This window comes from Lynx canadensis, chromosome B2 (genome assembly GCF_007474595.2).
Source record: "Lynx canadensis isolate LIC74 chromosome B2, mLynCan4.pri.v2, whole genome shotgun sequence".
Classification (NCBI taxonomy): domain Eukaryota; kingdom Metazoa; phylum Chordata; class Mammalia; order Carnivora; family Felidae; genus Lynx; species Lynx canadensis.
The window spans coordinates 84213498-84501855 of NC_044307.1; the positions used below are offsets into that span (position 1 = coordinate 84213498).

General features: G+C 35.5%; 1 protein-coding gene across 3 annotated transcripts; it reads right to left on the reverse strand.

Moving 5' to 3' along the window:
- Positions 1–54628: 54628 nt before the first annotated feature.
- On the reverse strand, positions 54629–224595 carry EPHA7 (EPH receptor A7). Of its 3 annotated transcripts, none has more exons than XM_030315988.1 (17): positions 224306–224595; positions 219731–219795; positions 215440–216109; positions 163224–163379; positions 161814–162149; positions 83697–83821; positions 80858–81026; positions 75346–75454; positions 74650–74705; positions 70589–70714; positions 69298–69483; positions 68637–68698; positions 66984–67193; positions 66115–66264; positions 58449–58642; positions 57034–57189; positions 54629–55065 (listed from the first exon to the last, which is right to left on the reverse strand). In XM_030315988.1, the coding sequence occupies exons 1-17, from the start codon at positions 224400–224402 to the stop codon at positions 54951–54953; spliced, it is 2982 nt and encodes a 993-aa protein (XP_030171848.1). In that variant the 5' UTR covers positions 224403–224595; the 3' UTR covers positions 54629–54950. The 3 variants fall into 3 exon arrangements, with proteins under 3 accessions (XP_030171848.1, XP_030171846.1, XP_030171850.1); XM_030315986.1 differs by having other exon boundaries at positions 80843–81026; XM_030315990.1 differs by lacking the exons at positions 54629–55065; positions 57034–57189; positions 58449–58642; ... (3 more) ...; positions 69298–69483; positions 70589–70714 and adding an exon at positions 71870–72017 and having other exon boundaries at positions 80843–81026.
- Positions 224596–288358: the final 63763 nt, after the last annotated feature.

Consider the following 288358-nt stretch of genomic DNA (forward strand, 5'->3'; position numbering starts at 1 on the left):
ATGTTTAATTTCTGTCAGTCTGAAAATTTTGTTAGGCAGATGCTAAGAAAAATTAAAAACCAAAAAAAATAATTCCTTTTCATGATGTTCACTCATTCGATATCTGTTTAGGCTTCCTCCATATTGACAGTTAACCATATTCTGTTGCAAACTTAAAACCGAAACCGAAACCAAAACCAATCCCAGCGTGTTAAGAGCGCTGGAAGGTGTTTCCTTCCAGCTGTCTGTCAGTTTATTTGGTTATGTTGTAGCCAGTACTTGAAGGCACAGCTAACAGTGCTGGGCAGGAGGAACCAGGTGCCTGTTGCCTGAGTTCTGGCAGAGGTAAGGAGAGGCCGCTCTGGTTTGCACATTGCCCTCCATTTGCTTTCAAGATCAAAAAGAAACATGCAGCAACATTGTTCCTTAATGGCACAAAGATGAGTGATTATGAGCTTTTGGCTTCCTCTTGCCTTGGAGGCCAGGCACCTTAGCTATTGAATGTTTAAAATATTGGTGACTCGGTCAGCTATCCGTCACTCAGTTCTGAAAAGGGAATGAATGCTCATTATAACGTTCCATCTCTTCCAAAACTGACTAGGCATGCTGTGCAAAGATTTTACTACATGCTTCTTTCCAAGCGATCACAAAACCTTGTGAGTGCAATTTTTTTTACGTGTTCTCTGTGCTTTCTATCTCAAAAAAAAAAATTTCTTTTCAGTCCATTGCCATCAGCTTTTAGAATACAAGGGCGTGTGGATCCAGCTCATTCAACTCACTATAGTCTTGATCTCCGGCAGGCCTTGGCTGCCAACACCATCCTTCCCTCCCCACAATGCTTTCCCTTGGCTACCTCAAAAACAGGTCTAAACACCTGCTCACCAGTCAGGAACAACACACAGGCCCTTTATAGAGCTATTTACACAACACAACCTAGTCTGTTTTCTACTTCATCAGGGATGAACAAACATTAGTTTACTTTCCAAGCCAATCTGTCACTCAATCAGTTACCAATATTCCATACTTAGATTGGTAGCCTGTGTTTCTTCAGGTTTTCATGAATTATGGGACTTGACCATTGGGCTGGAGGTTGGCCTTCAGCAGAGACAAGGACAGGCAAAGCTCAGGTTACTGGCAGCAAACAGTTTAAAAACGGAAAAGATGCTCAAACTGTGTGGCTTCTCCTCTCCCTCACAATTCACTTGCAGAAAGAAAGACAATTTGATTGGGGGAACAGGCTTAGAAGTGGGAACTAGGAAAAGGAGATCCAGTTCCCTACTGGCCACTAATTGATTACTTGTGTATGTTTAAGTTACTTACAGACCCTGCACCTCGATTTCTTTAACTGTAGAATCAGGTTTCTAAAGTCCTTTTCAGCTCCAACCTTCAATCAAGGTGGAGGCATCTTCCTGACCCCATTTCTCCCAGGTTGCCCCTTGAGCTTTGGTGTCTTTTTTTGTCCTTTCTTCCATTCAGGGTTGCTCTTTAACTTGATATCTCCTGCAAATAAACATGGGAGAGATTGGAAAAGGGAACCAGACTCTCCAGAGAAACAGCCCCGTCTCCATACCAATGTACCAAGCACTAATGCGAGATACAAAGAAATGTCTTTGCCTTTGAGATTTCCCTGTTGAAAAACAGGAGAAAAAAAATAAACACAAGCACTTTCACCTTTGCTCTAGAGGACTCGAATATTTTTCACAGATTTAGAGACGCTGGCAAGATTTATAAAAGGTTTGGACTTCTTTCCTCTGAAAAAAGAATCTAATAAAATCCTAAAGCCAATATTTTTTTCTCAGCAAGCTTTCATAAAACAGAGTCAACACCTCACATGAATACACGTGCATAAACCAGGGAACAAACTGCAAGTTTACATAGACATCCAGTGATTTCCATGTTTTCCTTAGTTGTTTGCTTAACTCAAACCACAACATGTGGTCATTTGGTTTTGTTTGACTTTATGATTATCGCAACTCTATAGAACTAGGTACAAACACTTATGACAAAAAGCCTCCCTCTCTGTAGCCAGTGCCAAAATTCTTGCTCTCATTCTTCTTGGTCTAAATATAGTTTTAAAGATCTGTATTCTAATAGTTACGTATTTTTGCATAACGCAAAACAGAACTGTATTCGATTGCCAAAAATACCTATGGAGAAATACTAAAAATGTGTCCAGGCAGAATTCTTTACATTATCTCAGGTATCTGTGACAGATGCTTTAAATTGTGCAGGCTTCAGAAGGAGCTGTGTAACCTAGACGATTCTGCAGTGGCTCCCTAACTACCAGGCTGTGTAGTCACTTGGCCTCTCAGAAAAATCGGCCTCTGCTGTTTGTTTCCACGTTCATCAAAGACCTCTTGCAAACATGCATCATTTTTGAGCCCAAGCCCTCAGCGGGTCTTGTGGACACCACCTTTGAGCAGCTGCCCACTGCCCACCAACTATTACCTCTCCATCTCGATCCGTCTCCAAATATATATTGATAAGCAATTAGTGTGGGCCAAACACTTATCTCAATGCTAAGAAGACACAAAAGAAGAAAAAGAGGCATTCTACTCTCAAGGAAATCAGAATCTATTTGGGAAGATAAAATTTGCATATATGGAAAAACTAAAGGCTGGTACAAGATAATTTATAGCCAAGCCCTAAATCACGTAGTTCAGACAATAAATATGTTAGGAATTGGGAAAAGTGAGAGATCAACGGAGACTTTAATAATCTTCTCACTGATCCTAAGGGACGCAAGTTCGAGGTAGAGAAAAATGGTAATGTAGGTAGTTGGGTGTATTATTTAATGGTAACTTCCTTTCTGACCTACTCATGTAGGTCATGGGAAATAGAATATTCAAATTGTATGCTGCCCTTTACAGACCAGTCTCTCCTCGTTTCCTCTCCTCTCCCTCTCCTCCTCTCCCTCTCTCTCCATCTCTCTCTCTCTTTCACATTCTCCCCCAGCTGACGCAGATTTGCCTAAACACATTTCACTGAACTTTGCTCGGTTGAGTCATAAGGATAGCACATCTTTTCAGAAAAATAATTTTAAAACCTTAAATGTTTAACACTTCTCATATTAAGGTCAGAAGTTTTCTTTCATTTACTTAAGGCTTTACTATCACAGGGAGGACAAATTTCATAGTAAAATCATTTGAGGCGTCGCCACCATGAGGACCATGTGTAAAATGTTAACCAAGCAAGGCGATCTAAAAAGCTGAATATCTGAGAATATGAAGGCAGGGGAATGGTATCAGAGAGAACACAAATATTTTAGTATAGAAGAAAATGTGTCCCCTAAAAGAAGAGCTTCTCTGGTAGCAGAGTAAGAAAGTTTATGCCAAAAGAAGCTAGACTTCTCTTTGAGAAAAGAGAAGCAGCAGAGGAGAGAAAAGATGGTGATTGAGGGTAGAGGTAGTCCAGGAGAACCAGCATTTCAAAACACATAGACTGAGGCGCCTGGGTGGCTCAGTCGCTTAAGCGTCCGACTTCAGCTCAGGTCATGATCTCACAGTTCATGAGTTCGAGCCCACATCCGGCTCTGTGCTGACAGCTCAGAGCCTGGAGCCTCCTTCAGATTCTGTATCTCTCTCTCTCTCTCTCTCTCTCAAAAAATAAATTAATTAAAAAAATACACATAGACTAATAAAATTTAAGGTCATCCTAAGCTGCATAAAATGGGACTTTATAGCTCCCTCATAATTAATTTTATAATATTTGTTCTCCATTCTTGTAAAAAATAATTATCGCCAGCAAGAAGGCAAATTATTCTGTTTTCATTTGTTTACTTAGTATCTTGTTTGTGTTTGTTTTTTTTTTTATTATTCAGTGAAGGACATTCTATTCACCAGTGGTCCAGGACACATGAGCTTGCTAACTGTGTTTTGTAATATTAGAGAAGAGTTGAATAGATTGAGATGAATAAACACACGCACAAAGACACACACACATTCCTTGATGCTGTTTAATTTCTAATTTTTGCTCATCAAAGCCAAATGAGGCAGCAGACATTGTTACTTTTCAGTTCAAACTAATACCGATGTTCACAGCACGATTTATTTGTGCCATAAAACAAAGAATGCTTTCACTCTTCTATTTGAAAACTTCATTCCAGGTAAAGAGAAGCAAACAATTTGGCAGCTTTGTTTAATTATTATGTGTTTCCATAAAAGGCAATGAGTTTTATGAGTGTAGACCCGGATACGAGTAAAACAAGTGTGAAAGTTCATGGTAAAGTCTGTTGGTGCTGGAGAAATTTGAACTTGATATCCAAACACATGGTGAAATGAGAGAGAAGTAAACACAATAGAACAAAAGTGACTATTTCAAAAATAATATGCCTCCTGATAATCACAGAACAAACAATAAGGTGTATTACTTGCCTAGTCACTTAATACTTATCTTCAAAGTATTTGCTAATAAGTTAGATCTCACCTAAAATTCCACTCTAAGTAGTTTCTGGAGTGGCACGGATCTACTAATCCAGAATTTTTTAAAAAATGCAATAACTTAGAAGAAAAAGTTAAGAGAGTTTTCTAAATTCACATTTAAAATATCTTGAAGAAACAAATCCTTTAAGGGAAGCAGCTTTTATATATGAGGGAATATGATCATTTCATTTTCAAGTTAAAATACAGACACCTACCTTACATTTCCATAAAAGAATCAAGGAGCCATTTGCTAAGCCACCTACATAAATGCTATACACTGAAATATACCCAGAGGAAAAAGAATTGCAGAAGTTATAAAGTCAGATATTTTTCTTTTCCATCATTTCTGCCATCAGCAATAACTTAGGGAGAAAGCCTTTAACTAGGATTAAAAATATCAAATGTTCTATTAGGTGACATTAAGTGTAATGGAATCTCAAGGTTGAATTAATTTTGTAGCTTTCCTTATCACTCCAAAGATTACTATCTCAATAACTGGCATCAACAGTCAACACAAGAAGACTTGAATAATTGGTGATCAATCATGACAATTGGGTGACCTCATCCTTCCCAAACCTTAAAACCTCCGAGATCTTGTTTAGGAAAAGGAAATCGAAAAACACAGCTATAGTTAGGTATGAGTTTAATTCGCCTGTTTGAAAGTACAGTCTAACCTTGCATTTCAAATTTTCATTATACTATGCTAATAAGCGCATGAGAATTTTATGGGCTTGGTAGTTACTCATTTAGGAATGTTTCATATCACTGAAAGTAATACATTTAACTACTAGTCAAACAACCTCATAAAATTCTCAGAGATAAGATTTCATAAAACTTGGACAGCAGTAAGGGATGAAAAAAATTTCATCATAATGAAATTCCAAGACAGGCATCATATTTCTATGTGAAATAGTTCCACACAGAAGACACTTTACATCAAAGAATCTAAATTAGGGTGAGTGCATCTTGGAGCAGAAGCCCACCATCGAGAGGGGTTTCAACAAATTCTCTTCTCAAGACCAGCCCTCTATGAAAATAAAAATATTTACACATCTATTTAGTCAGTGACAAACAGAGAGGAAACCATCTGGCCATTTGAATCAGTGCAAATTGCCCAACCACTCTTGTGAAAAGAGGAAGCTAGTCAAATTAAATGCTTATTTTGTTTTTGGAGCTAAACAATTGTCCTAAACTGTAATCATAAAATCCACATTTGCAGTATCAAATAAACAAAAGCAAATCAGGGAAGAAAACTTGTTTTTGTGTTGTAATTGGCAGGAGGATTAGCATTTCAGTGGATCCGATTTCCTAAACCTCCTCTTTCCTGATAACAGCTTCAGCGGTGAGGTGACACACAAAAAAGCATAAATTATCTAAAGCTGGAGATAAGCAGAGGCCATTTGGGGGTTCTGAGTGCAATATAAATAGATACAAAACAGTGGGAGAAGCAGCCCATCCAAAACCTCGGAAGGATTAGCCGTGTGAGCTCTGACTCCTTTGCCGTTGTTAGCTGTGATTTATCATCAGACAGTAACGGAGACTCGGCCTTATCTGTGATAATTCAATGGCTTAATGGCAGTACCTTTATCTGGAGGTCATAATTAAGCTTGTTTGATCAGGCTGAGAACAAGCACCTATGCTGTGCTTTCGCCCCAACTATGCTTTTGGTGTCAGGGGTATAGCATAATAAGAACATCGTTGGAGATGCCATTAGTAATTTTGTTCGAGTGCTGTGGCAAGTTATTACTTACCAATAAGACGGAATCCCCACATTGGGAGGAAGGACAGTGCGTTCCAAATTTAGAAACGTCTGTATAATTTAGGGTTTAGGAATACTAACTAAGTAGCTTAAACATTTTTTTTAAAAGAAGAGAATACTGGCTAGCTTGGGTCTCAGGTGCTTGGACTTAAAACCAATTTGAGTATAAAACTACAAATGAAGAAATAGTGTAGCATTATCTTCAGTTAATAAAAGCAATGCTTATTAAAAGCAAAATGAACATTTATCGCATCTGCAACTGAAACATCGTAACAAATTCCTGTATCTCTTCAAAGGTAATGGTAATTATAGGCATTGATTCAAACAGACATAATAAAACTTCATTAATCTGAAATTACTGGATGGAAGTTTCATTTGATGTTGAGAAATATCTGAACTATTAAATATTTTAAATGAACTATATTTTATTACTTTAAAGTACTTAACATAATTTCAGCTAACTGTTATATATTTCTAAAAAGAGATCATGTCAGGTCTAAATTTAATAAGATGCACTGAATTTAGCTGTGCCATTTGGACGCAGATAATGAGTATGTTAAAACATACAGTGAGAGTTTAGTCTTTAACTTTGGTACATATCACTGATGGTAATTTTGTAAATAGTGGTCTTTTCTTAAAAGCACGCACAGGTAAATTTTAGGTAGCTTAGGTATAATTAATTACAAGTTCTGAATTAAACTATTATAAATCGATGTCTTTCAGCATTTGATTTCAGGTTTATGTGACTGCTAACATATTTTATAAGTATTTTATTAATGAGAATTTTATAAAAATTAAATAAAAACGCCTTTATAAAGTATTTTCACATAAAACTGAATTGGTTTAATGGATACTGGGTCCTGTTTCTATATGTAATGTGGGATTTGTAAAAAGTCCTCTCCTTCCAATATTTAACAAGTTCCTATGGACCAATATGTCCCCGGCAAAGTCAGATGCATCATGTTCAAGTCACAGCTCTGCCACACGCTGTGCGACCTGTGAAAATAATTTAATCCCTTGAAGTTTCATTTCATTCCTCTGTAAAAGGAAGAGTGTGGTAACACCCCAGGGAGACGTGAGACTCCAGTAAAACAATCCCTGTGAAGTATTTTGCACAAAGCCCACCACCCCCTAATCACACCGAATGCTAACTCTCCAGTTAGTGCTCCTTATCTTCACCTAGCCACTTGAGGCTCATTTGTTTAAAAAGGAGGATAAGAAATGAGGATACTAGAAAACTTAGGAAATCTAGATATTAAGAGTGATCAAATAGACAAGGAAGTCAAGACAATAATCTAAGTAACAAATCAACTCAATTTCACTGTCTATTCTACTGATTAATAACCTCTTTCAAAAGCTTGAATACTTTTCATTTGGTAGTAACCGAAACTTTATTTTCTTTCTCCTGCCCATAATTATATTTATAACCTCCTGGAGTAAATTGTCAGAAGGAAATGTGTATGTATAGTGTATTAAACATATGGTAATATACGTGCATAAATGTGGATTAAGTGTGACCTGGTTTTTTGTTTTTTTTTTTTACCAAATATAAGGAATTTTTCATCTCCTTAGTAAGAAAAAAAACACTATTTATATAATTGATATGTCAGACAAAGGGGTTCTTTGAATGGTAATACATGATTATTTGCCTTGGAAACTCTATTCTTGTCAGACCCCAAGTAAAAGTTTCAGTATATGGGATCAGAGAATTTAGTCACCTTTGTTTTTAGTAAGCAATTGCAGCATAGAAATTGGGGCTTTTTTAGCTCCATATTGCTAAACCTCAGGTTCTGTATAAGGACATGCTCCAATGTTCCAGAGCCTGTGAACGGCGAAGTGATCACCACAAACCTGATCACTGAAGCAACAGCCCTTAAAATCCACAAAGGTGAAGAAAAATCCCCATTCCCTTCCAAGGTGGGAATGCATTTGTTAAATGCCTTGTGAGAGGTGTGAGATTCCTATTCTCCATCTTACTCCCTAATAAGAGAGCCAAAACCAAAAACAGAACCCCTATAAGAGCAAGAGTTGAGAATATACAGCCATCTTCTGGGTTATGCACCACACCCCCCCACCCCAACCCCCCACCAACCCGGGGAAAAAAAGCTTGAGTCAGGAATTCTTGGAGGCAAAAAAGAAAAAAAAAATAAAAGGTGGAAAGACAGATTCAGGTTAGATTATTACCAGCTTTTCTAGTATCACATATTTCCAGGTCATTTTAAGGTCATCTCCTCCATCTACCAACTATCTATGCCAACACGTGCTTGAAGACACCCACTGCTAGACAGCTTTTCTTCTCACAAAGCACATCCTCCTTTCTTTGGAAACTAGTGCTGAAAGTTACTTTCATGTTGTTCTGCTACTTCCATTTATTAGTACTTGTTCTTATTAGATTCACATCAGACAACTTTATCTTTGATTGGATATCCTTTAGAATATTTGCAATTATATAGCACATCCCACATGATATTTCTCTATATAAGTCTAAACCATGGGCTTGGTTTTGAAAATCCATATCAAGTAAATCAAAATATCAGAGTTAACATCCTGATAATATTTACTTGTAATACTCTCTAGGTCTAGGACTACTTGAAGAGAATATCTGTTTATTACATTCTTATTTCTATTGGTTATTGATGTATTCATATTTGTCATCTTTTCTCACATCAATTTGGGCATTTTTCTTGTTTCCCAAAAATTTACCTGTATTTTCAAGTTTATTGACATGTAACTGTACACAACATTCTTTATTTTGTGTATCTATTTTACTTAAGGTTATTTCTCCCTTTTATTCAATATTTGGTCTATTAAGTCTGTTTTATGAGGTGCTTAGCATATTAACTCTGCTTCATGGGGCATTCCATGGGATTTTTAATGTCTTTTTCATGATATTGACCTTCTTTGTGAGGGTGATGATTCTTGGTTATGGGCTAATGTTCTGCAACAGCATTATCTTATCCTGGCCTTTGGCCAACACATAAATGGCATACCCATTTTCTAGGCTCCTAGAGTTCCTTAGCTCTGACAGTTTTTAGGAACCCTGCAAAAAGTGCTATTATCTGGTTTCTTATGTGCCTCTAGACTACCAGGCAGGAACTTGACTTAAGATGCCATTCTGCCTTATCCGGCATGCACTGGGGTGCTGCTTATCAAATAACCTTAGCTTGGAGTCATCAGCTTGTAGACACGAGCTGTTATGTTTCCCCTCCCTCCTTTAATGGCTACAGGAGTGAGAAGTTGGGGATGGAAGTCCTTGTATGTCATCAGGGAAAACTCGGGAACAGAATGTCAAAACTGTTAGAAATCAAGAGAACCAGATTATCTGGTATAGGCATATGGCCTCTGGACCACAGTTTCTAGCCCATAAAAATGTAGGCACCATATTCATTTTTGTCTTTAACCAGAGTTCTGGTACATTTTTTTACCTTTTTTCTCAACAGTGATTTTGTTTCTGATATGCTCAAAATCATCTTAAGTTGGTAAGATATTCATCCACAGGCACTAACTTGTTACCTATTTTATGAGTCCATTCACTAAGTCTGTAGCACTCAGGTCATATTCCAATACATGGGACAAATTTGCATATTTGCTTTGCTGCAGCATCTCTAAAATGCTTACTAACTCCCAGATATCTCTTTCTTATGGCAAGAGTTTCACTTTCAGAATACAGACTCTATTTCCAAATTATATAGATATGTTTCCAAAAGTTAATCATTTCCATTATAATATTAGCCTATCTGAACCACTTAGCTCAGAGGGAAGCCTCAGAGTCTGTGTCCAGGCAATAGGGATATTTATGTTTCATAGAACTCTGGCAACATTATCATGTAACACTCCAGAGTTCCAGTATATCTTTTAAGAGGAATTTTAAGGGGTGCCCAGGTGGTTCCATCGGTTAAGCATCCAACACTCAATTTTGGCTCAGGTCATAATCTCACAGTTCATGTGATGGAGCCCCACATCTGCACTGACAGTGAGGAGCCTGTTTGGGATTCTCTCTCTCCCTCTCTCTCTGCCCCTCCTTCCTTGCGGACTCTCTCTCTCTCTCTCAAAATAAATAAATACACATTAAGAAAAAAACTTTAATAGGAATTTTGATTCTGAACTATGGGCCTTACATGGCTTTCCATGTCATTCCGTTTTGGTTGTGTTTCAGGAACAAAGAGAGGTTGTTGATAATTATAAAGAGTCTCTATTCAGTCATATACTTACCTCACGGTATATGCTCAAGTGTTTTAAGGCATTTTGTGCCTTTTCATTTCATGTCTATACTCATTAGAATCACTATATTTCTAAAATCTGTAATTAGTTCTGACAATCCACAGTTATCTTGGCCCTGTGAGTCTTAGGACAAGCAGGGCCACTGTCCAGAGATAATAATTGGACATTAGCAAAAATATGCAGTCAAGGAGGATTGTTAGCAAACCCCAAGAAGTTCCAACATGTAGCAGGTTGATCCTCAATCCACATTCATAGGTGTGCACTCGAGTGTATGCTCCATCAGGCCAAAGACAGGCCTGTTCTTCCTTCATCTCTGTTCCCAGCCACTAGGACAGTGCTTGAGTGAATACAGTACTTGTTGAGTGAATAAAGCATCACTTTATCTTCTGTGACTCCACCTAAATTCTGATTTCAAATGACATGCCTGAAAATGTAGACTCAGCCATGCTTAGAACTTCTTGTTCCCCGAATTTGTGTCAGGGGGCTGGAATCCAGGCAGATTCAAGGCAGATCTATGCTGAGCCAAGGAATGTTATTTGTTTGTTTGTTTGTTTTGCTGAACGAATATAAGAAAATGATTTAGGCATGCACATGTTCACAATGAAACTCAATTAAAGATGCATACTCGGGGAGCTCAAAACCACATCTGTCCTTCCTCTCTACTTTTGTGTTCATGGAAAGAGTGCTGCAAACAGATTAAGAACATTGGTGGAGCCTGCATGAATGGGGTGTTGAAAACAGAGAAGTCTTGCTCCCATCCCCATGGAACGGGACACAGAAGCCATCTCCCTGCAGCTCGGCGTGGATGCTACACCTACACGGTTATTGTACCAGGAGTGTACTCACCACACAAATAGTTACATATGTTTGTTTGTTCATTTTTAATTTGTCTGTTTCTTTATAATAGGCCAGGCAAAGAACTCTGTGTGGTAGTAACTCTTTCCTGAAGCAAAAGGATACAGTCCCGACCCAGAGAAAGTCAAAGAAGGTGATTTATGACAGCTCTTTTTCTTCATGGCAAAATTTAGAAAGGAATAAGAACAAAGTGCTCTGACACCTCTGAGAGAATAAAACACCCGCAATTTACAAAATAAGTGCTTTAAGTGACCTATGACCAAACTGACAGCCTCTTTAAAAGCAGATATAACTTGCCAAGAGAGACAGAAAAGTTATGACCTGTTCAGAAGGATACAGGTCTCTAGCAGGAGGGGATGACATTTTTGACACCAGCAATATCAAAGGCATTGCCCTACGAAAAGACCAATTAGTTCTCTGGAACATATCTAAATTCAAGTGGGATGATTGATTGGCGTTGGAACTTTTATTTTATACCCAGCAGTCTCTGAAGTTGTATGGGTCAAAAATGGAAAAAGGAAAGGTCAGAATATGTGGTTGAGGCACTGCTGGGGACACTGAGCTTGAAGATGGTCCCTCCAAAGATTCCTTGAGAAAGATGTTTAGAAATGGTTTCATTGATGTTGATTCAGTTAATATAGGTAACAGGAAATTCCACTTGTTGTGTTCTGATCTGGCAGCTAAACGAACAAAGAGGTGCCATTTGAAGAAGAAAGGATAGAAAGAGAAACTGGAGGAAGTGGAGGAAGAGAAAGAGAGGGAGGAGAAGAAAGGAAACAAGAAAGGAAACAGGAAGTGGAGGAGAAAAACACCATGATCACGATCAGTGTTTGAGCTTGAATCCCTTTTGTGAACATCAAAAGTGGAAAATGAGCTCTTACTCCATTTGGGGGTCAATGTAGACAAATTAATTAAAATGAAAATATAAAATAAAATCTAGTTAATGAAGCTCCCTCTTATGCTGTTGGTTTAGATCTTTTCATGTAATGATTGGAAAAAAGAAAGTATGGTAATTATATTTGCTCTTATTGTTTAAAGAAGACTAATTGCAAATGGTAAAATTGCTTCTTTGTATGGGCAAATTAGACTTCTAACAAAAAATTTAATCATGAGGATATTATTTCATTTTTCTATTTAAACAAATAAATCACAGTTTGGATTTTAGTCCTTAATGTTTCTCTTAGTTACCACTGTGCTCTTTGAGAGCATAGCTTAAAGAATTCTTTTCATGACCAATAATTCTGAATGTTTGTCAATATTTTGCTTGGAATTAAAAAATATGCACACATGGATTTTGTTTAAAAGACCTGATCAAGGGGTGTCTGGTGAGGTCAGTTGGAGGAACATGTAAGTCTTGATCTCAGGGTTGTGAGTTCAAAACCCACATCAGGTATAAAGAGTACTTAAAAATAAAATCTTTTAAAAAATTTAAAAAATAAGGGCACCTGGATGGTTCAGTCGATTAATCATCCATTTTGGCTGAGGTCATGATCTCACGGTTCATGAGATCAAGTCCCACCTCAGGTTCTGCACTGACGGTGCTGAAGCACACTTGGGATTCTCTCTGTGCCTCTCTCTCTCTTTTTCTCTCTCTCTTTCTCCTCAGAATAAATGAACATTAAAAAAATCAAAAAATAAAAATAAAAGACTTGACCAATGTAGAAGTAACAAGAACAAAATATGAATATTCCATTCACTTTTCCATTTTTCCTGTATTGATTCTCTTTTCCTTCATCAGAGGTAACCACTATCAAAGGCTAAGTATCATCTTTTAGGCCCTATTCCTATGCATTCAAACCACACACACACACACATCCTTTGTCCTTTTACTAGTTATATTATTGGAAATACAGTAACACCTTGGATCGCAAGTAACTTGTTCTGTGAATGTTCCACAAGACAAGCAAACATTTCTAATAAATTTTAACTTGATAAATGAGCGATATCTTGCAATATGAGTAGCACGTGACGCTGAATGTCACATGATCATACCTGGGACAATGGTTCTTCTCTCTCTCTCTCTCTCCTGCTACAGGATTGTGGGTGATCCTCAATGCAATGTCACATTTCCACAGAATCCTCAAAAGGAGGCAAAAGCAAGTCTCATTGGATAGATTCCTTGTTAAATTTGCACGAAAAGAAAAGGATTCCCATTGAATCCATAGATAGCCTTGATTCCATTAGTGATAGTGAAAGTCGCCCTACACAATAACCTTCCCCTCTCTTCTCTTCCTCACACCAGCCACGAAAGTTTTCAAAGGTAAGTGGAGGTTATTTTGTTTACTTTTCTTTATATTTGTATTTTCTTTATTATTTTGTATTATATTTATATGAATATTTTGGGGTTGTGGAACGAATCACCTGAATTTCCATTATTTCTTATGAGGAAATTGTCTTTGATATACAAGTGCTTTGGATTACAAACATGTTTCCAGAATGAATTACGCTCACAAACCAAGGTTTTACTGCATAACGTGCTGTTTTAAGACTTCATTTTTTTCTTAGTTTTCTTAAGGACTTGCCATGTCATTATTTATAGGTCCACCTCCTTATCATTTACTGTTGCATATAATTCCATTGTATAGTTGTACTATGACTTACATGACCACTCTCCTAAAGGCACAATTTTATTTTTCCAATTTTGAGTAATGTTGCAAAGAGCATGCTTGTACTTTTATCTTTATGAGGCTATCATTCAGCTGTTAACATTCACAGTAAAAACAAACCAAGGACGTATATTATGATGTGAACATGGTTGAGTATGCTTTCCATTTTTGCTTTATGAGAAAATGTAGGTATTTAAAAGGATGAATTTTTATACATTTTAGCTCTTATTAAAAAGCAGAATTAATTATTAAATATTAGTAAGTTATTTAAGTTTATAGCCAACATTTAAATGTAAACACTTGTTTGAATCATAGTATGCACATATTTTATTTTAGTAATGGTGATATTTAAGCATATCTTCAGAACAGGATGAAAAGTAAATTTTATGTTTTGAGCCAAGGAGCAAGGGGTCAGAGTGATATTTAGAGTTCCTATTATGTGGCAATCACATGAAGTCATAATCGTCATATAAATTTTATGAGGCAGATGTTTTTATTTCACTTTTTACCTGTGCCTATGGTTGACAATTATTCTTTGTATTTTTTAGGTCAACAGTCTCTGTTATATTAGAGGAGAGCATATGTATATCGGCTGAAATTTTAAATCTCTTTCCAACTTGGTATCAATCCATTGAATCTAGATTCTCTCAGAGAGTGTTTATTCAGTCAGTCCATACCTTTCTAACCAATCCCCTAAGTGATATAGAGCTGCTATGAAATGTTCTGCTGCAATCAAGTTGTGCTGTGCACGTAGAGCTCTGCCTCACCTGTCTAATAACAATCACAAAGCAAAGCAAGGCTGTTTACATGACTTAGCATAATCGGGCATGTGGTAGTTCCTTTTTCTCGTGTTAGGGATTCAAATCCATGCTGTAATTTTACCCAAGGTTGTCACTGGCATAGAGTTTCTGAATTCTGCTTCTGCCATTTCTTTTGAATATTAAGAAGGAATTAGGCATCCCCTGACATCTGGCAGTTTCCCATTCCCTATGACATTTCAAAGAGTGGAGGTAACACCTTTGCAGTCACAATTACAAATAAAAGCACTTCGAGGACAAGATCTGTATCTGCTTTATTCCCTGCTGTATGAGCATAGACTTAGAACAGTACTGGCACTTGGTAGGCACTCAATAAATATTTACTGAATCAATGAATGAATTGTTACACTGAACTGGGTTTTCATTTGTTTCTGCCTAAAGACGTGAATTTAAAATATTTAAGTGCCATCTTACCATCATGCATAATACTCTCTTTTTCCTGCTCTGAATTTAAATTTACTCTTAACACTGTCTGTTTTACTGTTTCCAGTTTGGTGATTCTCTTTTGTAGAAAAGACTTGACACATATATTAAGACAAAATGAAACCACGCGAGAGTGCTTTCAGGATGACAACCCTGTTTGCCTTCCCAAGTGTTCCTCTCAGGAAAGGTTCTCAGCTCCACAGCCACATGTGATTGCTCATTTGAAGTAGGCTTTTATGCCTTCTAAGGTCAGTGTCAGAGACCAGGTCAGGGCCATTTATTTCATGGACTGTCAGGAAAGTGCAAAGTTAAATTTCCCTTGCTGACTCTTGGCCTTACCTTTAACCCAGAGGACTATGGTGGCCATAAACACAGGTGCACCTTTCCCAGGTACGCTGATCCTACGGACAAATATTCAGTGGTCCTTCAGGATCCCTGACTTCCTGTCATGCCACACATGGATACTTTCTGTCACTCCAGGACTTCAGTCACCTAAAAATGCCTTCAGAACCACACAGAAGGATTGGAAGTCATCCAATCCAGGAGGAGTCATAAATTTTTTAAAGCTGGAAAAGATCCTAACAATCAGGAAATGAGGAACAGACAGAAATATTATTTGTCTAATTACAAGAGTGATTAATTAAGCCTATTACTTTTCTAAGCTTAAGGTATGTGACAAATACAAAAGAAAAATTAGACGATGTATGTTCATAACCCTTCTTTCACACACAAAGACCCAAACACAGACCACTTTGTCAGGAGATTTCTGCTTTTACCTCTTTTGAAGTCAAGTCTTTTTAATCTATAACGTGGGTAAAGAATTTGAAACAAGACTGGATAGTCTGTATTCATTTAAATTAGAAAGGCAGGTACAAGAAACAATGTAAGTGGGCAGGAAAAAGAGAAACTCCTACGCAGGCTTGGTCTGGGAAGGATTCCTGGGCAGAACTAGTGCTGAACGGCTGGGGTCTGGCTGAGCTGAAGAAGGGGGATTCTGGGAGAATAGAATGAATAGATTTTTTGTCTGGTACCTCCCATGAGTCTCTGTAGAATGCTCAGAATGGTTTTAAATTGTTTTATAAACACTGGATAATATTTAGGTTTATATTTGTTTGCTTTCTTAATCTAAAACAGATAAATGACACTTTCCCTAAATTGGATAGAGGTGGGTGTTGTATTCTAAATACAAAAGAAAAAGCTAAAGTTTCCACTTCCAACAAAAATGGAACAACAGAGAACAAATTTACATTTCTATTGAAGCAAACAAAATAAATGAAGAAATATATATGAAGCAATAGACTTCAAGACTCTAGACGTCAGGCCATAAAGAACAGTAATTTCTGAGCAATGCAAAGATGGGAAGCCTATCAGGTGAAACTACAATTACTCCAGCTCTCCTCTTTAAAAAGTTTCCAGGTTGCAGTTCAGGAAGGAGGACCCAGACAGAGTATTGTAGACTCTCTGAGTTGAAGAGACAAAGCTGAGAGTCTGGGGAGATCAAGGTGCTAGACTTAGTAGAACAGAGTACTAAATAAATGAATGCTGCACAGGGAGAGACTTCTGACAATCTAAAGAGAGTAGTCTTGATTATTCAGCATAGTGTTGCTTAGCATATCTGAAGATGGAAACTGCCCAATACCAGAGGAAAATAAAAACAATCAAAAAGGTTACAGAGAATTGTAACCAGTTGTTATGCATACAGGAAAAATGTCTGCCCCTATCAATCAGACTGGAAATCTTCATAATTCATAGGGCATTGGGTACAGTGCTCAAAAAAGTTATTCTTCATTAATAGGAAAAATTTAGACCTAGATCAAATGCAGACCCAGTCCCTCTTATCAAAACTTAAAAACAGTGTCTGAAAGAAACGGACTATTTCCAAGTAACTTATTGTGTCCCAGAAGAAAGCTCAAAAATATTTACAAAAATACAAAAATATTAAATTAGAAACAATATCAACAAAGTGGTAGAATAGGAGTTTTCTACAACTTCTTGTCAAAAAAACATAGATTTTGCTAATGCTCACAGACAAGAATATCTTGTCCAGGAGAGCAGAAAAGTAGTTCCAACTACTTTGAAAAAATAGGGGATTGGATGCAATGAAGACAGTAAAAAAGTTTCATTTTACCTACCTCACCTCTTCCCCAAGGCAGCAGCACACCTCAGTACCCAGAGAGACTGTCTCAGTGTGTGATCTCTCCCACAGGGTAGGTGAGATTACATGAGTGAGTGCTTGACTTCCCCAGCTTTGAGAGATGCTGCCAAAGAGGCCCACTTTTATCTCATCTCATCCAGAATATTGAGGCGTGCTGCTGAACTTGGGATATGGAAGGGTTGGGAAAACAGTAGCCAGGGCTGTCAGAAAGCATCAGAGGGACCCAGATTCGACTGTCTGCTCTGTAGACTCCATCAGGAAGCTCACCCTAGAGCCACTTGGGACACCTCACCTGATATCAACCTAAGATAGATTGTTAGCAATATAAGTTGTTGTATGTAAACCTCATGGTAACCAAAGCAAAAACCAATGAAGAGAAAGGAATATAAGTACACTGTGAAAGAAAGTCATGAAATCACAAAGGAAGAGAGCAAGAGAAGAAAGGAACTGAGGGGAAGCACAATAACAGAAAATAATCAACAAAATGGCAATATGCACATACCTATCAAGAATTACTTTAAATGTAAATGGATTAATTCCCTAATCAAAAGACACAGAGTGGCTGAATGGATAAAAAACAAACAAACAAAAACAACCCAAGACTCATGTACATGCTGCCTTCAAAAGACTCACTTTAGTTGTAATGAAATACACATGAGTGCAGTGAAGATGATGGAAAATGATGTTTCATGCAAATGGAAACCAAAAGAAATTTGGAGACAAAACAGACTTACAACAAAGACTGTAATAAAAGACAAAGAATATTGTTACACAATAATAAAGGAATCAATCCAACAAGAAGATACAACATTTGTAAATATTTATGAACCAAACACAGGATCGTGTAAACAAATATAGCAAGTATTAACAGCCCTGAAGGTAGAAATAGACAGCAATATAATAATAGTAGCAGTGGACATCAATGAGTAGGACAGACAGACAGAAAATTAATAAGAAAATATTGTCCTTAAATGACACATTAGACTAATGGACTGAACAGATATTTATAGAACATTTCATTCAAAAGCAACAGAATACACATTCTTCTCAAGTGTACATGGAATATTTTCCAAGATAGATCATATTTTAGGCTACAAAGCAAGTCAATAAATTTAAGAGGATTGAAATAATATCAAACATCTTTTCTAACCACAATGGAAAACAGAATTTAACACTGGGGCAAGTATAAATGAATCTTAATCAATGGACAAAAGACAAATGCTTAAACACATTTCATTTAATTCTTTGGTTCTATAAAATGTTATCAAAATATCATAATTGAAACAGAAGGAAGTGTTAGTTTATTTGTGTCCATTTCATAGTAACAACTTCTTTAAACTCAAAGTTGTGTTTTATTTCTATGGCAAGTTTACATCATTGTTTAAAGAAATTATTTTTAAAATCTCAAGTTGAGAAAAAATTAAAAACCATGATGTGAAGTTACAATAAAATATGTAGATGTATGCTGAACACTGTGCATTTCACAGATTACTTGGCAATCTTCTGGTTGTTAAAGTTTCTTCAGAAATAAATGCAGATGGCCAAATTTTATCAAAGAATTTGTGCATTTCTCTTTTCATGCAGAAGTTTGTAAATATTGTTTTAAATTTCACAATAACACTGTATGCATCTGAGGCCTAGGGAAGACCTGAATTCATCTCATTTTACCTGACAATCCTTGTACTTTCCTAACGTTTCATCACATTTGGGAGGAATTACAGATAATCAAGTAATTGATGGAGCACAGAGCCTCCTTTTAACATCTAAATTCATTCCTAAAGTTATAAGTACAATAAAATGTCAATTTGACATTAGAAACCAATTTTCATGTTCATTGAGGTAAGATAGCATCAATTTTTCAGTATGGCAGACAGGTGGGAGGATATGGACATGAGGTCTATGGAGTGAAAGTTTTGGCTAAAACACCAAAGAGTGGCAGACTATAGGTTCACAGACGCTCACAACTCCAATGCCTGACCCACATGCACTTCTGCAATGACACTGACATTCCCCGTCAAAAACTAGAATTTATTTCTCCACTTCATAGAACTTGGTGGCCCCCGTGACTGCTTTGGCAAATAGAAATAACTGCAGAAATAATACTGTGCTAGTTCCAGGTGCTGATTTTATCTGGTTTGAGAGCTTGGGCTTTCTTCCTCTTGGAAGCCAGAAGTGGCTCTACCAAAGATCACCATGCTATCAAAAGCCCAAGTCAGGTGGTAAGGCCCTAAAGGATGAGAAACCATGTGGAGAGGGAGAAAGAATCCAATGACCATTGAGATGCCAGACATGTGAGTGAAGAAGCCATTTTGGAAGTGCATCTTTAATTCCAGCTGCTCCAGATGATATCACATGGGTCAGAGACAAACCTCTGAACCAAATTCTTCCCAAGTTCCTGACACACAAAACTGTGCAAAGTAACAAGGTTTCTATAAGTCACTAAACCTTGTAGCAGTGTTTGTTTGTTTGTTTGTTTCCCAACATTAAATAACTGGGAGGGAAATTATATCTTGAGATTAGACCCTGCTGTAACAAAAACCTGAATCAAAAAGCATTTGCTTTGGAGCTAGAAAGAACATGCAAGAGCCTTGGGAAGACCATTAGTGAAGATTGAGGATATTGTTATCAGGGCTAAAAAAATACCTTCTGTTACATTACAAAGGAAAGTTTGTCAACACTGTCACCTACGATTACATGGAAAAAAGAATGTACCTACCTGGTACATTTCACTATGGAGACTTCCAGATTTCCAGGCAGAATGATGAAAGTGACAACTGTCTTTAGTGTGATGGTAAAAAGAAAGAGAAATAAGTTTAAAATGGAATTATAGAGGGTCTGAGACAATCTTTCCAGCCAGGGAAAAGTTTCTCAAAGTAAGAAATGGTCTCAGGGTAAAGATTAAGTCAAGGATACAATGCTGAGATCCTTTGTTGACAACTCAGAAAGATATAAGGGTATGATCAAAGATTCTCTAAGAAAAAAAGAATAGACTTCCAAGAACCTTGAACGTATGACATTTAGATACTTGGCTAGATGAAAGAATTTGTATGGATCCTAAGGGTGTTGTCCCACAGCACCTTGACTCGCAGGGTAGAAAACCTGGACCTAAGAGATGGGCATTTCTGGCTTTTGCCTAATAGAGTGAACCCCGGTGTGATTTATAAGAAACTCATAAAGTTTGTAAGAAAATTTTACTTGCTAGCTTGGATTGAAAAAGACAGAGCTAGTTCAAAATGAAAAAAAAAAAAAAAAGTCCTCTGGGTCCTCAATTTTCGGGGGCTGGAGGCAGGCTGGGAAAGCTCCACAACCATGTACATAGATCAGAAGTCAAAGCCCAGAAAGCGGAGCCTAGAATCATGGACAATCACTCCCAAGGGAGCAGAACCAGCGCCTGTTTCAAGGAAAAGGCAACATGTGCCTGGCCACATTTCAGAAGTGCTTTAGATCAGTGACTGTTACATATATCCCAATTCACTCTCCCTGCTCCTGGCACTGGACAATTTATTACACTACCCAAGGCTTGCATCAGCATTGTATGCTGGATGTCTGGGAGACAGACAATTTGTCTCCTTCATTCACAGGTCTCAGATTGAGAGCAACTCTACTTGAGAAACCTCCGCCACACCTGGACCTTGTTTAGATAATGAGCTTCTGGACTTTGAGCTAATGTCATACTGAGATGAGAACATGCGGGCCTTGCATGGCGATGAGAGTATGTTGCATGAGGAAGAGTTGTCAATTGTAATGGCCAGAGGCAGACTGGTAAATAGTCTTGCTCTCTAAACACATTCAGTTTCTCATACTAAGAAGTGGAATCTAATGCTCTTCATTTTGAACATGATAGAGGGATCCCAGTGGCTTAATTGACTCATAGAATATAGTGGAAATGGCAGTCTGGGACTCCTGAGGCTGAATCATAAGAAGCTTCTTCAGTTCTAAGTGGAGTCTCTTGGAATACACCCCATGTGACATCACATGGATTAGACACAGACCTCCCAACCGAGTTCTTTCCAGATTCCCCACATACAAAGTTGTGAGCAAAGTAATATGGTTGTTTTAACATATTGTATAATATATAAAATATATAATAATATAATATATAATGTATTAATAAGATGTAATTATAATATATGTATACTACATATTTAATTATATTGATGTAATATATTATGTATCATATATTTTATATATATAACATATAATAGTTATTATGGTCCCTCTCAAAACCTAGAAGCCATGCTATTGAAAGCCCAACAGCCACATCCAAAGTCTACCTGTGTATGTTCTAGTCAACAACCATAGAGGAGATCTCAGCCAACAGCCAGTCATGTGAATGAGTCATCTTGGATATTCAGCCCAATCTGAACTTCACCTGATTCCAGCTTCAGTCACCATCTGCTTCCAACATGAAAGATGTTGAGTGAGAGATGAGAATAAATTATTGTTCTAAATTATTAAGTTTGGGATAGTTTGTTCCACAAAAGTAGATAACCTATACAAAAGACCTGTATTTAGTCAGAAGAAAGAAATTGTTACTTTAGAGATGTTACTTAAGGAGTGCCTGGGTGGTGCAGTTGGTTGGGGGTCCGACTTTGGCTCAGGTCATGATCTCATGGTTCATGAGTTCAAACCCCACACAGAGCTCTGTGGTGACAGCTCAGAGCCTGGAGACTGCTTCGGAATCTGTGTCTCCTCTCTCTGCCCCTCCCCTGCTCGCTCTCTCTCTCTCAAAATAAATAAATAAATACATAAATAAGTAAATAAATAACAGTAAAAAACATTAAAAATATTTTAAAGATATTACTTCAGTTGAAACATGTGCATATGTCAAATTGTAACAGACCCTAGAGACCACCCTTCATTCCTCTACTCCCTTTGCTAAACATCGTTGATTAAGGAGCCAATTCCTTTGCAGTATGGAAGATAACACTCTCTCCAGTAGCCAAAAAAGAAAAAAAAGAAAAATTTTAAATTATTCACATGACTTGTGGTCTGGGTTGTGCAAATATTTGTACACTCAATACTTCTAAAAATAACAATAATATATTTTAAGGTCACCTTCCCTGGCTTTATTTTAAAGTGAGATATGTATGGAAAACACACGGGGAAAACGTTTTTAGTATAATTTTTGGAAGGGCAAATATTTTAATGCACACATTTTAAAAGAAACACTTTCCATTATCTCTTTTTGAAATATGATAGATAAAAGGTTTTAGAATCTGTCCCACTGGATGTTTCCAGCTTATGAAAACTCTCCCACGATGATTGCACTTCTTTAGGAGTGAACCAAACCAGCCTGAGGTAAAGCATTTATTTTTGGTCTTTGGGGTTCTTAGCAATCCTCTTGCTCCTAAAACTCCTGCTATATCAGCAGTGCTCATATGCACCTTGCATCCCATTATCGTTCTCTGTATTAGTCTTATAGGCCCAACTACAACGTTCTTCCTGCAGGCCATTGAATGGTGAGGAATCTGCTTTTTTGTATTCCTACCAGAACCTGGCCTGGTGATATGCTCAAAATAGCTGCTCAGAGAGCTGCTGAATGAGAGCATATCTTCAAAGTACAGGGAATGGAAAGCCACACTGCATTTCATTTCTACCTTGGGCAAGGGTTCTTTAGCTGTCCTTACCAGATTCTCTGTTCCCAGAGAAGCATTTCACATTTGCAAGCATCATTACTTTCAAAGAAAATCCCCAGTGTTCATGACATAGTCCCACCTAAAGAGCATAAATGAAGGTTAGTGAAGGAGAGGTGACAGGAAGGTGATTATTTGAAAGATTGGTTTCATCACTGAGCTTTAAAGACACAACTTGTCATGAAAAGGCCTGGGAGGCTCTGGAAAGTGAAGATAATGGGAACAGAGGTTGGATTGTTGAGGAACAGGCTGGATTGAGAGGTTAGCGAAAGCAAGATGCCAGAGCCCAGAGAGTCAGCCATATCTAGAAGACACATAGATAGTAACGGTGGGTAAACAAGGAGAAACCAGCAGGGAACCAGCCAGGTGGGCCATGAAAGCCAGGTCAGTGGTAAAGAACCTAAGTGGATCCGCAGAAGTTTCTTGGTATGTCTGGAGATAGTTTATCAGGTGGGCAGCACCAATCAAGTAGCCAATGCAAAGAGAAAGTTTTGCTTTCATCCTATCTTTTCATAAAATCAGTACTTAGCAACTGCCTGTGGTGAACTCCATGCCAGGGTGCTGGGGACATATTGAGACAGACCCAGTTGTTCCTTTCAGAGCACTTAAATTCTAGAGCAGAAGTACGGAACTAAATGCATATCACCAGCCATATATGGGTCACACAGATCCTTGAGGGTGAGCACATTCTTCTGAGGCAGGGATGTATTCCACCCTCCCCCCTCCCCAGTTCAAGGGGCCATCCCACCTGCCTTTGTCCTGTCCGGAGATGATCACCCAGCAGTTTCCAAATAGGTGGCACTGAAATCCTCACCGTGGCAGGGATAAACTGAGGAGCCAGTGTATTCCAACCAAGGAACGTTGTTCCACGAGAGCTCTCACTGACTAGCATTGGGAAGTCACATATGTCTCAGCACAATAGGGTCCTCAACACCTGGTGGGGAGTGACGGCTGCCCTGGGTTCTGCCAACTAATGAATGCTGAATCGGTTGTAGATGGCTGCTCTTATTAGGGTGTCAAAGCAGAACCTGCCCCAGGAATTTTTGAACATGGAACAGGAACACGAACATGGCAATGCTGAGTAATTTTGTCAAGAACAAAGAGAGCAAAGCTTGTTGCCCTCTGTGAAAGGTCAACTATGCCCCCACCTGATTCAGAGGCTCATTCTGTGGACCTGGCATGCTTCCTAAATCTCTTTTAAGCTCTCCGCTCTGGTTCCAACCCACCCAGACACTACCATTGCTCTCGGCATGTTACCATGCAGGCAGAGGCTGCTTCTAAATGATTCCCTTGTTTAAAAAAAAAAAAAAAGACAATGAAAGAAAAGAAAGAAAAGCCTATGAGCAACCAGCATTTACTGGCATTTCTCATAAGCTCGGTTTATAATGACAGTCTTGCCTCCTTCATGTGCATTGTTTGGTACTTCCTTTCATTGTCACTGGAATACTAATGAGAAACCTGTTCTCAATATCACAGCAAAAGAGAGTTTTTGAAATATAAATAGGGCGTAGAAAGGGTAGCTGCCCATAAGAAGCAAGATCTAAAGTAATGGGGTAGAAAAAATATCACAAAGCAAAGAAAAATAAACATGTATATCCTCACATCTTATATACGGAGCAAAAGTGATACTCTTCTTTCTAATTTTTTAAACAGTATTTTAATGAACCAGGTAAGTTCTCATTCTGAGAAGTAATTACTGTTTAGAATTTGAAATTTGGAATCAGACCTTGATTTGAATCTCAGCTCTGCCACATTCCAGCTGTGTGATTTTGAGTGAAATATTTAATCACTTATTATGTCTCAATTTTACCATCTGCAAAATAGAGGAAATAACCTTATTACTCTTCAGGCAAAAAAAAAAAAAAGATAAGTCTCTTGACACATATTAAGCCCTCAAAAAAATGGTAGTTACAGTGCCATATGAAGAGCTACCTGGGCTAGTGTTAAAAGTAGCTATGCAGACTGGACTCTGGATTGCCCCTGATTCCAGCACTCAGCAGGTGCAGTAAGCAAAACCCCTCACAGAATCTTTCTTCCAGAAGACCTGTAGACCTGTTCATGCCCTTATGCATCTCCTGGATGTTCATAGATGTCATGGATGTCATGGATTGTTTTCACTCTCCAAAAGGGCACCAGGAGGAAACAGAATTGCCAGCTGTCTGTCTGTGTGTCTTCATAAATAAGACAAAGATAAAGAAATGAGTTTCCACTAATATCAATAGAGACCTGAACTGGCATCATCACTCCACTAGTTAGTGTGGGACCACCACATGAGATGGAGATTCTTTGAGAAAGGGGTAAGGTGTGATGGGACCCTAACAGTTCCATTAGCTTTTAACAATTTGTAGTATTTGCAGTTTACTGTGGCTAAGCGCACAGATTTTTTAATTTAACAAAATCAACACTCACAAAATAGACAGGGGCTCAAAAAAAAAAAAAAGATTTCTACCAAGTAAGTGTGATGATAAAACTAATAATGCCAGCCCAAGAGAACAGGTATAATGAGGATGAACCTCTAATATTTGTTCCCTAACCAGGCATCCACATTGTGGCTTCTTCTTCTGTGAGAGTGGCAGGCACGGGGTGCCCCTCTCCCATCTCCCTTTGAGGAAAAGCTTGCTGGGGGTGATGCTGACAGCTAGCTGACCGCCTCTGGGCATTCATGCTGCATAATCTGCCTCTGCTGCACCCCGGCACCCCCAGTAATGACTGAGCCTTGGGGGAGGGGAGAGCCTGGCCATTTCTGCCCAATGTAGGACACCTCCTGGGGCCATGTTTGCTCTACAGCTCCCAGTTGGGATGGTGGAGACATTTTAGGTCAGAGGCTTTCCCTGTCAAGTCCTGCCTCTCCTCACTTCTGCCCTCCTTGCTCTGCCCTCCTTTCATACATGTCAGCCCTGCTGCCTTGCAGTATGAAGGCTTTCTTTGCCGTCTTGCTTCATTCTTATTCTACCCAACAAAACTCTTAGGCTAGCATCTCAGCCTCAATTCCCAGAGAACCTAATCAGAAAATGTTTAATAACTGAAACTTGGGACCTGGGAAGTGGGTTCCCACAGAAAGGGAATTAATAGGGTATCATTTCCCTTTACTTTTCACTTATTAAGTCGTCCACTTTGTTTCCTTGTACCTTTAATAATCAACATTTCACTCATAGTTTTCAGGATGTTTCTTATTGCTTATATTGGATGTGCTTTCACATCGTTGTGCACGTGGAACCTCGGCAGATTTGTTGTGAAAACACATTTGTCCGCTGCATTTTTACAATGCTTCCCTAGCTTACCACCAAACTAATTTTTCAAAAGGTAAGTAATTTAAACCTAAATTAATAAAAAGATTTATTGAATTTTTACTCTGTACCAGGCACTGCTGAAGTAGTGAGGTATCTGCAGCTACTCTGACAGCCAAGGTTTTCTGCATTTGTGGCATTTATATTGCCCTGAGGGAAAGAGACAGGCAACAAAAAATCCAATCTCCTGTCTGCAGCACTGCTCAAATCTACCCAAGGTTTTGTCCCTCACTATTCTGGTCTCTGCTCTAATGAAGCAAAAGAAGACTGTCTATAGAAGCTTTCTATGGACATTTCAACTCAAACAGCATTTTCCCTTTATCTTGCTATTTCTTCCTTGCCCTTATTACTTTAGAGACTACATTTATTTGTTCATTGCTTTATCTATATTCCTCCCTAGAAGGTAATCCTCTTGAAGCCAGGGAAACCCCATGAACCCAGGGACTTTGACCCGATCTCCAATTATCAGACCTCCCTTCTCCAACTACACTAAGAGGCAAAAACAATGACAATTCAACTGAAAGTTGTTCCCCTTAAAATGGAATAAACAAGGAAAATTATTTGAATTGTAAAATTATGTTCATTGTAGATATGACAGACCTCTTCAATGCATATTGCTCCTTGAGAAATTAGATAATAGTATGAAGCTATGGCAAAAAGAAAACGTTTAATATATTTAATCTTCAGGTAATTCTTTAGATTGTCCATATTTGTGTATGTTTAGATGTCCCAATTTATAAATAAAGGTATAAATATTGTGGGCAAGCACTAAAAATATTTGTAAATAGGATACACACTCAAATATAGTTGATAACCACTGCTCTACGCATGAGTTTTAAATTGTTTAATATGATAGAAAATGATATAGCTAACTTGTGACCCACCCTCTCAAATTCTTATGCTGAATTCTTGACCCCAATACTTAAGAATGTGACTATATTTGGAGAATATATGCAGTCTTTAAGGAGGCAATTAAGCTGGGGGCACGTACATGGTTCAGTCAGTTAGGCATCTGACCTCAACTCAGGTCATGATCTCACCATTCGTGGGTTTGAGCTCCATGCCGTGTTGGGCTCTGTGCTGACAGCTCAGAGCATGGAGTCTGCTTCGGATTCTTTGTCTCCCTCTCTCTCTGCTCCTCCCCTGCTTGTACTCTGTTTCTGTCTCTCTGTCACTCTTGCAAAAATAAATGAAAATAAATAAACATTAAAAAATAAAGAGGCAATTAAGTTAATATCAGGTCATTAATGTGGACCCAATCCACTATGGTGCCCTTATAAAAAGAAAGAAACTTGGACACAGAGAAAAAACCATCTGAAGACACAGGATATATGGCCATCGATAAGCCAAAGAGAGAGACTGAAGAAACCAACACTGCCAACACCTCGATCTTGGACTTCTAGCTTCCAGGACTGTGAGGAAATCAATTTCTGTCATGTAAGCCACCACTGTGGTATTGGTTTTAGCAGCTCTAGAAAACGAATACAACAGATGATACAGATTTCGTAAGTCTATATAAATTTGTCCTTACTGTTTCCAATCAATGATTTCTTTTATATATATATATACTTGTTATAGATATTTAAAGTCTGATATTTTCAAATTTTCATACCATATGAGTGATGCATCCATTTAAATTGCCTGCACCTAAAAATCCCCAGAAATAAATAACAAAGTAACAGAGTTATCATATAGGTTGAGATCACTATACACACACACACACACACACACACACACACACACACACACACACACACATATACACATATACATCTATATATATTTAACTATCTGTTTTAAAATTCTTGTAATTTATGTAATTACAAGTTTGTCTATTCTTACTAATTACTATAAATGGAAAAATAATGCTCAAATGAAGCAGTTTAGGAAAAAAATATTCTTACCCAAATTGCAGGGGATTTGTGTATGTTATTGAAATACATATGTTTGTACTGAAGCTGAATACATCTGTTTGTACTGTAGATTGCTAGGAACACGTTGATAAAGAGAGCCTACCTCTTCTGGTCTGTCTGATGATACACTGAGCTCAGGATTAGGAACGTGTATTATCAAAAATGCCCCACAATGTCTCAACCTCAGCCATGACCCAACATCAGGCATCTAATAGGTGCTGTTGAAATACTAGCATTGCCAAATGAAACTGATATCCCAGAAACAAAGAAAAAGATTGAGTTTTGTTCTACTTTCTGTGACAAACCAGTCACAAAATCTGTAAAACAATACAACTCCAGAACTGATGGAATCTAGCCAGGATTTAATAAGAATACATATATACATATCCAACTAAATTATTTGCAAATTCTTGGGTAAAAAGCAATTCACTACAGATGTTGAGATGAGCCAAACTGTACTAATACTAAAGAAAAATAAACCAGCTAAGGAATGTTCTTCTTTACCCACTAATATCTCTAGGATCCAGTCCAAGGTTCTGGTTGACATTTTGGCTCACAGAATAGAAGGTTATTTAATGGTGTGAATCAAAGAGTAGATTCTCATTCAAAATGATAACATTATTAATAATTTTATTGCATGCCATACATCTCAATCATCACAGTGGACAAAAGGAACAGATGTTTTATTAGACGTTAAGAAGGAATTTATTAAATTAATTGCCATGTAAGTTTTACATTTAGTAAAATGTCTAATAGCAAGTAAATCTTTCCACAAGATTAAGATATAAACTCCAAGGGGAAAGCCTAACATCAATACTCTCTATCTTCAATTTCTCTTCTCTCATTCTCCCTTGAAACGACTCCAGTAAATATTTCACCTCACCACTCTGCAAACATGGCTGTTGTAAAGGTCACCCTTGGTCAGTATCCAGTCCTCATTTTATTTGACTCATCTGTGACATTTGACAGAGTTGATCACTCCTTCCTGCATGAAGCCCTCTTACTCCTCTCTCCTAGGATAACACTCTTTTCTGGGTCTTCTTCCTTTCTCCTTCCCCTCCGTTGGTGCCTCCTCTTTCCCTCTCTGGCCTCGGGAGTGCCCCAGGTTTGTCCTTGGCCCACTTCTCTATCTATACTCATTCCTGATGATCTCATCCAGTTTCATGGTTTAACTTGCCATCTACATGCTAATGCCTTTTGAAGGTATATCTCAGCTTCAGTGTCTACCCTAAACTCAGACCTACTTGTCACGCTAATGCTCGCCACCTCCACTTCTTTATTCAATAGCCCCTGTTTCAAATCAGCATCTCTGAAAACAAAACAACTTCTACCTAGCTTCACACAGACTTTTCTTCTAGGACCTCCATCTGCTAACAATAGGACCTTTCTCTTTTTCCTTTGTTTAGTCTTTCAAGTCACCCTTCACTGCTCTGCTTCTTTAGCCCACACCCTACCTCCAATCAATTTGCCTCTACCCTCACAATAGATCCACAAGCTAATTTTTCTTACCACCTCCCCCACTGTCACCAGCTCCAAGCTACTGTCATCTCTTTCCAGAATATTGCTTCATTAGGTGGTCAGGCTGTGTCACAGGATAGAATATAACATGGATGAAATCAAGGTCAAAAGGCAGATAAGTATCATACAGGGAGGAGACCAGAGAATAGCTTAAGGTCATAGAGAACAAATAGCATGCACCCCGGGCTCAAGTGGTACATCAAGAGGAAAGAGAGATAGTACACAAGATCCAGTCACTTGCAATGTGTCAGTCCCCCATGGTCAATGGATCCATTCCCAGCCAGGGGGGGCGTGCTCTCCACTTTAGAGCAGAAGAACCTCAACCCTGAACCAGTGAGGTCTGAAACAGAAATCTGGGGGGCATGTCTGAGGGCCATTGACACAGGAAGAGCCAAACAGTCCCAAGGAAAGTTTATATGTGTCTGATTTGTGGGAATAGGGACGTCTTGACTGTGCTCTGAGCTCTGTGCATACAGAGTAATTGTGAGCTTGCCAGCTTAACCTTGTATGGAGCACAAGGTTCTTCTTGGGAACCCAAGGAAAGCATCAGCTGTGCTGGGATCCTTCCCTCACAATATTCTTGGTGGGCTCCTCCCCCAATCTCATTCTACACAAAATAACTGGAATAATCCTAAAACTATATCAGAGCATAGCACTTCTCTATTCAACATTACCCCCCCCCCCTCCGGCCACCGCAGTGCCTCCTTATGTCCTCAAAATAAAAGCTGAAACTGGTCCAATGGTCCGGAAGTTTCTACATAATCTCTGCCCCCTATTACCTTTCGGATTTGCTATTAGTCTCCCCTTACTTGTTTTTTACTGTTCCTCAAACTTCTCCAACTTGCTTTCAGCCCATAGCTTTGCACTTGCTCTTCCTGGAATTTCTCTGCCTTGAATGTTCTGGCCTCTTCACCCACATTAACAGTTTGTTTAAATAATGCCGTCTTCCTGAGGTCTTACCCAGACATTCTCTTTAAGATGCATACACAGACCTATGCCTTCAACAGAGCCTATGGCCCTTTGCCCATTTTGAGTATATTTTTCTTCATACCATTATCAACATCTAACAAATAGTATATTTTTCCTCATCATTTTTTTTTGTTATCTTTTTAGAAACTAGAATGTGAAGCATTTAAGTTTCTGTGGACTTTCATTCACTGCTGTGACCCAGCCTAGAATGGTGCTTTCTTGTATAAAGTAGGCTTTCAGAAAGTAGTTTTTGAATAAATGCAAACAGTGACTATAACTATTATTGTAATCAATTCTACAGATGGAAACATGGATTACACCAGAAACCTTTTATAATAATCGTTTGAAGGAAAGAATTAAATTTTAGACGTATTGATCACTATATGTGTTCCAAGCACATTTTAAGTTATTTATATAAATTAACTTATTTCATTCTTGCAAAAGCCCATGGAGACAGGTACCATTATTATCCCATTTTAGAAATGAGAAGGAGACAAAGAAACAGATAAATTGAGTGTGCAAAATTTCAGAACGAGTAAATGACATATATAGGATATCCAAATAATCTAGTTTTAGGGTTTATACTCTTAAACACCAGGACATATTACCATTCCACAGTAGGAGATTAAACCTGGGGTTGAAGACTGAGAACTTCACTTTCTAGTAACAGAAATCTAAGCCAAATTAGTTTATAAATCAAGAAGATTTTCTTGTCATATTTTACCAGAATAGAATTGGTCTCAGTGACTCATGGGACTCGAATTTTATCTTTAGGATTTTCCTTCTCCCAATGTAATCTCTGCTTTTCTGAGCATGTTTCCTTTCCTTTTTTTTTTTCCAGATAGCTTTTCTTCATAAGACAGCAGGTACAAGGAGATTGGCAACAGTTCATGGGTCCTAAAATCCTAGGTTTGCAAATTCTGAGGAAGAAGAAGGTCACCATCTCTCAGCATTAGTGTGCAACATTCTGATTGTCTCTCTTGGTGAGATGTCCATCCTTGGTCCACTCACAGAAGCCAGGTGGTGGTTTGCCCGGATTAATTGGGCTTGGACAACATACCCATCCTGTGGCTAGTTCAGGTCTTTGGACTGGCAGACCACCAGAATCATATGAAGCAGGCCAAGGTAGCTCCCCAAAGAAGGAGTGTGGGCAGCGAAGAAAAGAAAAGCTGTCTGTCCACTCTCACCTATATTTTCATATGGTCAGAGTGTAATGCCTATATTTATTTCACCTTTAACGCAAAATCAGTACAAGTAATAATGATCAATATTATCACAATCTCATAGTTAGACCTTTGAGATGTTGGGCCCATGGGTTCTTGTTATAATGTTAAACTCACTATTTAACTAACTCAATAAATACATAGAAGTGGGCCAGGTTTGGGCCAGTGGAATAAGTGCATCAAAATCCAAGGATCATTAATCTGAACTGAATACCTAAAGTTCAAATAGCCAAATTAAATTAAAAAGTTTAATTAAATAGGGCCTTACTCTTGGATACAGAGTTGCAGGAGAATGAAGCAATGAATGATGGGAAGAGAACTGAGGAATACTCACCATGGCAGGATTCCTCACAAGTGAAGGCATTTATGGCCAAAACCTGAAGCGTGTTGATATTGGACATTTGCAGCCCCTTGTTTCAAAGGTGCCTATACTCTGTCACCATGCTTTCACCCTGCGCCATCTCTCTGTGAAAAGCTGTTCAGGAGAAAGCTCTCATACTGAGCCATAATGTGTTGTGCTTATTAACTCAATGTTTTACCTTCCCCAAAGTGCTTAGAATCATAACCTTATTTAAAGTCATAGATTGGGTGTCTATACTCTCTTACATTAAATGTAAGAATGTTCACAAAAGTATGAGAGGGGGAGTTTTTTAGGTGTGGATTTTTTTCTCAGCACAGTAAAAATTACCAAAAAAAAAAAAATGTATGTGCACAAACATGTATGTATGTACTCCTTTTCTTTTGATATATATTGTTGACTAAAACATATGGCAATTCTCTAGTCCAGTCTAGACATTAAGAGGAATCTGAAAAAAAGTTTTAAATTAGAAGATTCACTCCATTTACAACTAATGTTTTCTATGACAACCTTTATAGAGGCACCCAGGTGGCTTGGTCGGTTGAACAACCGACTCCCGATTTCAGTTCAGGTGATGATCCCAGGGTCATGGGATGGGATCCCAGGGTCATGTGTTGTGTTGGGTTCCCCCTGAGGGTGGAACCTGCTTAAGATTCTCTCTCTCTCTCTCTCTCTCTCTCTCTCTCTCCCCCCCCCTTCCTCTCTTCCTCTGCCTTTCTCCCCAACTCACATGCCTCTCTCTAAAACAATAGATAGTAGACAGATGATAGATAGATAGATAGATAGCCAGATAGGGAATAGATAAACTACTCTGACAACCTTCAGCGTGCCTTCAGCGTGGAGCCCGTCTCAGGGCTCCATCTCACAAACCGTGAGATCATGACCTGAGCCAAAATCAAGAGTCTGACACCCAACTGACTGAGTCACTCAGGCACCCCTACAGTGTTTTTAAAAAACAACAACAACAAAAACCTATTGTGCACTGTGCAGATACTTTATAAACCTTAATTTCAATTGTTATCTCTCTCAACAACTTTGTGAAGCAGTTACTATCATTTCATGTTTTAGATGAGAAAACTTTGACTTGGGGTACTAAATAATTTCCCAAAGTCATAGCTGATTCGTGGCAGAGTTGATATTTGAACTGTCCAGCTACAAAAACATTATTTAAATGCTTGTAAGAGAAGAACAAAACGGAACAGGGTATCCACAGGAGGAAGAGGGATGTCCAGTTAAGAGGCAGGAAGCACTTTTGCAGGACCAGAGTGTGTAGGATGTCTGTGACAAACACTGAGGGAAAGGGAGCATTCTAGTCCAAGGACCCTTTGCCAGAAAACATGGTTGGCTAAAGCATGGGCTGTGCATAAAAGTGATTATAGAGGTTTTTCATCACAAACAAGTTTATATACCTAATTTGATAATCATGGTAACTTATTGAACATTTGCTCTATGGCAGGCAATTAGTGTTTTTACTCATGTGATGATAATCTAATGGGAGTATAATCTGACGCTCAGCAACATGAGTAGAACCACCATTAGTCTTGGCTCTTTGCTATTTGTGCCTCCATACTCAGATCAGAACCTATTGGTAATTGAGGAATATTTAGAGACCTACATGCCCGCTCTTTCAGACTTTACCTCAGTGTCTGAAATGACCAGAAATCATACAATTCTTACTTTCATGTTTCATTATTTGTATACGATTATTATAATCGGGAATTATACCAAATACCCCAGAGCAGACAATTCATGGCAAAGTCCAGATGAAAAACCTCGGATACCAAACAGTCATTACTCAGGAGCCAGGATAGAGTTCAGGAATGTCAAGTCCAGTACAAGAGCAACATGAAGACTGGTTGGCTGAACAAAGCTTTCTTACTCTCTGACTTTCTGAGTGGTTGGCACACCTCACCGCTCAGCCCCACTGGCTTGGCCAGCCCAGGGTTCAAGACCAGACCAGTGAAGGTCTCACAGCTACCTCAGGATGTTAGGAGATGAAAAAAAAAAAAAAAAAAAAAAAAAAAAAGACTCTTGCCCTGATAAGTAGGTATCTTAAATTATACCTGTGATTTCCATGTAGAGAAGACATGGTCTAAATCCAGACACCAATCATTTGTGTGGCTTGAGTATAAAAGGGGTGAAAGGCAATGCAGTCGTTTCATATCAGCCTCTATGCATAGAAAAACTAATCTGGATCTGCTGTAAGGAAACTGACCAAAGGATCCTGAGCGCCAGAGCTGTTGTGAGACAATAACCCCGTTGGTATCTAAGTCTGCCGTGGTATTCTTCCTTGTGCTTTTTTGCAGACAATTATTTGCTAAGTATTGCAGTAAGAGCTGGGTGGCAGGAGAGTGCCTGAGATATCAGGCAACTATATAACCTTGTCCCAGCCTCATGACTGCTAGCAAGCTCCTGTTGAATTTGTCTCTTTGAAAGAAAGGGAAAAAAAGCATTATGGAACTGATATTTATACCCAGAACTCATATCAAAGCTGACACATCAGATACACATTCAAACTACTATGCTTGGCTGTGATAATAATTATTCTGACTGTTGGTATCATTGTGTTCACACTATTACCCAGAAAAATTGCACCTTGAGATTGTTGTGTTGATTCAGATTTGAATCTATTCATGTCTAGAGCATATAGAGATACCAAAATAATTTCAAAATCTTTCTTCAGTGGAAGATACAATATCAGACACATCTCTAAAGTAAGATTGAACCAAAGTATAATTTAGTGACCCAGCAGAAAAAAACCAAACCCAAACCAAACAAAAAACCCCCACAAAACTTGAGTTAAACTTGGATATATATATGTGTATATATATATATATATATATGTGTGTGTGTATGTATATATATATGTATATATATACATATATATAATATTCAGTACAAGAGCAATATATATATATGTGTGTGTGTATATATGTGTACACACACACACACACACATATATATATATACATATATATATGTATATATATATATATATATATATATACACACATATACACTAGCAAGCTTCTGAGGAAGTTAATCTTTCTGTCCTCATGTCTGTTAATGTTAATAACAAGAACAACAGAAAAGAGACAATTGGTTAGGTAGAGTATAGGCATCCTTCTTCTAAAAAGGTGCCAGAAAATACTGATGCCTGTCTATGAGTGTCCAATATAAGGATATGGTTATTCTATTATTTGTGTAATAAAGATGTGAAAAGGCAGGTATTACTGTATTGTTGGAGGAAAACTTGGGGAAATAATTTGAAACCTTCACATGGAAATATCAGAATGATAGACATAATAGACACCTTAGATGTCATATAATTCAGCGGTTCTCAAAGTGTGTTCCTTAGGCCAGCAGCATCAGTATCATTTAGGAACTTGTTAGATATGTAAATTCCCCACCTGACCTCAAAAAGGTCAAAGAATCTGAAACTCTGGTAGAGTCCAGTGGTCTGTTTAACAAGCCCTCCTGGCGATTATGATGCCCATTGGAGTTTGAGAGCCACTGATCCAATTCAAAGTCCGCTTGACACAGGAGGAAACGAAGGCTCACCAGATTCATTATTTGGAGCAAAGTGAGATTAGAAACCAAGCTTCCTCTGCTGGTGCTATTTATTCTTTTCACACCTAAGTATTTGCTTTAATTTTGAACATGAGTTATGAATTAAGTAATACATTTCTTTAAAGAATATCAGTGAGAACTTAGAGCTATATGTCTGCAGGGTAGAAGCAAAGAGGCAGAACCACAGTTGTAAGATCATATGTTTCTTGAGGATTTCAGTCTTGAATTATTATCAGACTCCCAACATTCTGCTACAACTTTAGGGCACTAATAAAATTAATTTTAGGTGTTTGTAATTAATGACTATAAAAATTGCTATAGTGTTTGCTGCTGTTTAAAGTTTTAAGTTGCCTGGAATTTTTCTCATATTTTATGCCATTTATGCTCTTTTTTTCCCCCAAATAGCATAAATCATTATGCCTTCCAGCACCTGAGAGACTAGATCTAAGTTTTTACAGCAAGTACCGGGAAGATGGAGTCATTTGTATTGATTATTCACTTTTCAAAATGTTTTCATGTTGCCTATTGAAGTTTATTAAAGTATTGCTTTCAATATTTTAAAATCATACTTCTAATTTGGGAACTGCAAGTTATCAAACTTTATTTAGGTTTCTCATTAGAACTTAGTTGAAAGACTAAAACTGTCGCTGACATGCCTGAAATAAAGATCATTCTCAGTGAGAGTACTTCTTAATTTACATTTTTGATCATTTAATGGGGGAATGTAAGATATTCATACTTTATGGTTCTGGAATCTTTTATGACAAAATTCCAAAGATATACACCTGTGTTTCTCTCCTGCTCAGGCAAAAGGCCATTTAGAATCAGGAAAGCAGACAAAAACAAATAAGTTACTGTGGTACACAGGGAAGAACATGGTGTTTCAGATCAAATATAGCTATCAAGTCTATAAGCTCCTGGGTATGTTAGTTAACTGCTCTAGAACTTGGCTTTCCCACTTGTGGACTGCGAATGATGATAGTATCTGTCTCACAGAATTATGATAGATAAAAAGAGACCAACATACTGAGTCTAGCAGTGTGCTCCCCTATAGATGGTTATGATGTAATGATGTCAGCCATAAATATCCATCAACCTTTAATTATTATATTTCCATGCTTCTTTATTGTCTCATGAAAAGACTACATCATCCTACATGTTCCTCATGTTTCTAACATGTCTGAATGTGTGTGTGTGTGTGTGTGTGTGTGTGTGTGTGTGTGTGTTTATCTTCAGTGGCCTCAACTATACCAGAATCTTCTCTGAATTAAGGACATTTTCTATTCTTATAATTCTGTTATGTTTATCACTACTTCTGATATGGTTTTTCAATCTATATCCAAAATGTAGTGAATTCCTTTTTAAATGTTAACTCTTCTTTTTAGAATTTATAGACAATTAGCTTATTAGACATTCTATCTAAAAAGTATGCCAATTACTATCTGTAATTATGGAATGATAATAATTTACAAGAGGAATGGTTGAATTCTAGGCATTGTCTTAGTATGTCAGAATACATATCATCTTGTGAATATAGCTACAAGAAAAACCGAATTTGCTTGGGTTTTGTGTTGCAATTCCTTGAAAGGAACCAGTTATGGGTTAAGCTGTTTGAGTTTGATGTTCTAAAGATCTAAAGATGATCTAAAGTTTGATGTGATTGTCAGCTAACAGAAGGGTAAGGGAGGGATGTGAGGTTTACACTCTAAATGGGCAATAAATATTCTTCTATTTAATATATTAGCTCATATTTCTTAAGAGCCTCACTAAATGCATAAACAGATGGTAATAATTTAAATAGCATTTAAAATATGTGTATGTATTTATTCTGAAAAAAAAAACCTTTTGGATTTTGTTAATGATTAATCCCTTTATATAAAAACAAAAACTGCACATAAGTGCTACCGAGTATTTGGTTATGAATGAAATAAAATAAAATCCATACGCACTCATGTTTGTAAACGTCTGAACAACACATCATATTGGCCAATAAATAGTGACTGGCCTTTAATCTTTCTTTCGGGATGTTTAGATGTTACACATTTAGTTAAGCTCTTGGGTTCATTTTATTATGCTACAGCGAGCATGGATTCAGGAGATCGGTTTTGGTTCACTCTGTGTGTAATTAGGGAAAATCACTTAATCTCTCCAATCCTATTTCCACATCTAGGAAATGGGGATAACAAAACTTTTTGCCTTACTGAATTTTAGAAGACATTATTGAAGTAAGTCATGTACCATGTTTCTGACAAAATGTAAACTACTGTTATTATCAACTGAACTTTAGCCATTATTATTTTTATCATTGAATATTTAATATATTTAAGTATACTTAGTTAATACTAATTAAGAAAAGAAGGAAAGCAGATGAGCTCTAGAGTTCCTGAGGTAGTCAATGCAGTAAATTCACCAGAGGGAAGGAGAGTGAGGGATGGGCAAAATGGGTGAAGGGAGAGGCTTCCAGTTCAGGAATGAATAAGACAGGAATAAAAGGCACAGCATAAGGAGTAGTCAATGATGTTATAATAGTGTTGTATGGGGACACACGGTAGTTACACTCGTCATGAGCCTAGAGTAATACAGAGAGATGTTGAATCCCTATATTGTACACCTGAAACGAATGTAACATCGTGCATCAACTACACTGAGATAAACAAAGAAAATAAAAGTTTCAGAGACTGTGACAAAAAATCTGCACTATATGATTATATACATATATATCTAAGAAGATTTCTAATATTTAAAATATCAGAAATCACAAGCCAATTTCAGTACTATGAAATCTCTGGAAATACCTCTTGTCTCATTTTTAACCCATGTCAAATTGTTTCAAAGGCAATTTACCTCACAAGTGTGTAATAAAAATCAGTCAAACTTGAGAAGCGTTTCTGCATTTCGTCTCATAAAGATGTTACAAAGCCTTACTGTTGCGTGTCTGAAAATTACCATTTATTTGAAAATCCTGCTGAAGAGAGAGTCGAAAATACTTTCGATGACGAGACAAAATCATGGTGACCACTATAGAGTTAACTTGATGTACACATACAGAATCACTTAGAATTCTGAAATAATAACATTGGGAAATCTTCTTTTAAAAAGTCATAGCCTTTGGTATTCTACATGGTTTAGAGTGACCCACAGGGAAATATAGTGCTATTTCATGAATCTGAAGGATTGTATTCAAATTGCCCCCAAACAGTTTTGTGGCAGTGATAAACATATTTCTGTTGATCCAGAGGGATGATCTCCACTTCCCATTTCTTGGCTAAGGAGGATTAACATAATTAAGATGAATATCCTTCCTGGTACATTCCCCCATTGTAGACACGTCTAAAGCTTTATGAAAAATCATGAGACACAGGCAACTGTTTCATTTTCCCTGAGGTTATGAGGGGTGGGAGTGGAAAGGAAACTTGCAAACAATCATCATTTATAAAACTTCTTTTAAGTGAGGAAAGAGCTGGGAGAACGTTATTCTGGTCCATCCCAAAGCCTGTAAATCCACATTCCACATCAGTGGCTCCCAAACTGCTGCCTAAAAGAGTCACCTGCATTTCAAAAAAAATAAAAGTCTCTACTTGCAGATTGCAAACCCGACACATTATCTCAAAATGCTGCCGGTGGGGGCAAGGCGTCAGTATTTTTAAAAGACCCCCAGCGGACTCGTCTGTGTGTCCAAGTTTGGGAATCACTCGTTTCAATATGAGCTTGGAGATCTCAATCCTAGTCTCTGCTCTGTTTTCTTATACGTAACATCAGTTCACAAACTAAAGTTTTTCACACTTCAGCAAACGTGTAGGCAGAATTATGTGGGGTCGGTTCCTTTCTATGAATTGTAGCTTTTGTATGAAGTTATATCCCAGTGGGTTTAAAAGAAATTGAGGTATTTCTCTCTGGCAAGATTTCAAACTTCGTGAGCAACAAAATCAGGGCTGCTTGCAGAGGGCATATGCGGTGTTAGCGGTCCTGGCACTGCGCTTAGGCAATCACTTAAGGCATTTAATGTAGAGCTTATTCAGCAACGGGAACTCTGATTCCTGAAATAAACAAGAAGGCTATTCTCCTTCACTTTTTGGAAGTAAAATTATTATTTGTTTTTTAATTCCCGGTCCCTCGAGGTTTTTGACAAATGACTCCCAATCTGGTGATGGTGTCAGTAGTGCTAGTTGTCAGAGGAGTTTTGACCAGTTGTGGCCTCTCCTCATTTCTAAAGACAGTTAAGCAATTTGCAAATGATTCCTGATCGTGCTATGAAAATCACATGAGGTAAACATGGAAACTGTACTTCTGTCAAGATGATCTTGGGTGACCTAATACTATGTAATGTATTTGCTTATGAGATTATTTTTATTTATCTAAAAATAAGGCCAACTCTTCTTTCTTTTTTTTTAAGATCCCTAGAAATAAATTCGCATGGCTTTGCTCTTAAAAATAGTTAAGATACTCAAAGTTAAAAAAAAAAATAAAATAAACCCAAGTAAGCCCCAACTACTTCCCTCCGAATGGAACAAAGGAATTAGAAAACATTCAACACTGAAAGCTTGATAAATAAGAGGAAATGCTTCAAAAGAAACAGCGGGGGGTGCCTGGGTGGCTCAGTCAGTTACTTGTCCAACTTCAGCTCAGGTCATGATCTCACGGTTGGTGACTTTGAGCCCTGCGTGGGGCTCTGAGCTGTCAGCACAGAGCCTGGAGCCTGCTTCAGATTCTGTGTCTCCCTCTCTCTCTACCCCTCCCCCACTTGTGCTCTGTCTCTCTCTCTCTCTCTCTCTCAAAATAAATGAACATTACAAAAAGTTATAAAAACACAAGAACTCACCTTCAGAATTATATAATATAGAGGTCATGACAATACTTTGTTTTATATTTTTTAGGAAAAGCAGGGATGTCCAACTACTGGAAGCTTTTTTTTTTTTTTTTTTTTTTTTTTTTTTAGCTTTTCCCAATATTTCAAATGTGGATTTTGTGCAGCACAACATTAGCCTGGCCAGAATTTTAAGTCTGATGACCACCTGCTATCCAACCAGAAGTTGACATGCTCCCGTTTTAAAACATTCATAGAAGGGTGAGGTGTAGATACTTTCTTGACTTGCATTTTATTGCTTAGCTGAAGCTCTTTGCATAGTTATTCAAATAGATTACCTTTTCTATGCTGAACTGTGCATGAAGGCAAGATATTATTTTTCCTACCGGTGACACAATATAGAACACATATCAAGATAAAGTAGAGGAAGATTGTGTTTTTCTATAATTTTCATGATTCTGCCTATAGCTATTTAGGAAATAGGAAAGAAATGGGTTTTGTAAACCTATGCAGTTTTAGAAAGGCAAGCTATTGCTATACTTTCTTGAAAATTAACTTTCTATAGGTAATAGTAGTAAAAGGAAAGGGAATTTGAGCAAAAGGGGAAATTAAATTATAAAAATAATAATTAGGCATTTCTCTTTCTTTGCCTTACATTTCATCACTATTAGTATCACCTAGTTCTGGTAGAGAGTTACACTATTATCCACAATACTAGTGGTATTAGACTGAATTATACACACCAGTTTATCGTATGTACTCACAAACACCCCATTCAATGAGCTTATTTCGTGTGTGTGTGTTTGTGTGTGCATGCACGCACGCGTACTCCATCAATATACCTCTGCCTCAACAAATAATTGGCTTTTAATCCCTTTCACCTTGACTTCTTTTCCCCTTTTTTCTACTACGATTCTGTGCGTTTGTGATGTCAGCTGAATTTTAGAATATACTAGGCGCTAATTCAGAGTAATTCAAATATTCTTGCTACATCTTTCAAAATTTGGCATCCTGATTATATTTGGATATGGGAGTTACTGGTGCAGACTGGACGTTTCATTTTTGCTTCCCTCCAGAAATACTTTTGCTAATCGTAACAAAAACTAGGTGTGGTGATAATAAGGGATTAGGTTGTGTCACATCTTGATTGCTCCTTACTAGGAGGATAATTTTGGGTGGAGATAAACCAGAAAAATATGCTTCCTCAGCTTCCTTGGGAAAAAGAGATTAGCCAGGGTAGACTTTTTTTTTTTTTAAGTTTATTTATTTTGAGAGAGAGAGAGGAAGAAAGAGAATCCCAAGGAGGCTCCCTACTGTCAGCACTGAGTCTGACTTGAAGCTCAATCTCAAGAACTGTGAGATCATGACCTAAGCTGAAATTAAGAGTCAGAGGCTTGACCAACTGAGCCACCCAGGCACCCCTAGCCAGGGTATATGGAGGATACACGGTCACTGCTACACCTGTTCGGGTACAGCATTTCTATCTCTGTGGACAGAGCCTGAAAGACCAGGGAAAAGGCACATGCTACCTCAGTGTGGCCTGTTGAGTCCTTGGTGGAGTCAAGGGGAGAAAAGTAAACATTATATTAGGGTACGGTATGCTATGTTCTCTCTCTCTTTCCTGAAAGCCACACTTGAAGCAGATATCTTTAAATTTTTCTTTTAATGTTTTTATTTATCTTTGAGACAGAGAGAGACCCAGCATGAGGAGGGGAGGGGCAGAGAGAGAGGGAGACACAGAATTGGAAGCAGGCTCCAGGCTCTGAGCAGTCAGCACAGAGCCCCACGCGGGCTCAAACTCACCGACCGCGAGATCATGACCCCAGCTGAAGTCGGACGATTAACCGACTGAGCCACCCAGGCGCCCCGAAGCAGGTATCTTTAGCCTCACTTACTCGGTGATGAAACAGGTTCAAATAATTTGAGAGGATTTCTCAAAATCACAACGAGTGGCCAAGTCTGTGCCATAAGCCGTGTGTCTCGCTCCAACATCGGTGCAATGATCTCATCTGCAGCTGATGAGGAAGGAGTTTCAGAAATCCACAGTTCACATTTGTACCCCAAGGCAGAGCCTAAGCAAGTTTTCTCCCAAAAGTTTATGCTTTACTCCAGAAACCTGCACATTCAGGTAAAGATCCTTCTTTCAAAAGTTGTCTGCTGCCATTTTCTGGGTTCTCTATGTCTTTTATCATGAATTCTTCCATGAGCATAGGGTCTGAGGCCTAACAAAAGGCTTGATGTTTACGTTGCTTTCAGAGAATCTTTCCGGCTATTTAAAATGAGGCAAACTCTGATGGGTTCCTGTCTCTTAACTTAAAAATACTGAAGGGTCTGTAGCCACGAAGCTTAATCATTAAAATAGTAACAGCCAGGCATGCTTCTAAGATCTTTACCTACATTAACTTCTTTAATTTTAAAAGTAACTTTATGAAACGGGTACTATTTATCATTTTCATTTTAACAAAATAGACAAGGAGCCAAATAGCGGTTATGTAACTCGCCCAAGGTCACATCACTAGTAGTAGATAGACCCTGGATCTGAAAGAAGGAAGAAAAGAGGTTCTTACCTTCTTCAGCTGCAAACAGCACTACCCTCTTCCTCCAGCCAAATGCATGTATGTGCATATGCCTAACTTGCTCAAACTTGTTAAGTTTGCCTGAGAACAGGAGAGACTTAATCGTCATATCTTGCAATCCCACGGAGGTAACAACTTCACACATCTACTTCTGAAATGAAAACAGGCACTACTGGCACCTTTTGCCATCAGAGTTTGAAAAGTTAACTTGAGAAAAATGCTGCCAAGTTGATCAGCAAAGGGGTGAGTTTTGAGAAAGAATTGCAGGTGATTTTTAGGAAACTGCAAAATGCAGATCAAGACATAATATGCCCTATATTGTAAAAAATTATACGGATCTGCACATGATAGTAATTATAATTTTATAGCCAAAGATGGAGAAACTACCAACTAAATCAGAGTTTATTTCAGTGGCTCTTTGAAATGTACTTCTGTAGCACTTATTGATTAACTTATCCGGTCACAATAGTTTTGAAATGGTGAGCTTGAAAACATTGTTATTTATACATAATGCATACACATTTCTACCTGTCTGCAATATATTAAAACAACAACAACAAAGAAAACAGTAATGCAGTCTACTTTCTTTTAAATGGAATGAGCCATTTGAAAACCCAGAGTAACCAGAAACAAAACACAACAAAAAGTGATCCCCCAAATGCCAGTCAACCTCCTCACCTGAGTTGGAAATCATCTGAAACACGGTGAGAAGGGTCAGAAAAGGCCTGACATGGTTGAGCCTGATGTGAATATTTACATCCAACTTATAAATCTCTAAAATTATACAGAGCCTGGAAGCGATGTTGACCCAACCTTAGTCATGTTGTTTCAACTTTCGACGTTCCGCACTGGTCCTGTGACTGACATTTCAAGATGAGCAAACTCTCGATAATAACATTACCTAACATTCTCCACACAGTGCTAAACCAACAAGCATAATTAGACATGCGTCCCAACAAGACTAAAATAGAGAAGTCAAAATTTACTATACCCCGGAGCACTACTGAACAAGCAAATATCATTTATTCGTGCAGAAGTTACAGTTGTTAAATTTAGGCAGTTTATATGTTTGCTGAGTAACACCCGTCTCCCATAACCTAGGGGCCAACACACAGTATTCACGATGACCAAGAAACTCCAGGTGGGCTGTAAGAACAGATAAATGGTATGTAGTTTGGAGAGTAGGGGATGCGATTTAGAGTTTATGGGATTAAGAGACCTTGCAGGTCACAGGCTGCAAGATTGCAGGAAGCTTCAGAAGCTAACCCCTCCCCCCCCAAGAAAAAAAAATCTCCAAAACCCTTGAATTTGAGCCTTTGCTTGACTGGAAGCCATTGAAATGAAAGCAAAGCAGAGGAATTCTTAGATTATATAACATCCAAGTCAGGAAGCTTGAAAAGCCACAATGGAATTAGGAAATACCAACCCAGATCAGAAGAAAATATACCCAAATCATTAATAAATAAGAAGCCATCAGTGTCTTTTCCTACACACATACATTTAGAATTTTTCAGGCTAACTGGAAACTACACAAAAGCAATTGGCAAGAAGGTAGCATCTCAGATTCAATTCAGAAAATAAAATCATCGTGATTTTAATTTAAAACTTGCTCCGTGTTATTTAAAGTTCATTTGTCTGCTTTATTTTATATGTTCTTCATAAAATTGCTCTTTAAAAACAAAGGAAGGCAGACACATCCAATCCAATAAAGAAGAAAACTGAGCTTCATAGATATGAATTGTTCTACCAAGGTCAAGGAATCAGTAAACGGTGAAACCAGGACTAATACTTCTACAACTGAGACCTTCTAAATTTTCCCTCTAACTTGGTTCTTGTTTAACCTCCCTAAGTGTGAAGATTCTCCATTGATATTAAATTTATATGGAGTTACACATGATGGTAGTTAAAACTTAGTAGTCAGGGTGGCATTTGGGGAACTTCTGTGACATTGAAGAAAGACACTCTTTAGTAGGATGAGAGTGATTAAGACGCTCAGTTCTGGAGAATGATCTTCATGCTTTAGGTTGGGACCTACCGCTAAAGTGTCAGAGTCCCTGGCTTGAGGGTCACGTGACTCTCAATCACTCAAAACACACCTCTTAAGAATCTGCAAGGTGTCGGGCACTGTACCAGTCTTTGAAATAGAAATGTGAGCTGGACGCAAGACTTCCACTTCCTGTCTGTGAGGCAACATAATTGACAGATACAGAAACAACATAAAATGCTATATAATATAACTGGGTAAAGAAAAGTTAGAGAATGTTTTCCCACTTCCTGACAAGATGGTAGAATAAAGCCATGCAGAAATCTCCACACCGCTTCTCCAATAAAAAGTAATCAAACACAAAATTTAAAATATACGTTTAGATGAAAGAAAATGTAAATTAGCATGTACACACAGAGATATAATTCTATACTATAACTCAGAATACAATGTTTATTAACCAAATGATCTGTTTTGTCTCTTAATTGCCAAAAATGTATTCAAGTCGTCGTTGAAGGAGATGCATAAAAAGTGGAAAAAATGACATTGTAATATCAATTATTAATTGAGGGAGATTATGTGTTTTTCCTCAAACTTAATATTTGTCTTAAAGTTATATACATATTCTTGCTTTGAGGTATAGAAACTATTTCCAACGTTTAAATCTGTGTTGGGCTCAATAGGAGTAAAATACATTCCTTTGCCCCCCTCAGGAAACTCATAATGACAAGGGTCTGTGAAAAAATTTTGTATGCCAAAGACACAAATTGTGCAGTCCAGCAGGAGGTGATAATGGTGAAGATCACACGGGCAGCATCCCAATTGATAATGCTATGTTACATAATTGGATGTAATTCTCTGATTAGCGAGGGCCCATTAGAGTTTTTTTTTTTGTTTTGTTTTTGTTTTTTTCAACGTTTATTTATTTTTGGGACAGAGAGAGACAGAGCATGAGCGGGGGAGGGGCAGAGAGAGAGGGAGACACAGGATCGGAAACAGGCTCCAGGCTCTGAGCCATCAGCCCAGAGCCCGACGCGGGGCTCGAACTCACGGACCGCGAGATCGTGACCTGGCTGAAGTCAGACGCCCAACCGACTGCGCCACCCAGGCGCCCCCCATTAGAGTTTTTTAAACTGAGGGAAAACATGGTCAGTCGGACATGTGTTACAGAAATAACTCTGAAAGTTGTAATTAAAAAGGATGAGAGAAAGAGAAACAGATTGGAGGATGTGACATTCATCTAGGTGAGAGGTGATGCAAACCTAATTCAGGGCAGTGGCACTGAGAATGGTGGTAGATTCCAGAGGCATCAAAGAGGTAAAATCAGTTGGACATAGTGAATAATTGTTTATGGCCGGATGAGTGAAGTTTGACTCTTTGGGTCCTGACTTGAGAGATATGATTAATGTTGATTAAAAAAACAAGAACAGGGGCGCCTGGGTGGCGCAGTCGGTTAAGCGTCCAACTTCAGCCAGGTCACGATCTCGCGGTCCGGGAGTTTGAGCCCCGCGTCGGGCTCTGGGCTGATGGCTCAGAGCCTGGAGCCTGTTTCCGATCCTGTGTCTCCCTCTCTCTCTGCCCCTCCCCCGTTCATGCTCTGTCTCTCTCTGTCCCAAAAATAAATAAACGTTGAAAAAAAATTTTTTTTTTAAAATAAAAAAAATAAAAAAAACAAGAACAAAAATAAAACTGAGAAAAGAATAAGGGCGAAATAGGGACAAAAATATAATTTAGAGTCTAAAATTCATTTGCGTGTTGGGTCAGAATTCACAGCAGTGTGTTTATGAATGTTTGTTAACTAGATAATTAGAAATGTAAACAAAAATACTTCCCAAAGAAATAAGAGCTAGCATGTACCGAGTACTTATTGTTAAAAGTACTTTCCAAGTATCAATTGACAAATTCGACAACTCTTAGAGTGGATACTATTTATGTTTATTTTTGAGGTAAGATAGGAAGACGGAAACGGAAATTAAGTCATTTGCCCCACGTTACCCATGTAGTGATAGGCATTAGTCTCACATGGTCGGTCTTCAAACCCTCTGCCATGACCCACCACTGTCTCTTCAAATGGAAATAAATGGTAAGTAGACTTACAGTCTGGCCCATGAGAAAGTCAACTTTATTATTGTAAATTTACTTAACTATAGAGTTCCCGACACTGTCTTGAGCTTGAGAGCTGGAGTGAGTGGTGTTTTCATTGTAGAAGAAGAAAACCACTCTTGTCCCTTGTCTAAGCCTGATTTTAAATTAATCACAATCACATCTCATTTATTTTTGCAGAATACTCTTCCTTAAAAAACATTTTTGCTCTACCTTTGCCTCATCACACCAGATATTGGTAAATAGCCCTTCATTGTCTCTCTCATCAAGCCCAATTTCTTCTGCTTGATTTCAAGTTCCTCTTTCATCTTGCTCTGTTATTTACAACCAGTGATGCCTCCTCCCTTCCAACATCTGCAATATACTGCATTTGGGGCATCCTCGTCTTGCTTACTAATCAGCTCTTTCTGCCTCCCTCACTCACACGGTCCACGTCTCTGTGCTCCTCTTCTGGGTCCCTTGGGGTGTCCCTGCTACCCCAACCTATCACAGGAGCAGCCAACCGTGCTCTGAAATTAGTTTTCTCCCTCAACACCCGGTTCACTACCACCTTCACTGAACCCCGTTCATCCTTCAGAGCACCTGATCCTCACTACCTTTTAAGAAGAAAACAATTTGAATTAATTTGCACTTCAAGGATTCTAAAATATTTATAGAGTGTCTACTGAGTGCCAGAAACTGCTAAGTCCCAAGGGACGTAAAACAAAGATTTCCATTTGGCTTCTGCCCTCCAAGAGTTCTTGATCCAGTGCGAGAGACACACATACAAATAATCTGACACAGCGAAGCAGCTTAAGCAAAGCCCAGGAAAGAAAATTCTGGCTGCGAGTTGGCAGAAAGTGAACACTTGGAGGAGGTAACTTCTGAGATGTGTCTTGAAGAGAGTGATTTCCCCCATTTAGAAAAGTGAGAGGGAATGAGAAAATGGAGAGTGAAGGTATGGAAGCACAGAGTACATTCTATGGCGCTGGTCCAAAAATGAAGAGTAATTAATTCATAATCCAGGCAACATTGCCGGACTGCAGTCCTTGAAACTTCTTTCCCACCACATCCTTTTCCTGGTCAGAATAGCCAATAGCTCTTCATTGCCTCTCTCTTTAAAGTTGGCTTCTCCCTTCCGGCTCTCTAGATTTCCTGTAATTTATCCCTGCCTTTTATATACACTTCAAAATCTGAAAGATGGAATTATTTGGTGTTTTCTGGCTTTGTTGTTTAAGTAGATCAGAGGAGATTTAGTGGCTCCTTGTTTTGCTGGCTCTCCACCACACCTGACCTAACAGGTAACACTTCTTTCTTTTTTTTTTTTTTTTTAATGTTTATTTTTGAGACAGAGACAGAGCGTGAGTCGGGGAGGGGCAGAGAGAGAGAGGAAGACACAGAATCGGAAGCAGGCTCTAGGCTCTAGCTGTCAGCACAGAGCCCGATGTGGGGCTCAAACACGGGAACCACGAGATCATGACTTGAGCAGAAGTCAGATGCTTAACAGACTGAGCCACCTAGGCGTCCCAGGTAGCTCTTCTTTGTGATGAGTGCAGCCATTGAACTAGCAGCAACAACCCATGCTTTCACTTTCCTCCATTTTTCAGGTCAAGCTAGGCAGGCCTATTTGTGGCATCAGGTTCCTGTTCTTTCCCAATTAAGTTGGGTTCTGGTGAATACAGACGGAGCATGGTGTGCAAATGGCGAAGATCTAGTGAAAACCTAAATTTACCATGATGCATGGCCAATAGATCCCACCCCCTCATCCCCCAGTAGATCCGTGAAAATACTTTGCAAATGTCAGAGCTGAAGAAATGTGTGGGTCTCTCTTCCCTCTGGAAAAAGCACATTTTAGCCTCATATTCTGTTCAGTTTTTTTATGTTAACAGTGTATGTATCTCTAGCAAATTGACAGAGGGATATCAGGTTAAACTTACAAATTTCTCTTTTAATTTGTTGCAGAGTCTATCCTATCAGTCTATCCTAGTGTAGAAAGTGTCTGCAAATTTACATCACTTTTTCAAAGCATTCTTGAGTTGTCTGCCTCATTTGTATGCATTGCAAAATATCTTTAAAAGCATGTGATTTATATGAACACTCGTTCTATATGTTTTACTCTACCTTTTCTCTACCTTTTTTACTAGAGTTTGTTGTCCAGTCATTGTCTTTAATTAGTTTTGGTTACACAGCGAAATGGCGAGATTTGAACAGCATATGTTTATTCGTTACTAAATTAGACCCAACATTACTTAAAACAAATGTGTTCATGAACATCTTTTATTAAGATCTAAGATTAACCACTTGTTTAAAAATATATGGTGCATTCTTTAATTATGTATAAAATCCACCAGTATACTTAATTAAAGGCTGCGAATTTCCAAAGGAAAACAAGAATAGTTTCAGCAGTAGCAACCTGGGATATTTGAAATTATGATGTACATATTGCAGGTTATATCTGATTGAGCTCTATTTGCTACTTCTCGAAGTTTGGAATAGACGACACCTCACTTGTTACCATCTCCAAAGCATCAGATGCTGGAAATTTAGAAATCCCTACTATTGTCACGTACTTAAAGAATTCCTAGTGCTGTTGCATACCTACAGAACACTTGAGCTACTTATTGCTACTTACCAAACTTTGTGCAATTGGTCCAATTAAATTAGATCAATTAATTAAATTTATTTTAACCTCAAGGTCAATCAGAAGAGGTCTTTTATTGTTTAATTATAGATTTAATTACATTCAATCATTGAACTTGAAAAAAATATCCCCTTACAGCACTTAACTCTAATGAGGCTCACAGAAGCAGTCCTGTTGAAATATTATATTCTCCTGCCCATATTTTTCAAGCTGAGATGTACTAGACAGAGCAGGATGAGCAGCAAGGTAACGGGTACTGAGGGGACACTGACACTAAGGCAAGAGGATGGTGTTTCCTTCAGAGCAGCTGGACCCTTTGCTAGTCCCCATGCACTGTCTCTTATCATCTGTTAGTATCAGTAGTTACGATCTTTTGCATTCAGGAATTAGATTACCTTTTGGCTTCATGTGTCTTCCTTTTCAGCAGCTTTGCTCAAAATTGATACTGAATTTTCAGTGCAGCTAGTAATGTAAAACAAAAGGTAAAAATAGGAGTTAAAAGTGCTTCAACGGGGGTGCCTGGGTGGCTCGGTCCATTGAGCAACTGATTCTTGATTGGGGTTCAGGTCATGATCTCACAGTTCATGGGATTGAGCCGCACACCCAGCTCTGTGCTGACAGTGCAGAGCCTGCTTGAGATTCGCCCTCCCTTTCTCTCTGCCCCTTCCTCCACTCATGCGCATGCTCTCTCTCTCTCTCAAAATAAATAGACATTTAAAAAATAAAAGTGCTTTCATAAAAGTTGTTACTGATGATCACCATGAGTTTAAAAAATCTATCTTTTCCCTAGTGAGAGAACTTGTATATCCTTGATGGTTTTATAATTCTGTAGGGAAATGAGTGCTGGTAGGATAACATATCTTGGTTCTACTTGTGAGTCCAGGCTTTAAGGGATCGTATGACTGCCCATCAGTGTTTCAGGCTGTATAATTATTATTCTGTGAAGTTAATGAGTGCCTTGCCTATAGAATAGTGAGGGATAGCTAAGACTTCAAGATGAAACTCTGCATTTTAGTCCAAACTAGCCTGAGCCTCAGCAGCACAAATGGTAAGCAGTGATAGCACCTCATCGGGTGTTAGTCTATTCTCATTGTTGAAAACATTTTTAGATAGTTGTTATGAATTTGTTAAGCTTAAAGTGGTGATACTGTAGCATAAAGAGTGCTTAGTTTTCTTCATTTCAGGGGCAAGCTGGAATGATCACCGAGTTGGTGTCAATGCTCAATGGGAAACATCCCGGTCAGACAGCCAGATTTATCACCTTTTCCGTTTGCTCTGGATCCTATGTTTGCATCCTGCAGCATCTTAAATGCAAAAACTCCCCAAGCTGCCATTGCATATCAAATTTCTAAAATATGTGTCAGGATCTAATGACAAAATATTTCCTTTCTCAGGCAAATATTCTTGTTAGTCCCATGTAGTTGTAGTTTCGAAAAAAGAAGAAAAAAGGTCTTAACTAAAATGTTTGATAGTATGGTTCTTTGAAGACATAGTCTTAACTTGTTATTCTGTAATAATTAGAGTGGAAGTAAGTCACTGTGAAAAAGAATGAAGGGAAGCAGTGGGTATTAATTTTCTTCCTATTCTTATTGGTCCACTGAAATATTTCAATGAAACCTTTACTCAAGACATCTCCTTTCACGATATCGTGTAAGAAAATAAATGAGTAAGGGACATAAAGGAACCCGCCAATGATTGGAGACAGGATTTTCTTTACATTGTCTAATAGACTCGTTTATTATTTTAAGCTGGTAAAAAGAGACTTATGATTCGTGTTGAAGAAAGAGTTATTTGTGCTTGATACATTAAAGACACTGTTCAAAAGCAGTTTGTCCTTATAAAAGGATGACCCCTGTAGTAATTCTTAGGCAAGGAGGGACAAATTCAACCAACAAAAAGCACATCTCGCCCCAAGTTCCCCATGATTTCTCCACATAGAGCAAAAAAATACACATCAGTAATTTATTTGAACATGCACATCAGTGAGCAGCACCGTTGTGGCTACTCAGGAAACAAAAGGGAGAATATCAGCATTACCTAAATTAAAAAAAAAAAAAAAAAAGAGGTGAAATACACCATTTTAATTGTCTTAAAAACACGGATAAGAGGAGCAATTAAAATATAGTCCTAAATAGTACTAGCTAATGTAGATTACATAAGTATACAATGTGATTCAACTAATAGTGCTCTGACAAGCATAAACCACCAGTCCCAGTAAACAAGGCCGATCAATTGCTGAGAAAATGTTAGATTCGGATGTAATAAAAGTTACTTTTATTTCAGTACTGAATGCAAAACACAAGTCGAGTGTGAAGACAGCATTCTAAAAAAGGTGGCTCTATTAAAGCAAGGAGGCCATTTCCTTTTGCATTTTTATAAGTTTTGAATTCAATTTTTGACGTTTGCTTTCTCTACCTTTCCTCCCCTGAGCACTAATTTATCAAAAAAAAAAAAAAAAAAGATTTCAAGGTGCAAGTTGTACATTCTTATCGTTATACCATTTCATCTCTTTCTGGAAGAGAGTATTACAATCAGCATTACAATGTTAATTCTTTTTCTCTGAATATTCGTTTCACATACATGTATTTCTAAATCATAATGTTGGTCCGGAAAAGAAACCTACAAACGAGAGAGTGATGTATTCATACACTTCCTATTGTGCTGTGTGTCTTTCCCATCCCTTCTCCCCTTTCCCTGTAAAGAGCTGTAAAAAATTTAAGGCAGATGAGGTATATTGCTGAAGAAAAAAGTTATTTTTGAAAAAAAACTCAAAAAAACTTTTATTCTGCCCTTCTACGCAAGAAAGACTACTCAACTATAAATCTAGTGCTAGAAAAAAGCAGGAAAGACACCGTTTGCATGTACCATACTATGTCTTCTATTTCTAGAATGGCTTTTTGTTAATTTAATTTTAATAGAAAAAATAAGCACCTTAAGCTATGAACAGGAAAAGAACTTCATTATTAGTGAGTTTAGAATCCAAACGGAATTAGGAACACTCACTCAACCTCTTTCACTCATTCTCTCAAAGGCCAATGCTACTGATTAGAATTGTAAAGTGCTGTACTCAGTATAAACACTTGTATACACTGCAGACACTGAAAAATAACCCTCAAGCACATTGTGTTATAGTTCCAAAAATATATTTACAGTCTATTACAAAGATTACAAATGGAAGTGTCTAGGTGACTGTATTATGCTAATTAAAATTATTTTACAGATTATTTTGTTCCTTAGGGACAAAAAACATTTTAGTGAAATTAAAATGATTTTTCTCGTCAATTGAAAAATAAATTAAAATATCAAATAACACTGTACAGTGATTTAAAAGAAAAAAAAAGGGTGGGGAGGGGTTTGGGAAGCAATCCATTTGAGTTTTTCTATAGCCATCTTTGGTCCTAAATGTGGGAAAACACATTATGTAGCACTGAAAATACCTGTTCTTTTGTGATGCTCTGCAAGTAAAATAGAAAAATATAGTGCATTTTCAATGTATTCAGAGCCCACTACAGAGAAATGTGTGTACAAAACAAGACAGTATAAATAAAATTTACAAGTTTTACAAAGGAACATTTACAGGTTTTTGTTTCTGTTATTTGTTTGTTTGTGGATGCCCACATTATCAAACAAGACCAATTATGACCGATCCCTGGGATCTTTCTCTATTAAAATCATTATAAACAGCCCAATTCTCTTTGGAAGTACAACAGTTCAATTCTGGGGTAGTTCATGATTTTCATAACTTTGAAAGCATTACTCACAATATGTATACATTCCTGAAATATCTATAAAGACACATTTAATTATTGCTTATGAAATTCTAACACAGTAATCAAATAATATGGTTTAATAAATAAAGCTTAAAAAAAAAAAGCCAGATCCTTCACCTCTTCCTTACACGGTAAAAAGAGTTCTTTCATTTAATAAGTTTCTTACATCAGCGTTCACAAATAAAAGACTTTTTTAAAAACTGCAGTGATGATATTCTGTGCAGCAAATCTGTTTTTAAAAGGTGAAAATGTGAACTGCCCCTTTTCTCATGCTTCCGAGTTCTAATATAAAACTTACTCCTTTCTTTTTGTGTTTGGACTGCATTAAACAGAATAGGATATAAAATATATGTCAACTATTTCTCCTAAATTTCCTAATGTCTCAACATTGAAAAAAATCTCGATGTGCTCAGATTAAATTTTAGATAACACTGGATAGTTCTTGCTCTCAGAGACTTGCCTTCACCCACACTCTTTAGATGAAGCGCCTCGTTTTTTTTTTATAGTCGTAAACCTACAATTTGAATTTTTTCATTAAATTCTGTCTAGTAAAATCACTCTATAAACAATCTGTTAAAAGTGCCTTATAGTATTTATGGATCATTATTGCTTTTTTCATTGAAAAGATAGTGTGTTGTCTGATCTTTACAAAAAAATTTCTTTTTAAAAAATACCAGAGCTCTTGGCAACTTGCGTTTTCTTGACTACCTGCCAATTAGCAAACGATATCAAAACAGCACTAATTAAACAAAATAAAATGGCACAAAAAAGGATACCAATGTTCTGACGGAGATATATCTTCAATCATGCTATGGTTTTGTTTTGTTTTTGTTTTTGTTTTTAATTTTGGATTCTTTCAAAGGTACCCAGTATAGTAATGTGTCATAGGTTAACACTAAAAAGGTCCAAAGCTATAAACAACTTTCTAAAACAAAGTCCTTATGAAGAATAAACACAAATGATTTTAAAAAGGAATCGTCTGAAATCACATATTTAAGGAAAATATTTCATTGATTTTAACAATAAGATCATGAATTTATTTGACAAATATATTCTTTCTTAAATTCTTTATGTACATTTTAAAAAGTCTATAAGATAAAAAGGAGGTTAGAGAGCTCAAGGTGTTTGGATGTTTTCAGGTAGTACTTTGTTTATTGTCACTGCTGTTTTCCTGGCCACCAGGGGTGGATCCTAAATTCCCTTTTTATGTGTTCTGGTGGCACTTAGGAGTTCAAGTCTGTAGGTGCTTCTTAAATCTTCTCTTCACTGTAGGAAGGACCCAGGACATCAACTGTCTTCTAGCAGCATTTCTTATGCATATCCCGAAGGCCAGTACTGTTCTCTCACAGTCCGTGATCTCCCTCATAAGGGAGAAACGCTAATCACACTTGGATGCCAGTTCCATGTAAATGGAGCATTTGTGCTCTCATAGTCTGAATGCTGCTCATGATTTTCTTTTGATGGCCAACCAGTGTGATCCCTAAACTCATCACATCCCTGAAAAAGACAAATGCATTTTTTTATTAGTTACCTTTCAACGAGTGGATTTGGTACTAAACTGTCATCAGCTCTTTAATTAAAACATCTGTTTATCGTAGGCAAACAGATCTTATCTTAGTGGTCTTGGGTATTATGATCATATCCCCGCAGCGGGTCTGACTGGCAAACTTCATCGGCATGTTCCTTCCTAAGAACTTAACTTCTCCGGCTCTTGATTTGCCACAGGTTGTCTTTACACTGATTTGAAATTTTGTAACACAAATTATCACAGTCTTAAAATTATTATTAATTTAAGATTAGGAAATGTTATTTGAAATGCTGTATTCTTGAACCTGAGCGAAGTTCAAAATTTTTAATTGTTACAGTAGGATGGAGGATGAATGTAAACATTTTGGGGTCTAGTAAATCAAGAATCGTCAATGATCACAAAAGATTTATCCTGAGTTTAATTATCACGTGGCGATTCTGTGCATATTATTGATTGTATACTCAACTCCATTTCAGTTTAATCATTTGCCTACATTTTAGAAAAAAAATTATTTTCTAAAATGTGCAATATCTATGTTAAATAGTTTAAATTTGACATATACTGTGTCTGTGTATGTACTTTTACCTTTCCTAATAGCCAGAAGGACTGAGCTTAGTTAGGTATTTGCAAGCAGCTAAAATATAGCAACAGTACAATACTCCAGTATTCCATAGTAGGGGTCCAAGAAAACTTTGAGAAACATCATTTTTCAGGGAAGTAGATTTCTTTGGAGAGAGAAGGTGCAATTATGCCAGCTCTACCCACATGGTGACTAGGAGTAAACCCAACAAGACAGCACGCGCATGCTTAAATTCACGTGGGTGCCACCTCCCGGCACGCCAGAAAAGAGTAGCTGATTGCTGGCCTTCTCATCTGAAAAACGTGAAACCCTTTGCACAGAAGTTCACAAACTGGATCCACTAACAGATCCTTGATAATTGCTTCCCATTTTCAAACACGTTGGCCGAGAGGAACCTCATTGCCCATAAGACTTACGCTGCAGCACATGAAGCTGAAGTTCAGAGATAGTAAGTGGATTTCCTAAGACCACATAATCAGTGTGGGAGCCAGAAAGGAAAATTTGTTCTTTTTACTTTCAGTTCATAGCAATTTTAAAAATTGCTTTATTGTCATTCTTTGGGTTAAAAAAATGGGGGCACCTGGGTGGCTCAGTTGGTTAAGCATCCAACTCTTGGTTTCAGCTCAGGTCATGATCTTACGGTTTCATGAGTTTGAGCTCCATGTCGGGCTCGGCGCTGGCAGTGTGGAGCCTGCTTGGAATTCTCTCTCTCTCCCTCTGCCCCTCTCCCACTTGTGCTGTCTCTTTCAAAATAAATAAATGAACTTAAAAAAATGAATCAATCACACACCTTCCAAAACACAGGTTAAATTCTTAGTTACAGTTAACTGAATTAAGCCTCCTTTGACCTCTTCAGAAAGTGATCATATTGGATGTCAAAGTGGATGCGGTATTGGGTATGAAGCTTTGAGTTTTTCATGTCATGCAAACATGGTGAAAGAAATCCTCTTTTGCAATGGAGGAAGTTTCCTCAGTGGACAGGCACCTAAATGATACATGGTTAAGGAAAGAGGCTCACTCTGTGGGGCTTAGAATACTGGCTATGGAGACAAATTAGCTACCACTTACTACTTGAGTCAGTTTAGGGATAATATTTAAATTCTCTGAGCCTGCACCTTGCTGTGTATAAAGCTATTGACATAATAAAATTATTGCTGTGAGAGTTTAAAAATACACTGTAAGTTCAAAGGTCTATTTAGCATAATACCTGGCACATAGTGGACACTTATTAAAGAGATGATTTTCTCTCTGATTTTGGGGTTTACAACCTCTGTAATTTATGGACAATGACCTGATGTATAAATCTTGGAATGTACTTAATAAATGATTAAATAGAATTTTGAGAGTTTCAACTTACTCAATAGTCATCCTGGCCACAGATTCAAGGGAGTTGTAGCCAGCTGCCGTGAAGTTATCTTTATATCTTTCCATCTTAATAGCCTGTAGCCATTCTCCAACTGAACAAAAGGTAGTAAAGTCAGGAGTGTTTTGATCCAAAAGAGGGCTTATTGGCCTAGATAAAATGAAACAGAAAAGCAAATTTTTTTCATGAACTACTAAAGGAAGAATGTCTTGGCTCATAAAAAAATAAGGGTAAAAGAATAAAATTACATATTCTAATTGATGTTGTAGTAAAAAAATAAACACATATGTTAACGAAAATATAATGTGTAGGGGCATGTGGGTGGCTCAGTCAGTCGAGTGTGTGACTCCTGGTTTCGGCTCAGGCCACGATCTCATGGTTTGTGGGATTGAGCCCCATCTCAGGTTCTGCACTGACAGCGTGATGCCTGCTTGGGATTCTCTCTCTCTGCCCCTCCCCAGTTCGTTCCCTATCCCTCTCTTTCTCAAAATAAATAAATCAACATTAAAAAAAATAAAAAAATCTAACGTGTAAAGGTTGCCCAATAACTACAAAATCCACAATTTACATTTTGGTTGGATTTGACGACCACCATTGCATCTTCCATGTACTTCTAAAAGTACAGCTAACAGTATTTGTAATCAGTACACATTTCTTTATTCATTTGTTTCTCCAAAAGTAACTGGGAGTAAAAGAAGCACATTTGGTTGTGGACTAACTTGTTCAGACCACGTGGTGTTATTGAGAACATTATGTGTTCTCCGTACTAATGGCACCCTTGTAGTGCCTACTGAGCTCATATACCTCCACAAGGGCTTAATGACCAGTACAGACAAGAGCATCAGCATGACTCAGAAGTTAAAGCTTATTAATTTCTAATACACCTTCAATGGAGTAAGCCAAGCACAAATAATGCATGGAGTGCTTCGGACTCTTTTTAATGAGTACACCTCTTTAATCATGTATTGAATTACTTTCATAAACCTTAACTTCATAGAATCATTTTACTAAATAGCTTAAAGCAAAACAAGAAAATATATTATGCAAAAAAGTAAAGCACTAGTAATAAAATCCCACATAATACTAACGATGATTTGAAAATGTGGAACACCACCTGATCATAAAATTCCAGTTTAGAAAGTCTTCTAAAATGATGGCCAACGATATCTACCATAACTTTTAAGAAAAACAAAAGGCAATAACAATAGGTCCCTTTAAACACTAGTTAATTAAGGTAAGCCAGATATCTGAAAAGAAAAAATAAAGACTTTGGTAAACACAATAAATTTAACATGGATATATAGTTTAACACAAGTGTCAATTTGCCATTGGGTTAGGACTGAGGAGACAGAAGGTTTAAGTGAGTATTTGAATGTCTCCCAGAGTCCATTCCCTTAGGTATTTCTTACCTACTACAAGTTCCCAGGGGTGTTTTCAGACTATTTGGGTTTCGAATCATTTTATCTAGAATTCCAACTATCTGTTCAAATTTTGGCCTTTCAGCACGTTCCTTTTGCCAACAATCCAGCATCAACTGGTGAAGGCCAGCCGGGCAGTCCATGGGTGCTGGTAAACGATAACCTTCTTCTATTGCTTTTATAACCTAATAGCCAAAGGGACATTAAAAATATTACTAATTGAGGCTCAATGATAATAAAATGAATTGTTCAGTAGGCAAAGCGATTTATCCAGATAAGATTGAAGCACATCTTGAAGCATTGCAAAAGACATATTTTTCCCCAAACATCTATGAACCTTAAATATGTTATCAAGGGGTGCATGAAGAGCACGATATCATGACACTTCCTAGTTAATTCTGCAATAGGGAGCAATAATTAAAGTCACTCAGGGTGCAATAGATGGAAAACTACTAATGTCATCCCAGAGGTTTTGAAAGTGGAATATGTTATGAAACCATTTTACTTGTATATAGCTGTACATGTACATATTTGTCTATTAATCTATGAATTCTTCAAGTTGTAAGAGGAAGGTCTCAGTTACCCCGAATTTAACCCCCAAAAGTGTCACTTTTTGCAGAGTTCAAATGACACTTTCAAACAAGATATCAAAATGCAGAATGTACTATGTTAGAAAATATTACCAAGCACACTATCACTTTAAATATCATGGAGCCTATATACTTATGAAATATATAGTGTTATATAGTGGTGTGCTGGAGCGAATAGCATACAGTGGTTCATAAAGGTGACTGCATCACTTTCCAACTCCAAGTTTAGTGACCTCACACTGGAAGACTGAAATCAGCTTTGGGGAAGAGGATGGGAGAAGGGTTACACCAGGAAATCGGGGAAGGCTACAAGTTAGTGCTTTCCCAGAGTGCTGGTTGTTAAACTTTTACTAGCACATCACTGTATGTGATAGTGCTAATACACTATCTAATAACAGCCTAAACACTATAACAAGCTTTGAATGTTCATGAAAAATAAGTCTCCATAAACATTGGTACATGGCAATCAAAAAGTCTGAAAGTTTATTATTCAGACTTATTGTTTGTTTGTTTATATGGAAAGCAAGATTTGACGCTAAAAGCCAGAAACTGTTACAAATCTCAGCAGCACAGGAAAATAATTACCAAGGCAAACAACACAAATAAGAGGGACTTGTAAAACATTAGAGTAATATCAAGGGGAATTAACAAATCATTTTTGATACTGACTGATATAATAGCAGTAGAAATGTAAGAAAAAAGTGACTCTGGAAAAAACAAAGAGGAAACCTTGGGTTTCTGAAGAAAATAAAGGCAAAAGTAGGCAGACAAAAGCTGGCTTTAAGAAATGTTGATTAACATGGGTGCCTGAGGGGCTCAGTCGGTTAGACTTCCGACTCTTGGTTTCAGCTCAGGTCATGATCCAGCGGTTGGTGGGTTCGAGCCCTGCATAGGGCTCCACGATGACACTGTAGAGCCTGCTTGAGATTCTCTGTTTACCTCTCTCTGCCCCTCCCATGCTCGCACTCTCTCTCTCTCTCTCTCAAAATAAGTAAATAAACTAAAAAAAAAAAGAAATATTGATTAACAATATTTGTAGGGAAACATATCCCTAAGATGCTTGTTGACATTCCAGAATAACACATTAAAATGTAAAAGGTTGCAGATGGAATGAATAAAGTAGCTGGCATCAACAAGTTCTACAGAAAATCCTTTGTATAGGAAAAAAAAAGTACACTTTAAGAAAAATCTCTATATGCAAATTGATCAAATTTAAAAGGTAAATAGATTAACCTAATAATAGCAATTTTTGAAAAATATTATAAGGTACAATTCTTAGTTGAAATTCTCCCCTGAATACTATGTTATATATCCTATACATCAGTTTACTAGATGTCTTCAACTGAATTTCCTATAAGCATCTCATACTCTATTTATAATTGAATTTCTCGCCTTCCCTAAAACCTTTTACTAATCAATTAATGGCCTTTCCAGTCATCACACCCAGAAAGCTGACGTGAGAACAGTTGTAGATTCCTTCTATGTACAGCAAATTAGTCACCACTTTCTGATGATGCTCCTTCTTAAATGCATACATGTTCAAATAAGAGAAGTACTTTAGTTTGAATAACAATGATGGAGAAAAAATCCTTATACTTAAGTGACCTTAATCAGTGTTGGTATTGAATGCCAATGAAGGACAAAGGACAGAATTTTAAGTGTCCTTGTTTATGATCCCATTGCTACAAAGGTTGTGTATCTTGTAAGCAGTCCTCTAAAATACCCCAAACTTCAGAAAGCTTTACATCACACAAACAAACACAATGGTAACTCTGTAAAGATCACAAATATACAATTATAGGAGAAATTAAATTAAAAAAAAAACTGTATTAAATGCAAAGAATTTTCCATGGCTTTGTATAACATTCCAGCGACAGCCCTACACTTGGATTCAATGGGGCTCTATGTTACAAAACTTAAATGCAAGTAAAAATAATGTACTTTGGAAAGCTCCGTTAAGTTATTTAAATAGTGACTTAAATTGTGAAAAAGTAAATAAACAACTTCTAAAATTTAATGTATTCAAAATGACTAAATAATACAATTGAGAGGCATTTTTTTAATTGGGAAAAGAGTGGCTTTACTTATATTTGAGGTTGCTTATATTTGAACAGAAGCAGTATCTTTCTGATTTGGCAGGACAAGTTCCCATGCTCATAACATTAGTGCAATCCTTATTATTTTCCATCACCTTCTAACAATATTCCTGCTTGTAATTTGTCTTCAGATGTCTAGAAAGTAACAATGCACATAGAATCATCTTTCCTTTGTTCTTTCCCTCTAAATACTCTTTTAAGATGCAAATCTAGGGGCACCTGGCTGACTCAGCCATGGAGCATGCAACTCTTGATCTTGGGGTTGTAAATTCGAGCCCCAGATTGGATGTAGAGGTTACTTAAAAATAAGATTAAAACATAAAATAAAGTATAAATCTAAATCTGGTCACAATCCTCCTGACATTAATATTCCTCAGCAGCTCTCCAAGCCTTCATAAAAACATTTAGAATTCTTCATCTCTGAGCACAATATGTATTTAAGTCTTTGTGCCAATGAACATAATACCATTAAATGACTCTTAAAGGAATGAGTTAGTGAACCTCTACAGTTGTCCTTTTGCATTATACTCTATTATTATGGCAGGAAAACATTTATTTCAGCATAAAATGAAACATCTGGCTTTCAAAGATAGATACAGTGGTGGATACATTTTTAAAGGAATAGCAGCTAAGGATAGAATTTAAAATAAGAGATGTTCTCGATTGGGAATGGACTTTGGGAACCTAACGTTCCCATTAACAATCATGCACCTACCTATGGGAGCACTAGTGATAATTGCTGGGAACCTTCTACAGAGCATAGGCTGGCATAATCCAAGCATACATACCCTTTGAGGGTAAACCTGCTGATGAGGGGTGATTCAGGCACACACTGAATCTAGAAATTCTGCAGTTTGTATTTGGTTAGCTGCATTTTACTTCCAATTGGGAAAGCAAGAAGTACTTTCTGCAAATAGTTATTCATGTTTGGAAACAACAAGGCACATGGGTAAAATGGTTAAACTTACACTTCTTAGAGCATTATGTTATTATTCACAGAATTCATTTAGAAGATCTTTTTGTGAAATTTCTAGAAACCCGTTGGACAGGGATTTACCTGTCCAGATCTAGCCTTAATATTCTAATAAAAGAAAAAAGAAAAACATTAAGCAATTTCTAATTCTAGATAGGTCCTGGATTCATAGGAAGTAATGGGTAAATGACATTTATAAAAGACCACTGGGATATAATAGGAAGCATGGCCTTAGTATATACTGTAAAGAAATACTTGGAAATAAAAATAAAAGTTGCTTGCTGCGAAGTGTTTCAGTATTATTAGGGTATGACCATTGTAATTAGAGGAAAAAGAACACAGAATGACCCCATGATAATGGGCTGGTAATAACTCAAAATGGGATCTAACATGAAGGACTTCTTCTCTTTGCTCATGCTCATCTCCATTCCATTAACCTCACAATAATGTATGACCCACAGTTCATGCAATTAAATATTTTGGACTCCAAGTATGGGATTATGGCAAAGTTTTACCAAAACAATCACAATTTTGTTTCTATTGTAACATAAAAAATACAAAGTCATAAATTAGTGGTGACTTTCAAAAGGGAAAGTTGAAGGCTCACAATTTAACTGAGAGCAAATTTAGTTAAAGTGTATTATTATATTTTTGAAGCTCTTAAATGTCTTTCAATGACCCACTTTAAGAATTTATCTTTATGTCCAATATTTTTATGGAAACTTAATTTTTCTTTACCATCTTTATGACTACCTACTAGTTAAACTAACAATGCATTAGCTTAGCTTAAAGTGAAAAGAAATGACTTTGTTGAGTACTATAAACAGAAAAAAAATGTAATCTACCTAAAGAACGTCAAAATATGAGGGTAACTATTTGAACTAATTAAGACATACATTTAATTAAAACACAGCTGCTGTGAATGCCAAAGAAGAATATTTTCAATTTCTGTAATGTTTATTATGTTTGACTGAATGTACATATATAAAGAACTTTCTTTGAAAAGCCATTATGGAAAGTGCTAAACATCTGCAGATTTTTAAGAATGAAAATTAGAAATTTCTTTGGGACATTCACTCTCAATTGTAATAGCAAATAACTAAATTCTAACTGCTTCCATTGCAGTGAAAATTCAAGAAAGCTGTAAGTATGTCAAAATACAGTAAGAATCCATTCAAGTGTTAATCAAGTGATACCCTGTTTGGATATGGGTATCATCATACACATACTTACATACTATCTTTTCCCAAGTTCTTCTTGCTCATTGCCCTGTCTAGGATGCAGATAAAGCCTTCTGGAAACTATCTACCTCACTGACTTCTATAATACCCTTGTCTGTTCAGAGTGATCACAGACACTTCCCTTTATTCAGCATTCAGCCTGGAACTTGGGGGATTTGTTTACAAATGTAACCATCAATTTACATCTTGTTCTCATGATGTCTTAGGAAAAGTCTTCTAAAATCCAAGGCATTTGAAATTCAAAGGCTTTCTAAAATCCCTGACAAATTACTAGGAACTAAGTTTGAACAATGTAAAGTTAATTAATTCACTTAATAAATGAATCTAAACTAATTAAAAAATTAATATCTAGGAAGATCTGTTGAAAGCAAACTTCCCACTATCTATTCACACATTTACAGGATTTTCATATGTGTCAGGGGATTGTCAGAACTCCTCAGTCTTTCCATGAACTCCTACCAGAGATTTCAAGTAAAAAAGCTTTTATCTAGGGAATTTTTTGCCAGAATGAAATTCATTATTTTGAATTATTCATTTTTTTCAACATTTGCATTTTGAAATGTATACATATAATTGCTCAAATAGCACTTTAACAACATTAAGTATAAAATAATGAATATTATCCTATAAGAGGAATAGTAATATAAATTTCACTATAAAACTGAGCTGTATAGGTAATCCCTTACTATTATACAAACTGGTGTATGATTTATAATTCAGACCTTCAAAATTACAAAAAAGAAGAAACTTGGTGTTAAATGTTCTAGGTTGGAAGTAAATGTCACTGTAGACATAATAATTTAATTTGATCAGTACAAATATTTATTAATTCTTGTTCTACTAATTATATATTTTCACATTTCATTTTCAGGAAAGACAAACAATATTTATGGAATTCTAAAAATTAACATTGAAGATTTTCTTTTCTTCTTCACCCTTTCTATTACTTGTTTTCAGAAGTTAAGTGAACTTTGAATTTAAGTCATCTTATATTCCTGTCATTCCCTTTATGTTTGAATCTAGTACAGAAGGAAGGTGTCAAAAGAAATGAAACTCCACTGAGTGTCTGGGGAATGTAAATATTTCTCTTTCTCTGCCCCAAGGATTTGTTTGCCCACATTTTGACAGTCCATGAAATCTTTGACACTGAGTCCTGTCAAATATTAACAACTTTGCCTCTGCCAAACAGACTCATCATTTAGACTTTTATCTTTGGAAAACCAAAACCAAAACCAAAAAAACAAAAAAGTTTCATGTCATCCCTCAGTTCAAAACACCAAAAGATTTAAATGACTTAAAAACGTCACCTTGTCAGGCTGTGAATTTTGCAGTTCATTCAGAAATTTGTGGGAAGATTTACTGAAAACAACCTCACCAACAAACAATCTGATTTCAGGTGTCAAAAAATAAGTATCTACAAGTTTTAAAACCATAGGAGTTTGATATGGTAAATTCTAAAATCTAAATCCAAAATGCTGATTTTATGTAACAATGTTCATGACCTATTTTTGAAAAATAACTCGATTTTAATTTTAGTCACCTTCTATTGCTGTCCATGTTTATAGTACTTCGAGAACTGACTATTCCAGTTTGCTGGTCACATCCGTCTTTTAATGGCGATACAGACTTTCCTCAAGCACCACTTATTTCTTTACTCTTTATGAACATGCATTTGTACCATTTCTAAACTCCTTCATAAAAGCCTTTCATCAATTTGCCACAACTTAATCTGCATATCAAATCACTACCAGTGTGCACAGCTCTGTTCTAGGACCGGGAATCTATTTGGTTGGTCTCCACACACTTGGCTAAGTTTTAGCTTCTGGACCGTCCAATACGCCTCTTTGGAAAATTCTCTCACTAGCTATGGCCAAAGTCTTCTCCAGATTGCTAGCTCAAATCCAGGGTACCTTCCTAGATTTTATACTTGCTCTACTTTCATCTAGATTTCACTCACATTTTCAGTAGGTTGGACCATATGAATCTGCCAGTATTTAAAAGTTTCTGACATGCAAAAATGCCTGTTTCATCAAATTCAACCTAATAGAAGCCAATATTCACTTGCATTTATGCTGTATTGTTTTGTAAGTGGTCTCTTGGTGTGACATGTATACCCCCAAGAACTGCTATCTCCTTTTTTCTCAATGCATCACAGCATGTTTTATGCCTTAGTATGCAATAGGATACATATTTAACAAGTACGAAGTTTTTAGGAATTTCCAAAAGTACTCCCATTGTGATTAGATTCTAAAATATCACCATGGAACACCTACCAGCGTTGAGCATAAGATTTAGTTTGTCTCATGAAATTAAAATTTAATCAAATCAACCAACAGTAGACATGTTAAACAGATTTTCTGAGAACATTAAAAGAAAAAGAAAGATAAGCTTCAAAGACAAAATAAAACACAGGCTTCCTGCCTCCCCTCTGCAAATGACTCCTTTACTCAGGTGACTTTCCCACTACAGTTCTACAAGTACAGCATCATTATCATTATTCAGGAAAAAGATAGTGGACATATCCTTTGTATCTACTGAGAGGATATTTTCAAAAAAAGGAAAGACAATCTTCAAAGTGAAGTTAATTGAACCACTAATTTATGGTCATTTTTGTGGGAATAATTGTGAAAACTCAGCAGTCATATTTTTATAATTCTATAAAACTTTCTTCTTATGAGCCATTCGTTACCAACATGTTCCAATAACAATGGATATTAATGTATGAAATCCTTTTTGTTTAAATAGTGTAACACCTACATCTTGATTTGACATGTCCCAATAAGGTCTCTCTCCATAAGACATAACTTCCCACATAACTATTCCATAGCTCCATACATCACTGGCTGATGTGAATTTCCGGTACTGGATGGCTTCAGGTGCTGTCCACCTTACTGGAATTTTTCCACCCTGTTATAAAAGAAATTGAAATTTTAAATATGCATAATAACTTATAAATCATTTATAGCAGAGCTATAAAGCTACAGTTAAACATTTGTATATTTGGTTAGTAATTCAGCAGTATCACATCTATCCATCTTGAATCTCTCTAAGTGTATTTAAAGTTACTAATCTGTTTTTAAAATGTCATTACAAGTTTTCATTTTTAAGGCGACTCAATTTAATGGGCCCTTAGGTGGTCTTAGGCCATGAGTCTAGTCAAAAGACAATGACAAATTAGGCAACATAACTATTAAAATGGAATGAAATATGGGGACTTCAACTAAATCCTCATGTATTTTCCTTTCTGCTAATTTCACAAAAGTTGTAAGAATTAGCATAGATAATATTCTGTTAAAATCTATTTATTTAAAATGGGACTATATTTCTCTGCTACAATTATGAGAGCTAGCAACTAGATGTTATTGTATAAAACCGAATGTTATGTATATGAACACCCTGCTATAAGAGAAGCATGTTGCCATTCTTATCTCACTTCTTCTCAGTCTGTATGTAGAGTGGAAACATAACGACATTTCCTCCAAAAGGAAAAAAGAAAACCAGCAACAACAAAAAGCTGAGATCTATTTGCGTCTTTTCCACTGTGTAGCTTTGTATTATTAAGTCCTGCTTTCTTGGTAGGAAAATCTCGGGAATATGAAGAGGTGCAGTAAGGGACTTTTCCTTACAGTCGTTGTATAGACAGCTTCTGGATCATCCTCTATAACCCGGGACAGGCCGAAATCTGACACTTTGCAAACAAGATTGCTGTTGACAAGAATATTGCGAGCTGCAAGGTCTCTGTGAACATATCCCATATCGGCCAAATATCTCATTCCAGCAGCAATTCCTCTCAGCATTCCTACTAACTGAATGACTGTAAATTGCCCGTCGTGTTTCTACAGGAAGACAAGAATAAACATCCTTTAACTCTACTTTCAAAGGGAAAAATTACCATTAAAAATGTCTGCACGCTAGTGATTTACTATAGTATAATAAGAATTATTATATTATCTATAGAATATAGACATGTGTGAAATATAGACATTTGTAAAAAAAAAAAAAACAAGTGTTGATTCAACAGACAGCCAAATAATACAAAATAGACTTTTGATAATTGTTTAGTTATTTACATTGATATGTTATTTTTATTGCTTGAAAATAGCATCAGGTTACGCAGATCCAAAAGTATGCACTGATTTTTGAGACGAAGGTAGAGAATGGAATATCCAAAAATACTATCTTTGACAACTAAGTGTTTTTCCACTTGCTAAAATATTATATAAGTAATCTAGAAATGTATAAGGGGATGAACATATGTATTAAGATTTATTTTCTCCAAATGATAAAAAAGAGAAAGGAGACATTTTTTGATTAAAGGTGAAGAGAAACTAAGAAGTAGGAAATGATGATGCTGGCTGACTTTGTTTGCTTTTTATATTTTTCCCGGTTTGCGGTTTGGTTATCGGTAGGAACATTTCTTGCAACAAAGATTCTCTAAAACAGATGTGCCAGCAAATGGGATCGAGAGCTCTTTGCAACCAGACTGGCAACCATATATTTCTAACCCATTTTTAACTCACAGATTTCTCCAACTGAATTATAAATACAGTGCATGAGGATATTGATTTGAGTTGATAACCTTTCCAGGTGATGCTTTATTCCCAAGAGTTGATAGTTATACATAAATAAAAATTTATCTAAATCTTCTGATTTCTTATAAATTTGAGTTGAGTGTATCACTGCAGATTATGTATGATCACATTCCATGTCCTCTTATTCTTTAGATTACTTTCTCCTTGTCATTTGGAAAACTGTTAACGTGTTTATATCCTTAGGTGAAAAGTCTCAGAGCAAAAAATATGTATGCTTATGTATTTAGAATTATCACAAAAATAATCACACATTATTAATTTTAAAAATGTTAGTAATTCTATCTTTTACACTCAGTGTTCACACAGCGATATAACAGAAATGGTTCCACAGGGCAGAATTGGGATCATCATGCCAATTACTGAACGGTTATCTCACTTTTTAGTCTTCTCTGTATTACTTTTGTATTTAATTTATAATTGTACTGAAAAGTAAAATGTTACTCTACACCATGTATTCAGAGTAAAGGGCTTCAGGTTCAAACTACACTTTATCACTTATGTGCTCAAAAAGTTCTAGTTCAATCCAGACCAGGATTCTGATCTTTAATTTAATCTGCTTTTTTAAAGGCAATTTTCTGATCTGTTAAAGTTTACAATGTTTATGGTTTATGCTGTGCACGATAGTCAACATGATAGTTGTAACATGGATAATGCATTTAATGGTAGGATAATTTTTTTCTTACTTACCCTGAGAAATGCATCTAGGGCTCCATTTTCCATGAATTCTATTACTATCATGACTGGTTTCCCTAAAATTTAAAAAAAAAAAAATATATATATATATATATATGTATCAAAAAAAGTGTATCTTAAGGAGCCATAACCTAAACTTCAGGCTTATTCCCATTCTCACCCTCAATAAAATACACGGTGCTCTTCTGAAAGGCTGACTGGGTGAGCTGTGAGTGTTTCTAATGTCCCAGTGCTGCTGCTAAGCTCAGAGTTATTAAATATCTGTTTGGAAGTTGGTTATGATTAACGAAATTAAAGAATAAAGTCAGTATGTTCTTCTGACTCCTACTTTGTGAACAAAACTCAGAGAAAATGACACTTTACATAAAATGTACAAACTTAGAGTGCATCACTTTTATGGCCATTGAAGCTAAATGAAAATATCAGTCAATCTGTCTGTTTATCAGATTTATTCTTTAACTCTAATCCTGCCTTCATTTATCCTGATTTCTTCAGAGGTAGTAACATAAATGAAAAATTTAGTCCATTATATACCAAGAAAAAAAACCCTTCATTTAGAATATGCAACAGGTTCATAATTTGAGTTTTTAATTAGGTACAAAATAACACTAATTTCTGACAGTCCACTTGATAAATGAAAGGTATCAATATCTACCTCGTGTAACCACCCCTTCCAAATGGACGACATTTGGGTGGTCAAACTGCCCCATGATGCTTGCTTCACATAAAAAGTCTCTCCTTTGTTTTTCTGTGTAACCAACTTTGAGGGTTTTTATGGCTACTGCAACATCTCTTTTCCCTGGAAGTTTCAGACGACCACTGCAGACTTCTCCAAATTCTCCTGAAGTAATAGAACAGGCAGGTGTATGTTAATCTCAAAAATATTTCTTCGTTCATAGTAAATGCATAATACTAAAAAACACTTCTAAGCTTTGCTAAACTATCTGTTACACAAACTACAATTTTTTAACTGGATTAACAAAAACGTTTTTAGAAACAACCTTTAGATTTGAATACAGGATACAATGTACACTGGTGGCTAAAGCATGAGGATGCATTTGCAAATTCTAAACATTGCTATTGCTTTTACGGTTTGAGAAGCAAGTATTTTTTAGATTTCAAAGTCTGAAATTTGTATGCACTAGGACTGCTAAATCTAAGAGAGTTGAATCCAAAGTGTATAATTACTATGAAAATATATTGTATACAGGGGTCCCTGGGTGGCTCAGTTGGTTAAGCATCCGACTCTTGATCTCGGCCCAGGTCATGATTTCAAGGTTCATGAGTTCAAGCCCAGTATAGGGCTCTGAGCTGAAAGTATGGAGCCTGTTTGGGATTCTCTCTCTCCCTCCCTCTCTGCCCCTCCCCCACTCATGCTCTGTCTCTCTCAAAAATAAATAAATTCACATGTAAAAAATATATATTGTATATGTAGAAAATAATATTCTTTTTATATAAGTCACACATCTTAATTTTCTGCATGGAATTAAATGGCTGACTAATACCTACAAATGCATGAAAAAAAAAAAAGGTTAAAAAAAAAAAGGATCAAAAAAGGTGAAAGCCTGGCAGGAAGATGGCAAATCAAGTAAGAGGAAATGTAGATTCCAACAAAAATTCAGGAACATTCTCATTAAAAAAAAAATAAAAATACTAAGTCATTTCTTAAACAGCAGGCCAGAACTATTGTGAAGTAGCTTATTGTAGAGCAATATCTTAAAAATCCAACAGAAGACAAAAGATATACAGATTTTCTGTGCCACATGCTTCTTTTTCATTTTTTTTCTTGAGATCTCATAAACAAGTACAGCCTCATTGCTTCCAACAGTTCAGGTGAATGCAAAAGTTCTATACTTGAGGTATAATTATTTGCCTGTCATTATGATGTATGACTTTCGATCCTGGCTAAATGGAACAGCTGAACAAGGAAGCTACAACAGCCTTACCTGCACCAATCACACGCTCAATTTTAATACAGGAGGCATCTAGCTCCTTGGCGAATTGATGGACAGCTCTATTTGGGTCCTCATAGGTTTCAGGGTCAATGTAGGTTTTGGTGCCTGGAAATTTAACTGTAATGATGTAAGAAAGCATGACTGTGATGAAGCAAAGCACTTATTGTGCAGTCAGCCCAGGAATTTCATTATGCAGAGTGCTCCTTGGAACAGTGAACTTGCTTCCACATCACCTGATTCACAGCAGTTTTAACAGACTACTTCGGTCTGTTGGCGTATAGGTATTATCTGCAAGCTTCTATAGGTAACATAGGATCCAGCTCATAGGTTACTAACTGAATTGCTTTTCCAGTAAATCAACAAAAGACATCACCAAAATTCTCTGACATGACTCTTATCAGACTGGAGGTTTAATTAAATTCACTGCTATCATGGCATAGTTCAAGCCATATTGAGGTTTGTAATGGACTTGGAAACACATTTGTAAATCTATCAGTCAGTCAATCAATCAAATTAATACACTGGGAAAAGAAGACATTTCATTTACAGGTAGCCTACTACACTGACAGCAATATTAAAAAACATTTAGACATCTTACTTATTCTTTTGATTTATTTTTGTAAAGACCAACCACCGTTGACATATACATAAAATTAGTACAAGATGTGAGGGACCACTATCACAGAATCAGAGAGAAATCTACTAAAGACACAGTTTCATCTTCACCTTGAAGGGCAATAGAGGCCAGATGTACAAAATGCAGAGTAAAGTTAGAAAATTTACAATATTCCTGGGATCTGCTAACCGTGGATGACAGCAATTTGAAAGAGGAATGGTTTCTATGAACTTTCAAATATAAGGCTCTGGAAGGAGGTAGCCAATATGCCTCAGAAAAGGTAGTCAAAATTCAAACAACATAGAATCATCTTAAAAGTTAAAATCTTCTTAAAATGCACCCAGAAGCATGCAGGTAACAGATAATGCTATGTCAACTTTAAATCAAATTCAGTTACAATAATGTATTCCAAATCTAATCATTTGGTTAAAGACAAAGATAAGATAGATAGGCATATATTTGGTTATATTAATGCAATAAAAAGAATTACACTATATCCTCAAAAAAACTTTATTGTTTTAACAAAGCCACTGAACAATCTTTTCATTAAATCTTACTATTTTGAGAACAATATATTTATGTATTACACTGCAGCCTAACTGTGCTTATGTCATCACATTATATTAAAACTATATTTAAAAAATAAACACATAACAAACAAAAAGAAGCAGAATGTATAAAGGAAAATGGGATTTAAAAATCTTGATTTATTCTGCTGTAGTTGATTGTTTATCCAAAATTGATTGTCTTAAACAATTATTGTTGCAGTTTATAAAACTGACAGATGCTCATTTGTTACTAAAGCTGAACATGAAAAAAAAAAAAACACAACAAGAAAAGAGAGAGGGGATAGAAAGAGAAAAGAGAGAAGAAGGAGTACAGGGAAGAGGGGGGGAAGAGAAAAAGAGAGAAGGGAAGAAAACAATAGGTTAACCTCCTAGATTGGCAGGCAGATGGAGAATGAGCCATCTTCTCCCTTTCCATTCTTTCTTTCTTTTTTCTTTCTTTCTTTTTTTTGTTTTGTTTTGTTTTGTTTTGTTTTTGTTTTGTGATAAGGGAGCTAGATTGGAGGTAACCTTCTGCATCTCAAATGGGTCTCTGATGGTTCTTTATTCAAGCTGTCATAAAACATTTTGACAGGCCAGAGCAATTTTGGCATAAAAACATGAAATACTGCCCAGCTTGGATTCAAAGACATTGTTAGAAGAAATGGTAGGAGGAAACAAAATGTAAATTGGAATTGCTTCACTAAACTTCTCCATTGTGTTTATATCTTTAAATGTAGCACTCGGGGCCATGGAGAGTCGAGGGCGCCTGATACAAATGACTGGACATTCTATTAAATTCAGTGCTCTAAAAGCTAGTTAAATGGTTGCTTTCATGTTTCTGTAAAAATTCAATCTGGTGTCTTAGCACCTAAGAAAATTGTCTGTATACTAAAGAAATAAAAGGACACCAACTTGTAAACAGCTGGTGACCATAGAGTCGTACTTTACGTATTTTAGATACAGCTATAAAATCAAATCAAGTGCCTGGTCATCAGATGACAAGAAAAGATACCTTTGTAAAGAAGGTGATTCAAAAATATCAAGGATTTACTAGGGTAGGATATTGCTAAGTGCACTTTAATTTTTCATTATTCATCTAAAACGGATGTTTTAAAATAAGGAAAACGTTGACATATTTCTGAATATTCTGGTTTCTTGTTTCTCTCAATTTAAGAGAATGAGGTTTTTTGTGTGTTAACATCTCATTGACATTTCTCATGAGTGTTAAATAACTTAAAACCACCATTGATATTTTGCTCTAGAGGTGAAAACAGTTTATATATATATATATATATATATATATATATATATATATATCAGGCTTATCTTGTCTATGTCAGAAAGTAAACATGCAGCTCTATTTTTTCTAATTACAAACTCGATGTCAAATGTAAAAAAAGCAAATGGCATCAAAATATTAAAACTGAGTGATGACAATTTAGCATACAGCTATACAACATGTTTCAGGTAAGTCACATTTCAGTTTACCTTCTGCATAACCTGAAAGTTAAAGGCAAAGAAACTAAAACGTATTTGATAATTTGGGGATGTCTCAGACGTATTCAGTAAAGGAAAGAAAAGTGACAAACTGTTGAAGGTAAAATTAAATGATTCTGTCATCAAATTGTTCACAAATGGGTAGAATAGGGGATTTTAGGAACTATATGTTACTCTTCTATATACATTTAAAACTAGTTGTAAAAGTTTAGGCATTCAAGTTTCAACTCGCTCTTTTCTGTTGGGGAAGTGTTAAAGATATTGTCTCCTGTTGTAAAAGAGAAAAAAATGTACCCTCCGTTTTTTTCTGTGTATCTCTATAAACTGCCTGTGGCACTCTCATCACTGAGAATTACAGTAACGATAATAATAGTGCTCCCAATTTGTGTCTTTAAACCATGCATTTTCTTGATTGATGTTTATACATTTTTTGTGACGTTAGGATGGGTACATGACAATATCTTCTTACATACTAGCATAATAATTTGATAAATAACATAATAATAGATGTAACTCATGGGCAAATTAGAAAATTTTTTTCTCCAACAGCAATCTTAGTAAAGATTATGCTACCAAGAAAAATAATAAGTGAAATTGTTTTTTAATATTTCCAAGGATTAAAAATAAAAATGATGCACTTGGATATGAACATCATTAATCATTAGAACTAAAACCATATGATTGTGAGGTTTTTTCTTTGGCTACAGGAAGGAATAACATTTATTTGCATAGCTCTCATTTTTTCACTTGCCATCCACATTGCAATAGGAATAAAATTAATGCAGACGGGCATCTATTTTCTTTGGTTTCCCAAGGTCTCTTCTGAATATGATTTCCAAAATGAATGTTTAAGAATCAGGGAACCAAAATCCACAGAAAAAACTGGAGGATCAATCCTATTATTCAATTTATATCTGGGGAAACATCTATCCGACAATGTATAGATAGTGGCTGAAGAGAAGAAGGCTCCTTAGCTTAGGCTGTCATGGTAGCATCACTCATTGGGTGGGACAAAGGGTCTATCCTTCTAAATGAATTCCTTCACTAGAATATGGGCCATGCAACATTTAATGGATTGTTGTTAGAATGGTATGAAACGCTTGGGCAAAGTTTGCAAAAGGAAAAACTGTGACATAAAAGCAGCTAAATGTCCTGCAGTTATACTAAAATTTCTTACGAGAGATTAAATTTCTGAATATATTTTGTTTTTAAAATTCACATCATATGATTTTCATTCTAAATATCTCGTTCAAATGCTTTAAAGCAACATTTTGAGTTCATTAGGTACTTTCAAGCATGATACATTAGGAATTTATTCATGCCAATACTAACAACCAGGTCTCTGTATTAACTGGGGTACAAATAATAAAAAAAGAAAGCCAAACACTTACAATGAAAGTAAAGTTCTTCATCCCCTTCTTGGTCAGCTTTGCTATAACCACAGTGCCTAGGAAAAAAATCAAATTTGTGATGATCTCAAACAATGATCTTACTTTATATATTTAAAATTCAGTACAATATACCTTAATTCCTTAACTACTTGCTAGTTAGAGCAATAAACAACATGCAGAAACTTCTTGCCCATAGTTAAGAACTCATTAATAATATAGTAACTAATATGATTAAAAAACATACAGAATATAAAGTCTTGGTGTGAGACAATGTAGAAGGAACATACTTCACAGATTTAGATTTATCAATGAGTGAATAATTGTACTTTCTTCTGAAAAACAACGACAACAGCAGATTTTAAATGGTTTCCACAAACCATTAACTAAAAGAGTGAATTTCTCCCTAGGTATCTACTGTATTTATAATGAAAACCTAGCTGAATGTAACCAATAAAAATACACCCAATAGCACTTACAGTACTCATTGCTCTTAAACTAAAGGCAATGAATGATTAAGCTCACACTGTATTTGACCTTGGGAGAATGGAAATTTATTAACCTTTAGTATCTCATCCCAAAGAATGTTTGCATTTAGTATCTAACATTCTAATACACTAAATAGTAAGTAATAGGCTGACATAATTCTAAAAAATCAATACATTCTGTGTTAAAGATTAGAACAAATCTGTGTTCTACCTTCTCCCAATGATGAAGCCAAAGACCATGAACACCAGAATGATGGTCCCTGCCACTGCAACCACAGCAATGATAATAACGGGATTCTGTTCACTGGAGACCGCTGTTGCTGTAAACGGAGAAAAAGAGGCTCAGAAACACTCAATACCATGTAAGAACTTGAGAGGGTAAACAAAATCTTATGAATAAGAGGTATCTATGCTGTTTAATTTACCTCTCATCTTAAATAAATGCATTACATTGTAATGATATAGATTTCAATAAACGTTTATTTTTTGCATTTTAAGGGCATGGTAAGGACAAACTTTCATCTGTTTTATATTCCTCAGTTATAAAAGACACCCACAAAATGCCTTATTGAATGGCTATCCCCTGCTTAGTTGTTGAAAACTTAGTTATAACTCAACAGAGAGAGATCTTTGATGTACAGTTGTATTAAATCTCCATTTTTTCCCCAGCAAAGTATTTGATCTCTGTGTGTCTTTTTCTCATATGTAAAAAGGAAACAAAACATATACTCTGCATTTTCCAAAGCAGAAAAGTGCTTTATCTCTCATATCATCAATATAAAATAAAAATCATCATGGAATCATAGTAAATCATCATGGATTTATAATCTATCATAATTTAGGGAAAAGATGAGCAGAATCATTTGTTCTAATTTGACAAAGTATGCAGTATACACATTTGAGAATTTAAGATTACAGAGGAGGTAGGCTATTTATGAAAGAGCAAACATTGCACGAGTACTTTAAAAAACAGTTTAGTATTATCTAATTGCAAAAACCTCCTGTGCAATGCTGTGATTCTTGTATGCCTCTTAAGGCAAGCCCAGCCTGACCTTTCTGAGAGTCTCTTTGGGAACAGTGTGTGTTTCCATGTCCTTCAAAACAGCCTGATTCCGATTCTTCAAGTCACAAGGCCTTCTCACTTCCATTTTTCCAAATTAGTAAAGTTTTACTTATACGAGAATTCGTAATTGTCATATTTTCCCCAGAGTATTACATTTCTAATACTATTACAGACTTGATAAAACAATCAAAGGAGTACAAAAACAACGAAATGTATATTCCAATGAATGATCCAGTTGCAACATGCCATTTAACATATAATGTCAGGATAATAAAGTTTGCTTATTGCTGAAATAGTCAACAGCTGCAATCTTTAATATGAGGTAGGATGGAAAATACTCCTCTTTCTTGGTGGTGTCAAGGGACTGAGTCTCCAGAGCGGTAAATCATACGTAGGCAGAGTAGGTTTTGCCACAATAGGCTGCGTCAAGTTTTTTCTGATTGGCTTTTCTCTGTTTTATCTATATTTTCCTTTTGACAACTCATTTCTTAATTTTGTATACCTATGCTAACTATACGTAGATCTTAGATTGAAAAACAGCGAGGTAGCTCTGGTGTAATGGTTTCCAAACAAAGGTGTATACAGACTTCCTAACTCAGCACCTGCTGATTTACTCCCTGAGGGAATTAAACAAAGTGGGGGCGGGAGGAAGAAGAAAAAGAAAACAACTTTTAGACTTTGATTTCTGAATTGCAGCCTATTAGTATTCAACAAAGAAAAGATTTGAAGAATTTTTTTTTTTCATTTGGGTCTAAAAAAAAACAATTTTATCTTTCTCTCTCTCTCTCTCTCTCTCTCTCTCTCTCTCTATATATATATATATATATATATATATAGTAGTTCTGTTCATGAGGGAGGAAAAAATTATACACGTATGTGTAGAAATTGTTTCCATCCAATCCATGTGCCCCTGGGTCTAATTCTTTGCTTGTCTTAGACTCAGCTCTGCCTTAGCTTCAGAAAGAAAACTCCAATGAGAAAACTGAATGATGATTAGAATTTGTGAATATTTATACATTTTTCTAGATAGTCAGGGTCACACTTTAATCTTTCCACAGTCAACATTTATGGTTAATATTTTCATCTATTTCATGGGTAATAAAATTTTAAAGTAATTTGTAAGTGTCACAATCACCACACCATGGTTTCAAAATTGTAAAAACATCAGTATTGACTCTGAATAGAGAGGGATTTTAGGATATACATGCAATAGAATAATCTCTTTAATTTCTGTATTCAACCACTGCTCCAGTGACCTCTTTGACAGCATCTCTTTTGCCCTCCTTCCAAGCATAGTGAATCACTGTTTCCTAGCACTCTGATAGGATGGGGCCATGCATTCCACCAGTGCTGAACTGTATGGCAGAATTTCTATATAAGTTTCTCTCTTTCACTAAACTTTAAACAGAGCATTACCATGTCATATGTCTCTGTGCATCCCTAATTCATACCTCAGCACCTTGTGCCAAATCAGCAGTTCTCAAAGGATGGTCTGTACACCTAAGAGTGCCTCAAGAGTTTGATTTGCAGGGTCAAAACTATTTTATATGATATATTTCATATATTTTATATGAAAAAGAATACTGTTATTTGCCTTTTTCACTCTCATGTGCTCACAGGTGCACAGCTGAGTTTTGCAGAAGTTACATGACATGTGACAAAAACATTACTCTGATGGCTAATGAAATGTGTGTTTGTGTGTTTTATTAAAAATTTCTGTTTTAATTTCTAATGGTGAATATCAATAGATATAATCCAAATAATCAAAATGTCTTTGGAGATCCTCAATATATATCTGTGTGTGTGTGTATTTTTTTTTTTTTAAGTAGGCTTCATGCCCAGAGTGGAGGGAGCCCAACGCAGGGCTTGAACTCACGAACCTGAGATCAAGACCTGAGCCAAGATCGAGTTGGATGCTTACCCATCTGAGCCATCCATGCACCCTTCAATATGTTTTTTTAATAGAACAAAAGCTGGAGAATGGCTGTGCTAAATAAATAAAAACTGACTTGAGACTTTCTGTGTGTACTCTGTATACATTAACTTGGGTAATATTCATAAAACCCTATGAGTTAGGTGCTACTATCCCAGAATTAGGGTCTGGGAAGGTGCTCATGCAAAGTCTCACAACTGGCCATGGAAGAACTAAGATGAGAAACCAGGCATGTGTCTACGAGCACTGACGGATAGTGATAATCTGTTCTATGCTGATGACCACAAGGTATTCATTCCTTGCTTATTTGCTGAGTGCCTTCTATGTGTCAAGCACTAATGATAGACACTGGCAAGACAATAGTAAGGAAAAGAGATATGGATAACTCTTTCATCAACTTTACATTCTAGTGGGAGAAAATATTCTGATGATAAAAATTGCAAATTCTCTCAAACACAAAAATCCGGTTTTAACATTCATTTCATATGATCATTCAGGTTCTACTACTTCATCTTATTTACTTCATTTTTTAAATAATGAAAATAATATCTATGAATCTCAGCACTCAATATAAAAGAGTTTGTCCCAAGATCTTCCTATTATGAAGTCAGCACAATGCACGTATTCATTTTGAGCTTTCAAAACGAGAGGTTTAACTGATAAAGAATGATTAGGTGAATGTGAGATAACAAATTAATATTTCTAATTTAAGATTAAGCTATTCATAAATAGTGTTTTATTATATTAGAAATTACAAAGTGGGGCGCCTGGGTGGCTCAGTCAGTTAAGCGGCCGACTTGAGCTCAGGTCATGACCTCGCGGTCCGTGAGTTCGAGCCCTACGTCGGGCTCTGTGCTGACCGCTCAGACCCTGGAGCCTGTTTCGGATTCTGTGTCTCCCTCTCTCTCTGATCCTCCCCCATTCATGCTCTGTCTCTCTCTGTCTCAAAAATAAATAAACGTTAAAAAAAAATTTTAAAAAAATTAAAAAAAAGAAATTACAAAGTAATATCATGAAATCAGTCTAAGTTGAAAACTACTAGAACATTTAGTACAAGACCACTTATATGTTTAAATGTTGAAATCTTAAAATGCTTTGAGGTTTTGTGACCGTTGAATTTAGATATTCTCATTTTTAATCTTAGATACTCCATTTTAAAAAGGTAATAAAGAATAATGGCATTAAGCTTGTCACACAAAATTATATGACATTTTCCCAACTGATACTTTTGTATCTATAATTCTATATAAATGATTTGTATTTCAAATGTATTATAATGTATGTTTCATTATTTGAGGTTCTGAGAGTTACTGGTTAATTTAAAAATATAACAAAATATTTTGGAAAAAGAATACTGTTAGCAAACCTAACAAACATTCATTAATCAAAGAATATTTGTCAATTTGCCTTTTAAAAGCTGTTTAAAAATATTTTCCTGAAGTCAAAATAATTGATCGAAATTGTACTGATTTAATTTACTTAAAAACTTTTTATTAGAAATTGAGGAGAGAAAAATCACATAATGTTTTTTAGCTCATCGTTGTTTAGAATATTGTGAGGGGGCACCTGGGCAGCTCATCCAGTCAAGCATCTGACTCTTGATTTTGGCTCAGGTCATGACCTCACGGTTGATTCGTGCCCTATGTTGGGCTCTGTGCTGACAGTGAGGAGCCCGTTTGGGATTCTTTCCCTCTCTCTCTGGCCCTCCTACAAGTGCACGTGCATTCTCTCTGTCTCTCTCTCAAAATAAATAAGTAGACATTTAAAAAATAGAGAGAGAGATCCTTGTGGGAACACTACACCGGCAAGGAGATGAGAAGGTAACAGTTGGGGGAACCCTGTGCCTGAACAGTAACATCGGGAGAAATCAAGAACTCCAAAAGACAGAAACACACCCCAAGATCTCAGCTAAGTGAGAAACAACCAGAGCAGTACTCGAGCTGTTCTGAATTTGCACTCTGGACATGCATTCCAACATACATCTGCCTATTTGTGATACACTATAGACACATGCATTTTTGTTATCTTCTGCTGAATTATAAAGCAAAAAAATGATAATTCAAGATACTGGTGATGTTGTGTTTTTAAGATCAGTGGTTGATACAGAGATATTTATTTCAATTATTAATATTTCGCATATACTTTGAATATATTCTTTAGTATGCTTGAAGTATTTATAAGAGATGAAAAGAGATGATAAAAATAACAATAAATACAGTTTCTAAGATCTTGTTTCTCAACTGCAATTTTTGAAATCATTGCTAACAGGCAAGGAGCTTAAATTAACACGGATTTTTATAGATGCATCTTTCTCTGGCCCATCCTGTGTATATCCTGGCTTCATTTGGGGGTTTCTGTGAAGGAGCACCTTTGACTGACACAACCAGAATAATACTGCTTTGGATTCTACAAAAACAGCTTGTGTCAATACCCAATTGAACAAGTGCTGTTTCTATTTCTAACGTCATCTTTTCCAAATAAACCCAGTATGTATTAAAGAGACTAATATTAATTACAAAATTCTAACACTGAGAAACAAAACATTGAATTTTCAATCGTTATTCTGTCTAACCTTTACAAAGGACATATTTATGCACATATATTCACCTTTAAATATAAAAATAATCTTGAACCGAATCATCACCCTCAATATTGGAAAAAAATATGACAGAGGTATAGAGAGTAAGAATCCAAACCAAAGGTGGTAATTACCTTCAAACATTTTACCTGTAGCTTCCTCTAGTGTAGCAACATCAAGTCTGGGGCTGTAATTTCCATAACCAGCAGCAGTAAAAGCCCGAATCTGGAAAACATACACTGTTCCTGGCTTCAGGTTATTAATGGAAGCTGAAGTGGACTTGGTTTTTACTGTCGAATAGGTCCGTTCCCTTTGATCCTAGAAACAATATATTCAGGGAATATTTAATTGTAATTGCAACCAGGCAATTTGACAGGCAATTCTTGCAATTTATTTCAATTTACTGCATTGTTTTTATAAAGGCTACATTGTGCCCTGTGGAATATTGTAACATTGAGTTGTTTCTGAGATAATATAAAATGTAAATGTGAACACATGCCTTTGTTCTATAAGTTTCAAAGAGAAATAATTTTGTTAGACCATTTATATGTTTTTGAGCTTTTGCTTTGTTGGTAGAGGGCACAGTGGCAAGAACTATTTAGCCATAAATATAATCAAAAGTCCTATTGACCAAAACCTGGGTACACTTATAAAATCTATGGGTTAGTAGAGGTCTTCCCTTCATAATGTAGTTCTTTTAATATTTTTCCTGAATGTTATTTAGCAAGCAAAAGGCCATGTGTGAAAAATGAAGAAAGCTGTTAACTCAAGAAATTTAATGCATACCACCATCATACTGACATATCAATTGCTTTCATTAAAAACTACCTTTCTCACCGAATAAAACTTTTACAAAATAGTACTTAATGGAATATTTTAAATTAAAACTATCAGTATAAAAGTTAAAGTATTATAAAATTTATGGTTTGATAATATTTTAAACATCTCTCAGTTCAAGTTCCTCATTTTCCAGATATGAAAACTGAGGCTTGCAGAGTTTAAAGATGTCTTCACATATTATATATGATAAGTTAAGAATGAAAGAAGTATAAAAATTCAAGAATATAAAAAACTCCATCAAAACTTTCATCAAATGAAAAAAAATTAAAGCTTAATTGATATGACTCTAATGGGCTTTTTATTTAAAAAGCTATAAAAACTAGCCATCAAAATATACAATTTTAGACAGTTTCTTATTTGTTCTATAATAAACAGTTGTTTACAATAAAACTATTCATTGAAATCTGAAAATGTCAGTCTGGTTGTTTGATTTGCCTTTACACTGATATTTGCAAAAGTATAAATAAATGTACACTATATTCAGTGAGGCCGATTTGTGATTGTCTTAATTATAATCATTTATAAAAATGACTGTTGGTATTATAAATATATATTTATCTCAAATAGAAGAACTAGGCATAACTGATATTAGATGACATAATGACATATAGAGATCACATGCTTACATACGTTACAATGCAATACTATTATTCTGTTGTAATAATTGCCTAATATGTAAGTTCAGCAAATGTAGACACAGTCCGTTTTTGTCATGAAAAATAGAAGAGAAACTATTTGAACAAATTTACCCCCAAGCAAGGATTTGCAAAATATTTTGTCTCATTGTGAGAAAGTTTACTTTCATTTACCACCTAACATATTTTTAAAATGTACTTTACTGCTTTTGAAATCTGATGAAATTTCAGGAGAGAATACAACTGTTAGTGTTTACTGGAAAACAGATATAACAAAACAAATGTTAAAAACAATGATTCCCTCAGAAACACATTTGGTGGGGTAAAAAATGTATTCCCTGGTACAAAAATAAGGTATTTAAAATGTCAGTTTGGCCATGGAAGTCATGAATGCATAATGAAAATAATAAGCAAAAATACTGTAAACTTAATCTGAACATTGAAACTAATCTTAAGCTATATTTTCTTCAAAGGGAAAAATATATCTATTGCCAATGCACTGTATGCATTTAAATTATTCAATAAAGTCAATTCAGCCCCCAAGTTTTTCCAAAGCCTTTAGGATCCTATTTTGGAATTCTGTCTAAATGGCTAAAAAGGTTATGCGTACTATGGCATTTTAGCTAACTTATTTAAGTCAATAAGTAACACTGAATTAATAATATATTGATATTACTAATAATTGCTAATATTAATAATTATTAATTACTAATAGTAATATTAGTAATAATAATAGTTTCTGTGCTTCAAACCTTGAACCAGGTCTTTCTATGAGGTGGAGCCTAGGTAATAATTTGTGAAAAGGGTGCCCAGCCCCCTTCGAATGGGTCAGAAATAAATCCACTCATACCACTCAGTTAGATCTCTACTAAAATTCAGCCATTTTGGAGAGATTAAAGGGCAGTGCTTGGGTTTCAGCTATCCTATTTTTCATGGAGAAGGGAGTGCGAAGAAGTGGTTGATATGATTAGTATAACATATGTGGAATAAATTCCAGGAGGAATTAAAGGGAGTGGAATATCATCATTTGCTTCTGCAGTTTAGAGAAACTACATTATTTATTACAGAAAATATTTGTATGTTTTCAAATTACTAAATTACTTGAGGCCACCATCATTATCACTGAAACCATGTACTTAAGAAATCCATAGACATAAGAAATCATTAAGGGCCTAGAGATCCTAAAAGAACTGTTTTTTGAAAAAAAAATGCATTGGGCTGTGTGGTTTCTGTGGTACTAAAACATCCTGCAGCTAATTATGTATCAAAAATTGAACAAATATACTGCCAGTGGAATATTTTCCTTTGTGTAACACAGGTACTTAATACACAGAAATCGTCATTATAATGATGAACCCTAGATGCAGGAAGATGGTCATTAAAAATGGCTAAAATTCACTCCGCATTTCCAAATAGCTCCAAACAGTTGGCATAATGACCAAGTTTAGTCTACACTGCAGTAGGACGACACGAGACACATTGGCTGCACATTTCAGCTGCTCTTAGCACTTACTTTCTCGTAATACTTGATTTCATATTCTGTGATGACTCCATTGGGATGCTCGGGCTCCTGCCAGGAAAGTTCCACACTCCGCTGCAGCACCCTTTCCTTCATCACTCCGCTCACTTGCGAGGGAGCTGTTTGGACAAGACATGTCAATAAACAATGAGAAAATTCACTGGATGCCTCAAATCAAATGTCACAACCGATCAGTCCCATGCTGTGCCAGTTTCATTAAGGTAAAAGAAAGCACCTTTTCATAGCTCACAATTCAGAAGCTAATGAATATTCAAATAGGACCTTATTACTGTTCATAAACCTTAATAGAAATTTAAATTAAAGTGCAAACAGCAGAAGATAGCATTGTTCAAGTTAGTGAAAAATGGAAATGATGGGGCTGAGAATGACAATTAAGCAAATGAATGCTAATTAAGGCTACAAAATATGATTTCAGATTAATCTCCAGTGATAAACTAAGTCCAAATATTTACTTCACATGCAATGGCAATACACTTTTTAAAAGAAAAAAGTACTTTAATATTGTGTAATACAAATGGCTACTTCAGTGTTCAATTAAAGGGACAGCAGCTTTTAGAAATGTTTTTGTGTTTTAACTGTGTGTGTGTGTGTGTGTGTGTGTGTGTGTGTGTGTATTCCCAAAGAATTCCAATTAACCTTGGGAAAAATTTTTTACACTTCATTAGGTCAAGATGCAGGAGAACGCTAAAGCTGCCGCCACTTCAATACGTGGGTGAACATACACACACGCAGATGCTTGCACATGTAATTTCTACATACGTAACCTAGGTTTCAAGCTTTGATAGAAGTAATTCAAACCATGGTTTTGCTCTCTCTTTCTATATAGATAATAATATGCTTAGAGCCCTTTCATTCTAATTAGTGGCATATACTCTTTTTGGTAGCTAACACTGTGGAATGTAGCAAACTAATTTGCTCTGTCTAATTTGCTCGGTGATGATTAACTAGTTGTCTCCTCTGTCTAAATGAGTAGCTGCACTGGCTTGGCTGAATTTCAGTGGGGTCATTATGTTTCATGTATCATGCTCTATCTCATTCTGTAAAATATTTTCAGGCTGTTAATTTAATTTTCAGATGTCTAAAATTGTTAATAATCTTGCTGACAGAAAAGCAATTATACGGGGCCAGGTCTGTTTAAGCAGGCTTCTGATGTTTATCCCTTTGACTTCATTTTGTTTCTTCTACTTCTTAATATTTTCTTGTATCAATGTCTAGGAAACACATTTTTCACTTCTTTCCGGCTTGGCGATTTTGAGGGAAGCACATGGATGATGCATGATTCCCATTTCCTCTCAGATTACTAACAGAAGCATAACTAGGGCAGATTAAGTGGAACAACTCTCCCTTTAGGGCGATGCAGCTGAAGTACTCAACAGACTGTGTTTACAGACTAAATGCGTTTCTGATATGTTTCCAATGAAACAAATTTCTAATAACTCTTATTTTTGCCATGACTTTTAAAACCTGAATATATATGCAGTAAAGAAGAATTTGTTTCTAAAGTGATTTGTCTATCCATCCAGAACATGCTTAGCATATTTTCAGCTGCCTGGGATGTTCGAGAGGCTGCTTCCGCAAGCTATAGCCCGGGGAAACACAAACCCCAATGAGTTTTGAGGTGCAAATCTACTTAGCAAAAAATTTCCAATAACCTAATTTACTTAAGATCATTCCGAAAAATCTGTATGTAAACTTTAGTAAAAAATAGAATGGAGCACAGGTAAGAATACTACAATAGTCAGTAACACGGAATTAGTCAGTAAGGCTGCCAGCCTCTGATCAGGGTTTAGGATATGACGTGTGCCATTTGGAAATACATGTACTGGAAAACAGGTACAGAGCTAGGAGATGCCATCTAGGTCCTTTTCAAACAACACAGATAGCTGAATGTGATTTTCAATGTCAAGCAAACTGTAGCACATTTTGCTTAGTTTGTATCCTAAATAGTAAGGCGAAGAGACACCGAATTCCTCAAGGAATGGAGGAGACATGGGGGATATAGATGTGCCTCATTTAGTTTCTGACATGTCACAGCAATATCTAAGTATAGAATGAGATTTGATTTCTGCAGGTTACACATTAAAATTATATTCATTATTTCATCCTGGAAAAGAATTTTTACCAATAAATTTATGGTAACTGAGGATGGGGGGGAGATGTCAAAAATACATTTGTAATATATAGTATTTTTATCACAGCATTAAAAGTAACTGTACTACAATGTATTTTCCCTCTTTTGTGCATGGAGTCATCTGTGAATGACTATACTCCTGATTTTCTGTACATTTCCTTTTTAAAAATGTGTCCCTTGCCGATACTATATCGAGTCACACATTTAAGAGGGTCAGAGCTAGAAGTATTAGCACATGGCCCTTGAGAATAGATAAATTGCATGATAGGAAATATCTTTGTCTGTCTTACGTCCTTCAAGTACAACATTTTGGTACAGGAGAATTGATAATATTTTCCCTTGAGTTTCAATATTTTAGGCATAAAGATCTACAGCTCATAAACAAAACCATCTCTAAGCTAGTCAGATTCTAACACGATCACTATTTTCAGACAAAGTTATATGTAAAAGTAAAATTGAAATGACATCAGGCTCTTTAATCTTAAGACACAATGATTACTAGGATTACTATGTTTGATCTAAATTAATCACATTGTAACAATTTCACTAATACACTCACTCTTACACCAAAATATCCAATTAACTGCAGTCTGAAGTTCATTTTGGAAAGAAATGTATGCAACTAAATTATATACATACTTAAGACCCAATTAGGTGTGATGACATTTAAATTATATTTTTGTAATTAGCAAAGTGAAACAAAATCTATTGTAATTGGAATTGATGAGAAGCTAATAAATAGTAACCAACAATAGTAAATTTATTAAATTGGAAAATGTGGGCAAACAAATACTACAAAGAAGGGAGCTTCTACATATGAATTTTTAATAGGGTTTCTAACAAATGATTAACAGATTCATATCTCACCTAAGTTTCTAGCAATTCTAAAATATAAAAATTAATTTCAACTGAAGAAACTTTTCTTTGCCCCTAAAAAGTCTCAGGACTTACGGGGGACACATATGGAGTCCGTACAATTGACAGTGAAAGACAATCTTAGGAAATTCAGAAAATGCTTTCTGAGGTTCAAATGGAAAATCTCAACAACATAAGAACAAAGTTGATAAAGTTGATGCAAAAGGAAATCAAAAGTCTAATAACAGGCCAAAAGGTAAAATCTGTGGGCTGCAGTTATTAGTGTAAGGCTTTGAATTTATTTATTTATTTATTTATTTATTTATTTATTTATTTTTAATGTTTATTTATTTTTGAGGAAGAGAGAGAGAGAGAGACAGAGACACAGAGTGAATGAGAGAGGGGCAGAGAGAGGGAGAGACCAAATCTGAAGCAGGCTCCAGGCTCTGAGCTGTCAGCATAGAGCCCGATGCAGGGCTTGAAATCACAAACTGTGAGATCATGACCTGAGCCGAAGTTGGACATCCAGCCGACTGAGCCACCCAGGTGCCCAAAGGCTTTGAATTTAAAAATAATCAGTAAGAATGGTAGGTTTATGTACAGACCTGAACCAATCAACACTTTACAGATTTTGAGCTTCATGCCCTTGTGTATGATTTTTGATCTTAATCAATGTCTAATTAAAATTCAAGTACAACAAACATAGTTAAATTACAAGGGGAAAAATATTCATAAGGGCTCCATTTTTTCCCACTAAAATATTAAATTTACCTATATGCATGGAAAAATTTTCCAGCATGAAAGGGGGGAAAAGACAATTTAAAAACATTGTATAATAGGCAAATGGCACTCTAAAGATGTCCATATTCTAATTTCTGGAATATGTGAATATGCAATTACATGGCAAAAGGGACACTGCAGATGTAATTAAGGTTACAGACCTCACGATAAAGATATTATTCTGGATCCCTGCCAGGGGGCCTAATCTAATCACATCAGCCCTTAGGAGCAGAGGAATTTCTCCAGCCAGGGTCAGAGAGATGCCGCAGAAGGAGGAGTCAGAGAGATTTGAAACATGAAAGAAAATCAACTTCCCATTGCTGGAGGAGCCACAGGAGAAATATGAGAAAATATGGAGGCAGACTTATGGATCAAAGACTGACCCTGGTTCACACAGGAAGGGAAATGGAGGCCACAATTCCACCAGTTCAAAAGCTCTGAATTCTGATAACAACATGGATGAACTTGGAAGTGGATCTTCCCCGGAACTCCAGATAAGAGTACAGCCCAGCTAATGACCTGATTTCAGCCAGTGAAGCTGGCAATCGAGAACCCAGCTGAGCCCCATTGCACCCAGACTTCTGACCCACAGAACTAGAAAATAATGAATGGGTGTTGCTTTAAGGTTTTTTGTGGTAGTTTTTATAGTAGCCATAGAAAACTAATACACATATTAAAAATATATAAATAGACTTACTGGAATTTTAATGAAGTCTATGAATAAAGGTTAGTGGTAGGATAGTTTAATAATGTGATCTATCAGACTTTATGTTGAAATAGCATAGAGTCAAGGAATTTTTATCTTAATTAGGACTCAAAATGCAATGTCTTACAGAAAAAAAAAAATCTCCAATATACATTTGGAAGAAACGTGTGTGTGTGTGTGTGTGTGTGTGTGTGTGTGTGGTAGAACTTCAATGAAGCTAGTGAATTTGATTTTGAATTTAAAAAGTAATTTATTTGTACTAAAAATTATTTTTACTATAGTTAAATGTTCTCAATGAATTTCAATAAAGAATGGTGGGTGAAATTGGGGCGCCTGGGTGGCTCAGTTGGTTGAGTATCCGACGTCGGCTCAGGTCATGATCCTGTAGTTTGTGGGTTCGATCCCTGTATCGGGCTCTGTGCTGACAGTTCAGTTTGGAGTCTGCTTCGGATTCTGTGTCTCCCTCTTTCTCTGCCCCTCTCCCACTCAAGCTCTCAATCTCTCTCTCAGAAATAAATAAACATTAAAAAAAGAAAAAGAAAAACTTTATTAAGAAGGGTGGGTGAAAAAATAATATTTGTATTTCTAAACAATACAATGAGATAGGATGGGTCAATAAGCATGAAATGACCTTTTACCATTCATCTCAAGTTGTTAAATCTACTGACTTTTGTTAGATTTCCATTAGGTAAATACAAAAAGTGAAAATGAAGATATTTTTAGAACACAGTCAAATGCATATCTAACAATAGAATAATAGTCTTTACTTAATGCTTTGTTGCTATCCAGTATGGAATTCATTTTTAACAATCCCTTGAAATAACAAATATGTGTATTATTAGGAGCTTAGTATTTTATAACACAACTTTTAGCTTTTTCACTCTTCCTCACAGATGTTTCATTTTTACACTGTAGGACAAACATATAAAAATATAGAGAAATTTATTTCAATAACAAACACTAGGCCACAAGTATATATGATTCTGTGGAGTATCATGTTACGTATCAATTCCACTTTTAGGGTAAGTTAGAATACATAAAAAATTCTAACGTGATTTCACTAAACTTCAATTTCTTCCTGGCTCAGAAAAAAATAGAGTCACTAATAATATTGTGAGCAGTAAATATAAAATTTTATGTGAAAGAAAAAGCACAGGGACTAGGGACAATTGAGTCTGCAGCAATTACAAACAATCCATTTGCAATAGATGTCTGTCAAATTACTTTTGGTTGGATAGAAGCATGATCTATGACTAAAACAAACATAAAGTCTGTAAGTAGTTGAAAAAAATAAGTTAATCTTTTTCAAAATTAAATTACATAAATTGCATTGCTATCTTATTCAACACACCAATTAGGATGGTGATGTTTTATTTGAACTGTAAAATATACAATATCACAAATAAGATACATCATAGAATGGATTTCTAAACATATTTCAAAACAATTATTAAAAAGACAACTTGACTAAGAGCTAAAAATAAGATCTAAGAGTTCTGCGAATAAGTGAATTTGATGTTGAATTGACAGCACAGGAAAAGAAAGCATCTGGATTGGTATCCAAGTCAAGTAGATCTGTAAGTCAAGTCAATACATTTTCAGTAGGATGATAAAACGCATAACAGGAACAACAAAAGTCACTACTCCACTATTTGAACAACTAAGAACGGCCTTGTTTTTTAAAGCAAGAGTCACAGCATCTTTGTAAAAATGATCTGACAAAAAATCTTGCTGAGAATAAAATTTTTTCTCTGTTATCATCAGATGATTAACAACCAATTGTTTGCATGTTTAATTAATTACCATGGGAATTAGCACTTCTTGGCAAAATCTCTATGTAAAATGCTTTAAGGGAAACGGCTGTGTAGAAAGCTACTGTGGCTATTGGTCCTAAACATATATTGGGACTCCTGCAAACCTCTAAAATGTTAATTGATGAAGGGTTAATTTGTAATTCCTGGTGCATTTGAATTTTCATATAATTACAGTGGAATTGTAATTCTTCATGTAAGTAAAATAAAGTATTATATAAATGGTAGGTATACATTAGGCAGCTTCCCAGACCTAGCTGTATCATTCAGACCAGTCACACCTACAAAGGAGTAAGTAAATGATGACCTAATATAACAATTCAGAAAGGTTAAAGAGTCCTTGATGTTGAGTCAGACATTTTATCCATCTAACTTGAAAATACTGTAAGTTGAAAATGCACTAAATACACGTAACCTACCAAACATCATAGCTTAGCTCAGCCTAGCTTAAATGTGCTCAGAACACTTGTATTAGCCTACACTTGAGCAAAATCATCTAACACAAAGCCTAGCCTATAATCAACTACTGAGTATCTCAAATAATTTAGTTAACACTATACTGAAAGTGAAAAACAGAATGGTTGTAAGCATAGCAGTTGTTCACCCTTGTGGTCGCATGACTGAATAGGAGCTGCAGCGGGGGGCCGCTGACCAGTATCACAAGAGAGGAAAAGATCAAAATTCAAAAATTGGAGTACAGTTTCTAGTAAGTATGTCTCACTTTTGTACCTCTGTAAAGTTAAAAAAAAGGGAAGTCAAAACATTGTAAGTCAAACCATTGTAAATGGGGACCGCCTGTAGTTCAGTTCTATTCAACACATATTTGTTTGCCATTTACTATCTGCAGGGCATTGTGGCATTTCTACAAATCCTTACAGTTTGCAGTGGTCACATAAATAATCTTCCTTATATAATAATATATGTGTATAACCTTCTTTCTTCCCTACCAAAACTCTGTGAACTAGGTAGGTTCTATTTTATTCGTGAAGAAGCTGGGTTTCAGAAATTAAGTAGAATGCAATCAGGAAGGGGCAGATTTTAGATTGAATCTCATGCTTTTAAGTTGTAATTCTCATCTGTTTTCAACTACAGAACAATCATTCCAGGTGGGAGTGAGTAGATGCTAGAAGGAGGAAAGCTGAGCATTCATTCATTTAAATTTGCTAAGATTCCACGATGTGACATAATGATGAAGAGGCCCTTAGGGACCTGCTCCACAGGCAATAGTCCTAGAACCTGCAGATACCAGAAGTGATCAAACTGAGTAGAGGTTTGTTTAATTACTATTTTTGTAAAAAAGAGCGAATTCATGTATATCCTACAAAATTCAAAAAGTATAATAGTGTATAGCAAAAAGAAAGACTCCCTCCCAATCTGATCCCATGACACAGTTACCCTCCCCTAAAGCAACCATGCTTAGCAGTCTTTGACACCCTTCCAGAAGCAGCCTAGGTATGTACAAGTATATGCATTTTTTACATGAATGGCATTCTAATGGCACAGTTCAAAACCTTGATGTTTTCATTTATACTTCATTTTAAAAATTGTATTATTGAACACATGCAGCTTTGCACAGCTCTTTCAACTGTGTCGTGTTCCATTATACAGATGTACTAGGATGTATCTGACCAGACCCTTGTCAATAAGCATGGGCCTTTCCCATCTGTTTCTCTTATAAATTATGCTGCAATGAAACTGCTGGTAAGCCAGTATTTAATATGAATCCTCTGAGGAGAATAAAATATTTCAGAGCAGACTAGTGCCTGCAGGTGAAAACAGGTAGGTGAGGTTACATGGGCTGAGTAGGCTAAATGTCTTCATTGTTAAAACTCATTTGGAGTCATTGCTTCATAAAAGGAAATGAGTACTAAACAAATTTATTATAACTTAAATATTTAAGATAGTGACACGCGAAGTGCAGACTGGCTATTGCAAGGCCAAGTGCAGCCACAAGTCAGTGGCCTATGAGGAGCGGAGGAGTTTGTGTCAGATGTACAACTACGACAGCAAGGACTTTTTTGTTGTTGTTGCTCAGCTGACATCTTTTTTCTGAGCAAAACTTTCTTGATGAAAGAAGCATTTCCTTTTCTTTGCAGTCTCCTTGATGGTTTTCTTTCTGGGACAAGCTACTTATCATATATTAGCATTCTGAGTAGCAATGTCTTTAAAAGTATTCTAGGATTAGTCTTAAGTACCCTTCACTGTTATACTAAAATGTCCAGAAGGTAAGATCACTCTAACAACATTGTCATTGATTTCTGATGAGAGTTTCATTCATTTATAAATTCAACATAAAAATTTTCATGACTGAATAGAGTATAAACAAAGAATTGTTCAGATTGCAAAGATTATGAGGCTCAAGTTCTCACTTTCAAGGAGATTTTAATGTAGAAAATGAGTTAAAATGTGAATATGCACATTCTGAATACACAAGTAAGTACAATAGCCTACATAAGATACGAAGCATGTGCTAGTAAGTTCTTGGGAGGCAGTAAAGAGCAAACCATACAAAAACTATCACTGCTTAAAAAAAAGTCAGTTCTAATTCAGTGTTTGACTGGTATAACTACATATTTAAACTAATTATCAGGAATATTGTCATCAAGTCTATAATCTGCAAGAGAGAACTTTATATCTACTAAATAACAACAGAGCCAGGTTCAAGACTGGGCCCATGACTTCTCTCTAATGGCCTCCACCAGTAAGTGACAACTTACTGAATCATTCTTCCTCTGTTTCAGCTAATACAGAATTATTACTTTTTTCCCTAAAATACCAGTTCCCTTGTTGACAGTACTACACGCTATAACATTTAGTTATTTCATAGTTTTTTCAACATCTCCTCTGGTACTCCTCTGAAGGCAGGAAATTTAGAGAAGTGGCAGTGTAGGAGTGAAGGGCACAGTCCCAGTGAACTCGTCTACTGGATTTGCTCATGAGTTTCATTGTTTATTTGAAAACTGTGCAACCTTGAGCAAGGAACTGAACTTCCCTGTGCCTCAGCTTTCTCAACTTTAAAATAACTATAATCTTGGGGCACCTGGGTGGCTCAGTCTGTTGAGCATCTGACTATGGCTCAGGCCATGATCTCACAGTTTGTGAGTTCGAGCCCCGCATCGGGCTTGCTGCTGTCAGCACAGAGCCCACTTCAGATTCTCTGTCCCTCTCTCTCTCTCTCTCTCTCTCTCTAAAATAAATAAACATTAAAAAATAAAATAAAATAGCTATAATCAGATTGGATACTTTATAAATAGAATTGTTCTAGAAATTTTATATATAAATACATATTAAATACTGAAAACCATTCCTGGTACATGGTAAGATCTCAAAACAATATATTATGTATTATTATCCTATAATTTTTTGTCTGTATTAGATTTACTGATGCCTGGGACTCACTTAAGAATAACGTCGGAGTCAGGCATCAGTATGTTTCAAATGCTTCTCAGATGAAGCTAACATACAGCTGAGTTTGAGAACAATTTCTTTGCAGCTTTGGGGAGAACATAAATTGCCATTTCAAGGTGAAATTCCAGTGCTCTCCATAATAAATGCTGATATATATTATATTGAGAGTTTTTATTCAATTTCTATAATTTAGAAATGACCAATTTCTATAATTTATATTATTTTATATGTACCAGCTAGACAGAAAGACATTAATTTAAGCCATTTAGAAGGAACATACTACTGTAAAAACTGAAAAAAAAACTACCCAAATGGGAAGGGGACCAACAATACATTTCTTTTTCAAAATATCATAATATATATTGAATTGAGAGCAAAATACAGATGAAGCAATGTCTCTATTTTGGGTGGTAAAAAAACAAATATTTTGAATGATATTTTTTTTTTAATTTTTTTTTTCCAACGTTTATTTATTTTTGGGACAGAGAGAGACAGAGCATGAACGGGGGAGGGGCAGAGAGAGAGGGAGACACAGAATCGGAAACAGGCTCCAGGCTCTGAGCCATCAGCCCAGAGCCCGACGCGGGGCTCGAACTCACGGACCGCGAGATCGTGACCTGGCTGAAGTCGGACACTTAACCGACTGCGCCACCCAGGCGCCCCGAATGATATTTTTTAAAGCCATCATCACACATGGTCTATCAGGTAATCTGGTTCTATCACTAATTTTTCATGAATCCATAGCAAAAGACTAGCTTATTTACAAGGCCAACAATGTGACTATGGCCTACAACTAGATCTTTTTAAGAATGAAAATGAACCTTTAAATAGAATACATATAGAATACCTATATTTACATATTTATATACACACATTGGCTAATGACAAAAACCTCCCATACATGTCATCAAAGCAACATTTCAGTTGTGTATATTTTCTTTGGTATTGGAATATGTTTTATTATAAATAGAGCATTGTGTTGTATTTCAATCAGAACAATACTGTAATACCAGTTGACAATTTTTGAAATGTTAACTTAGTCCAAATGCTTATGTTATAAATACATTTAATTATAATTTTCATAGCTATCTAACTTCTTTACAACATGAATACTATTTCTATTAATTTATTTTAAATAAAGACTGTCTAAATTATTTTGTTTGATATTTATGTTTGATTACTGTAACTATATTTTCTTACAATATGTGTATGAGTATAATCTCTTGTTTAGATTAGTAAGTTTAGTTTATATACTATTGCATAATATCATGACATCATGTGACTGTTCTTAAATTATATAATAAAATATACTAATATTTATATAAATTCACATATATGATTATGTGCAAAGCAAGCTCATTAGTTCCTCTCCTAAATATCTACACAATATTTAAATTATTCAGTATATTATAACAATATTCTGGAAGTCCACACTTGGTTTACTCTTCAGGAGCAGTAGAGCATGTATTTAAACATGTTGGTTGTTTACTAAGAGGAACATTGTCGATAAGAAGCATATTAAAGAAAGAAGTGACATCAGTTTTGCCTGATACAGTGTGTTAGTTATACACATTCAAAATAAACCCTATTTTCCATTAGAATAAAACTTGCATTACTGACTGCCACTGTGTGCTTACCGTGAGACCTCACTGCATTTAGAGCTTCCAAATCTTTTTCCAGTATACTGCCATTTTTCATCATTGTAAAATCAATATAATGTATTGCTACCAAAGTTTCTTAAAATTAATGAAAGAGAATAAAAATTGAGTGTTCTTTGTATGTGATGATATAGTTTCATAAAATGTTTCACATGTGAGTGTTCGTGTATGAATGTACCAAAGTAAAGATATACAATATGCTTCTGTGGATTAGTATTAATAAATTGACATTTTTTTGAAAGCCACTTCATCATACGATATATAATTGAGGGTATATCCATTTATAGAATGATATATACATATGCTTAAAGTCATACAACGCAAAACCCAATGCAGCAAACATAAGATTGATAATTTCATAGGGCACCATTCTTTTATTCTATCTCAAAGTTCTCGATAATGATTGAAGAGAATAGCCAAGTCCATTATATTCTGACTGCTATCAACTTCATGCTTTCCTACTTTACAACTTCTTTTTATTCTCTCTCCTCTTTGTATCTTTTTAAAATAATTTTTTAAAAATCATTATTTATTTTTGAGAGAGACAGCATGAGCAGGGGTGGAACAGAGAGAGGAGATACAGAATCCAAAGCAGGCTCCAGGCTCTGAGCTGTCAGCACAGAGCCCGACATGGGGCTCAAACCCATGAGCCGTGAGATCATGACCTGAACTGAAGTTGGATGCTTAACCGACTGAACCACCCAGGAGGCCCCTCCTCTTTGCATCTTCTACTCTGGTATGAATTGTTTTTGACTCTATTTTTCTCCAGGCCTAAGCTCTCATGTATTCAAACCATCCTACTTTCTAAAATGTTATCTAAAATTATTATTTTTTCCAAAAATTGTTCCCCATTTGTGGTTTTGTCCATTTTATTTTTTACTTTTTTTCCCCAAATCATCATTCCGGTAGTGTTCCTCACAATTAATTTTGATTTTAATCCCATTCTATTATAAGTTGAACTATTCCAGAAGGGGAAAAAGAAGGGAAGGGGAAGGAAGGAAGAATGGGATAAAGACGTGGAGAAGAAAAATAAGACCTGAAGTATCTCACTAAACTTATTCATTTAAAATGTTTAAGTGTAAAATGTACCTCACTGTGGAGAAAATATATCTGCTCCAGGTATTCTGAATATATTTTCTCTCACAGTGCATAAACTTAACAAATTCGTATTGCTTAATAATAAGTTCTCAATATCAGTCATCAGTTATTAGTTTACTTCAATCAAGATCTTACTACAAACTAAGCACTTAGTTTAATACAATCTGCTAAATAATTTCAGCTAACATTGCAGCTTGTATTTTAAAGTTGCTGCTTCACAATGTATAAGCTACTGCCTAGGAAGTTAGGCACAAATGAAAACTACATTGAATTCCCTAAACCTGTATGATGCCAATGGTGCAATGTGGCATTAATTCACCAAATAATATTTTAGTTCCAAGAGAAAATTAATGCAGTTTACTATAGTGGCCAATTAATACCCAAGGAGTCACTTTTATGCACTGGGAAAATCTAGCTTATAATGAATAGTTATATGCAGGGAGAGTTATCAATTCATGAATATTTGGTTCCAAAAGTTAATTTGAGGTTTAGTTGTTTGTAATTTGGGCTTCATTTCTCATAGAAACAATATCACAAATAGCACTGTGATTGCCAGGTTAGCACACAAACATGTAATTGACCCAAAATATTGTACATGGGTACAGAGAAGGAGTTAAATAATCCTGTTTTAATACTAGCAACTAGGCAAAACAGAAAAACCAACACAATGCGTACAATGTATTTGTAATTACTACTGAATATGGTGCTCAATGAAAAATTTAAGATCTTCCCAAATACTCCTAAAATTCTGTTGTCTCCTAGCCAGAGACGGAAACTGATCAGCTTTTGCTTGCCTTCTGCTTCTCCCCTCCTCTTGCCATATATGAAGTTTTTACTTTATTCCATAGTATCCAGCCACCTAGAAATAACCATGTCAGTAACTAACTAGAACATAAATACAATTAGGATAACATTTTACCTTTTATCAGTTAGAGTAGGGGTCAATGGTCATGGGCCAAATCTGGCTAGTCAACTGTTTTCATGAATAAAGTATAAATAGAACATAGCTGCATCTGATTACAGATGGTCTATGGCTGCTATTGTGCTAAATATCAAAGGTGAGGAATTGCAACAGAGAAAATATGGCCTGTAATGTGTGAAATACTTATTGTCTAGTACTTTTCAGAAAAAGTTTGTGTCCCCCTGAGTTGGAGTCTGTTTGGCTGCAAGTAGGAAAAAAAAAAAACAAAAAACAAATGAACAGTGGTTTAAGGTTTTTGTTTTTGCTTTCCTCATGCAAAAAATAAAGAAAGAAAGAAAGAAATAAAGAAAGAAAGAAAGAAAGAAAGAAAGAAAGAAAGAAAGAAAGAGAAAGAAAGAAAGAAAGAAAGAACAAAAAAAGAAAAAAGAGGGGCGCCTGGGTGGCGCAGTCGGTTAAGCGTCCGACTTCAGCCAGGTCACGATCTCGCGGTCCGTGAGTTCGAGCCCCGCGTCAGGCTCTGGGCTGATGGCTCAGAGCCTGGAGCCCGTTTCAGATTCTGTGTCTCCCTCTCTCTCTGCCCCTCTCCCGTTCATGCTCTGTCTCTCTCTGTCCCAAAAAAAAAAAAAAAAAAAAAAAAAAAAAAAAAAAAAAAAAAAAAAAAAAAAAAAAAAAAAAAAACGTTGAAAAAAGAAAAGAAAAAAAAAGTACTCTGCAGATGGGCAGTTGCTATACTTTTTCATTGGCTCCAGGATTTACAGATGATGCCCCCGGCCTTTCCCTCGTGGTTGCAAGATGCTGCTGTTGCTGCTACTACAGCCCTCACATCCACGTTGCTGGCATGCAATAAAAAGGCAATGTGGAATGCTCACGATCTAAATAAGGAAAGCCAACTCTTACAGCAAGCTCTAGCAATCTTCTGTTTACATCTCATTCATCTCATTCCCTACACTGGAAATGGAGTTTTAAATTTTAAGCGGGGTGTACCGCTGTCCTAAAAAATGATAATAAAAAAAGAAGAAAGAACTTGTTATTAAAGAGGAAACCAGCACTGTCTGCCACCCTCATCTTCCCAACAGCAGTGGAGACGGCGACCATTCACTTAACTTGATTCCCACCCCATCCCCAACCTGCTCAATTTCTTTTCTGAATATAGAAGAGTAAGGACCAAGGGAAGTGATTCAGATTCCTAAATGAAGGCACTAGATCATGAACAAAAGTACTTTTATGTAAGTTAGGACTTGAAGAGATATTAATGGCACCACTAAGTCCTTTTCTGTCACTTTCAAGAGTAAGGTGGGAAAAAACGTTTTCCTTGTTTGGCTATATCGGGGAGTTATTTCAGATAAGGCTTTTCCCTGTAGGACCAGAAAGCTGTAGGACACGAGCAGAGCAACAGCAGGCCTGAAAAGGTTAGAGCAAGTGATTTAAACATATTTTGGTTAGAGAAGACATTTACTAGACAGCATGAACAATATGTCAACCAACATAAATACAGAACTTTTTATAAGAACACTTTTCAATGACATTATTTCATTTAATCATTTTATACTCGAGAAATTCCTATGTGAAAAAGAGGGTCTCAAATTGATTCACGGTTCTAACAAGAAATATTCCACTATGCATATTTTAGGCATCTCGTATGTGCTAAATAAATGCATAAACTCATTATACTACGAATTACCCATTCTTTCTCTTTTTAGGTTCATTTATTTATTTTTGAGAGAAAGAGAGGGGATGAGAGCGGGGCAGAGCCTGACATGGGGCTTGAACTCACAAACCATGAGATCATGACCTGAGCTGAAATCAAGAGTCAGATGCTTAACCGACTGAGCATCCCACGCATTCTTTTTTATATAACCAGTGTCTTCCTATTAGATTTTTCCTAACAGATTTTACATAACTCAACTTTCTCCCATGAAAATAAAATTATATGTCAAGTCTATATTCTTTTCCACTGGTGAGGAATCTCTCTTCTTCCCTTTGTCAAAGGGAAGAATATGTCAAATATTTGACAAATATGTCAAAACAAAGTTGTCTAGATTCTTTTAATCCATTTCCTCAACTTCCACTCATGCTCCAACCTTCCCCAGTCTGGTTTCAGTCCACCTCATTCTATCCAGTGAGTTATGGATACAGCCACCAATGCCCTCACCTAGACACATGAAGGTACTGTTCTACTGTTCGCAGTCCTCATCTTTCTTGGATTCTCGGTAACATTGTTAATCTTTCTCTCCTTTTCTCCTTAGCTTCCATGACACACTCTCCTGGCTTTCTGTGTGGCTAATTCTTTTATTTGTCCTTTGCAAAGCCCCTTCTCCTCAACAAAAAGTCAAATTTCCTCAAGGTTGCATAAAAGGATGTTCATTTTCATTAGTCAGTAAGGAAATACAAATTAAAGCCACATTATGATAACACTTGACACCTGTCAGAATGGCTATAATCAAAAAGACAGGTGATATCAAGTGTTGACAAGGATGTGGAAAAATGAACTCTTATACATTGTTGGTAGAAATGTAAAATGGAATAGCTACTTTGGAAAAGCAGTTTGGCAATTTTTAACGAGTTAAATATAAAGTTACCACATGACCCAATAGCTCCACTCTTAGTTGTCTCACCAGGAGAAAACATAGGTCTACATGAATTCTCAAACCTGGATGTTCAGAATAGCATTATTCATGCAGAAAAAAAAAAAAAACAAAAAAAAAAACACCTAAAGGTCCATCAACTGATGAACACATAAAATGGAATACTTACAAGGGGACAGTATTAACCTGTAAAAATGGATGGGCCAACAAGTATGAACCTCAAAAAACCTTATGATAGGGGCACCTGGGTGGTTCAGTCAGTTGACTTTGGCTCAGGTCATGATCTCATGGTTTATGAGTTTGAGCCCCACATAAGGCCTGCTGCTGTCAGCACAGAGCCCACTTGGAATCCTCTGCCCACCCCCGCCTCAGCCCCTCCACCGCTCACACTCTCTCAGACATAAATATTAAAAAAAAACCCAAAACATTATGCTAAGTGAAAAATTCCAGATGCATAGGACCCACATTGTATGAATCTATTTATATAAAATATTTAGAAAGACAATCCTATATGATCCTATATAGACACAAAATAGCTTAGTATTTGGCTAGGTGTAGGGGTAGGAATGGAGAGTGACTGTAACTGGGCATGGCAGATCTCATTGGGGTAAGAAAATGTTTTAATACTGAATTATGGTTATGGTTACAAAACTCTGTAAATTTACTAAAAATCACTGAATTATAATATGTGCATTTTATTGTATGCAAATTATATCTAATGAAAGCTGTTAAAAATAGGCTTTTGATGACTCTTAGAATAAGAACCAAAATTCTTAACATGACTTACTGTCTGACCTCCATCTATCTTTCCAGTCTCACCATATTCAATCTCCATTACTCTGTGTATCTGGTACTCCATTTTATTCCTCAGCTGTGTTAAACTCCTTTCGCACTGAGTTAAAACATCATTGTGACTGTTTCTCTTAGTGCATCTTTTCCAACTTCTCTTCTCCTCTCTGATACAATCCAACCTATTAAGTGTTCTCCTGGATTTAGGAAATCCCTCTTGACAGCACTTCAGAGCTGGAAATTGACATGTGTTTATAAAATTATTTGATGAATGTCTATTTCCCCCACTAGACTGTAAGTTCTATAAGGTTGGGAGGTCATGTTTGGTTTTGCTAACCAATATGTCCCCACTATTTTTCCCAGTCTCTAGGTATCCATTAAATTCTGGATTAATGAACAAATATAACAACCCTCAATTATCTAAAATTTTCCTCTAGGAAACAACTTTGCTTCTTTACTTCTAGTTTAGTTCTCTCAAATTACAGTGCTAAAATATCTCATAGAACTTTGTAATGTAGTTTATATACCTTAAGATGACACTTCATTTTTTTTTTACTACTGCTTGCAATGTATATTGCAGTTCTTCAAGGGAGAAATCATAAATCTCCAAATGATTTAAAATAAGAAACAACTTAGGGATACCAATCTGTTAATTAGGATAACGCAAAAGTCAGCAATGAATTTTTGGTAATTTTCAGTCATCACTTAGATAAATTTTGATACCAATGAATTCAAACTATTAATTCAAATGGTTTTTAAACTAACAGCTTTTTTTTTTTTTAACTAACAGCTTTTAAAAGTACCTAGAATAATATTGGTTATAGTATTCTGGGGCTTTCTTTTATTAAAAAATTTTTTCCACACACAAATTCTTTCATTTTATATTATTCTATGTGCCTGCACAGGACTTTGGAGATCAAGTAGGACATGTAAAATCATTGGTTATATACACTCGTTAGTAAAATAAAGCCTATCAAAATGAAACTAATGCGACATTGTATTTTAACTATGGCAATTAAAAAAATTAGTAATAAGGAAAAAAAGTTGGTTTCAATTCCCTGAATTTGTATTTAAATGGTTATTATAATGGTGGATTTTAGTTTATACCTATTTTCTTATTATTTGTCTGAAATGATGTATATACTTACAGTGGTAAAAGTTACCTTTTAAATATTTATTCTTTTTTTTTAAATTTTTTTTTCAATGTTTATTTATTTGTGGGACAGAGAGAGACAGAGCATGAACGGGGGAGGGGCAGAGAGAGAGGGAGACACAGAATCGGAAACAGGCTCCAGGCTCTGAGCCATCAGCCCAGAGCCCAACGCGGGGCTCGAACTCACAGACCGCGAGATCTTGACCTGGCTGAAGTCGGACGCTCAACCGACTGCGCCACCCAGGCACCCCTTAAATATTTATTCTAAGTAACTATCCATGTAATAAAATACTTACAGTCTTTTATTTATAGCATCTAAAATGTAAAGTCACAAAAATGACTTTTAAACATGTCATATATAAGACTACGTACATATATATATATATATATACACATACACATATGATATTTATATAAAAACATCTTCATATTTGTAACTAGCAATTTATGATCAACATATTTTGCTAATGCTATGGCTAGTAATTTCCCTCATGTGATAACTACAGAAAGGTATTGTGAAATAAAATATTTATATATTCTCAAAGATATTTCTCATTTGTGGAAGGCAGTCTCAGAAATTTTATTGGCTGATATCTTCTAAAAATAAATTCAGTATTTAATAAAGGTATGGGATTGATAACACTTCGACACCCTGTTCAAACAACAATCCATACATGAGAAATAGCACTAGTTGTTTGCTCAACTCTGTGGGTCAACTTGCCAGGTTTAATTTTAAGGGACTATTGTCACTATAGTTCGTTTTTGTTACAAAATTCTGATTGAAAATTTTCCTCTGGAATAGAAAGGATTTCTTTCCCCCTCCTCCTCTTCTTCGTCTTCTCCTTCTCCTTCTTCTCCTTCTCTCTCTCTCTCTCCTCTCTTAGTTTTTGTTGTTTTTTTTTTTTTTTTTTTTTAGTTTTACATTACTTATTCAGTGTAGAGGTCTTTCACCTTAAATCAGCAAACTCTCCACAAACTACTACCAAGACTCAGCAACTTTTGTTTCTTGAGAAGTGAAGAGATGAGGGGTTATGAGCACCTTCCATTATATAACAATTTTAGCTCAGTGATCCCCAGGCTCCTCAGGATCCCCACTGTCCAGGAATTTTAAGATTAGAGTCCTGGCAGAAAGTCACACGAATGATTCATTAAAGGCAATTCTACTTCCTGGTTAATACAAATATCATTCATCATCACCATAAAACAAAACAAAACAAAATATGCAACCGCAGGTAACGAACACAACAATGAAACATATCCCAATGGTCTGTGTTGCAAACAGTACCCTGCTGATGTTCACTTAATATTTCTCTGGAATACTTCTCTGGAAAACTTCTCTGGAAGTTCTTCTGGAAAGAAGAGCTTCTCTGGAAAACTCCATCATATTTCTAGACACATTACTTATTTTTGTTCTAAATTACTTGGGATAGTAAACAGAAACAATTGTGTAACATATTTTGTGCTAACATATCAGTGAAAAGTGGAAGGCAGATTCTATATGGTTTGTACTTACGAAGAATTTACTTTGAATAGAAGTTTTCTTCCAAAGTATTTTAAAATAAGAACTTTTGGTTGACTCTCTCTTTAAGAAACAGACTCCTAAGAACAAACTGATGATTACCAGAGGAGAGGTGGGTGGAGGAATGGGAGAGACACTGCTGTGATGATCACTGGTGTTGTATGAAGTGTTGAAACACTATATTGTAAATGTGAAACTAACATTACACTGTATACTGACTAATTGGATTTTAAGTAAAACTTAAAAAAAAATACAAATAAAATAAGAATTTGTGAATTTAACAGAAGTCCAGTGTTTTTATGGTTTTGAGATTTTTTAGTCAAATACAAAAGAAAGAATTATCATTAAGCATCTAGCCATACAAACCAAATAAAATATTTGATAAAGGTTGCAAAATAGATTAATATTCTATCATTAAATAACAGACAAGGGATAATTTTCTGGTAGCAGATTACCGGGATTACATGTTCAAGAAACAAGAACCATTAGTTAGAGGCTGCCCTCTATCCATTTGGAAAACTGTACATTATTCCTTCGATAAGGTGCAAAAGGTCATTTGACTGTGAGACACTTGGTGTGAGAACACACACACACACACACACACACACACACACACACACACACATGCCCATGCATGCAAAAACTGTAACTCCATTATGGCCCAGAGTTAGAAGAAAAACTACTTACAATTCTAGGTTAAATGCTTGAAATTAACTACCACCACCACAACATATGATTGGTTATCATTTTATATGCATATATGGGTAATTATAGTAAACAGAAAGACAGTGCATTGCCAACGACGCCACCCCCAACTTCACAAGCTTTGAAGTCACAGAAAAGCTTCCATCCCAGCTCTGCCACTGATTAGTTTTGTCATCTTGCTCAAGTTGCTAAACTGCTCTGAGTCATCTGCAAAATGGGAATAAAATGGGAATAAAATGGGAATAAAAGGAGTGTTGCAAGGATTTAGAAAGACAATGAATGTAAATCACTTAGCACAATACTTAGCAATTAGCAATCTTTCAATACATGTTAGCATTATTAAGAAAGAAATTAAAGAAGTAAACGTGCCAAACGACTTTACAAAGCAATACATCAAGAAATATTTCTATTCAGTTCATTTACATTTATTTGCATTTTTTAATGTAAACTGGCATTTTAAAATTTAACAAATATTTTAAATATGATATATTTGGAGTCCATGGGGATATCCTATACTTAGGCACTTGCTGAGGTGCAGAGAGGAACTGTCTTATTCAATTATTATGTCCTACATAATTTATTTTTATTTTGAACATTACTTGGTAAATGCTCTACAAAATTTGAAATCATCCATACAAATTCTAATGTAAGGATGACATTTACTATATAAAGCATTATATGTTAAACCTCCTGATATTAATTATAAACTGTAATATTTTCTGATTATAGGGAATTTTCTTTGCTAATATGTTGGTTTGTTAACTTAATTGATTTATGACCTTAACACTTCTTTATAATGCTATTGTAAAATTTTATTTACTTACTATTATTATTTTTTAATCCTTTTTTAAATCTATTTTTGAGAGAGAGAGTGTGTGTGTGCAAGCAGGAAAGGGAAAGAGAGAGATGGGGGGGGGACAGAGGATCCAAAGTAGGCTCTGTGCCGGTAACAGTGAGCCTGATCCAATGCTCAAACTCATGAACCATGAGATCATGACCTGAGCCAAAGTCTGACACTTATCCGACTGAGCTACCCAGGCACCCCAACAATGTTATTATAACCTTTCAAAACACATTTTAATCATGTTATTCTGATACTTTAAAGTGTTTTTAATAAATCCCAATTAAGAGTCAGAGTGTTGGGTACCTTAAGAGGTGTTACTGCGGACATACTTCCTTTCATTCTGCCTCAGTTTTCTCACCTCTCAAATGAAGATAATACCGAGTTTTAAGATAATACTGAGCTGTTGAAAGTATAAAATGAGAAAAGACAGGAAGTTCTTAGCATACTAAGTACAGAATGGAGAGGAAGTGTCATGATATTAGCACAGCATACAAGGTCTGTTGTGACTGGCCTCTGTTTACTCCTCCAGTACCAATTACCCATCATTTCCTTCTCATATCTTTATGTCAGGGTTGCAAAATGCCGTCAAGATTCTTTAACAGGAAAATCTCTCTTTTTTTGAACAGTTCATGCTATTTCATTACTCCATGGTTATGGCTGCTCGATTTCCTCTATTTGGAAATCCTTATACCCCAGCCTGCTGGCAACCTGCTCATAACTTCAAGACAACCAAAAGCTCAGCTTGTCCTTACTTGGTGTATACTTCATGCAGAGTTCCTCCCTTACAGAATATGATGAGCTCCACTGGGGTAAGGACTATATATTTCCTCATGGTTATATCCAGATACTGTACTGTACCAGACACAAAGGGAGCACTCCATACGTGGTTGTGGGACAAACTGAAAGGTTTTTTGACATTTGGACAAATAATGCATCTGCTTACAGAAGCTTTAAAACAATTTGTCATGTGAATACAATATTCACATGACTACTTTCAATGCTGGCTGATATTGCTCATATCACCTGAGTATTTTAAATATATGTGTCCAGACTGATGATACTCCTTAGATAACAAGAGCCGATATATTTGTTATTAAAAACTGCTGATTTAAGCAAAAGCGGGTAAAAATGTAACACTCTTCCTTGTATTGAAAGATTTTTCTTTGTTCTTCAGTTAAGTTGCCAGATGACAAAGCTGATCTTGATAAAGGGTTATGGAATACCACCATATTATGCTATAAATGCCTATTGCTTTAGATCAATATCCAAGAAATTCCCTGCTGTGTTTACAAGCCCAGCATACTAAAGTGGGCATAAATAAATCATTTGTTTTGCGCTAACAATAACCTACAGAGGAGCAAGTTAACTTCCTTGGACAAACTTTCATTTTGTAGCATAAAAATAACAGAATGCTTACAACTTCTGTAAATGCTACGTAGGTAGGCAAACAACCCATGGAATCCCAGGTGACAGGCATATAGAGGTATTTAAGTTAAATCTACGCTCTTGCCAAAGCTCCATTTCTAATGGTCTGCTCCCATTCTAGGAAAAATATAAACTCTTTATAATTTGCTCATCTGTGGGAGCAAAGAGAGTGTTGAAGGTGTTACCCTATTGGTTAGAACTATTTGTAAGTCATATGGATGAAAGAAATAATTCCCGATCTTGCAAAATTGAAAAGGAATGCTAAGTTCTTATTTCCTAATAAGTCGAAGATGATTAAAATATTGATAAAAGATATGCACTTGAGAATTAAATTATCGAAAAAACAAGTAATATGAAGAAAACACTATTCAAAGCCATACATGATGCATACACAATGATTTTTGTTATTCATAATTTAGCTTGTAAAGAATTTGTTCTGTCATTTGAATTTATTTGCACATATGGTTATATTTTGTACTTAAAACAATGAAAATTTTGGAGATATTTTAAGAATGATTTTTTTTTAGAATTCTCAGGCATTTCAGTATCAAGAGATTATTAAATTCTGAAACATTTTTCTTGTTTTAAAGTACGCATGTCTCACAATGTGAGATAAGCTTCAGAAAGAAATATAAAATTAAATGAGTCATTTAGGGAAATTAGATATGAAGGTTTATCTGTCATGTGTTTATGGTTAGTGCTTGCTCCCAAGATCATCTTTATGAAATCCCTTGTTCCTTTCTTTGACATTTGAAAGAAAACATCGTCATTCTTATGTCTTTTTAAAACCAATCTGTCGACACTGGTATTAAACAACTTTGAACTGATGTTGAGTTGTGTAACAAGTGACAATATCAACTCCCAAGACAGCCAAAATGCTTGCTTCATGAATGCATTTGACAGGTCAGACACCAACCTGATACTTACAAATGTGCAGCAGCAATAAGAAAGCTTCAAAAATAGCAAAGTAAAGCTTCTATTTCTTTGGAAGACATGTTTATATTCTCCAGAAAATATTATACATTAATTATCACTAGATTGTCTGGTGTTTGTTGTGATTCAACTCAGGCACTATATTTTTCAATAGCAAAATGTTTGCCACCTGCTTGTGGATAAAAACTCTGGCCCGTAGGTACTGCTGTTTGTAAATGACTCCCAAAGGCAACAAGACATCATTTTCCCAGGTGGGCTGCTCATTTACTTTCTGTTTTCTTTCTCCCCCTATTCATCTATGGTGACAAGTGTCAATTATGGACAGGAGATTTATGGGATGGGAAAGATAAAGCCCAATTTACAAATCATTTCCTCCGCAAGCAGACAGGTGCAATGACAGAGCCGGCTTGCTGTAATTGAATTTCTTGCTGCTATCTACTCAGTCACAAGAAGATGTCAACCTCAAGGATGTTAGCTGTGGAAAAAGTCTTAATACACTATGATTTTGAATGTGGAGATGACAACATAGCCTAGGTTCTAACCCTGGACTCTGAATAGAATATACCAAAGCACTTTTTTCCCCTGTAATAATAAGGATTTTCCTTACCCTTTAAACAAGCAGTGCATTGGGGACAATGTGTCAAGGTAGTCTAACTTTAAATAAAGTCAATGGCAAACATGCTTAAGAACATAAACTCCATTCTGATGTATCAAAAGTTGATTTATATATAACTACTAACATACTAAAATGGAAGAATATGTGTTGGAGAAATGCACATTTTTTGATGGGTGACGAGTTTGACCCTTGTTAATGTGAATATTCCCCAATATACACAAAAATAAGATTACAGCGTTACAAATTCATTAAGCATTGTTTTAACGTGTGTTAAAAAAACATTTGTCAAGTGTTGTTTTGTATCAAAGAACATATAAATATAATATATATCATCATAGGAAACTATAGTTACATTAATTGCAGTTTACCAGCTCTCAAAAACTTCTTTACCTCTCTTAATTATTATTTTTTCATGATGAATTTAAATCCAACTTTTTCAATGCATCTGTTAATAGGTAAGGATTCACACAGGGCAGTGACAATAAGTCATAGTCTTGGAAGTCTACAGAAAGTAGAATTAATAATTTTGTTTTGTTTACACACATTTTTACCGAGTTCACCTGAAACATGTGACATTTCTATTTTAAAATAGATTGACTTGTTTGGTAGTCATCTTCTCAAAGCTTCATATGTAACAGTTTTGAATTAATTTTTTTCTGAATAGATCTTCCAAATCCTCCAAAGTGATTACTTTTTGAACTCGAAAGACAGAGCGAGAGAAGAAGAGAAAAAGGAGAAGGGAGGCTACGGAGGGAACTTTGGACAAAATTAGGTGAAGAATTTTTTTTTTTAAATCCTACATATTATATAAATAGAAAGATAATTGTTATCCAGCATTGTCTTAATAGACATTTAAGTTAATGTCTATTTTTATTTGTAATTAAGTGATTACAGAAAATACAGTGAACCACTGTGACTGTGTGTCTACTACGATTTCATTAGTAATATTCTTTTCAGTTTAATAGATATTGCTACATTACTTTAAGCAGTTTTATAAATTCTTAGTTGATTAGAAATTTATGAAATTTTCCATTTTTATGCATTCTAGACAACACTTGATATTCTGTTATATTTTTAATTAACATTTTACTTTCATATATTAAGTGGTTTTTCATTGCTGTTCATTTTTGAATTTCCCTGTTTATTGATTTATTACCCATTCATTCCCGTTTCTTTAGTTTCATATATCAAGTTTTCTTTTTCTTAGTATTTTGTATGTTTTTAGTATAAATACTGGATTCTATTCATTTCTCATCTATATAACATAATATGTATATATTACATATGTTATACTCATATGTACGTATATACATATTATACATGCAGATTAACATTATATATATATATATATATATATATATATATAAAACATATAACATTTCCTGCTCATCGTGTAGCTTATATTTTCACTTCTGCGTCAATTTTATCAATCTTTTCTTTACAGACTGTGTTTCCAGGAAATTTCTTCTCTTATAAACTGTCATAAACAAAGCCTTCTATATTTTCTTTAAAATTGTTGAAGTTATGTTTCTCTCCTCACAATGTCTCATTCTATGGATAGTGATTTATTATGTGCAGTACAGTAAATAGTATTGTATTACTATTTATTTAATTATGCCACTTCCATCATAGATCCTATTTCCAAATATGATTGAGATATTTGTCTTTTTGCATTAGGGTACTTACTGTCTTTTGCTATTATCGTATTCTTAATTACATAGCTTTATACTACATTTCCTGCCTTTTTCTTCAAAATTGTTGTACCATTCCTAGCCATTTCCCCGTTTCAGTCAATTTAGGAATGAAGTTTTACACATATGCAAACACTGTATTAGAAATCTGATTTTAATCACATTGAATATATAAACCCATTTGAAAAAATTTGATATATTTAGGGTATGAAGATTTCCAAGCAATAACTATTGTCGAGCTTCCTATATTTTGAGGTCTTCTTTATGTCATCTGAGAATGTTTGTAGTTTTCTATATAAAACCATGTGTATAACATTGCCCCTTATAGACTTTTGTCTGTTTACTTTTACAATTGTCAATAGCATTAAAAAAAATTATCTCTTCTCTATGGACGCCATTCATTTTGCAACACTGTGGAAGATGCCCTATATAAGCACCTAATTTAATCATCAAAACAGTTTTGGAGGAGACATTTTCATAATTTTACTGACAGGAAACAGATTACAAGAACTATAATTTTCCCAAGGTCACTAAACCTATAGCACCAAGTGGTGACAACCACAAGGTAGATTCTGTAGTAGGCCCAGTTTACTTTTGAGGAAAATAAGCTTAATTATTTGCAAGTTATTGCATATGAATCTTAAGAAAAACGTTGTTTTTTTTTTTAACCAAAGTTCTCTTTGTTCAATGTGTCCATAAAGGCCCCAGACCACATTTCGTAAGAATAAATTTTGGTGCTGTCTCTACTCAAAGTCCCCTTTTCTTTGTCTTCCATTTAGTCCTGTGTTAATAACTGGTTTAGGATGACTATTCCAGGGGTGGCTGCAATTCTGTGTAGCCATTCTGAACTAAAGAAGGATTTTGAGAAATGCAAGGTTCTTTATAAGTGCAAGTTGCCACTAGTTATTAAAATAAAAGCTTTCTCATATACAACCTTGTCAGCAATAGCACTTAGTGACCTACAGGGCAGCTATTTACTCAAAACAGGAACTCGGTAATTGAGGTTCCTATATACTGTATCTGCAAGCTTGCACCAAAACATACTACAAAGGCTTGAGCTAAATGCATTTTAAGCCACTGAAGTTTCTACTTCAGCATATGTCTCTGCCCAAAATACCCAGGTCACCACTATTTCTATTATGATATTTCATATGTAATTCTCCACTGATTAGAGTTGGAATTATCCTTAGCTTGGATGGGAACAAAATTAGCCTTCAGCTAAACAAGGTCTACCTTAAATACATGACATTTCAGAGATTACCTTTCCAGGAGGTGTTTGGTAGATCCTGTTCAACAGAGAAGCTCCTTCTTATCCCTCCTCTATTTTTGACCTGTTGTGATCTTTAGGTTGACCTCAGCCTAATGTAATTTATGAGTGAAGAAAAGTTCCAATTTTAGGAATATATCACAGGGGATGTTGAACAGGGATAAAATTAACATTTATTGAGCACAGTCTTTTTTAAGAGATTATATTATTATAGTCTTTGTACACATGAGCATTTTGAAGTTCAGAAAGGGAAAGGAAAAGAAGCATGTCCACAGACATGCAGACACTGGCCAAACTGAATACTACATGATACTTTAATCTGAGCTTTTGATTTTGGTCATAGTCACCAATTTACTGTGTTTGGATTCCAGTGACTTTAATAACTTTCTTGATTATAACTTAAGGTTCAGTTCTCCCCCACACTTCATCACAATTTGCAATAGACACAGAGAATGTTAGAACCAGAATAGTTCTTGGTGCACTGGAATCTGATTCCCATGACGACAGGGACTTTGCCTTATTCACTGCCATATATTAGGAACGCAGGGAGAACACAGTGAATAAACTAAAATATCTTTCCAATTCAGTATCTTGAATTTTAGAGCTAGGACACTGAGACTCCAAAAAGTGAAGTGAGGTAAATGTTTACTTAGTAGGAGACTGGATTAGAATTCAGTTTCACTTGTTTTATGGTCAGTGGGTTTTCTGGTATTTCAAATTGCCCCTAACTGGACAGCTACATGGCAATATTTTTCTGATCCATACAGTAGAAGTACAAAGACCAGAAACAAAAAACATTTCCATTTATAAATGTCTTTTTGTTACAGAGTTTAAAGGGTTGGGCCATGGAGCATGGTGTGAAGCACTTTCAAGAAATTCTCAGTTGAGTAAATTGGCTGAGAAGGAGTACATGATCAATTATTTATAGTGTACTATTTTATGGCCTTTAAAATATAGCACATATTTGTAAATTTTATGAATTGAAAAGGTTTTCTTACTATATAGACTTACAGCTCTGCAAGTCAACAGCTATTTTATTTTCCTTAGATGTAAAAACTCTTTAAGAATGATCACCTAGGAATAAACCTAAGAAATCAACAGGACTTCTATAAAGAAAATAATAATTTTATTCAGCTACAGAGAGACATATATATTTAAAAAGGGTATAGAATGTTTTCTGAGATAGGAAGACTCAATGCTGGACAGATAACTACTGTATTCAAATATTATATAAATTAAAAAATATTACAATTCAATGAGAACTTCAAGAGACTTTTTTTAATCAAAAAGATACTATAATTTAGCTGGAGAAGTAAATAGAAGAATTAATAAAATTAAGAATAATTACAATTAAGTGGTGCAAATTATAAAATATAAAATATAAACCTATAATAAGTTAAACATATCATATTAGGCAAAAAATAAAGAATGAATAATTAAGAATAGAAAGTTCATAAACAGGCTCCAGTCTCTATATGGCCTTGGTAGACAATTTAAGCATTTTAAAATAGTGTGAGAAGGATAGCTTTACAGTAAGTAATACCAAAGCAACTGAAAAGATTAGTGAAAAGCAGAAACACCTTCACACTGTATATGAAATATATTCCTGATAATTCAAAAATTTAACATAAGATCTAAGCCATTTAATAGAAGAACATATGAATAGGTATTTTTATAACTTTGTTATGGATAACGTTTTTTTCAAATCATGATACTATTCTCATAAACCATTAAGCAAATGATAGGCAAAAAATTTAAAGTTCTCTGGGTCATGGGGTAGCATATATACAATTAAAACACAACAAACTAGAAACATCTGTGTGTATATATATATATATATATATGAAATATATCATGTTTGTTTCATTCATTTGATTAACAAATATTTATTTAGGGTCTAACATATCATTATTTTAAGTTCTGAGTACTGAATAATGCATAAGATAGATTTTAAAATATACATCTGATTCTTAGGAACCTTCATCTAAATAGGGGTAGGAAAGAGATACCTAGGAAGTAACATGAATAAGTAGAATATATACTATGCTAACAGTGAGAAGCACTAATGAGGAAAAACGGCAGAAGAGAGAGATGGGAAATATTGTTGATGGCTGCAATTTTAGATCGACCGCACAGATTACTTTCAGTAGTACAACATTACCATATATTCCTTTCTGAGACATAAAATGGAAATAAATGGAGACAAAAGCAATGCACATGATCAGCATAGTAGCTACTCTGCATTTTTAAATTAAATTAAATAGGCTTTTACAGGAGATTTTTAATTTTGTAATTTCATCAGTAGACAGGTGATTTACGATTCTGTAAAAATGGAGGTGCAGTTGTGTTTCTGAAGTATGAAAAAGCAAGGCAAAGGACCACTCTTTGTATTCTAAATGTCCACAGGAACTTCACCTCTCTTCTCTCAGTCCCCGTTTTCCATGAAGTGTTCCTCCTGATTTTCTTTGATTGAATTGTCGAGCATTATCTGTGGAAACCTTTCTACTATTACCTAACTGCCTCTTAATATGCTTCTCACATGCTGCAAGACATAAATGTCTGAGAAATGAATAGGAGAAAGATGATTTTACATCTGTTAAAGACAGCCGTCACTGCACTCTAACGGAGAGAACATTGGAAAATTTCCTGGTTAAAGTATAAAGGACCTAGGCATTCTAGGACACAGGGAACTTTAATGTTTAAGTTCTAAAGTTTGGATACTTGCTCAAACTACATGTTTTGAAAGGCAATAAAAAGGCATCCTGAGGGTTTGTGATTTATTCTTGGTTCTAGATTGAAAACAGAAAAGCAGTTTCCATTGGCCTGCTTGTATTTACAAGGTAAACTAATGAATCTGTGTAGAAAAGATTTCTGGGATTGCTAATGCTGGTAGCAATGCTTACTTTATCTGTTCAGCTCCAGCCTCCCAAACCAAATCAATGATTATTTACTGAATGCCACTACACCACCTACTTTATTTTCGATGCTCCAGGGAATATAAAATGATTGATTATACCTTATGTCCTTGACTTAAAGGAGGATGTAATCAGGTTAAGAAAGTAAGATCCAAGTGCAGAAAATAAGACATATGCTTTAAAGAATGCTGTGGATTTCGATTTACAGGAGGAGTCTTTAAAACCCTGAGTCAGATTATGTTGCTCTTCTGCTGAAATTCTCTACTGCCTTCCCAAGTACCTCAGTTAGAAAGCCCAAGCCCTCAGGGTGACTACCTTACTTCATTTTAGTGAAAGTCTTGCCTTATTACCACAATTCACCAGGCAGTCCAGCCTAATGGCTTCACATACGGTATTTCATCTGTCTGGAACATTCTTCCCTTAGACATGCACATGGTTACTCTCTTCATGATACTAATGTCACCCTTTTACTGTTATTTAAAATTGCCAATCAGTCCCTACCTTGCTACTCCATTCCTACTACCAATTTCTGTTTATTGCCTTCTAAAATAACCCATAGTTTATTAATTTATCTTGTTGCTTATCTCCTTTATCTCTCTAAAGTTTATTTTAAAAATAAACTCTAAAATTTCACTTTAAAATTTATTTTAAAATTTATTTATTTATTTGTTTATTTATTTTTTTAATTTTTATTCATTTTTGAGAGACAGAGAGAGACAGACCATGAGCAGTAGAGGGACAGAGAGAGGGAGACACAGTATCCAAAGCAGGCTCCGGCCTCTGAGCTGTCAGCACAGAGCCTGACGCAGGGCTCGAACTGACAAACTGTGAGATCATGACCTGAGCTGAAGTCAGATGCTTAACTGACTGAGCCAGCCAGGCGCCCCTAAAATTTATTTAAAAGAATAAGTTGCATCTCTAATGAGGGTTGCATTTTTTGGTGTGTGTGTGTGTGTGTGTGTGTGTGTGTGTGTGTGTGTGTTTCCTTACAAAACTTTTGCTTCTCTATTACCTCCTGGTACAAAATACATGTATATAGAATCAATGAACAACTCAGCGAGTTCACAGAAGAAAAACATGAGTTGAACCTGAAATAAGGGGGGAAATTTTGGTTAAACAGGGAAAAGGCAAAGTACAAGGTGATGATAGTGAAAAGCAATTAGGCAAATAAAAGCTTGCAGAATCATATGAAAGGCTGAAGCAGTTCTGCTATACAGAATGCAGTGGATTAAAATTTCCAAATAATCCCTAGATGCCCTATACTGTTGACAAATTCAGTTTTTTTAAGGAATCTTTCCTCCTACATTTTCATTATAACCTTTAAAAGCTACATGGGCAATTCCAACCTAAAATGACCACATAAGAGAGAAATACTTCTCTGGTAACAAAAAAAACCACAATACATATATAATTAAACAATTCAGTGACCAATAAATAGTGATTCTGAAAGTGGCTGTCCTGCTAAATCTTTATACATATTAATGCTAATTTATACTTGTTAGACATATTTAGGTTACTGTGAAAAATAATGTAGGCTGTATACTGTCAAGCACATGAAAATCACAGTCATTAATGTATTCAATAACCTATGGAAACAGACACTAGGGACTGTTTTTCTGCTGTCAATCCCTCCCTTAGTGCCACATTTGCAAACTTGTAGAAAGATTTAAAAAAAAATTTGTTCCAATATACTCTGAATGCTCACACAGATATAATGGTATTTGATAGTCATCAGTACTTATTTACAGATATTCAGTTACTACCCAGATCTTTTTTCTTTGAAACAAATCAATCTGCATAATGAGCGCCACAATAAAATATCAGAATAAACTCTATTTTAGTCTAAGAAGTGGAAGTACTTGCTAATACTTTTACATTAAAGAAAAACTAGTGTGAAAGTCACTATTTATGCTAGAATCATACTTACTTGAAATAAATAAGTCCAACCATGTCTCTAACTTTAAAAGAACTATTTAAAAAATATGATTTGACTGGAGAATTGGGGAAGCAGCCTACAATTTCTTCTGACTTCTCTCATAAAGCTTCCCAGGAATCCCAGTTGATTGACTCTTTATTTGGCTGATGTGCCAGAGATTATATTGAGAACTTTCCACTTTATCTCATTTAATGGGATAAGAGAACCATAATGTTAGCTTCTGTGGGAATGAAAATATAAAGAACACCCTCAGGGAGTTTGCCAAGTACCGGGTTCCTACAAAGTACCAAAAAGTTTTAGGAATTTATTTCTCAACTACTCAAATGGGTTTGATTAAATAGTAATTTCTACTGATATAACCAACCCCCTAAATGCACCCATGACACAGTACTATGGACTTGAACATTCTAAAATTTGGGGGCTCCTGGGTGGCTCAGTCAGTTAAGCATCCAACTTCGGCTCAGATCATGATCTTGTGGTTCACAGGTTCGAGCCCAGCATCGGGCTCTGTGCTGACAGCTCGGAGCCTCTAGCCTGCTTCGGATTCTGTGTCTCCCTCTCTCTCTGCTCCTCACCTGTTCACACTCTGTCTCTCTCTCAAAAATAAATAAACATTAAAATTTAAAAAAAAAAATCTAAAATCTGAAGAATTAAGGGAAAGTAAAGACCTAAAGCCAGATAGTATTTCACGTGGCCTGTTACACTGAACTAAATACAAGCTTTTTTAGAAATGTGAAATGAGTTCCCATGTTGAACAAAACTCATGTTAATAGGTTGTTTTTTCTTTCCCTAACCTCGAAGCTAAATTCCATATGCAACACAAATTATGTATTTATAAAATATGTAAATAATATAGACCCTTAACAGATAACCCATCTCAATTTTCTAAGGCACGACACCACCAGTCCTCAGTTTATTTCCAGCTAGGCTACAATTTGAACTGAATCCTGTAACCCACAGTGGAAATACTAGCTTTTGGTTTATCAGGTGAGAGAAATCAACTACTTCTTGAAAGAGAGAAATCTCTCTATGAAGATAAACCAAGTAACATAGTTGTTTAGTGGAAATTATTTATTTTAACAGAAAATATCATAGGGCTAGACACACTTAGAATTATTCATATCTTGATTTAATCTTAATAGAATACTATTGTATAAAAGAAGTATGATTATGAATATTCTATTTGAAGACATCACTGCAAATAAAATGAAATCAGACTGTAAATTATCAAGCTTATCTAAATTGCATCTGTTTACAAAGGAAATGCTTAATGTTGTCATCACTGTATCAATATTGTATCAATGTTTGGTTGGTTTCCTGACACAGAAAAGACAGAGAACCTGTGTGACAGTATGTGGCACAAATAATTTCACTATGATGACAAGCATAAAATTCTAATTGAGAAGATATTATATATACCATATAGCAGAAATAAATCAAAGATAGCAAACCTTTAAATTTTTTCAGCCCATGAACTGAGTTGTTTTGACTCTGATAACACAATTTGAATGACTTTTTTTGCTATAATATTCAGATTTCTCTGGATTAAATTACACCCACAATACCTCAGCAATAGGTATCATGGAAAGAAGATTATTTAACTTCACCCCTTTTTTCCTCCTAACAGAAAACTTCCAGAGAGCTGAATGTATTTCATTAAAGCTATACATTCAATTCAGTATCTATTCAATAAAATACATTTTTATCGTATTTTAAATTTTATACTATAGAGTATACAATTTTCAAGGCAAGTTTATATTCCCCTTAGTCTGAATTTCATGGCATTCAGATGAAGCCATTAGCAGACAGTGGATAAATAACAACAATTCTGTTAAAATATGTACACACTTATCATATATAGTAATATAGATCAATTGTCATGACTGTGTTCTTTATCCCCTGACAACTGTGTGATCATATCCTGTCCTTTTTATTCTGGGGAATGCACTCATCCATGCTTTGAGCCTGGATGAAACCAGGAAGATTTACTAATAACAAAAGTACCTTGTATGGTTACCTGAAACTAGTGTTAGTAGTAAACAGTCTTTACTTAGTTCTCATCTATCAATACTTTACAATGAATATGAATGTAGGCATTTTTGTTCAGATGTCACCACTGTCAGCATAAAGGAAGAACGTTATCCTGACTTCTGTTTGCAGCGTTCCTGGTGAAAGGTGCAGCGTGGGAGAGATGTGGGTGAACAGACGAAGCCAGCAGTAGCAGACTAACAGTATCAGAGTCACAGAAATCTGACACTATCCAAACAGAAAGCATATTCTTTGTTATCTCATTAAATGCTGGCTGTTTTTAATCTTTCGAGGTTTAATCACTATTGAGTGATATGCTATATGATAACTCAAACTCTGTCTCAGGCTCTAACCATCTCCTTTCCTCCTTGCTCGGGATACTAGAACCTTTTCTCTGTGGCTCACTGAGCTGAGCACACAGGCCCTTCAACACCTGCTCTGGCTGCCATGCAACAGATTACTACACAAAAGGAAAGAATATTCTATTATTGTAGCTGTTATAATTAGTAGAATCAATGCACTATGAATTCTGATAATAGCTAAAATTTTATGGTTGAATATTTGTACGTAGATTTAGTATGACAATTTTTATAATAGCTAAAATTTTATGGTTGAATATTTGTATGTAGATTTAGTATGACAAATTTATAAAATTTTTATAAATTTTTTTTCAAATACCTTTCAATAAATAAATTGCAGAGATCTTTTCCCCTTGAAAGGGTATATACAAAATAACCTTGCTTTTTTTTTGAAATTCTTCATGATATGATAGCTATTTTAAAAATGTTCTGTATTAAATAGTTCGCCACATAAAATGCTGATAGTAAAAAATCATTATAGTTACCAAAGTTCTACATTTTTTTCAAGTCACAACTTTTTTCCAACATTTTCAGCATCTCTCACAATACTACTTCAATTGAAAAGCCAATCTTGATCTCAATGGCTTATAAAGAAGTTATCACCTGTATTGAAACAATGCAAAAAATCCTTGGTGCCCAATATAGCTAATCAAAGATATCAAAATGAAATCTATTTTTCAAATTTCATAAATTTCATAGATTTCTAATAATTTTCATAAATTTCATAATTTTCATAAATTTCATAAATCCTAATCTCATATAAGTTATATAATTGAACATAAGTATATGAAAAATAAATACATACCTACACAAATATTATAAAATTACTAAAATATTTTATCATAAGACACTTTATTCTTCAGTCCAATGTAAGTAATGAACAAAATAAATGTTCATGTGGAGACTAGCATTTTTTTTTATATATGAAATTTATTGTCAAATTGGTTTCCATACAACACCCAGTGCTCATCCCAAAAGGTGCCCTCCTCAATACCCATCACCCACCCTCTCCTCCCTCCCACCCCCCATCAACCCTCAGTTTGTTCTCAGTTTTTAACAGTGGAGACTAGCAATTAACATAGCTTCTCATATTAGTGGATGTGAGTACGTGCCCAATTAAATGAACAATGTAGATAAATGCTCTGTTAACTTATGTAAGAAAATAACACTTCCCTGTTTTTACTTTTTAAAAGGCAAACCAGAAAAGTGAGATCAGGGGTGTGGAGAACAAATCTTTAAGAGGTAGACTATAACCACTTCAGTCACTTTCTGTTTGGCTCACAGTCCTGAATTCCTTGACAGCTTTATTGCTGTATCAGGCATCTAACAAGTGCATTTAAAAAGACTAAAAGGGGGTATGTTTCAATAAAGATGAATTATAATTCATTTACATTTTCATGGTGCTGAGTTTTGGAATAGATTACTTGGCCTATGACATGAGTCAAGTTCATATAAATTTTGGTTACAGCCTCAGTGGAGAAAGTTGTAACCCTCAACCCCCACGTAATTTTTCAGTTTCATCATGGGGAGACATTGAAAACTGAATGAAAATCAGCAACGGAAAATACCCTAAATAGATGACATCAATTTTTTTCAGTATTTCACTTTATAGTATTCTAAAAGTTCAAAACACAACAAAACTCACAGCAAGTTTTCTCCTAAAGTGTTAGATACAGCATACACTGAAATAACCCCTTTGTAAAGCAATTTAACGATAAGCACCAAGTCTCTGGGTAATTCTATTTCTGTAAATGTATCCCAAATAGATTCAACAAGATGTATCATTAGAGGAATAGGAAGGGATTAGCAATAATGGTAGAGAGTTGAAAACAATCTAAATATATAAAACCACTGAAAGTGATGTCAGTAACATTCTCAAGAAATACATCACTCATAAGAAAATGATACTACATGATATTGAGGAAAAGGTAGAATCAAATATATGTTATTAATAAAAATTTGGGAAGGTTTTAACAGCTATCTTCTTCTTTATTCTGTACATTGTGCATATCTGCATTTCCTATTTTCTCTAACATGTTATTTATTTTATAGCTAAAAACAATAAATGTTGTAAAAGGCCCTCACGCAGTAAAATATTCTTATTTCATGTTCTCACTCCCATCATCTCTTTTGTCTCTTTTCAATTCTTCTGCTTCTGTCTTATGGTTTATACTTTGTTCTCTATTATTTTTCTATTGCTTCAACTGCTTTATCCCTCTATTTATCCACTTATTCCACTGTCTGGTTTCTATAAGATGCTAGTTCCATTTAGCAATGGTGGTCTCAGCATGCATGGTACCAGTTATTTAGAATGTTTTGAAAAATAGTCATATTGAAACAATCATATTGTGTTCACATTTTTCCCCTTGTGGCTAAACAAGCAAATTCCATAGGAAATATTTCTTTTCATTCAGGAAAATATCTAAAGTAATTTGTTTTATAAAATACAGTATGTCAAAATAAATTACATCAGAAAATAAATTCTGAGCAGTTTCATTTTGGCTAAATTGCTCTTTTTAAAAGAAGTGTTACATGAAAAGAAAAGAAAAAAACAAACAACAAACCCTACGTAATATACCCATTACCACCACTCACATTTTCTAATATTAATTACCTATTTAACTGGCACAGTAATCATCCTAATAACTATGATTGTGATTCCAACTTCGGAGATAAAGAATTTTAGACTTGGATAAGCATTTAACAATGTAGCAGAAGGATATTCTCAGACTTGCTCAAGTCCCCACATATCTCCTAACCTGCCTCACCACCATTAATCAGAATATTCATCTACTGAGCATTGGCAGAGACCTTAGTTCCACCAACAGAGTAGCAAGTCCACCTTTTGCCTTCTGTACGTGACCCCAAACCATGACAACCATCAGAGACACAGCCAGAAAACCGTGTTAATGGGCACTGTTCTGAAGAACACACATGCCAATCTTCGAACTCTAACATAAACACCTCTGCTATCTGTTGACTTTTCCTCATGTAGGTTCTTACTTATGGTGTACCATGCTTTTGCCTTACCAATTTCATGGCCTGTGAAGCTGTTTAAGCTTTTCACAATTTGTTCGTTTACTTATGATTCCAGTGCTAATAATCCAATCTCAGTTTTTGATCCTCTCCTTAGAGAAACAGTTTATGTTTTATAAGAAACCTACCGCAGGACTAGGCCTCCTGCAATGGGTACCCTAAAATGTATCTTTAGTGGTTTATGAAAAAGTCAATTTCCTCGGTGCTGTGGTAGAACTTAAAGTTTGTCAGAGTCGAAGAAGAAATGGCTAAACCAAGTTCCTATCTTCTTTGAAAATGGTTAGAGGGCACAATGAGAGCACAAGATTTAAAAGGAAGCATGTGGTTTATTTATGCTCTCATAGGAAGGTTCTGCACTGCCATAGTTATGGTAACACTAGAGTAAAGCCAACAGATAATTAGATGGGTCTACTTGCTCTCTCAAACCACAACTGGTAAGGCAGGCAGGAATTGATTTCTAAAATTGTGTTCTATTTAACAATGAATAGGTAGCAGATTATCTATGTTTAAGAATGAGAGCAGGGGCGCCTGGGTGGCGCAGTCGGTTAAGCGTCCGACTTCAGCCAGGTCACGATCTCGCGGTCCGTGAGTTCGAGCCCCGCATCAGGCTCTGGGCTGATGGCTCGGAGCCTGGAGCCTGTTTCTGATTCTGTGTCTCCCTCTCTCTCTGCCCCTCCCCCGTTCATGCTCTGTCTCTCTCTGTCCCAAAAATAAATAAAAACGTTGAAAAAAAATTTAAAAAAAAAGAATGAGAGCATAACATTCCCTTTCCACCTTCTAAATAATTGAATGTGTGAAAACTAAATCCTTAAAAAGTGTTTCATTTGTCAAACTGAACATATCAAGCAGCCTATAACATTAAGATTTACTCTTACAGAATCAACCTGAAAATACTTAAGGTTTCTTCCTCTGGAGCTACAGATATGTTTTGAGACCTTGAAAGCTATTGTTTGGGTATAGTTCGTATTTGATTACATACCACACTTATAAAATTTCTAGGTTGTGTACAATACAACTTCATTGAAAACATCTACACACAGTTTTGAAGCAATTTCTGTCCTTTTAAATTACTACCTACCAGGTATCACGTTGCTTATTTGATATGCAATTAATCATTTACACACAAATATCAATGGAATAAAGTATTTACTTTCTATACCAGTTGGTAAAAACGACTAAGTAAACCTATCGCATACATTTTTATTATATCTGATTATATTAGAGAAGAATGATATATTTTCAAGAAGTTCCTGTTGATTATTGAGTTGCTATATTACATAAATTAATGGTGTCCGTTTCAAGATTCTCTGGATGTATTTCCCAAATGTATGGCTCCTAAATGTATAAGTGATGGAGCTATAAAAACAAATATTAAAAACACTTAGAAGTTGGATGGAAAATAACAGTTAGCCTTGACAAGAGAAAACTGAACCAAAGCCTGAAGATGGAATGTAGTAATTTCATATTGCACATTTAGTAAAGCTACCTGCTGTGTTTACCAGGGTCATTCCTCCCCAGCTGCTCTTTGCCAGACAAATAATAACACACTGGACACTTTGGATTTCCTCCCTCCTCTCCGCTAGGATGAAAGCAAGCTTAAGGGCAGATGCTCTTGAGGGCTTTACTCTGTGCGTGTTGTATGTTTGCCTGGGTAGATATAAAACCGTGTTGCAGAACACCCTGTAACCTTCTGGCTTTAGAATTTATCAGAGGAATTTTAAAGATTTACTATTTTAATTATGTTTCAAATAAACTAATGTGAAAATTAATTCACATGTTCCTGCATGATAGGTGGAGTTGTGTCCTAGGAATGCACAGTATGAACCACAATAGAAGCTAGGGCTGGAAACAAAGTTCAGAAAGGAAAGGTACTAATTTGGGAGACACATTTATAGAAGACCCAGTTTTGTGCTGCTTTTGATCCTTTATATGTGAATTATGGGCCATGATTGATTCTCAGACATTTTTCAGGGTATTCCATTTTAATACTAGCAAAGTCATTTATCCAACTATGAACTTTCTTTTAATAAGGCCTTGCCAAATGAAGATTTAGTCTTAAGCAGCATTTATACTTGACCCCGGAGTTATACATAATGACAAGTTTAAATATTAACTGCTTGGGCAGAACCAATTTTACCAGAATAAAAACCTAGCTCAGTTGTGTACTCCCCCCACATAAATCCTACCCATCCCCAATCCCATCAGCTGTTATAAAAGCAGAAATCCTTGACCTCGTCTAGCACCTACAATATGTGAAACTGGTTCCTGCTGCCATCACAGCTGGCTTAAGAATCCCTTGGAGAGTCATTAGCTACAGAGAGAGGTGAAACAGCTTATCTAATGAGGTTACAATAGGAGTTGGAACTCTTCAGCTCTCTTCAAGTCAGCCATCCAATAATCAGAGCATTCATTCCCACCTCCATACCTTCCTCATAATCATTTTCTGTATCTGGAAGGCTCTATCATTTCTTTGTGATCAAAACACTACACTGCATGAAGCTTGAAGAGCTAATCCAACTATGGCATTATCCTCAGAAGAAAAATGTTGTACTTACGAGACATACTGTATTCCTATGTGTTAACATCTCTCTCTGGCTAATTCATGGGTTTCTTAAATGAAATAATATATACAAAAACACTAACACAGTGCTTGGTATATAATATGGCTCTCAAAAGTGTGAGTTTCTTTCTCTTGCTTTTATTTTGCCTACAAATTCTAGCACAGTTTTCAGTGCATGGCAGAATAAATTGGCCTGCATGCCTCCATAGCTTGCCACGATGCTGCCATCTGCTTGGTGAGAAAGTAAAAGAAATGCATGGAAAGAAACTACTTGGAATCCGGCATTTTGAAGCCAATGAGTTCACTAATTCATGGTATCTAAGTTCAGGTTTGTGGAGTGGTGCGATTCCTTACTGCAGTTTTCACTAGAGAAGAGAAAAAGATAATGCTATAAATTAGTGCATATTTAATAAAAGAAAATGTATTTAATTTGGTAGATATCCTTAATCATGCAATTTTATTTTCTGCTCATACAGGTTTCAAACAATTGCTCTTATGAAACAGTGGAGATAAAAGTTTGCCATAATTTTGGGGTATTTTTGATTTTTTGCTTTGCTGGCAACATTAATACCCTTTTGGGGATATCATAATGGGATTAGTTGTTAAAACTTCATGTAGTTTTCCTCATTTTTTAGGCTTTCTTTCTTTTTTTGAATTTTAATTTAAAATTGCCTAATATTCTAGAACCAGAAAACTATTGCTGTGGAAATAAATGGTGGTCTTTTCTGATAAATATAACCAATTTTTCAGGTGTTTCAACTTTCCAATCTTTGTTGTTATTTAAATTTAATTTAAATTCTTAATTATACATAGTATGTATATAATAGTTCATTTTCCTAATGTCACCATTCAACTCAATTTTACAAGTATTTCTTAAGGGTTTATTATGTTCACATTTCTCTTGCAAAGTGCTAGAATAAAATCAAGGAATGGAAAGATCTCTATTCTAATGAAGCTTACATTCTCTGGAAGGAAGATAGACAATAAACCTAACAACGAAGAAAACTGTAGGTACGAAAAGTAAAAAGTGCTCTGGAAAAAAAGAAACAGTAGAGCAGGGTCAGGGTGTCAAAATGTTGAGAAGTTACAAGCTGCCATATTAAGTAGGCTGTCAGGAAGAGACCTAATTGAGAACAGTGGTTCTGAATGATGATTTGAAGGAGACGGGTTAGCCAAAGAGATACCTAGATGAAGACAATTCTAAGGTAGCAACATTAGCCAGAACAAAAGCCCAAAGATAGGCACACTTCCAGTGTGTTTCAGGACCAGGGAAGAGACTGATGTGGTTAGAATAAATGAGTGCAGGGGGCAACGGCAGGAGAGGAGGCCAGAGGGGTTAAGAAGGTGAGGCAAGAAACAGAGCACTTAAGGCCTAGTGGACTTTTCCTCTGCTCTGAATGACAAGGGGGAGCCATTGCAGCTTTCTGAGTAAAGGAAGAAAATGGTCTATACTTTAAAAAGGATCTAATTGCTGTGATGAGAACAGACTGTAACGGCCCAAGTGTAGGACAACAGAGACCTACACAAAAGTTTCACAGTCTTCCAGGTAAAAAAAATGCTGGTAGCGTGGAACAGTCAGACAGCCATGGAAGTGGAGTCAGATTCTCTCCATATATATTTTATAAATACATAAATATGTTGAAGGTGGAGTCAACAGAATTTCCTGAGAGACTGCGTATATTAACAATCAAGTATTATAGTAATCTTTATTTAGTAACCAACAACTGATAATCATAAACTCACATGGAAAATAATATCTGGAAATCAATGACAAAGTTAGTTTTATAAGTGATTTTTTTTCATTTCTGTGGAAAGCTGTAAAATAAATTTTCTATGCTGAAGATCCCTCTTACTTACTAGGATATATTTACTAGATATATAGGCTGTATATTAAGTTGGGTAAAATGTTGCTATAAGAAAGTATGGTAGATAATGAAGGCTGTGACTCAGTGGCAAAATGTGTAGCAATTATTGTGTACTAGTATTAATGGGTTACTCCTTTAAGGAAAGAAATCACTGATCCATTTCATTGATTAATTAACCTCCTTCGGAAACTGTAGACATTTTACCCAATATTATATTTTCATGCCTGGTTTTATTTTACTCAGAAGTGCTTTAATAAATGCCGTATTTTAATACTAAGAAGCTTCAGCACGTTGGAATATTCTGCAGGTTTAACAAAAGCTTAGCAAAGCATTTTGATACATAAGTAAAATTCAAATAAAGATTCAGTATATTAGTTCTTTCATGCCAAAAGAGAATTCTTTAAAATTAACATTATATTCCAGTGATAGGCAGAGTGATTAGACACTGAATATGCTTGGCTATTTTAAAAGAATACAATCATTAGCACAAAATGATTTGCAGTGCAATTTTACTTCACTTGAGAGGAAAACAATTCCCTTTCATATTTAGTAAATATATTTAAGAATGTAACTCTAAAAACAAGAAAAAGAATGTAGCTGGAAAAAACACGTTCTGTAGAAGTTGAATGCTTACATCTCTCTTCCATTTTAAAAAGATGCCATTAGACACAGGTCAGATGTACAATTAAAACTGAGGAAAATAGATATAGTTTATAATAGAGAAATGTACTGGAGTTTTGACAATATATGAAATTTCATACTCATTAGTCAGAAAATATAATTTGGAAAATTATATTTAAAGCTTACACAGCTTTACAAGTATTTAATGCTTTAGAGACAAGATGGCCCAACACAATTAGCCAAATCCTGAGGCAGCATTAAAATGCTGAAATATGAGATTGTAGGAGCTTCTCAAGTCAGAAGTTTTCTATAATCATTTTGATTAGTTAAAATATAATTTCACTTATATAAGATGTCCCATGGTTTACTCAAGATTTTGTGTACTTTTATATATTTTGTTCTCATATAAAAAAAATAGCAGTGGGTTTTACTTATTATAAGTACTATGAGGAAGGCTTAAAAAAAAACTCTGCAATACACAATCCATAAGCTGAAGAAGATATGAAATTGTATTTTTATGTATCTCTTTTAAAACGGTATATTTCAAACTGATCCATAAACACCTGGAATTTTAAAATCATAAGAATCACCTGCATATATATAAGCAATGCACAGGACTAGACTCCACCCCAGTTACATACAGACTCAGGACTTCCTAAATGTGGGTCCTGCACTTGTATCTTCATTTGTAACATGCATCTAACATGTATTCTGGGGACATAAAATTTTGAGAATCAAAAAATAGGCAACAGTAATACATTATTAATTGGTGGCGTATATATCAATCACAGTGGCTAAGAGTACAGTATATAAGGATCAGTAGAAAAAGGGAAACCGAAGCAGATATTTAAGGATAGACAGAATTTGAATGCACAGAGGTAGGAAGAAGGCGTTTCTGATGAGGGGACTGGATTATTAAAGAAGTTTTAGAAAACAGTTAGTAGGTAGTATGACTTAGGTGGTAAAAGCGATTTGGGCTAAAGTGTGGATAGCAGGCCACTGTACCACCCAAATCTCCTAGCGCCTCTTTGGTATTAAGTTTTTTGGAGGTTGACAGCTTATGATTGAATATTCCTTTGACAACTGTTCTAGGCTGATAAGAACAACCTGGCCCAAGTTCACATCCTCAGGTAGTGGCACAGCCAAGGACTACTTAATGGCAGTAGTTGGGATGGCATAAAGTCCTGGCTCCTTACCCCAATCAGGACAACTGTAGAGTGCCCTTCCAGCTCCAAAGCACTCGATGGGATTGACTCAGGCCATTGTTGTGGATGCATCTTAGCTCCATGATTTCCTCTGCTCAATCCTGCTCCTTTTGCACCTGTGAGCAGTCCCTCATAAACTTCCTGTATACATCTGTCCCAGGGTCCGTTTAACCTTGGAATTCAACACACAGTCTGGTTATAGCTGAGCTTACAAATTAAGGCTCTTCTAGTTCCTTTCTATATATATGTTTTGTTTGACACAATAAGGGTATTGTTTGCTTTAAAATTGAATTATTAGACAAAAATTGGACAATCTGAAGATTTTACTGAAAAATCTAGATTTCTGGCTTGCCTTCTGGAACTGACATGTCTGGCCCCACTGTATATGCATGCATGCATCCTCAGCAAAAACTAGGCCACTGTTCCCTTGGGAAGAGTCATTCACACTCCATGTCCCCTTAGTCCACACAACGCCACCTTGACTCCAACATCAATAGGTCAACTGCTTAGGAATTTATTTAAATGAATTGGTCAGTTACTCAGGTACATATCTAAACTGCACCCTTTAAGACTTAAGCTTAGCTTTTAAAAGCACTAGAGAATTAGGAAAAGTCATTAGGCATAGTGATTAAGAGCATGATTTTGGGTTTGATTTCTGCCTCTGAACAGCTTTGGGTTACTCAAACTCTCTACACCATTATTTCATCTGTAAAATGGGGAAATTAACATCACTTACATTAGAGAGTATTGTGAGGATTCACTAAAATAATGAATGCAAAGAACCTGATACAGAACTCAGTATAAAGTAAATTAAGCAGTTTTTCACACCACACAGATGAATATACTAACACATTTATATATATATATGACATATATACACACATATATGTATATAATTTACACATCATGTAATTTATATATCTATGATACACTGGATATAATTTTATACTATAGGGAGGTGAAATAAGTAAATTTAGATGGATATTTGAAGAAAGAAAATATTTATTAGCATTGTTTTTAAAATTGAGGAAAAACATTTTAATAAAAAATTACATGGATACCAAAAGCAAGTATTATTTATAGTCTTTTCATAACAATTATTTTTTGCATTGTTTTATAAAACATGAAGCTCTATGGAGAAGGAAAATGATTTTTATTTCATAGAGGTATGCTTTTCCGATAAATGGAGTTTTGTAGATAGACCCTCTTCCTTACACAGTTTCTAAATTTGAACTCACTAGTTCATGCTCACTAAGAAACATGCTTTTTCCAGCCCAAATTTTTGGTAAAGGGATAAATCAGTGCAGTTAGTTCTGATTATACCAATGGCTAAATCAGGGAGGCATATTAGTGACTATCTTAGCCTAACTTTATACCTGTAAACGTTAGGTCCCAAATTCATGAGGTCATTGGCTCAAATCAGAATAAAAAAATTATCTTTGGTTTCAGTGATTCACATAAATCTCTAAGACAAGTCTTCCTAAAGTCACCTAAAGATACTTTTACTCACTATAATAAACAATTGCAAATACTTGGAGAATATTCCACCCTCCACTCTGTGTGTGTGTGTGTGTGTGTGTGTGTGTGTGTGTGTGTGTGTGGAGAGAGAGAGAGAGAGAGAGAGAGAGAGGGAGAGTGAGGGGGGAGCGTTTTAACAGCTACATGAATAAATATATCAATTAATTCTCTTTGGGGTTCATATAAAACATCGGTAAAATTGGTTATCTTCAGTGAAATTAATTTATAAGTTTGAATTCAGGCTTTACGAACACAGTATCTAAAGGGGAAGCCAAACAAAAAAATATAATGTGAAAAATTTTATGAACTGCAATCATAGCTTTTGTTCATTGCTGTCAATCCAAACAATTCAAATAAATGTGTAATACAGAACTTTTTGAATATATGTATTTAGTATTTTAACAGTTTATTTCTGAATATCCATCTCTTTAGTAAAGAAATGAGTGAGTGAGCAGACTATATTAATCAGTCAAATTTATGTACTTTAAAACGTGGAGCTAAACATATTATTCTTTCTTCCTAAGTGGGCCTTTTACCCACCACAGTGTGGGCTTTAAATACTAGCATCCAATAAGCTAAAATGTCTTCACATATATTTGGGACTCCTGTCATTCTTCCCCAAAAAGCACTCCTTTCTCTCACAATTCCACTCATTATCCCCTGCCATTTCTTACACTTCAGCTCATGAAACCAAACTAATGATTTAAAGTATACAGAGTATAAAGTTCTGGGAAATGTGCATGATTTTGTGGCCTTACAGATATATACTATTCATCAGGTACTAGATTCCATACATAAAGTAGCAGTTGTTTCCTTGGCCTACTGTAATCAAGATTTTGGAAAGGCAGCTGTTTGACAATTTTATTTACATTTTCTAAGATTTTATTTTTGAAATTGAAAATTCCGTCTGGATTAAAATATATTCCTACAAGGTTAGAAAATCAGAAATGCAAGAACTCTACCCCTAACTGATCCTACTGGCTTTCACACAGTGCTGCTCCTTAACGTCTTTCAGCTTGATATCATTTTTGGATGTAGCTAAATGCCAGATACCCCGACAAACATACACTCTACCAGCTGGATCTCCATCTGCTCAACTAAACATTTTCACACCAAATCTGTATAAAAAGCTATGTTTTCAAAGACAGTTATCTACAACTGAAATATTAAAATCTTAACTCCAGGAGTCCTTCCACTTACATATTTCACATGCATTTAAGCACGAATACAAACTACTTTCAAGTATTATCGGTGGTGTGCTTGCTCTCTGTTGTCAAAAGTTGTCTTAACCTATCCACGAAGGGGCAGACAGACTTTTTTTGAGCAAATGAAATTTTTTTGAGATTTTTTTCAAAAAGTATTTGCTAGCATCTTTTGATGTGTTTGCTTAGAAAAAAAAACCTGCTAAATTAATGTCAATGAACAGGATGATTTCATAGACATATGCATTAAGTTTGCCTTAAGATAACTTTCTTGGCCTACATATGAATTTGTTACCAATAAATATGTTTATAATTAATTCCTTATAATGGTTCTCAGTGTCTTTTTAATTATACCCAGTGGCCAATAAAATCGCAATTATACAAAGTGGCCAATAAAATCTCAGGTAATTTTTAAAAGTTTCTACCTGAAAATCACCAAACTAGATCAAGATGGTTCTAAACAATACTCCATAAATCCCAGTAGCAATTCGATTTTCTAGCTTGGGGAGGAATCATCTATAAAGCATTATTAGATTTCAGGAACCCCAAGAGCAGATGAAAAGCATGAAGTACAAAAATACAGCAATATTGCCATTGAGGCAAAAATGGGGTCACAGAACTCATACAACATATTACTGAATAATAGGAAAAGTTTGGAAACAGGAAACTATATACTCTCAGAACTGTGTATATTGTCTTTAGATAATGATGGTCATGCTTTAAAAAATATGTGTGCAAGTATGTTGGGACAACTAAGAGAAGTCCATTGTTTCAGATTAAAAGAACATAGTCAAGAAAACAAAGTATTAATGATGATTTCAAGATTTACATAGAGAAACACAAATCTGCATTTCTTAGCACCTTGGCAAAGAAACATGAAGCATTCGGAACTTTGCAATTTATTACAAATCAAGTCCTTGTCCAGGAAGCAGAGGAAAATGTTTGTGTGTTCATAGCAAGAGCAGAAGAAGGAAAGGTTCGTTTTCTAAGAGGGAGAAGGGGTGTGTGCAAGCTCTCAGAGGGAGAAAGGGTGTGTGCATGTCCCTTATCCACAGGTTTTCCATTCACTATACCATTCTCTACTTTTTTTTAAAGTCTATTTATTTATTTTTGAAAGAGACATAGAGCACAAGTGGGGGAGGATCAAAGAAAGAGAAGGAGAGACAGAATCCCAAGCAGACGCCAGGCCCTGAGTTGTCAGTACAGAGCCGGATGTGGGCTCAACCTCACGAACCACAAGATCAATGACCCAAGCTGAAGTTGGACGCTTAACCAACTGAGCCATCCAGGCACCCCTATTCTCTACTTTTTAATAGCAATCCAGAAAAAAAAAAGCATTATTTCAGGTAAAAATACCTTTTCCAGGATGAAGGTTATGTAGGATAAAAATGGGTGTAGATGGGAGAAGAGTGGTTTGTGAGGAAGGGAATACATGTAGAGAGAGGTTTTGTTCATGTAAGTATCTTACAAGAAAAGAACTTCTAGCCTCCAATTCTGTACCTAGGGAGACAAAGAAAAGATCCAAATCACAATGCACAAAAACACCTATGGCGGAGACCAAAATTTCTTTTAAGAGTCTACCAGCAGAAAAAATTATAAATGCCAATAATAACATATGTACATAGAGAAATACTTGCAAAAATATAGCTCAATTCTAGTGCTAAATTCAAAGCAAGAGACCAATGGAATTTAGATTTAGTTCTAAATGGTTTTCATTTCATGGAAATTTCAACATTACCTCACTTCTATATTCTTTTAATAATCAAAACTCTTGAAAAACACTTTTCACCTTACCCTTCTGAAAAAGATAAATGGCCCTTTATCAAAACAAATGTCAGGCCTTTTTAGCTGCATCAGAACACAGGTCAAAACAGAGATGGGTAACTGACTCAAAACAAACTTCTGCTAGGATCAATTGTCTAAAATTTCCCATAATTGCAGGCTTTGTTTAAAATGGTAAAAGTTAGGATATAACATCTTACTATACTATACTGCTTCCCACCCTCCACACCTACTCCTGATCTTGCCAAAATATATCTACCTCGGGCACCTAGGTAAAAAATAAGAGATAAAATAAGAAAGAGGATTTAAAAACTATTCCAACAAAATCAACTACCACTTTTCTTAATATTGAAAACAGGTGTACACTTAACCAACAGTGATTGCAGTAAAAAAAAAATTGTTCTGAACACAGTGGTATGCTTAATATTTTATATTTACTCAGACACGCTATGCAGAAACTGAATATATTTAATTGGCTGAAAAAAAAGGACTTTGAATCATAGAAATATCAATGAAGAAAACTTGCTTAATTCAAGCATTTGCCAAGAAAAAATGGTTATCATCAAACACGAGATTAAATAATTATCTGTTTTCTTTGCTGGCTCAAGATAGATGTAGTGCTGATGCCTATGCTTACTGAAAAAAAAAATGACATAACATCCTGTCTTTGCCATCAATGAGATCCATCAAAGATTCAAGAACAATAATTACATATTTATACACTGTCTGATCGGGGCGCCTGGGTGGCGCAGTCGGTTAAGCGTCCGACTTCAGCCAGGTCACGATCTCGCGGTCCGTGAGTTCGAGCCCCGCGTCAGGCTCTGGGCTGATGGCTCAGAGCCTGGAGCCTGTTTCCGATTCTGTGTCTCCCTCTCTCTCTGCCCCTCCCCCGTTCATGCTCTGTCTCTCTCTGTCCCAAAAATAAATAAACGTTGAAAAAAAAAATTATACACTGTCTGATGTCTTCAACAAACATTAGCCATATAACAGATGATGTCATCCATAGGCTAATGTTCTTTCATGAAAATCTCATAAGAATGCTCAAGAATTAAGACTATAGTGATAGTGGAAGCAAAAAGAAAAGATATTGACACTGATGTTCCCCAATAATCTAGGTTCCATGAGGCACTATGACCATTTCACCACTGAATCCCTCAGCCCTCAGCAGAATTATGAGTGTTAAATATCTACTGAATAGTATAACTAGAACTTACTTAGAAGAAAGGCTGGCACGCCTATAATTTAAAATCCTTTCTATGTGATGATTTCCAATAATTCACTGAAAATTAGAAGCAGAAACAAGCATAGAAAGCAATTTTTAAAACAGAAGTTATTTGTCCCTCGAATCTTTAAGGTAAAATTATACTCCTGCTTTTCTCTTCATCACTTATAGTGAGTGAGTTTCCTGCTAATGTGGGAATATCCAGATACCTGGGATCTCATCATGGCATATCACGGTTTTGGACTAAAATTCTTCAGACAATGTACTCCATAAACAGAAATCTTGTCTTCCTTGCATACTTCTTGATCTCCAGTGGCTACCAGAGTGTTTGACAAATCCTAGGCACTTAATATTTATTGAATAAATGAGTGAATGGGCAGAAACAACTTAGACAAATCGTAAATAAAGGTAACAAAGAACTTTCTAAGACACAAAGCTTCATAGTTTTTTGAAGATTACTGTCATATCTTCCCCAGTTTTCCCCAAGTTAGCCAAAACCATTCTTTCAACTGGGACTTATATTACATGATTGTGAGTCACTTCATAATTGGACACAATACTCCCAGTTGGAGGTGACAAGTGTACAGGAGAGTGGAATGTCAGCCACCCTTGGTCTGTAGATTAGTGCAATCTAAGACATGTAAGATGTTCTGATGGCCATTAGACTCATATGGAGTTGTTTCATCCAAAGTTCACTTTTTACTCCTTACTTTGCAGGGCTATTAACATTTGACACAGATCACTGCCTCCTCCTTGAAATACGTTCTTTGCACTTCAGGGCATTCAACTCTGCATTTACCTCCTATCTCATGGGCCATTCATTCTCTGTCACTTTTTTCTAGTTGTTCTTCATCATCCACTGCCCTGGCATGCAGATCTGAGCTGTCTTTTTTAAAATGTTATTGATATGCACTGTCTAGATTATCATGTTTAGTTTCATTACTTTAAATTCCATATCTATGCTGATTAACTCCAGATTTATATCACACACCAAAACCCCATACATAAACTCCAGATTTGTATATCCAACTAGAGGTCAACTATAGGTATCTTAAATTTGGCATGTCCAAAACTTCAAAGCTGTCCCTTTCATAATCTCCTGCATCTGAGATACTAGCAGCAGCATCTATTCAGTTACTCTAAAATATGCAGTCACCCTTGTTCTCTTTCACTCTCTCATACCCCACATTCTAATGGCCAGTTAATCTTGTTGACTCTATGTTCAAAATGTATCCAGACTGACTACCACTCTTTACCATTCCATTGCTAAATGTCTAGGCCAAGCCAACTTCATTTTTCTTCTAGTTATTGCAACAGCCTCCCAAACTAATCTCCTGCTTTTACCCTTGAGCCCCTCTTGTCTATTTTTAACAGAGCAGCCAAATAAAATTGTTAAGATGGACGTAAGTTGATGTCTCTCTTCTGTTCAAACCCCTCAATGGTTTTCTATTTCCATCTAAAGCCAGTGGTTACACAGCAGTCCGTCTTATCTGTGGGGGTAACACTGTAAGACTCCCAGTGGATGTCTGAAACTTCAAACAGTACCAAACTCTATATATACTATATTTTTTATATTCATATCTGTAATAAAGGTTAATTTATAAATTAAATATAGTAAGAGGTTAACAAGAATAATAATAAAATAGAAAAACATACTGTAATAAGAGTTACATGAATGTGATCTCTCTCTCAAAATATCTTGATGTACTGTATTCACCCATTCTTCTTATGATGATATGAGATGATACAATGCCTGTGTGATGAGAGGATGTGAGGTGAATGACATAGGCACTGTGATGGAGCATTAGGCTACTATTGACCTTCTGGTGATATGTCAAAGGAAAATCACCTACTTTCAGACCACAGCTGAACTGAAACCATGGATAAGGGGTGTGAGGGAACTGTTTATGACCTGCAAGGGCCAACACAATATCCTCCAATGCCATTAATGTTCTGACATTCACTCCTGCTCTCCTCTATCTTTCCACACAAGCTACACCCACATCCATGTTGAACATGCCAAGCATGCTTTTGCTCAGGACTGTGCACAGACTGTTCTCTCGGACTGGAACATTTTTCTTTCTTTTGGTTTTGCTTTCCTACCTTACTCAGGCTCTTATTCAAATGTCCTCTTCTCTATGAAGTCTTTCCTGACAGCCTTTTAAAATCCCCAACCCTTCTGCAACTCTGTTCATGTCTTTCTATTCTATTTACATGGACATCATCTAATGTTTAAATATCTCCCACATTTAATATGCTTTTGTCTGTTGCACCCCACACCTCACTCCTACTAGAAGGTTCTTAAGGGTAGATTTGTTTGTGGGTGTCTACTGTTTTTTCCCAGTATCTAGAACAATGTGTGAAAGTTACCATACGCTGAATAAAGACTTTTGAATGATAAAAGAATGAATGGTAGTTTCAAGGAAAAACATTTCACTAGTGAATTTTCAAGTATCAGCCTGCTAGGAAGGGTTTTGGTGTGATGGAACCAGGAAGTGCACCATATGTCACACTATTGAATTTTCTTTCCCACTCAAAATAGAGGTAAGCTGGTCTTATACCACTTTATTATCCTTGGATACCAAGGTTTCTCTTAGGACATTGGTTCCTGATTACAGCAATTTTGAAGAATAATATGATTACTATTCACTCTGGGAAATTATACATTCTCATTAAAGAATTCCCATGGAAGCTCTACATAATCAACATGACCCTTCAAAGAACACAACTTAAATAATAAGAGAAAGATTTAATGGGGAAAACATAGGGGAAGAATGACACAGTCTCCTTAAGCAAACTCCATACAACCATGGTCAAAATAATACTTTGACTGAAGAATAAAATAAACAAAATAGGCAAAGTACTAAGTTCCTAATTTCAAGGTAACAAACTTAAGAAAGAAAGAAAAGAAAGGGCACAATTTGTAGAATAAATTAACCAAAACTGTATTATAAAAATTCATGGCCGTCTTTCATGATCAAAACCAACTTGCGATGATGACACTATAATTGTGAAAGTCTCATCATTTTAACACACACAATTAACTAACTCCTTGTGGAACTGCCATTAATGAAGTAATGCAGTTTTTTTTTATTACCATTAACTTTTAACTATTGTCTCCTTTAGAAATTTTATATTTTAGCATCAGTTATACTGAATGAATCTTTTTTCTTCAGATCTGTATTGTAATGATATAAGTAAATACGCCTAACATAAATGACTTCAGAGCATGGCCCTCAAGCTCTGAATGAGATACTGGCCACCAAACATTCATCTATCTTTTAAGCAGAAATAACTAAAATTTTAATTGCTAATCATCTGCAGTTCTTATGGTAAACATAAAAGTTTGAAAGCTTTGGTCAATTAATATCTAAGCCAGACCAATATCTAAGCAATATTAATACAAATATGGAAATAAAATTGTAAATTTTAGACATACAACATAGCAACAGTATGTGGTCCAAGAGCTCTTCTAAGAATTTTGCCCCACATTAATAAAAAATGTAAGTGCATTACCATGAACTATTAATCCTGATATATTTGATTTTTTAAGTACGTTTCCAACACAGCTGTTCTTTGTATACTTTTGAAAATAAGGGGACATCCATTAGAAAGTATGGTTGAGATCAATAAATTTAAGACATCCTGAATCTTCTCAAATATTCTTTCCATATTCTAGAATATTTTTGATAATGTTATGTACAAAATAATGTTTTTCTATGCATAGTCTACTTCAAACAATAATAATGCAGCAGAAGTAGGAAGTAAAACCACATCTTTCTTGCTCAAGGGCCCATCGTCTTTCCACTATACTAAACAGTTAAAGTGAAACCAGAAACAAAGAAAGACCCAGGCTTGAACGGAAGATACTGAACAAGGATATTGACAATGAAATTGTTAGCAATGTAAACTCTCACCTAAAGTATAACCAGATCTATTATTTTACGCTGGTTAAGATAAACTACATTTTTGGGGGAATGAAGAAAACAATCATAGTCGGTGGGGTGAGGGGAGAACATGGCTACAGGAAATTGGAATAATCCTTATTATACAATGTTAAACATAGTAACTAAATTCTTTTTCAAACATTGCATAAAGTGGTAGCCATAGGCTGAAGGTGACTCTGAAGAAATCGACAGCATTTTCTCTGAGAACAAAAAATGCGTTGTTCTCTCTCTTCATTGCCAGCCAAGAAGACATCTCAAAAAGTGCTAATAAGCATTTGTCTGAATCCTTACTCTGGAACTGAGCTTAGGACTTTGTTTCCTAAAGAACACACACAGTTAACAACAATCTTGAATCTTAACATTTCTTAAGTGGCTTTACATCAGAAGATCTGCTGATCAAGTTCACATTTGAGAGTGGGCATATAGATCAAACATTTTAATAAAGCAATGCTATTTGAAGGAAAGGTATTGCAAATGTTGGAATATAAATTAGCAACACAGAAATGCAGTAAAACTATGAGTTTAGGTATAACTTTTGGCAAAGAATATATGTCAGAATACTACAAATAAGGTGTATCATTGTACTTTAGGAAAAGGAGTAAAGAAGATATGGCTACTAGTTTTTCTCTAGTTTTATTATATTGCACATAATATGGCCACATTACTATAATGAAACCATTTTCCAAAGTCTCCATTGATATTCTTCTAGCTAATTCCAAATGTATTCTCTCATTTTCTTCACCCATAACCCCTTTCCAAACCTCTAATTTTTTAATACGTACATGCCTTCCTGAAATATGCAGATTACATCTTTAGCAGAAAACAAATATAAAAAGCATGTTCTGGAGCTCCCTCAAATCAAACATAGACATAGTTATTTTTTTTTCTTTTACAACCCAGAAAAAGAGATTCCTTCTAGGATGTATACTAGATTTATTTGTGAAAACACATAACATTTTTCAAAGACATTATCATGGAGAGTTGAAGAAATAATCTGCATAACTGAGGACAAAAATTTTTTTCACTTGAAATATGCAAGCAATTGACATAATGATGCTTTCTCACCCAATGAGTCTCTAGTGCAATCTGTGTGTATGGCAAACAGCAACAACTACATTATATGTTGTTTGATTTAGCAATGATTTCTTTAAAGGTATGTATTTTTCACTTTTCAGCTGCTAGTGTAAATCATTATGTCATTTTATCTGTTCTATAGTATCCACAAGTCAATTTTTAATGCATAGGCTTTCATTGTATCAACTCTGCCCTAAGGGGAACACAGACAGACATCTATAAGTCACATTTAATCACATATTCATTTCAGTGGAAATAATGCATTAACCTATTTTCTCAAAAATATGTATTATGCACCTGCTATGTACCTGACATTTTTAGGTGTTTTGCTTTAGAAAACCTGTTTAATAAAAGCACTTATTTAAGAATATTCTCAGAGAACTGGATTCAAAGTATGTTTACAGTAGAGCTCAGCAAACCTAGTGGGAGTTCAGAAGTGGGACTGAATCAAGCAAAAAATTAAAATAAATAAATAGTCTTCTTGGAAAATTAATAAATGAATAATAATATTAATAAAATAAAATCAATACACGAACGGAAATTATAACTCCTCTTACCCTCATTTTGGCAAGTTACACTTCTGCTATCTATGACTCTAAAGAGAATACACTATAAACAACAAATAGTTACTTACAGAATGTGGGCTTTGTATATTTGGCATCTTTGATCTGATGCAAACTTTTATAAAAATTACAAATTCCATTTCTCTCTGCTAAGTGACTTATAATATTTTTACGTGCAGTTGCTACATAGGAACTCAATCATAATTTAATAAAGTTTAATTTTTGTGCTACACTGTAATATATTTGTCCATGGCAAAAGTAAGTTTGTATGAACATTAGTATTGACTTTGGGCACAGCTTATTAGTACACCTTAAATTCTGAAGGCAAAAGCAAGAGATGTGTTAGAAAAATGCCTTAAATTTTCTACAAAATTAAGCAAAAAATATTTAGAATATTTTTGAATTTAAAATTTTCAAATAAACTAATATGATCAACAATGTGATCTGGCAAGATTTAAAGCAATTAAACTGTGCAAAGTGTTAATTTAAATGTGAAAAATCCTGGTTCAAAATCATCAAAATAATAGAAACTAATTTTATATTTCTAGAGATAGCTTTTTAACCTGCATATACAATGCCTGCAATTTGAAATACTTTCCAATTACTAGAGAGAAAATTTAACCTATAATGTTAAAAAAAATGTCCAAAGAAGCATGTTAGATGTTACCATGGCTGCTACTCTGGAAATCTATGTCCTTATGGGTTTTTCCATGCATTTATAACTAGGATGTATTCTGAATCAAATCCACAAATACCAAGGTTAAATGTGTGATGCAAGTCCATTTAATTCCCTGATAACCGTGAATATATTTGCATATTCCACTTTTACACTTAACCCAAAAGTAGTATAGGTTGTGATGTGTAAACTGTATTTAGAAATTTTCCAGTATGAGTATGAGTATGAGTATGCATCACATGTTTATTAGAATTGACATTTTCTCCAGAAATAGGACAACACAACTAAAAACTCAAGAGCAGAAAGAGATAATATAACCTAGGGAATAAGACCATTGGCCACAGGGCCTGTCTGACGTCACTGGTGATTTCACTCAGCCACTTTACAGCCTTATCACCTTGGGCAATTTGTGAACTTCTTCCTGCATTCTGAATAATAACACATTCTTCATAAAATGGTTGAGAATTTGATACCTAGGGAGGCAATAAAGTGTTAACAGACAGGACTGAATCCCTAAATATCTTTTATGTAACTTCAGTCTTACTTTTTCTGCTTCCAAATAGTATGGCGGGGGAGGGGGGAAGCTCAAGAAATATTATGAAAATTCTCCAGACTTCTGTTTTTAGTATTAGAATGAAATGAGACTTTTCATCCAATGTAAGGCATAATCATCTACATATGTGTTATATTATCTGTCTAGGGTTGTAATATAAGCTTTTTGCCCTGATGAAACCTGGGACATGAATTCTATTTAAAGTTTTACAACTTCATTGGTATTTACATTATAATTCCAAAGGATTAGTTAAAGTTCTGGGTGTCATTACAGACATAAGGAATTACTTTAAAAAAAAAGCAGTGAAATAATTATATTTTTAAAAAGCACCTGCATTTTGTGAGTAAGACCACCAAAAAAGATGTAGAGTGTAAAAAAAAAAACGAAAGAGACAAGAGGGAAAAACCAATCAGACCCTAAGTTAACCTGTAATTTGGTAACACTGCAATAATAATCTATAGTTTTGTTTTTAGTTTATAAATCCCATTCTATCTATACCAATTAAAATGGAGACCTGGAATCTAGGTATAGTTTCTGAATTCTCTTGACAATAATTTCTTACTAGCCTATGAATAACTGTAAATTGCATCATTTTCCTTTGCATTTGGTAAAAACTTAAACAGAGAGATAGGAGCAATTTAGCAATATAATAATGAAAAAAGGATTATTAAGATTCAAATCATGGTGCGCCTGGGTGGCTCAGTTGGCGAACTCTGGATTTCAGCTCGGGTCATAATCTCATGGTTCATGAAATCGAGCCCCATGTTGGACTCCGCACTGACAGTGTGGAGCCTGCTTGGGATTTTCTCTCTCCCTCTCTGTCTGCCCCACCCCTCCCCCACTCACATTCTCCCTCTCTCCGTCTCTCCCTCTCCCAAAATAAATAAATAAACATTTAAAAACAAGATTCAAATCACTCATGGGGAAACTCTTCTCTTGATACTCAACAGAAACAGTGGGATAGAGATCTGAAGACCTATCCAGGATATGAGAGATGGATAATGCAACTTTCTCTCTATAACCTAGAAAAGAGGCACAGATATTATTATCCTTGTTACCCAACACAAATTGGATAATGTTTAACTATAATTTATAAATTTTAAAAAGCGCATGTAAAGTGGTATCATAAAAGGGAAAAAGTTAAATAGTTCATGTAGTATATTGAGTACTAAAGACTTTCGAGCCTTTCAACTACTATGGCTTTTTAATACAAAAGAGAAAAATAATATACAAGCATTGCATAACTTTATCTATAACATTGCTGTTGATTTTTAAGATTACCCAGAGGGATATCTTTGCACTCTCTTAAATGAGTTTACCATCATAAAACCATGCAAATGCATGGCATACATGAAAGTGAATTTCAGATTCTATTCATATGTTGTCATATGTTACAGACTACTTTGATACAGTGTGCCCATCACTTTGAAAGGCTAGTGGGCAGTCACACGTGCCACTGTACATAGCCTTTTATACAACTTTCAAGAACAGAAACAGTTCTTCCCCAACACCAACTCCAGTCGCAGCTAGTACTCAAGCAGCCAAGAGTAACCTCTTTGCTTCCAATGGCATCTTCCTTCCAATTTAACAATTATGCCATACATTGGAAGAATGTTTGGAGTGATATAAATTGGATACCCTTCATAAAGCACTACAGAAGAGAGAGAAAGAAAACACAAAGAGGCTTATAGCGGCCAACTTGTTCCTTTGTTTGGCATCTATAGGAATGGGGGTTGGGAGTCGTTAGGAAAAAAGGCAAAGTGAAGTATAAACGGGTAATTAAAAGTGATTGATGGTGTTTTAGGGTATTTGGCAAAGGCACATTCACTACAGTGAGAATCTTTACAGAAAGTACGTTAAACAACAGAAGAGTGTATTGCTGCTTTGTTTTCATATCCACAATTCAAAAGCTCACTTTTCTCCCATGGGAGACTGACCCAGAACACTAGAGAGAGATCCTTATGGATAAGGTTGCTCAATAATGTCAAAGATTATCAGTGATCAAAAGCAAGGTTCCAGTGACCGCACAACACTTCCAAAAGGTCAGAATCACAAGGTCTTGTAGTAAGTGAATGTATTTACACACTGGTCGAGTAAGACTGTAACAAAAAACTCCATTTTTATTCTTTGGAATACAGATTAGAAGTGAGACCTACTTTTCTGTGGGAAGTTCTTTGACAAATTCTACCCTTTAGAAAAAGCTACTCTTACAAATATAAAATCAGTTTGGTCATAAAGCTGCTTTTTATTTAGTTGAGTTTTTAAGTATCTGAGGGAAAGAAAATCTGTTTCAAAGGGCCTCAAACAACTACTTTAAAAAAAAAAACTCATTCCGATTTGTATAAATGTATTCAGTAGAAATTGAGAGATTTATCTCATAGAAAGCTAGCAGAAAAAGAAAATATTCCAATATTTTTCCATATCAAACAGTACAATATCACAGACAAGTCTGTTGTTACTCTCACTACTGATCTCAAACCTGCAGCTCTCAAGTTCAACGTACCTCAGAAAGAGAAGTAAATATCACAGGATGTAAAAAGCAGCAGCATCCTGGCGGCAAAGAAATGAATTCTTAGGGAACAACTTGTTCTTTGTTCGCCACTTATATGACTCTTGTGACATTGGAACAGTGGTTTCATACCTTTGCATGCTTTTTCCTGTACCTAGGTGCTCACCACCAAAACAAATAGGAGAGAAAGTAAGGCGGAAGAAGAGAAAAACAGAGATGAAGGAGTGAGGGGAGCAGGGAATAAATCTGAAAAAAAAAAAGAAAAAAATGGAAGGAAGGAAGGAAGGAAGGAAGGAAGGAAGGAAGGAAGGAAAGAAGGAAAGAAGGAAAGGAGCAGGACTGGGGGGAAGAAGAAAGAAAGAAGAAAGAGAAAAAGAAAGAGCTAGAGATGACATATCAAACAGTATAAAGGTCTAGAAAAGGAAATCCAATATTGTCATGTTTCCAAAAATGCCCATCAACAGTCCCTGGGGATAGAAATGTAAAGGCGAAGAAAACAACTCTCTGAGGTAACGGTCGGTATGGAACTGTTGCCAATATTATTCCATCCAAAATTAGAATGAAAGTGCAAAATCACGTTCTCCCCTCTTGCTCTTATTTTTAAGGTCTCCTTCACATCTTTTGGCTTCTTAATTCTTGGGTGCCCCCCTCCTCCCTGCCCCACCAACAGTTTGAAGTAATCTATATGGGATATGTGTGCAAGAATGTGTATTCAAGGGCTCATTTTCTAGCCAACAGAGAAAGAACCAACGGAAAAGTAGAAAGCAATCAAACATACTAAACGAGAGAACACTTGTCAGGTATCATTAAGCCCTTACAGAGTTACAAAAGAGTGACCCTATACCACATCTGAAACATAAAAACTCAACTTTCTCTCTCCATTGGTATTTCAATAAATCACATTTCTCCTGCTCTCAGTTTGCCAAAAGTAGGCTTATGTTTCAAATATAGATGTTCCCAAACATTTAAGATTTCATCAAAGTTATACATCTGAATATTAAATAATAATCAAAAGAAAGTCATTTAAAAGTTTTTCTTATGAGGTAACAGAGACAGATAGCAAATTATCTTTTAAAAATTTAACTGAAAATTATTGATCTTCAGAATTTTTTCAATTTGTTGCTATAAAATCATTTTCTTCCAACTTTATTCTAATTTACCCTTCAAAATATAATATAAATCAAGTCCAATAGAAGAGGTTCTGTATTCTGATAGATCAGTAAAGAAAAATATATATAGTTATGAGATCTATCTATATGCCTAGAGAATTTATGTTAAATTAAAATTAAGTAAATATTAGTCTTTATATAATACATATACTTACACACATAGTACCACAAGGTGCCAAATATCTGACAACACTAAATTTAAAAAATAGGGATAAAATATAACATTAATACTTAGCATCACTTTCTAAAAGTATAACAATATGAAAACTGGCAATAGAAATAGTTTCTAAATTTCGTGTGACTTTCTTAAGAATTCAAGGTTCATTTTAAAAAAATTGATTACACCTAATACACCTCTTATGACTTCCTGGAATTCTCTGAATTATGATGATTTTTCCCAGAAATGTTTTTAGAAATGTGTTCACTTTTGTAGTCTTGTCTATTGAGAGGGCTACATATTGTGAGAATGAAGTCAACATTAATTTGTATTATCATCAGCAGGATTTTGTTAATTTTGCCAAGACTGTGCTTTGCCACAGCTAAATTTATAGCACAGCTGTTCAAAATTGCATTCTAGTATATCAACACCACCAACAGTCAACCACAAAGTGTTTTTATTTTATAAAACGCTTTTTTGTGTATTGCCTCATGTGATACTAAGATTAACTAGTAAGATATAAAGACTCTACTAATTGCCCAAGGTCAAAAAGCAAGTTGTTTCAACTTGGACTCAAACATTCTTATTATAAATCCAGTGTTCTAGGTCCAACTTGTCTGATATATTTAAGTCTATCTTTCTACACATGCATTATTATATAGACACTGATTTCATTTTGATATAGGTAAATAATCTGCTCAGCTCAGTATGTTTATTGATTATGCAAAGAGCTTAAGCAATACATATTTTTGGCAAGTCAATACACTGAATAAAATCTACATCTAAGAATATATCAGAGAAAAGCAAAATAACTCAAATGGAATGTTTCTGGTTAGCAAACCAGTTGCCCCTATTGGTTCACTACATGATACTAAACAAATAGTCTCTTTTGTTTAAGTTTCAATTTCTTGATCTGTAAACATTAAATTAATTCTATTTCTTATACTCATAATTCAAAATGATGTTACAGGAAACAATAACAATTACTGAAAAATATAAACTCTCATGATTCAGAAATGCCAAAAAGAAACTAAATGTAGAAACAGATATTAAAAAGCCATAAACTGTTTGGCTATTAATATTTAAGAGGAAATATATCTATGTAAGAAATAAATATACCTAATTATTACAGACAGTATATGTTAATAATATAGTCACAAATCAAATAACTCCTTTAAAAATGTCTGATTTGAATTTATTCATACAACATAATATATACATATCTGGGTGTGCATGCACCCATACATATGTGCTAGCACGCACAATTTACTGAGGAATTCACAACAGTAAACCATTTAGTAATGAATATTTCTGGCCAATTTAAATTCTGAGTGAAGCTATATGATAGCTTATAAGCAATTATTATGAACATATTTAATCAAAAAGTATTAGATTAAATTATTGCATCTTCATTTGAGAAATATTATGGATGGTAAATTATTTTTTAAGTAGGCTTCATCCCAGTGTGGAGCCCATTCTGGGGCTTGAACTCATGACCCTGAGATCAAGACCTGAGCTGAGATGAAGAGTCAGACCCTTAACTGATTGAGCCACCCAAACATCCCTGGATGGTAAAACATTTCTGTATATCTTGCAATTAAACTACTGTGGGAAAAAAAATATGAAAAGAGAAACCAATACTCAGATAAAGAAATACAAGGCAATTTTTACAAAGTGATGTCAAACGTATTAGGGATCCCATTTTCATACATATTACGTTAATATGTGTTCAATTATTTGCCTTAAAACAAAGAGTCAAATTAAAGTTACATGTTGAGAAATTTTGTTAAAGTAAAGCTAGATTTTATTTGTGTAGAGTTTAGTTGATAATGAAATACTTATAAAATTAATCATAGCCTATAATCTTGTAAAAATACAAGGCAGGAATTTGGGAGTGAGGTCAGGGCTAATTTGGGAGTGAGGTCAAGGCTAGCAGAGACTTATGGAGTTAACTGTATAGAGGTGATAGCAGAAGCTGGAGAAGTATCCTCAGTATCATCAGTCCAAATTTTCCAAAATATCTTACCTTGTAAATGTTTTAACCTATTCAGACTACTAAAGATTGGACACCTTCTCTTCTGTTACTCAGGCAATCTCTGGTTTAAAATATTGTCAGATATTTAGATCACTTTCAAACAGACAGCTAATCGATTTACACTGTATTTCAACTTGATTTTCAAGGAGCTGCCAGAGTTTTTTAAAATGCCTTCAGAGTAGAGAAACAAAACTATATATACATACATATATAGTAGTAGTTTTATAATTAGTTATAAATATATAGGTACATTATAATACATTATAAATATATAGCTATAATTATATATAGTTAATTGTATGTATAGCATATATAATTAACATATTTTCCAAATTAGAAAATCATAAAACACTTAATGTGTTTTTGCACTAGATTATTAAACAAGACTGTAACAAAAGGACAAATTATGTATTTCAGAATAATTGGATGTGGATGTGTATAAACTAAGTTGGTAAGATCATTGAACTTTGGCATTAATCGGTATAATGAAGGAATGAGAATCATCAAAATCAAAACACAGGTAAAACATAAAAGGCAAGCTGTCTATTAACTCAGAATAAATAAAATTGTAGAAAATAGAGTATATGATTGAATATAAAGCAGGATAATTTTGATTCTAATTTTGTAACCATCTTTTAACCCAAATATTCTCCTAAATTGATACAAATCCTTCAAATCCTTTATTTTTTATTTTTATTTATTTATTTATTTATTTATTTATTTATTGTTTAAGTTTAGGTGATAATTGTGTCAAATTTATATTAGCAGATTGATACAGATGTTGGCTACAGTTAACAATTTAATACATACATCCCACAAACAAAATGACAGGCAGATTGGCTATACCTCGAAGGGAAGGCTTTGATTATTACAATAATCTACAGGCTTCATTGACTATGGAAGTGTACTTGTGATGCCAAATATAATTTAATCACAGTATCTAAGAAAAAAGCTTCTGAGACACGGTTCTAGGATTTGGAAGGCCCCAGACCTTTTTCAGGGTCTGCCTGGTTAAAAAGACCCAAGACCCATTCAAGCACACATAATTCAGGAGGCCTGCCTGCCAGCAATAAAGGCCGAAATTGGATACTTGGTGAGATTAATTACCTAGATAGGGCTTGATAATGCAAGTCAAATGGGAATGTAATTAAAGTGCACCTTCCATGAAAATTATTCATTGCTGATGGATCAGGTGACAGATAAATCAAAAGGCATTTTAAAAAAGACTACAGGTTAACTTGAAGCAGGTCTTTCCTCTTTATGAAACTCTGCAATTGCAGGTGTGGAATTCACTCTTGCTGTCTTATCCTCACCATGATACTATAAGACAAAAAAGCAGATTGTAATGCAACCTATTAGAAACAGAAGCCAATAGAAAAACCATTAGGATCGCAGTTACAAACAAAAGGTCAGCTAGACTGGAACCAGTTGGCTGGCAGATTTCAGAAGAGAGTATCACTCTATGTTCATACTATAATGGGGATTGCAACCATAAAAGAACAAGTGATGAATTAATAAGTTGACTAGTCCCCAGGGCGCAATTCTTACAGATGAAAGGCATGCTGGGGTAATCAAACAGAGCTATAAATTAGATAAATCGAATGGCATAAGAAGTATTTTACATCATCATTATTAAATAAAGTCTTCCTGGATGTGTTGTTAATTCTTTACTGTCAATACATTTATTTACAGTCTAAGAACAATAAAAAACAGTGTTTTATAACAACGGCAGGGTAATTTCAGTTACCCAGAGGGATACTAAATCTAATTTCTCTGTTGAGTTCTTTTAGATGTGTTTATTATACACCTAAGAGAAGATAGGTGAAACAAAATGTCCAATTAAATGTTAGTTATTGGAAAATATGGCTTTATATGTTACTCATTTGCTTGCTGAAACTAATGAACATACCTTGCTTTTATTGACCTGTTTAAAGAAAATGCGCAAAAGTGTTCTTGTATGCAAGAATAAACTTAATGCTGAGCAGGAATACTATGTCATCCAGTAGATGGCTTACGAAATTCACACAAAAAAGACAATCAATGTCAGAAAAAAAATAACATCAAAAAACTTGAACAACCTTTGCCTATGGAAATCTTTAATAATAATGTAGATATTGATCTATTACTACACACCTTCAAATAACTATGTAACTTTTCCAAAAATTCCCACTTTATATGTTTTTTTAACTTGCAGAAAGACAAAATTTGAGTTGAAATTCCCCTCAATAATCTATCCATCTCAATAGCACATAAATATCCTTCAAATTAAAAGACAAACAAAAATAATGAAAAACTACTGTGCACTATTACCTATAGGCAATTAAGAGGCTCATCACAAATACTCTAACCTAATTATAATAGTTATTTCTAAACTTGTTTTCAATAAAAATAAATTTTATATAGCAGGTCTCTCCACATGGTGAAAACTCAGAAGTAAGAAAATTCATGGGCAAACACACAATAAAATTTTAGGTATGCAAATTTGATACACAGGACCTGTTTGTGTTTGAAGTGCCATAGGTTAACGTATAAAAAAATACATCTGTCAAAGAATTATCTGTTTATAGTCCTCCATTCCTAAAGGTTACTGATTAAAATTGAAAATAGGCATGGCAAATACCCAAACATTTTATCAGAAGACACTGCTTTTTACGTTTCCTGCAGATGCCAGTAAGTAACTTAATCCCAACCCAACTATAAAGTAAACTGCTCATGATTTGTCAGATTATCTGATGCTTGTCCAGAAAAATAGCCTGAAAAAAGAGTCACCAGGACACTATAATTAAGATCCATTCATCCATTTCATCCTGGAATTGAAGAAAATAACAAAACATCAAAGTCGTCAGACAGCAATCTAAAGAAGGTCAGTTAGTATCTTTTCAAACATAACACCAGGATTTAATGCACCAGGTGCGCTAGAAGTAACTTGCAAATCATAATAATATCCAAGGTTGGCTGAAATAGCATTATGGCTTCCTGTTCTTTGTTTACGTCATTCTTAAATATAAAGGATATATGATTAAAAGTAAAAGGTAAAGTCTTAGTATTAATATACTGAAGATAGCAAGAATAATGTTTCCAAACTTTTAGGTGGATCTTCTACTTTTCTATAGCTGAGTTCATGATAGGGGGCATAATTTAAAATGTCTGGGAGGAGGAAACTAGGAAGAGAAAGAAATGTGAAAACAAAAGCATAACATAAAATATAACTATATATATATACTATATATACTATATATATAACTATATATATAACTATATATATATACTATATATATATACTATATATGTAAATATAACTATATATACACATATATATACACATATATAAAACTACATATACTATATACACACAACATATACACAGTAAGCGACACAGTCTTTATGAGATGTGTGTAGTCATTTGACTTTATAACAATATTTCATATTAAGAATGACAATAAAGATATTACAAGAGGCAGTGTTATAAACGCATAGTTTACGGAATTAACATCTTTCCTTTTATGACCTCTACTGAGATTATCAGGTTCTCAACAATGACATTTATGTGAGGCTAAATTTGGGTTCTTAGTGATGTCAGAGATGTGCGAAAATAGGATGAGATGTCAGAACAAGGAGAAAACAAGGTTATGATAATGTATTAGAACAGAACAAAGGCAGTAATTTTTTTTTTCCAAACAAAATCCAGACTCATAATCTATCTTAGACTCTTTACCAGTCTGATAAATGTTGTATGAAATCAGCATAAAAAGTATCTATTGCAATTCAATTCAGCCAACATTGAGCACTTACAGCACATATGCCATAGTGTTACGTTTTGTTTTCAACCATGACAAATATGATTATGACATTTTCTACTCCAAGTTGTCTATCAAAATTGTTTCTCATGGCTCAAAATTGTCAAATCCAATGGACTTTCTTCTGTCTTCATTGTACTGACCTCCTGTGACATTTGATTCTATGATTAACTGACTTGGAAAATATCCCTTCCTTTGGTTACTGTGACAGCCCTCCTATCCAACTGGCCTGGGTAAAAAGGTTTTTGGTCTTCATGCCATTGTTTTGATATTCTGCCAGCTCCTGTTGATATTCTCAAAACTTCTCTCTCAAACTTTTTATATTATAGCTCTACCTCCTCTGCCCCAAAATAGGCCATTCATTAACTTGCCCTCTATAGGTTTATGATTGCCAAATCTGTAACATTTAGGCTCCCCTACCATTTCAACACTCTTAGGAATATATATGTGTTCATAAAATGTACAAAGTTAAAAAGTACATACAGTTAAAACCGTCTATATACATGTCTATACCCATAAATACGTCACATTACGTGATACAGCTTGATGTAACAGGAGCTGAAGGTGTTAGGTTTAAGTGTATTAGTAACATTTGAATAAACTCGTCATTAGTGATATGGTTTAACCAGTATCTCTGAATTTTATTACTATATATGATTGCCATTATGAATGCTATGCTCAGACAATGTCCCGCATCTCTCTATATGCTGAAGTTAATGATCAAATATTATTTAAAATTGGTACACTAATTATCTGATGTCAACATGCTATGGATAATTAAGAACTGTGTGCATTTAAGCTATGATAATTGTTTTTCACAGCTCTTTTCTAGCCCCTGTGTTTTAAACAAGCCAAGCAGCTACAGGAATGCAAGTACATCTCCTGCCCGTACTTTGTCATAGGACAGACATCATCTACTCTGCCTTCTCCCTGATTAATTTTGTGGAGTTGTGGCAATTATCTCTCCTGTGTGACAGACCTCTTTGTAAATGAAATGTAAGAAATTTGGATAATTTTTTCCTGGTTTTTACCCCTTGATTGATCCTTGTTTCTTGCTTACAATGTATAAAGGGAACTGAAGTCATAAAGCAGTTGGAAAGAAAACAAGTACCAAATGGGCTTCTGCAGTGGTAATCAACACATCTGAAAACAAGACCTTGGTGGTGTTCTTTCTTTTACCCTATTACTTAGATCACTTGGTTAAAACTGTTAATGATCCTCTTGGATCAATGTCTTTTGCTTGTAGCTCTAATTTACTGCATCGGATGATTAGTACAGATGTTTTTGTGGATGGCTCTGCATCATTCCACCAGATTGCTTGTCTGAATCAAATTTGCTTCAATTCATCACCAATGAAGCAAGGAATAAAATAATCAACATTTACTTTCTCTTAACACTGGTACCAAAAATAGAACAACTAAACGCTTGTCAATTTAAAGACTATCTCTTACCTTTTACAAAGCTATGTCCCTTAGCTTATCCAGGGCATAAAATAGTATATATGGTTGGGGGTGGCAGAGTGTAGGAAACGGAAGTGCAGGGAACCAAAACCTGTACTTCAAATTAATGAGCCCAGGTTTATTTTTTTAATTGAGGTCAATTGACATACAACATTATATTAGTTTGATCACCAAATTTTTATCATCATCATAATCTTCTTCCTCATCATCACCAATGCACATTATGTGTATTCACCTATATATGAATAATGTATAAAATTACCAGCCACTGGCTTTTCATTCTCTGAAATGCAGTTTATTGATTTCTTGCTCATATATATATATATATATATTTTTTTTTTTTTTTTTTTTTTTGAAACTGTCTTCACAGTGCTATTCCTTTAATAACACTTCGGGGAAATGATTGAGATAGTATGCTCCATAAGAACTAAGCAAACAACTCGCAGATCAAAACCTTTTTGTACGGTGGAACAATACCAGGTAAATAAGGTAACCAGTTCTGAGAATTAATTAAAAATCACTTCCTGATTCAATACATGTAAAAAATCCTTTACAAATGTGTTGATTTGTGTTCTTAGCATAGTAATCCTCCTATATACATATATTTTGCTGTTTTATTATTTATAATTGTATAATACCTCCAGAAAAAGAGATTGAATTCAATATATATTGACCTGGGGTTGTACTTTGTAAAAAATTTTGCATGTTTTACTTCAGTCTCTTGTGTTAACTTGTTTTTTGTATTTTTTTCCTGCTAAAATTAAAGAGTAGGTGGTCTGGTTAGTCACATTTCAGTCAAAACAGATTTTCTATATCTCACTTGAACAAACTTCTTGACTATTTCTCTATAAATATAGTCTAGTGAATGCATTTTCAATTCACTACAATCTCCACTCAATAAACTAACAGTAGCAAAATAAAGGACCTCCTTTTAAGGGCAAGACATATAATAAGAATTACTTTACATAATTCCATCATTATCTACTATTCCAGGACAATGATCCTAATGGGCAGTCATATATTTTGTTGAAGAGTCTATTTAGAGAAGCTTAAATTTAACAAGTTACAAATTTTAATCTCCAAAATATGGTGATAAAAACCTTTTCACTAGAAAATCTTGAAACAGCACTCACTTCTTAATCATGTAGAAATTGCTAGTTTAAAATTGCCAAGAATTTGGCAAACTTGTTCAAGCTTGAAAATCCAGGGACAAACCACATGACTTACTTTATATAGAATGTTCTGCTACCATGAAAGTAGCACCTTCTATAATTTATAAGATAATGAATTGGCTCTGTTTAAAAAAAAAACAAAAAAACAACTGTCCAAGATGTCAGGAGCAAAATATTACTATTGGTCTTTCTGGCACTTACCAATGCACTGCACTAAATAAGTTTTAGTGCCTATTTGAGGGGGGCGGGGAATCACAGAAATGAATAAAATTCCTACAACTCCCATTCCTTGCCCCAACCACAAAAGTATGCATGCCCGTCCTCATGCACATGGAAAATAAATACTTTCCTTCAACATAATAGGATAGAACTAAATTATGTCAGGGATGGATATTTGTGTTAGCCTGTTCAGACTGCTGTAACACCAAAGACTGGGTGTCTTAAAACAAAACAAAACAAAACAAAAACAAATTTATAAAACAAACAAAACAAAAATAAATTTATTATCTCATAATTCTGGAGGTGGGGAGCCCCAGATCAAAGTCCAGCAAGATTCAGATTCTGATGAGACTTCTCCTCCTCACTTGCAGATGGCCACCTTCTCACTAGGTCCTCACGTGGTCTTTCCTCAGTGAATGTCAATGGGGAGAGAGCAAGCTCACTGGTGTCTCTTCTTATAAGGACACTAACCCTATCAGGATCAGGGCCCCAACCATAGGACTTCATGTACCCTTAATTAACTCCCTATAGTCCCTGTCTTCAAATACAGTTATACTAGGGGTCAGAGCTTCCACACATGCATTTAGAGGTGGACACAATTCAATCCATAACAGTGTTATAACCGAGTTATCACACAAATTAACTTGTTCTTCTCAGATGCTTAAATATCATTATCCACAACAGCAAAACTGAGATCAAAGAATTTAAGAAACAATTAAGCTATATTAAATTGAAAATAAGAAAGGCTACTTAAACTTTGTATTAGGTTTCTTTCATATGTTTACAAAGAATCCTTCCATTCAAGAGCCTGCAGATCAAACTTGTTAACCTCAACCTAACATCAACGTAAGCAAAACAGGTCATTACAAATATTTATAAAATCAGAAAAGGGTGGATTTGATAACTCCTACAGACACTGGGACAGAAAGCATGGAGGTGGTGAGAAGGTGAAGATGTGGGATTGAGAACACAGTTGTTTAGGGACATTTCCTTACATATATTTTAACTGAGAAAATTCATAGAATAGCTATGTCACATAGTCTCAAAATGTCACAAAACTACAAAAAGGAGAAGATATTAAAATAAGTTCTGAAAAGCTTGTGTTGTATACTAAGCAGTCCTAAGCACTAACAAAAAAGATCTCAAATCTTGGTCTCTGCCTGTGCTTCAAGGTTATGTTGAAAGAAAAAAAAATAATTATATTTTCAGGAGATTTTCTAAACATGAAGAATTACTAAAGTTTTCAAATATAAAGGTTAATTATAGCTTAATATTTTAAAATAAGACTACTTTAAGCTTTTGTTCTAAATCTCTTTTAAATATCAAGTTTGTGGCTGTGAAGTCATTTTAAGATTTTATTTTATTTTAAAAAATGCTTAATGTTTATTTATTTAAAAAAATTTTTTAATGTCTATTTATTTTTGAGACAGGATAAGACAGAGCATGAATGGGGGAGGGTCAGAGAGAGAGGGAGACACAGAATCTGAAGCAGGCTTCAGGCTCTAGGCTGTCAGCACAGAGGCTGATGTGGGGTTTGAACTCATGGACTGTGATATCATGACCTGAGCTTAAGTCGGACGCTTAACCGACTGAGCCACCTAGGCGCCCCAATATTTATTTATTTTTGAGAGAGAGAGAAAGATGGAGTGAGAGCAGGAAAGGGGCAGAGAGAGAGGGAGACATAGAATCTGAAGCAGTCTCCAGGCTCTGAGCTGTCAGCACAGAGCCTGACTCAGGGCTTGAACCCATGAACTGCAAGATCATGACCCAAGCTGAAGTCAGACGTTTAGCCAGCTAAGCCACCCTTATTTTAAGATTTTAAATAAATCTAGAGTTTTAAGACCAAATCACAAAAATTTTGTATTTGAAATCATGACCTTATATATTCAGTGGATAATTTAAATAAAATTACATTGAATTTCAATTTAACTCTTTAGATATTAATCTTGATAATCTTAGAAAGTATCTTTTCACATTATGATATGCAAAGAATTTAAGTATTTAATTCAACATATTTACTAAGCATGTATCCTGGGCCCAACTGGTTACAGGAGCTAGAGAGTAAGACCAAAGATGTTACTATTTCCTTACACTGTGAAGTCTAACGGGAAAGACAAACATTTCATGGATAATATGTGAAAAATATGATGAAAAAAATGCATGAAATAGTCACTGTAAGACCATATCACAGAAAGATGTAATTCTCACCTAAATTTTCAATGTAAGTTTGGGATGTGAAGATCCTGTGTAGGCATATGAGTCTTTACATGTAAAGTGGTCACCACATACTAAGTACTCAAGAAGTCCTAGTTCAGTATCAACGCCAATGTGGTTGCCAATTTTATTAAAATAGTATCCAAAACAGATATTTCTTTATTTATATGTTTTAATTATTGATAGCCACTAAGAAAGACTGTAAATGTATCTACATGTATATTTTTAAGTTAATGGTGTCAAAAATATTTAAACTTTAAAGAATTAAATTTCAATATAGTCTAAGATTCCTACCTGCATGATTCTAAAATATCATGGCCTAAGGCATGAATTAGCATGACTGAATTGTTTTCTGGTTTTTGGACACATCAAGTTTATAAAATAACTAGAAACAAGGGTCCCTGGGTGGCTCAGTTGGTTAAGTCAAGGATCCCTGGGTGGCTCAGTTTGGCTCAGGTCATGATCTCATGGTTTGTGAGTTCAAGCCTCATATTGATCTCTGTGCTGACTGCTCAGAGTTTGCTTCTGATTCTGTGTCCCTCTGTGTCTGCCCCTCCCCAACTCACTCTCTCTCTCTCTCTCTCATAAATAAATTAAAAAAACTTAAAAAATTTTTTTTAAATAACTGGAAACATTATATAAATGTGTATTTCGAGTGATTTACTATTAAATCTTATTCAGTTGATTTTTTTCCTACAGTGTACATAAGCATGTGTGTGTATGTTTTAACAAAATTAACACTATTTCTACAAAATGTTTTGTGGGTAGTGGCAGTGTTTTTTTGTCTGTGTTTTATCTCATCTCACTGGATGGAGACTGCTGCATTTCATATTACTCAATATTATAATCAGTATATTCTCTCAAACAAGGAAATATATTCTCTTAACATCTTCTTCCCTTAAAATACAAACTTAGCTTATGAATTTCAAAGAAACATCAGAGTGTATAAACTTAATAGGAGTAATTTATTTTTACTTAAAGGACACATAACTTGATGGCTTACCATTTTAAATCATTGAGAATAGATGATCTGAGTTAATTTATGAGGAAAATAGTCATAGTTGAGTCACATTAATAAATGTAAGTGAAGATATTTCTGACAAATACAGGAAATGACTTTTGGTGCTGTCTCTTTTTTGTATAATTTTGCTTATTATAATGTTATATCATATAACTCTATGGTTATATTTCATTTTGGACATTATATAAACATTACAAATTTAAATAAAGAGAATACCAAAGCCAATGTTAATTTTGACAGAGATAAAAGATCTGGGCATTTGAAAACATAAGAGAAATTAGTCACATTAAGATATGCAGGGATATTTTTTAAGTTTCTTAAAGAAGGGAAATAAAATCATAGCCAGAAGGCAAGTGTTACAGTAACCAATGTTGTATTTGTTACTAAGAGACTATATTTGTTAATAATATCCTCAGGAAATAACACTTCTTAGTAGGTTCCTTTTTCATTGAAGAGTAATTTATCACCACACCATTAAAATAATTTGCAAACTCCCAGGTAAAGGATTGTAGTAGTCCATGATAAGATTACATAACACTTAATAATTCTCAGTAAGCAGTGTATTTGACTGCAATAATCTGGGATGCTCTGATGGGCTGCCTACATTCTCCTCAGTGAAGGACTGAAGAATTTATTTGCTCAGATGCTGAGATGGCTGCTAAAAAGCAGACCTCAGTTCCCTGCTCTACTTTACAATTGCCTTGTAAATGACACCTTGCTCCTTTGTAGGCTCCTTCCCATAGTCATGTTTGGACGACAACGAGGTATAAAGGCCTGCCACTCTTTCTTCAGCTCTGGACAATATGAAGGTCCCTTACAGGTGGAGAGCTCCCCATGGAGTTGGCTGGGGAGTTCCACCGAGACTGCATCAAAGCTCAGCTTCCCCTCTGCTCCAGTCTTGCTCCCTTCCTGTCTCTTCCTAAGGCAGTGATCCCAATTGCATGCCCTCATACATACAATTCCTGCACAGTAGTCCCTGTCTAAGTGTCTGCTTCCTGGTGAGCCCAACATGGGAAATTATATCCTCTTTCAAGAGGTGACAATTTGCATCTTTAATTCCTACCCAGTGTTTTCTACAGCATTCTAACAATTATCAATCCCGTTAAAATTACAGTACCTGTATACATAATACTCAGCTATGAATTACTCCATAATTTCAATCAACAACGTACTGCACAATGTATAGTATGTATTGAATTTAGACAGTCCATTTAGTGATGGGCATAAGATGGGCTGTTAGAGGCCTTATGTCCCAAACCTCTCTTTACTTAGTACAATTCCATGAGTTCAAACAAGTGATTCAGTTTTAACACTCTTTTCATGTGCATTTTATATGTGAAAAGTGCCATAAACATAATAAGTGTTCAGTAATGAGTCACTCTTAATATTAGTTCTATGATTATAATCGTTATAGTACCATAACACACGTTTTTATTTTAAAAATATAACTGATAATAAGCTAAAGGCTCAATTTTTATCACATGAGGAGTCAAATAGCATGATACTGTTTCAGGAGAAAATCCAATTTCAAAGAGCTGAAATAACTCATCTAAAATTCAGTAATTATGTCATTGAATATCAAATCCTATTCCTTTTCCATTCATGTCTCGATGCTTTCATTCTTGTAAAATCATTTAACTTTTCTTATGTACGACTGGTTTCCTCATCAGAATTAAGTGCACAACATCCGTTGTACAGCTGGCATACAGAAAGAATTGTGTTACATGGTAAAGGTACAGATGAACACAGCATAATCACTTGCTTGAAGAATAATTGCAGAGTTCCTTAAATCTCTTTGGGGGGTAAGATCACATATATTATAATTTTGTATTGCTTTGAAAATGGTCTAATTGTTTAAGTGCTCCCACAGTGAACTGAGGTATTATAAAAAGAGAAAATAATTTTAGGGTGACCTATTTTTATGAACTTTCATACTTTTGCAGACCATTTTTGTATTAATGTACTTGGTCTGTAGAAGAAATGTAGTGGCACTGATTATGTTTTAATCGGGGAGGTCCTCTTGAGGGCTTAGAAAATGATTCACTTGTCCTCCTGGTAAAATCATATCCGCCCCAAAGTTCTAGACTGACTAACTTATTTTCTGTGAGGACTCCCCCTCTCTGCAGATAGAATGGATCATTCCTTCGTTGAGGTTTCAGTGTTTTGTTCCTAATATTCTACAGCAGGCATCACATTATATTCAAGTGTTCTGTCATATTAGATATGTAACTAAACATATCTGCTACAATATGGGCTCCTCATAAGGACAGGACCAATCTTTACCTACACTGTTTGATACACACTACTTAGTAGAGTTGGCTGAGTTAATATTTAAAAAGTAGCATTTAAATAGTCAGCTCTTAAGAACACTGATGTAATTATTAAGACCATTTTTGTTTAAGAGAACCTTCCAATGTAAGGAAGAATAAGGATCATAAGACCATAGATGAAATGCATGTGCTTTCCCCCTCACTTAGAGATTTTTAACATATCTCTGACATACATAAGTCTGACATGTGAGACTTCACCCTTAATAAGTAATACCATTCCTAACAAAATAAAACAACAATGAAAGGCTCCTGGAGGGTGGCTCAATCGGTTAAGTGTCCTATTCTTGATTTTGGCTCAGGTCATCATCTCAAGATTCATGAGTTGGATCTCGCCATTGGGCTCCAGACTGACAGCACAGAGCTTGCTTGGGATTCTCTCTCTCCCTCTGTCTCTGCTCCTCCCCTGCTCACCCATGCTCTTGCTCTCTCTCTCTCTCTCTCTCTCTCATTCTCTCCCTCTTTCTCTCTTAAAATAAATGTAAAACAAAAAAAGAAAAATATATATATCAGCCAGTTTCTGGAGGTCATATGTTCCTGATAAATACAAAAATTATCTATATATAAATATCATATATTATTCTCTATGCATTTCTCATCTTAAAGCTAATTATCAGTTTAAAGTAGAATCTCAGTCTTAAGATAACTTATGACTAGATAATAGTCACATATTACACAGACAAAACAAAATTAATCTCTTCCTCCTCCAATGTTATAAAACATAAATGCCAATTCTGAGCCTCCAATAATTTCCCCCATACTGCAATAGATACAGAGTTTACTGTGCTTTGCCTTGACAGGTTCACAAAGATTTGTATAAAAAGAGGGTTAATTCTGGGGCGCCTGGGTGGCGCAGTCGGTTAAGCGTCCGACTTCAGCCAGGTCACGATCTCGCGCTCCGTGAGTTCGAGCCCCGCGTCGGGCTCTGGGCTGATGGCTCAGAGCCTGGAGCCTGTTTCCGATTCTGTGTCTCCCTCTCTCTCTGCCCCTCCCCCGTTCATGCTCTGTCTCTCTCTGTCCCAAAAATAAATAAACGTTGAAAAAAAAAATTAAAAAAAAAAAAAAAAGAGGGTTAATTCAGCATCCATTTTGCTACAATACACTACGCTACAATAAAAAGTACTACAAAAAAACCCCTACTACAATGCGCTAAAGTAATATTTTTATGACACTGAAGAGTTTTTAAGTTTTCTCTAATATTATCTAACAGGATAAGACGGGGGGGGGGTAGGTATTCTTTTATCCCCATTTCAGTCATGTGGAACTTTAGTGATCTACCCAAGAGCATGTAACTCCTAAGTGGCAGGGGAGGGGCTGGAGCACAGATCTTTTAACACCAAACCTCCGACTCCTACCCTGAACAAAGCATAAGGGGACTTCAATGTACTCTCATTTCCACAAACACTGATAGGGGGTGTGGGGGAAACTTATGCTCCAGACTCCAAACTTAACAGAAAAGAAACTACAAAATATACACACTGCCTTTCACACACTGGCTAATAATTTTCCATTTTCACTCTATTCTTGCCCAGACACAAGCAGATTCTCCTACTACATCTTTTTATACTTGGTAGCAGTGGGTTGCTGATGAGGGCGATGACTGACCAGAGATGTAGATTTAAATTCATTATTGAAATGACTGCAGCATAAACCAGGTGGGGAGGTGGTGCTGTTTAGTTAATAGAGAATGAGAATTTCAAGGATCACTGCAGGTTTCCATGTGTAGTAATGAACAGGGGAAAAATTTCAAATCATTCTCCCCTTAGAAAGAACAAAAATATTAGCAATGGGGAACAGCGGGAAGTGGGTGTGCAAATTCAGTAGAGCAACAGTCACTAATATATTCTAAATTTCCTCTGTTAAAAAATACAGGAAACCTTCTACAATTACCACAGATTGTCTTGTTTAGATGCATTTCTTTTTGAAAAAGAATAGCTTTTTAATAAAAAAAAATAGCATAGCTTTTTTAAAAAAAAGCTAACTTTAAATTCATGAGGTTTTAGCATTTCAGATGTAGGAGAGACTAGGCAATTATGAATGAATAGGTTAATATAAAAGTATGAACATAGTTTGCTTTTTAACTTTTTATATTTATTTCTTTAAAAAAATTGAATAGCTTTATTGAGATATAATTTACTTACCAGAAGGTTTACTCATTTTAAGTGTACAATTCAGTATTTTTTTAGCATTCGTACAGAGCTCTGCAATCATCACAATCTAAATTTTTCAATCTAATCTAATCTAAATTACCTTCCCCCATCAAACAAACAAACAAACAAACAAACCTAGTTTGCCCTTAGCCAGAAGAGAATCAACACCCAAAGCCATTTTACCTAACAACTGTGAGATATTTGATTCAAGAATTTATGGGAAAATCTATGACCAGTTTAGCCCATGCAGTATTAACCTGAAAAATTAAACAGTAGGTATTTAAAGAGCAAAAATACAGACCCCAAAAGCAGACTATTTGGTGAACTCTATTTGTGGGATAAGCTCGACAACTTTGGGTAATATTCAAAAATAAATTAAAATGTCCCTTCTATACTTGATATCAGCAGGAATAAAAGAACTATTCTAGTTCAGCAGGCCTAAGAGTTGCTCTTAGTGGTTCCAAAGATAGCTCTAGTGTCACAATCATGAACCTAAAATGTTTCAAACCCACTCACTGTAAAGCTATGATAACAAATTTCAATATAAAGCAACACAAGCAAAAATATCTGACAAAAGGATTTTGAAAGAATAGCAAATAGAGTCAGGGTAAATAAAAATGAATCAAACAAAATCAGTTAAATTAGTTATTTCTTTTGTCTAGTTTTTGGAAATTTCAAATTTTCTAGGTCGTTTTTCCTCCAGATTGCTGCTTTTACACAGGAGATCAGATTTGCAATAGCCTTTTAAATAAACATCAAAATGAAACTTTTAGAATAAGAACTCATTAATCTGTTCAAAATGGTAAGCATAAAACCAGATGCCTAGTTTTCATTCTGCAGATATAATTTAAATAGGTAACATTTTGTTAAAATTGGCATAGAAGTGAAGAATAGATTAATCTATGTCCAGGAATTTGGGATAATACTGGTTTTGACAGCCAGCCAAAGATCAGGAAGACTCCGTTATAAGCTTATTATGATGCTCTCACAACTCAGTACTCCAGTGCAGGTCCCATTTTATTAATAACAATGACATAGTACTTGGCTACATCTACCACACAGGATCTTCTTTCACCAGCAAGAATTTTTAAAAGGTTGAGAAAGCCCTCAATTTCTGAAACTTCTTTCAGTAATAAGATTTTCCTGAAGGTTTAGAAAGTCTCCAATTTCTGAAACTTCCTCTCCAACTTATATTTTCCAAAACATACCACAACAAAGCATGACTGAGTAGGGCACCTCAAATGCCATGAAGAAAAGTGAAAATTGCTCCTAGGCTAAGCTACAAGTTCATGGTCTTCATGGTCATTACTTCCTAATTCACTTCTTTTGAAATTCTCACGAGATCTCCCAAGTACGTGCTTTAATATGACAAACGGTAATATGATCACAAACCTACTGATGAACTTAAAATTCCCTCATGCCCATTTTAACGCAGACTTGCCATATATGTCACATCGTATGTGGTAAAACACTGGCTAACACTTTGTGAGACAGTGCACTCCACTCTTTCATCACCCTGATTATCATTCAGACTTTGATCATGCGCATATGCCACACAAAAGAGTACAACTGCAAGAAGTAGCCACCATCTCATTTTGTCCAATGTTTTCACTCTTTTCTAGATCTTTCAGTGGAGCTTCTTGTCTTAGAACAGTCTTAACTGGTTGACAATTTATCCCTTTTTAGTTCTCCTGCCAGAATCTCTGGAGGAGATGCTAATGAGTCTAGCAATGGTTAATAGTCAACAGGAGGAATAACAAAGAAAAGTTAGAGGTGTGAATCATCAACGAGCTGGAATAATCTAGTTCTGTGTAGCCAAGTTAACTAAATATTCACACGAGAGAGACACCTCCCTTATGCAGTCGCATTATTCACTCAGTGAAGACAAACAGAAAAACATACCTGCTTGACCAGTGGTGATACTGACAGCCGCAAAGAGCCTCTGGGATCTGCTTAAGTCAGAAACTCCATTTACAGCTTCAACTTCAAAAGTATAATTAGCGTGGGCTAGCAGGTCCATGACAGTGACATAGTTATCCTCTAATCCGGTCTGCTGGGGCATGTAGCCAATGTTACTCCCACAGGGAACGCACTCGCCCTGCTCCCAACTGCACCGCTTACACAATACTCTGTAGGTCACATCATTTCTTCCCCCATTGTCAGCTGGAGGACTCCATTCCAAACTTACTGTGGTTTGGTTGATGTTGAAAATGAGGTTCTGTGGTGCAGATGGAGGCCCTTTGAAAACCAAAAATAAATAAACAAATAAACAAAAAAAGATAAAAACAACCCCAAAAAACAAAAAATGAAGGAAAGGATCTGTGTGGGCCACTAAGCTAGTGGCTCAATTACCATACAGAAAACTAGTTGAAATGCTTTCTTTTACATAAACATTTCATTACCTTTCCTAAAGAAGCTGTATAAAAGCCTCCTTGAATTCACTTGGCAAGAGGCTCTATTTATTTTCCATTTAATATGTCAAAATGAAAACAGGATAACAACTGTCTTTGTGCTTTTGCCACAGTCTTTAGCTATTTTTCTTCTAAGCAATTACAAAGAACAGTTAATGCACCTAAAAAAAACAGTTGTGCAGTTGTTTAAAAATAGTTTTCCTTTTAACCATATAACAGAGAATACATCTATTCATTCCTAATGTGCTCAAGAATGATTTACAGTAAGTCTGGGATTGGCTTTGGATTTGGGTCTCTCGAACATTCATTAATTGAAGCACCAAGATGTGAGATTTGCTCTATTTAGTGATGGAATTTTAAGTCAGAAACCATTACTTTTTAATCACATTTCATAACCATGTAAGACTCAAATAACTTTTGCATTTTATTTATGATTTTTATTAGATACATGAGAAAAATATTCTTAAAATGCATCTTATCAGTTCATGAAAAATTGGGACGTCTGGGTGGCTCAGATGGTTAAGCGTCCAAATTCTGCTCAGGTCGTGATCTCACGGCATATGAGCCCGAGCCCCGTGTCGGGCTCTGTGCTGACAGTTCAGAGCCTGGAGCCTGCTTCGCATTCTGTGTCTCCCTCCCTCTCTGCTCCATTCACATTCACACTCTGTCTTGGTCTTTCTTTCTGTCTCTGTCTCTCTCTCTTTCAAAAATAAATAAACAGTAAAATTAAAAAAAAAAAAAAAAAGAAAAATGGCCTTATCAGTTCATGAAAAAAAATTCAATATTTAATAACAATTAAGAATTCATTCACAAATCCAAAGCCCACCTCAATGATGTCACAATAGTACAACCAGTGTAAGGAATCTGAAAGTCCTTTCCTACGTTACGATTCTGAACTTACTTGTGCAGGCCACATACGGTGGATCAGATGGAGCCCTGTAATACCCATCCTCACATTCACATCTGGAGGAGCCTTCTTTATCGGAAAAACTGTGAGTGGGACAACGAGAGCACTGGAGATCTTGAGAGGAAGATTTGTAGAACCCACGGCCACAGGCTGGGGATGCAAAAGAAAGTGAAAATAGAAACGTGAGAGCAGATAGATTTTTTTTTAATTTTAGTAATAGCAAAGAATAAAATATGAAATTTAATTTGTGAAAAACAAGCTCTTTACGATAAAGTGTATTCAGTGTAAATCAATTTGTAGAATGTAGAATACTACATTTTAAAGTAAAACAATAAAAAACAAATAATACAGTAAACTTGCACCAATAGGTGGCCTTGGTCTGAAACCTAGAGCCCAAAACTGAACAAAAGCATAATTTAATATGACAAAATCTTAGGATATTTAATTCAGGGTAACTTCACTTACAATATAATTAACTTACTTGTTGAAACATACGAAAATACTTCAAAGCTATGTTTTCTTAATATGAAATAGCTGTAAATTAACTTTTTATGTGTTAATTTGGTTGATACTGAAAAATACTAAAATAATTTTAATCACCTGATGAGGAAGAATAATGATATAAAAAATTTCATCTGAAAATGATAGAAATGTATTCCCTCAAGTTTTCAGAAAACTTCAAGATACAATTTCAACCAATTTAAGTTATAAGGCAGGGTACCTTGCACTAAGTGAACTTTCTTGTTACTAAAAATAACAAAAGCCTATAAATAGGAGAAACCTATTCCACCACAAATAAGGAGAAAGCCTTCAACTGTAAACAGATGATGACTGTTTATCCTCTCCTGAGAGAAGTTAACAATACCGTCACACTAACACAGCAACTGCTCTCAGCAATGAATAGACAAGTACAAAGAAGGTCCCTAGCACCTCTCAGGAAAGTTGCTCTTACTCACTTAGACCCTATTTGCTATTAAGTCAGGAAACCTTGAACCGTTTTCTATCACTGATTATTTTATGTATTTGTCTTTAAAATTTAGCAAATTAAATTTACATTATTTCAAATTTTTTTATTAATTAATGGCATGATACATTGACTATATTAAGTAAGTTTAATTTACCCTTCATATTTATCAAATGAATATATGTTTAAGTTTTAGTGACCTTCAAATTGAATAAAAATTAATCATATCTATAAAGAAAGATTAGTGAATATTTAACATAAATACAAGTATAGCTTTTAACTTATTATATTCACATTTATTTAATGTCCTCAACTTGAGCATCCCTCAGGAACATAATCTACATTTTCACTCTTAGGTAAGTTAAACAATCCTATCTTATCAAGATGGTATACTGAGTCATTCTCTATTTTTGCTCACATGCTCAATACTTAATGCATAATTCTGAAACAATGGAGAGCTCAAAATCATCTTTTGAGCTTCAAGAAAATAAGGCTATATTACACAAGCAAGATAGGTATTCCAGATAACTTAGAAACTTAATTTAAATATGTGTTATATTGCAATCGATAAGTGATAGATGTATACACAGAACTACAAGCATCTCCTTACAAATAGATGATGCACTACTGCCCTCAGAAGCCAGTCTGCTTTTGGTTGGCTTCCTTAATTCATACAAAAGGAAAGCATTCACAAACATCTTAGGCAAAGACACTTCTTCACATGTTCTCAGTAGCAATTATACAAGTCTAAGGCACAGAGAGAGCAATGAGATTGACTATAAAACAATACAACTAAAATATCACACCTTGAAATGTTTCTGAAAACATGATCCTGCCACATAAAAAATGGTTAACTGGTAGGATGAAGGATTTGGCCTGCGTTTCTCAAGATAGAAATTCCTCTCTTTAAGTATTCACCCTATCTTGCTTTATGTTCCATCTATAATTCAGTGATCACACATGATATCCATAAAATAGAGAAGACAATGCTTTACTTACAACCTGCAGCTTGATAACATCAAGGTCCAGAGAATTAAAAACAGAAAAAGAAGGAGAAAGAAGAGGTATGTGTTGACAGTCTTTAAGGACATGTGTGTATTAGTTATTACAAGGAGGAGAGGTTAGGGAACCCGGAGATGGATAACACAATGGCAACATAATTTACCATCCATTAGGAAAGGCTTCCAGAATTAGAAGGCAGCACACTGCCTGGCGGAATCCAGGAGAATCCTCATGCTCCCATTGCAAATAAAAGCTTGTAATAAAGGCTTATTCCTATTTTTCTTATGAATAAGGAGGGACATTTCTTGCTCAACTCGCATAGTTTGTAGAATATATATGGTACCTAATGTAGAGAAATGTAAAACCCTTATCACTCAACTTTCAAATTACATTAAATTCTGTTACCACTTTAACAGATGGGAAAGCAGATTTGAAGCAAAAGTAACCTGAGTTCTTCAAATAATTCTGTTTGTCTAGGTTAAAACTGGATTTAGAACACAGGACTACTGATACTCAACCATATGCTATTCCACCAGCCTTGACTGCTCAATGAGCCAAAGTCTGGCACTCATTCAATGGGTCCCCAGGGCTAATTTTAGGGTTGCTAAAGCAACCCTAAAAATTAATTTTCTCTGGGTCCCTGTTGTCTTTTGAGATATCTTTTCACTAATTTAAAGCTATTATTTTAATTCAGAAAACTATGAAATAATAGCCTAGCACACCTTCCAGAAGAGATACTAAATAGGTATTCTCAATTTCACTGTGAATTTTGGCACCAAAGATGCCAGCAAAATTGAGGAGTACATGTATGGCTATCATTAAATAGATAATGATAGAGGCAATGCCGGAAAAATGTGGTCATCAAAGTCTTAACATTTTTTCTTTGAAGTAATATTCTGTTTCAGTTCAGTTAATATTGAAAATAATAAGTGGTAACAAGACAGTTTTCACTTAATCTCTAGGAAGACTATTAATTTAGAGTTATTAAAAATAAGTACAAAATCTTTGGAGCTATGGTGTTAAGAGTAAAGCCAAGAACATGCAGAGACATAAGCTGTATCTCTCAGGATAATAGTGAGCAACTGGGTGGTAAAAAGTTTGGGTAGGAAGTAGCAGATGCTCGTAAAATTAAAAATTTAGATGAGATATCTATAAGAAATAACCTGAGTAAAATACTCAGGGAAAGAAACTGAGGCGAAGTAGCATATCTGAGAGCCACATAAGATCTACATGGGCTCTCCAATTGCCCCCAAAAAGGCTATCTGGAAACAAGGCCATTTCTCCCCTATAGGAATGCAACTGGTTTTCTAAAAGGTACCAGTAAGAAAGTTTTTAGAGGTAAATGCTTTCTGAAACCTCAAAGATAAATTCCCTTTATACATAACTGTAAAGTATCTAGGAATAACTTTCTAGGAATTGTGCAAACGCAGCTTTAAAACTTTTCTTTCTTTGCTTTAGTTCTCAATTTGCTCAATAGTATTTGAACTCAAAGCAAACTTTAATTAATATAGTATGTGTAGGGTGCCTGGGTGGCTCAGGTGGTTAAGGGTCTGACTTCGGCTCAGGTCATGATCTCAAAGTTCATGAGTTCGAGCCCCGTGTCGGGCTCTGTGCTGACGGCTCAGAGTCTGGAGCCTGCTTCGGATTCTGTGTTTCCCTCTCTCTCTGCCCCTCACCCCTTCACGCTCTTTCTCTCTCTCTCTCTCTCTCTCAAAATTAACATTAATTTTTTTTTAAATATAGTATGTGCACTATGGTAAAGTTAGTTACAAAAAGAAACATACAATTTTAATTTCCTACCTTTTGATGTTTTTGCTTTTTTAATTGAACATTATTTGAAGGTAATATTCACTATATTGATGAAGATTGGGAATATGTACAAAATTTGTTTTCAATATTTAATTAATTTTGTAAAAATAATCTATCCTATTATTTTAGTAATAGTTTATTTTTTCAGTGTTATCACAAGGGCCTGGGATTGATTCTTTCGACTGTTTTATCAAGTCCTTTGGAACCCTAATGAATAAAATAACATAAGTTCATTATCCTAGCGCCGAGAACCATAATCTTGTCAGATTTCATGCACCAAGCAAGTTTTCACTTAGTCCGTTCTTCAATGAAAAACCATCAAAGAAAAACGGAATCTAGGAAGCACATGAAACTTCTGTTTCCCAGGCAGTAACAATATACTATAATACATCCACTAAACCATGATACAATATAGTATATTACAAGATCTGTTATAATATCTACTGTGATGAAATAAATGAAATTTATTATGTTTAACTTCAACTATCTTTAAATAAGAATAGTGTCCATATGAAACTAAAGTGGCTTAAATAATATTTGAGATTTTAATTCTTTTAAAAAAGAACAAAAAAGGCAATAGGGTTTCCTATTTATAAATGACTTACTTAAAAGTACTAATACTACAACAAATCCTGAACACGAAGACATTTAAATATATGAGAATGGATACTAAAGCCTTGTATTCTGATTTCTCAGTTAAACTCTAACAATCAGATTCCATAGTTGTCTTCAATGGATGTCGACAGGGTGCCAGGACTTTGAATATCTATTCGCATGATGCAGTTTATGGAACAATCAGGGTACTGGTATAACAAATCCGTGTTCTCAGTGAACAATCTTAATTTTTTTTCATATTTATTTATTTATTTATTTATTTATTTATTTATTTATTTTGAGAGACATAGCAAGACAGACAGTGAGTGGGGGAGGGGCAGGGGGGGTGGCAGACACAGAATCTGAAGCAGGCTCCAAGCTCCAAGCTGTCAGCACAGAGCTCAACACGGGGCTCTAAATCATGGACCATGAGATCATGACCTGAGCCGAAGTCGGATGCTTAACTGACGGAGCCACCCAGGTGTCCCAACAGTGAACAATCTTAAAGGTCATCCTTAAAGCCACAGACAAATTTCTGTGTAGCCTGGAAAATTAGTTGAAATGGAATATCTCTTCCTTCTGAATGAGGATGCAGATACTCAGACTTGCTCTGGTTCTTTAGGTTTATGACCTATAAGGGTAAGCTTGGGGGATATCCTACCTGACTATATTTCGATTGACCCTTTCCCACAAACTGGTTATCCCAGAAAACCCACATACTTCTAGAGTTCTTCTACAGATGGGAAAGATTTCCTGGTCCTTCATGGACTCATTTTCTGGAAATCTTAAGCTCCACTTTTAATATCAGACACACTTGACACAACCCTGGACCTAAAGCACTGATAATTTATATCTTAGCTGTCCACTATGACTGCACATTAGGGACACTTTGAAAAAACACTAATGACTTGACCTTATCAAAATCCCTGAATCATCATTACGGTCTGGACATTTCTATATTCTGGAGGTTTTCCAGTTGTTTAGAACCATCATCCTGCAGGTTCTGGGTCTTGTCTCAGACTATCAAAGTTTCTAAAGAATACATCACAAGATATATCCACCATAAAATCAATAAAGGAGGTAAAATGAGATATTATTAAGAAATCTAATAAATTAGAAATTTAAGAAAACTTTTAGTTTTCTTAAAACTAATGAAATGAAAAATGGAAATGAAAAATTAGTTCTTAAAACTAATGAAAATGAAAAAATGAAAATTCACTAATAAGCTAATCAAAAATAGGCAGAGAATCTGAACAGATATTTCTATATGGAGGACACACAAACGGCCAATGAACACATATAAAAATGATCAACACCATTAGCCATCAGAGAAGTGCACATCAAAACCACAATGAGATACTACTTATCCTCAGTAGGATAGGTATAAGAAAAAAAGACAGATAAAACAAGTGTTGGTAAGAATATGGTGAAATTAGAAGTCTCATGCCTTGCTGTGTTAGGAATATAAAATGGTGTAGCCACTTTGAAAAAAAAGACTAGCAATTTCTCAGAAAGTTAAACATAGTTACCAGATTACCTCACAACACCTCACAACTCCACTCCTAGGTGTATACCCGAGAGAAATAAAAATGTATATCGATACAAAACTTGCACATAAATGTTCACAACTAAATTATTCATAATAGCCATAAAGGTAGAGACAACCCAAATGTCCATCAACTAGCAAACAAATAAACACAAAGGAATATTATTCAGCAATCAAATATGGATGAACTCTGAAAATATCAGGCTATATGAAAAGATCCAGTCACAAAAATATATTTCCATTATGCGAAATGTCCAGAATACTCACACCATTAGACACAAAAATAAATTACTGGTTGCTAAGGGCTGGAGCAGGGAGAAGAAATGGTGAGTGACTATTATTGGGTGCAGGGTTTCTTTTTGGGGTGATTAAACTGTTCTAAATTTGATTTATAGTGATAGTTGTTGTACAACTCGTATGACTATACTGAAAAACCATTGAATTGTTCACTTTAATGGGTGAATTGTATGGTATGTGAATTATATTTCAGTAAAGCTGGTATATATAATGAAACCCATTAATAATACAACTTCAAATTGAACATAGAAGTAAGCAAATATTAAGAAAAATGTCAAATTAAGCTTTCAATAATATATTAGTTTGCCTTTCTAATACATATACTCTATATTCATCTATTGTTATAAAGCTGTATTTAGGTATAAAAATTAGCTATGAATTATTTAAAGAATTGGAAATTTTTAAATCTATGATCTAGATTATAACCTATCATCAATATATTCCTTTTACCCATTTGTTAATTTTAGAGTTTCATCAATAATAATTTATCTTTAATCTCAGGAGTAGCAATTTTATCTGAATAATTTTATAACAAAAGAAATAGATTCTTATCAAAACCAGCTTATAGTCAGGGGAGGTTTTTAATGATACAAAGTTAGTTTTGGGTGAATACCTGAATAGACCTTAAACATTATTTTATTTTACCCATATCTCTTTGCCAAACAAGGGAAGCCCCAGTCCCCTCCTTCTCCTACCATAAGCTAACTGAATACAGCTAGATTCAGCTTCCTCAGGTCTTACTCTGTTTCCAGACCTGTGATTTTAAGCACAATTGAACTTTTTCTGAAGGAATTATGTGTATGTGTCTGTGTGTAAAATATGAGGTTTTGCAGATGTTTCCGGCCACAGTTATGCAGCTGCAAAGAGTTTATTAATTATGAACTATAAGTGGATTGTTCTGTAATTGAAACTTTCTGGGCTTTAATATTATTGTAGAATCTACATAAATACATAGTTAGGGATCCTAATGAATGTTATTTTATTTATTGCAGATGGACATTTTGCTTAATTCAGAGTCTAATTCAGAGCAAAGCCAGTCCGTTTCCATAGGAGCTCTCAAATATTTGTGTCATATTAATGTCTATGCTCTACAATGCAAAGAGGAAAGCACAGCTTGTAGAAATAGTACTCCCACTGCTCAAAGTGCTGACCTCATCTGGGGTGGACAGATCCAGAATCTGTTTTTTAATCCTATTGACAGTGCCTCAGTGGGAATAATTACAAAAGTCCACCTGAACGCCAGACCTCCTGTCACTGATATGCTATGATTTTTCACATTGAGAATGAACAGCGGGCAGAGAGGATAAAAACAACATGACGTAACGAGCATCTTACAGTTTGTGAGGCACCATCCACATCACCCTAGAACTAACTTGTAAGAGTTTAGAAAAGAAATGGTGCAGAATATAAAGCATGTGATAACAGGTATCACGTGCTGAAAATATTTGGGGATTTTTAAAAAGAAAAAAGAAAAATTAATTTCAGGGCATTATAAGTATATATATTATTTAGTTTTGTTATTTAATTGAGTACTTAATGTTTACTAATACCATATAGTGGAAAAGAAACATGTAAAATGAGAACCTTTTTAAAGTTTTATTTTAAAACTTTTTAAAAGACTGTAAAAGAAAACAAAGCATTATATAAACACAGTTTTTTTTGTCCTTTATTAAATTATAGGTTTGGAATATGCCAGGAATTTTTCTGGGGTCTGGCATTAAGGTACTCTTCATTTTACCAAAATATCGCTGTAATTCTGATGTCATTACCAAAATGGTAAAAAAAAAAAAAAAAAGAGGAAAAATGTCAAGTTAGAACATTCATATCTTTTTTGTCTTCTTATTCTACTTTATAAATTATTAGGCTATGCTAAAGAAGTAATGTGATACGGCAAACAAGAACTGGATTTTAACTAAAAAAATCTGTTCAAATCTACTCCATGATTTACTGGCATGTAATTTGGACAAAGCCACTTCACATTCCTGGGCTTCAATGTCTTTGTTTTCCTTGTTATCAATTATTAAGTGCTATAGACATATGCATGTGTGTGTGTGTGTGTGCGTGCGTGTGTATATTTCCATTTACAAAAACTTGTCTTAACAATAATACAGTAATCAGTTAATCAGTTCTCTAACTGTTAAACTCCCATACAATTGTTTTCATCGAAATGCTACCTTTAAAAAAATGTGTATGTCAACCACCATCACCATGCCTCCAAAACCCCACATACAAACTCACACCCACTTAGTCTGTCAGTGGTGCCTCAGCCAGAGTGTGAAAGACCAGCTCTAAAGGACTGTCCTGCCTCTGCACGCCATCCTTGATAGGCAGTGGCGGGCACAGTGTCAGCGATGCATCTGCCTAACAGTTCACCTCTAGCTCTCACTGTGCCATTGTTGTCAAACCCTATCTGTGTTGCCAGAGACGGGCACATTCATTTTGGTTCATGCAGATAAGAATCCAGCAGTGGAATTTTTAAATTAGGTAAATAACTTAAACATCAACTGTCATAAAAGAAAGGATGAAAAATGAAATCAGACCCTTCTGGATCTCACTCAAGATTGTCCTCATAGGTCCATTCTGAGGGATCAACCTACAGATAAAAAAACTGAATTACTTATGCAATTCAGTATGTTCCAGTATGTTACCTATGTTCTAGCAATAACCCCATGGGAAAAGCACTAACACAGAATAATTTTAACCCTAATACAAGCCTATAGCAAAATGGTATAATTATTGGGTTCCCATGGTCTAAAAACACTTCTGCTAGGGGAAGCTAGCTAACCAAACTCAAACATTACTTACCTGTAGTGACTTTAAAAAGTGCCTTGCTTATGATACAGTATTATTTTATTTTACTAACAGATCTCCTTGAGGGCATTGTCATTATCAACAAGAGGCTGTAATGGGGAGAGCTCTTAAATAGCGATTGCTGTTAGAAAGATTTCAGGCAGGGACACAATTTACCATAGCATTTAGGCCACTGTCAAGTTCTTTTTTTCTTTTATTTTTTAATTTCAAGTTTTTATTTAAATTCTTGTATGTCAAGTCTATTTTTTAATATTTCTCTTATATTTATTATAATACCATAGGTTTTATAATTTCAATGTTATTATTCATTCTCATTATACTAAACCATTCCTCATAGTTTTGAAAACATACCAAGAAAACTTAGACAATGTAGGTTTTACATACAAAAAAAGTAAAATATATGAATGAGGGTTCCTCTTTTGAACGACCAAAACTCTAGCTTTAACATAATCATTTTTAAAACAACACTTCTTAAAAGACGAAATTCATGTTCCGAATGACATTGTTAATTTCACCACAGAAAGTCTCACTTCAACAAGCCTGTCAAAGCAATACAACTTGGCCTTTATATAAATGACAACACTGGCTTCCCCTCTAGCGTGTACTAACTGTGTAACCTTTGCAAATCTGCTTAAGTTCTCTGAGCCCAGTTTGTCCATATCTAAAACAGCGAGGCCTAATAATAAGATGTATCATCAGACTGTTGTGAATTAAAGTGTATAATTCCTGTGAAAAGTCTAGCACAGTGTCTGGTGGAGAATAAGCACTCAATAAATAACTATATGATTATTTCACGATGTCAGTTTCCATGCTGAGTTTTTATTTCACTCTAGTTTCTACCTCTAATAAACAATGAGCCACTTCTCCATTATCAGATGTGTAAACAAACAAGAAAAACAAATTAATTATTAGGCAAATACAGTCAAATTACTCATTCTTTCCCCGACTACATAATTATTGTTTGTCTACTCTTTGCATTATGCTAGGCAATGGACCAAAGTTCTGTCCACTAAAAAAACAAATATGATGATCTCTAAATACATATTACTTTTGTCCTGGTATCAAATGGTGTGAATAATCAGTTGCTTATGTGCTTAAGCCAATTAAAATTCTGATATTTCATAATAAAGTGTTCTATAAGCTCTAAATATTGTGCCTTAATCTGTATCTTTTACAATGTGCTTAATTATCTCCTATTTCAGTGGTGAATACAGACTCTAAAGTCACCTTTCCTGCCAGAGCTGTAGCACTTCATCAACGTGAAGAGAGAAAACTACTCAGCACAGGTAGACACGCAGGAAATGTGGGTAGAGACTTATTATTGACCAATTATATTTAAACTGGAGAGTTATTTGTGGCAGTTATTGGTTTGTCTTTCAGCGATGCTAATAGTGTGTATCTGGCAACATCAAAATGGTTCATAAAATCAGGTTACTTCAAGTTCAAAAAACTTTAGTGGGGCAAGAAATATGTATATCAATACACATATTTTAAATGTAATCATATTTAATAAAGTGAACATTTTTAGCACAATTCAAAGAATTACAATTAAACTATTTTATGAGTGATTCATCAATATGTGTTTTTTCTCCTACAAAACACTTAAATCTACCTATCTGTAGAAGAAGTTTGCGAGATCCATAACCATAATGAAAAGAAATAATTCCATCTTAATTTCTTAAAGCAAAGGGCAGTCCTTCCATTTCAAGCAGTCTGAAGTGTGGGCTTTTCACCATGTTTTCAGCAAAACTTTCAAAAATGATTAAAACACAATCATCAGTTAAAACAATCTTTCTAGCTATTTTGTGAAGACTACTTTTTTCCTTAGTCAGTTATAAAATGTGGATCAATACTAAGTCTTGTGAAGCAAATAACCCTAGAGCAGTTTAAGGCAGTTTGAACATGTGGGAAGATAAATAATCATTTCTGTTATGTCAGTGGAAAATTTTTTGAAGATCATAAAGAAATCAGTTTGCCCTGAAGCATGACATTTTAAAAAGATGCATCAGGACAATGAGGATATTCACTCAATCCTTAATTCTTAGAAATAAAAGAAAGTAACAGCCAGAATAAATCCTCGCAGCAAATGATATTGTTGAGCTCATTCTTTTTTTCAAAAAAGGGAGCTCACCACACACACACACACACACACACACACACACACACACACACATTTATACATACATATACACATACGTGTATATATAGTGGTAAGACAAACTGAATTTCTACAAATTAAACAGTAAGATTTTGTAACTGCATCCCCATACTTTCTACTCCTTAAAAATAGAAAACAAGTTAATTTTTAATTTTTATCTCCACACCAAGTAAATAATCCAACAGAACTCTATCAGTATCCTATCCACTTTGCATTCACAGCATTTTGCAGAAAGATACTGTAGGTACTACTAGAATATTGTTTAATATTTTTTTAATAAAAACTGTTTTTAAAAAGGGTAGCTATGTTCGATATTTAAAAAAAAAAATCTAGTTTAGCTCCTGCTTTTAAGGAATAACTAATTCATCCTTCATGAATCAGTTAAAAATTTCCCTTCTCCTAAAGCTAACTGAAGACAATCCAAACTGATCTGTATGACATACCACAATTATAGCATTAACACTGTCGTAATTATTTCCCCAGGTGTGTCTCTTCTAGCTCACTGTGAGACCCTCAAGGGCAGAAATTATGTATCTGTAAATTCCAGAGCCTAGCACAATGCCTAGCATATAGCAGGAAGTTAACCCGCATTTACTGAATGCATTTATTGAATTCATCCTGCAATATTAAGCACCAGGCAGTAACTATCCCACTTACCAAAGACTAATTCACCAACACAACTAAGTAAACTTTTTATTGTAATCAGATCAATGGGAAGAGTATAGCATATACCTAAGTAGAATGCAGTAGAGTCCTGACTATATCCGTTAAGGAAAGACACTTCATGGGCTCTCACTCTTAAGGAGTTCCCTTTATGCTGTCCAGGGAGAAAACTGCATAACCATGTTTAGATTAGTGCTTTAGATAATTTGCAACACAATTCTATGAGCATCTTTAACACAGTAATATGAATAAGTATATGAATGAGATGTGAAATATTTTATAACCATATAATTAGAACGTTTTTCTTTGAACAAAGGAAAGAAAAGTTCCAAGAGAGGGAAACGACTAGTTGTGAATTATAAATCATAATAAAACTGTCAGTGTAGGGCTCTTTTCTAAGACAAAAAGATAAAGAGTGATAGTCCCTCATTCTTAAAACAGACCATTCTTCTTTAAATATATGACTTATCCAAACTCAAAAACAAGAATATTCTAGTTGTAGATAATCCAGAATTGCCATATTCTAGAAAGTACACATATACTTTCATTTCTGTTAGTAATTTGGAACTAGACAGGCCACTATTAAAATAAATTCTTGTAATTAACATTTCTATTGGAAAACACAGAAATATCACTGATGCCTTACATTATGAAAAATGATTTCAATTTATTTCTTACTGGCTCTCTTTTAAATTTTAAAAACAATTATTGTAAACAAAAAAAGTAATTTAAATACAATGGGCCATTACATCTTTTCTCTTATTATAAGGATAAACACATATATATCCACATACCCTTCTGTACCTTTGTGTTTTGCATTCAATTTCATATGTCTCTAAAATAAATTAATTCATTTTGCATATGGCCTATGCAGGGGCATGACAAAACCAAGGGTTAAAGCCTATTTATATGTACATGTAATATTTTACTTTTTTCAAGTTAAAACTGAAACCTTAAGACAGGAAAACTGGATAAGAACATAAAGTACTTTATCATAAAGAATTAGCTCAGAAAAAGTAATGTAAGTACTACAAAGTATATTTAAATCTGAAATAAATGAAAACTGTACAAGTGAAATACTGTTTTCTTATGGTAAAGGATAATAATGTAACTGTGTACATTTCCAAATGAAAAATGTGTTGAAATTTCTTACAAAGAAAAGGCTAAACTAGAATATAATGATCCATTCTATTTCTACACTAATGGTGCCATACAGTACGGTATTATGTACAGACAGCTGATAGGGAATTAAATACTCCTAGTTAATTAGAATCAAGTCGTCTCAAAGCCTACATAAAGTTTTGGAAATTTTAATTTATACTAACCAGAATACAGATAATAAAGAAGGAAAAAAGCAGTTCAAAGATTGCACCCAAAACTAATGGTAAAGAACATACAGAAGAAAAGCAGAGGACAGATTGTGAAGACATATTGTCACAGATGGAAACCAGGTGGAATGGGTCAGACAATACTTTTAGAGTAATTATTTTCAACATTTAAGTTGAATTACTTTTTTGTAAGTGTTCAACAAAAGACAGATAAGAATACTAGCTGTCTATATGCCTAAATAAACATAATGTCTAAAAGCCAAGGTGTGATCAATCAAGGAATAATCAAGCATTGTATAAGAATTTGTGTAACACCTTTGTGACTGGATATACACCAATGAAAAACTGAGGCATCTACATCTGATGCTTGAAATTTTTCAAATGCTTTTATTTTATTTCATCATAATGAAACAGTAAACTGTACCTAAGGCATGACAAGACCAATGGTGAACCTTGCCAAATGTCAACAATGATAAGAGGAAAGAGTCCCAACCTTGCAAGAATATGACTTTTGCCATTCCTTTTCATCTGCCATTTTTCAGTAACATTATTTTGTAGTTTAAATCAGCAGTCCTTGGGGTGCCTGGGTGGCTCAGTTGGTTACGCATATGACTTGGGCTCAGGTCATGATCTCTCAGTTCGTGAGTTCAGGCCCCACAGTGGACTCTGTGCTGACAGCTTGGAACAGCTCGGAGCCTGCAGCCTGCTTCGAATTCTGTCCTCACTCTCTCTCTGCCCCTCCCCCGCTCACACTCTTGTCTCTCAAAAATAAACATTTAAAAAATTAAAAATAAATACATAAATAAATAAATAATCAGTAAAGGCTAAAAGGTGAATCTTTGCAAGCTACAGATGTTAAAAGAGTATGACTAGTCAGTGTCAGTAAAGATTTTGCAGTTCTTAGATTTTCCCAAAATGAAATCCTTCTTTTATCATACAAATAGACAAACGTTGAATGCTATAAAATATTTTGCAAAATTAGAATTTGGAGGAAACCATCTTTTATCAAGATAAGGTGCACTGCTCTTTACCTGTTATCCTCATTATAACTTTGCTTTATTATATTTTCCATCTATGTTGCATCACCAAATGGGATGCAGTTTGTCCAAACCTTTAAATAGTTAATTTTCTGCTCATGAAATGTTTGAATACCTCATTGCAAAGTGCAATGTGTGTAGCTCTAACAACCTAAGTGCCATTTAATATGGTTAGTTAAACATTCTACTTTTCACATGGAAAATATGATAGTTGAGTAGGTTTATATATTGTTATTGCCTTAATGTCTATTTCACAAATTCATTAATTTTTTGTTAAATTAATTCTTCTATTACTCTTTAAAAAAGGTTACATTGCAAGGGAATAGAGAATTCTCAAACTACTCTCTGCCAAGTTTTTATATACAGACTTATGATTTAGAGTGTATATTTCTTAAAAGAATTGTCACAATGGCTAAGAGTTTATATATTTTTCTATTCAAATATTTGTGATACATAATAATACAATAAAGATATCTGTGTATTTTGACCTAATCAAAGCTTACAATAATTTATATTTGGAATGAACCAATAGATACCACATTTTCTCTGCAGTTTATATTACATTAAATTTTATCAACATACCCTAAAATTCTACTTTGTTGTTTTAACATCAAAGACAAAAATAAAATAACAGAAAACTATACCAGCAACAATTCTCATCTTTTCTTAAAATCCAGATGTACCATATAACTAGTTATTAAAGAATTTGGTCAATTGAGGGGCACCTGGGTAGCTCAGTCAGTTAAGCATCTGACTTCGGCTCAGGTAATGATCTCATGGTTCATGAGTTCAAGCCCAGCGTCAGGCTCTATGCTGACAACTCAGAACCTGGAGCCTGTTTCCAATTCTGTCTCCCTCTCCCTCTGCCTCTCCACCTCCACTCTCAAAAACAAATAAACATTAAAAAAAGAATTTGGTCAAGTGAAAAACAGATTTGTATCAAGTATAAAGCATAAGCCCTGACTTTTTAGAAATAGAGAATGCTATAGTTAAATTTTTTCAACCAATACTTTGTGCAGGAAACCCAGAAAAGTACTTTAGAATCATATTTCCTTTGTTCACTATGATTTCTGGAAATACTATGGAACAGTTTCTCAATCTTGCTATCAGTATATATTCTTGATTCTCTGGAATTTGACACATCACTGACTTGCCAGCTGCTTACCACATAGGATTATCAACAGTGTTATGCAGATATTTTAATTAGTGAGTTTGAGGATAGTATCAAAATTAGAGGTATTTTTCACATTCAGGATTCATCAACATCTCCACAGTTACATCTCTAGAATGGCAAAGGTTTATGCTATATTTGTTACTCTACATTTCCTTGAATGCAATTCCTTCTGAATAATCACGAGCATAACATGAGCATGCCATTTACTAATGGATAAATATATTGCATGCTTTCTTGCAAAAGAAAAAAAAATGTACTCCAAATCCCATTTTACATATTTGATTAACATATGAAAGAATAAATCCTTTCGTACTACACCTCAGTGTTTTATAAATATTCCTATTATTAATTTTCAGAGAGAAATGGCATAACATTAGATAAAGAAGATTTTATCAAATGTCAGAAGAAATAATAAGTAGGTAGTAGAATATTGACTTTCCAACCAACAGAAAGCACTAAAACGACATAGAGTCTCACAAAAGGTATATAACCAGAGCATTTTCTTTTTTTTTTAGAGTCAGGTTCGAATTTAGAGCTATTTATATCAAGAAGTAAACTATGTGGCACTAAACTTTTGGAAGAAGATTCATTACAAATGCATTGGCTACAATTCTAAATCGCATCTCCTCGTAAAGCCATATCTGACCTCTGGTTTAAGCAACTGAGTCCCTCCTCTCTCTTCCCGTTCCTAAAATTAATCACTTTAGCTCAGATTTACATTTCTATCTCCAGCTATCTATCACCTATCTATCATCTATCTATCTATCTATCTATCTATCTATCTATCTAGCTATCTATCTATCATCTCATGCAGGGTCATTATACTCTCACTACAGTCTTGCAAGATAGTTCTCATATTCCTCCAATTAAATGTAAAGATGTTAGTCATATTTCCTTTATATTTCACAAGAGTTTGGTCCTTTGAAGTCTTCATTCTATTGTTAATGCCTCACTAATCAAGTCTTTAATACTGCCCAAGATGTTAGTGTTTTATATATAGTTACATAGACTGAAATTCTATTTGTCAAAATAGAAGAAACTTGCATATTGGATGCATATTGATGGGTAAGAAAAAGTTTATAGATCAGTAGAGGACAGTCTGTAAGAATGCAAGCTACAGGGCCAAACACTTTGAGTTCAAACCCTAGGTTTAAATGCTTGACCTACTACTAGACCACTGGATAGGAAACGGCCTAGGAAAAGTAATTTTTTTTTCTTAATAGGACTGTTATGTGGACAAAATAACTTATAACAATTCCTAGCACATACTAAGTACTTTATACATGTCAGTTAATATTATAATTCTTTATTACGTTATATTGTAAAGAACAGGTTTGTTTCTGTTTTTTGTGTTGTTGTTTTTTTTTTAATTAAGAAAATTTTGCTTCACCAAAATGTGTAAACAGCTTCTGGAATGTTCTCCAAAATTTTTGTAAGCAGTCTTTTTAACTGCATAATTATATAAATTATGTAGCTAAATGTCTATAAGTTTCAATTTAGGAATTCATTTAATAGTTTCGACAACTGAAGAAATCATGTATAAAGGATTCTTTAAAATAACGTCATTTAAAAATCCATTTGAAATTTAACCCAGTTTTCCTTCTGTTGCTTTGGTCTGCACAAATTTACTTTGTTTAGTAGGTTATTTAGATAGAGGTACAACTTTGCCCTATAATCTCCAATGAAAGAAAATATGCCAAACACACGTTTCAATCTGTGTAACTTGCCATGTAATACCAAAATAAAACAACATAAGACAGACTGATAAAAACTCAAGGATTTGAAAGGGTCAAGAAAAGCTCCAGTACATTGCAGGCAGCTATTACAGATAAAACGTTCACTGAAAAGAGGGAGAGCGAGAAAGAGCGAAAAAGGGAAAAGTAATGAAAAAAGAACAGAATTCTACAATAATACAACTTATTTTCAAGTCAGTTCATGCTTTTCCTTTGCTGCCCTTAACAGTGATGTAAGCATCCATACACAATTTGATATCAATATGCTTTCTATCCATATCTGCAAAGTATGACATTTTTTCAAAGACAACTAAGAAAAGTGAATGCTACCATTCTCTTTCTTCATGACAACTGAAGGAGAAAAATCACAGTATTTTAGGACTTCTGTCATTATTTCTCTTAGCAAGTATGCCCACAAAACCTCCATTATAAGAGATTTATGGTCTATAGATATGGGAGAAGTTAGGCAGAAGAAGGTGGGGCCTTCTCATAATTAATAACTCTGAGGATCATAAACAAGAAGGAAAGGGATCACACTCCAGAAAGTATGCCATACTGTCACCAGCAGTGACCAAGTGACAAACTGTGGTTTCATCTTCACCTACTAATACAACACTGGTAGTCCACAGCCAAACAACTGACATGATAACAGCTGACCATAACGTATGAGAACAGAAGGCCAAAGACATGTCTCCTACCTACAGGAATATACGCAGCTCATTTTCTGGAAAATTGTAGCCACCCGTTATAAGAAACACTCACTGTCTTCCATTCAAGTGCATTTGAACAAAAATAAAGACTATATACACAAGTGCATACCCCATAACTGAAGCCCATCTTTGGGGGAAATGTAAGGCTTCTTCAATTCTTCAACCCTGGGTCCCAAGCAAGTCAAAGGTTCAGGCAGACTCATGTATTCTCTCTTCACACCTTTGAGGCAGATCCTCAAGACACAAATTAACTCTACTTTCTTATCTTACATTTCTACCACCCATTCTATTCCTTTGATGTCTTTGTTTTCTGAGACAAGTAGTCCAGAGTCCTCACCACTTTCACATTCCACACAAAATCTGAAACTGGTCACATTTTGCTAATAATCACCAAATACAGGGCTAGAAACAATTTACATGGGAATTACAACGGCTCCAAAATATTATCAAGTTTTCCTATCCATACAGCATGAGGATATAACTTTTAATTTTCCAGTGCAATATTTCTCAAGTGGGGGTGATTTTGCCCGCAGGGAACATCTTGCCATACCTGCAGACATTTTTGGTTATTTGAACTGGGGTGATGTTACTGGCATCTGGTAAGTGAACATCAGAGATGCTGCTACACAACCTACGGACTCACCACAACAGAAATTACGTGGCATGAATGTCAGTAGGGCTAGTGTTGAGAAACCCTGCTATACTACAAACAGGCTGTCAATTTTACTCCTGAGTCCTAGGTATCTCCTTTAATGAAGCCTTGTCCTAACTAGCAGGGGAAAAAAATAAGATTACGGCTAGATTTTTTTTTTCATAGTCATACAAAATGGAACATAACTTTGTTACCAAGTTTAGTTTTAGCTTCCATAAACTTACTTTTTCTTCAAGTTTCTCCAGCTAAAGTTCTAGATGTTTGCTTAGAAATTAACCTCTTTGGGGTGCCTAAGTGGCTCAGTGGGTTAAGCATTCGACTGCACTCTGGATTTCAGATCGGGTCGTGATCTCACAGGTTTGTGGGATTGAGCCCTGTGTCGGGCTCTGTGCTGACAGTGGAGAGACTACTTGGGATTTTCTCTCTCTCTCTCTCTCTCTCTGCACTTTCCCCTACTCACTTCATCTCTTCCTCAAAATAAATAAATAAACATTGAAAGAAGAAATTAACCTCACTTGAAATTTTTATTAAAAAAAAGGTTTGAAAAATGGAAAAAGTGCTATATACGTTGAAGTTGATAGGACCATTCTTTTTTTTTTTTTTTCAACGTTTATTCATTTTTGGGACAGAGAGAGAGACAGAGCATGAACGGGGGAGGGGCAGAGAGAGGGAGACACAGAATCGGAAACAGGCTCCAGGCTCTGAGCCGTCAGCCCAGAGCCGGACGCGGGGCTCGAACTCACGGACCGCGAGATCGTGACCTGGCTGAAGTCGGACGCTTAACCGACTGCGCCACCCAGGCACCCCGATAGGACCATTCTTATTACCACCCTCTCTTCTCTCAGATCAGAGTCACTATTTCAAACTTCTATCTACATAAAAGGTATGTCTCCACTTATAAGTCTTAACCTAGAATTAAAAAACAAAAAACAAAAACTAAAGTTGTTATTCCTTCACTAGTAGGAAACTTGAAATTTCTACTTCCCTCTACCTCTCATATCAAGTTAATTATTGTCCATTATTCTTTGGATACTCACAATACAGTAACCTTCTGACAAATGTTTATCACAGCTCATCTTATGTACTGTGCAGTCTTCCTGTACAGTTATTCACTTATTTATCATCCAACAAATATTATGAATGCTTCTTATGTACTCACTATGCAAAGACCTATAGACGTTGTGGGAAGAAAGACAGACACAGTCCTCGTCCTCACAGAGCTCTGTCTAGTAGAAGGCCAATAATTAAACAAGCAATTCTAAAAAGCATGATATGTCATGAATGGGAATCAGTGCAGGAACACGGATTCAGTGGCATCTCTTCTGGTATACATGAAACCTGCAGAATAAGTAAGAAGTACTCAAAAGAGAGTGGAAAGAAGATTATTCACAGACAAAGAAAGAGCAGAGAGGAAAAAGATCATGGCAATTTGAGGCAATGCAGGATGTTACTGTGATGGAATGTAGGATACTAATGACAGAGGAGCAAGTGATGACTCTAGAACAAGGCAGAGGCGAGAGTTAAGTTTTTATTTCCTTCTAAGAGGAATAGTAAGCCAGTGAAGGATTTTTAGAAGACAATGGTAAGATATGACTCACATTTAGAAGCATCACTGTAGGGGCGCTGCTGTGGCTCAGTTGGTTGAGCATCCGCCACTTGATTTTGGCTTAGGTCATGATCTCAGTGTTCGTGAGATCGAGCCCCGTGTTGGGCTCTATGCCTCTATGCCGACAGTCCAGAGCCTTCCTGGAATTGTCTCTCTCTCTGTCCCTCCCCTGCTCACTCTCTCTCTCTCAAAAATAAATAAGTAAACTTAAAAAAAAATCACTGTAGATGCATTGGATAAGCACAAGGCAGAAAAGGAAAACAGAGAAAAAGTGGGGCAGTGATACAGGTGGAAGATGATGGTGGACTGGAACAGGACACACGTGGTTGTTTGTAGAGAACTGGACATTCAGGACATCTCTGGGGGGTAGAGTTAAGAGATTTTTGTCGTCGTTAGATATTTCCTAGACTCTACTCTTACATTTCCCAATTATCCAGATCGTGCCAGAAGTTTTGGTTTTAAAGTATTAAAAATTAAAATGTAGGTTGATTTTTAAGAGTGTCCTCTCAGCAGCATATGAGTTAGGCAAGCAAGCAAATACCCCTCATTCAAGAGATAATCAGAGTGGAGGCTCAGAGATATTAGTGACACTAATTTATAATGTTAATGTTACAGGGTAGTGAAAATGGGCTTAGAACCCAGCCATCAGTTTCTGACTCCAGTTCAGTTTCCAGTGGTGTGTTTCTTCTGGATCCAGACCTCTGCCACGTCCTGTGCCGTTTGGTGTATACTATATACTCCTGTACCTGAATACTGTGGTGTATAATTTTCTAATCATTTCATGAATGTGTATGTACATTCAGTAACCATTCCACAAAGAAATGGAAAAAAAACATAAACTCTGATTATACTGAATATAACCGAATGAATAAAATCCTAAATAGACATTTATATTAATGTAAGTAATACAGGAAGAAAAGATCTATTAGCATTGTCCAGGCTAAAATTCTTTTTCACACGGATTAGTTGGCAATATGATCAGAATATAAATATTTAATGAATTATGAAAATCAAATTTGCCTTCATGCAAGTTCACTCTAAATGCACATTAGTTCCAGAGAAGCAAAAACGTTGAATTGCCTCTTCTTCCAAAACATAATTTTTCTTTCCATCTAATTTCATTTGACACATAATCCTATAAGGTGCTTTACCTTTCAGCTCTAAATTTGACTCCAAAAAAAAAAAAAAAAAAAAAAAAAAAAAACAACCCTATAATTAGTTTGCCATCATGAAATATGAATAGCTGAGTCACAGTTTAATAACTTAACTTTAGGGTATAATAATTACTTTTGTTAGTATATACAACTATCAGTTACACATACATAAATTTTATTTTGGATAATGCTAACAACTTTATATTTAAAAAAGCTAAAACACACTAGAGTACAATTTAAAAACTGATTACTTTGGAAATGTATAAAATGTGTGGTAAGAGGAGACCAAATGCTTTACATGGAAGGTAACTATATAATTCATCATCCCAGGCTGGACCCTTTCAAGAGTGAGAGGAGGGCCATTAATAACAACAGAATGAGTGTCACCTTAATCACTAGAACGAGATCACAACAAAGGGAAATGGCTTTTTCTAAGAGCTCCTGAAATGCCGATGATGAGCCCCCTAAATAAAATTCACTTTGGTACACAACTTAAATAACTAAATAACCTGGACATATATACAAAAATTCTGAAATTTGAAGATTTTGGAAATTTTGCCTGCCAGCTCCTCTACCAATGTTTTTAGAAGTAAGTTAAAATCAATACACTTCACAATAACAGCTAGATTAAAACTGAGTTTAACACTGTGGGAAGCTTTTGTTGTTTGCTTTTAACCTTCCTCGACACTAAAGTACACTGTTTAGTCCTAGAACCTGCATTCCTTGCCGCAGTTACAAACCAAATGTCAACCTCCAATAGCATTTTAAAATTCTGTAATTATTTCCATGTAACTCTATTAGATCTATAAGAACAATATCCAATTATCTTTGAAAAGTAAAGCATAAACACCAAACAAATCAAATCCTATTATTGCTCTCATAATTCTTGCATATCAGTTCTAAACTGTCACAGGACAAAGTCAATATTTTTCTAAGGGGCCAGGAAAAATACTTTTAACTCGAAACTATTACAGTGTGAGCTATGACAATAACCACTGACAATATGTAACACGAAAGCAATATGCTGCCACAGAAAGCATTCGTCCACAGAGCCCAGACATTTTAATCCATTTTTGTAATGTAAGAATAGGAGGAACTGAAGAGTTGAAACAGAAACGGAACTTTTTAAGATGCCTGGAGAAAGAAACATCCATTAGTAAGTGGCATTCTCACTGGGATTGCATTTCTTGAATATTCTCCATCAAGGAGATGAGAATATCAGTTTTTACACGTGACTCCGAGAAAGTAATAGTCTGAAATGAGAGCTGCTAAAAACAGGCAGGTACTGTGAAATTCAAGGAAATGCTGCATCAAGTAGCAAAAGGAATGAAAAAAGGATAAAATTCTCTTTATCCTTACAAAATTGGCACATTATTCCAAGTGAGGTAACAGGCAGAACCTCACAGCAGATTAAAAGGAATTTGAGGACAAATGTTTCATTCAGTAGGCCTTTCTATATAGCAGATAACTTTCCACCCAGTAAAGAAAAGCCTTGTCTTTTATTAACTCCATTTGAAGGTTTGTGTTACTATATAAAACCCCTCTTTTTCACATATTCATGAATGTATTGGCAAGTACCTCTACATCATTCATACTTATAAAACTCAACATGGCAGGTGGTCCTTAATTTTTCACTGTAACTATTAAAAGCTCTGTAGAAGGTGACTGCCTTGTTTCCATTCGCTTTTCATTTGCTTCACTTAACCATTAAAAAAAGTGCCTCCTGCACATTTTCAAAGAGCATCTTCTTTAAAAATAATGAAGTCTTTAGAAAAAAATACAGAGCAGACTCTTCTGAAAATTTTTACTGTTCTAGAATCCGGGATGTTCATTTCAAAGGATCGCATTTGCTATTTACAAATTCATCTACTTTCAGTGCTCCCTGCACATATGTCCTTGAAAACACAATTACAAACAGAGAAAATCCTAAGGTGATAAATTTTAAGTTAAAAGGAAAATAAGCAATAAAAGCAAGTCATTATTTTAAGTTATTGGCTAGGTAAGTGATACATATCTCATTTTCATAAATTGAGAACTGAAGAGAAATGGTGGGGAACACAAGTTAAGGTCTAATGTGATATGCCTTTAAAAGATCATACTGTGTTTTACTACCTTCCCTGACACAAAGTAAAGATTTCTATTTAACACAGAAATCCTTTTTATTTCAAAACATGTCCTTAAAAACAGAAGCTTTCTGTCTGATTTATTCTGTAGGGCAAAGAAGCTGCTTCTTTTGATACTGTGATTATTAACACATGTAGTTAGCAATTCTAACAACAGGATAATTAATAAACATTAGCAAATTAATCACAAATTAAGTTAAATTAATCACAAATTATTTCACAAATTGAAAAGCTTAAAAGCTGTATCAAAGGTTGTTGGAACCAATGAGCTAATAAGTTAGGAGAAAAGATCATTATAGTCTGGAATTCTAGGAGAGTCCTCTCTTCCCCCATCCCCCTTTTTCTTATACCCTGTGATCCTCTCATCCCAATTCTTTAGCTTCATCTTTTGCAGAGATAAATTGATAGCATCTCCATCTGTCAACAAGCCCAGCCATACTTAAGCCATCATCATCAATCAGAATTTTTTTCATTTTCCAGTCACAAACTGAAATTCCTCACTTTGATCTCATTCTTGAATCTTGTTCCTTTTCCACTGTAATCCTTTCTCTGCCCTTCTCCTTCAAGGACCCTAGACCAATTATGTTCGCAAACACTGCTCCAAATATTACTAAGAATTACATAAAAAGGATTTATCTTAAAGTCGACTATGCACATTCTATCAGTCAAATAAGTTCAGCAAACTCTGGACAGAAAAAGTCTTTAATACAGTCTTTCAATGCTTTCTTCTCATATTATGAACTCTCCAAAAGGGAACAGATCCCATTGTATGTGGACCATTCAAAGAATTAAGCTCTTAACCACTCTGCTAACAAGTTTACTGCTATTGCCCTCCTTTCTTCATAACAACTATTTATTTTCATCCCAGCCATTTTCTCACTTTACTATTCACTCTTGGTTCAGGTGAATTTGGTTTCTGCCCTCACCACTGTCTACATGATGGAATAAGACCCTACTTAAGCCCATATAGTTCTCCCTGAAAAACTCTCCCACCAAGATTTAACCTAACTTGTATTCCCAGCTTTCCCTCGTATTTTTACTACTACTATTTTCACAGGTATCTCTGACAAGCCACCATCTATACACAACCACCATCTACAGCCACATTCATTTTTAATTTTTTAAATGTTTGTTTTTGAGAGAGACAGGGCACAAGTAGGGGAGGGGTGGAGTGAGAGAGGGAGACACAGAATCTGAAACAGGCTCCAGGCTCTGAGCTGTCAGCACAGAGCCCAATGCAGGGCTCGAAATCAGAAATGGCAAAACCGTGACCTACGCAGAAGTCAGAGGCTTATCCAACTGAGCTACCCAGGCACCCCACACCACATTGGTTTTAAAGGGAGAAGCTAACCCTGTCGGGTTTTCCAATGGAAGGTGAGACTAACAAATGCGGGTATTTGAAACTACTCTTCCCTTCTTGGTCCAATGTACCTAATCAAAGTCTTTATTGTATTTTAAGAATCGGGCATTAAGAGTTCAGTTTGGGGGCGCCTGGGTGGCTCAGTCGGTTAAGCGTCCGACTTCAGCCAGGTCACGATCTGACGGTCCGTGAGTTCGAGCCCCGCGTCGGGCTCTGGGCTGATGGCTCAGAGCCTGGAGCCTGTTTCCGATTCTGTGTCTCCCTCTCTCTCTGCCCCTCCCCTGTTCACGCTCTGTCTCTGTCTCAAAAATAAATAAACGTTAAAAAAAAAATTTAAAAAAGAAAAAAAGAGGGGCGCCTGGGTGGCGCAGTCGGTTAAGCGTCCGACTTCAGCCAGGTCACGATCTCGCGGTCCGTGAGCTCGAGCCCCGCGTCAGGCTCTGGGCTGATGGCTCAGAGCCTGGAGCCTGTTTCCGATTCTGTGTCTCCCTCTCTCTCTGCCCCTCCCCCGTTCATGCTCTGTTTCTCTCTGTCCCAAAAATAAATAAACGTTGAAAAAAAAAAATTAAAAAAAAAAAAGAGTTCAGTTTGACTGACCCATCATCATTTGATAGGAGGGTCTCATTCCCCATTGCCGTAAATCTTCTAGGTAACATACATTCTCTCACAAACTACCTAAAGAGTTAAACTAATATTTACCAAGCACTTATCTTGTTCTTGGGATGTCACTTAGTGATACATACGCATTATATAATTTAATGTTAATAATAGTATCAGATATCACTACATAGATTCTATCATGATACTCAGTTTAAAATGCAGAATCTGAGATTATATTAGATTAGATAATTTGCCTAAGGTCACAGTAAACAGAATACAAATTTGACTCCAAAGTTATTGTTCTTCACAATGAAAACGTAGTATCTTAGGAAATAACTTACTTTTCATAAGAAATATACAAATCCAATATTCTGGGACTTCTACAAGAAAGATCAATTTTGACCTTATCAGAGGGAGCTTTTGAAGAACACACAATATACAAATATTTCATGAGAATATGGAAGAAAAGCCATGTCAGGAAAGTGAAACAAGCACAATAGAAAATACTCAAACCAAAAAGTTAGGGCTACATTTAGAAATACCGGCAAACCAAATTAGTCTGACTGAAGTGAAATAGGCTGAAAAAGGACAGTAGTAAAAGAGAAGCTCAAAATTCTCATGTCACGTGTCACCCTTTATATCTTGTTTTGCTAAGCATTAGTTCTACCTTCATAATGTGTGCTTAACACATCCCTCCCTTCCCATTCTCCATAATAGGGTCTTAGTTCATGGTCTTTGCCTAGAGTCCCTTCAAAAGGAGTTGCTGCTTTCAGCTTCTCCCACCTCTAATCCAGTCTCCAACTTCCTTTTCAGTTATCCCCACAGCACAACTTTGATCATATGCCCTTCTTAAGAGTTCTTGATGATTTCCTCATAACTACAAAAGGTACTACAAATTCCATAATACAACATAGACAGCCACCTACCCCCAGGATGAAATCCAATTTATCTTCTATTTTTCTAGCTTTACCACTATAATCCTCTTCACATGAACCCCAGCTATCTGATCACCAAATGTGACCCACAATTTCATACATCCCTCATCTTTGCTCATAATATTCACTGGGCCCAGAAGTACCTTTGTATGATCTCACATCTGTCTATTAAAACTCAATGTGTGTGCCATCTCCTGCAAGCCTTTATTTCTCTGCAGTTGAAATTTATTTCCTCACTTAATCAGAACTCATATGCAATTTACCATTGTCTGGCTTATGTTGTAACTAGTTATTTAAACATTTACTCTTTGATGAAAATACAAAGTCTACTTAAGGTACACAGAATAGATGCACAATACAGTTGTGTTTCATTCTTCTAGTTTGTTTGTTTTTCAACTAATGGATCGGAAGATAAACTTGGGAAGAAAGTAGCAGCAGGACCAAAAGTTTTCCTGATGCTTGTCTTAAACTGGGCAACAGCTGTTGCACAGGGAAAACATGAGCGTGGGCAGCCTTTCCATCCACTTTACTAATCACAAGTTCCCTGGTGATGAAGAAACTTCTGTGATTGAGATACTAAATTGATATCTATCTTCTGAACATCTGAGTAGAGAAAGCTGATCTACCAAAAATTATATAAGACGAAGCAGGGCTAGAGGCCATAAGTCTATATATCTTTTAAAAAATCTTATTAATGTATACTCTATCACATGATTCACAGATAATGTAGCTCCCTAAAATATTTTCTGTAGTCTAATATGAAAGTGGGTGTTAATTCTTTAAAAGAAACCTACTGAATGGCATGAAAGTTAAAAACTATATTTTTGATAGAACCAAGAAGCCCAAAGAATTTGGATATGCTATATCAGACAAAAAAAATTACTTGTGCTAAAAATACAAATGTATGTGCAACATATAGAATATAGCAAGACTCAGTATGTGTCAAAGAAAATTGTTACAATACATTCACTTCCTTTTAGTAGTTTGTATTAATTTGGTTTCATTTTTAGAGTTAATATGCAATTATATACCAATTTCTTCCCTACAAAAAAGACACATTTACCTTTGGGGAATTAATATATAAAAGCCATTAGAACTTACACTACCCATTTGCAGCTTATTCTATAAGTGATATTCATTGCCACAAAACAATGCAATTGACTGCAAATGTATAATGGCTTATTAGTAAGAACAAGAGCTTGAGGACTAGCAATCTATAAGAGTTTTAAAGTATGTGTGTATGTACACATCATGAGAGAGACATTTTGATATATTTTATATATTACAATGTGTTTAAATAATCTAGTCTGTGTCATCCAGCAATCAGAAAGGAATCATAAAAATCAAAACACTTCATAACTTTTTAAACTCTACAAAGTCCGTGTTTTCCTGCCATGTTTATAACGATGCAGTCATTAAATTGGTCGAGATTGTATTTCAAATTAATGATAAAATATTCCTGAAAATAAGTTTATCAGTTAACTAGAATGGTAGCCAATATTTTTAAATAACCAAAAAAAGTACTTGCACCCCGCATGTTAATGAAAATGACAAACAAGGCAAGGGTGGGTTAATATTGTCATGTTCTATTTCTATGTTCCTTTTTTTCTTCATAAAATTAGGGATAGATGAGATAGATAGATAGATAGATAGATGATAGACAGACGTGTGTGTGTGTGTGTGTGTGTGTGTGTGTGTGTGCGCGTGTGTGTATGAATGCATATACACACATAGAGTAATACATGATCAATGCAGAAAACATAAAGATTTGGGAATAACCCAAAGAAAACTAAATATAAATCTGTATGCCACTGACCACAGATGACTCACAACAACAGTTTCATATGTTTTTCCACTCTTCTAAAAATTATATGACACTACTTTGTGAACTGCTTTCTCATTTGGCCTAATATTGTGAACATTTTTCCATGTAAACATATAATTTAATGGCATGATTTAAAAGTCTATATGACGTCTCATGGATATTCACAATAGTCTTAATCTCCTTTTCTTGGACATCGAGGGTGCTACCTCCCTTTCAAGAGTCAAAGGTCTTTTGCTTGCTCTAGAAGAGAATCCCAATTATCATCATAATTATCATCATCAGAATGATTTGTTGGCACTTAACTGAACATTGGCAATTTATAATCTTTGTGTCCTGCTTTATAGGAGTTAACAAAATAATTTCATCTACATGATTAATCATTCTTCTTCTGTTTATTGAGTAGGGAGGGTAAGGTATGTAGGGTGCTAGTTGAGAAGGATATAAAGAAATGCCATTACTCTGTAGTAACCTATAATCTAATGGAGCTTATTATAATAAAGCTGATGCACATTGGAAACCTGCCTGACCAGCATGGCTGTGGCCTTATGGGAAAAGGGGCAGGCAGGGCATGGGAGGGGAGAATGATGAGATTAGAAAAGTCTTCCAAAAAGAGATGGAAATTTAGACAGAAAATTATAAATATGAAAATCATAGGGGGAAATTAAGCAGTGAGGATACTTCAAATTATTCAGTATGGTTGAGTAATGGGCAAAAGATAAGGGGAGGCAAGTTAGAAAGGATTTTAAATAAGATGTTAAAAAATACCTTGGAAGCTAGGTGAAGAAATGATATATATATATATATATATATTTTAATGTTTTATTTATTTTTGACAGAGAGAGAGACAGAGCATGAGCAGGGGAGGGTCAGAGAGAGAGGGAGACACAGAATCCGAACCAGGCTCCAGGCTCTGAGCCGTCAGCACAGAGCCTGACGCGGGGCTCGAACTCACAGACCACGACATCATGACCTGAGACGAAGTCGGACGCTCAACCGACTGAGCTACCCAGATGCCCCAAGAAATTATATATTTTAAAGGAAGTCATAGCATAACCAAATTTACATTTTAAAAAATGACTCTAGAGGGTGATAGAAAAAAATACTGAAAGGGAATAATACCAAATGAGAAAAAAAATTGAGAGGTCTGTCTCTTGAGCAGCCAACTCTTGGTTTCAGCTCAGGTCATGATCTCACAATTGTGGGATCGAGCCCCATGTTGGGCTCTGCGCTGAGCATGGAGCTTGCTTAAGATTCTCTCTCCCTCTGCCACCTCACCCCTAAAAAACAAAAATAAAATAAAAAATAAATTGGAAGGCTGCTGATGTTCTCTAAGACAGATAGGACAACGACTTAAACCAAGATAGCATCAATAGAATGGGGGAAATGAATCAGATATGTTGGAGAGATTTGATGGAAGTACAATCAATAAGATTTTTGGATCTTTTCCCGCCACATTTACCAAAATAGAAACACAGAGAGCAATTCTTAGAATAACAATTGTAGCTAACATTTATTGATTACTTACCATGTGTTAGACGATATGCTAAATGTTTTACAAGCACCATCTCATTTTTATGCATATTATCCACTCCATGTGCAAGTGCTTTCTGTATATTAGATCATTTGGTCCGTAGACAACCTCTGGAATTAGATACTGTTAATATCTCCCATTTTGAATGTAAGAGACCACGGCCTAGAAAGATTAAGTAGCTTGTCTGTGCACACAGCTAATTGATGGTATGTATATCTCGTCAGAAGAGATATTTTTAATCATTATTTAATTGCTTTAACATGGTGATGCTTCCAATCTGAAATATGTCTCAAAAAGTCTCCTGAAAATAAAATACTTATTCACTCATTACAAAGGATACATAACAACTAAGATATATTAAACTTCTCTTCACAGATTTTTAAAAAAGCAAAAAATAGTAAAACAAAAGCTAGAAGATGTGGGCTAGAATATCATTCCTAAAAATTATAACCTGACATCAAAGTAAATATAATTAATATTCAATTTCATTCTTTTTTAAGCTGAAATTACTCTTTAAGTAAAAACTCAGTAGATATGAGGTTGTTTTTTTTTTTTTTTAAATACTGTTTTATTAGAATCTTAGCTTATAGCACTATTCAAAAAACTTGGGACTAGTGAAAGAAAACTCTTTCTTACAGAATGAAACTAATAAATGTAGGAGTAAGAAATTTAAAAATCAACACTTTGCAACTACCAAAGGTGTTAAATGATTCCACTTGACATCATCAATGGATGACAAAACACTGGGGAAAGACTGTCAGGGAATTGGAAAATTACAGTGTCTCCAAGTATCATGACAAATATACTAATTAATTACTAAGATTTACAATATTGTAAATTTACAATAGAAGAATCTGGTATACGTAACCTCAACCAAGTCATCAAACCTGGCATCACAAATAAGGGGACAAAGTGACATGATAGGATGCAATAGAAAGTAAATCACATTAACTATGTTGTATCACTGCCAAAAATTTAACTTGAATCCAATAATAAGGAAATAGCCAGGCAAATACAAAATGTGGCATTATTCTAAGAGGTCTGGTCTAGATTCCTTAAAAAAAAAAAAAATCAGTAAAACAAAACTAATAGTTAAAAGGAAGTTCTAGATTAAAAAAGAAGAAATATGACAACCAAACAAATATATGATCCTAATTGGATCATGAATTTAAAAATATCAACGATAAGGGAGCCTGGATGGATCAGTCGGTTAAGCATCTGACTTTGGCTCAGGTCATGATCTCGCGGTTTGTGAGTTCGAGTCCCACATCGGGCTCTGTGCTGACAGCTCAGAGCCTGGAGCCTGTTTCGGATTCTGTGTCTCCCTTTCGCTCTGACCCTCCCCCATTCATGCTCTGTCTCTCTCTGTCTTAAAAATAAATTAACATTAAAAAATGTTTAAAAAATATCAACCATAAAGAACAGTTAGAGGCAACTGAAAAATTGACATATGTATTACTTATTAGATAAGCTTATTAATGAACATTAAATTTCTTGAGTATTATGTGCATGTAGCAAAATGTCTTTGTTTGGGGGAAATATTCTAGAGTAATTTAGTAGGAGTTAAATATAATGATGTCAGCAATTTATTTCCAAATGGCTCAGCCAGGAAAAAAAAATTATATAAACACACACACAGACACACACACACACACAAAGGTAAAAGGGTGGGGACAGGTAAACAAACACAAATGTGGCAATATTTAAAAATCAGAGAGTCTGAAGACCACTAGGGTGTTTATTGTGCTATTTTTTTTTTGTACTTTTCTGTTGGTTAAACATTTTAAAAGGAAAAAAAAATACTAGGTAAAAATTTCTCAAATGGATTTAAAAACTCATCACTGGATTGGATTGTTAACATTATCAATTTAAGTGTTTTTGGCAATCTACAAACTCATATAATTTTCTCTCTCCCTGACAAATTTATCATAGTTATCTATAAACAAAAAGCACTCAAGAAATGTTTGTTGAACTAAATTGGTTTTATATCCCAAACATCTTTTTCCGTAAGTCTTTTTAGTACTGAATTCTTGTTAACTCCAATATTTTTGTCTTGTTTGATCTTTTGCTCTCCACGCAGCACTGAAGAATCCTTAATCCCCCTGTATAGTATATTCCTGTCAGTTTCATAATTTTCTCTCACTAAAATGCATTAAATTTTGGCAATAATTAAAATTGTCAACAAATATTTAAATCTAGCTTAATATGTAGCCTTGCTATAAGTATACTCTAATGAGAGAAATCCCTCCAGAATTTTATACCAGATACGAACCCTCCAGAGGTTCATACAGATTCCAAAACACACATCTCTGCCTTGAGGGCAAAAAAGGTCATTACCGGTCTAAAAGTGTAAACGGAAACTTTAGTGTCATGTTCACTGGTAAAACTACTGATACCACTATTCAAGAGAAACAAAAACAGACAACTGGCAATAGAGGAAAAGAAAACAATAAAACACTTCATAGTGTACAAATGATGAAGCATAATTATATGGTTTTACCAAGAACAAAATAGAGTGTCTTGACCTCCTAAGGTCGATGTGTATGCCCTGGTGAAACAGGACACAGAAGGGCCTAAGGGAAGTTACATGAATAGGGCAAAACTCAAGGAACGATTTCCTCATCACAAAGGAAAAGATGCAGACAAGAAAGGATATTGCTGCAAAAGCCTGTAGACCTCCGAAAACTTATAAGTTTTCTATCTATATATTGTTCTGAACTATCTATATTATATTTACGAATATAAATAATAACAGAAGGAAAGGAAGACGGATGGGAGGCAGAAATGGAGGAAGGGGATGCTGGTTGGCTATTCAGTTAACTAGCTAACAGATAAAGGGAACAGAACAAAATAATTCACTTTCTAACCTATTACTTCTTCATTTAACTTCTAGCTATTTAAAATTAGAATAAAAGTTAATGTTTTCACTGTGTAGGAGAAAGAAAATCTAAAACTGAAAACTTAATACCTGAATTATAGTTGGATGTCATCTCATAATGTGTATCCTTTGGAGTAGTCTATCAGTCGGCACTAGGCATGATTTCCTTAAATATGAAATGGCACAACCAACAATTTAAAAAATATATGGTAAAATCTAAAATTTGAAAACTTATATATATAGTAGTCTCCTGCTTTACAGAAGAAAGTATTTTTTATCTTCGATTCCTTCCATCTTCAAATTCTTTTACAACTGTCAAAAAAAAAAAAAAAGCCACAGCTATGCTGACAAAGCAATGTGGAGTAAACTCCAATCTGCACATAACTTCAGAGACCTGCAGGTGTAGAAAGTGAAAATCACCCACTTTTCCTGACAGCAAACATAGGTCATGTTTCTCTAGAAATCCTTGACCCCTATAGCACAGTAAGAATCAGAAGTGAAATCCACCATGCCCTCAGAGGGATGGTTACCTTTTCAGCGGCGGTGTGTACCTTTGCCTGGCTGCCTCAATAGGAAAAGATGGCAAATGTCAGACCAGGTATTGGAACGGCCAGTTTATTTTTCCTTCCAGACTGACACAGAGGAATAAACAACTTTCATGGCTCTCAGAGATGTCACTATTCACCTGATGATTCTCCTCCACTGATTAGATTGCAAATAACCTGTCCTGTTTTTTTCTTTACACTTTCAAACAGGAAAAGCAAAAAAAAAAAGAAGAGCATTTAAAACTAAATATGATTCTCCATTTACCTGATTCTTCCATAAATTGCTCCTTGAAGACATAAAAGTAACATTTAGTGTATTTTAACTCAGTATGTAAAGTTACTACCAAGGAAAAGGCTGACTTTTAAGGGAGGGGCGTAGATGCATAATAATTTCCTTCATATTTAAAAATGTAAGCACAAGGGGCACCTGGGTGGCTCAAAGTGTTCGGCTATTGATTTCGAGTCAGGTCATGATCCCACAGTTTTGTGAGTTCAAGTCCCACTGTCAGTGCGGAGCCTGCTTAGGATTTTCCCTTTTTCTCTACTCCTCTCCCACTCGTACTGTCTCTCTCAAAATAAATAAATAAGCTTTAAAATAATATATATATATATATATATATATATATATATGCATGTGAACCTATCCTATACACAATAAAATACCATTTATTATCTTAAAAGCAATAAGCATAATGCTTATTTCTATATCATTTATTTCCCAGGCAAGATCTTAAAAATGAAGCATAAAATACAAAATTAGGAATTTGACTTCAGGGGCATCTGGGTGGCTCAGTTGGTTGAGTGTTCAACTTCGGCTCAAGTCATGATCTCGGGGTTCTGTTCGTGGGTTCCAGCCCCACTTTGGGATCGCTGCTGTCAGTGCTGAGCCTGCTTCGGATCCTATGTCCCCTCTCTCTCTGCCCTTCCCCTGCTCTCGCGCACACGCTCTCTCTCTCTCAAAAATAAATAAACATTAAAAAAAGAAAGAATTTTACTTGAAATGTTTTGATTGTTTTAAATAAATAGAAACAAATTTTTGTTGGGAATAAGTGTTTAACATTTATGTGAACTTATTAAATAAATTGTAGCAATTTCTTACTTTAGAGAATATCACTAGTTAGGACAAAACATCTCACTTCATTTAATAATAATATATAGCAATAATTACAATAAACTCTGAAAAAGGATGCTTTGATCCTACAGACTGATTGAATGTAAACATCTCAGAAACTCACTTTATGACCTGTTATAGCAAATCGCAATTCATTCGGAAGTGCCACGATTTGTTTAGGCATCGCTAATAGCCATCTACTGGTATCTTTTCTCAAACCATAGCCCTCAGCTATTATGTCTTTCTGACCAAAATCTAGGAACCCCAATTATTTCGGGCATTGTTTGGCACCTAAAAATCTGAAACATAAATCAATCTTGTATGTGAATATAGTACCTGGTAAAATGTTGAGTGAGGTAGTAGCTTAATGAGTGATTGTTAAATTAATCCATGAAAAATGTTCAGTACCTTCCTAGTCTCAAAATTTCTAATCCAAACAATGCCTCTAAGAAAAAGCCAAGAAGTCCTGTGACATGACACCCCTGGTTCAAATCATTTAAAAAGGAATGATTTTGGAAAGTTACCAGAAACCTTTTTGACATCCTAATACACAGATTCGCATATAAAACACTCTCTGCTGAGCTAGCAGACCTGAACCGGGCTGCACTCTGTAAGCTCTCAGGGCAAAGGGGCTGATACTTAACAGCAGCACAAAATGACACTGGTTTCCAAACTTCAGTGTTACTAATCTAAACTGACTTCTGCAGATCATAAAGTACAATTGGCCTTTTCAATTTAGATTCAAACACCTGGCTAAATCCATTAGGCAGGGATTCCATGAAGCAAAATCTACTGCCTTTTTACCAGTTCTTCCTTATTTGTGTCTATTTTGGAAACTCATTGAATGACACATCTGAAGAAATCAAGAAAATATACAACAAACATAAAAAATTAATCACAATTATATCGGTACTTCAGACAGCCTTTCACAAATTTTTATGGAAGAGTTGAGAACAGATTGCATAGGTCATTAGGAACAAACTTATATCCAGAATAAGAGGCTCCTGTCATTTCTGGAGTGTGTTTGTATGTACTTGTGTCACTGGGTTTATCTCAAAGACCATTCATACAAACTCATGTAATTCAAAATATGTGAAAATCAGCTCAGTTTAGCCCACCACCCTCACCACCACCAACAACCACAATTACATAATTTGGGAAGTTACTCTTTGTCAGAGTACTGCTTGGGAAATAATTGGGTCACTGAATTTAACATCTATGTGTGCAGATATAGCATATAATTCATAAACAAAGCTACAAACTTAATGCTTGCATTTTATATGTAGTTCATTATTACATCTTGCAAAAGATAACTAAGGAGAGAGAGCTGTCAGAACTCAGTGAAGACACTATCAACACAGTAACTTCTCTTTGGTCTTTGAGCTTCACTTTACTTAGAAGGGTGCTTAGCTTCAGACAAATGTGAGGCCAAATAAGAATTGACAAAACACATGTTTAGTGTCTTTGTATGATTAGGTTCAGGAACACTGCCAGGAGAAAACTTTGTGTATGATCTCATCTGATCTTAGTTTCTTGTAAAAAAAAAAAAAAAGAAGAAGAAAATATCTTACTCATCAGACGCTGTCTTTCTAAGTTTGGTGGAACAAAAAACATGCTCATTCCTTTAATAAGTACAAATAAACAAGACTGATGAGGTGAACAAAAATCAATACACAGATTCCAAAAATTCTACAACTGTTTATTTTCAGTTCAAACATGATTGATGTCAATTAGATGCAGATCTGTCCTGGTGATTCTCATGAACCCACCATGTCAGACAATCACCTTCAATGGAACTCTTTGAAAATTCAGTGCTGTGCTTTAACTTATCTTTTCCCTAAATCTTTAAATTCCACACATTCTTTAAAATTATTGTTTTGTATTTTTAGCAAGCTGCTTTTCCAATTTTTTGCCAGTGGTAATGTTTTACTTACACATTACACAGTACAGAGGCTACTTAATATTGTTGATGTCATGGCCATTTACGATCACATGTACATGTTAACCCTCAGTTTTGCAAGAATTTTAACTAGTATGAAAAATCCTTTAGAGTGAAAAATGCACACTGTAATACAATTTAAAATGTAATCCTCAGTAAGCAAAATATATGAAAATCTTGACTTACAGATTAGGAAAGATTATCAAGTTGTAACATACATTACTAACTGGAAAGAAAAGGTGCTTTTTAGGCAATGCTGTAAAAATGATAAGTAAAATGTAGCCTTTCTAACTTTGTGTTTAATGAGACCATTCCACTTTTTATAATCATAAAGAAATATATTGTTTCATTATGTTTTGAATGTAAACTAGTAACTCAGAATTTTCTTGAAATTTACATCTTTTATTAGCGAAAATTTAATCTCCCCTTCCTGTGACGAGGCACTGTTATAAAGATTAACAGAAGCCAAATAAGAGCTTGTTTTACAGCGCAGTCAGGCTCTGCATGTAAAATGCCATGCCATGTAAATGAAAATAAAATGAAGTTAAATTGGTGTCTAAATGGTAGGTCCGTGGCTATTGTGAAAATCAACCAAAAATATGGAGTGGCTAAAGGATGTATATTTGCTTACTTCACACACACACACACACACACACACACACACATTCTGTCCATCATTCACTTTTGAAGTGTCAGAAACATTATTTCTCAAATGACACACAGGGCTTCATTTGCTATGCATAAGGTCAGTGAATATTAGCTTCATTTACACTTGGCTGAGAATCAGTTGGTGTCAACAGTAGAGGCTTAGTTCCTCGACTGAGCAGGGTTAGAATCTGACAGAAAGCTGCCACTGAAGAAGACAGATGATCTTCTTTGCTGACCCTGCTCCCCTAAAGTGTCATAGTTTGGGTCTCTTTCTATCTCCACAACAAAAGACCCTCTCTGAGCCTCCCAGTGGCCTTCAGCTTTATTGGTGCTAACAGGTCCAGACATTTTCATCGATTGGATTCTCTACCTTTTAAACACAAGAGCTTGCCCTTTTTGGCTAGCTAAACCTTGGCACAGATGTCTTTTTTTGTAATTGCATCTCTGCTGTCTATTGGAAAGGATGCAGTCAGACAGGCAAACATCATGTGAGTACAGAAAATGTTGAACTATTTATCTCAGTTTCCCAATGTCATTTCGTTGAAAGTGATATGTCATTTGTCTGTAAAAATTAACCCTTAGATAATCTCAAAGTATTCTTCTAAACGGAAAATCAAAACCTCCTATTTGATGGCTAACATACGTAAAATATGTCATGCAGAACAAAGAACTTCTCAGTCATTTTATATAAGCAGTTACCAATAATCATGTTTTAAAACAAATGTACATGAAAATATTCTATATAATTTTCAGAACTCCATTTTGCTTTCTACTAGTGGCTGGCACTGAAATATGGTGCTTTCTATGTAAAAAAAAAACACACATAAAAATATTTAATAATAACAAAGATGCTGTAACAATGTAATAAATTACATGTTGCTTTACGATCCTGGCTGTGAGCTATTTTAATATGTTGGAGATTTGTTATTGATATTTGAAAAATCCGAAAGAAATTACCTAACCTCAAATTCAAATGTTCAAAAACGCATACACTAAAATGATGAAAAGTTCTTACAGATTTACATGTAACACATTTTATGAAAAATTACTATTTTGAGTATGTATGGATTCTAACTCAGAAGCTCTAAAATATAATATGTAACTGTCAACATTATTCCATGCAAAATATAATTTAACATACTGGCATATCTGGAATGGCAGAGTTAGCTAATAAATATATATGTATGTAAAATATAGTTATCTCAGCACTAAAAGAACTAAAAATAAAAATAAATTTCATAAAACTGAAGATATAAGGATATGCCATTTCTAACTCAGGTTAACCCTTTTGTTAAATTGCAGACAAAATATAATGTGATAATTTTCCTGTACTCTGAAATAAAACCATTAAGCCTCTATTAAAAGGTTCTGAAATTCTGTATATTACTTTTTAGTGTTAATGTTTTCATCCATGTTGAGAGAACTAGCAAATTATAGTTGAAAATAACTATTAATTAAAATCTCTGTAGCCAAACATTTTGTTCTAGATACAGTAGTAATAACTCTCATTAAAATATGTACAATTATTAGGGTTAAGGAATCCATTTAAAAATACAGTGAGACAATTCAAGGAAAAAATTCAAGAACAAGTTCACTTTTCTTTTAATATCATATAGACTGTATATCAATGCCTTTGACTTTTAGGCTCTAAATTAAATAGTATTTCCTTCAATACAATGCCAATAATTTCAGGTATGTGTATATAAAGCAACTCTCAACCTTTACTTTTTTATTTATTTCTCTTTCTAGAAGACAGAGTGAACAAAATCAAAATTGTCTCTAGGAAGTGAGCCAGAAACATCAGGAACCTAATTTTTTGTTTTAAATCAAGTCAGTTACTACTTTTATTTAATAACTATGGCACTAAAGATCTAAAATTAATCTTAAGATTAAATGAGTTCTTACGTCTATGCAATTTTTTTTTTTAAATAAAAATACCAATAAGATTCTTCATGCGCAATCTGGGTCTGGGATGGTTTTATGTGTTCAACTGACCTAAGCAGTCCACATATGCAGATTCTCAGGAGCATGTCCGTCAATCAATGTCAGCATTCTGTCAGATTCCACTCTGACTGCAAGTGACAGTCAGTTATCCATTGACATTAATGAATAATAAATAAGCATGCCCTTTAGGTTTATAATACTACAACGTATATTATTGTCAGTATAGATTAGCCTATATGCAAAAGCAGATTTGTTTCAGGGAGGTTTTGTTTGTTTGTTTTTCATCTCATACGTTAGGAAATGGTTAAAAAAAAATACAAAAGCAAAAACAAAACCAAGTGGCTGCAATGAAAGATGTGCTTAATGCAAACTCTGGTATACATTAGTGTTCTGCTTTTCAACAAGTCAACCTTGTCTCAGCTTGTATCATATAAGCTTAAATGAGCTGTATTCACAGGCCCTGAATATTTATGCTGTCTTTTACAGACCTAACACGTAGTTTGTTGTCTCCTCAATAGAGTACATAATGACAGAAAATCCTTAAAAAACTAAAGATCAGAAGAAGTTGTGGCAGTTTCCTAACCTTGTTCCTTTTTTGTATTTTCCCTAAGTCTTCCTTCCTGGTGGAAAAAAAAAGACCCAAACCTATTTAAATTATTACTATACTCCCCTGTGTTGTTAAGTCCCATCTCTCTTTCTCAGATTTAAACATGCCAAACAAAACTGTTACAGCTTTTTCAAAAAACAAGCATTAAGAACTTTAACTAATTAGGTATTCATATATGCATCTTGACTAAGTTCCTTTATGATACTGACTGACAGTGGTAATTCTAGAATTGTATAGTCACAGTCCAGACGTTACAATTGGAACTGTAACTGTCAGCATGGATCCAAGTATGGCTTATTTTCTTAGCTCAATAAAAACAAGTTAGAATTCAAATTATGAAAGTCTTGCTACATATTATGACTTGTGATTTTTATTTATAAATTTACCTTCCCATTATGACACTTTCTTCTAAATTGAATATTAAAGTTTAGTTTTATAAATGTTGTGAAGTAATGAATATGATCAACGATCTGAAGAGGTAAAATTGTTTGTTGTTATACCTAATTAAAAACTTCTGCTAAGGATGGAGAGTAGTCAAAACAGAAAGATACGCACTCATCGATCAAACTTTGCAATAATAATGAGCAATAGCTATTAATAAGGTTGAATTCTTTTTAATTGATATGCACAGCACTGAACTTATAATACATAAATTACTGTCAGGTAAGGAAGGCGAAAGACAAAATGTTGCCAACTATCTGCCTAGATTTCAATAAATAAAAACCCAGAGTGGGTAAGGAAGATGTACTTTCAATATTTGAATCCAGTTAGTAGATGGGAAGGTATGTTCTGATAAGTTTCAAACCAGGGAATAGCATGAAATTTTTCTGAAAGCAATGAAACCTATTGCCAAAGTCTATGACACTATAGAAAAAGATGCAGGAGGATAAAGGAGAAATCAGAGACAGCAGGGATGGAAAGAACATCCACTTTCCAACATTGAAGGATAAAGGATGTTAGAAAGAAGGGTGATTACACATAGAGTGATGGGCTGGAAAATATCCTGAAACTCAGCGAAGAGAGCCATTTGAAATTTGAAGTGCAGTAGCATGTTGTTATATTGGAAAAAGTTAAAAAGTGGTAAAATGATCAAACCATTAGGTTCAACTTTGAAAAACAGTACTCTCGTAACATCATGTTTGTGCAGAATAAACGTCAGAAACAGCAAGAAGCAATGGACTGAAATAGCAAACTTTTAAAAGTCCCTATCAGGTTTCCTTTGCAAACTAAAACACTGTCTCAACGTATTAAACTTGGAACCACATGTTTTCCCAGCTCCAGCTCACAACCCGAATGTCTAAGCTTAGCATGTGTTTAAAGGTCAGTCTGAGAAATAGACTTTGCAGAAGCCTGACTGTCCCTCTGCCCTTGCAAGGACCGAGGGGCTAAGGTCTGAAGGTTTCTCAGAGGAGATCCAGTTAGAAACCACAAGGTTATATGTCAGAGTTTCTGCCCCTCTCCCAATTCTAGATTTCAGATAATGTAGGAGGTGTTCACTATTCTCATTTTAAAGCACATTTACATACAATTGTCAACAATACTTATAACATGCAATTGCTAAAATTCACCATCCTACGATCTGCTAAATACTACAAGAATTGAAATTCTACTTAAAAAAAGAAAAAAATTTTTGACTTTGTCATATGGCATAGGAAAACTAAACAATCTACTTGAAAATAAAGGAGTAAAAGTTAGTTTATAATGTTTTTCTTTGTGAAGGAAAATTTAATGACATTACTAAGGTAGCTTTATTTGTTTTTTTTTCCTTTTTAAATATGCAATCATCCAAGAATATCCTGTAAGAGTTTTCCACCTCCTTGTAAAAGTCAATTGAGATTTCCACAGAGAGAGAAATCTTAATTATTCAGCACTTACAAATTAAATATTAGTGCAGAGCAATTAGAAATCTAAAAATGGGTCAAGGAAAAATAAACTTAATTTTTTGTTCCATTATGTTGACCTATGTTTTTTACCCTGGGGCAGGTAGGAGTGGTCAGTGAATGTATGTATGGGGTCAGGTAATTGTGCATGCATGCATGCATATCTATGCATGTGGATATATATGTATAGACACAGATGTGCGTATGTATGTATTGTGTGTGTGTAATGTCAAATGGAAAGAGGTAAGTTCTGATTTACTTTGGGATATGTCATGCATGAACTGTTACAACTATAATTGGGTCTTTAGTTGTCCCATTTTTTTAAAAAAAGAGAGCAAGCCAAAAAAAAAAAAAACCTCTCATTTATTTTTATAATCTTTAAGGTACACTCAAACTCCAAGAATTTATGATTCTAATTGTCTTGGAAGGGATTATACCCTCAAGGAGTTTAAGAATGTCGATAGAACAATTGTGTTATAAGAAATGTATATATTTGACTCAGTAAGGTACCTGTCCTATCTCACACCTCTTTTCAAGTATAAAACTACTTCACAGGAAAAGGTCAACTGAAATAGAAACACTACGTAGTATAAGCTATTTTGTCTGTTAAAGTTGTAGATATGAATAAATTCTTTTAAATCAATCAAGTTTATTTATTTAAGCCATCCACTCGTTTAAATTAATGTCATTAATTAATGTCATTAGGTAAGTTAATGCCATTAGATGTCATTGTCTACATGGGAACTAGTTTAGCTAATAAAAACAAACTACTAAATAAACATAGAACATATAAATCCACTGGAAAATACAGAGTAGTATAGTAAAGTCACTAATATTCAGTTTATTTTTCTCAGAATAAACTTTTATTATATCTGGTGATTTAGATATATCCTACCCCTCCACACCTAAGCCATCCCCACCCTTAATCCCTCTTTTGCAGAAGAATATTCTTAAAAGTAGAGTGGGTAACACTAACAACAGATTGTTAAACAATTTTGATAAATGATAAATGCAAGATATGTAGGTAATTATTATATCTGATTGATATTCTATTTTATTAATAAAAGTATCATGGAGCTCCCTTCTCCAAATCTCGGTTTTCTATAAAAGGCTGTAATTTAGTGTTAATGGCCTCAGTGAAGGTCAGAGGCTAATATCACCACAGGTGAGAAGCTAAACTAGGTTTTAGTTGGGTAAAACATGAAACAAAATATAAAACACAGTAAGTGTCCTTTCAAAGCCTCCTGATTTTCTATTAGAAGCAGGAGATAATATCATCATCAAAAGTAATTTTTTCATTTGAAATGTAAATGCTCAAAATCCACAGCACAAAAAAAAATGTAACCATGAAAAAAAATTCTAACCTCCTATATTCCAGAATGCATTTTCTCTGGTTTTCTATGTTATTCATTGACCCCAGACTAAACAAAGTAAACTAAATAATAAACCTTCTGTAAGACCACAGAATTTGCGAGAAATAATACACATTTATTTCAACTGAGGTATGCATTATTCTGTGTTCTCATGAAATGCTGTTTTATGGAAAAAATACCATGATGTATACATTCTATAGCACAGATTCTATAGCTTTTAACAAAGTTGACATCACAGATAGAAAGCAAAAAGTAATGTGCATAATTAATTAACTTGACCTAAACTAAAAGCTTTGCTTTTGCTACCAAATTTTTTAAAACCTCAAATTATATATGCATGTAACCTTCTATTTTCACATAACATTGCATGAATACCCTAATAAAGACATGCTTCCATAAACTAAATTTGTAGCATGTTTTGCAGAGGATGGGATAGCTTAAATTCTCTTCAATGTGAGGAAAATTAGAATAAAGAGGCTTTCTAAGATTTTCCTCTCTGATCCATGCATCAGGTTTTTATACACATAGAGGAAAACATCAAATATACAGCTAGGTCAAATTTCTCCCATGAAAATAATATTGTTAGTTGCACAAAATAATATTGTGAATATGCACAATATCATCATAAATAAGACAGTTTGTAGATTATAATTATAGTGACAATAATCTTAGAGGAAATGGCTAGAAATTGGATACATAAATAAGATCAAATTCAAAATTTTCAGGTATCATTGATTTGTATTATGATACTGCCTGCCAGAAATTAATGCCAATTATTTAAGCTTCCACTGGAAATATAAATATTAACCATATACTTGCCAAAGTTAGGACAATTAGAAATGTTCTGAAGTCATATCATCATAACAAGATAAATCCTGTACATTAATTTCAGATTTCCTTCCTTCCTTATTTTTTCCTCACTTCACATCTTCCTCTACCTGTCCTTTATTATTGAATACTTACCCATGTCAATGCACAGTGGGCACATACAAAGATGACTGAAGACGAGTAAAAAGCGGTATAATTTTAAGTGAAGTCTACAAAGTCCTAGTAAGAAATTGCAATATGACTCTAATTTAACTATGATAATGATATTTTTCCATATCTTTGAAGAATTATGAGCAAATATCTCTGTAAAGGACGGAAGAACTAGTAACAGTAGCTACTCTATAAAAGGCCCTGTGGGAGAGGAGCAAAGAGATGGCATTCATTCCAGATCTATGCACGGTTAACCTATTCAAAAAATGCCTTAAACAAGCAGTACAAGCTTCTGACAGTGAATAATTGAAGAGTATAAAAAAATTGTAATGTAGTTATAACTCAAATAGAAATATATTTGGATATGACACTGAATTTATGTAATTTCTGATTTATAGAATACAGTATAATACTAGCTTAAGGATGGATGTCTCAGGTTCTATTATTTGGTTTGGTTTTATAATGTAAGATAATATTTAAATATCTAATTTGGAAGAAAATAATCTTATAACAAAAGTCACTTTCCCATATAAGATAAACATAAATATATTCAGACCTTCTTATTTTAGGGGCACCTGGGTGGCTCAGTCGGTTGAGCATCCGACTTCGGCTCAGGTCATGATCTCACAGTTCATGGGTACGTGCCCCGCGTCCAGCTCTGTGCCGACAGCTCAGAGCCCGGAGCCTGCTTCCCATTCTGTGTCTCCCTCTCCCTCTGCCCCTCCCCCACTTCATACTCGGTCTCTCTCTCCTTCAAAAATAAGTAAAAACATTTAAAAAAAAGACCTTATTTATTTTTTTAAAGACTATTTATTTTTTTAGTAATCTCTACAGCAAATGTGGGGCTTGAACTCACAACTCCAAGATCATGAGTTGCACACTCTTCCACTGAGCCAGCCAGGCACCCCAAGACTTTCTTACTTTAGAAAATGTTACCAGGCTCATAGAATTCTCTCTTTCTCAAGACATAGATATTAGCAACAAGGGTGAAATGGCTTTAATTTCATTAGAGGAGGGAAACAGAGAAACGGAAAGACACACAAAGTGACAAAGAGAGAATGGGAATATGACAATGAATAATGTAAATAGTTATATATTATTTTTCAGAGAAATAAATTCCATATCTGGAGCAGTCTTCTGTTCAGGTTTTCTAATTATTAGCATATCATCTTGCTATATGCTATGAGAACAAAATATAACAAAGAGTCCTCCATACTCGTATGATTTAAGGCTAATCATAGGGGCTAGCCATATACAACAAGAAATTAAATAGTGACATGAATATGAAATAAACAACAACAACAACTATATGCCTTGGCAGTGGGCAGTGTATGATTAATGTCTTTAAGAAAGGTGACAGACATTTATTGGAAGACTAAGGTGATACAAGAACTGAGCTAGTTGGGTACTATGGTCAGTAGTAGAAACGCTAAGTAAGTTTTTGGTTGTAAGAAGCTCAGAAGCTGTAAAAGGAATTTCAAATAAGGATTTAAAATCAGATTGTGTATGATGATTCCATAGGGAAAGGGCAAAGTTACTTATAAGTATCCACAAGAAGAGATGATCAAACAGGGAATAAGTCATTTAATTTGCAATTGTAAGGAGAGGCAAAATTCAAGGAGCTGAGACAGGAAGGTGGCACTGCAGGTAGAAGAAGGAAGTCAAGGTAAGTCCCAGGAGAGTGTCACTACCAGTAACTCTATCAGAATTTGGGAGACAGAGGTCATTGAAGAAGTCGGGGAATGTGCAGGGATTGAGATACAATAGGTAATTGTGAGAGGCCAGATAGTTTACTTTTTTTCCTGTTATTTGGGGCCAAATGTTAAAATATATAGGGCATCATAAAAAATATCTGTAGAATGACAGACCAGTTCAGGCAGGGGAACAGGGGCTTTAAGTACAATAAATATGAGAGCAAATGTTAAAAAAGAAGATTAGGGTCAAGTTGGAGGACTTAAATGCCAGGATAGGAAACAGGGAATTTTTTATTGGTAATAAGAAGCCTGAAATTTTCTGATTAATAAAGTAATACTATCTATGTTGTGCTTGACAAACGTGCATCCTGTCTGCCACATAAAAAAAAAAAAAAAAAAAAAAAAAGAACCGGGATACAAAAGATATTGGCAAAGCAGATGATATATTTAGTGTACTGGGAAAGACAGAGATATTAAATATTTTGAAATTATAACAAAAGAAAATGTTCAGATTTGTAGCACCTTTCAATATCCTGGAAGAATGTTTATTTTTATAAAAGACTTTGTGATAGATTAACTGCCCATCTGTAAAGAGGTAGGGACTATATGGTGAGGGGCAAGGATTCCAGAACCAGACCACCTTGGTCAACAGCAGGCTACAACTCTGAGGTTATGGATACTTAAAACCACTTCTCCCTGTGCTTTGGTTTCCTTACATAAAAGTGTGTGTGTGTGTGTGTGTGTGTGTGTGTGTGTGTTTGCATGTATATATCATATGTATATGTAACCTTACATATATGTATCTTGTATATATATGCATCTTATATATATAATTTAGCGTAGGTATATAATGTAATACTTCAGTAGGAGTATTTTTTGTCCTTTAAACAGGGTGATAACAGTGCCTACCTACTGGATTAAATAAGTAGTAAATCTTTCTCTGAAACTAAATGGATTAATACATGTGAAACACTTGAAACAAGCTCTTGCCATCTATTAACTAGAAAGCAAACAAAATCTATTACCTGTTTTTGTTGAATGCCTTGAATATGTCTTCTATTTACTACTGCTCTATCACCTGAGCCCTGTATTTTACACAGATGCTAATTTAATTTAAAAACCCATATATTCGGGGTGCCTGGGTGGCTCAGTCGGTTAAGCGTCCGACTTCAGCTCAGGTCACGATCTCACGGTCCATGAGTTCGAGCCCCGCGTCGGGCTCTGGGCTGATGGCTCAGAGCCTGGAGCCTGCTTCCGATCTGTGTCTCCCTCTCTCTCTGTCCCTCCCCCGTTCATGCTCTGTCTCTCTCTGTCTCAAAAATAAATAAACGTTAAAAAAAAAAAACCCATATATTCAAGACACAATTCAAAGTATTGTTGTATGAATACCAGGTTTACACACAACTTAAAACTGTTAAAAAAAAAAAAAAGTTAATGTGCCAAATAATTTAAAAATGCAGAAAACAAAAGATCACCCAGGAGCCCACCAATCTGACACATTGATTATGCTATTTATGCTTGTATCTATTTTTTACCCTATGCATATCTTGCATATTCTAAATGTCAGTGTCTACCAAATTTTACTCTTTATTTTTCATTCAAAATTATTAATAGAGAGTAATTAAAATTCCTACATCACATTGCTGATATTTTAAGAACTAAGTTCAATTCAAGGTGATGCACTTAACTTTGGACATTTAAGTTATTTCTAATTTCAATCATATACATGGCTGGAGAAGAAGAGGTTATGTAAAAGATTCTTTTTCTTTCACTGAATATCTCCTTCAGTAAATTACCAGGCATGAGATTACTGGCTTAAAGGATATTTAACTACTTGTGGCCTGTGAGATCTATCTCATTCACTCGTTGCCATGAGATTCTTTACTTAGCAAACACCTTGTTGCATTATTAATAACAGATAAATAGCAAGCATTCATTGATTATTTGCTGTGTCCCAGATACTATTCTTAGGGTTTTTACGTGCATTATTTCATTCAATTCTAACAAGAACTCTATGCAGGAGGAACTATTTTTATTAGCCCCATTTTATACTTAAGGAAATTAAGGCTTACAGAGGTTGTCCTAGTTTACACACCTGGTATGTTGTAGAGCCAGAATTTGAAAACTCTGTGACTCTACATCCAAGCTATTAACCCTGTAGTGTATCTCACTTTTCTGTATGTATTTGATGATAAACACGATATATTACAAAGCCTCATTTGTTATCATGAAAAGGGATGGCACAAATTACATGCTACTTTTCTGTGGAAAAAACACATGGATTCAAAAATTATAATCAACCAACATAGATTTTAATATTACCAATGCTTTCAAATGAATAAATGTTTTAATTTATTCAATGATATATGTTATATGCCCACAAATTATATATCATAAATAATGACACACCTGTCAACGTATTAATATAAAATACCAAGAAGTAACTATGAGGGAAATTCCCTATAATAAAAATTAGAATCTACAATTATTTGAATTCCCCTTTCCATTAGAATCATTAAAGGCAGTGCTTAAATTTTTGGCGTTAATTTAGAAAATCAAATTAAGCAATATAAAAAATAGCAAGTAGATCACATCTCTATGATCTGATATAGGTGCCTGTAAACTGTATACATCCATTGATTTTTTACAATTAGGGTGACCGTGTAGTTATCAGAGTTTATCATTTCATCACACTTTTGAAAGCAAAGAGAAGCGGTGTTAATAGAACAATCATCCCGGGGCCAAAACTAGACATATGGTCACCTTACTTAGAATAGTTCTACCATTTCTTTAGTAACTAAAATCCACTGGCTGAATCCCAGGACAAATTTTTAGTATGCAGCATGGTATAGCGGAAAAAAAAAAAAGCCTTGAACTGATAAACAGGATACTGGATTGTTACCCAATTTTCTCACATAGTAATATCCCTGAATTTCAGTTCCTTCATATGTTAAAAGAGAGAAAAAATAATACTTTCCACCACTCAGTAATGTGATAAGAGCTAAACAGTAAAATGAACATGATTGTTCATTGTAAACTGCCCATCGCCCATACAAATCCAAGTTATAATACTACACTGCACACTTTGACAAATACTGTTCTACTTTTTAAATGAAATCAAATTGGGGGCGCCTGGGTGGCGCAGTCGGTTAAGCGTCCGACTTCAGCCAGGTCACGATCTCGCGGTCCGTGAGTTCGAGCCCCGCGTCAGGCTCTGGGCTGATGGCTCGGAGCCTGGAGCCTGTTTCCGATTCTGTGTCTCCCTCTCTCTCTGCCCCTCCCCCGTTCATGCTCTGTCTCTCTCTGTCCCAAAAATAAATGAACGTTGACAAAAAAATTTAAAAAAAAAAAAAAAAATCAAATTGTACAAAAGTTCCAAAAATTTCAAATATGTTCAGAATGTAATTTATTAGTCTTCTGAATATATTTATATATGTAAAATATAATATAATCTTCTAGTTTGCATAGAGGTTGTGACAAGTCATGGTAAATTTCTTTTAAATGATTTTTTGACAATAAAAGCTTGCTGACCAACTGAAGAGATGTCTTCATAATAACATTATCACGAAGAATTAGAAGTTTTCCATATATTAGTATGGTTGAGAAACAAGTGGTTCCCAAATAGAGTTCTTTTTTTCAAAATCATGAAGAAGAAAAAAAAGCTCTACATCAACAGATCCAAACTGTGATCAGTTTTTCACAGTGTTCGTACTGCGAATTATACTCTAACAAATATCACCATGGACTTCCACTCTACCAAGTGCCTTGATAAACTGCCTTAAGTGGCTAACTACCCTCATTTGGCTAGGGACCCACTAGCATCCTCTCCCAAACACTTCAGTTTTTCTCAATATGGAACTGGAATTTGTTTCCAAACTCTAACAGGATCACTGAAAGGAACAGGAGAAATACTATAAAGGCAGGCCTGGATTGAGTCCAGCGGCAAGTACTCTCACAGCAATGCACTGGAATTATGCCAAGAAGGGAAGGTTTTTGCAAATGAACATAGTGGCATAGTTAAGTATAAGGTCTTTAATTCCTTTGTCAACATCACCAAGGTTAAAATTAAGAAAGCTATGTGGTAAACAATTTACTTGACTCACACGGTGCGCACATACACTTTCAACTGAACTATAAGGAGGCATCTTAACTAATCACATTTTTTTTAATGAACTCTTCATTTTAATACCTAATTCCACCTATTCCAATGCACGATTAATGTAGATGACAGTGAAGTAATTTTACTTTATTTCAATTACCTTACTGTGGTTTGCAGGTGACAATGATTTTGGTACTCAAATGTGGCTCCAATTCTTGAAACCAAAATAAATAAATATGAATAATTTTAATAGTACCACATTTAATGATATTATTTTGCCGATTTGGAAGAAATTGGAAGTGTTTTCGTCATGGTAAATGTCTTTATTGGAGTTAAAGACTCCTTTTCTTACTAAATCCTATATTCTTAAGTATAGAAATCAAACAGTTCCTGTTTGTTTTTCACAAATAAATGCATGCAGAAATCATTTGAGTTAAATTACACAAAATGATTCAAAAAATACAATAATTTTCTCTAAAAATCTTTAAGCCTTAAAAGAGCAGAACTACAATGTTGTTTCCTAGATTTTTCCTAGACAAATTTAATTGGGCATTTACATATATTCCTGTTCTATTATGTTTCCCATTTTTAATTGCGCAAAAGTTTATATTCCACTTTCACATCCATCATAATCTGTATAACTACTCAAAGTGGCTGCTTTTACAGCTAAACTACAATAATCTTAAATTTTCTTATTAAAGTTATTTTAAGTAATTGTTGTTAACTTCCAGTCGATAAGAACACTGCCTTTCACTGAACTTATTAGTTTACTAGGAATATTTCTATAATTTCCCAGTGGTTAGCATTCCACCTACTAGTACTGACGAATCCTCATCAGTTTTTGATTTCCACATGTATGGAACCTGTAGAATGATCTCCTCAATAAGAAATTCTACCAGTGTAAGGGGTAGGGAAAGAGGACAGATCATAAGACACTTTTGACTCCTTCAGGAGGGTATCAAAGGAAGTTGCTAAACTGGTCTATAGGACCTGAACCTATAGCATCTGTTTGTTTTGCCTTGAGTTCACCTCACAATATCAGCTGGATCATGGATGATAATTGAGTGCTGGGGACCTTGGTGTTTTATATGCTAGCGATTAAATATTTAACTCTTCAATCAGGATAGAAAAATATATTTGCTCAGTTACTCCATCTAAATATTGTGTCCAAAGGAAATATAATGCGAACTACGTATGAATTTTTTTAATTTCTAGTAGTCACATTAAAAAAAGTAAAAAAGAAACAATTAAAATTAATTTTAATATTGCACTTTATTTAACCCAGTATATCTAAAGTATGATTCTTTCAATATGTAAGCAACATAAAAAATTACTAATGATATGTTACATTCTTTTTATTTTTTTTATACTAAGCCTGTGAAAGCCAGGGTGCACTTTATACTTATAGCACATTTCAATTTAGAATAGCCATTTTTTAGACCCTGAAAGTCATGTGTGGCTGTACTGGACAACACAGATCTAAATATATTTTTAAACTATATTTCTTTAATTATTCTATTAGCATGAGAATTTTATGGGGAAATAATATAATTTATATACCAAATTATTAAGAGCAAGACATCTGAGTTCAGCAATGAAACAGAATATTTGCGAGGATTCTCCTTGGTTTGTGTTAGAAGCCAGGTCAATATTGTTGCTAAAAGCTTAGGCTCTGGAATCAGAATGCCTTGAATTTGATTCTAAGCTAAGACAGATACTACCTCCTAAAGTATCTAACAAACAAGCAATTTACCCTTGATAGTGCCATTTTGTTTTTCTGTAAAACAGACATGATAATGAAATCTACCTCATTAAATGAACTAGTGTATACAAAGCACATGCAAGAGTGCCTGCACATAGCAAGTTACTACTGTTAGATCCAGTCCCCTCTAAATTAACTAGGATTTTCAATTATTAAAATTATGTTGTTGGCTTTGAGGTACAAAGAACATATAGAAAGTTATTTCTGGGTATGCACTATGTTTTCTAATTTATAAATTAAAAGATACATAAATAATATAACATTACTATAGAATATATTTAGGATATCCACAAACGGAAAAGTATCTGTCAATTTTGAAGGTCCATGTGACATAGTTTTAAGTAGAAAAATACTGGCCAATTATGATGACTACAAAATACTAAAGAAGAGAAAATCCAGTTTTACAAAACAAAGGAAAAGGTTCACTAATTTGTATGCTGTTATTGTTTCAAAACATAGAAAACATCCAACTGAGGTATTACAATAACTACAGCTTTACTTTGGCCCACTTCCACAAAAATGTGGTCCACTATAACATGACTTATCAGGAAAGTACTCGCTTTAATATTTAGTCCAAAAAAGAAACACGGCTTTGGCAGAAGTAACCTCGAGATTTATCAAGTGAAATTTGATGATTTTTGTATCAAAATTTTAGTATTTATAAAAAAAATATTCTGAAAGTTTAGAAATGTATTTGTAGGTGCCCTGCCAGTAAAGGTCTTGTTAGCAGCCCCCTTAACGTCCTTTCTTCTGCTACTCACAAGTTCGGACAATACAGATTTCAAAATAGGAGCAATACCCTATCACTGAATCCTGATTAATATCACACCTCATTCTGCTCAGTCTCCTCTCTTAAATCTCATAGACCAACGTGCAACTGTTGACTTCTAGGTCAAGCATAGGGCAAATTAAATCTTAGCAACAAATGCTATTATTGCCAATATTTATTGCATACCATTAGTGCAACTATCACTGTGGGGAATCACTGATAGTTCAGTAGTGACTTTGCTTAAGATCTGCTGAATCGGAAGGCTAGTGTGGCGCAAACTCACTTGTTTAAATAACTATTATCACTCACAAGCTCTGATATTGAAATAGAACAAAAGGCAAAGTGGAATTTTAATAACACATATTACTTACGTTCACAAGTGTCCCCTTTCTGCTGGTAGCCTGCTTTGCAGATACACTTTCCAATGGGCACTAACCATTCTCCTTCTGCACTGCAGTGCATCCTGGGGGAGTTTTCCGCCTCTTCCTCTGCACTGCTGACACATGTCCCTCGAACCTCGACTAAAGAGGAAAATTCTGAACCAGTCACTGTATCTGGAAAGATAGCTAAATTCTCAATAATGGACCAGCACTTCTTGTAGTATACTTTGACAGAAACCAAAGCTATGCAAGCCCCTACATCCTGAAAGGCAAGATAGAATCCCTTTTTGGACAAAGGTCCAATCTCTCTCACCTCAGTGTTAAGCTTCATCTTTCTTTCACCAAGGTCACCCTGGGTAAAACTTTCATCTGCAGCAATGGTGTCTATTTTTACATAGAGGTTTTCTCTTATATTCCTGCCAGTGTCGTAGTCTGTTTCATAATAGTACAAATTAAAGGTTTCCTTGCAAGTTCCCAGTACTCCAGGAAGACTGTTACAATCCCTCAGGGTAAATTTCAATTCTACAAAAATCCTTTGTGCATTGCCTTTCGAAATCCAGTTAGTCCGCAGCCAGTTGTTTTGGTTGGGCTCCATGACCTGGCACACCTGGTACGTTCGGATCGGGGTATAGTTCTCGTCCAAACCGCTGATTTCCTCCCACTGTAAAATGCATTTAAAAGGCTATCAGTCATTCAGCAAATAATAATAATAATAATAATAATAATAATAATAGCATGTTTATTTTGACAGTAAACCAGGAACCTTTAGCACAGCACAAATGGTGGTCTTTGAAAGAGTTAGGTAGATTCTTGCCCTGGCAAACACTGTAACCTGAGAATACAGGACTCTCCGCTCAGCTTCATCCGGTGGCTGAACACCGTTCAGGGTGCTTGCGTTGTTTGCACATACAATAAATATTTCATTTTGTTTAATATCTGCTTACTGGTGCATTAGTGTTTCTTTTTCACGTGTTTGCTTATGTCTATAGTCTCCATTGAGATTATAATTTTTATAGACTAAGCGCACAACACAATTACTTAAATTACCATTTAATGCATATGCATATGGATACATGGCAGAATTTTTGAGAACTCAGTTGACATTTTAAGTGTTGATGTTAAACTTAGAGTACCTAAAAACACAGGGAAGAAAATGCCAAGAGTGCTCTGAAATGTAAAAGCATTCCACAACATGTTGATATTCATAATGTGAAATCTTCTACAATCTTTTCAAAATGAGATATAAGGCAGTAACATTTACATAGCTATTTATTTATTGCAGCGTTATATATAATATTGTACATATGCCACCCAACTATAAATAAGTAGTTAAAAAAGCATGATTCATCTTTATAAATAAATTGCTTTCAATAGACAATCAAATGTACATGGCAAATCAGCATGCTGGATCATACTTCAGTAATAGGCTTTATGACAGGAAAAATAGCACATTTAAAAATGTCCATTCATCTGCTGATGTAATATATACTACAGAAAATATATATTTTCATGAAAAGGGAAAATAATGAGTTTAGAAGAGTTTGCAACAATTTAAAGATTAGTAAGCCATGTTTGATACTATCTATTTGCCCGTTAGCAAATAAATTCCTTGCACTTAAAACAGTCTTAATAGTCTAAAATGACCGTTTTATTGTCCTTTCTTACCATTATTACAAAACTTACCACTTTATATTTAGGCTACCATAATAGTGAAATCATCATCTACCTGTTATCGTTTCCCCACTATACAATGCTAAATATGAAAATATGTTAGTATTCAAATCCAAAGTCACACAGCAATACACTTTTTAACCCATCGTTTCAAGTAAAGCAGATAGGAAAACAAACTAATAAGCATGCGGCAATGAATTTTATTTGTAAAACTTGATCAGAGAATCAATTTATTAAAATACTCTAAAATATTAATATCTACTGTTAAAACTGTTTTTCAGAAAACTATGACTGACAACAAAATACTGGAATTCAGAAATTTCTTATATGACATTATATATTTGCTACATTCTTATTATACGTATCAAAGCTCCTCAAATGCAGCAAAGACCCCACTATCACGTGCAGGTTTTACTCAACACAACTTGAGTTTCTGACTATTAATGATTGCATGTTTCCCTTTGTTTCAGTTAGCTGCTTATAATCTGTCTAAATGGCACTTAGCCAAATATACCTAAATTCATCCATTTGGATGGGTAGATTTTAGTCTCTTAGTTAGATCGAAATTATTAAAAGAAGTCACGCTAATAGTGATATCTACCAAGAAATCAAAAGCTCCAAAGATAAATGTGCTCTTTTTAACAATTCCCCGGCTTGAAGAAACCAAGGCTAATTATTATAAAAGTATATATGTCTCAACGTTTCTTGTTTCTAACTTCAAGAACAATCATATTACTTTGTTGTATGTACGATAAATCAATTTCACGACCTACGAAACCAAGTTAATTTAATTTTTATTTAAAATGTATTCCAGAGGGGAAAATTTCAGGACAACTATTGTATATATAGCAAATAGTGAGACTACACAAATGCATTTAACACAACTCCTGTTTTATTCTTTCACTTTTCTAAGAGACTACAATCATTTCTACAAATGACACCACTGGGAAAGAAGTCTTAGTTCAGATACTGTGATTTTATGGTATACTCATGAAAGTATTTTCTAGAAACATACTTTAATAACACTATTTCCTGTTAGATATTTAATCACATGCAAGCCAATCCATTTCATATATAAAACACATCGTCAATCATCATTCCCTAATATTATCTATTGATTCCTACAGATATGTAGGGTTAACTGTTAAGATACTTTGGACTGATAAAATGCCTATTTGAGTCAAAGAGAACACAGACAGTCATAATTTTTCACTTTGTATATTATATTGATGAAATACTATAATCACTACAATCCTACATCAGTTTACTTCTCCTTAGAGATAAAAACCATCTTCTATCTCTATTTGTTTTAATTGATGGATGGTAGAAAATGTGCTACATCTGTCATTGGTAAGAAAGGTGTTTCTTTTTTATTGTGAATGTCTTCCTATAATGTGTATTATTTTACTCATGGAAACTATTCCAGTTACAAGAAAAGTATGACATTCCTACCTTAAAGTCAGTGCACTTTTTATATTTAATCTGTAAAATATGTGTCACTTTTCATACTTTAATCTGACCAATACAGATAACTGCAATATGATCTTAAACAATCTCTCAAATGTTAATTGCTGAAAAATCTGAATATTTTAAGAATGGCAGTGTTCACATTTTGCATTCTTAAGCTGACTTCCAGTTCATGACATGTTGATTTTATGTTCTTCTTATACTCAAAAATCCCTTTTAGACTTTCATTCTTCTCTTTGCAAAATCTGTTACACTTTTTATATCCTCACTTATACTTCATGCTCTTTGACTCCAGATTTCTTACTGTACCAAAGACCAACTTAAGTAACAATGAGCTACATACTCTCATTTCTCAGAGCCTCTTCCTTCAATAAGGGATGAAGTATGTGTTCTCTCTCACAATTAAAATAAGACCTAAAGACAAAGACATTGAGCTAAACTTAAGTAAGTAATATACCTTTCCAGATATGTGAAATGCAACGGTCAGAATATTTTTAGGGTTTACTTATAATTTCATAGATTTTTATTGTACACCTTTTCCTCATATTTGTTATAGCAGATTTTTACTACAATATGTACACGCTCTGCCATCATTTCAGATTATTAACAGCAGAGAGCACATGATAAAAATTTGGATTTTTACACCAAATTCCAACATAAAATATTGAGCACATAACAGTTTTAGTTATCTTTTAAGGTATATTTTGAATGATGCTAAAACTTTTTAAAAGAAGAAACAGATCACATACTGTTTTAAAGAACTACATACAACCTACCTAGTGATTATACTAAGAAGTATAAAGCAACTAAAGAGATTTAAGTGAGTTTGTGAAAGAAACGTTCCCTGTAATTAGTTAGCATTTATAGCATGGAAACTGAGATATAATTCCTCTCACAATAAGAACTCAAAAGATTATGGGTATAAGATTTTTTTTTAAGCCATTTCCCCAGTACTAAGTAGACCTTCCCTACTGAAAGAACTCAATGTCTCATTGTAATACCACAAAATTTTGAACAAGATACTTGGAATTAAAACCGTGTAAATATGAAGAACATGAATAATTCCATTCAGGAGGAGAAGGGGAAGGTTGTGTTTCTTGCTAAAATAAATGGTGATATGTATTCTGTGAGGAGATGCACTTACCCCATTGGGTGGAGAAGAAATCCATTCCAACTCTGTTTGTTGTGCTTTAGAATCCAGCAGTAGTACTGAAAAAGAAAGTTTTATTTCCAAATGTTACATGAAAAATTTAAACAAATTTGTAAAAGTTATTAAAGTGAATCTAATTTTTATATAATTATCACTTATGATCTAAGATTTATAATGTTATCTATCTATTTATAATGTTATCTATCTATAATGTAATCTAAATAACATTATTTATAATGTTATCTATGTGAATGAATGATGACCTGAATACCCACCTGATACCAGTATATCCCCCTTTCTTAGGGAGAAAAGATGTTACAACACCATTTTACGTTTGGGGTTTTTCAATTAAAATATTAAAACAAATCTAAAAACTGAAAAGGAGCATGAAAGTAAGAATAAAAAAATGATATGAGGTATATTGATTTCATAGTAATTACATATTATAAAGAATTTTTTAAACCATTGAGCACTCCATATTTTGTCAAGTATATTGACATGGACATAATAAAATGTAATTCCTTATTAGCCCTCACTCAGTCACTAATTTGTGATATTTGCCCAAAGTTTTTCCTCGTGCCTTGGAGAATTGGAGTTTATTTTTCAAAAACTTTTCCACACACAGTGTCTTCTCTTAAGCCAAAATTAATATAACAGGAAACTGTATCAAGCAATGTCATCATGAGGAAAATAAATCGCCCATTATTCACAAGATATATTTCTGGGTTAGTCAAACATCTGTTTTCAATATTTCTATTTTTTTTTTAATTTCCAAATATTTCAAAGCATTAGCTAATTCTCAAAATGGTATATTTAAACTCTGACTTGACTTTATTCCTGACTTGACTTTTAAAAACAGTTGTATTCCACTTTCATATCATCAAAAAGCATAAACAATTCATTTAAATTTATATGTGTGAAACAAATGCTCCTGGTAGTATCAACATAAAGTAATGTATTAAAATGTTATATATTAATATATATATATCATACTTCCAATTCAATATGGTTTATTGCTTTTTAAGACAATTACACTCCTAACGCATTCATTCTTTGCTCAAACTGATTCAGAGTTATGAGTTTTTACTCTTTAAAAATATTCCTGACTACAGCATTTTAACAAATGTATCAATTTGTTCAGAAATAATACTGAATATATTTCCAGGTTTGTAAATGTGCTTAACATCAACCTCAGCAAAATGTTAAAACTTAGAATTAAATAAAATACATGCTTATATGAACTTTTAAATAATCACTAGAGGGGGAAAAAAGTATATTTCAAAGGTAATGGAAATTTGCTACGCTAAGAAAACAAAGGAACACATTGACTATGTGCTCAACTCCTTCACTCTAGTCAAGGTTATTCTCTGCAACTGAAAACCGAAAGATACAGAGATACTTTTTTGCAAAAATGTTTTACACTTAAGACTCTTGGGAAGACCATGAAAGCACAAACGTCGGTCACAAACACTTGACTCTCTTTCAGATAAGGGGGGAAAAAACACGCTTTCAAAATACCCAGTTGTATTTCGCACTTGGAACATCAATAAATCGTTGGACTAGTAAATTTATATAAAGTAATTTTTAAAGTTTATTTTGTTTTTATCCTCAGCAACAGGGACGAAGCACAACCAAACATGGGCTCCGGGTTCCTTTTGAGATGATTTATTATCACTATTATTTTTGTCTTCTGCACTGACAAGAGACAAGTGGATTTTAAACCCAGGTGACCTTCGAGAGTCATTCTGGAGAGTGAAACAAGCAATGTGATGATTGTTTACTGCGGTTCTGTTACCCCTCAGCACAGCCTGCGGTGGGGACCGGGGACCACGGAGGGGTGGTGGCCGCAAACAAGTTAAGAGGGAAACAAACTAACAAATAAAAACAAAACCGAATCCAGCCCCTGAGCGCTTAATCAGAAGCAGCTCTAAAGTGATCAGTGTCTCAGCGTTGTCCGCTCTCTGGACAAACTCGCAAGTGCGCGCTTTTGCCTTCCAGCTCGGAGCACAGAGAGCCATCCTCCCCTCACGCCCACGGAGGCGTCGCCGGGCTGCTGACCCGGACGTGGGGCACCCAGGCCCAGGCTCGGGGACTCCGCGCCCTGCCGCGCGGGGGGTAAAAGCAAGGGGCAAGACGCAGGGCGCGCCCGGGCCGAGCCAGCCACCCGCCGCGCGGGCAGCGGCGGCGGCGGCGGCCGGGGCGGGGCCCCCGGCGGGGTGGGGCGGGGCAGGGGCTGCCAGACCTGCGCGCCCGCCGCGCCGAGCATCCATTACGCCTCCGCCAGACCTGGACACTCTAGGGAGCCGGTGGCGCCCTAGCTCCAGAAGGAGCCGGGAGGAGGAGAGAGGCTTTCGGGAAGCGTCTCCTCTGAGAGAGAGACGGCGGCGGCGGCATTTACGAAGAGGAAAAACAGCAGCTTCACTTCGCCTCCAAGCGTCAGACTCTGACTTATACATGCGCTCCCAGTAGCGGGAACTGACCTCCCCAGAGAGTATGTTTGAGGAAAGTGGAGGAAGGAGGTCCCTCATCTTCCTCCAGCCACCCTCAGGCACCCCTGGGGAGGCCTGGCACCTGCGCGACGCGGCTCCTAGCGCTCGCCCCTGGGTGCCGCGGCGCCCCTCGGGGCTTGCTCGCTCCCACAACCGCAGCTCTCGATCGCCGCTGCGTGCTGGGAGCGTCACCACTGAGAAGCGGGGCGCACTCGCCCTCCCGCCCACCTTTTAAACCTCTCGCTTCTGCATTTAAAGAATTCAGCCTCCTAGAATCAGAATCCTCTTCACGTATCTTGCACCCAGAAGAGAAAAGCAAGCGAGCGAGACATTCTGGCTGCAGGAACCTCTCCCCCTAGTGATGCAGTTATTTATAGCTCAAACTCCTGCCGGGTCTGCGTGAGCTTGCGCGCCCGGCTTCGCCGCGGCGGTGCAAACTTTTCCTCAGGTCCCGCTATTCCGGAGCAATCAGTACGAGGTTCCAGGACTGAATGTTCCTAATCGCTAATGTCGTGCAAATAGAAACGTGCGTTTTGGTGTGTGTATGGGTGGGTGTTTCTGGCCGACGTCGCTTCCTAGGCTAACGCGTAACCAACAGCCAGAGTCATGGTTTTTTTCTGAAAATTTCTGTGAATGGGTTCAGCGTCAACACTGGTTGCAGATGTGGAAACTGGGGTCAGAAGGTCAGGCTGTCTCAAGAAGTAGGACAAGGCGTTGGGGTGGGGGGTGTGGTTTAAGTGAAAGAAGAGGGGTGAGCGAAAAGAATGAAAAAAAAAAGGCAGCACTAAATCACTAAGTTTTCAGGGATAGACGAAGCAAGAACCAGTATCTAACACAAACCCCCCCCCCCCCCCCCCGCATCGCCACGATGACCTAAATCTGATAACGGATTCCTCCATTCTCCATACTTCGGGGACAAGTAATTATTAGTATTCTGCTTTTAAATATCGGGAAATCAACCTTAGATTTACAGTCTGGAAGACCAGGGAAGGGGGGGAGGGGGAGAGAGATTGTGACATTGCTCAAGAAGCAAGACATTTCCATTGAGAGGATTTATTTTTCCCCAGCTCCAACTACAGGCACCGAAAGGTATTTTACCTTGTCAGTGGTTCAAAGGAGAAGAAAAATAAATAAATAAATAAATAAATAAATAACCATATACAGGCGTATCTGGCCGCCCAAATGAAACCTGCTCTCTTCATCCAGAACTAGCCTTCAGGGTCCAGGTCCTTCGCAAGGTCTGACCGCTCCGACTCAACTGCCGGGCAGATGCTGGGGACTTCTAGTCGCCCAGGCGGCATCTTGTTAATTGCATAGCCCCAGCCCGTCCCCTGCCTCCCCGGCCCGGCCGAGCCAGATGGGCTCCGGCTGTCCGCGCGGCCGCCAGGATCCGCGCGCCGCGCGCGCTGAATGGAGACGTCCCCGCCGCGGGGCGCGCACCGCTCTCTCGCTTCACCTCCGCGGCGTTATTGTTCCGCGCCGGCGGCCGAGCGCCAACCGCAGGCCCGCGCCTCCTCCTCCGACGCAGTGAGCACTTCATTAGTAACCCGAGCGTTCGGAGCACACACAAGTCACGGCCCCTCTGGGAAGGCTCGGGACACCAGCCGCTCGCCGCCGGGCTGTCCAGGACGCTAGAAGCTGCACTCCCCAGTCCCCGACTAACTCCAGCCGCAGCTTACCCCACCGGAGGCGAGCACCGAGAGGAGGAAGAGCAGAGCTCTAGAGGAAGAGACCTGACCCGCCTGGGATCCTAGAGGATGAGCTCGCTGGTCATCCCCCCCACCACCCCGCTCCACCCCGCCGCTCTGCGTTGCTGCTCACGCCCTCCGGACTGCCTGCGCCAGAAATCCCACTCCCGTCGGGCGGACGGCCCCGGGCGAGGGGCTGAAGGCGGTTCGGAGTGGCCCCGCTTGCCGCTCGCCGGCCGGGAGCAGCCGGAGCGGTGAGGGGGCGGGGAGCTGGCGGGGGAGGGTCGCCCCGCGCCGGAGGCGCGGCCGGCAGCCCCGCGGACGAGCCGGCTCATGCAGGTAGACAGCTAAATAAATAAGTCAGAACAAACTTTGCTTTCCCATCACCTTACCTTCCTTTGCAGCCTGCGCTTCCCCGGTGTGTGCAAAGCGGAGCAGCCAGATGTAGCATAAAATAATCCATGAAGGGTGCCGAGTTTGAAAAACCATGGTGCATGAGCAGGTTTTATTTTAGGTTTCAGTTGAGTCGTAGCTTTTTAAATGCTGTTTGCTCCGAAGTGGGTTCTTTTTTATTGCGCTTTTCGCATCGATTCTCCTGCTCGATCTCCGGCCGGCTGCTCCACGTTTAGCTTTTTTTTATTTTTTCCCCCTCCTGTTCGTTCGCACCGTGTTTGCTGCCTGCAAGTCTCCGACTGCAGACCGGCCGCTTGCTCCACACTCCAATAATATCAATTAGGGGGGAGGGGGCGGAGCTCCGAGCAGAGAGCCTCCGCCACTCGGGCTGACTGGCAGGCACAGCCGGCCTGCCAGGCGGCGATTCCCAGGGCCGAGGGGCGGGTCCTGGTGCAAAGGCCGCCCCGGCCGCGGGGGCGGGCTTCGGGGCGCGGGCCAATCGGCAGCGAGCGGAGTCAGGTTGCCGGTCCAGGATTCCCTCCAGGTTCTGAGCTCCCAGCTTTCTCTGGATGCTCTGAAAGGGAGGACGCGAAAGGCAGCCGAGGTGCGTGCTGCTGTGGGCACTCGGCTTTTAGCAATCACTGCTTTCGTGGAGCAGAATCAATCCGAGAATAACGCTCGCAACTTAGAGCCCTGTAACGTATAGCGGTACTCCTTGTGGTCTTTTAGAAACCGGAGGCAATGCAAGCCATCTCTCAGCTACCAAGCACGGAGCCAGGAAAGTGAAATAAGCTGTGCCTTTAAGTAAAGTGCATTTTACTTTTTTGTTACTCAAAACCTCCTCGGGTCGGGTAACTTTGTTCTTTTCATTTCTTGAAGGGCTTATACGTCTCTTTTTCTGTTACTCAACAGCAGTCAGCTCTAGGCACCACCCGGCACAGTCCCTGGAAGAATAAAAGTATCCAAATGTATTATGTTCAAACAATGTTTCCAAGAGTTTGCAACAAGCTCTGGCAAAAGAAACAGAGGAAAAGGGAGTGGAGAAAGGAAGTCTTTTGTTTTAGGTGCCCTCCTCACCCCCGCCCATTCATCTCACAATAGTTTGTTTGGTGAAGTAGGACACTAAGAACCTTTAGAAGGTTCCGTATCACTTTTCTTATATGTTTTATCATTTTCTAAGGTTTTATTTGGATTGCCCCATTTTGATCGTTTCCCATTTCGCTGCATAAATTACACTTAAATTTGAAGAATGTTGCCACGTATTAAATTAATAAAGCAAGACCTCTTTCGCAAATTGGTACTTTCCAATAATTATTCAATTTTATGTTATTATTATTCAATCTTTCAAGGGAAACTGCTTTCAAGGGAAAGTGAGAATAAAAAGTACAACCAACATCCCCAGTTGAATTCATCCAACTAAAATAGCAAGGACGACATCGTAGAGAAATCCGTTCACCGTTAGGCAGTTTCTCAGACACTTTGCAATTCAAGGGGTGGGTGATATAAGAGGAAGAACTTTAAAAACTTAACTGCCAAATCATCAATTTCAAATGTCACGACAGAGTAACCTGATCACATGTTTAAGATGAGTTCATTGTTCTTCTTGTCCTTTTAATCCTTTTTTAAAAATCTGTCATTCATGATTTGCCTTTATTTATGATAGGCACAAAGTTTGATCTCGCCTAAGACTCCAAACTTTTCCTATTCTTTCTATACAGAAATATAAAGTAAATTGAGCTGTTTCTGGTATTACAGCAAAGACTTCTCAGAGATGACACATCCCCAGATTTTTAAGTTTTATTTTTTGGTAAATTGTCTCCTGTAGTTTTAACTTGCCTAATGCAATTACAAAGAAGAAAGAAATGAAATTTCCTTCTCTAACTTCTCTTTGTTTCTGTAGTTTATTTCTTAAATGTTACTTGTTCCTAGCCATTATGCCTATTACATATTTTAGAAATCATATCTAAAAGCATCTTAAGTGCCCTTTAAAGGATGCATAGAAAATGTAAACTGCTTAATATATTAACCTTGAAAAGAGACCGAAATAAAAAAAAAAAAATGTAGAGTGCACTTGTTACAGAGAAGATCAAATGGTATTTACACAAACATATGCTTTAGAATAAAAATTGTAAGGTAAAACAATTAAAAACATAAATCTGTACACATACACTATAAAACTATTAATCTCAGAACCACAAAGCCACAAATATTAATCCACTTCTAATAATTAAAATAATTTTACAAGATCTCAGCACTTTCTCCAGGGTCTCATCCCCACTTCTTACAGTGACACCAAGGTAGCCTTTAAAGTTTAAAATATTCCTTTCATCTATTGAATGACTAATACTCAGTGATGTGAATACAAACAACTTTCCATTAAACCAGGAAACTAAAGAAGTAACATCCTTCACTCTGATGAGTGTAGGTGGTATAGGGAGTCCCCTTGTTGTGTCCCTTCTGTCTGTCAGACATAGGGGTATGTGCAGCCTTGCTTTTATTTTTAGAGACAAGAGGCTTCACATTAAATGCACATGTGCCAGGCTGCTGACAGTTTTCCCTGCAGAATTGCACAGTGATACTCATTTTTAGGTTTACCAGCCTTCTTTCTTTTGTAGTTAGGTATATTGGTAAAGAAGTCATAACATTTAAATAAAAGTAAATAACTTAGTCAACAAAAGAATGTTCATTATGCAGTATTATACAGCATTTATTTTAGTATTTAAGTTGTTAATAGACTCTATTTGGCTAACAGCAAAGCACATAAACCTATTTGTACATGAAACCATTGAAATAAAAAATAATCAGTTCGCAAAACTTTCCTATTTTAAAATAACACTAAATAGTGAATTTCGTTCTATCACTTTAAAAATGGTTTATTTTAGCTTCATATCTGTGATTTTTCATATTATTTCTACAGCATTTTTTAGGAAAGTATATGGATGTGTGTATGTAAAATGAATTAGAAAACAAATCATTTTTCTGGGCAATACCAAATGATGTATACAATCAATACATGTGAGCCAAAGCAGAAATTCTGAAAACTATTTTTTTTTATTTTTATGTATTCATTGTGTAATGTAGTTGATAGAGTAGCCTACATATATTTAGCTAATTTGAAATAAAAGGGGAAAAAAGGAAATAATTTCCATTTATATCTCCTCTTTTGAAACAGCTATTATAAATGTATAGTAGAAAGGTGAAAAATACCTCTTTTCAGATGCAAAGAAGATATACCCAATTTTTATGCACCATATTTTTATCCAACTACTAATAATCACACATAAATGTACATACATGAAAATAAATGTACAAATTCAAGATACACATTCCAAATGAGGGTACAGCTCTTATCTCTTTTTTAACATGCTTCAATACTAATATTCATGTCACTTTTTATCTCTGGGAGGTATTCTATGATGTTAAGAGAGAAATAGTAACTTAAGAGTAAATTATAATGACTTCAGGGAATAAGTTCCATGAATTTTCAAATAAAAAGCCGTTTTGTACGTGTGTGCGTGCACATGCTCACATGCGTATGGTAAACATGCCTTTAGAGGATAAAGTATAATCTGAGACTTTGGTATGTTACAAATCCAAGGCTGCCAAACTAAATAGTTAACAACAACAATGAAATCAAGGGGCTGTTTCTGAACCTACTACTTTTGCACTTACTGTCTAAATGCATTCACAGCTGGTAAATGTGAAAATGCAAGTTCATCACAGAAAAAGGGGTAATTTAAACTGAATTAGAAAAGGTACTGTGCAGAAGAAACTGATTATAAACAGAAAAGAAACATTATGTCTCAGTTAATAGATATTACAGAAAATTGGGTTCTCTATTTGTGATTTCAGTCAAAATGTAAACAATCTTTCCACTGTGCAGGAAAATCATTTACATATTTACATTAGCATGATTTATGTAGTGAATATAAAATATTTACTTGCAGTCCAATGTAAAAAATGTACATAAACCAGGCTCATAAAACACATACTCATAGTTTCACCTATTCTTGTAAACCTCAGATTTAGCCAACAGTATAGGAAGTCAGAGGTCAGGAATCAAATTACAAGTCAAGTCTACATTTTGAGCCTTTATAAAAAGTTCATTCATTTTTGCAAGGTCAGATACATTGATACTGTCATGGAAAACAACAAATATAATTCTTTAACTGCGATGACTGAGTTAATTTAAGACAGATAAACAAATTTAAAAAAATTATATCAAAATTATAAGAGTCCGGTTGAATACTGCTAAGGTGTCACTCAGAAATTTCCTAACCATTTATAATATTCAAAGTGTTGAATCAAATAACTTCTATTATTTGACCAATATTAAAGGAACTTGTGAATATATCAGAGGAATGTGTCACATTATACTCACAATCACTTAACACATGTCCATTACTCTTCAGATGAATTTATTTTTTTTAATTTGATTTTGCCTGAAGAGGTTCTTCCTTTCTTTTAGTTATATTTTATTTTGCCATAAGTCAAATGCACTGATAGATAGAACTAGCGTAAATTATGCAAATTACTTCTACATGCTTTCGTAGTTTCTCATCTTGCAATTTATTAGCTCTTTAAAACCCTTGTATTTTAGGTGTCAAGGAAATCTGTGACAATTCAGTGACCACCAGGGGGCACCAGGATCTCTGGGTGTTCTGACCAATCAAGTCCACACTGAATAAGGACAAGGTAATTATGAAATTAAATATATAATTATATGTATTTATATCTATATAGTTTTATATAGATACAATTAATATATATTTGCCCCACTGGCATTTTTGAGTTTCTTATTCTGTTTGTACCTATGCCAGCAGACTGAAAGCCTTCATAAAAATTTGTGAGATATTCTGTGACCTCTTTCAGTCTATAGACACCAAGTTAACGGAAGGGGCTCCAAAAGTACCATAGAAGGTGAATTGTATTGCACAAAATCTAACTCCAGTTTTTTAAAAACTTAACATCTGAGGAACTCTGAGTCTCCAGATAGACCTCCACTATTCTCTTTCTTATTCTCCACCCACTTAGCTCCCAAAAAGTCTTTTTCTTGGGAAATAGGGCCAGACTGGGATTGAGTGTTTTCTTGGACTTGATAGTCTGAGTTTTAAGGGTCCCGTGAAGTTCTTAGAACTCTTTAGTTCGAGGAGCATTTTAGAGACCATTTCTCACCCTAGCCTTCTGCCATGGTTGATACTACAAATGAAATTCCCTCAACATTTGCCTGGCTACTCTCAAGGAGGTCTAAGAAAAGGTCTGAACAGTAGGAGTTTCTATGTATCGAAGTAATTTAGAAATAGAGTTTCTATGTTGAGAGAGAAAAAAAATACATGAACAGTATCCCCAACCTATAAAATTATAAAACTGTGGGTATTCTCTGCACTAAGGGTGAAATTGTGTATACTGATGAAGAGGGCACCTTATACTAACCCCTTGATGTGCAGTGTTGTTCTCTGTGTAGAAAGAGGGCAAATTTGTATGAAACAACTGTCCTCCTGAGAGGAGAGATATCATAAGTCTCCAATCCAATCCCATTTGAGTTTCAACAAAATTAGAAGCTCTGAAATGTTAGGATGGTTCTAACTAAGGGGGAAATGATCTGGAGTACCCCAAAGTAGTGCTCATTGTGAGGAAAAGAAAATTCTAGTCTTCATATACGCTAGGTGAAGACACATGCCTGACTCTCAAAAGCCCTCTGAACCCAGCATCCCAGATGTGGTGTTTGTACTAATTATGTAAGTATGGACAAAAAGATCGTACCATTGTAACTCAAATGTGGAATAACATAACTGAGAAGGTTCTGTAAAGTAAGGCATCATTACCTATTCTCTGTAAAGCCAGATTTTAAAAGTTATATAGTATAGCAATAATGAAAATAAATTAGACTGAACATACTACCCATTTGGAAAAAATCTCATCCCTTTGGACTGAATTTCTAGGAGTTCTTATTTATGGAGAAGAGAAAGCCTCAAGAAGGAGATGCTAGATTTCCTTTCAAGTTGGAAAAGCCAACTTAAAAGAGATAAGTGAGTATATTACTCCTTAATTATGTGGATTGAATTGATTACAGATTCATAATCTAAATAGCATAATATTTCAGAGAGGGAATGCTGACAGATACCTCAATTAAAAAATAGGATATTCAGGGTGCCTGGTTGGCTCCTTCGGTAAAGCATGCGACTCTTGATCTTGGGGTTATGAGTTTAACCCCACATTGGGCCTACAGCTTACTTTAAAAAACAGGATTTTCATGTATATATTAAATATTTAGAAATGCACAGGGAGGGCATATACAGGTGAATAAAACATAACCCAATACTCAAGAGACCTAATATCATCAACAGGATTCCTTTATGACTCAGTTTCCTTTTACACATAAGGAGATCATATGTTTAGAGATATAGGTAACTAGCTAGTCATTCTCAGTGTTGATTTCAACCATGTCAACAGTGATGATGTCTTCATAATCACACTATTGACCATACACTGCAAGATGATTCAGTGTGCATGATGATTTTAACATCTAACTTATCCGAAGTTGTTTCATTTCCCCCCCTCTGCACTTAGATCAGATAGAAAGTTTTCATGACAATTTATACTCCATCTCAGATTCTATGGGACTATTATTATCATTGTTTGGTTTTATAGATGCATTGCTTTAGCTAAAGCTGTAGCGTTCACCTGACACACTCTTTAGTTGATTTTAGATTGATGGAATGACTGAGGTCAATCTCAGTTTAATTAAGTATTTTAATATCTGATAGTCACTCTCTTCCGAGTCTTTTAACAAGCAAGCTCTGGTAACAAAGTCTGTAAAACTAAATATGTAAAAAGCATGGCAGAAGGTTGACTCATTTAAGGATAGATGATAACCATAAAAGACCTACTTTATCTACCTCACAAGCACAAAGACTGAATAAAGTATCTTGCATTCCAGTAAAGAAGGGTACTGCATTCCAGTACCCTTTGTGAGATCTCAGCTTGGATCTAGTATTTCTATACTATCACGTCTCTGTATTCATTTTAACAATTTATGTCTACATATACCTTTGAGCTAAACTTTTGAGGAAACAATTACCTTCTACATTTGAATAAAGACACTATAATAATGGGCATGTCCTCAGGTACTTTTGGGAAACTGCCCAGTAGACTATCAATTTTTTTTTAATTTTATTTATTTATTTTGAGAGAGAGGGACAGAGAGAGAGAGAGCTAGCATGGGTGGGTAAGGGGCAGAAAGAGAGGGAGAGAGAATATCCCAAGCAGGCTCCTCACTGTCAGTGCAGAGCCCCACTCAGGGCTTGATCTCATGAACCCTGCAATCATGACCTGACCCAAGATCAAGAGCCAGATGCTTGTGATGCCTGGGTAGCTCAGTCAGTTGAAATTCCAACTCTTGATTTCAGCTTAAGTTATGATCTCACGGTTTGTGGGTTTGAGCCCTGCATCGGGGATCGCACTAACTCAGTGTAGAGCCTGCTTGAGATATTCTCTCACTCTCTCTCTTCCCCTTCCCTGCTCACCTGCATTCTCTAAGTAAATTAATAAGTAAATAAGAAAATAAATAAATAAATAAATAAATAAATAAATAAAATGAGTCAGATGCTTAAGCCTCTTAAGTGACTGAGCCACCCAGGTGCCCCATCACATTTTACAGAATAACAGCTGTGACTCAACTGGTTGTACTTGTTCCCAAGGCTATACAACATGATGGTAAAGATACTGAATGAAAAAGAAAAAAAAATGCAGTTACAAGCTTAGGATTGATGTTAGAGTTCTATGTATTCCGATATCTCAAAATATAATGAATATTTTTATTTATTTTTTTTAATTTTTTTTTCAACGTTTATTTATTTTTGGGACAGAGAGAGACAGAGCATGAACGGGGGAGGGGCAGAGAGAGAGGGAGACACAGAATCGGAAACAGGCTCCAGGCTCCGAGCCATCAGCCCAGAGCCTGACGCGGGGCTCGAACTCACGGACCGCGAGATCGTGACCTGGCTGAAGTCGGACGCTTAACCGACTGCGCCACCCAGGCGCCCCAAATGAATATTTTTAAAAATATACTCTGTATTCACCCATTTAAATGTCTTTTATAAAGTTTAAGGCTAAAAAACAAAGATCTATTTTTGACTCATTAATAAAAGTATAAATTTTATATAAATTTTAATGTTTATTTTCTTTTTATTTTTTGAGAGAGAGAGAGTTTGTGAGCGGGAAGGAGAGAGACAGTGGGAGAGAGAGAGACTCTCAAGCAGGCACCCCACTGGCAGCACAGAGCCCAATGCAGGGCTCAAACTCAAGAACCATTAGATCATGACCAGAGTTTCAACTCTGACCAAGAGTCTGACACTTAACCAACTGAGCCTCCCAGGAGCCCCAAATTCATATAAATTTTAGTGTTAGAGATATGTGTATAAAGATCTTTAAAGTTATATATGAAATTTGAATATGGTAGTATATATTTTTGTACAACTGTGAAAAATAATTGATTTTCTCATATTTTATAGTTTAGCACGAAATATATTCTCCAGCAATATGTTATTCAAAATTAAAATGTTTTCAAAGCCTCTTACTGTAAGGCATATATCCCAATGTTAAAAGTAAATGTCACATTTACTTGCCACGTTTATTTATTTAAAGATATCTGATTGGAATAGTAAACACAGATCTGGAAATATTCACCTATTCAGACCCACATATAATGTATCATTTCTAAGATCTACTTGACTCAGAGACTTTGTATATTTCTCTTCACCCAGTAAAAACAAGTTGGCTTTTACCTTAGTCTCTATCCAAACTAAGACTAACCGTAGGAAGGCAGAATTCAAGGGGAATGAGTTATATACTCAGAGAACCAGTGTTTCATTCTTGAGTCACGGTCTATATCTGGTTTGCTAAATCTGGTATTCAAATCCCTATCTTGGCCCATAAGTATGAGTCCCTTAAGTAAACTTCCCACTACCTCATCCCTTTAATGGGATTCCTGTCTTAGAGCCTAGCCCTTTGCCTTAACCTCTTAGGCTTTTCAACTTACTGATACAGCGTCTTGATGTGGATTGCCTGCCATCTGCCTCTCTACTGACTGCACTTGAGTGCCGTTTTTTGCCTGTCACCTACTACACTTTTCTGAATCTGTCTGATCCCAAGTATTTATATGTAGTACCATTTTTCCTATCAAATATTTATTGATTGTCCAATAAATACCACCTGCCTTCTTAGACCCCTTCATCCCCTGTGGATCTAGGTATTTCCCTTAGCAAACCTTAGCAAACCTTTATTCCAGCCCTGACCCCTTCTGCTATTTTTTTCTTCTATGTTTAGCCTGCAATGTCTTTGCCACATCAGGAGATACCATAGAATGTGCCATCCCTCAGATTATAAAACCCCATGTTGTAATCAGTATACTTAGTAGATAGAGTAAGACCTGGTTTTAGAGTTACCTCTTCCTTTTGTCGTTGTTTCTTACTCCTTCCTTTACTCCCTCTTTCATTTCTTCCTTCTCTTCATTCATCACACTTTACAAAGCACAGTCTATCATTTAGCCTTAGGCTAGGTACTGGTATGCAAAAATAAATAATGGTCTTCCTCATGGTATATGACAGAAATATACACAATTAACACACAATGCCTTTTAAATGACAGAAGTGCTCTGTTAGATATATTCAGAGCAGTAAATCAGACTGGGGAGAGCATTCTAGAAGGGTTGGCAATTTAGATTGATTTGGGGGTTGCACAGAAGACCTGGGCATATAAACAAAGGTGAAAGGGGAAAGGAAATTTCACACAGAAGAAATAATATGTGAAGACCAGGGAGTGTATAAGTTACAGTTTACTGAGGAAACAGAAACTACCCTAGACATTTCAAGCTGAAGAAAGGTAAATGATCTTGAAAGTAGATCTTATGAGGCTTAAAAACAGTCTTATGTGTGAGTTAGGAAGCATATTCTCTCTGAGTTGAGCCTTGAATGACCATAGTCCCAACTGAAACCTTGACTGCGGCCCGTGGGAGGCCCTGAGCCAGAGGACCCAAATAAATGACACTGGACTCCTGACCCACAGGAACTGGAATAATAAATCCTGGTTTTGTTAAGAAGATGAGTTTTGGGCTAATTTGGCATGTAATTATATAAAACTAACATAAAAACTTTCACCAGTTGTTGTGGGCACCTAATTTCCAAATTAAATCTCTTCAACTTAAAGTGCCTGGGGTAGTTTCTCTTTCTTCAGTGCATTTATCAGATCACCTAGGTATGAGGGTTCAGTTGCTCCTTATACTAACCAACATTTAATATTTACCATATTTTTATTTTAGCCACTCTATGTGGTGGTATCATACTGTGGTTTTAATATTCATGTATCTAATGACAAGTGAGGTTGAATATACATTTATGTGTTTACTGGACATCAGAATATCATCATTTGTGAAGGGTCTGTTAAAATTGTCCTTTTATTCTGAGTTGTCTTTTTGTTAGAGATTTTAGGAGTTTTTAATATATATAGATATCCATCCTTTGTCAGATATATATGTCTTGCCATACTTTGTGGTTTGCCTTCCAAACTGTTCATGACATCTTTTGATAAAAAGTTGTTTGTATTTTATTTTATTTTATTTTATTTTATTTTATTTTATTTTACTTTATTTTATGTTAACTTTATACCCAACAGCAGGCTTGAACTCATGACCCCAAAACAAGAGTCACATACTCTACTGACTGAGCCAGCCAGGTACCCCAAAAAGTTCTTCATTTTAATATGGTCCAGTTAATCATTATTTTCTACTATGATTAGTAATTTTAGCATTCTGTTCAAGAAATCTTTACCTAATCCAAGGCTACAAAGCTATTTCTTTATGTTTTCCTTTAAAATAAGTATTGCTTTACCTTTTATATTTGGATCTTCAGTCCATCTGGAATTGATTTTGTTTACGGGAGAAGGTAGGGGTCAAGATTCATTTTTCACCATAGAGTATCCACTGAACCCAGCATTGTTTTGGGAAAGACCCACTTTTCTGCACTGCATTGCAATAGATCCTTGGTCATAAATCCAGTGGGTGACTGTAAGTATAGAAGATCCTACTAAGTTTTTAAATTTTTTTTTTAAATTTTTTTTTTCAACGTTTATTTATTTTTGGGACAGAGAGAGACAGAGCATGAACGGGGGAGGGGCAGAGAGAGAGGGAGACACAGAATCGGAAGCAGGCTCCAGGCTCTGAGCCATCAGCCCAGAGCCCGATGCGGGGCTCGAACTCACGGACCGCGAGATCGTGACCTGGCTGAAGTCGGACACTTAACCGACTGCGCCACCCAGGCGCCCCAATCCTACTAAGTTTTTAAGGGAATTCTATTGTCAAAGAAACCATGCTAATTAGAAATCTGGCATATTTATCTGCTTTGATATAACATGGGAAAGTGCTATTTAAAATCCTATGCCATCACATAGCTTTACAAAGATCCCAATTTTGTTAATAAGGCTTTGAAAATCTTACTCTGTGTTTTGAGACAATGTCTAGTCATTATCCATTTTTTTACCCTGATCCTTGGAAAATATACTGCTTACTTTAGACACGCCCACAAGTGTTTCATCTGCCCAAACTCTTCTTTCTGTTTCACTGGATAGGAAGTAGCAAGCACTGCCATGAATGATATCATGAATCATGGCAAGGAGAGAAAGGCTTTTAAAGGCATGTCCCTCAACTCTCTCCAAAAGAAAGAGAAAAGGATCCAGAAGCCATGCATTCCTGCTGCTTCCTCTTCTTCCCCTTCCTGCTTTATCCAACCTGGAACACAGCACAGGCTGACGGTGATTATAAATGAAGTGATTAAAGTAACTTTGAAATTTAGGTGTAAAATATAGAATTTAAGTTTAAAGTACATGACCTATCTCCTATAATTTTGCATTATTCTGTTAACTGGGCCCTGTGCTTCTGGCATTGTTCATACCCTCAGTCCATTCACTGAAGGACCGCCTGCCAGAGGGATCCTATTTATGTATGTATGTATGTATGTATGTATGTATGTATTCATTCATTCATTCATTTATTCATGCAGGGTCACATCTCTTTGACGATATGAATGAAAGGCTCCTGTTTATATTTGGGGGGATAGGTAGAGCTAGCACAGTCCCCCAAACCCTGCCACTCTCCTTGGGATTTCACCCTTTCAGGCAGATTCTTGGAGGGCAGAGAGAGGTCAAGAAAAACTCAAGGAGGTGGGACCAGGGCTGTTTCTGGTGGGTAAGTAATCCACCCGCTGTCCCCAAACTGTTTGTGCGATCCTTTTAAGAACACTTATTAGAACACACCAGTCCTCCACTGGAAACTCGCCAGTGGCTCCCATCTCACTTAGTGGTGAAAGTCAAGCTCATTAATCGTCTAAACAATTCCACCAAACTGTGACCTATGCGACCCCCTCTCTTGTCCCTTTCCCCGCTTCTCACTTTTCCCATCACACTGACTTCTTGCTTTTCTAGTAGTCCAGGCAAGCTTCAACATCTGGGCATTCAAATTCCCTGTGTCCAAGGGGTCCCTGGGTGGCTCAGTTGTTAAGTGTCTGACTTCAGCTCAAGCCATGATCTCACGGTTCATGAGTTTGAGCCCCACATCAGGCTCTGTGCTGACAGCTCAGAGCCTGGAGCCTGCTTCAGATTCTGTGTCCCCCTCTCTCTCTGCCCCTCCCCTGCTTACACTCTGTCTCTCAAAAATGAATATACATTAAAAAATTTTTTTAAAAATTCCCTCTGTCCTCTGCCTGGAATATGATTCCTCTAGACATTTACATAAATCATTCCTTCACCTCCTACAGTTTTACTCAATTGTTTCTTCTCATAAAAGTTTCCCTTGGGCTTCTCTATCCTCTCTGTTTTTTTCCACAGCTTTTATCACGTCACACTATATCATATCTCTACATACCTTGTACCTTGCTCTTCTCTCCAAACTAGAATGTGGAACTCATGAGGACAAGGAATTTTTAAATTCTCTTTCCCTGATGCCTAGAACAAGGCCCACACACATGTACTAGATACTTAATTGCTAAATAAATGAATGATTTTCAATTAGTTTGACCATGAGTTTTATAGTTAGTTTTATAAATCTATTTCTAAAGCAATGTTTTATGAAGACATTTCTTGCAGTTTAGTCAAGATTTTTGGAGGCAAGATTTTTGGCAATGCCATTAGTAATAACAATTCAAATATTTGAAGAAAATTAGAGTAGCAAATAAATAAATTCAAGAGAGGGAGCAACATACCAGAGATTATATATATATATTTTTTAAAGAAAGCTGTAACTATTAAAATATAGCATATAGGAGCATCTGGGTGGCTCAGTTAGTTGAGCGTCTGACCCTTGATTTCAGCTCAGGTCATGATCCCAGGGTCATGGGATGAAGCCCCATGTCTGGCTCCATGCTGAGCTTGGAGCCTGCTTGAGGTTCTCTCTTTCCCTCTACCCCTCTCCCCCACTCGTGCACGCACTCTCTCTCTCTCCCTCTAAAATAAAAATTTAAAAATAGCAAATAATTATTAGGGAAATAATGCAGAATTAAGCAAGATAAGTTCTCTTTATACATGGCCAGTATATAAAAAAATCACCTCTGGTAGTTCAGAAAGATCTAGACAGAGAGCTCACCCTAACTCCAGTTTACCTACTTAGAAATGAAATGTGTTAACAAAGGACATGAAGAAGTATTATTCTCTAAAACACAAATTTCTTAAAAGTAAATATATAAAAACCAAAGAGCAGGAATTCTTTATATAATGATTAGAAATACCTTGGAAATGGAAGCAAATCATGTGTGAATGTGCATTTTCTTGGGGCAGGGAGGGGCAGAGATAGTTTCTCAGATCTAATTGTTGGAGGAATCCAAGCTGAAAAAAATCCGAAGCCACCTTTAGATCAGTGATTTTCATACCTGGCAACACATTAAAATCATCCGGGAAGATTTCTTAAAATTATCAACACCAGGGCCATTATAAGCAATTTGATTTAATCTGGTGTAAGGTAGAGGCACTAATTTTTATTTTTTTGTTTTTGTTTTTTGTTTGTTTGTTTTTAAAGCTGCTTGGATTGGTGGTTCTATTGTATACTCAGAGCTGAAGTAACTGTTCTAGAGCAGCACTGTTGAATAGAATATGTAATTTAAAATTTTGTAGCAGCCACATTAAAAATATTAAAAAGAAATAGATCAGGGAAGATGTTATCCAAAGGGTAACAAATTTCCATTTATAAGATGAGGATGTTCTGTGGATCTAATGTTAAGAATACTGTATTGTGCACTTGGAAGTTATCAAGAGAGTAGACCTTAAGTGATCTCAATACAAAATGAAAGAATTGTAATTTTGTGAAGTGATGGGTATGTTAATTAAACATATTATGATAATCATTTTATAATAAATACTTGTGTGTATCTTATCATACTGTACATTTTAAACTTACACAATGTTATATGTCAGGTATATCTCAATATATCTGAAAAAAATTTTTAAATAAGTGGTAAAATTCATTTTACTAATACATTTTATTTAATATATCAAAAATATTATCATTTCAACATGTGTCACCAGCCACATTTCAAGTGCTTAATAGCTACATGTGGCTAGTGACTATCCTATTGGATACAGTATAACTCAGAATGAGCTAGAAGTTTGATTAAAATAGCTTGATCAGGGTTTCTGAACCAGTAGGTGTAGTCTGGAATCTGAGAATTTTGTTTTCAAGTGATACTTTGCTTCTGATTTTGGGATCACACCATGAAAGCCACTGGTTTTTAATGTTGGCTGTTTATTGGAATCCCTTAGGAAGTTTTTTATCATACTACTACCTAGATTCCACACTTAGCGATTCTGACCTAATTAATCTGAGATGAGGTCTGGGCTTGGGTTTTAAAAAGATTCTCAGGTGATTTTTTTTTTAAACTTTTCATTTTTAAAGAACTATAGCTTCGCAGGTACTACAAAAAGGACCCAGAGCGGGACTATATACCATCCACCCAGTTTCCTTTAATACTAACGTCCTGTACAACTATTGTACAATATTAAAACCGTGAAGTTGACACCGGTACAATACATGGAACGTATTCAGGCATCATTTATGTACTCATTCAGGCTATGAATGTTCATGTATAGGTTTTTGTATGAGATCATAAGTTTCCATTTCTCTAAATAAATGTCCATATGGTAAGCACAAGTAAGTAAGTTTTCGTAAGAAACTGAAACTGCTATAATCTTTTTCAGAGTAGCTGTCTCATTTTACATTCCAATCAGCATGTACAAGAGATCACTTTTTCTGCATCATTGCCAGCATTTGGTGTTATTACTTTTTGAAAAAAAAAAATTAGTCACTTACTCAGATATGTAGTGATAGCTCATTAAGGTTTAATTTACATTTCACTAATGGCTAATGGCACTGAACATTTTCCCATGTGCTTTTTTGCCATCTGTATATCCTCTTTTATCCTCTTTGGTGAAATGAATCTTTATATCTTTTGCCTGTTTTACAATTATATTGTTTTTGTTGTTGTTTGTTTTTGAACTATTGAGATTTTGAGAGTTTTTTTTTTCTTTTATATTCTAGATGCAGGACCTTTTATGGAGTGGTTTATAAATACTACCTCTCTGTCCGTAGCTTGATTTTTATCCCCTTTAAGAGGGAAAAATACTTTAATTTTGGTGAGGTACAATTTATCTATTTTTTTCATTTACGAATTATATATTTGTTGCCAAGTCTACAAATGTCTTTTCTTGCTCTAGTGACTTAAGACTTTCTCCTATGTGTTTTTTAGTATAAGTTTGATAGTTTTACATATTACATTTTAAACTGTGATTCTTTCGACTTGATTCTAAGGTATAAGATTTAGGCAAAGCTTCATTTGGGGGGCCTATGCTCTCATTGTTCCAGTGCCAATAGTTGAGAACATTTCCCCAGCAAAGTTTGAAAACCATTGCAAACTGGCGGATTAATACCCTTGTATTTACCCACCCTTTTGGTACATTCTAGAAGTTATTTAGAAGTATGTTTCAAGTGCCTTGGATTCCAAACTTACTAATACATCTGGAGTTTGGCTAATTCAAGTATGCTAAGTTGAGGTTCAGATTTATAAATACATTTCTTCACTTTCTTCTCCACCTCCCTTCCTTCCCTCTTATATTCTTCTCTTCCTCCTCACCTTCCTCTTACTCCCCTTCCATGTCTCCTCTTCATGCTCATTCTCAGAGCAAGATTAGGTTGCAGGTTCTGGGGATGTAGCAATGAAAAAATCATACTTGTTTTCATGGAACTTATACTCCGCATGAGGGAGACATAATGTGAACCACTAAATGTAATACCAGTTCAGAGAGTAGTAAATGTTTAGAGACTAGCAAATATTAGTAATATAATGAAGTTTATTAGAAGAAAAGGCTACTGTCGATAAAGATATAAGCAAAATCTTTTTTCGGGAAGTGATATTTAAGCTGAATCCTGAATTAATGAGATGGAAGGATACAGGTGGACTAAAATCTGGGGGAAAGGTGTTTCATGTTGAAGGAATTTCTGGAACAAAGGCTTTAAATTGTCACTGAGATCAGTCCTTTTTGAAGAAGACACAGAAGGTCACTGTGGCTCAAGCTGGAGAGGATAGTTTGATTCTGTTTTGGCAGAGGCCAGATTATATGCATTCTTATAGACTCAGGTGAGAAGTTTTTATTTTATTGTCATTCTATGGGACAATGTTGGTAGGTTCTAAGCAGGGGAATAATGTGATCCACATTTTAAAGTGGTCATTTGACTAATATGTGGCAAAAGTCATATGTGGGGAAAACAAAACAAAACAAAAAACAACAGGTCAACTAGTTAGAGGACTCTCGGGCCAACAGGATTTGTACATGTAGTAGGTATATGGCATAAGCATAAGGGAAGAATCAAAGATAAATACAGTGATGTGAGACATTTTACGAATAATGTTATAATTTACTGAGATGGGTAAAACTAGGGGAAAATCAATTTGGGAGGTGTTAAGTATCCAGTGTCTGTTTCATACTTGTTTAACTTTGAGATGCTTGCAGTATATCCAAGTTGAGATGTTAGGTAGTCAAATGGAGATTCGAATCTGGAGATCAAGTGAAAGGTCAGATACAAACACACACATTTGTCATATGGTAATTAAAGCCTCAGATCTTGATGAAATCACATAGAATGAGAATGTAGATAGAGAAGAGGACATACAAGCATCCCAACATGAAGAAGTTGTCAAGGAGTAGAAGAGAAAGTGAGGAATGTTAAGGGATTGTTGAGCACGATGGTCAAGAAAGAATTCCTTTCTTTTTTTAATGTTTATTTATTTTGAGAAAGAGAGAGCAAGCAGGGGAGGGGCAGATAGAGAAGGAGAGAGAGAATTGCAAGCAGGCTCTATGCTGTTAGCACAGAGCCCAAAACGGGGTTCAAACACAAACTGTGAGATCATGATCTATGCCAAAACCAAGAGTAGGATGCTTAATTGACTGAGCCACCCAGGGGCCCCCTTGAGATGTTTTACCATGCAACTTAGTAGGTTTATTTAAGTAGCACGGGGGCAGGACCCATGGGCAGAAAGACCTGTGTTTTTGCTGTATGAAGCTGGTAGCTATGTGGTTAGTGCTCAAGGGGGAGGAGACATGCAGGGAGTATCAGATCATAAATGTTTTCTTCCAATTTGTACTCGTAAAACTGCTTTCACAAGATTTCTCTGGTGCTTATCATTCAGTTCGATGTTAACAATTGGTGACATTTACAGGCAGTCCTGAGACCCTTTAAGAACGTAGCAACCAGCATTTGTTTGATCCTTATTGAAACTATGCAGACTGTAGGTCAGCCTTCTGAGCTAAAGGTGGACTTTTTTCTGTTTCTATCCCTCCTCAGGGAAGGTAAAGGAAAGTGTGTAACCTAGAACACAACATGGAAATGTCTTCCAAAGAGTGGTCAGCTCTGCCAAATGCTGACAAGAAGTCAAGCATAATGAGGATTTGAGTAAGATAGAGAAGCAGTCATGGACTTTATGCACATGCCCTTTATGATGATGGAAATATGATGGTAGAATTTTGTTTCTCTGTTGTATAGGCTGAAGGAATGAGAGAAGCAAAATTTGAGAAGTTGAATTCATGATAAGTTTTGCCATATTGTGACACATACAGGATTGAAAAGTGATAGTAAAATTACTTAAACTAGATGAAAACTTATCGACTCATATAAGGAGTTGAAGAGTTCGGACTGCTTCTAGGACTAACTGAAGCCAGAGAATCAATAATTTCCCAGGCTCTCTTTCTGCTTATGTCTTTAATTCCAACCCTGCCTCCACACTGGCTTTGTTAGCTGAACTTGTTTCTGAGAGTGGTACATTCTCTGGAGGGTCTAGAACATAGGTAGGGAGAAGACCTTGTAGGGAGGCAGGGGCTCTGTAGGAGTAGATGAGGAGAATAACCAGGGTCATGTGAGTTGCACTTAATTCAACAAACACATATTTTCAACTGTTTCCCCCTTCAATCTAGGGAAAAGTCTATTGAGGAGTTGACTATATCCTCATCATGTACCTAAAAATGTTTATATGTGTGTTCACATATTATGTGCGACATATTAATATGTATGTGTATGTATGTACATATATATATGCATGTGTGTGTGCATGCACATGTGTGTATATATACATGCACACACAAATGAACGTCTTATAATAGGATTTTCATTTTGGGGTGTTTTATTTTAATTGAAATACAGTGTTTCTGAAAAGCAAGTAGTAGTGTAGTGTTGTTCTTGTAGGTTCCTGAACCTCTGAAAAGGACTGGGCAATGATTTTTTTCTAATATAAAGCAATCACGGGAACATATTCAAGGCCGTAATCTGGGACCTGTTTAAAGAAAGTGCGTATCTTTTTTATATAAATCTATCTTTACTCTTTAATGCTCAAACTATTCCTCATAATAGACTGTATTATGTATGGCATGTACTTGATCACTATTTTCCATACAGTAGTAGAACAAATTAAAAAACAAAAGAGGCCAAAAAATAACCCACTAAAAGAAAAGTAGATTAAAAAGGGAAAACATATTTTTGCTTTAACTTGCCTTAAGCCCAACTTCTAGGTCCTAATTAAGCCCTTCTTGAGATGTAAAATGATCAAATGCCACTGACACACTCCCTTTGCAACTGCTGTGACAAGGAGGAAGCTCCTCGTAAGGAAAACATCTTAAAAGGAAGAATATGAGGCTGAGGTTCCCAACAGACTTCTCTGTCAGAGCTTGATGGAGTAAGATCCTTTTAGCTTACTACAGAGACTTACGCCTTGACAGAAGTCATATATATGTATGTATGTATACAAGTATGTATGTATGTATATCTGCATTGGACAGAGAAACACATTCCACATGGCTGTAACAGGTTAACTTGTTCTTTATACCCAGAGGGCTATCCATAAACAAATTCTCTCTACATGTTGCAGATCCCATCATTTATGAGTCATTTATAATAACCTTGTCTGAACTCAGTAGGGCAAGTGAATATAGTTGCAAAATGCTATTCATATATCATTGTCTTTCAAAGACAAAATACTTGAGAGAAAACAAATTGTTAAAGCAACTCATGATCTACCATGTGTGCTATGTATGGACCGACTGGGGAAACAAGTATGTTATCAGTGTAAATTTCGTGGTACAACGTGTGATGGTTTTCTCAATTCAAGGAAGGTTTCCATATAACAGCTCTCTTTTTGTCTCTTCTTCAGGTATAAGTTCTAGCATCACATAAGCTCGGATACTGCTCATTAAATTTTCTGAGCTCCTGCTCTATTCCCTGTGTTTCCATCATACAAAAGTTGATAATGAATTCTCTATTCCATCTCACTATTTGCTTTCATCCATTTTTCTCAAAGGTTTTCAGTAACTATAGCTTCAATAACTCAGACCTGACTAAGTTCTAAGACCGCACTGTTAGAAAAATTGTATGAAAGGAAAAGAATTGATGGTGCCTATTCACTAATTGAATGCGATTTTTGTAATAAGTCCAGCTCTTAGTTCCAGACATATATCTTGGAAATAAATACTATTCAGGGAGCACTATCAAAAAGGTTATTACAGTCTTACTCTGGGGTACATTGTTAAATGATACATAATGATACACACATGCACATCTAGGGTCAAATCCCAGTCCCTATTCTTATTTTCTTTGTGATTTAGGGCAAGTGTCTCTAGCTGTTGAGTATCAGTTTTCTCATCTGTCTAATAGAGATGAAAATATATATCTCCCAGAGTAATTGTAACGACTCAAACTTATGAATATAACTGACTTAACACAGGACTATGCAGTCAAATTTTACAAAAGTTCTCTTTTAGCAAAAAGACTAAGTCATTAGTTTTTGAAACATTATATGTATATCACTTATTGTGGACTACTTAGCAGCCTGATTGATAATGGAGAATATTTGCCAAATGGTCCCTGGTTCCTTTGCCCAGTTTCTGACTCCATCCCAACATTCCTACTGAGTGTTTTATCCTCTCCAGTCTTCTCTGTCTCTTACTTGGGACAAGTTATAGACCTCTGCCATGCTGAGGCCCTCATGTATCTGGGGTAGGTTTGAGGAGGCCCAATCCCTGAATTCTTCTTCAGAAGTGACACTGTGTTGATCTGTGCCACTCTGTCCCAAATTCCTGGCAACCTGGTACTACAAAGTTATGTAAATGTTGTTAGTGCCCAGAGTGGTAAACATATTTTGCATTCCACCTCCTGGCCTGGGCTTAAAGAGTGCTTCCCTCCTTCTTGCCAGTACACATTTCTAGTGACTTTTCTTCAGTCTCCATCTTCTACTGTCCTACTTCTTAAGCCACCTTCTATTTCAGAATGTTTTGCCTTGTATTATTTTATTGTAAATGTCTTTCTAAATATGATAAAAAAGACATGAGCTCCTTACAGCCAGTTAAATAATGTCAGGATCTATTTTAAAAAGTTGATCATCTCCCACTATCCTCTCTCCATTGTATCTGGCCCTCCAAAGTGATCCCATATAAACATGTTAATATTTTGGTGTGTATTCAACGTGGCTTCATCCATCCTTTTACCATCATATGGTCACCTTTCCTGAGGTTTACAAAATTGTTTTAACAAAAATCATAACATCTGAATCCTCAACTTGTTTTTTGCGCTTAATACATTAAGGGAATCTCTTCATTTCCGTAAATAAGAATTACTCTTCTAAAAATCTCTTATAATATTTTATTTTTCCATTTAAACACTATATCCATTTCAAAATCAAGTTGACATATGATGAGACATTGGGCTCCATCTTTATTTTTCTTGAGTGTCTAACTGCCTAAAGAACCCCCTAGTGTTGTGAGTCATCATTTATACTTGATGTAGTTTTAAATTTTTGTCCGTTCACTGATTTATTTTTTTCTTCCTATACCAAAATCTCATTTTGATGACAAATGTTTTATAGCAAGCATTTTTGGTATTTGGGAAAAGCTAGTGTTTTAAAATAATTAGTTTAATACTCATTATTCTTTTTCTTAATTTTGTTGTGTCTTCCTTAGCTATGTATTATCTCATGTGAGTGTTAAAAGTTTGTCACACTAAAACTGTTGGAATTCTGATTGGGTTTGCACTAAATTAATAAAAATAATATAAGGCATTCTTATCCAAAGAAAGAATCTATTTCTGCAATTGTTCATGTCTTGCCTTGTTTCTTTAATACTTTTTAAAAATAATTTACTCGTATTTTGTAATTTTTTTGGTTGCTGGGACATCTATTTTTTAGTCTTTTTTTGAACTTGTCATTGGAAATTATCTATGGAATTTTGTGTATTTTTCAGGTATCCATCCAACTTACTAAATTCTATTTTTAATTCTAGTGTTTAGAATTTCTTGGATTTTTCCAACTATGTATCATATATTATGTGAATAGATATGTTTTTATTCCTCCAATATTTAAAATTGTTTTCTACTTTTAGTTCCAACTGCATTAACTAAACCTCCAAAATAATTTTCAATTGCAGTAGTTGGCACAAACATTCTTGTCTTGTTCTTGACTTTTGTGTTATGATTAAAACATTTCAGCATTCAGTCTAATGATCAGTTTTTGGTAAATATCTGTTACTGATGTTTGTCAAAGTTAAATTGTTTCCTTCTGTTTCTGTTATGTTTAGAGTTTTAATTAGTATTGGCTGTGAAACTTTATTGGGCTTCAGGTAATCCTATGAATTTTTTACTTACATAGATATTCTGATTTGATCATTCTTTCTTGAATGAACCCCATTCAGCCGTCACTTATGTTTTTTTCCATTTCTTTGTTTTTAATTTTATGGAAGTAAAATTCATATTATGTAAGATTGACCATTTTAAAGTCAGTTCAGTGGTATTTCATACTTTTACAATATTGTGCAACTATCATCTGTATTTAGTTCTAAAACATTCTTAGCACCCAAAAGGAAACCACCCCATCACACAGGTACTTCCGCTGTCATTCTCTCCTCCTGCCATAACCTGACAACCACCAAGCTGATCTCTGTCTGTAGGATGTCACTTATTCTGTATGCTTTAGTTAAATGGAACCATATAATATGTGGTGTTCTTGGCTGCCTTCTTTCACTTAGCATGATGTTTTCAAGGTTCATCCAAGTTGTAGCATATATCAACACTTCATTCCTTTTACAGCTAAGTAATATCCCATTGCATACCACAATCTGTCTATGAGTTCATCCTTGAATGGGCTGTTCTCACCTTTTAGCAATTGTGAACTGTGTTGCTATAAACATGTGTAAATATGGATTCCTTTGAGTACCTGCTTTCATTTCTTTTGGGTGTATACTGAGTGAATTTGCTGGCTTCTATGGTATTATATATTTAATTTTTTGAGGAATTATTAAACTGTTTTCCATAGCAACTGAACCATTTTACATTCCCACTAACGATGTATGATGGTTCCAGTTGCTCCAGACATTCTAAGCTACACTCTCTTAATCTTAAAGTTGAAGGTTTTAACACCCTCCTTATAAATTAACATGGAGAAAAAGCACTAAGTTACCTCCCACTTCTGCATGTGTAATTCTCCCTCTGCTTACTTGCCTCTTTCACCTGAAGGGAAAAGCTTTCTCCTCCACTAGGCTAGACTTGACTAGAAGAAGAGAGGATACCTCCATCCATATGTGGATACAGACAGAAGGCAATACCACCCCTCAGGGCCTTTGAAAAATTCTAAGATTTACCCTTTCTCATCAGAAGAGTAATTTTCTTGCTAGACTTATTTTCATTCTGGTCAAGAAGTTACTGCAAAAATTTATTTTGCTTCAAATCCTTGTTCTTTGACTCTTCCCACTTTTAGCTCACTTTCATCCTATTTCTTAAAGGGATTTATATCTTGCAGAATTCACATCTTAAAAAACAGTTCAATAGAATATATGTGTGTGTGTGTGTGTGTGTGTGTGTGTGTATAGTTTTAAATTGAGATATAGTTAACACACAATGTTACATTAGTTTCAGGTGAACAACATAGTGATCTGACAAGTCTGTATGCTATGCTATGCTCACGACAAGTGTAGCTACCATCTGAGAATATATAGAGATTTTAACCACAATAATTTCTTAATTTTCTCATATAATTTAAGAAAATGTTAAACATCTCATTCTTCTTATCCTTTTTCTTGAGAGCAGCATTGCATTTCTAATGCATATTTAGACTGCCCTGCCCCCACTCTCTCCCCATCGGTGGTAATTGAAGGAGCACTTACTGTATAACATGTGCCACTAGGTAAAGTTTGTATTTGAAAAACTGTATATGCCACAGAAGTTCCAAAGAAGGCTAGAGTTAAAACAAAAAATACTTATAAAATGAGTCTGAGTTAAACATTGTTTAGTGTTACTTTTGGGTGTGCTTGTGACTGATCTTTCCTTCACTGTCAGGTTTTGGTGATATTTATCATAACGTACGTGCGTTTGTAGCTTTCTCCTTTGAGTTACCCGAAAGTTTCAGATAGAATTCTACATAGTGAAAGCTGGTTTTGGAAAAGGAAGGCTAATCCAATTGTGCTTTGTTGAGCTGGAACAGGTTGCTCCTCTAAACATAATAATCCAATTAGTTGAAATCAAAGTTATACTACTTTTGGAGTTAGGTAAAACTAACATATAATAAGAGTCAAATCAATGTAAACTTGCAAACAGTCTAAGAGATGAGCTTTAGATGAACTATTTAATGCAGTCCAGAAAGGCAAATCCCAAACCATTATCAGACATGAAGAGAAATAAATGAAGGAAAACTGAATGATTAAATGCTTTCATCTGGAAATTTGATTTCAATATTCAGAAACTCTACAATTCTCCTAATTCATCATGGTCTTTGTTTATTACTAATAAATTAGTGTGCTGATGGAAGGAATTCATTACCCTTTCTGCACACTTCACTAGTTGCAGGTCATTTATTAATCTGTGTTATCTGGTGAGACTAAAACAGCTGTAATTACATTGTTAAACATTGATTAATAAGCAACTCTCATCACCAATAATAGAAACATGTAAAATGTGTATTCTTTCAAGTATTTAGCTTAAAGTTTTACTCTCCTCTTGGGAATAGAGAATTTCAGAGTGCCATTAATATTCTTTCTGAGCCAACTTGATTTGCTCTTGCAGCTGCTTCCGGTCACACCTTTGAAACCTGATTACCAAAGAGAATTCAATCACACTGAGGAATTCATCTTGGCCACAAAATAATATTAATTTCCTAAAATTAACATTCAAAATTGAAGTCCATTTTTTATGATTTTCGATTTTTTTAATTTAACGTTAAAAGGCTAGTCAATCAAAACCGTGCTTTTACTTCCTCTATTTTGATTATGCTATCTAATACACATCCATTTGCAGTTTGGAAATCAAATATTTTACAGATTGGCAGTACTTCAACAGCCAGAAGCATATTAAAGCCCTCTGTAGTTACTGTTTATTAGGTTTCCAGGATAATCAGGTTGATTTAAGTGTTACCAGAACATTATCACATATCAGATATTTTGATTATCATTAACAGTAAACAAGCAGACTATCTCTGACACATGAGCAAATTATATAATTTCCTTTCTGTCAATACCCTGGAAAATAAAATGGCAATTTAAGAAATGGTTTTCTAGTCGATGTTTTAAGAATAACCCAATCAAATTCATGACTTTTTAATGAAATGCCTCTTGTGCTGTCAAAATTTCATCTCAAAATTTGAGATGCTATAGAGTTTCTTCTGTGTCACTAAACTGACTGCTGCCACTGATTTTCTCACACTCATATTTCAGTGTCAGGATCTTGAAAGAGGTAACTGCCATCTTTAGGCAGGGCACTAGTATGGGAACCAGAGCTGAGGGTGGGAGTCACAGGTCCCAAGCCTAGGTGTGCCACTAAATAGCAATGACTTGGGAAATTACCTTTCTTACGGTAAGAATGAAAGAAGGTAATATTTTTAAATAGTACAGTGGGGTTGACTTACAAGAGACAGGTACAAAATGTTATTTTCCCTCTTTTCCTTGCATCCAGTGTATTCTTAAGCAGAATAATCACATTCTAACTGCCGACATTTTTTGATACTTCCAGGATGATCCTCCTGTTTTCCAAATATCCCAACTAACAGCTGGCCTCTCACATCTGAAAATATGTTGTTTATCTTATCAAACTTCTGTCAGTTATACACACCTAAGTGTATTCAAATATTGGGCTTACAACATGCCCAAAGATTATATTGAGATTAAAAATAGGGCAAATTTAAAAAGATGGGTAAAGAATGGAAGAGAAAGCCCCCAGATGAGGACAGAGTCAGCACGAAGAGAGGACTAGGTAAGACACTAAGAAGAGGACTGAGTGGCTGGAGAAGGAGGACAGGACAAATAAGGATTGGTCCAGGTTACAGATGCAAAGGAAAGACTCATTCCCATGGGGAAACCTGGTGTCAATCCAACTGGCAATTAATTCAACCCCGCAAACAGGAATCATACACGTTAAGATGCTCTTGAGTACTCATAACAGAAGCTGACAAGAGCATTTATTGGGAAAATTTTTGGAGATGATATAATTGCAGAGAAGATGGGAGGCTTGGGTAGTGGAATGGATTGAACTAAGTGCTTCCCAGTAGTAAAAGTACAGAAGGTATTACAAATGTTTTCAGGAGGAATGACCTGGCTAGGCTGCTACTGGTGCTACTAAGGAAATGAGCAGAGCTTCCGCTGCCTGGGATAAATCCTAATTCCTTAGGTAATATTTTTCACTTCCTCCAAATTTAGAATCTTGGGAGGATGCATCTCATTCAATGGTGTTAGCTCCAGAGACTAGCCTTAGTGAACAGAGGGCAGCAAGAGGAAAGGTCTGTCTCTAGCTTTCATAGTCTAAGGCAGGAGCTCTTTTCTCCACTTGCCCACAGAGGCAAGAAACAGTGGCAAATTCCTTCAAAATAAGAAAGGGGATTGGATGTTGTTCCAAGCAAACAAACAAAGAAAACAAAAAGCACATTACAGTACCTGCCTTATGCGAGAGTCTTCCAGTGAAAGTAAAATGAAACATCACTACTGTTAGAATGGGGGTTCCACTTCATTTTTGCTTGAAAAAAATGATATAATACAGGGTCTTGGCAACTTGCTGAAGAAAAACTCATTTATTTTCTTTCTGGAGGATGTGCTAGAGATTTTTTTTTCCCACTTCTCTCTATATTCTGCTTTGTGCTAGGAAAGGCTGACTTTTATGACCACGTCAACTGGTCTCCCTTATCTTTTGATTGGGTTTAGAATGGGAGACAAAGCTGAACATTGGAGATCAGGAGGACAATGAGTTTGAGATATTCATTCCCCGAGGCTGCATTCAGGTTAGCTGTGCTATTGCTCTGTTGAAGGCCACAGCTCCTGTCCTGTTCCTGCAGTTTCCTGTTTACCTGGTTTCTAGTAAATATTATCTTCCTATTCAGGCCTAGGGCTGAGCCTTCTTCCCACTTTCATGAACATCTAAAGATGCTATACCATTCTTTATTGTTTGTCTTTCATTGTGTTTAAGCCTTTATAAAATAGTCCCTTCTGTGAATTCTCTTCAATAACGCACTCCTTTTGAGTATGTCTTGTTTCCTGTCATAACCCGGTTGATAAAGGTGGCTTATGGGACAGGTCATTGGCTGTGAGTGGACTTACTCTGTTTTGAAAATGTATTTGTTAGTATTGTGGTGAGAGGATAATCTGTATAAATCTTGGGCATAATCATACTTTTGCTAATATTTCTTTCATTCCTCTAAAATAAAGATGAATCGGTATCAACTTCAATTCAAAAAATTCGCCACAGCCTTGTCTTGAAGTCGAATTACTTCAAGTCCTCATCTATCCTTATAATCCAGCAATGTTCTAGAACAGGGTGGGAGTCGTTCTCTTTACCAATCCCATTTGTGATATGTATATCCTGAAGATAAATTTATTTAAATTCCAGTTTAAGAAAGGATTTATCATTTTTAATCTGTCTCACAAACTTTTAAGTATAAAATAATTCAAAAATTGTTTTAGAATGCATCCATGCTCTATCATATATATGAAACTTTTCATAGAACACACACACAAAAATCACTTACTAACAGACTGTTTTAGACTATTTGTATCTCTTCTCTCACTTTCTATTCCCCTAAAATGTACTGCAATCTGACCCCTAATGAAGCAACAATGATCTCCAAAAATCAAAATTCATTGAACCTCTTGACTGCATGGCATTTCTCATTTCTTTATTGGAAATCATTCCTCCCTTGGCTTTCATGACAGCACACTGTCAGTATTCTTATTTGCTGGACCGTTCTTATAGTTGTCTTTTGGGCATGACTTTCTCCAAAATTTCAACTGTTTCTCAAGGAAAACATTATTCTCCTTTCTTCCTTCCCCTTCTCCTCTCCTTTCATTGCCTCTCTCTTATCATCTATTTTTACTCTCCTCCTTTCTCCTATGAGTGATCTCACTAATGGTAAAGCTTTAGCTTTGACCTAGACCAGAGACTGCAAATGTAAACCTCATCAGGGTCTCGCAGGTAATACAAATGAGTGAAGCAGATGGAGGTAAGTGCATGTGCTTCCTTCATGCATAGTGGATTAAAGGAAATTACATACCTCTTCTAAGGGGGGAGCCTTTACTTAGTAAGTGGGTCATGTGGTAATGTAGCGTAGGGCTCCCTGAACTTGTATTATTTCAAGAACAGTTGAAATTAGCCTCCAGATGTTTACATGTTAGTTCAGAAACATATTTCAACATTGTGTAGTTCAGACAAACTCCTGTTATAGACTAGATTTGATTTCAGAGTGACCAATTTTTGATGTTTAGTCCCAGCCTTTATTTTTAGAACTCTAGACCTGATTTCATGTCATTCCTCTGGAAAGCTTTACTTAACTGTGTGGCTTCTTCTTGAAATTCCCTCAATATGTTCCTAAGCTGTGGTCAACTATGTTTATTCACAAACGTTCCTCACTTTATTTGTGATTTTTTAAAAATATCATCACGGTTAAGAGCAACTACCCAAGATAGAAACTTTGCCTCATTCTTTGTCTCTCAATTTTCCCAGACATGAGATCCTGCATTTCTTGAATCAATTCTCTTTTCTCCATTATCACCGTGTTATGACTCTGTACTTTTTCAACATCATTTACAGATCCATCCTAACATCAAAGTATTTCCTCTTCTGGTGACTTTTTATTATATATGCCTATAAAATTTATATATTTTATATAAATATACAGGTATGTAAATATAAAAATTATGTATAAATTTATATGCATATACACACACACACACACACACACACATATATATGTATATAAACCTCTATTGCCTCTCCACTACCTCATGGATTTTTCAAATCTGCTTTTTAAATTCCTGGAGAAGATACTTTCTTAGATTATTAATGGGAGTTTTAGAAGCCTCAACTAACCATGGTTATGCCTACTGTAGTATCCATTTTATTCATTTGTAAGCAGGTCAGAATATCACTTTCATGTTATTGCAAACAAAGGAGTAAAATGCAAAATTCTCAATCTTTTCACAATAAAGTATGAGACTTAAATTTATTTTTGCCTGCAGCAGAATACTGTTGCAGATGTTGCCAACAGACCTGTGGGTGTATAAGTTCACTGTCTTCTCTCTGTATTATTATTATGGCAAAAAGTTTGAAAAGCATATCTTAAGGACAAAATTTAAGATTTTTCATGGCATATGAGCCCTTAATAATTTGATTCATCTTTTCGAATTCATCTCATCTGTATCTTTCACCCTCACTCACACTTTGTACACATCATTCTGAAATTTTGTGGTTTCCCAAACATACCAGACCCTCTCACTTCATGCTTTTGCACAAGTTTAGGACTCCCTAAACCCTAAACTCTCTGTCTAGAGTAATGCTTTCTTCACGTTCCAGGTCAAAAGTTAGCTTTTTATGAAGGTTTCCCTGTTCTGAGGTCTTTAACCACTTTCCACTTATTGTCTTCTAATTATTACTAAATTTGTCTCACTGAACTGTATATTTATGGAAAGCAAAGATCTCTTTTTAATCCCCAGTGCCTAGCAGAGTGTATGATAATATTGAAAGAATGGATGATGAATGTAGCTATTGAAAATATTAAGAGTGTGCGTGTGTGTGTGTGTGTGTGTGTGTGTGTGTGTGAACAAAATCCCAGAAAGTATTTCCTCTTTCATTTAGTAATGAGATTTGTGTGAGGCAGATTTGGAACTCTATCAATAACAGTAATAGAATTCAGAAGGAATTCAACCTTGGTTGTAATTATTAATATTGTTCAATGATTATTATAATTTAAACACCTTACATGTTAGTTTAGGAGAAAAATTTTTGCTAAGGCTATGTATTTTGGGCTTTAATATTGTTGGTTTGCTCCTCCAGATTCTCTGTTCTCTTTTCTCCACCCTGTTCTCTGTCTGAAGAAACTGAACAATTTGGACTACAGTCATAGGTATCTTGTGCTAAGAAGCTTCTAGTTGGGTTCAGCCTTTGGGAAGCCTGTGAAAGATCTGAAGGAGGGCAGAGAATGAATTCAGAAATTGTTCTCATGGTTCTCTCTCTGTAGTGGTTCAGTACCCACTTCCTCTCTTGATCCTTGGGTCAAGCTTCAGCAGCTACTGTTACTGCTAAGCCCGCGTTGCTGCCCCTGTACTTTTGGCTGGCCCTCACCCTCATCTCTTCAAATAGCCCCATATTTGGATGGTTTGTTAAGTCATCCTGATTTGAGTGTGACATTTGTTTCTTGTTGGGAACCTGACTGATAGAATTCTCTTCTATTTCCATAATTGCTTATTCCATAGACAAAATTCAGAGTCAATGAAGATGGCTTTTTCTGTTTTGTGTTTCTTTGTTTTATTTTTTTACTACTTTATACAGCCATAAATTTTGTTCACCCTTAGGCAGCTGTGTGTGTGCAAGACTAACTTAAAAATGAACAATGGCATGTTTTAGCAAAATGTATCTTTATTACAGAACAATAATTCAAAATTATGTAGATTGAAGCTGAATAGCATGTGCATTTTAAGAAACTTTCCCATTAAGTGTAATTATTTATTTAAGAGCATAAATCAAATTAAAATACTTTAGAGTATTTCTCAGGGTAAATAAGGTTAAGAAAAGCTTTCATGAAAGTTTTGTGCTCAGAACAAATAAAACCCAATTTAATACTTTATGTGGATAATAATTAAAATCAACAAACAATAAAGAAGACATTAATAACTTAAATATTTTTCTAACATTTTACATATATTTTTAAAGGTGAAAATTAAAGATATCACCAAAAGTGGCATAATTGTAAGGTTTTAGTAAATTAATTTTTAAGATATGAAATAGGGAAGTTTTTAGCATTCTTGTCATAGATTCTTGGTACATTATGTTTTAATTTCTAAGCAAATTGTAGTTTTTATCCCAAAGTGTTAAAATACAAACATATACAAAACTTTGCTAAAACACTGTACTCACAGTTCCTGTTGTGAGACTGCCTTTAGTGAAATCATTTAAAGATCCTCCTGGTATTTTAATAAATACCTCTCCTCCAGATGATGCCCAAATAGACTTGTTTCTTTTACAATGTGTCGTATAGTGAAGAACATTGCTTCTACAACATAGCCTCCACATAGAGCTATTTAAGGGTCAATCCTTCATATTTAAAGACACCTTTAAAATACATTTAAATAAGAAAAATTTTCTAACTTCAAAATACACCTTTAACCTCTCTATTTTGTATGAATATTTGTTCCTATGTTTCTGTAGCCTTATTCCTATTATTTTTCACATGTCATGTCTTTTTTTTTTTTTTTTTCACAAATTGTCCTCCCCCTTCCCCTCTTTTTTTAACCTTCCCAAATGAGAGACCACATTCCATAATCAAGGTTGGCGACCCTGGCTTCTCATTTTTCAAAGTATGGCCTATAGGTGAAATTAATTGAACTGTTCATGAAGTCAGGTGTGCATTGTTTTGGTTTTTTTTGCTCTTGTATGTGTGTGTGTGGCACTTTCATATACTACAGAAGTTCTGACAGTCCTGATGCTCATATGTTTTGGGCAATACTTCAGACTTCCTTCCTAAGAATAACACAGTCATTGAAGAAACACTAACCCATGATCTGACATCCTGATGAATGTGATCTTGAAGTTCATCTATAAGGGGAAACACAGGTGACTATAAATCATTTGGTACAGTCTGGGAAGGGATATGAACAAGTAGAAAACCTGAAGACAACCAACATATTGAGTTAGTCACAACTAGAGAATCTCTTTGGCTGCTGGCCCCAAATTTCTGCCAGTCTCCTAGACTTGATGTTACTTTTTTTTTTTTACCTAAACCATTTTTTACCATGCTCTCGTTGACAGTGCCCACCTCTGTTCTCTTGACTCTATTGTTCCAGTGGACTCTTTTGACTCCACAAATAGGACCGAATCCACTTCTTAAAAAGAACCATTTTTTTAATGGCTATTTATTTTTGACAGAGAGAGAGAGAGAGAGAGAGAGAGAGAGAGAGAGAGAGCATGAGCAGGGGAGGGGCAGAGAGAGAGGGAGACACAGAACCCAAAGCAGCCTCCAGGCTCTGAGCTGTCAGCACAGAGCCCTATGCAGAGCTCGAAGTCACTAACCATGAGATCATGACCTGAGCCGAAGTCTGACGCTTAACTGAGCCACCCAGGCACCCTGGACTGAATTCACTTCTATACGTCCAGTACACCTTTGTATTCTCCAGTTCCTAGACCATCTGACTTAGGAAAGAACTATTGAACTGGTGAACAGCATAACACACCAATCTGAAGATATTTAGTGACTTAGTGACTCTTTTCGCCAAAGGCTCTGGAATGTAGACCTCAGAGTCACTCTCACTCTTAGCCCTAGGGGATCCAGTTCCCAGAAAAGGACTAATTGATAATTCAGTCCCTTTTAGCCAGTCTCCTTTTCTGCTCCCTTCTAGATGTACAAAAGTGTTGCTTATAAACACCCACCTACTAATTGGGCCCTTATTTTCCACCTACAGACCTGTTTCTGAATAGTGACCTTTTTTTTTTTTCCTCACTAAATTTCCTGGGCCATCAACCAGATTATAGCTGTGCTCTGCCTTCCTGCTGGGATCTAACACCTGCTCTTGCAAACCTCTTTTTGACTTTTGTCTGAATCCAAATTGAGTTTATTACATTCTTTGTACATTGTTCGTGGCTCATACTACCTCCTACACCCCTTCCCCTTTCAACTGCACTTTGTAGTTAGTCTCACAATAAATCTAACTATTGAATCCTAAACATAATCTCCACACCTGTTCTGTCCCAGTGGATTTAGATTAAGGTCCAAATGGCTTCAGCCTTTCCACTCTCGTTTGCCTGATTGGAGCTCTACATCTCATACCCCAGAGCAGTGTATGACGTGTCCCAACACCCTATGCTTCCTCGTTCCCTCAACAAATTCCACAGCACATTCTATGTTATTCTCAGCTTTCTGAGCTCTCTACTTCTTCAGCCAGCTTGTTTATCATTGTTTAAAAAGAGAAAAAAGCCCTAAGACTGCCAATATAATCAACTACAGATTCATTGTTACTCCTCAGATAAACTTTAATGGTAATTTCTGTATCCATTAGAAGCTGTTTTCCATGCAATCATTCCCTTCCAGCTTCTAAGAACACTTCTCCCATCTCCATCCCTTCCCTACCCCACCCCTCCCTTACCACCTCTTACACTTACTCTGAGAAAATAAAGAACAACCCTCTTATCTCTGTGAAGAGAACCATGGACACTCTAGGGGTGCTCCCAACAAGTCTTCATTTGCTTCTAATATTTCTCACCATTAACTCTTCTCCACTTTTCTTTTGTCTAACAAAAAGATGTGCCTGCCACCATTCTTTAACACAGCTTCTTTAACATTCTCCACAATTCCACAATTCCATTTATTAACATAGTCCTCTCCTTTTCATGTTCAATCTATTTCATCTTGGACACCAGGAAAACCAAAGTATTTCTTCCTTTCTTCGCCCCTCGTACTTCTTGAACTTTTGCGGAATCTCCTTTCTTTGTTTTACTGTGAGAGGGATTGTAATTTTCACTCATTCTCATTCTGTGTACCTCTCAGTTGCTTAAAATATTTTACTTTTTATTCACAAACAGGTATATATAATTATTTAAAAGATAATACAGTGAGTACACATGTACCCATCCAGTTAAGAAATAGATCATTACTGGGGCGCCTGGATGGCTCAGTCGGTTAAGCAACCAGCTCTTGGTTTCGGTTTAGGTTATAATTTCACAGTTCCTGAGTTGGAGCCCCATTTCTGGCTCCATGCTGACAGCACTAAGCCTGCTTGGGATTCTCTCTCTCCCTCTCTCTCTTCCCCTCCCTTGCTTGCTCTGTCTCTCTCTCTTAAAATAAATAAATAAACTTTTTTAAAAAAGGGAATAGATCATTACTAATACAATTGAATAGACTTCTGGTCATTGCCTACTTTCATTCCATCTTAGAGGTACTTGCTTTCTTAAATTTTGTGATAATCAAGTCTTTATTTTGCTTTATGGTTTTACGGGTGTGTGTATATCCCTGATTAATACATTTTGTGTATTAATGGAATATTCATCACCACTCTTTCCATCCAGCACATACCCCTCTGCTGTGGTTTCAGAGCTCTGTGCTTTCATCTGTCATAGCATTTATCACATTTATTTTCTGTCAGTCCTTAGACTGTAAGCCCTTCGCACATTGTTTTTTTTAATTCCCAGAACTTAGTCAGTACCCAGAACATAGTAGGCATTCAATAAACATTATTTAAATAAATTAATAAAGGAAGAAATTGTGGGCACAACCTCTCTGTTGGTTCAGAGTTACTGTAATTTCATATTAAAACAAGTACATGAACACATTCTGGAGTAGAAAATTTTTCAATCACAAAGACTGAAACAAAAAGCGTGTTCTAGTTAAATCTCTGTTATAATCCCAGTTCTGTCACTGATTGACTGCCACCTTGGGCCATTTACTTAACCTCTTGGTCCTCTGTTGCCTAATCTATAAAATGAGGTTGGACTAAATGATCCCTAAGGTTCTTTCCAGCTGTGAAATTCTATGATTGTCATCGATGATTGTATAAATAAAAAATTCAATTAACAAGAACATCTTAATCCCTAAGCATTATCACTAAATTGAGATTTTACTTTTTCAAAGAGCAATTATTTTATATACACAGCAGGAAAAGAAAGTGTTCACATACCTTTCTTTCCAGCTACAACTCAACTTCATCAATAGAGTTTTTTTACATAATGTTCATAATGCTTCTCCTACTCAAGTATGGGGACTTCTCTTCCTTTGAAGGGGCATCACTGAGAGATCTCTTCTTTATTTAATCAGTAAACTCATTACCTACCTTAGAATAGCTATATCTCATCCAATGAAATATGCTAGACTCTCCAAGTCTAATTAGACACTTTAGACTATACCCGTTACGTGAGTAGCCTGGGCAAATGTCTCATATCTTCAACTACTGACCTTGGCCTTCATGTGCTCCTGGACCCTTCTAAACCTATTTCCTCTCACTAACTCATGTTCACCTTTCTTATTTCTCTGGTCTTTCATTCCTATTGTTTCTCTGTCTTCCCTCCTATGTGAAGATTCTATGGAGAGGCTTCTGGGTAATATTCCCTACCTAAAAGTCCCATGTGACTTCCCTCCATAAACCTTTCACTTGAGGGATATTCTTCACCCACTATGTTAGTGGCACAAGGTCAAGAATCTGGCCACAAAATGATGTAATCACAGAATAAAGAAAACAATTTAAATATAAAAGGGCATGGTCATTGTGAGCTTTTAATAGCTTTATTGTGGTATAAATGACATGCACTAAATTTTACATATATAAAATGTACATTTTGATAAGTTTTGGTGTATGTCTACACCTGTGAATCCACCAATAGGAATGAGATATGAATGCATCTTTCATTCCCTAAACTAATCTCAAAACCCTTTATAATTCCTGTTTTCCACCTTCCCCACACACCTCACACTCTCTCCCTCCCAGTCCCTAGTGCCTCTAATCTGTTTTCTCTGGATTATCTTGCATTTTCTGTAATTCTGTTCAAATGGAATCATAGAATATACAAGCTTTTTGTCTTTTTTTTTTTCACCCAGCGTACTATTTTGAATTTATCCATATTGTTGCATGTATCAGTAAGTACTTCATTCCTGCCTGTTGAAGAGTAGTATTCTGTTATATAAAAGTATCACTATTTGTTTATCTATTGATCTATTGAAGACATTTTTGTTTTTTTCTCTCCAGTTTTGGGCTTTTATAAGTAAAGCTTCTATGAACATTTGTATTCAAGTCTTTGTTCAGACATATTCTTTTGCTTATTTTGGGTAAATACTAGGAGTGGTATGGCTGGATCATATGGTAAGTATTTTCAGAAATTCCCAAACTGGTTTTCCAAAATGGTTGTACCATTTTACCAGCAGCAGCGTATGAGAGCTCCAGTTTCTTCATAACCTTCCAATACTTGGTATAGTTAGTTCTTCTAATAGACAAAGAGTAGTACCACACTGTGTAACTATTATTTAAAAAGAATATATATATAATATATAATAAAATATATTAAAATATAAATAAAATATACTATAAATATATTATATAAATGTAATATTTATAAATTATATATTTATCTACACCATAAATTATATATATAAATTATATATTATATAATATAGATAAATATAGGTATATAATATATATTATATATAATTATATATAAATATAAATAAAATATATCATACAAATATTATATATATATATATATATATATATATATATACATATATAAAACATTCAAACTTTGCTAATAAAAAGACAACCCAATAAAAATGTGGAAAGAGTTTGAATAGACCCTTCGCTAAAGAAGATATACTGATGGCAAATAAGCACATGAAATGATATGCTCAACATCATTAGTCATTAGGGAATTGCAAATTATTATGGATATTTTGATTCATATAAGAATCAATTAGCATGAACTACAATTTACAAAACTTACTACTATTTTCCTATCTGGTTGAACATAGTTAATATATTACTATGCAATGTAATCCTGTGTTTACTCTAATGCAGTGTAGAAGAAATTAGTGCATAACTATTATGTTTTAGATTATGCCCTTGTTAGGCTTTGGATGACCAAGAATGAAATTATTGGGTATATCAATACATATTTTCATATTATTTCTCATAAACACTGTACTATAGACACAACTTCTAGCAATGGATGAGATTTTCTTCACAAATTTGTGAAATTATTAACTGTTAAAAAATCTTTGAAAAGCTATTTGTTAAAGAAATGATTCTTATCTTTTTAAAATTTATTTATTTTGAGAGAGAGAGAGTGGGGGAGATGGGCTGAGAGAGAGGGAGAGAGAGAATCCCAAGTATGCTCCATGTTGTCAGTGCAGAGCCCCACATGGGGCTCTAACTTGAGAATCATGAGATCATGACTTGAGCTAAAATCGAGAGCCAGGGGGTGCCTGGGTGGCTCAGTCGGTTAAGCGGCCGACTTCGGCTCAGGTCATGATCTCGCGCTCTGTGAGTTCGAGCCCCGCGTAGGGCTCTGTGCTGACCGCTCAGAGCCTGGAGCCTGTTTCAGATTCTGTGTCTCCCTCTCTCTGACCCTCCCCCATTCATGCTCTGTCTCTCTCTGTCTCAAAAATAAAATAAACGTTAAAAAAATTAAAAAAAAAAATCGAGAGCCAGTTGCTTAACAAATTGAGCCACCGAGGTGCCCCTTGAATCTTTTTTTTTTCTTAATTAAAATGTCTTTCATTACTCTTGATGTTCAATGTCTTTTATACAGTTATACATTTTATGCATTTACATGAAATTCCTTTTCAATTGTCTCTTTTATTCTTCCTTCATTTATTTTCTCAATATTGTCTCAAACTTTGGTTTATATTTTAATAATGTTTATGATACTCTCATCATTCAATTTTATAGTTTCTTTTATTTGTTTATTTTTTAAGTTTATTCATTTATTTTGAGAGAGAGAAAGAGCGCATAGGGGAGGGGCAGAGAAACAGGGAGAGGGATAATCCCTAGCAGACTTAGCGCTGTCAGTGCAGAGCCCAACATGGGGCTCCAGTTCACTGACAGTGAGATCATGGCCTGAGCCAAAATCGAGAATTGGATGCTCAACCTGCTGAGCCACCCAAGTGCCCCCTTCAGTATATTTTCATGTTGCCAATATATTAATTGTATCCTCCTTGGTTTCTTCCAATGACTAAACAAGTTTTAATCATGTTTTTTTGTTTTATATGTGTTGATATCTTATATTTAAAATCTTTAATTAATCTATAATATATTTTCGCATGTTGTGTAAAAGATTTTAATTGATATTTTTCTATTACCTGACCATTTGTTCCAGATAATTGGTTGATTAATCTATTCCTCCCTAATTGTTTTCTATATTTTCTTTATCATGTATTCTTTTATGCAAACGAATTCTTCATGTAAATTTCCAAACAAAAATTGTTTGATTTCTGCTTCTCTGTTCATGGATGTTGAATTTTTTAAATTAAGGTAAGATCTCTAGAGTTTTGATTAAAATAGGATTACAATTTTAGGGGCACCTGAGTGGCTGAATCGGTTAAGAGTCCGATTCTTGATTTTAGCTTAGGTCATGATCCAGGGTCAGTGTGGAGCCTGCTAGGCATTTTCTCTCTCTCACTCCCTCTGCCCCTCCCCCTTCTGTGCACACATGCATGCTCTCTCTCTCAAAATAAATAAATAAACATTAAAACAATTTTTTTTAATATATGAAATTTATTGTCAAATTGGTTTCCATACAACACCCAGTGCTCATACCAAAAGGTGCCCTGCTCAATACCCATCACCCACCCTCCCCTCCGTCCCACCCCCCATCAACCCTCAGTTTGTTCTCAGTTTTTCACAGTCTCTTATGCTTTGGCTCTCTCCCACTCTAACCTCTTTTTTTTTTTTCCTTCCCCTCCCCCATGGGTTTCTGTTAAGTTTCTCAGGATCCACATAAGAGTGAAACCATATGGTATCTGTCTTTCTCTGTATGGCTTATTTCACTTAGCATCACACTCTCCAGTTCCATCCACGTTGCTACAAAAGGCCATATTTCATTTTTTCTCATTGCCACGTAGTATTCCATTGTGTATATATACCACAATTTCTTTATCCATTCATCAGTTGATGGACATTTAGGCTCTTTCCATAATTTGGCTATTGTTGAGAGTGCTGCTATAAACATTCATGTATCAGTACAAGTGCCCCTATGCATCAGTACTCCTGTATCCCTTGGATAAATTCCTAGCAGTGCTATTGCTGGGTCATAGGGTAGGCCTATTTTTAATTTTCTGAGGAACCTCCACACTGCTTTCCAGAGCGGCTGCACCAATTTGCATTCCCACCAACAGTGCAAGAGGGTTCCCGTTTCTCCACATCCTCTCCAGCATCTATAGTCTCCTGATTTGTTCATTTTGGCCACTCTGACTGGCGTGAGGTGATATCTGAGTGTGGTTTTGATTTGTATTTCCCTGATAAGGAGCGACGTTGAACATCTTTTCATGTGCCTGTTGGCCAGCCGGATGTCTTCTTCAGAGAAGTGTCTGTTCATGTTTTCTGCCCATTTCTTCACTGGGTTATTTGTTTTTCAGGTGTGGAGTTTGGTGAGCTCTTTATAGATTTTGGATATTAACCCTTTGTCCGATATGTCATTTGCAAATATCTTTTCCCATTCCGTTGGTTGCCTTTTAGTTTTGTTGGTTGTTTCCTTTGCTGTGCAGAAACTTTTTATCTTCATAAGGTCCCAGTAATTCACTTTTGCTTTTAATTCCCTTGCCTTTGGGGATGTGTCGAGTAAGAGATTGCTACGGCTGAGGTCAGAGAGGTCTTTTCCTGCTTTCTCCTCTAAGGTTTTGATGGTTTCCTGTCTCACATTCAGGTCCTTTATCCATTTTGAGTTTATTTTTGTGAATGGTGTGAGAAAGTGGTCTAGTTTCAACCTTCTGCATGTTGCTGTCCAGTTCTCCCAGCACCATTTGTTAACGAGACTGTCTTTTTTCCATTGGATGTTCTTTCCTGCTTTGTCAAAGATGAGTTGGCCATACGTTTGTGGGTCTAGTTCTGGGGTTTCTATTCTATTCCATTGGTCTATGTGTCTGTTTTTGTGCCAATACCATGCTGTCTTGATGATTACAGCTTTGTAGTAGAGGCTAAAGTCTGGGATTGTGATGCCTCCTGCTTTGGTCTTCTTCTTCAAAATTCCTTTGGCTATTCGGGGCCTTTTGTGGTTCCATATGAATTTTAGGATTGCTTGTTCTAGTTTCGAGAATGCTGGTGCAATTTTGATTAGGATTGCATTGAATGTGTAGATAGCTTTGGGTAGTATTGACATTTTGACAATATTTGTTTTTCCAATCCATGAGCAGGGAATGTCTTTCCATTTCTTTAAATCTTCTTCAATTACCTTCATAAGCTTTCTATAGTTTTCAGCATACAGATCCTTTACATCTTTGGTTAGATTTATTCCTAGGTATTTTATGCTTCTTGGTGCAATGGTGAATGGGATCAGTTTCTTTATTTGTCTTTCTGTTGCTTCATTGTTAGTGTATAAGAATGCAACTGATTTCTGTACATTGATTTTGTATCCTGCAACTTTGCTGAATTCATGTATAGTTCTACCAGACTTTTGGTGGAGTCTGTCGGATTTTCCATGTATAATATCATGTCATCTGCAAAAAGCGAAAGCTTGACTTCATCTTTGCCAATTTTGATGCCTTTGATTTCCTTTTGTTGTCTGATTGCTGATGCTAGAACTTCCAACACTATGTTAAACAACAGCGGTGAGAGTGGGCATCCCTGTCGTGTTCCTGATCTCAGGGAAAAAGCTCTCAGTTTTTCCCCATTGCTGTGGGCTTTTCATAAATGGCTTTTATGATGTTTAAGTATGTTCCTTCTATCCCAACTTTCTCAAGGGTTTTTATTAAGAAAGGGTGCTGGATTTTGTCAAAGGCCTTTTCTGCATCGATTGACAGGATCATATGGTTCTTCTCTTTTTTTTTGTTAATGTGATGTATCACGTTGATTGATTTGCAAATGTTGAACCAGCCCTGCATCCCAGGAATGAATCCTACTTGGTCATGGTGAATAATTCTTTTTATATGCCGTTGAATTCGATTTGCTAGTATCTTATTGAGAATTTTTGCATCCATATTCATCAGGGATATTGGCCTGTAGTTCTCTTTTTTTACTGGGTCTCTGTCTGGTTTAGGAATCAAAGTAATACTGGCTTCATAGAATGAGTCTGGAAGTTTTCCTTCCCCTTCTATTTCTTGGAATAGCTTGAGAAGGATAGGTATTATCTCTGCTTTAAACGTCTGGTAGAACTCCCCTGGGAAGCCATCTGGTCCTGGACTCTTATTTCTTGGGAGATTTTTGATAACCGATTCAATTTCTTCGCTGGTTATGGGTCTGTTCAAGCTTTCTATTTCCTCCTGATTGAGTTTTGGAAGAGTGTGGGTGTTTAGGAATTTGTCCATTTCTTCCAGGTTGTCCAATTTGTTGGCATATAATTTTTCATAGTATCCCCTGATAATTGTTTGTATCTCTGAGGGATTGGTTGTAATAATTCCATTTTCATTCATGATTTTATCTATTTGGGTCATCTCCCTTTTCTTTTTGAGAAGCCTGGCTAGAGGTTTGTCAATTTTGTTTATTTTTTCAAAAAACCAACTCTTGGTTTCATTGATCTGCTCTACAGTTTTTTTTAGATTCTATATTGTTTATTTCTGCTCTGATCTTTATTATTTCTCTTCTTCTGCTGGGTTTAGGCTGCCTTTGCTGTTCTGCTTCTATTTCCTTTAGGTGTGCTGTTAGATTTTGTATTTGGGATTTTTCTTGTTTCTTGAGATAGGCCTGGATTGCAATGTATTTTCCTCTCAGGACTGCCTTCGCTGCATCCCAAAGCGTTTGGATTGTTGTATTTTCATTTTCGTTTGTTTCCATATATTTTTTAATTTCTTCTCTAATTGCATGGTTGACCCACTCATTCGTTAGTAGGGTGTTCTTTAACCTCCATGCTTTTGGAGGTTTTCCAGACTTTTCCCTGTGGTTGATTTCAAGCTTCATAGCATTGTGGTCTGAAAGTAGGGATGGTATAATTTCAATTCTTGTAAACTTATGAAGGGCTGTTTTGTGGCCCAGTATATGATCTATCTTGGAGAATGTTCCATGTGCACTCGAGAAGAAAGTATATTCTGTTGCTTTGGGATGCAGAGTTCTAAATATATCTGTCAAGTCCATCTGATCCAATGTCTCATTCAGGGCCCTTGTTTCTTTATTGACCATGTGTCTAGATGATCTATCCATTTCTGTAAGTGGGGTGTTAAAGTCCCCTGCAATTACCACATTCTTATCAATAAGGTTGCTTATGTTTATGAGTAATTGTGTTATATATTTGGGGCTCCGGTATTCGGCACATCGACATTTATAATTGTTAGCTCTTCCTGATGGATAGACCCTGTAATTATTATATAATGCCCTTCTTCATCTCTTGTTACAGCCTTTAATTTAAAGTCTAGTTTGTCTGATATAAGTATGGCTACTCCAGCTTTCTTTTGGCTTCCAGTAGCATGATAAATAGTTCTCCATCCCCTCACTCTGAATCTAAAGGTGTCCTCAGGTCTAAAATGAGTCTCTTGTAGACAGCAAATAGATGGGTCTTGTTTTTTTATCCATTCTGATACCCTATGTCTTTTGGTTGGCGCATTTAATCCGTTTACATTCAGTGTTATTATAGAAAGATACGGGTTTAGAGTCATTGTGATGTCTGTATGTTTTATGCTTGTAGTGATGTCTCTGGTACTTTGTCTCACAGGGTCCCCCTTAGGATCTCTTGTAGGGCTGGTTTAGTGGTGACAAATTCCTTCAGTTTTTGTTTGTTTGGGAAGACCTTTATCTCTCCTTCTATTCTAAATGACAGACTTGCTGGATAAAGGATTCCCGGCTGCATATTTTTTCTGTTTAGCACACTGAAGGTCTCGTGCCAATTCTTTCTGGCCTGCCAAGTTTCAAAAGAGAGATCAGTCACGAGTCTTATAGGTCTCCCTTTATATGTGAGGGCACGTTTATCCCTTGCTGCTGTCAGAATTTTCTCTTTATCCTTGTATTTTGCCAGTTTGACTATGATATGTCGTGCAGAAGATCGATTCAAGTTACATCTGAAGGGAGTTCTCTGTGCCTCTTGGATTTCAATGCCTTTTTCCTTCCCCAGTTCAGGGAAGTTCTCAGCTATAATTTCTTCAAGTACCCCTTCAGCACCTTTCCCTCTCTCTTCCTCCTCTGGGGTACCAATTATGCGTATATTATTTCTTTTTAGTGTATCACTTAGTTCTCTAATTTTCCCCTCGTACTCCTGGATTTTTTTTATCTCTCTTTCTCTCAGCTTCCTCTTTTTCCATAACTTTATCTTCTAGTTCACCTATTCTTTCCTCTGCCTCTTCCATCCGAGCTGTGGTGGTTTGCATTTTGTTTTGCATTTCCTTTAAAGCGTTTTTCAGCTCCTCGTGACTGTTCCTTAGTCCCTTGATCTCTGTAGCAAGAGATTCTCTGCTGTCCTCTATACTGTTTTCAAGCCCAGCGATTAATTTTATGACTATTATTCTAAATTCACTTTCTGTTATGTTATTTAAATCCTTTTTGATCAGTTCATTAGCTGTTGTTATTTCCTGAAGATTCTTCTGAGGGGAATTCTTCCGCTTGGTCATTTTGGATAGTCCCTGGAGTGGTGAGGACCTGCAGGGCACTTCCCCTGTGCTGTGGTGTATAACTGGAGTTGGTGGGCGGGGCCGCAGTCCGACCTGATGTCTGCCCCCAGCCCACCGCTGGAGCCACAGTCAGACTGGTGTGTGCCTTCTCTTCCCCTCTCCTCGGGGCGGGATTCACTGTGGGGTGGCGTGGCCTGTCTGGGCTACTTGCACACTGCCAGGCTTGTGATGCTGGGGATCTGGCGTATTAGCTGTGGTGGGTAGGCAAGGTGCACAGGGGCAGGAGGGGCAGGCTTAGCTCACTTCTCCTTGGGTGATCCACTTCAGGAGGGGCCCTGTGGCAGCGGAAGGGAGTCAGATCAGCTGCCAGAGGTTTGGCTCCGCAGAAGCAGAGTTGGGTGTTTGCCCGGAGCGAGCAAGTTCCCTGGCAGGAACTGGTTCCCTTTGGGATTTTGGCTGGGGGATGGGCGGGGGAGATGGCGCTGGCGAGCGCCTTTGTTCCCCACCAAACTGAGCTCTGTTGTCCGGGGGCTCAGCAGCTCTCCCTCCCTTTGTCCTCCAGCCTTCCCGCTTTCCGAGCAGAGCTGTTAACTTATGACCTCCCAGAGGCTAAGTCGCGCTTGCTGTCGGAACACAGTCCGTCAGGCCCCTCCGCTTTTGCCAACCAGACTCGGGGGCTCTGCTTGGCCGGGGAGCCGCCCCTCCGCCCTGGCTCCCTCCCGCCATCCGTGGAGCGCGCACCGCCTCGCTGCCCTTCCTACCCTCTTCCGTGGGCCTCTCGTCTGCGCTTGGCTCCGGAGACTCCGTTCTGCTAATCCTCTGGCGGTTTTCTGGGTTATTTAGGCAGGTGTAGGTGGAATCTAAGTGATCAGCAGGATGCGCGGTGAGCCCAGCATCCTCCTACGCCGCCATCTTCCCTCTCTCCTCGCCAAAATAATTTCTCCAGAGTAATTAACAGGCGTTATCTACCCAAGGAATGGAACAAATAGGAAGTTCAGGTTCTAAGGAGCTGCCTTGTTTGTGACAGTGGCCCCACGCTAGCTCTTTATTAATTGCACCACCTGGGATGCTGATAGCGAACTGAGCTTTGGAACATTTCAGGCCTGGCATGGAATGCAGTTTTTACACAAGTGTCTTGTGGTTCAGAAATCCGATTTCACAGCTTATCTTCCATTAGATGAAAGTGTTTACTGTGGGTGGAGCTGGAGTAAGTTCCTGCGGGTGCCCAAGAGCAGGGGCCTCCTCTCTCCTCTCATTAATTTGCTGATGCCTAACTGCACTGATGCAGCGGTGAGATACCGGGGAGAGAGCACATTAAAACAATTTTAAAAAATAGTCTAACGTGTTTAAAGTAGTTTGGAAACAATTAGAGATTTATATATTTTGCATTCATATCCACAGATAACTCATGGGTTTTAATTTATTCAAATATTACTTTATGGATTTCAGGAAATTTTTAGTTTATTTCATATAAGTCTCATATATCTCTTTTGTTTTCTTACTGAGTACCTGATATTTAGTGCTAATATATGTTTTTGTAATTATACTTTCAATTATTTAATACAGATATACAGGAAAGCTATATCATTTTGTTTGTTTATATTGTTTCCAGCTACTTTATTGAATTTTCTTGTTAGTTTTATAGTGTTTCTCTTCATTCTTTTTAATTTCCTGGTAAATCATATTATCCATAAAAATAATAATTTTGTTTCTTTCCCTGTTTTTTCACTTTTATTCTTTACTATTTAAAAAAAAATTAAGTTTTAATTTTAATTCCAGTTAGTTAACATGCACTGTTATATTAATTTCAGGTGCATGATATAGTGATTCAAAAATTCCACATATCACCCAGTGCTCATCACAGCAGTGTACTTCTTAATCCCCATCACCTGTTACACTCATCCCCACTCATACCTCCCCTCTGGTAACCACTAGTGTGTTCTCTATAGTTGAGTCTGTTTCTTGGTATGTCTCTCTCTCTCTTTTTCCCTTTGCTTGTTTGTTTTGTTTATTAAACTCCACATGTGAATGAAATCAAATGGTATTCGTCTTTTTCTAACTGAATTTTAACTACTATTTTTGATTAGTTGTATTGGTTAGAACTTCCAAAGGCATTAAACATTATAGCAGTTTTATTTGAGCTTATCGTTATTGTTTATTAGCGTTTTATATTTAGTATGAAGTTAGCTATGCTTGCTTTAGCTAACTATTTTATTTTATATATTTTTTAAAGTTTATTTATTTGTTTTGAGAGAGAGAGAGAGAGAGAGAGAGAGAGCGAGCATGCAAGCAGTGGAGGGGAAGAGAAAAGGGGAGACAGAGAATCCCAAGCAGGATCCATGCTTGAGCCCAACGCAGGGCTCAATCCCATGAACCATGAGATCATGACCTGAGCCAAAATCAAGAGTTGGATGCTTAACCAACTGATCCACCCAGATTACTCCTTTATTTTATATTTTAAAGGCAGTAATAAGGTTTACTCAAAATTGCCTCAAATATCAGAATTATTCATTTGATCAGATAGTGATTTTCTAAATACTGTGAGGATAAGAATAAGAATTACAGCATTTCAAAATATCAAATATGTTTGTCATATTACCATTACCTTCAGAAAATATTTTTTTTTATTTCTAATCAAGACTATAATATGATCAGAAAAATCAATAGATGGATATATTCAGTTAACACAATTTTTTCAATTTCCTCTCTAGTAGGCAGGATTTTGAGACCTACTCTGCTTTACAATTCTTAGAACATATATTAGAGAATGAAAAGAAAATCTCAATATTTGAACATTTCATGTTTGGTAACTCACTTTACCTCTCTGCATCAGTAGGTCTTTCAATATCACATATCTCTTTATTTAAAGTGCATGTGGGATTCTTAGCTGGCAATCAATACCTTTGTGAATTTGAGCAAATTAGTTCATTTCCCCCAGTTTTGTTACCTCATTTATTCATAATGGGTTTAAGATAGATTATCTCTACTGTCTTTTTCATTCACACATTCTGTCACTTTAAAACAATCTGTTAGAAATAAGGCATACAAATGTGGAAATCTATATAATAAAAAAAACTCAAGAGTCAATGCAGTATAGTTGAAATATCAGAGGCTTTGGCTTAGATTAGTCTATATCAAAATTTTGGTGCTCCCTCAATATCTGTGTGACGTTAGGTAACTTGTTTAAACTCTACAAGCCCAAATTGCATTTGTGTCAATAGGAAATACTAAAATTCAACTGTAACATTTGTGATGAAAACTAGGTAACAGTCTTGGGCATTTGGGTCTATATCAGTTAAGGTACCAATAGGAAACAGATGTCACACTTGCACTAGGTTAATTCTAGAATAATTTGTTTCTAGAGATACTAATTATGAATCGGTAGGTGTGTAGTCACCACAAAGTATATTACAATAATCTGGATCATATCAGCGAAGTATTACCACACTTAGATCCAGGGGGAATAGTGGAGGAAGAAGTTTTGGGGGACTGGAGGGACACAGTCATGTACAATCATGTCCTTGAGAGAAGCAATGACCCTTGGTGGAGGGATACAGTCAGCCTAAGACAGAAATAAACTTCATTCAGAAAGGTATAAACTTGGTTAACTGACTAATTTAATCAAATCTTGGCTCCAGAATTTCAACTCTAATAAGAACAGTGTTGTTAGGTTTCTTCATATAAACAGATACTCAGAGAAGTCTCATCATACTGGAACTTAATGAAGATAGTAACTTTATTCATCTAGAGTAACTGAGTCGATAAACCAAAGGAAGGCTTTACACAATTTACAGTATAATCAGGTAAGATTTATAATGGGCATAATGTAATCTCTGGTATTTCCAAAGTACCCTCACACAAGACTTGTAATGCTCATTTAACAACATGATATGATCCAATCTGGGTTCTGATCTCTGTCTCTCAACTTTCTCTTGCCCAAATCTGTCTGACCTAGCTCCTGCATCCTTAATACAAGATTCTGTCTTTTTCTATTTTTCTTCATCAAAGTATAATCTTTATCATTGGATCTTTACCAATTGATTTCTGCAGAAAGCTGTGCTTCACTTCAATATGTTTTGGAAACTACTGTCTGGGAGTAGTTTCCAGCTGCTCTCTGCCCTTCTATTTTGAGAGCACTGTGTCTACTGGCAGCTGTTTTCTCTTTGTAGAATTAGTATTCTTTTCTTTACTTTGGTGATGCAAGAGGGGTTTTTAGTTCCTTGTTTTTAAGGCTCCCTTCTTGCTTGGAATCAGAACTAGATCTGCTGTTGCAAGGAAACATGGATGTCATGACACTTCCTTGGGTAGCAATAGCTCAAGGCACCTTTCTTTAATTACTTCATGTCCTACCTGTCAGGAAATTAGCAGAGGTGGATGGTATGATGAAAAGCGTGCTGGGATAGAAATTTCAACCTTGGGCTATATTTGGTTTAAGTTGTCCATTTTCTAGCCATGCAATTTGGAAAAATTACTTAAATTTCTGATCCTCATCTTTCTTTTATCTTATTTGTAAAGATGAAATAATACACTGTTATACTTACCTTACATGATTGCTAATACAGCTCAGATGAATTAATGTATTTGATGTGACTTGTAAACTGTAAAGTGGAAGGGATTATTATTATCTGGAAAATGCATATTCTTAAGCCTTTAGACACAGTAACAGTATGTTATGTAAATTAGTATTGACTTTGTGTTCATATTTCCCACCTGGCTAGCCAAATGAAAAAGACATGTATTTCTCATGGAAATCTCAAGGGATATTAACCAATCTTCCTTCAGTGTATTTAATATAATTCTAAGAATTAATAGGCAACATTTAGAGTAATCACAGATACAAGACTGCACAAATCAAATCATAATCATGTTCATTTTACACTAATAAAATTTCCAAGAGTAAAGAGTACCTTTGCTATTCATGGCTTACTTGAATAGTTTTCAAGCCTCCATATAGTTTTTCCTTGAGTTATAAAACCTCAAAATTATTATATTAACTTGAAGGAAATTGACCTTCATTAAAGGCAATGACTATTATTAATTTATTAATGCTAGAATTACTGTATACTGTTCACATGAATCAGCCTACTGCATGGTTGTTTGGATTTTTTAAATGTTTATGTGAGTTAAAATTTTATTAGGAGATGTTATTTTCCTTATATTTCTTCTTTTATAAACCAAATCATAATAATTGCATTATTATTGCTTAATATTATATCTTTATTATTAGTAATTATATTCCACACTATTTTTCAATGTGCAGCAAAGAGGATTTTAAGAAGATAAGGATATTAAATCAATACTTCAGAACGTTAACATTTCTTCCACTGTTTTAGAATTTTAAAGTAATTATTTCACTTTGTTTTCTCTATTTCTGTCAGAACACTTAAGTATATTTGTGATCATTTGAGCATATTCCCACAATCTTTACAAATTGTTATTGTTTTATTGCTGCCATCTGCTTTTCTGAAGTATTTAATGGCATTTATTGAGTACTTATCTGATAGTTGATGCCAGGTACTGTGGGAAGTCAAAAGAGATGATTTCTCTTTTGGGGATTATCTTTCAATAGAGCAGATATAAACATATCCCCAAATAGTTAAACAAGACACTTTTACATGGTAGTAAGTGCTATAATAATAAAACTAGAATATGGGATCAGGGGTGGCTGAAGTAGATAAGGAAGAAAGGGCTACTTTAAATGGGATGACCAAGGAAGATCTCTTTTGAGCTGAGACCTGAATGGGCCAATGTTTTAAAGGCAAGGACGTTTTGAGTAGAATATGAAAAGGACCTGATGAGAGAATCAGCTTTTGAAAGCATGTCTGTTTGTTTGGAGTGGTGGTTGGTTAGAAAGGTAGGCAGAGACTAAATCAAACAGTATATTGTAGGTGAAGACAATGGGGTTAGATTTTATTCTAATTTCAATGAGAAGCCATTGGAGAGATTTCATCAGAGGAGTGATCTGATTTACAGTTTTAAAAGTTTGCCCTGATTAACATGTAAAAAATGAGCCATGTGAAAGCCAGTGATGGATGCTGTTACATTTTTCCAGGTTAGAGAAGATGGTAACGAACAAAGTGGTCAATGTTCAATGGAAATGGTCAGATTTGGGATATATGTAAGTATAGTAACTGGATCTCTCTGGTGGTTTGTACATGGGAGGTGATGAAAGAAAGGAATCAATTTTACCTTTTGTATTTGCAGTGCAATCATCTAGGTACCATTGACTATGAATGAAGAGATCTAAAAGGAGAAGCAGATTTGGGGTAGGGTACTTGGGGCTAAAGTGGAGTCAAGAGTTTTGTTTTGCACTTGCTAATTTTGAGATGCCCATTGGGTACCCAAATAGAAATACTGAGTAGCCATTTAGGTATATCTTTCTAGAATATGGATTATTCATCTTAATGGAAGAGACCATTAAGTTTAACCAGTTAATCATTAGGAAGAGATTTAACATTTTTGAGCAACTGTTATAGACTAAGATCTTAGGTATAATAACTCAGAATATCTTCACAACAATACTGTCAAGTGCTCATTATTTCTCAAAAATTTAAAGTGAGAGAAGACTGTCTCTTAGCTAACTTACGTAGTGATAAAGCATAAAGATTTAAATTCTGTTATATCAGAATTTCAATTTCTTGCTCTTTCCGGTAAACCCACTGACTTCCAGGTATTAGTATTATTGTCATTTATATTCTTACCATCTATTTAACAAAAATTGAAAATATTAAATAAAACCAGTTGGGTTGTTTGCATGGTGGATCTACTATACCATGATAAATCTACTCCTGCTACCATTTCCATAAATCAATTAATAGAATATTTTTAAGTTTCCTTACATGTTCTCTAGTTTTTCTTTCAACATCAATTATGTCACATGGTAACTAGTATGGCTTGTTTCATGAAAAACATAGCTAACTTATGAACGCTTAAGTTTAAGTTTGAAGTATAGAATATAATGTTGAAAGGAATCTTAGAAGGTATTTGTTTTGGGGTGCTTTGGTGTCTCACTCAGTTAAGTGTCCGACTCTTAGTTTTGGCTCAGGTCACGATCTCATGGTTCATGAGTTCGAGTCCTGCATTGGGCTTCACGATGACAGCATGGAACTTGCTTGGGATTCTCTGTCTCCCTCTCTCTCTGCCCCTCCCCCACTCACGCTGTCTCTGTCTCTCTCAAAATAAATAAATAAACTTAAAAAAAGAAGACAGCATTTGTTTTTCCCTTCACGTGTTTAAGAATTTGCTCTGTGGCATTATTCAGACATGAGATACAAGGACATTCTGCCATGTGTGACAATACGGATGGACCTTGAACATATGCTAAATGAGATGAGTCAGAGAAAGGACTGTATGATATCACTGTATGTGGAACCTAAACAAAAGCCAAACTCATAATAATAGAAAGTAAAATGGTACTTACCAGGGGATAAGGTTAAAGGTATAGGGTGGATGTTGTTTAAGAGTACAAACTTGCATGAGTAGTATATAAGCCCTGGAGATCTAGTGCACCATAAAATGAATGTAGGCAACAATATTGTATTATAATTATTAAACTTACTGAGATACTAGAACTAATGATTCCAGCCACTGAAAAGAAAGGATCATTGTGTGTTGTGATAGAGATGTTAACTGTCACTGCAATAGCATCATATTACAATATATAAATGTATCTACTTAACATGTTGTTCAACTTAGATTTTCACAATTCTATATATCAAATACATTTTGATTAAAAAGGAGTTTATTCTGTGGTATTTTTAATAAGTAAAGGGAAACAGCTAAAAATTAGGATGTTGGACCACATATTTGTAAGATTTTTTAATCTTTAATGTTTTTTGCCTAATCATTAGGTAGAAATTTTTTTTTTTAGAATGGGCTTCATCATGGCCAAAATTACAGTTTTAATTGATTAATGATATATTTAATACATATCTTCATTATTAATCTAGAAACTTCATGTATGAACACCAGGACATTGTTTTGTTTTGGGGGGTGAGTTTGTGTTTCTTATGACAGTCTTTCTTACACTAGCAGAGTTCTTGGCATATTGTAGATTATCAATAAGTACTTGCTAAGTTAATAAAGTAATAAAATAATAATAAAAATAATTAAATTGATTCTGTCTGCCCTTTACTTAATGACCCATCTTCCATACTTTATCCTTTAAATAATTAATGCCTTGTACAAGGGACTGTTGTGGGTCTCCCAAAGACCTGTCCATTTCCTAATCCTAGGAACATTTGAGTGTGAACTGATTTGGAAAAATAGTGTTTGTAGATGTAATTAAGCTAAGGATCAAGGTAAAAGTCATCTGGATTATCCAAGTAGGCATAAATCCCATGACAAGTGTCCTTATAACAAACAAAAAGGAGGGGTGCCTGGGTGGCTTAATTGGTTAAGCGTCTGACTTCGGCTCATGTCATGATCTCATGGTTTGTGAGTTCGAGCCCTGCATCAGACTCTGTGCTGACAGCTCAGAGCCTGGAGCCTGCTTTGGATTCTGTGTCTCCCTCCCTCTTTGCCCCCCACTCAAAACTAAATACAAAATTAAAAAACACACACAGGAGCAGACATAAGGAAAGAAGAGAAGGTTATGTGAAGACAGAGACAGAGATAAGATGCAGCCATAGGCTGAAGAATGTTTGGAGCCACAAATGTTTGGAGCTTCTTCCATAAGCTGGAAGGAAGAATTGATTCTGCCTGAGAGCCTTCTATGGGAGTGTGACGCTTTGATTTTTGACTCCTGGTCTTCGGAACTGTGAGTGAATAAATTTCTGCGTTTAATCCACCCATCTGGTGTTATTTGTTATGGCAGTCTCAGAAAATTTTACAGTAGAGTGACCAAGCAGCAGTTCAAGGTTGGAAGGATTTAAGTTCTAAACCTGGCTTCATTTTTTTATTGGTTCTGTGATCTTGATCAAGTGATACAGACCAAGGAACATCAATTTCCTCATTTCTAGGAAAGGGGTAACAACACTTAACCTATGATATTTCCAAGTGTCAGTGAAATAAAGCATAGAAACAGGAAAACACTATAAAAATGTGTTTTTATGTCTCCTTATAGTCTCCTCTCAAATATAAATCTCTTTGGGAGCACCTGAGTGGCTCAGTTGGTTGAGTGTCCAACTGTTGGTTTTAGCTCAGGTCACGATCTCATGGTTCGTGGGTTCAAGCCCTGCATCAGGGATTCTCTTGCTTGGGATTCTCTTTCCCTCTCTCTCTACTCCTCCCTGGCGCTCTCTCTCTCTCTCTCTCTCTCTTTCTCTCAAAATAAATAATCTATCTATTTATCTTTGAAACTTTTACCTCTTCTTCATATGGCATATGTTCCAAATTCTTCATCAAAAATGGTTATCTTCTCATGGAAGGATAAATTTGACTATTCTGAATATAGAAGGTTTATCTATTATCAGAATATAAATAAAGTTAAAATAGAGAAAGAAAGAAGAGGAAGAATGAAGAGGAGGAGGAGAAAGAGGTGAAGAAAGATAAAAGGGGACAGGGAGAAGAAGAGAAAAGGAGAGAAAGAGGAGAAGAGGTGAGGGAAAAAGTTATAGGAGGAGAAAGAAGTCTGAAATTTGAGCCAGTGTCATAAACTACATCAGAAAATAAACACAAATTTTATTATTATTCATAGGGTAGAAATTGAAAAAGAAAGTGAAAGCAACCCAAACTCTAATCAATGGGAGAAATGAGGAAATAAATGATATTACATATATATAATAAAACGTTATTCAGAGCTAAAACAAATGAGTTCAATAGATATGTACCAAAGTGACTAAATTTCAAAAATATAACATCTGGCAAAAATGTTCAAGTTGCAGAATAATACCAAATGTATGATGTCATTTATGTGAAGTGTACAAATACATGGAACAATATAGAATAATGCTGTATCTTGTTTGTGAATACATACATGTGTAATAAAATAATTAAAACATGAATAAGGCTAATTAATACACACTGAGTTCTGGATAGAGGCTACTACTGGGAAGGAGAGAAGGAAATGAGATTAGCCAATGTGGTAAATAGCCTTGAGATTAAATTATAATGTCTAATTAAGAAGAGAATAGAGGGAAGAAGGAAGGAAAACTATCTGAGGCAAATAGTACAGCAAACTGATAAATCTAGGTGGTAGGTTCCTGGGCTTTTTTTTATACTTTTTCATATTGTTGAAATATTTTGTCATGAATTCAGCATAATACAATTTAATATATCCTCTTTGGGGTTAAATCTTTTTTTCCAAAACACATAGAATGCCAAACAGTAGTAGAAATAGTGTCCTTAAAGTAGCTCTAATTCAATAAATGAATTTATCTTTATTCTTATTTTTTAGAACTATGCCTTACTTTCAATTCTTCTTTGTAAATGTAATTACTTTTGTGGTTTGCCTGCTGCCTAACAGGGAACGTCTTTGAAGCCTAAGCATTTTATTTATTGCTATGTTTTAAAGAAGGATTGGTTCAGAAAGGGAGAGGACCGATCTGCTAGTTTATACTTTTCATTAATCTGGTAAATGATGGCAGATTCATTCGCCTAATGGGAAGAAGGCCTTAGGGTTTGGTCAAACAAGAAGCAAATGGATATAATAAGACAGCGGAGGCAATAGTATTTCTGAAATATAATATTTTGAGATCATATTTAAATATAAGTGTTTAATTTTGTTCTAAATCCCCTAATAGTTGACATTTGTAATCGTCTTCTACTTATGTACATCCTTCTTACTATGGTGTTGTTTACTATGGATATGTAGCTGGGGTGACGTCATGAGTTTTGATGGTGCTCTGACTCCATTACACTAATCTGGTTTCTTTTCTTAAATGAACTATAACTTGGATCAATGTACATCTATGTTTAGGATACTGTTTTGTTTGGGAATGTTATAAAGTGATCCAAAATTGTATGGAGACCACATAATACCTATGTTAAATTTTATAAAATCTGGTTACCAAAAACAGTTATATAAAAAAAGCTTAATTAACTTTGTTGCAATTGTCCCTCTCAATGGAATAGAGCACCATTTCTTAGTAGAGTTATTATATGTGCTTTTTCGGTTAACTTGTATATTTTCTGCTGGAACTATATGTGCTTACCCTGTTGGGAGGAGGTAAAGAAGGGAAAGGGTAAGCTATAAAACAAGGGAGCTCTCTTCACTGGAGATGTGTTTATTTTAAAACTAATACAGAATTGCACGAATTATTTTGACATTTTACTTGGAATCTGAAGTTTAAACTTCTTCTGCTCATCTAAACCATTATAGATTAAAACGTGTTCACTCTGTGTATTTAAAAAAAAATACACTATGTCAGCCAGCTGGAATTTAAACAAAAACATGGAAAAAAAATAAAAAATACATAAGTTTTATATAGGTGGTGTATAAACTTGATATCAAACCTGTTGCAATTTAAAAAATAGTCATTTTTCTTGTTAATTTTATGTAATGAACTCATAAATATTTATTTTATTGTTGAGATACCAAATACTATTGGTAAAGCAGTTTTAAAATGATTTATCATGTACATTAATACCTGTTAGTGTGATATATTTTACTTTCATCCTACATTACCTTCTTTACATTTGTGAGAAAACCCAAAAGCAGCTCGTTGGCATTGAAGAGCAAAATGTCTAATTGTCATGCACAATGAAAGTTTTCTTAGCTTCCCCCTCTTTTTTTTTCTTTTCTGTATTTTTTTTCTACCTTGAGTCTTGCATTGTTAATAAAATGTTGTTAACTCTTTTGTTTAGGGTCTCTTACCTTAAAGCAAGCTCATAGGAACCCCTTTTATATATAAATATATTTATGTATATATATTTTTTCCAGTAGATTCACTTGCTCAGTAAATATAGTTGATGAAAGAGTTCCTGGCAATCCATAAAAGAACAGGCTGTGGGGATCCTCATTAATCTTCTAATAGTTTCTGCTGTCGTCCCTCTCTAAAGTTCCTTGCCTTGTAAAGTATTTGTGGTAGAGAAACAGAGCTTTTGCTTTCCACTAAGCAATGTCATCCAGCCAGATCCCAACAAAAGCCACATCGCCCTTTCAAATAGTTTCAGCCTTCAGCTGTATTATTGGCTGGGGTTCTGAGCCATGAAAGGGAGACACTATTTGTTTAACTGTGCTTCACAATACAAACAAGCGGAGAAAATACAACTCCTCTGGCCTTCTTTTGTGTCTCCTGATAGTAATATAGTTTTACTCTTAGTGACTGCAAGATTACTTTGCAAACAGATGTTAGCTTTTTTTTTAAGTTTGTAAGCATTTCTTTAAATACCGCATCTTAATAACATAGTTGTGTGTAGAGTTATCAGATAAAGGGAATATTGCATTTGTTCCATTAAAAACATATCAACAATCTGTAAATTGAATTCCGTATTAGGCCACAAATGTGAGTGACTGGAAACTAGAATTTAATAAGTTACTTACATTTCTGACCAACTTTTAATGTGTTTCCCTTTTATAATATTAGTCAATTTTTAATTTCAAAATTAGGTTTGTAGAGTAAACTTATTGAAAAGGGAAGGCATATCTAAGTAGCACCAAAACTTTGTTCTCCAAACCTGATAGGAATTGTGCTATGCAAAACTTTATATATACTATTCTAAGCCTGTTAAAAGAAGTGATTTTCTCTGTTAAAGAGAAAATAATGGGACATATCTAACACAAGGCCTCAGTTACTTTATATAGTCTGTATATACTCTGGAAAGCTGCAGACAATAATTCTTTGTAATATTGTCTATTTAGAAAGATCAACTTGAAGCATATTACCATTTTCTTGATTTAAAAAATCCTTTCATTTATGCAAAACTGCCACCTAAAATTGGTGGTAATATAGGAAGGAAGATTTATATACATGAATATATCCCTTCACAAAATTTTACATTTTTAAAATTTATTTAGGATCTAAGTACCCAGAAGAGAAGGATATTTAGGGTAATCATCTTTGAAAAAAGGGAGTTATGAAATTTAAATATATGTGTATACACACAAACACACACACACACAACTAACTATAAAATATTAAATATTAGAATTAGCTTCAAGAGAACATTCAAAGTCATAAAAATCATATGCAAATCAAAATGGTTAATGCTTGGTTTTGAGACTCATGTCGCACACACTGAATATGATTCTCAAAGTGTGGTCTCTCAACTAGCAATATCAACATCACTTGTTAGAGATCAAATTCTTTAGCCCCATTCTAGGCCTAGTGAATCCAAAATTCTGGGATGGTGTTCCCAATAAACTGAATTTTAACAACGCTCCACGTGATTCCGATATCCTCTAATGTTTGAAAACCACTGCTTCATGTGGCTTATAAGGTTGGCAAGAGCTAATTCTGATCCTAAATCAGTAGTCTTTCTAAACTGTAAATCCAGGGGAAATGCAAGTCAACACTTGGTCACTTGATAAAATGAAGATAGGGATCTCTTGTTTCATTATTCATCTTGTACTTCTCAAGCAAGCATGATCTTTTGGAATTCACATGAAGAAAATATTTACTATTCAAAGACAGGATGTTATTTTGAAATCTCTCTAAAAGGAAATGTGACTCAAGGACACCAAAGTATATTTCATTCAATCACTTTGATAGATTGGTGGTGAATTTTATTACAGCATCAGACCTGGATATCATTGTTTTGTTACATAGCAACCCTCATCCCCAAGCAGTATGCTCATACCAAGTCATTATCACTATAAAGATGCATCAGCCTCTCCCAAACTCTGCATTCTGTTTATTATTCTAGTAAAGTAGCTATGACATATGAAACAGAATATCAAATTTTAAACACAATTCTAGTGTTTAGGGACATAGTTGAGGTACATTGAGCCAATGGTATATTTGTAGAAAACTTACTCATTGCTATCTATATTTCTGGTAGACACAAACTATACTACAATCTAGTAGTAAATACATTCAACAATCAACTAATTTTTTACTCCATAGGTATGCATTTAATTTTTCTTATTCTGCTATTAGTCCAATGTTACTATTGATTGCCATCTAACAGAGTATGTATTTATAAATCTTAGGAACATAAAACACTTTATTTCTTTATATTTCAGTTTTCTCATCTATGATTGGGGATAAATTTATGTCTAAAAATTTATTTGCTAAAATTGGGGTAATCTTGAGCAAACAGTGAGATTTAAAAATGTACAGCACTTAAAATAATGCCTGGCAAGTAAAAACTACTCACTTCATATTAACTATCATTATTATTATTTTTAGCTTAAAATTTGATAATTAATTTCTAAAATCAGGAATTTAAAAAATATCTCATTTATGGTACTAATCATTTTACATTATACACATATATTGAATCATTGTGTTCTACATTTGAAATTAATATAATGTTATACATTGATTATACCTCAACAAAAAATTTTTAATTAAAATTTTAAAAATATCCTATTATGGTGTGATACTGAGAGCTATAAAGATCCTTTTTAAATATTAGAGAATAGAGTTTTTATTTTAAAAAGAGACTCAAATATTAAAATTCCTTTATAGGTTATAAAATAATTCTTGTGGTGTGCATTTGCATCACCAGATATAAATTTGCTTTATTTTTCATCTAAAATTGTCCCATTACAGTCTGAAACAGAGCTAGGAACAGCAATAGTTAAAGGAATACGGCACAAAGTAGTCATTTCTCAAGAGACACAATCCACACACCTACTGTACATTTTTGGAATGTGCTTTAAGTCACTCTTTGAAAGTAGTATAATAAAGTGCACATCAGGAATGGGAATGAGTCCATTCTCACCATCTGTTCCTAATTTTTTTTGAGTGGAAGACTCTGTATTATTAAACCACTGTGTAAAATGTTAAAATGGTATTAGAAATCTGAGTTAAATCCAGGAGACTTCAGAGAACTTGAGGTTATGTGAAAAAATATTGATAGCTGCATTACAGTGATGGGTAAAATAAAGCTAGCCCTTTATTCTCAGGTAACCCTCAACTTCACTTTCTAAACTTAACCACAAGTTTAAAGTTCTTCCAAGTACATTGTTAGCCAAATTGCATATATATTTAATTTCTGTATAAACATGTACAGTTTTGTACCCTGCTTCCTTTACCCTCACTTTAGCTAATAAGAATTTTAATATATCCTCTAGCCCCCAAATTACAAAATCTTAAGAGCTCACTTGGTCCCATGACAGAACTTGTGTGATTTTCTGAAGAACTCATAATTTCAGACTGTTTTGAACAGAAATGGTTAAGTGATTTGACTTACTGAGGAATGTGGACAGCAGCAATGTTTACATTACCTCTTTGTGGCATCCTTGACAACTCCCAGAACCTTCTATAAAAACTGCCTGGGTTAAGAATGGCCCCAGGTATATACAGGTTTCTGATGGGATTTTAAAAGATGCAAAAGTCTTCTTTGCTCCAAAATATCTCCATCCATAGTCCTGCCAATGTCCTAGAAAGTCCTCCATCAATTACTACTCTATACTGGGATTAAAAGATATGGTTAAAATGCAAATAAACTCTTTGTTAGATATAGTCAACATTTATTTGCATTTATACTGACTTAAGTGTTGTAGTAAATTGGTTTACATAAATGTAAATGCTTCGGCATGTAAGAGGGCCTACATTGTCTTTGCCCCAATCCAGTGTGTCAAACAGGCATTCCACTATGTGAGGGATATCCTTTTCATTTTCTTAGGAGATAAAAGCCTAGTTAATTAATTTACTCATTAGGTGTTCTTGGAAATACCTCACTACCTGATTGGTGGCAACAGTCTGTCTCAAAAACTCTCCCTGGGAGATTAGGCTAATTACTTGATCCCATTCTTTTATGAGCTCATATCATATTGGTTCCTGGAGAATATTGATGTCTGACCCCCTTTTGACCGAGGTCATACTTTTCTCTAATTTATCTTGATTCATTTCCGATGGACAGAACCCTGAATACTTTTCTGCTCATAATCTCTTTCAATTTGCTGACGTGTCTCCTGGGATGACCTGAATTTCTTCTGATACGTTCACTGACTGCTGCTCTGCCACCACATTCCAGTCAGAAAGGAGCCATTTGTTCTTACACCCTTCCCTTTTCCAATCTTAGGAGCTTGGCTTGAAACTGTCTTAATGATCTGTGCCCATTTCTCAGGTCATCCTCGATGACGATCCCTCTGCCATCTTACTTTCCTACTTACTGATTCCACTTCTGTCCTGACACAATCCTCCTTTCTTGCTGTCTCACCACGTTACAGTCTGTGCATTTTTGGCTTCCAGGCTGAAATCAAATACTGAACATATATGACCCTATGTTTATGGATATGGGGCCTCCTCTTTCCTATTAGTAAAATGCTTTTTGCATTTTCTGTGTTCTCCATTCATTTGCAAACTCCTATCCCAGTACAGAAAACATTGTCTTCTCTTCTTCCCATCTGCCACATATCACACAATCCATCTGATGTTTTGTTCTGCCTTTGTATCACTCTTGGGTAGGACCAACAATAAAAGTTAAAAATAATGATAATAATAATGATAATAATAATAATGATAATAATAATAACACCATTGAATTCTTACATGCGCAATGTATTGTTTCTAGTGTTTTCTAGTGTTTTATTATCATGTTTAATTCTCACACAACTTTATAAAGTTGAAAATATTATCCCTATCATAAGAAAACTAAAGAACAACTTCTGAGGCAAGATTAATATTGATCTGGGTGAGAACAATGGAATGGGAAGAAAAGAAATAACTCTCTAAAGTTGATCTTCTATTAACCTTCTGCTACTACTTCTAGTAAGTGTAGCTGCTGTCTTCCCATCTTTCCCTCCCTCCTCTCTTCTGCACTTTATCCAGAGACTCTCTCATGCACTGACTCCCAACCCTACGAGAGAAGAAATGCTCAGATATTCTCAGAATGATTTTTCTCTCAAAAGTGGATAGGACTTATAACTGCTGTTTGTGTACCTAAATCTACCACTAGCCCTTACGGAAGGATATTTTCTTGATTTTTATTTTTTATAGAATATAATAAGGGGGAAGAGGGTAGTAGAATAAGTTTCTTTATTCTTTTTTTGCCTTCATTAATGGCAATGACATTATAATAAAACATTTAATGTGATGTACACTTGGTTTAGGAATAGAGTAAGGAAAGAAGACAGGAAATTATTTTCTATCCTATCATGAGTCAGAAGGTATAGAAACCTTTGCTGGGAAAATAGTTGCAGAAAACAGTCTTGCCAGGTAAACAGATTGCTTTTTAAGTGTTCTTTTTTTAATGTTTATTCATTTTTGAGAGAGAGAGAAAGAGAGAGAAAGAGAGAGCGCACAAGCAGGGAAGGGCAGAGAGAGAGAAAGGGAGACACAGAATCTGAAGCAGGCTCTAGGCTCCAAGCTATCAGCACAGAGTCTGATGCAGGGCTCGAACCCATCAACCGTGAGATTATGACCTGCACTGAAGTCGGACACTTAACCGACTGAGCCACCCAGGCACCCCAACACTTAGGTTTCTTAAAAAACAAAAGCAAAAAAATACAAGGAGAGAGAGAGAGAGACAGTGAGAGAAAGAGAGAGACAGAGAAAACAAGAGCTAGGGAGAGAGAGAGAGAGAGAACTGATGTAAAGGTATTCGAGTTTGAAAGTTATCCCCAAGGATATACACCAACATGAAGTCCTGGCCTCTCTGTCAGTCCCTCAAGGACCAACACATTTGAACCAGTTTATAAAAATTGCAATGGGTGGCTCAGAATCAGCTTAGCTGAAAAGCTGTTTAGAGGAGACTTCTAAGCATCTGAGTTTTCTTCTGCATACTTTTCCCCACATACACAAAGCTGTACCAGTTGACTGGTTCCCACAGTACCATAACCTAATATACTAGAGCACATTAATGTTTTCTAGGCAGAGGTGGCTAACATTTACTGAGTACTTACTCTATATGCCCTTTACAAGCATGATTTTATGTAATCCACACATCAACATTTATAGGACAGGTGTTTTTTTTCCCTCTATAAATGGTGAAAAAACTTAGTTTAGAGAGTTTAAGTGATTTGTCTAAGGTCACATATAGGGTGCAGCAGAACAGGTCCCCACATCTTCTTTTATTCAAAAACCTTTGCTCTTAGTGCCTATTTTAGTAGCTCTCTTTCTCTTTGGTCATCACAGCACAGTTGTGAATCCTAGAATTTTTGATAGTACACTTGAATCAAGTGATTAAAAGACTCAAAAGAACACTAAACAGGTTAGCAATAATTATAATGCAATCACTACCACAGCATAACAGTGTTTCACAGTATCTATAAAAAGATCCATGCTTCTGAGCACAGGCCACTGTTGGAGCTGGACTGTTTACTGCCCATTTAAACAAGCACTGCTATATACTCACCAGGGAGAGTTCTCACACGTCACCCTTAATCTGAGTTTGTTCTCTGTCACCCGCTTAACATTAAACTGTGCTTAACTCTTGCATGGAGCATCTTGTACCCAGCTCTAAACTGTAATAAAGGACTCTCTCATCTTGATGTTCCCTCATTAGGCACTGTTTAATATTACGTATATTCTGTTTTAGCAAAAATTAAATAGTATACATTGATCAAAATATACTGGTGCATTAGAACCTCAAAGTACATTTCGTTCCAGTGGTAGACACAAACAAAGTGTGAATTCGCATGAGCAGAGAGAGAGGTCATGGATGACAGAAGCAGTGACCTCAGATCTGGGCCATAAAGAATAAGTAGGCTTTTAACAAATGAAGAAGGGAGGAAAGGCATTCCATATAAGATGAGCTGCTTTGATGAAGGGCCAGAAGAGACAAGCATAAGCGTTGTTTGGAATTGCTGAGTGGGTTGTACTGGGTAGAGTTAAAAGGATAGGTTAGAGAGTAGCAGGATAACAAATTGAAAAATTAGGTGTCATGTTGATCATAAATGACATAAATGTTGATCATAAATGGTGACAATAAAATTTTTTTGAATTAGAATACTCTGAGAATAGAAGGGGGTGCTATAAATAATGACACACAATAATGAATATAAACTGGAACTTTCCTGGACAAAAAAGGATAAATGGCCAACCTGGTCATAAAGAGCCTTGAATGTCATGCTAAGAAAGTAACTGAGATTTTTAATCAGAGGCACATTTTTAAGACAGATTATTTTGGCTGTAGAGTCTAAGGCATATCAGCAAAGAATTGGGAATGACAGACCCATTAAAAGGTAATGTCAATGAAACAGGTAAGTACTAGGGACTTTATGTCTCTCAGTCTTCACCCAAAGTTCCATATCCTTCAGACAGCCTTCTTTGATCTCCTTGCTAGATTCCTTGAAGAGGCTAGCCACTACCTAGACCTGTCTTCACTCAAGTTCTGAACCAAATGAAAGAAATAGGTGATAAACAGGAAGAGCCAAAATATTACCTTATATTTCTGCTAAAGTCTGTGTTGGAAAATGTGGCTTATGTCTGTAGGCAAGCATGCTTCCTAATACCAAACCCCAAACCACAGTCACCTCTGGGCTGGGGCAAGATCCCTCTACTCCCTGGGGCAGCACCTAATCTTGGGAGTGCAGGCCCACTCCAGACAGCAGGTCATTCCCAAAAGAGAAGAAGGGAAATGTCAAGTTCAAGTTTTTCAATGGGAAAGACATCGTATTCTCCTGAATTAAAGAGGACTAAAGAGGCAGAGGGAGGACAGGAGTGTTCCACTAATTTTATTTACTATGACATGAAAGGAAATATTCACGTGTGGGGGGGAAAGTCTATTATTACCTCCTAACAGTCCGTGTCTTGAAAACATTTTTCTGGACTCATTATTTACCATATAATGTGCATTCAGTTGTTAGACATATGTTATTTCATGTATTTATATATTCACTCCCTTGTTCTATAGTGATATCTACCATGTTTTTACACACTTGTTTATTTGCTTATCTTTTATCCCCAAATATAGTAAAGTTTCCCAGTTTCCACAACTGCTGGATTAACAGGCACTCAACTATCCCTCTGTAAATGACACCAACTGCTGCCCAAGGCACAGTGAATATTGGTTACTTGAAGGCCACACTCCAGCATACCTGTGCACTTCTGTACATATAAATGTCACCAGATACTTATATGCTTATCAAAAGTAAGATGAATTTGGTTGTTTTAAAGGTGAATTTGTTTTCAAATTTTCTTATAACAGTTTAAATAAAATTGTAATTATTTAATGTAATTACATATTATAAAAGTAACAAAACATAAGTGTAGCAAGAGTTGGATATAGGAAAACTAAGCCAAATGCCTTCAAAAGGCTCAAAAAAGAAAACCTTAAGGTTATATAAGTGAGACCATAATAACAGATTAGAAAAAGAAAAATAATCCAGAAGGATTTTGCACACACAGATCTTCAGAAAACTTTAAGTTCTTACTCCAAAGAAACAAAGACTAGAAATTATAAACAATATATTATTATTGTCCAATCACTAGACATATGTTTTTTTTTAAAGCTCTTATGTCAAAAAGGCTGGTGGGTGAGTAGTCATGAATATATTTTAAGTTAAAATAGAATGTTTAATCTGTATATTATCATTATTTATAATCCTGATTTAACTATATTTCACTACTGTAGATGGACATTGACAGCAGGGATCATGGTTAATAATCTTTTGTATCCTCACTAAGGTAATCTTGTGGTTTTAATAAACATTGCTAGAGATGTTGGTGATGGTGACGGTAATAGTGACAGTCATTGAATAACAGATTAACAGACTAGATTTGAAGAATAGGAAGGAATCTTGGAAACTGTATCATTTAATGCACTAATAACAGAAGAGTAAACTGAGACTCCAAAACAATTTGATCATTGTCA

Coding starts and splice junctions, on each gene's coding strand:
- EPHA7 (XM_030315986.1), bottom strand. CDS start 224,402: ATGGTTTTTCAAACTCGGCACCCTTCATGGATTATTTTATGCTACATC. Junction 163,380..215,439: donor GAAAGGGGACACTTGTGAAC/GTAAGTAATATG, acceptor TTGCATCCCCAG/CCTGTGGCCGTGGGTTCTAC. Junction 68,699..69,297: donor GGAAGGGGTGGTTACACGAG/GTAGATATTGAT, acceptor TTTAAATTTTAG/GGAAACCAGTCATGATAGTA.